General features: G+C 57.9%; 14 protein-coding genes, 2 long non-coding RNA genes, 1 other non-coding gene and 1 pseudogene across 49 annotated transcripts; 8 read left to right on the forward strand and 10 right to left on the reverse strand.

Moving 5' to 3' along the window:
• Positions 1-1,248: 1,248 nt before the first annotated feature.
• DPEP1 (dipeptidase 1) lies at positions 1,249-7,365 on the forward strand. Its single transcript, XM_045533851.1, has 10 exons — positions 1,249-1,553; positions 4,658-4,790; positions 4,972-5,104; positions 5,226-5,376; positions 5,504-5,573; positions 5,820-5,996; positions 6,085-6,169; positions 6,249-6,324; positions 6,841-6,976; positions 7,046-7,365. The coding sequence occupies exons 1-10, from the start codon at positions 1,450-1,452 to the stop codon at positions 7,211-7,213; spliced, it is 1,233 nt and encodes a 410-aa protein (XP_045389807.1). The 5' UTR covers positions 1,249-1,449; the 3' UTR covers positions 7,214-7,365.
• A 2,272-nt stretch (positions 7,366-9,637) lies between these two features.
• Positions 9,638-18,189, reverse strand: CHMP1A (charged multivesicular body protein 1A). The gene is made up of 7 exons (XM_045533852.1): positions 18,043-18,189; positions 15,919-15,938; positions 14,606-14,683; positions 13,404-13,550; positions 12,753-12,881; positions 12,112-12,299; positions 9,638-11,623 (listed from the first exon to the last, which is right to left on the reverse strand). Exons 1-7 carry the CDS (start codon positions 18,047-18,049, stop codon positions 11,602-11,604), a joined length of 591 nt encoding a protein of 196 aa, XP_045389808.1. The 5' UTR covers positions 18,050-18,189; the 3' UTR covers positions 9,638-11,601.
• A 287-nt stretch (positions 18,190-18,476) lies between these two features.
• SPATA33 (spermatogenesis associated 33) lies at positions 18,477-26,829 on the forward strand. 3 transcript variants are annotated; one of them, XR_006730490.1, is made up of 5 exons: positions 18,477-18,575; positions 18,782-18,955; positions 25,364-25,683; positions 25,814-25,906; positions 26,794-26,829. XR_006730490.1 is itself a non-coding variant. In XM_045533855.1 (3 exons), exons 1-3 carry the CDS (start codon positions 18,539-18,541, stop codon positions 25,573-25,575), a joined length of 423 nt encoding a protein of 140 aa, XP_045389811.1. In that variant the 5' UTR covers positions 18,477-18,538; the 3' UTR covers positions 25,576-25,798. The 3 variants fall into 3 exon arrangements, 2 of the variants coding, with proteins under 2 accessions (XP_045389811.1, XP_045389810.1); XM_045533855.1 differs by lacking the exons at positions 25,814-25,906; positions 26,794-26,829 and having other exon boundaries at positions 25,364-25,798; XM_045533854.1 differs by lacking the exons at positions 25,364-25,683; positions 25,814-25,906; positions 26,794-26,829 and adding an exon at positions 24,647-25,349.
• Positions 26,830-26,860: 31 nt separating this feature from the next.
• Positions 26,861-39,978, forward strand: CDK10 (cyclin dependent kinase 10). 12 transcript variants are annotated; one of them, XR_006730491.1, is made up of 14 exons: positions 28,847-28,960; positions 31,028-31,139; positions 31,848-31,919; positions 32,399-32,501; positions 32,640-32,721; positions 32,949-33,016; positions 33,535-33,587; positions 33,799-33,868; positions 34,416-34,523; positions 34,858-34,981; positions 35,050-35,189; positions 35,526-35,578; positions 35,818-36,099; positions 36,201-36,459. XR_006730491.1 is itself a non-coding variant. In XM_045533863.1 (13 exons), the coding sequence occupies exons 1-13, from the start codon at positions 26,975-26,977 to the stop codon at positions 35,913-35,915; spliced, it is 1,119 nt and encodes a 372-aa protein (XP_045389819.1). In that variant the 5' UTR covers positions 26,861-26,974; the 3' UTR covers positions 35,916-36,459. The 12 variants fall into 12 exon arrangements, 11 of the variants coding, with proteins under 11 accessions (XP_045389819.1, XP_045389823.1, XP_045389816.1 ...); XM_045533863.1 differs by lacking the exon at positions 28,847-28,960 and adding an exon at positions 26,861-27,049 and having other exon boundaries at positions 31,067-31,139; positions 35,818-36,459; XM_045533867.1 differs by lacking the exon at positions 28,847-28,960 and adding an exon at positions 28,734-28,815 and having other exon boundaries at positions 31,067-31,139; positions 35,818-36,459.
• SPATA2L (spermatogenesis associated 2 like) lies at positions 36,463-40,627 on the reverse strand. Of its 2 annotated transcripts, XM_045533856.1 has the most exons (3): positions 40,541-40,627; positions 39,916-40,219; positions 36,463-38,368 (listed from the first exon to the last, which is right to left on the reverse strand). In XM_045533856.1, the coding sequence occupies exons 2-3, from the start codon at positions 40,216-40,218 to the stop codon at positions 37,388-37,390; spliced, it is 1,284 nt and encodes a 427-aa protein (XP_045389812.1). In that variant the 5' UTR covers position 40,219; positions 40,541-40,627; the 3' UTR covers positions 36,463-37,387. The 2 variants fall into 2 exon arrangements, with proteins under 2 accessions (XP_045389812.1, XP_045389813.1); XM_045533857.1 differs by lacking the exon at positions 40,541-40,627 and having other exon boundaries at positions 39,916-40,222.
• A 3,853-nt stretch (positions 40,628-44,480) lies between these two features.
• Positions 44,481-57,129, reverse strand: VPS9D1 (VPS9 domain containing 1). Of its 9 annotated transcripts, none has more exons than XM_045533875.1 (15): positions 56,924-57,053; positions 55,431-55,506; positions 53,968-54,057; positions 53,707-53,863; positions 51,665-51,776; positions 51,517-51,579; positions 51,040-51,092; positions 50,865-50,952; positions 49,904-49,989; positions 48,853-49,367; positions 48,132-48,261; positions 47,600-47,808; positions 47,229-47,328; positions 45,724-45,828; positions 44,481-45,291 (listed from the first exon to the last, which is right to left on the reverse strand). In XM_045533875.1, the coding sequence occupies exons 1-15, from the start codon at positions 57,020-57,022 to the stop codon at positions 45,195-45,197; spliced, it is 1,980 nt and encodes a 659-aa protein (XP_045389831.1). In that variant the 5' UTR covers positions 57,023-57,053; the 3' UTR covers positions 44,481-45,194. The 9 variants fall into 9 exon arrangements, with proteins under 9 accessions (XP_045389831.1, XP_045389830.1, XP_045389829.1 ...); XM_045533874.1 differs by having other exon boundaries at positions 53,968-54,060; XM_045533873.1 differs by having other exon boundaries at positions 48,132-48,264; positions 53,968-54,060.
• Positions 52,187-53,509, forward strand: LOC123625406. The gene is made up of 2 exons (XR_006730492.1): positions 52,187-53,189; positions 53,365-53,509. It is a non-coding gene; the product is annotated as an uncharacterized LOC123625406 (long non-coding RNA).
• Positions 57,130-57,484: 355 nt separating the features above from the next.
• On the forward strand, positions 57,485-69,882 carry ZNF276 (zinc finger protein 276). Its single transcript, XM_045533880.1, has 11 exons — positions 57,485-57,861; positions 58,805-59,108; positions 59,476-59,522; positions 59,612-60,064; positions 61,528-61,606; positions 62,652-62,735; positions 67,636-67,746; positions 67,813-67,888; positions 68,295-68,412; positions 69,158-69,257; positions 69,329-69,882. Exons 1-11 carry the CDS (start codon positions 57,639-57,641, stop codon positions 69,597-69,599), a joined length of 1,866 nt encoding a protein of 621 aa, XP_045389836.1. The 5' UTR covers positions 57,485-57,638; the 3' UTR covers positions 69,600-69,882.
• On the reverse strand, positions 69,812-123,975 carry FANCA (FA complementation group A). Its single transcript, XM_045533316.1, is given in 44 exon segments — positions 69,812-70,016; positions 70,188-70,280; positions 70,430-70,586; positions 70,703-70,778; positions 71,161-71,266; positions 71,529-71,591; positions 72,397-72,535; positions 73,510-73,622; positions 74,581-74,685; positions 74,777-74,836; positions 75,753-75,858; positions 76,374-76,531; positions 78,887-78,971; positions 82,269-82,360; positions 82,362-82,398; positions 83,916-83,989; positions 85,214-85,390; positions 86,633-86,729; positions 88,730-88,899; positions 88,992-89,088; positions 89,351-89,421; positions 89,906-90,042; positions 91,236-91,349; positions 92,901-92,977; positions 98,888-98,937; positions 99,018-99,078; positions 100,566-100,654; positions 102,051-102,110; positions 102,205-102,300; positions 102,666-102,776; positions 105,818-105,951; positions 106,184-106,325; positions 106,670-106,746; positions 110,311-110,423; positions 111,625-111,691; positions 112,091-112,124; positions 114,906-114,988; positions 115,853-115,965; positions 117,693-117,766; positions 118,897-118,992; positions 119,102-119,244; positions 121,576-121,669; positions 122,007-122,116; positions 123,897-123,975. Coding segments are annotated over 44 exon segments (4,374 nt in total). The 3' UTR covers positions 69,812-69,872.
• On the forward strand, positions 84,345-84,446 carry LOC123625522. The gene has a single exon (XR_006730529.1). It is a non-coding gene; the product is annotated as a small nucleolar RNA U13 (small nucleolar RNA).
• On the reverse strand, positions 108,759-109,679 carry TSPAN6 (tetraspanin 6). Its single transcript, XM_045533881.1, has one exon. The coding sequence runs from the start codon at positions 109,484-109,486 to the stop codon at positions 109,013-109,015; it is 474 nt and encodes a 157-aa protein (XP_045389837.1). The 5' UTR covers positions 109,487-109,679; the 3' UTR covers positions 108,759-109,012.
• Positions 123,974-128,118, forward strand: LOC123625104. Its single transcript, XM_045533317.1, is given in 7 exon segments — positions 123,974-124,070; positions 124,358-124,538; positions 124,948-125,220; positions 125,662-125,796; positions 127,170-127,275; positions 127,277-127,306; positions 127,858-128,118. Coding segments are annotated over 7 exon segments (912 nt in total). The 3' UTR covers positions 127,948-128,118.
• GAS8 (growth arrest specific 8) lies at positions 126,830-144,834 on the reverse strand. Of its 2 annotated transcripts, XR_006730493.1 has the most exons (12): positions 144,735-144,779; positions 142,825-142,911; positions 139,598-139,795; positions 138,622-138,828; positions 136,746-136,800; positions 135,878-136,083; positions 135,126-135,293; positions 134,692-134,778; positions 132,211-132,420; positions 129,358-129,423; positions 128,083-128,566; positions 126,830-126,994 (listed from the first exon to the last, which is right to left on the reverse strand). XR_006730493.1 is itself a non-coding variant. In XM_045533882.1 (11 exons), the coding sequence occupies exons 1-11, from the start codon at positions 144,735-144,737 to the stop codon at positions 128,417-128,419; spliced, it is 1,437 nt and encodes a 478-aa protein (XP_045389838.1). In that variant the 5' UTR covers positions 144,738-144,834; the 3' UTR covers positions 126,830-128,416. The 2 variants fall into 2 exon arrangements, 1 of the variants encoding a protein (XP_045389838.1); XM_045533882.1 differs by having other exon boundaries at positions 126,830-128,566; positions 144,735-144,834.
• Positions 144,835-147,637: 2,803 nt separating this feature from the next.
• On the reverse strand, positions 147,638-149,305 carry LOC123625410. The gene is made up of 3 exons (XR_006730494.1): positions 149,171-149,305; positions 148,562-148,856; positions 147,638-148,151 (listed from the first exon to the last, which is right to left on the reverse strand). It is a non-coding gene; the product is annotated as an uncharacterized LOC123625410 (long non-coding RNA).
• Positions 149,306-153,911: 4,606 nt separating this feature from the next.
• Positions 153,912-172,718, reverse strand: LOC123625105 (AFG3-like protein 2). The gene is made up of 8 exons (XM_045533318.1): positions 172,231-172,718; positions 168,782-168,869; positions 167,013-167,107; positions 166,030-166,183; positions 164,435-164,503; positions 163,822-163,946; positions 156,163-156,588; positions 153,912-154,501 (listed from the first exon to the last, which is right to left on the reverse strand). Exons 1-6 carry the CDS (start codon positions 172,716-172,718, stop codon positions 163,884-163,886), a joined length of 957 nt encoding a protein of 318 aa, XP_045389274.1. The 3' UTR covers positions 153,912-154,501; positions 156,163-156,588; positions 163,822-163,883.
• On the forward strand, positions 157,630-159,787 carry DBNDD1 (dysbindin domain containing 1). Of its 2 annotated transcripts, XM_045533884.1 has the most exons (3): positions 157,630-157,906; positions 158,255-158,395; positions 159,627-159,787. In XM_045533884.1, the coding sequence occupies exons 2-3, from the start codon at positions 158,323-158,325 to the stop codon at positions 159,782-159,784; spliced, it is 231 nt and encodes a 76-aa protein (XP_045389840.1). In that variant the 5' UTR covers positions 157,630-157,906; positions 158,255-158,322; the 3' UTR covers positions 159,785-159,787. The 2 variants fall into 2 exon arrangements, with proteins under 2 accessions (XP_045389840.1, XP_045389841.1); XM_045533885.1 differs by lacking the exon at positions 157,630-157,906 and having other exon boundaries at positions 158,176-158,395.
• Positions 172,719-178,003: 5,285 nt separating the features above from the next.
• Positions 178,004-194,281, reverse strand: DEF8 (differentially expressed in FDCP 8 homolog). Of its 8 annotated transcripts, none has more exons than XM_045533888.1 (14): positions 194,046-194,281; positions 191,040-191,153; positions 190,316-190,449; positions 189,627-189,687; positions 189,413-189,537; positions 187,767-187,916; positions 186,210-186,351; positions 184,418-184,582; positions 183,765-183,892; positions 183,514-183,627; positions 182,533-182,613; positions 181,665-181,805; positions 181,374-181,483; positions 178,004-180,196 (listed from the first exon to the last, which is right to left on the reverse strand). In XM_045533888.1, the coding sequence occupies exons 3-14, from the start codon at positions 190,442-190,444 to the stop codon at positions 180,094-180,096; spliced, it is 1,449 nt and encodes a 482-aa protein (XP_045389844.1). In that variant the 5' UTR covers positions 190,445-190,449; positions 191,040-191,153; positions 194,046-194,281; the 3' UTR covers positions 178,004-180,093. The 8 variants fall into 8 exon arrangements, with proteins under 8 accessions (XP_045389844.1, XP_045389843.1, XP_045389842.1 ...); XM_045533887.1 differs by lacking the exon at positions 194,046-194,281 and adding an exon at positions 193,021-193,677 and having other exon boundaries at positions 191,040-192,207; XM_045533886.1 differs by lacking the exon at positions 194,046-194,281 and adding an exon at positions 191,839-191,860.
• A 7,411-nt stretch (positions 194,282-201,692) lies between these two features.
• On the reverse strand, positions 201,693-214,989 carry LOC123625413 (annotated as a pseudogene). Its single transcript, XR_006730495.1, has 6 exons — positions 214,039-214,989; positions 213,609-213,610; positions 213,269-213,420; positions 205,107-205,215; positions 203,799-203,909; positions 201,693-203,070 (listed from the first exon to the last, which is right to left on the reverse strand). The product of XR_006730495.1 is annotated as a tubulin beta-3 chain-like (transcript).
• Between the last annotated feature and the right edge of the window lie 5,239 nt (positions 214,990-220,228).

A 220,228-nucleotide genomic window follows, 5' to 3' on the forward strand; every position in this document is an offset into this window, starting at 1 on the left:
GGGACAGGAGCTGGCCTCTGTCCTTGGGGGTGGCAGGGGACTACAGGACCCTGGCCGCCCCCTGGCACGGGCCTGTCCAAGCCTTGGCACCTGTCTGTGCATAGGTCTGCTTGAGGTCCGATGGCATCGGGGCAGAGGTGTCATGAGCCCAGGCAGCGTGTGGGTGGGAGGGTCCTTCCTTACCAGCGGTCCCCGAGGACACGGTGGGTGGAGACGCCAGTCCCTCCCAGCATTCCTGGGTCTGGCCCGTCCTCAGCCCACTGCCCACAGGAGCCCTGGGTGCCTGGCCCAGCCCGGGCTTGGGAGTCACTGGCTGGGGCCTGGGCATGGGGTTCTTAGAAGCCCCGCAGGCGACTGCGTGTGCCCAGCTGTGGCTGAGAAAGGCCCCCAGTCCTAGGGAAATGCTTCCTGAGCCCGAGCCCCGCAGTCCAACCGCTTGGCCAGAGCTCTGCGGCCGGAGTGTGGGCCTGTGCGCTGGAGGGCTGCCGGCCGTGCAGCCTCTTCCCGAAAGGTGCTGTTTTATCCTCCACAGTGAGGAATGCAAAGTTATTTTTACATGCAGAGAGGTACATTATGAGAATGCAATATTGGAATGATTGTTTAAATTCTCCTTTCAGATCTCAGATAAATGCCCAGGTCCTGAGAGGGTGGTAGTAACAGCTGGGGGCAGTCTGGGCTCAGTGGGGGACACAACGTTTATCAGGCCCAGAGACACGGGAGCAGGGACGTCAGCTGTGACCCCGCCTAACCCTAACCTGTGCCCGCAGGCAGCCGCCTAAAGGCGTTTTGTTCTTTCTTTCCTACCCAGTGTTGTCTGACTAGCCTCATCGCTTATCTTCCTGCAATGTGTGATACAAAGAACAATGTACAGACAATCAATAGCCTATGGGATTTTAGCGTAGATTCTTGGTAAATGACTTAGGAAACGCCTCTTTTCTTTAAAAATCTCCTTGTAGCTGCTGCTAATGGAGCACACATTCTGGGCAACTGGAATCTACGCTAGCAGGTTGCAGTCCTCAAGCTTGACCCCAGTGAACTCTCTGCGTGTGTTAAGTTTGCCTCCGTTTTTTTCTTTAGGTGGACAAGAACCTAAAAGAACGTCAGCAAGGAGGGCTGACATTCATTAACCACTTAGCCTGTGCGAGTCCCTTCCTAAGCCAGTTGTCCTTTCATCTGGCTCTGACCCCTTCTCTGGGTCTGGGATCCCAGCCTCTTACTATGCCTCCGCCTCGCCCAGACAGCAACGCCCTTACGTCCCAGGGGCGGTGCTGGTTACTCATTGAACCTGCGGAGCTGTAAAGGGACGAGTCCCTCTGCCAAAGGCCTCTGCCCTCTCTTCTGCAGGCAGGGCAGTTCCTTACAGCCCCGAGCTCCTTCTGCGCGGGCGGCCAGGCCAGCAGGGACGTGCCAGAGCAGCCACCAAGGCAGATCCCGCAGACCTCATTCATCATGTGTCCCAGCTGGTGGCTCTGGCCCCTGGTGGCCGTCTGCGCTGCGGACGTATACAGAGAGGAAGCGGAGAGGATCATGCAGGACACGCCTGTCATTGATGGGTGAGTGGCCCCTACCCCGGGTGCCCTTGACTTGGGGCTCGGTTTCTCTGACTGTAACGTGGCTCTGGCCTCCGCTGCTCCGTGGGGCCTCTTGGGACCCCAAAGGCTGCAGCAGATGAGGGTCTGTAGGAACGGTCTGGGGCGGGCGGGCAGGGCCGAGGCCCCAGCTCCAGGGCACCCAGCTCAGAGCAAGGGCCAGGGAGGCTGAGCCCCTTGCCACCTGCCACCAGCCACAGGCCTCTCAGGACCAGCTGTGTCCCCAGAAGGCTTCAGGTGACCCTCTCCGTCGGTGTTGTTCTGGCCGGCCCCCTGCCTGCCTGACCCCACCCTGCTGGCCTGTGCTGTCTCTGGGGGGGACCCCACACTGCTTGTGTCCAGGCCCCTCCCTGTGCTGCTTGTGCCAGCCTGACCCCCCACCAGGGTCCCTGCCCTGCTCCTCTCCTGGTCTCAGTGGGGGCAGCTGCACCTCCCAAAGCTGACAGATCTCACCCTCCCCCCAAGCCCAGCCACCCCCATACTGGGCCACTGTGGAGTCTCCGGCTCCAGCCCAGGGAGGAAGTCCCAGCTCTAGGCTGTGCCTGGCCTCAAGTCCCGCGTGCCTGGCCCTCTGGTCCTCCTTGGGGAGGCTCAGCCCTGATGTCCACACACTCCTGCCGCTGCTCGGGGTCCCCTGACAGCCCTTCTGTGTAAAAGGCTTGCGTCTCCCTTCTAGGGACCGGGCACACTGGGCTGCACACCGGGTCGGGAGGGGACTGAGGGTGCAGGCTGTGCCTGGCACACAGGAAGTGCTCAATAGCTGTCACAGTCAACACTGCGTGGCAGATGCCTCTGGGCTGTGTTGGAAAAGCTCGGTAGGAAAAGTGGGAGCATGGGTGACTCACTACACAAGAAACTCAGGGAACAGCGGCAGCCCCAGAAAGGGAGGAAAGCCGTCATGGGGCCGGTGTGCACCTTCTTCCCCTCCGTCCCTCCCTGCCTGTCAGCGGCCATCTGCCTGGGCTCCACCCTGGCGTCCCAGCTGTCTGGCAGGGGAGGGTCTGGGCCCGGCAAGGGCAGGAGGAAGTCACCAGCTGTAGGAGCCAGAGGCCCAGGGAAGCTGTCCCTTCTTTCCTAGGGGACTTGGGGCAGCTGGGCACAGAGAGACGGGGTCTGAGTTCAGGTGCTGGGGGCCGTGAGGAGGCCCACATGGAGGATCAATGGCTAAGAGAGCCAGGAATGCTCAGGGAGCTGGAATTTGGGGACTGGGATTGGCCAAAGAGGTGGAAAGCTTAGGGTTGCTTGGCAGTCAAAATCAAAACCAGTAATAGTGGATCAGTTAGTATTAGCTACTCTTGCAGGCGGAAGACCCAAATAAGTAGCTCCAATGGTACAGAATTCCAGGGAGAGTGCTGGCATGGCCAGCGTTCCCATAGCCACCTCATGGTTTCAAATGGCTGCACCAGCTCCAGCCATCACCTTTGCATGCCAGCCAGCAGGAAGGAGGAAGGGACAAAGCAACGGTGAGTGACCGTGTGTGTCAAGGACAGTTTTTGGAAGATGTCACAGGACAGGACTTGATCATATGGCCACACCCAGCTGCACAGGGGCAAGGAAGTATCTTCATCCTAGACGGTCGTGTGTCCTGCCAAAAAAGTAGGGTGTCTTGTTAACGGGGAAAAGGAGAAGAATGGATAACTGAGGCGGCCAGCAGTCTCTCTCGCAGGTGCTGGCCCCAGGGCTCGCCCCTTGAGCAGGACACCCTGATCCCTCACCGCGCTGAGCACGCTGCCCGGACACACAGGACGAGGAGGGTGGAGGAGGGTGGGTCTGATTAGCTCCAGAGCTGCGGTTTTGCAGTTCGACCTGAGGCCCCACCCTCCAGCAGGGGTGGAGGGGCCTGGCGGAGGAGGGAGGAGGGAAGAGGAGCAGAGAGTGGCCCCAAATGCTGCTTCTGTCTCCTCCGGGGGTGGCCTGAGGGTCCCGAGGGACCCTGGGTCTATTTCTTAGGCAAAGGAGTAAAGTCCCATTTGGGGGCCCTGCCTGGCCTGCCCCACCTGGGCGGGGCCCTGCCGGGCTCATCCACCCGTCCCTACGGCAGATGCCAAGGGCTGGGCACGGCCAGGGCCGTCACCTCAGTCTAGTCACACAGCCCTTGGAGGACGGAAGATGACAGCCGCACCAGGGGGTCCCCAAGTGTGCCGAGAGGAGACCCTCTCGGACCCCTGTCCTAGGAGCCCGGCGACTGTCACACCAGTGTCTGAGACATGCGCCCATGTGCTGGGTGGGGGGCACCGTCCCAGGGAGGGCACAGATGATGGGACCGGGAAGGGCGGAACGTCCTCAGTTTCCCTAAAGAGCTGCGTGGCCTGACTTGCTCGGAGAGCTGAGGGCGGGTGGACTGGGGCCGTGTGAAGGTGCTGTCTGTGTCCCTTGGTATAATCCTAATGCTGCTCACAGGTGACCCTCTGTGGAAGGTATGGAGATGTCCCCAAGTTGCAGAGGAGGGAGCTGGAACTGGAGGTGGAAATGGGGTGGGGGTGGGGCCGTGGCCTTGTCCCAGCAGACACCCCCCAGGGTGGGGGGCCGCCCCGCCGTCTGTCCTCCCAGCCGGTCGCCGGATCAGGGCGAGCGCTGCCCGGGGTGCTGGGCCCTGCTTTCCCGCGAGCTCCGGCAGCCCCCAGGCCCCCTGCCCTGCCCTCCTCCTCCCCCACCAGCCCCCGGAGCCTCCCAGCTCCGTCCCCTGGCAGCATGGAGGGTCCCGCTGGACGGGGTGCAGGGCTCTTCCCTGGGGACACAGGCAGCAGAGGGGCCTGGGTACCCCCAAATCCTGCACCTGATGCCCAGCCCCCTCCCTGCAAGGGGCAGACTGAATCTCTAAACTGGAAAGTGTCAGGAGAGGAGGGTGTGGGCCCCGGCCCTGCTCTCATCGGCACCCACTGGCCAACCCCAGCGCACAGTGGGCTCCGGTGGTCACCGGTCACCGGGCTGGGTGGGGCACAGTGTGCTCAGGTGACAGCTCATACCTCAGCCCTGCGGCCTGGGCTATAGTCCTGGTCCGAGAAGCAGGAAGTGCAGAGGCTGCCTGGGGGCCCCAAGTGACCCCCCCCCACGGCCTGGCCCCCCAGGCACAACGACCTGCCGTGGCAGCTGCTGACCAAGTTCAACAACCGGCTGCAGGACGAGGCGGCCAACCTGACCACCTTGGCTGGCACGCACACCAACATCCCCAAGCTGCGGGCTGGCTTAGTGGGGGGCCAGGTGCGTCCTGCCCCACCTTGGGGTCCGTCCCGTCTGCCCCTGGGCCTGGCCGGGTTGGGGCCCTCCCTGGCGGCCACCCGGGCCATGGGGAGGCTTCCCGGGGGGACGGGAAACAGCCTCCCGCACGTGGGGGGGGCCTGGGGCCTGGCGCCGTCAGCTCCTCGTCCCTGCGGCCCCCCAGTTCTGGTCTGCGTACGTGCCCTGCGACACCCAGAACAAAGACGCCGTGAGGAGGACGCTGGAGCAGATGGACGTCGTGCACCGCATGTGCGAGATGTACCCGGAGACCTTCCTGTGTGTCACCAGCAGTGCAGGTGGGTCCTGGCCCAGCCCCGAGGCCCCCACCCTCGCTCGTCCTGAGAGCTGGCCCCGCTCGAGGGGGTGCCGGACCTCCCGGACGCTGGGTGTCCGACTCCGCCCGGGGCCCCCTCGCAGGCATCCGGCAGGCCTTCCAGGAGGGGCGGGTGGCCAGCCTGATTGGCGTGGAGGGCGGCCACTCCATCGACAGCAGCCTGGGCGTGCTGCGCGCGCTCCACCGCCTGGGCATGCGGTACCTGACGCTCACCCACAGCTGCAACACGCCCTGGTGAGCCCCCGCGCCCCGGGCAGCTCCCGCTCCCCCTGGGATCCCCGGCCAGGCTCCCCGCGGGCGGGCGTGGGTGGGCCGAGACCACCGCTCTGCCCCTTCGAGCACTTGCCTCTTGCTCCCCCAGGGCCGACAACTGGCTGGTGGACACAGGCAGCGACGAGGCCCAGAGCCAAGGCCTGTCCGAGTTTGGGCAGGTGGGTGGGAGGAGAAGGCAGAGCCGAGACAAGGTTTCTACCCACTTGCGGGCTCAGTTTCCGCATCTGTACAATGGAGTCAGTGGTGGTCACCCCAGGGTGGGCACTCAGTGGGAACTGGGGCGGCCAGCAAACTTGCAGCCACCGAAGGGTTGATTTACGACACCCGGGCCAGGTGGGGGACGGAGCCCCCCCGCCACGCGGGGACTCTGGGGTGGCTGAGAGACCCCGATCCCACCTTCCCAGCTTGTGCTGCGGGAGATGAACCGCCTGGGCGTCATGGTCGACCTGGCCCACGTGTCTGTGGCCACCATGAAGGCCGCGCTGCAGCTGTCCACCGCCCCGGTCATCTTCAGCCACTCCTCGGCCTACAGCCTGTGCGCCCACCGGCGGAACGTGCCGGACGACGTGCTGCTGCTGGTGGTGAGGCCCGCGGGCTGGAGGGGGCGGGGTCCGCTCCGCCTCCCCGGCCGGCCCCCGCCCGCAGCTCCCACCTCCTCTCCCCGAGCAGAACGAGACTGGCAGCCTGGTGATGGTGAACTTCTACAATGACTACGTCTCCTGCGGCAGGACCGCCACCCTGTCCCAAGTGGCCGGTAGGTGGCGGGTGGGCGGCCGCGGTGCCTCCGCTGGGGAGGTCTCACCTGGGACCCTCACCTGCTGCTCCCTGGGCAGACCACCTGGACTACATCAAGAAGGTGGCTGGAGCCGGAGCCGTGGGCTTTGGTGGGGACTTTGATGGGGTGACAAGGTAAGGTGGTGACACCTCTGACCTGGGGATGAACCTTGAGGCTCATGACCCCATCCACGTCCCCAGGGGCCTGGCGGGGGGAAGTGTGTCAGGACAGGCCCGGGACGCCTTGCTCTGAAGACCACTGCACCAGCCCCCTTGTGCCCCGGGGGGGCCCAGGTCTGCAGAGCCTGGTCCTCTTTCCATGTGCCCCGAGGGGGCCCAGGTCTGCAGAGCCTGGTCCTGTCTCCTCGTGCCCCGGGGGGGCCCAGATCTGCAGAGCCTGGTCCTGTCTCCGCGTGCCCCGGGGGGGCCCAGGTCTGCAGAGCCTGGTCCTGTCTCCGCGTGCCCCGGGGGGGGCCCAGGTCTGCAGAGCCTGGTCCTGTCTCCGCGTGCCGTGGGGGGGCCCAGGTCTGCAGAGCCTGGTCCTGTCTCCACGTGCCCCGGGGGGGCCCAGGTCTGCAGAGCCTGGTCCTGTCTCTGCGTGCCCCGGGGGGCCCAGGTCTGCAGAGCCTGGTCCTCTCGGCCTCCACACAGGCTGCCTACGGGGCTGGAAGACGTCTCCAAGTACCCGGACCTGATCGCAGAGCTGCTCAGGAGGAACTGGACGGAGGCAGAGGTCAGGGGCGCGCTGGCCGAAAACCTGCTGAGGGTCTTCGAGGCCGTGGAGCAGGTGAGGATGGGGCTGCCCCCGCCCCCCCCCCGCCCCCAGGCAGGCTGCCTCACCCGCGTCTGTCCCCAGGTGAGCAACAACACGCAAGCTGCCGGGGAGGAGCCCATCCCACTGGAGCAGCTGGGCACCTCCTGCAGGACGCAGTACGGCTACTCAGACGCCCCCACCCTCCACCGCCACCCGGGGGCCCTGCTGGCCTCCCTGGCTCCCCTGATCTTCAGTCTGCGTCTTCTGTGACCCACGGGGGACTGGGAACCCCGCTTCACGCACGAGGACCAGTCTCTTCCCTGAGCTGGCACCTGGGCGCCCTGGGGCAGGACACCTGGGGACAGCTCAGGCCACAGCCCCCCAGCGGACCGTCAATAAAAGCAGTGACCTTCCAACCCCGAGGGTGTGTGTCGTCAGTGCTGGCCCTCCAGGGTGGCCTGGGGACAGGTTCTGTGGAAACGGCTCCTGGCTGGACATCGGGGCAGGAGCTCGGCAGTCTGCAGAGGCCTCAGCAGGGACACGGCTTGAGGGTCTCTAGGAACACACGGTCCGGGTTCCAGTGGCTGCCCCGTGAGCATGCGTGAGCATGCGTGAGCCCACGTGCACCCTGGCCCGGCCCGCTCTGGCCGTGTGCACCTGACCAGGGACCCAGGGACCTGACTTGCAGCCCCTGTGACAAGGGGAAAACCCAGGTCTGGACTGTGACCTTGCAAGTCCAGGCACACGACTCTCTTCACCTGCGGGGACTGGCGCTCAGTCCCTTCCCACAGGGCAGCCACAGGGTGTCTTGGGACGAATGGCCCAACACGGACACAGGGCAGGGCCCCAACGCCAGCTGCCCCCCTTCTGGCCAGAGCCTCCGAGGACGCCCCGTCTAGACAGCCTCGGGTTTCACAGGGAGGACGGACGCCTCTGCCCCGGCACCCGGCACCCTGCCTGGGGCCCGGCCCTGCACGGCCCTGCACTTGTAGTTTCCCCCAGAAGCCCTTCGTGAGCACGTGTGAGGCCCCTGGGCCCGCGTCCCTCAGAGCTGGCGTCACCGGAGAAAGCAGGACGGAGGGTGACCACGGCCCTCGGTGCGAGCGGAACAGGCGCCCACTGGGCTCTGCAGGGCCCTTGGGAGCCGCGAGCGACGAGACGCCCGTAGCCGGACGGAGGTGAGTGGGGGCCCGGCCGAGCCCAGGTGGGGTTGGTACTGCCACCCTGCCCTCCCTGGGTGCCTCCCCCGGCCAGCAGCCCCTCCAGAAGGGACGGCTGCCGAGTGTTTGACAGGGTTTCCGTCCGAGTCCCCTTTTGGCTGGGGACGGAGCCTGGGGAGGCCCCTGGCGGCTGCAGAGGTTCTAGGCTGAGCTTTTCTAACGGAGTGTTTTCTCCTGACGCCCCCTGTCCCACAGCTGCCCCGGGAAGGTGCCTGGTTCTCCGCGTCCTCCCTGTGTGCTAAGGTAGGACCCTCGTCCCCCACTCCAAGACCTTTCCAGAGGTGGGAAGGGAAGGACACCCGACTGAGAGATCGGGGAATTCCGGTGAGAGGCTGCAGCCCACCCCACGGCACAGAGCTCCACTTTGCGGTGCAGGCAGATGCCCTAAGCTGAGGGCAGAGAGGGGTCTCCCCACTCCACAGCCACCCAGGGTGGGGCCCACACGGGTACAGACAGACAAACCTAACAGGTGGTGCAGTGTGGGAGAGAACAACCTAACGGATGTTTTGACAACTACACACAAACACCGTCCTCTAGTTAGCGAAGGGCATCTCACAGCAGTGCGGTTCCCAATTCTGAAAATACTTTGTGCACAGAACATAATCAAGAAGGTGAATATGCAAGAGGCAGGTTTTCAGTCAAAAAAGTTACAAATAGGCTGGGCGCGGTGGCTCACGCCTGTAATCCCAGCACTCTGGGAGGCCGAGGCGGGCGGATTGTTTGAGCTCAGGAGTTCGAGACCAGCCTGAGCAAGAGCGAGACCCCGTCTCTACTAAAAATAGAAAGAAATTATCTGGACAGCTAAAAATATACAGAAAAAGTTAGCCAGGCATGGTGGCGCATGCCTGTAGTCCCAGCTACTCGGGAGGCTGAGGCAGGAGGATCGCTTGAGCCCAGGAGTTTGAGGTTGCTGTGAGCTAGGCTGATGCCACGGCACTCACTCTAGTCCAGGCAACAGAGCGAGACTCTTTCTCAAAAAAAAAAAAAAAACAAAAAAAAAAAGTTACAAATGAAGAGGGCGATGCCAGACTGAATTTGTGGCGCCAGCGCAGGCCTGTGGTCTCTGACACACGCAGAGGGCGGCTGCAGACACTCCTGGCCGTGTGCCGGGCGGGCCCGAGACAGGACTGCAGCCACCGCGGGCGCTCCTCCCGCCGGACCCTGTCCTGCAAACGCTCCCCACTCAGAGCAGTCGGGGCCACGTGGGGGAACGGCTGGGGGACCGGGCACCCTGCGGTGCTGCCAGGAGAGGGCGCAGCCGAGCCGGAAGGACACCCCACTGATGCGACGGGAGCCACAGAGAATGACGCGGCCCCTGCACCCCACGCGACACGCACCCCCGGGTCGGACGGACAGAATAATCGAGAAGAAACTCGTCCTCGGTGCAGAGCTCCAGCCACTCACAGCAACTGTCACCAGGAAGACTCAACAGGCGCCGGCGTTCCCGAGAAAGGACAACGGCTGCAGTCTGTGAGACTCTCCACAAGACACTTTAATTGAAAAGGGAGGACGCTCCACAGCGGAGGAGCCTGACAGATGCCACCCGAGCCCCGTGGTGCAGTCGGTCACCAGCAAGGAGACACAGTGACATCACACACCCCATGCAGCTGAGGCCACTACTGTGGCCTTCTCGCCAATAACCACAACCTCAACTTTGTCACGTGAAACACCACACCAACCCAAGTTGACAAACATTCTGCAAACTAACTGGCCAGCATGTTCTCCAACTGTTCAGCTCCTGAAGACAGAAGTGGGGGCTGTCCCAGATCGGGGTGGGACCAGGACACACCGACTGGGGTGACCAGGGACCAGAGACCACCAGCAAGAAGACTGGTTAGCGAGCGGAGTCCGGCAGTTTCCAGCTGGGCAGACGAGCGTGGTCGACAGGCCATCGCTGAGCAGAGCGGGTGGGAGGCACACGGGGCTGCACGCCCGGCTGCTCTGCAAGTTTAAAGCTACTTCAAAGTAAAAAGGGTAAATTCTACAACTGCAGACTCCAGCTCCATTGGTCTGGTGGGGCCCGAGACCCTGCATTCCACACCCCACCCCACCCAGGGGGCAGCTGGGACTCCAGGCCCCCCACTCCTCAGCCTCCTAAGTCGGGGGCTCCCCAGCCCCACCCAAGGCCACCAAAGCAAAGCCCAAGAACATCTTCTGGGATAAATTATGACAGCGTTTTAGGAAAAGGGTGAACACACCCACTCTCCCTCTGTGACCCGAGCAGACGGGGCCCAGGCAGCCCCGTGGTGGCTCTGGGGGGCGCTGCACCCTTCGGGGGTCGGGGACGCGCCTCAGGGCCGTCAGCCACGAGGACACAGGGATCTTCTCTGCAACCCAGCCCACGGGCTGATTCTGAGGAAGACCAGACGAGACCAAAGAGCCTCCACCCCCACCCCCGACACCCAGGACCCGCCATGTCTCCAAGAGAAAGAGCCCAACGCAGCGGCTCAAGGTCAAGGTCTCCGAGTTCCCTGCAGCTGCGGACACAGGCTGCAGTCTGTTGGGGTGGGGCTGCAGCCGCCCCAAGCTCCCCACCTGCCGCCTGCTCCTTCTACTTTGGCAAAAAAACAAAAAAACCCCGGAAGCTTCGGGAAAATGAAGTAAACTTTAGGAAACAGAAAAAACAAAAACAGTAGCCCGTGCCCAGAGCCCCCTGGTGGCCGCCCCAGCAGGCCCACCACGGCCTCAAGGGGCAGGTCTGCCTCACTCCGGCCCCGCGAGGCCGCTGTCCCAGGCTCCTCCACCAGCCACCCTGGCTGCCAGGCTGGGAAGGCAGGAGGGCCCAGTTGGGACAGGAGAGCCACACGGCAGCACCGAGGCGGAGGGACGAGAGGCCCCAAGGACAGGCCCCTGACAGAAGGAGCCGGCACTGCCGGGAGAGCCGCCTGCAGCCCACAGGGCCCAAGGCACCTGAGGAGGTGGAGCAGGGCAAGGACGAGGGCCAGGGCAGGCACACCAGGGCCTAGAGCTGGCTGGTGGCTGTCCCCAAGTCTGGCAGGAGGCAGAGACCCCACCTGGAATGCTGGTGGAGGGTCACAGGCCACCAGCCCTCATGGGCTGCCTGTCCACTCGGTGGGACCCCCTGCACGCTGGGGGGACTCCAGGAGCTGCGTGGCCGCAGGGCAGCCCCGCCGGGTGGGGTGAGCGGCGTGTCTGCTGTCGTGGAGTCTGAAGGCCCCACAGCGCTGGGCTGGAGTCCGAGTGGCATCTGCCGGCCGGTCCCCGTCAACTCCACGGAGACTGAGGTGAGCCCAGAGTCAGAAGTTTCCCACAGTTTGTGCGAACTGGACACCAGCACACAGACCACCACCCACTCCGAAAGAAAGGAACAATTCTGGGGCCACCCGGCCCTGCCAGGTGAGAGCAGCAGACGCAGTGGGGGACAGGGACTGTCCAGCATGTGGCAGGGCAGAGGTGGCGGTGTGCACGGCAGGGCGGCTAGTTCCTCAGGGCAGCCAACCTGGAACCAGAACAGGACTCAGGTGAGGGACAGGGCCCCTCCTCTACTCGGGTGCAGGGTTCACGCTGCTCAGCCCCAGCTTTCTAAGGTTGTCCTGGCACGACGCGAGTGACGGAGCCTGGAAACAGCCTCGCGTGCTGGCCCACGCTGACGCCTTACAGCAGGACGGCGAGGGTCCCCCTTTCTGCAGTGGGCTGCGTGTGTGTGTACCCCACATCCAGCCCACCCTGCGGCCGTCTGTGAGAGCCCGGCCTGTGCCAGGCCTGGGGACACGGACGGGAGCCGCCCTTCTCACCGCCCGACGGAGCAGGATCCGAACCAAGACCCGTGCTCCCCACAACGCCAGAGCTCGAGCCGTCCTGGAGCAGCCGCCAAGCCCCCACCCCTCGTCCTTCCCATAGCACCGGGGCGTGGGGTCATGGCACAGCGCATGGGGTCACGGCACAGTGCGCGGGGTCACGGCACAGCACGCGGGGCGCTGACCCCACCTCCGAGACAGCTGGTCCTCCTGGCTGCGCACGGAGCTCTCGCCCACGGCGGACGCGCCCTCGGGCAGCTGGCTGAGCTGGTCCAGGACCTCCAGGCCGTTCTCCTCTGCGATCTGCACGATGAGGCTGTCCACCTGCTCCTGGGGCGTGGTCAGCGTGGTGGCTGAGCTCATGGAGTCTTCCATCACCTGGGAGAGAGGGGGCACGTCTGGGCACGGGGGCCCGGCCCACAGGGCCCTGAGGACGGCTTCACGGGGCCTCGACCACGTGTCTCGCTCACTCCCCCCACAGCCTCCACCTTTTCAGCCTCTTCTCTCAACGAACTTTCTCTGGCTCCTCATCCTCCACCGGGAACCTGCCTGCCACACGCCCAGCCCTTCTCCCAAGTCTACCTGCTTCAGGTGGGCACCTTTCTGCACCCCCATGTGCTCGGTACCACTTGGGGACGTCCCAAAAGGAGCAGGTGCCCTGGAGGAGGTCCTCTGCCCTCACCCCTCCCTCTTGAGGTCCTGGCAGGGACCTAGCACACAGGATGCTTGGTGACACCAGGGAGCAAACATGTCCGTGCAGAGAGCGTGCCAGTCTGCCAGCCAACCCTCCCCGTGCTGCGGCACACCCTCCCGTGTCCCCGGACCACGTACCGACGTGTGCACGTCCAGGTTCTGCACCTGCTGCTCAAACCTGTCCATCACCGCAGAGACCTTCTGCAGATCCATGGTGCTCAGGGCCTTGTCCAGGGCTTTGGTCACCTGCGCCATGTTCTTGGTCACCTGGGACAAGAGAGGTTGGGGGAGGGAGCAGGATGAGTCCCCTGAACTGTCTGATGGCAGAGCTGGGGCCCCTCACCCCAACAGTAAACGCAGGTCTGGGCTGAGCCGTCGACACAGGTCCTCAGGAAATGCTGTCAGCTGAATGGACAAGACAAGGAGCAGCACTGGGCCACTCGAGAGGGGACACAGCAGGTCTCCAGCACCGGCTTCCTCTTCTGGGCCACCCTGCTTGGAAGGAGTCCCCAGGACAGAACCGCAGGTTCAGACGTGCTTCCCCACCCCAGCCAGGAGGCCATGTGGGCTCCTCATCCTGCGTGACGCTGAAGGCCCAGGACCCCCGAGTGGTCCTTCCGGTGACGTTCGTGTGGCCCCAGGGCCGGCCTTACCCGTGTCCAACCCGGCACTTCCGCGGCCGCAGCCGCCAGCTGACCTGTCTTCCCGCAACTCTGGGAGCCACCCCAGATCCGACCCACAAACCCCCGCCTTGCCGCAGCCCACCCGGCACCCAGGCCCAGCACTGACCCCTTTCATGGTGACGGCCGTCTGCACCTTGGAGGCCACCGCGTCCACGCGGGACGCCATGCGCAGCCAGTTCACGCCTTCGTTCTTCTTGCGGATGGCGTTCTCAGCGTACACACGGGCACACTCCACATTCTTCTGCTGAAGGGCCTGAAATTCAGGGGGAAATGAGGGCCGGGAGAACTCGGTGGCCTGTGTGTCCCCTGCCAGGAACCTGGCGCTGACCGTGTGCTGCCCTGGGGAGGGGCCTTCACAACCCTTTCCAGGGATGCTCATCGGAGGGGGCTGCGAGCTCCGGGCAGATGCAGACGCCCAGGCCCAGAGCCTGCCTGGAGCATGACGGTCCGGGACGGAGCCGGGGCAGCAGGCTGGAAGGGGGTTCTGCTCCCGCCGCCGACTGGCCCCCCCCACACCAGCACCGCCCAGGAGCACGGCACACGTCGGTGATGCTCAGTGTCCCGGGCAGGGGGGCACGATGGCAATGGAAAGTGCACAAGGCGCTAGATGCAGACTACAGAGCCACTCTCTGGTCCCACTCTGCCATGGGGAGCCTGAGCTGGGGGAGGAGTCACCAAATCCAGTGCCCCACCCAGCACCCATTTCTCCTGTTGGGCGGAGTGTCAAGAACTGCACAAGACCTGGCTGACAGGCTCCACCAAGGGGTCAGACCCGCCCTCTCCTCCTGCCCTGCCCACCCGTAGGCAGCGGCCCCTTCCTGGGAAGCCCCCGAGAGACCTTCCAGCCCGTGGATGGGCCACCCCGCCCCTGCCCGGGTTCTGACGCCCAAGGCACTAGCCCACAGAGAAGAGGGGGCTAAAACCAGGACCGTGGCGGGCAGCTGGTGGTAACAAGTTCGGAACATCAGGAACGAATAAGGAACGGACAGCTAAAGAACAACGGCAACCTCTGGTCTGCTCTGGACCCCTGGTGAGCTGGGGGTGGGGTGGGGCGGGGGCCGCAGCCACCCGGGCTCCACCCCACCTGGCACCTCCATCCCCTCCCCCCAGCTTGCTGTTCTCACGTGAGAAACGAATGTTTTAAAGCTAGAAGTCATGGTGAGAACTAAATCATGATGTAGAAAGCGCTTTCTTTTGGATGTACAGACACAAAGACTTAAAAACACACAGAAAACGAAAATAAGGGTAGACGAGAACAGAATATAGACCCAGAGAAGCCAAGAGCGCGAAGACACCCACAGCCCTCACCTTCTTCACTTTGGCCTGCTCGGCCTTGGAGTCCTTCTCTGCCTTCTTGGCCAGTTTCTCCAGCTGCTTTGCTGTGAACTGAGCAGACGCGGGACACCGGAGTCAGCCATGCGGAGCCCACCCGCCCGGCCCCGCTCCCCGGAGCCCAGCCTCGGCCCACGCCGGCTCCTGCACGCTCGCCAACCAGCCTGCGGGGCGCGTGCTCACGGCCACCCGGCTGCGAGAGGCGGAACCAGCTCAGGGAAGGGGGCAGGCACCCTCTCAGGCTCTGGGAAAAGGGGGCTGCTCTAAAATGTCGTCTCCTCCTCGAACATCCCAATCCAACCCCTCCTCCAGAGCGGCAGGGTAAAAAGGTAACTCACACTGACCTCCACTCCTGCTGTGGACGGAAAAAAGGCTCAAGAAAACCTGTTCCAGGTTACCCCCAAGGAGTAACACAGAATTCAAGACTAAAGGACGCCTGAAGGTGTCATCCTCACAGCAAACTGAGTGCGCAACAGGCTGCTGGGCAGCACATGCGGCTCTGGGCACCTCGCTGCTCTCCCAACACCAGAAAGAAAGGCTGTTGATGTCCCCACAGGGCCGCTGGCAGCCCCGGCCTAGAACCGGAGACAAGGGCCCCAGCTGCCACCTCCCGTGACGCCCTGAGCCAGCGTCAGCCCCGGGTCCCGTCCACAGATGCTGCCCCCTTGCAGGCACCTGCCCATCAGTCCCTCCTGTCCCCAGAAACATCTTACAGAGCCACACTGTGACACGAGAATATCCCAGAATCACAGTCAGCAGCGTGTGCACATCACTTCTGCTCAGTATCTCGGAACTAGTGACAAGATAAAGCTCACACGGATGATCAACCACGAGAGCACTTGAGGGAATGTTCAGAAACACGCCCTGGATTACTGGAAGGCACAAACAGCACCCCAGATGAGAGGAATACTTAGCCGTCCAGAAAGCTCTTCTTCAAATGGGACCTTAAAGGATTTGAGGCCACACTTGGGTTTTAAACGCCTAGCGGAACGTCAAGCCATGCTCGTGATACCCAAGCTGTGTTTCTGAAAGATAACATGGCCAGTCTTTCACGGATGAGCCCAAGCGCTCCACTTCCACTTAGCCTGAGACGAGGAAGGAATTAATATGCCATCAAGGCAACTCAGTAATCCTCTCTTGGTCAGCAGTCTGAGCATGGTGTGGCAGTTGCTCCCCAGTTATAACCTGTCCCCTGACTTTGCTTCTGGGGCCCTGGGTGACTTATATGATCTCTCCTCATTTGCTAACTACCAGGGCAGGGTTGGGATGAACGGTCGTTTAGTACGTACCTTCAGCTGGAACAGGGTATCTGCAAAGAGAGAGGACATGGTTTGAGGATTTTAAGAGATGCGGTAAGTAACACTTCTAACAAGGAGGTGGGCTCACTGAGATCCTCCTGGATACTAGGAACAGAACACAGACGGGGGTCGTGTCTGCCTGGCGCCTTCAGGGAGGCCCCCGACAGCAGACAGACCAGTGTGCCAGCTCTGGTCCCTGCCAGCCACGGGCTCCAGCACACGCAGAGCCTCCCGAAACTTGCTTCCTCACTGGGGACACGAGGATGGCACCGGCCAAGCTCAAAGGGTTAGTGCGAGAACAGATGAAGTGATGGATATAGCACTTGGCTGTGGTGACAACTCAAGAGATATTTTTGGCTCACTCTGTTGCCCGGCTAGAGTGCCGTAGCGTCAGCCTAGCTCACAGCAACCTCAAACTCCTGGGCTCCAGCCATCCTCCTGCCTCAGCCTCCCAAGCACCTGGCACTACAGGTGTGTGCCAGCATGCCTGGATAATTTTTCTATTTTTAGTAGAGACAGGGTCTCACTCTGGCTGAGGCCGGTCTTGAACTCCTCACTTCAAGGAATCTTCCCGCCTCAGCCTCCCAGAGTGCAGGATTACAGGTGTGAGCCACCGCGCCTGGCCTGCAGTCTCTTTTTTATATACTCTTTCCACTGAAAGGTAAATGGATACAAACAGCAAGGTGGTAACTCTTCTGCCATCGAACAGCAGATTCCACAAAAGCAGCCATTTCTGAGCTGTCAAATCAGGCTCAGGGACCTTCCCTGCTCACACTGAGCGACTGAGAAAACTGAAGTGCATTTGTGAGTAAATCTCCTGACATTCACACTTGCTACCTGTTCACCAAAACTCCGGAGCCAGGTACATTTGGGCTGATGTCAGTTTATTCAGTTTCTAAATTTGGAGAGTGACGGTGACACCTGAATCCTAAAAGGGGTTACCACCCTAGCCCAAAATGCGGAAATGAAACCTGTAACTCGAATGAGGGTCCCGAGAGTTCACAAATGCAAACCGAGGTTCCTAGCTGGGACCTCCCCGGTTTCAAATGTGCTCCGTGAACCTGTCCATCTGCCACGTATTAGCAGCAGGTGCTGGCCAAGGCCAAAGTCATCCGTGACTTTGGAAAACGGCTAACCAGACCCAGCGTTTAGGCAAAACAGTGCTGGCCTGGTGAGGCCCAGCCCACCCGACTTGCTGTGTGATGTTGACCAAATCACCCTCCCTCCCAGCCTCACCTCTCCCATCTAGGCGTGTGTAGTAGAATGAGACTCTGGAGAATAGAAAGCTCGTTCAGGTAAAACCTAACCCTGGACAAAACTGACATGGGCCTAAGAAAAGTTCCCTCAAAAGGGCTGAGTGAGCCTTGGAGCCAAAGCCAACTTTTTTGGGTGGGGAAGGAGTTGGGTTCTATTTTTCATCTTCTCTCTGAAGCGTCTGCAGAAAAACCTCTGCACATTTCCTCCACGACAATGACGCGGCTGTACCATAGCTTTTTACACTTCAAACGTATTTTTACGAGCCCATAAACATTTCCGCAAACACAGGCACCTTCGCGTACCAGACTGTTCCTGCGCTCTGGTGTCGCTGAGCACGGAGCGGGAGGGCAGGGCTCGGGCGTCACCCGTCGGGGCCGGTCCTGCCCGGCTCCCCCCAGCCCGTGTCCCCGCCCCGCAGAACCGGGCTAGAGTTCGCATCCCCCGGAGCTGAGCGAGGGAGGCCGCTCCCAACCTGCCTGCGGCTCAGAGAGCACTTTTCCTCCGAGCTCCTGCTATTTCCCCTGGTGCCGTTCTGGGCTGCAAGTGTCACCTCTCCCGGTGCCCTCTGACCCGACACTCCGGGGCCCCAAGGCAGCAGCGGCATCGCTGTCCGTCCCGGCACTGGAGCTCGCGGGGAAAGGCGACGAGACCCCGAGCAGGGCCGGGGGCCGGGGGAGACCTGGGCTCGAGGCCCGCGTTCAGAGGTCCCGGGTCGGGGGTCGAGGCCCCGGGGAAGGGGTCCCGGCCCCGAGGGCAGGATCGGGGGTCGAAGCCCGGGAGCTCGGCCGGGTGGGCGGAGCCCGCGCCGGCGGGAACGGCGGCCCCGCGCGATCCCGGAGGGCGGCGGCGGCCTCTTACCGTCCATGGCCAGGCCGGCGGCGGCGCCCCTCGAGGAGGCAGAGGGGACGCGAAATCGGCCGACGACAGGTCCGAGCGGCGACCGAAGCGACCAGCTCCGTCCGACGGGGCCTTCCGGGGTCGCCGCCCGCTTCCGGTCGCGCGGCCGCTCTCGCGAGAGGACGGCGGCGGGCCCTGCGGGCGGGGCCGGGGGCGGGGCCGGGGGCGGGGCCGGGGCGGGGCGGGGCGGCCGCGCGGAGGGCGGTGTTGCCGTGGCGACCGCCCCGTTTGTGAGTCGCTCGGGGCTGCGCGGCCGCTCTCGCGAGAAGACGGCGGCGGGCCCTGCGGGCGGGGCGGGGCGGGGCCGGGGCGGGGCCGGGGGCGGGGGCGGGGCGGGGCGGCCGCGCGGAGGGCCGCGTTGCCGTGGCGACCGCCCCGTTTGTGAGTCGCTCGGGGCTGCGCGGCCGCGGAGGGGCGGGGAGCCCGGCCTGCGCCGGCGGGGGCGGCGGGCTCGCCCATGGGCCTTTCCAGAAGCAAACACGCCCCCAGGAGAGGTAACGCGGGCCCGCCTGCCCCGCGCCCCGCGCGCCGCTCCTGCCGCTCGAAGCCCCGCCGGGGACGGTGACTCGAGACGTCCCCCGAGACGGGGTGTCTCCGCGCTGTCCCATTTACTCCGGACCCGAGCAGGCAGCCGAAGGACTGCGGGACGCGGGGCCCCGGGGGCTCGGGAAGTCACCGGTGTGGTTCCCCTGTATTTCAGGTGAGGAGCAAAGGAAGGCGCACGCCGGTTCAGTCCCCGAACCTAAGGACAAGTTGGCGGAGCAGCGTCCCCAGGAAGCCAGGCCGGCGGAAAGGGAGGGCGAGAAGCCCGCAGACCCCGGTCCCGGGGCGGACGCGGCCAAGCACCTCCTGCCGCCTTCGGCTTCCGGCGAAGGTAGGAGACCCCCGGGGGCAGAACCCGAGTCGGGGGTCGGGGGAGGCAGGAGCCCCAACGACGACAGGGGTTTGTTTCGGGACCCTTTGCGTGTGAGGTCACTAACTGTCCAGAGTTGTTGTGGAAAATACAAGCTCAGTAAAAGTTTAGGCAAGTTTCCAAGTGATGGATGCACAGCACACAGCCCACAGGGACGTGGAGGACAGCTGCAAGCGTTTCTCAGCCGAGGGATCCGGGAGGGCTGGATATCTTGGTACCACTGTGATCCCTTCAGCATCCCACAGAATGGACCAGAACCTCCGGAGGCCGCCAGGGGCCGGAGTGCGGCTGTGGACCACCCTGCCTGGCACAGTGCGGAGGGTGACCGAGGAGCGGGTAGGACGGGATGGGACGAAGGAGTTAAACAGTTTGGCAAACTTATACTTACTTCCTAACAGCCTAGTGTGGCCAGACCTTTGGCTGTGTGGGCAAGATGAAGCCACAAAAGCAGGAAAAAGCCAGAAGACAAAGTCTCTCATCAGTTTTATCACGTGGGTTGTGGAGATGGGACTGTTAAATGTTTAAAACAAGGAGAGATACCTGCAGTCCCAGCTACTCAGGAGGCTGAGGCAGGAGGATCACTTCAGCCCAGGAGTTTGAGGCCAGCCTGGGCAGCGTAACAAAATCCCATCTCTAAAAGAAATTAAAAATTTAGAGATAAAACAAGGGTAGGGTCTGTGCCTTGGAAATGTCTTTCCAGCTCCAGAATAGGGGTTGTCAGGAGAAACAAGGAGCCTGACAGAGAAGACCTAACACACCCCATTGCTGTGATCTGTGGGAACCAGTGAGCTGTGGCAGTAGGAATTCTAGAAGGATCCAGGAGGTGGACCCACTGTCTGATGAGATGGAGGGGGTGGTGAGCCAGGAGGCGTTTCAGTGGTGATGAGAATGAGCCTCCAGAGGGTCCAGCAGGAGGAGTGACGTGGCTAGGACAGAGGAGTCTGCGTTGTCACCCCGGCTAGAGTCCAGTGGTGTCATCATAGCTCACAGCAGCCTCAAACTCCTGGGCTCAAGCAATCCTCCTGCCTCAGCCTCTCTGGTGGCTGGGACTACAGGTGCAGCCACCACACCCAGCCACTTTTTCTACTTTTAGTGGAGATGGGGGGGGGTTGTCTCACTTTTGCTAAGGCTGGTCTCGAACTCCAGACCTCAAGCAATCCTCCCACCTTGGCCTTCCAGAGTGCTAGGACTACAGGTGTGAGCCACCAGGGCGGCCTTGGGGCATATTTTAAATCTGAAATTTGGGTGTTGGTCTTGGGAGAAAGACCTGGACTTGAAATCCCCTCTTCGGAACCCCTCACTTGAGAGTAAAGGCCGCAGGAAGGGCCATAGTCCTAGGGCAGAGGTTTGGAAAATGCTACCTGTCAGGACGCTTTTAGCTGAAAGTTAGTGAAAAGCCAACTAAACGTAGCCTTCACACTGCGGGATTTAGTGTCTCACGAATGAAGAGTGAGAGGCAGGGCTTCAGGGTGGTTTGCTGAGCGGCACGGCTGTGACCTCAGGCCTTGGCATGTTTCTGCTTTGCCACCCTCAGTGTCAGGGACGTCTTACTCCACAGCCCCCAGATAGCTGTATGGCTCCAGCTAGCACATGCAGACGGGCCTGCTTTTCTCCTTGCTGTATGCAGGCAAGGAAACCTTCCCCGGTTTCCCTCGCCTGCCTGTCCTCTGTAGGGTGGGCTCAACGTGGGCAATTCACCAGGGGCTGGAAGAGGCCGTGAGGCAGTGGAGGGGCGGGACCTCTGCAGCGGGGGAGGTGAGGCAGGGGGCTGCCTGTTGGACAGGCCCCCGCAGTGTCTGTTACACCGTCAGGCGTGGGGTGGGAGGATGGCGGTAAAGGGAAAGCAGCGGGTCAGAGAGCGAGAGTGACGGTGGAGCTTCCAGAACAAGGAGGGCTGTACTCTCTCCACGTGGCGGAACATGCTCAGCAATGACAAGGAACAAGCCACCGTCACATGCCGCGCTGCGAAGGAAGCCCCAAAGCATGCCACTAAGTGAGAGAAGACAGATGTAAAGACCACAGATAATGGTCCCCTTGTATGAAACGTCCAGAAAGGCAAGTTCATGCACAGAAGCAGATGAGTGGTTGCCCGGGGCTAAGGGTGGGAATGGGGACCGGCCACGACTGAGCACCAGGTGCCTGTCTGGGGTGACGGAAGCTGCATCCGGGTCTGCCCAACCCTGAACCTGGGAGGCCAGTTGGAGCCACTGCAGTCAGCAAAGCTGATGCCTGAGCCCTCCCAGCCCCGGTGCCAGACCTGAGTGGACAAGCCACTGGATGATCCCGGGCCTTCCCAGCTGCGACAGCACATATGACATGGCAGCTGCAGTGGTGACCAGCCCTGCGTGCGCCACCCTGGACATCCAGTCCCAAGGAGCCTCCAGATGACTCAGGCTGCAGACGACATCTGACTGCAATTGCCTGGGAAATAAGACGTGGTAACTGGGGCTGGGCGCAGTGGCTCAGGCCTGTAATCCCAGCACTTTGGGAAGCTGAGGCAGGAGGATCACTTGAGCCCAGGAGTTGAAGACCAGCCTGAGCAACATACTGAGACCCATCTCTACAAAAAACAGAAAAATTAGCCGGGCATGGTGGTGCACACTTGCAGTCCCAGCTACTACAGAGACAGAGGCAGGAAGATCGCTTGAGCCCAGGAGTTTGAGGTTGCAGTGAGCTGTGTTCACACCACTGCCCTTGGCCCTCATGCCCAGGCAACAAAGTAAGAGCCTATATCAAAAAAAAAAAAAAGAATAAGAAAGAGGATTGTTATAAGGAAACGTGAAAGATCTTGAGCCAAATGCAGTCTGGGCACTGGATGAGTCAGTGTTAATTTTCTTAGATGTGGCAAAGCTATTATAGTGAAGCTAAAATAAAATCTTTAACTGATATAGAGATACACTGCAACATTTATGGGTGAAATTATATGTCTGACATTTGCTTGAAGATACTCAGAAAAAAAAAAGAGGAAGACAGGCAAAACAAGGGGACGAATGTCGACTGAAGCTCGGTGAGGCACGTGCAGGCACTGAGGCTGTTCCACATCCGTGTGTGTTTGAATACTTTTGTCTTTTTTATGAAGGTAGAGTATACTTAATTGCAAGAAAATTTTGAAAAAGAAGAGAAACGTAAGGAACATTTCCATCAGCTGTTAAAAAATATCAAGCTGAGTGACAAAAGCCAGCCTCACGAGGTCACGTGCTTTTGACTCCATTTGTGTAACATTCTCCAAGTGACAAAACTACAGAGACAGAGAACAGACTGGTGGTTGCCTGGGGTGAGGGATGGGTGTGTTCAGAGAACAGGGATGTCTGTGAAGGGACAGCAGGAGGGAAATGGCTGTCCCTGTGGTGGTGGTCACATGTGATTAAGTGGCACAGATCCGTACACACACATGTACCAGTGCCGGAGCCCTTGTGTGGATACTGCTCTACAGCTGTGTTACCATTGGGGAAAACTGGTAGAGGGTGCATAGGACCTCTCTGCAGTACTTTTGCAACTTTCTGTGAACTTATAATTGTTTTAAAAATAAAAATTGTTCAATGTATCAAAAGTTTTAATAATGAAAATATAGTTCCAGTATAAGAATAGATGAAATATGAAATAGAGACAAGAGAATTCCATCTCTCCCTCCTCCTACCCCCGTCCTTCTTCCCTCCTCCTCCTTCTGACCTCCTTCCCTCCATCCTCCCTCCCCTCCTTTCCTGCTTCCTCATCTATCAATATGATCACTTTGTTTGAGATTGGAATGAAATTGTTCAGCTGTGGCCAGAATTTATTTTCCTGAGTAGATGGCCGAGAATTATGAAGAGGGCCTATTTGCATCTCCTTAAATTATTCAGGTATCTACATTATTGCTCCGTGTGGAAAACTTAACATCACTGAGTTGTGGATTACTGTCTTTTAACTTGTCACTTAGCTTCCACGTGTTTATTTTCAGTACTGGCTGAAAGTGTTAATGCTTTCATATTTTTAGCACAATGTGCTGCATACAACGAGCAAATAAGGTTACATGTGTATAGAATTTCACTTTAGTTTAACTAAATATTAAAAAAAGAAAAAGAGACCGGGCGCGGTGGCTCACGCCTGTAATCCTAGCACTCCGTGAGGCCAAGGTGGGAGGATCGCTTGAGTTCAGGAGTTTGAGACCAGCCTGAGCAAGAGCAAGACCCCGTATCTACTAAAAATAGAAAGAAATTAGCCAAACAACTAAAAATAGGAAAAATTAGCTGGGCATGGTGGCGCATGCCTGTAGTCCCAGCTACCTGGGAGGCTGAGGCAGGAGGATCGCTTGAGCCCAGGAGTTTGAGGTTGCTGTGAGTTAGGCTGACACTGCTGTACTCTACCCAGGGCTGGGCGACAGAGCAAGACTCTGTCTCAAAAATAAAAAAGGAAAAATTGGAAATAAACTAAATCATGTTCATCACAGGGAGCTGGTTACATAAACGATGGGACCCCATGACAGAAGACTACAGGTCGCCATGAAGGAGGAGGCCCGGCCCCGCTGGACTGTCAGGTGGAAAGCTCAGCCTTCTATGGAGTGTGCATCGGCACATAAATGGCTGGAAGGATAGGAACCAGGATGTGCAATTTTAAAATCAACATGTATTAATAAGCCAGTCAAATTTAGCAGTGGGGGGTTGAATAACAACTTTAGTGACACTAATGTTAATAAGTTCTGATAACCCACTACCATCGGAACAGCCAACATGTATTAATTTTTAAAGTCTTTTTTTTTTTTTTTTTTTTTTTTTTGAGACAGAGTCTCACTTTGTTGCCTGGGCTAGAGTGCCGTGGCGTCAGCCTAGCTCACAGCAACCTCCAACTCCTGGGCTCAAGCAATCCTCCTGCCTCACCCTCCCAAGTAGCTGGGACTATAGGCATGTGCCACCATGCCCAGCTAATTTTTTATACATATATATTTTTAGTTATCCAGCTAATTTCTTTATATTTTTTAGTAGAGATGGGGTCTCACTCTTGCTCAGGCTTGTCTTGAACTCCTGAGCTCAAACAATCCACCCACCTTGCCTTCCCAGAGGGCTAGGATTACAAGCGTGAGCCACCGTGCCTGGTCAGTTTTTAAATGGTCTTAACATATAAAAAGTTTTTATAATCAGTATAAAAATGAACTCTCCAATTTAACATAAGTGTAAAATAAGAAGAAATGCATTTTTTGGATTTTTGTAACAATAAAAATGAGAAGAAGCTGGGCATGGTGGCACACGCCTGTAGTCCCAGCTGCTGGAGAGGCTAAGGCAGGATTGTTTGGAGCCAGGATCTTGGGGCTGCGGTGAGTTTTGATCACACCTGTGAGCAGCCTGCACTTCAGCCTGGACAACACAGCCAGACCCTGTCTCTGAAAACAAGGAACAGAGCAGGGATAATCTCTGGGCCCCTCGCTGGCCACGGGTCATCTGGCAGTTAAAACAGATGAGGCTGCGGGTGGCCTGGGTCTGCACACCTCCCTCTGCCACGCCTGGCTGACGAGCCTTGGGCAGGTGATGACCTCTCTGTGCCTCAGTTTCTCCATCTATAAAACGTAGGTCGTAGAAGACCTTCACCAGAAGCTGTTGTGTCATTATTCACTGCTGTTATTCCAGGGCTCAGAACAGACAATGACAGCTGTCATTGTCATTGTCAACTCTATCCCACCAGGTAACTGGTTCATGAGGTGCTCAGTGGGGAGCAAAGCTGCAAACCAGTATGAGCACATAACTGTGTTCCTGAGAGAGCGCGCCTGTGAGCCTGTGCAGAGCGAGGAGTGTCCTCTCCATCGTGCCGTAAGAGGCCCGAAAGGACGCAGCCCAGGCTGCAGCAGTGGCTGCCTGGGGGGCAGGCCAGGAGCCCTACTGCTTCTCTACGTGGTAACATTTGACAGGCTGGGCGGTTCACAGGTCTTACCCATTCCTTGTAACCTTAACAAGTTTAGGAATGTGTGGGGAACATCGGAAGTGTACACTCCTAGACCATTCTAATCAATAAAGTTCTGTATAGGAAGCTGCTTGTACCAGAATTATTGATAGAATCCTTTGGAAATTGCATTTCTGAACCCTACACTCTGAGGCAACCCCTGCTTGGACACGTGACCTCTCTCCCTCCTGTTTCTGTCACCCTGAAGCCATCCTGCAGCGCAGCCATTCCACCGTGGATCGTGGAAGCCCTTCTGTTTTCTTCCTTGAAGGAGGGCATCTAGTATTCCCAAACCCACTGAAGCTCTGGAATGTTCCTTGACAGTTTTGATCACGTTTGGCCTAGCCCATTTCTTTTGCCGCTCACCATGGATGTAACTCCTTTGCTCTGACGGGCACTATCTGCAATGTGAAAGGAGTGTCACAGGGACCTACTGAGTGTCTGGATGTTTCTTTCTTCTAGAGAAACCTGACGGGAAGCAAAAGTCCAGCAGGAAGAAAAGTGTCATTCCACACATCATCATCACTCGAGCCTCGAACGAGACTCTGAACAGCTTCGGCTCCAGTGGGAGTGAAGAGCCGAGGACCATCCGGGAGCACAACGCCTGGGGCCCCTACCACCGACACAGGAACCCCAGCACGGCAGACGCCTACAGTGTACACACCAAAGAATAAACAGATGCCCCCGCCTCTCGTTACTCACTGGGATCTGGGTCTCGCAGCAGCGGCAGAAGGGCCAGCCCACCCTCGGGAAGCTGCAGTTGCCCTTCTTCAGTCCATGAGGTTTGCCCCGTGACCACCTCGGTGTTACCTTCCCCAGAGCTGCTGGCAGCCTGGTGCAGGCAAGAGTGACTGGCTCAGAGAGTGAACTTTGTGGTAATAAATGAATAAACTAGTATTTTCCTGTTGCAAGTGGCTAGCTGAGCAGGTGACAAACGGCCAGCAGGTGGCGCCTCGCGCTCCGACTCACGATGGACAGTTAGGAGCCTTTCCGTTGCAATAGGCTGTAAGTACTTGGAAGTTACGAGATGTCCCCCAAACTTGGGGAAAAGGCCAGATTTTGAGGGCTAAACTTCAAGGTGTAATGTTCTCAAAACAGAGAGGTGCAAAGTTACCTAACGGGCCCGAGGGCTCCTAGCTTGACTGTAATCTGACCCAGTGTACTGAAAGGCCCAGAAGAATGTGGTTTGTGTCCTGGGGGTGTGGGGCAGCTTGGGCACCTGGGCTTTGCAGGTGGCCTTGTCAGCACTGCCATGTCTTTCTGGCCCATGGATGAGGGCTCGTGACGGTGAAGGGCCATTCAAGGGACCCAAGCACAATGCTGTCAAACAGCTTCTCAGCTGACTCTACCCTCGCCAGCAACCCTTGGGTCAGGCTTGCCTTTCTTCCGGTATCGCCTAGAATGCCGTGCCCTGTCTGGTCTCACCTATTTAGTGACAACGTGCCAGCTTTGTTATTTGCTAGACTGGTTGGCAGGCTTATACATGGTCTCCAAGATATGCTGGCCCAGGTGGACTAACAGAACCAGGGGACAGTAGCATGTGCACCAGAATCACGGACACATCCCTAGTTGCTGGGGTGAGGAGGCTGCTGCGGTCACACACATACACAGTGTCTAATACAGGCCTCCCTAGTACACATGCACATGTGTGTATACACAGCTCAATCTAGTACACACATACGTATATATAGTGCTACATACGTACACATACAACCTAAATAATGACTGAAAAATGAATTCCAAAATCAAAAAGTATAGCATGATGATACAACGTTTTTTTTAAAGAGTTTTGCATAAATGTATTTTAAAGTTCCCTGGGGAGGGAAAGCAATCTACCAGAAAATATCTAATTTTTAAATTTTTTTTCTTTTCTTTTTTTTTTTTTGAGACAGGGTCTTGCTATGTTGCCCAGGCTGGTCTTGAAAGCCTGGCCTTAAGCAATCTTCCTTCCTCAGCCTCCGGAGTAGCTGGGATTACAGACATGATCCACTGCGCCTGGCTAATTTTTTAAAAAATGTTGAAGACTTGCTACTGAAGTCCTGGTTTGCATTAACCTACGTTACTGGAGCCCAGATGGGCCTATGCTCCTGGGCACCAAGGAGCTCAGCTTTCCAACCCTTACAAGAAAACCTCCACGAGGGATCAGAGGTAAGTGGTGGTCTACACTCCATCACACACCACACGGAACAACTGAGTGCCCATCCCTCAGGGCTTCCTGGGCTGCCTCGGTTGCTCTCCAGCAGCGGCCCGTGCATTTCCCTCTCTGTCCTCCTAGGTGGCTCCAGAGCCAAGCAGCTCTCCCCAACCTGCAAAGACAAACGTTGTGAGAGTGGCAGGAGAACAGGAAATGCAACCCCTGACTTCCTTGTGAATGACAGTGCCTCCCCTCCTGCACAAGGCTCTGTCCCTGGCTAGAGATGGGGGTGAGGCTGGCATCAAGCATGACACGACTACCACGGAGGTGGCTTCCAGGGATTGGCCCTGCTCCCCAGCGCCATCGGGAGCATAGCTCTCACTTACAGCTGGCTCTTGGAAGAGCTTAAAGCACTGCAATTGTTACCGATTTCCTGGAATTGACATTTGTAATTTGAGTATCTCCTGAATGGCTCACTACTGTAATCCCAGCACTCTGGGAGGCACAAGTGGGAGGATTGCTTGAGGCCAGGAGTTCAAGACCAGCCTGGGCAATATAGCAAGACCCCATCTCTACAAAAAATTAAAAAACTAGCTGGGCCGGCCGGGCGCAGTGGCTCATGCCTGTAATCCTAGCTCTGGGAGGCCGAGGCGGGTGGATCGCTCGAGGTCAGGAGTTCGAGACCAGCCTGAGCAAGAGTGAGACCCTGTCTCTACTAAAAATAGAAAGAAATTATCTGGCCAACTAAAAATATATATACAAAAAAAAATTAGCCGGGCATGGTGGCTCATGCCTGTAGTCCCAGCTACTCGGGAGGCTGAGGCAGTAGGATCGCTTAAGCCCAGGAGTCTGAGGTTGCTGTGAGCTAGGCTGATGCCACGGCACTCACTCTAGCCCGGGCAACAAAGTGAGACTCTGTCTCAAAAAAAAAAAAAAAAAACAAAAAACAAAAAAAAAAACTAGCTGGGCCTGGTAGTGCCAGCTACTCAAGAGGCCGAGGCAGGAGTATTGCTTGTGCGCAGGAGTTGAGGTTGCAATGAGCTATGAACACGCCACTACAAGACCCTGTCAGGCAATCAGTCAATAAAATAATAGGGTGGGGAACCTGCAGCCTCAAGGCCACATGCAGCCCTCCACTGCATCCAAACAAACCCCGTTATTCTGTAAAGTCTGGATTCAGCAAAAGGCATAAGTGTTTTCTTTATGTGGATCAAAACCAGTTGGAGTCTAGTCCAGGTTTGGCTGGTTTGAGCCCCACCAGCTCACCTGGATTTCAACAGTGAGGCCAGATTAGGGGACATGCCGCCCCTGATTCTGGGCCCACGCGCCAAGGGCCCTTCGGAAACATTCCACGTGGACTTTTCTTGTTCCACCTTCCAGGGCTGGGCCAGGGACTGGCAAGGCGGACGCCGCCAGAGTGGCTTGAGCAGCCTCGGAGCTCCGTCTCTGCAGGGAAGGGAGGCGAGGGGCGCGGACACAGCCGGCCCCGCGCACGGCGGGCGAGGCCCGGACGCCGCCTCCGAGAGCGCCCCCACCGTTCGCCCCGCGCGTATCTGGCGCACAGACCCGGCCCCTCTCCGGGAGGACCCCTCGCCGGGATGGTCGCAGTGGCCTCCCACTCCGGCCTTGTCCTCCGCCGGTCCCGCGGGCAGGTGCCCGGGCTTAAAGCTCAAATAAGGCCCGAACCGCGGTGGCCGCGGGATGCTCGGAGCCGAGGTCCTCAAGGAGTTCTCGAGAGGTTCCCTTGGTAACCGTTGCTAAGGAGAGAACACCTCCGGAAGTAGGTTATGCGCCTGCGCACAAGAGAAACGGGGGGGCGCGGCGAGGCGGTATCCGGCATGGCGGAGCCAGAAGCCGAGTCGGAGCAGATCCGCCTGAAGTGTATCCGGAAGGAAGGCTTCTTCGCGGTGCCTCCGGAACACAGGGTGCGACGGGGTGCCACTCGGGGCAACTGTGCCGCCTCGCCGGCGGCAGGGCCGGGCGGCGGCCCGCTGGGACCGGGTGTCGCGCTGCGGCGCCAGGGTTTCCGGCCCGCGGGACGACAGTCCCAGGGTTCCCCGCGGCTGGGGCGGAAGCCGGCCGGGCGGTCCCGGGACCCGGGGGCGGCGCCCTGGGAAGGGCAGGCTCCGGGCTCCGCCTCGGGCGCCCTTGAGGTTTGCGCCCAGGCCGGGAGCAGCTGGCGCCGGGGGAGAGTCCGCCCGTCGGGAGAGCCGAGGCTGGGTCGGGCAGGGCCCCGCGGGGCCGGCAGCTGTCGTAGCGCCCAGTGCGGGCCCCTGCGCTCGTACTGCCCCGTAGTCCTCCCAGCGACCCCTTGCCGAGGTGAGTCCTCGGGTCGCTGAGTGGGCTGTACCGAGGTGGACAGGCGGTGGAGGGACGCAGGTTCGAGTTGTGGAAGCTGGATTGTGTTTTAGCTGTTTGCTGATGCTCTGGTAGGCCGAGTCACGGGTCCAGTGAGGCTCACTAACAGTGGCGTACAAGCAGCAGGAGCCACGCTTCCGTCCCGTGATGGTCACTGTACGCCATTCAGGCGTGCAGTAGGTGCTTGCTGAGTTACGGGCACTGTGTTGGACGCGGGGGTAAAGCAGCGAGTTGGAAATCTGCTGTCACAGGGAGCTAAGACCCCCCCAGCCAAGGACAGTGCAGAGTGCACCGTGGTAGGTGCCTTAAGACGTAAAGTGTCAGGGATTTTAGAGAAAGGAATTGTTTTCAGCTGGGGGAGGGGCAGGAAGATCTCAGTAGAATGGGTGGCATTTCTTTGGGGCCACAAAGTGTGTCCAGGATTTGGACAGCCGGAGACGAGAAGGGGTAGCATGCTAGGCTTGGAGCAGTGGAGTCAAGGAGGAGAGAAAGGGTACACAGGAAGCACAGGAGAGAGGGACGTGAGAAGGGGAGTTAAGGTGGGACAGGGAGGCCAAGGCGAGGTCAGGGAAGGGCGCCAGGCCGCGTGATCCTGATCTGGTTCCCCAGGTGTCAGGAAGTAACAAGACCTAGAGCAGGATTGTCAGGGAAGCAGGGAAGCCAGGTGGGAGCTGTTAGAATTCCAACCTTGCTGCATATACTTTCTATTTTTTTATTTTTGTGTATTTATTTTTTGAGACAGGGTTTTGCTTTATCACCCAGGCTGGAGTGCAGTGGCGTCATCATAACTCACTGCGGCCTCAAACTCCTGGGCTCAAGTGATCCTCCTTCCTCAGCCTCCCGAGTAGCTGGGACTACAGGTGTGCACCACCACACCTGGCTAATTTTTCTATTTTTTGTGGAGACGGAGTCTTGCTCGGGCTGGTCTCCAACTCCAGGCCATAAACAGTCCTCCCTACTTGGCCTCCCAAAGTCTAGGATTATATGCATGAGCCACCTGCCTGGCCTGCAGGTACTTTTTAGATGTAAAAGGAAGAGCTCAGTCAGCCCACCTAGATGTGCAGCACGTTAAGAAAGTGTATTCAAGTACGGGCTCTCTACTAGGACAGAGACCCCAAAATATGGTGACTCAGGTAAGGTGGAGCCTTATTTCTCTCTCCCCCAACAATCCAGAGAGAGGCCGCTGTTTTCCACAGGTGGGCCAGGCTTTCTGGGTCCGTGTTGATGCTCCCCCCGTACTTCAGCCACATCTCAGGGTGGGTGGCAACCAGCTCCCTTTCATCTGGAAGTCACACGGGTCCCTTCTGACATCCCAAGGCTGAATGCCACTAGGTCATGTTTCATAACTCAAAGGAAATGGTGATGTCCGGGTGTTGGGGACCGTAGTCTTTTCTACTGAAGCGTTTCCACATGGGGCTGGTGGCTACCGTTACTGGACAGCAGACGTCTGTACCATGGGACAGTGAGTGGTTGGGCCACTCTTGATACTCAGAACGCTGGCCCTGTATCATCACCCCTTTTTATTATCAGAAAAGCTCCAGTGTGTGGTTGCTTTTTTGTTTGGTGAGAAAGTCATGAGCGGGCTTCTTTGTACAAATTATGTGTGAAATTTCCATCCTCCATTGTCCCATTAGCTGCCAGCTACCAACACTGGTGGCGCCATTCTCTTCCAGCTGGGACGATGCCGGAGTGTGAAAGAGTTTGAGAAGCTGAACCGCATAGGAGAGGGTACCTACGGCATCGTGTGTGAGTAGCCGCGGTTCACGCAGGGGGCGCGTCAGAGCAGCGGCTGTGCCGGGACTGGAAGGGGCTCAGACCCTGCGCTCCAAACCAGGACAGAAACTCGTGCAGGAAGTTTAGTTCCTGGTGTAATTACCACAAACTTTATACCATTTCTGGATAAACATAAGCATCAGGTGGCTAATGCCAGTCATCCAAACGTGTCACCACAGAGTGGAGATAACAATTAGAGAAATAAAATGTAGAACTTTCAAAAGCAGCTGGAGCTTTTAGTAGCTGCAAAATTGGTGTTATTCCAGGAGCTGCACAAATTAGCACAATGCTTTGTGGAGCGATATTCACACAAAATAAGGATTATTTATTTTTTCTAGATATAGTATTTTATTTGGTGTTAGAACATGGTCACAAGACACCAGACAGTGCTCTGCATGCTAAGGACTGAGAGCTTGGCAGTGCTCTGTGTGCTAAGGACTGAGAGCTTGGCGTCACACAACTCTGCAGAGCAAAACAGCACCCCCGCCCCTCCACAGGAAGACACCCCCGGGGAACATGTGTCTTGGGCCAGGGTTGTGGCTTGCACAGAGTGAGGACTGAGTGTCCCTGGCATTGGGTTGTCAGAGAAGAGGGGAGTCCTGGGAGCCCAGGAAGGGCAGTGAGAGGGAGCCCTGATGGGGGATCGGGCTGGACTCCGTCATGGACGTGCTTCCACTCCAGATCGGGCCCGGGACACCCAGACAGACGAGATTGTCGCGCTGAAGAAGGTGCGGATGGACAAGGAGAAGGATGGTGAGCAGGGGTGGGGGCAGGAAGGTGTGAGTTACCTGCGGTTTCCTCAGGACTAAACCCTCCTGAGAGCCTCATGGTGCTGACGTTGCCGTGGGCAGCACAGCCGGGAAGGTGTCGTCCGGCCTCTGGGACAGTTCTGGGTGGCCCTGAGCCTCAGCTCCCTGAGCCCTGCATGCTCCTGCCTCCTGTCTGCTGGGCGGGGTCTGCGTCCCCCCATCTTCCTCCTGTCTGGTGACTCCACTTCATCTTCTCAGCTCTGCTGTCACCCTCCACACCGAGCCACTGTGGCTGTCCCCCCCAGGTGTCCCCATCAGTGGGCGGGGCTCGCTAAGGCTGTCCCCCCAGGTGTCCCCATCAGTGGGCGGGGCTCGCTGAGGCTGTCCCCCCAGGTGTCCCCATTAGTGGGCGGGGCTCGCTGAGGCTGTCCCCCCAGGTGTCCCCATCAGTGGGCGGGGCTCACTGAGGCTGTCCCCCCACAGGCATCCCCATCAGCAGCCTGCGGGAGATCACGCTGCTTCTTCGTCTTCACCATCCGAACATCGTGGAGCTGAAGGAGGTGGTTGTGGGGAACCACCTAGAGAGGTGTGCACTCTCCTGGCCCTGCATCGGGCCCTGGCTGAGCCCCTGCCTGTCCCTGCCTTGGGGGACCCCCTTCTGCAGCAGTGGAGACCCTTTGCCTGCCTGGGGAGGCAGGAGGTAGCATGCGTCTCCCCTTTCCAGCATCTTCCTGGTGATGGGTTACTGCGAGCAGGACCTGGCCAGCCTCCTAGAGAACATGCCGACGCCCTTCTCCGAGGCCCAGGTTCGTAGCGGGGGCCTGGGGCGGGGCACGCGTGTGCCAAACATGCCACCTCTGCGTCTCAGCTTTAATGAGGCAGATTTTACTGCCTGTCGGGCACCACGGGAGAGTCAGGAGTCCTGGGAGCTCTGCCCATCTGACTGGTCACTGAGGAGGGGACGGACAGTAGCACCTTTCCAGCTGGGCTCCTGGCTGCGCACCCTGACTGACGCCTCGGGCCCTTTGCACAGGTCAAGTGCATCGTGCTGCAGGTGCTCCGGGGCCTTCAGTACCTGCACAGGAACTTCATCATCCACAGGTGGGTGGGCAGGGCCTGGGGCATGGTCTTGGGCAGAGGGCGTGGTGGAGACGGCGCTGGTTTGTGACACTGGGGAGGGTGGTCCCTGGCCTCCGGTGCCAGCATGTCATTCCAAGTGCTGTGCAAGAGAGGAGCAGACGTGCAGTGGCAGTTCTTTAACTGCCCCGCGGGGAGGGTCCAGGGCCAGACAAGTCACAGAAGCCCTGGTACCCACTGGGCCCTCAGAGACTGGTGGCGGGTGGGTGTACGTGCAGTGGGCAGTGCCGTGACTCACACCAGGCGAGCAGCGGCTTCTGCCCTGGGGCAGCTGGTGGGACGTCTGGGTGGGAACCAGGCGGAGTTGGAGGTGAGACGTCAGCGTGAGGCCGGCTCTGCGTTTGCTCCGAGCCGTCCACCGCCTGCCCTCCCTTCTGAAAGGCCTGGACATGAGGAAGGGTGCAGGAAAGTGTCACGTGATGACAGTCTGCCCTTGTCAAGCTTGCTTCATGGGAGCCACCAATGTCTCTTTCTTGTCACAGGGACCTGAAGGTCTCCAACTTGCTCATGACCGATAAGGGCTGCGTGAAGACAGGTGGGTGCAGCGTGCTGGGCTCACGTGCGTGGAGTTGTCCTGTGTCCACCGCCCTTGCCTGAGCTGGGAGGGTGTTGGTCCTGTCAAGCACCCTCAGGCTAGAAGCTGATGTGCCTTTGTGGCCCCAGGTGCCTGTGCCTGGCTCTGTCCCCAAGTGGTGACTTGTTACTCTCACTGGGTGACACGCTCCACTTTCCCTTCTCTGCTGCAGCGGATTTCGGCCTGGCCCGGGCTTATGGCATCCCAGTAAAACCAATGACCCCCAAGGTGGTGACCCTCTGGTGAGTCCCCTAGACACGTGGGGCCCCCGGGGAGCAGGGATGCATGGTGCGGAGCTGTTCAGAAGGGCTGGGTCTAGGACAGCTTCCCAGGGGAAGGGATGGCAGCCAGGCTCCATGGCTTTGGGAACCTGCCTTGTCCGGGTGGCTGTGAAAGCAGCTCAGGATGGGAAGGCCGTGGCCGCCTCACAGACGGGAGGGGGCGGCCTGCGCAGCAGCTGTAGTTCTCTCTCGTTGACGTTCTGAACAGGCAGAACAGGGTTGTGGTTAAGAGCAGGACACTGACGTAGGTCAGACCCGGGTCAGGGTCTGCACGTGACCTCTTTCTGCCGTGTGTCTTGTAATCCTCATCTGGAAACGGGCTGACGGTGGTGGCTGGGTGTGGCCTGTGCTAAGGATTCCGTGGTTCTGGTTAACACACAGGACACTGGGGACAGGGTAGCTCCCCCGCCAGCAGCTGCAAGCAGGGTGCAGGGCAGAGGGCGCTGGGGTCAGCGATCCAGGTGTCCAGGCCACCGTGGGGTCTCAAGGAGGCTGTGTCCTGTGGTAGGCTGGGCTGGAGGGGCCAGAGGTGTGAGGTGGGGCACTCTGTGTCCAGGTACCGAGCCCCCGAGCTGCTGCTGGGAACCACCACCCAGACCACCAGCATCGACATGTGGTGAGCAGGGACTGCCGCCCCCTTGGAAGGGCTGGGGTGGGAGCAGGGTCACCTGGTGCCCGGGCTGGGCCCCAGGGCGGGGGTGGGAGCAGGGTCACCCGGTGCCCGGGCTGGGCCCCAGGGCGGGGATGGGGGCGGGGCTGGGAACCCCAGAGGAACGTGAGAAGGAAGCTTCAGCCTTCACAGGCCTTTAGCAGTAAGGCCCACAGGGGGCCTGCTGGGATGGGGTCATGGGGCTGGGTGAGGAGCCCGGTGGTCACCTGCCTGTCCCACCGTGGTGTCTTTGGACCCAGCACGGGTCTGTGGCCACAGCGAGGCCCACTCCTCCCCACAGGGCCGTGGGCTGCATCCTGGCCGAGCTGCTGGCCCACAAGCCCCTTCTCCCCGGCACTTCCGAGATCCACCAGATTGACCTGATCGTGCAGCTGCTGGGGACACCCAGTGAGAACATCTGGCCGGTGCGTGTCCAGGGCAGGCCCCCCCTCCCTGTGCCGTCCCCCCACGGCTCAGCGCCTGCTGCTTCTAGGGCTTTTCCAAGCTGCCACTGGTCGGCCAGTACAGCCTGAGGAAGCAGCCGTACAACAACCTCAAGCACAAGTTCCCATGGCTCTCGGAGGCCGGGCTGCGCCTGGTGAATTTCCTCTTCATGTACGACCCCAAGAAAAGGTGCGACCCCCACCTGCAGCGCTGCGGCCGGGCCCTTCGGGACCACAGGGCCTTGACCTCTGTGCAGGGGTCAAACGAAGGATACCTTAGACCTGAATCCTTCAGGGGTAGTTTCTCAGAACACGGGCACCACTGCTGCCCACCCTGGTGCACGTGCCGGGCACCCGGCCCACGTGGCCTCTGTCCACCCGTGTTGTGGAGCCCACTGTGAGGTCCCGTTTGCCCACCGCTGTCTTTGGGAACGTTGAACCACAGCTGCTCAGCCAGGTGGGATGTCAGGGGAACAGACTGACCGAGGGCGAGGGTCCCACTGAAGACTTTGCTGCCTTTCTCTAGGGCCACAGCTGGGGACTGCCTGGAGAGCTCGTACTTCAAGGAGAAGCCCCTCCGTGAGTGCCAGACTCCCCCGGGCTCTGCTCCAGTGGGGCTTGGCCAGCAGCCCATTTTGTCTGGGGTGGAGCGTGGGCCCTGGGCAGACCCTGTCTGCAGGGTGGGAACAGATGGCGCAGGGACAGCACAGGGCCAGGCCCAAATGCAGAGCTGGATTCAGCCCCGCAGATGCCCCCCTCACTGGGGCTCTGCCCGGGCAGCCCCCCCACCCCGTGCTGAGCCGCTCTCTCCCCTGCAGCCTGCGAGCCAGAGCTCATGCCCACCTTCCCCCACCACCGCAACAAGCGGGCCGCCTCGGCCGCATCTGAGGGCCAGACCAAGCGCTGCAAGCCCTGACACTGAGCCCCGCACACACCTGCACCCCTCAGCCGGATCGTTCAGTCAGCAGGGGACAGACGGTCCCTCAGGCCAGGCTGACCAGCCACCTGGGATCCAGCTTGTCTCCTTGGCTAGGACATCCTCCTCCAGCCAACACCACCACTCTCATCTGCACCCACCGCCACCCCCAGAGACAGGCAAGGTGTGGCCGTGGGGCAAGGCAGGGGTGGGGGCTCCAAGCCTTCGCACCCCAGAAGGGCTGGGCCGGGTCTGGTAGAGTTTGAGACCCTCACTTCTCAGCAGGAACTGTGGGTGCAGCTCCAACTCTGTGAGCATCCTGGAAACGCTGGTGGGTGCTGACCTGGGACTTGGGTCACCTCTTGGTCACCAGCAGCTGCCCAGGGTGGGGTGGGGGCCACAGTGGCATGCCCCTGAGCACACCAGAAGGGGAGCTGGGCTGGAGGCCGAGCTGGGTCTGGCCCCCCCCAGAAGAGTGTGCACTTGGGTCTAATGCTGAGGGAGGAGGACAGTGGGGTCCCCCCAGATAAAAGCTTTCCTGACACTGTGGTTTCTCTGTCCTTTAATGCATGTTGGGGTTCTGACTCCTGTGACATCGACATGTCCTGTGAGTGGGCTGGGTTGGAGGGGTGAGGGCGGTGCCCCATGCCCAGGGAGGGGTGAGCCCAGAATAGCCTCACAGTAGCCCAGGCCAAGAGCACCAGTCCCAGAGGTGGGCCTGGGGCAGACCCTCCTCCCCAGCCCGTGGGCTGTGCTGCCTCAGGCAGTGGCTATGCGGGAACTGGCTGCACCTTTACCCACCAGGAGCCCCTCACCCGCCTTCCACCTGGGAGGCTGGGGTGCTGGCGAGGACCCTTGTGCTCACGGCCTGCCTGGCCGGTGCCTCCTGCCACCTGTTCCCTGTCACCTGCAGCTCCTGGGCACCATTTCCTGTGGAAACCTGGCCGTGTTGGCTGTGGCTGAGCCTGTGGCACCCCAGGGGCAGGGCCCAGGGCCTCACAGCCAGGTCCACTGTGCACCGGGCAGAGGCCCTGACTGGCCCAGTGGAGCTTGGGGGCCTCAGGGCACCCTTGTGTGGGCGATGTGCCCTGGACCTCGGACTTCACGGAGCAGGTCAGGAGCTGCAGGCCTGAGGGACCGGCGTTCCTTCTCAGGGAGAGGTTTGAGCACTATGACACGGACACATAGGCTGGGCCCCTCTGCCCCCACATGTGGGCACGGCCTGGGTACCAAGGAATAGGGAATGTGGGGAGGGGCTGCTGCTGGCAGGGGTTCAGGCTTGGCCCCCCCAGGAGGTGCCTTGTATGAAATAAGGACAACCCCCCCATCCCTCCCAAGTGGGGCCTGGACTCGAACCCCCCCCCCTGCTGTGCCAGGATGCCCCAGGGCAGGGCAGCCTTGGCCCCAGCCCCCCAAAGAGAAGCACCATGGGAACTGTCTCCCAAAGCCCCCAACCTGGGGCCCATTGGGGCCTAGGGTCGGGCCCCAGGGCTGTCGTAGAGCAGGGTGTCCATCTGCGCACGCTGCAGCCACAAGCGCCGCTGGGTCTCGCCGAGCAGCACGCGCAGGGAGTGGCTGGGCCGGCAGGCGGGCAGGGCCGAGCAGTGGGCCGCGTGCAGCTGGCGGCAGGTGTCGCAGCACAGGGTGGGCAGTGCGCCGGGGAGCAGGCAGCCGTGCGCCTGGTAGCCCGGGGGCTCTGGGGCAGGCCCGTAGGCCGAGGCCGGTGCCTCTTCCGCCCGCATACGCCGGGGACTGGCCCCCCCAGGGCTCCCGGGGGCTTCGGCAATGGCCAGGTCTCCAGGCCGACTCAGCTCCCGGCGCAGAGAGAGGAAGGAGAAGGCCGAGGGCTCAGGCTCCAGCTCCTCCTCGGAGGCCCCATAGGGTGGGCTGCTGGCCCGAGACAGCTCCTCAGCCGGGGGCTCCCAGGCCCGGCCCCCGGAGCCCCACAATTTGGCACTCTGCTCCCAGAGTGGTGGCCTGTAGGCCAGCTCCACGGGGGGCGAGTCTGGGCCTGGGGACGGCTCCTCGTACAGACTGGCCTCCTCGGAGCCCTCGTCTTCCTGCAGGTCCCGGTACAAGTCCAGTGGGGCCCTGTAAGCCGCCGGGGAGCCCCGGGGGGGCAGGGGCGGCGGCTCCTCGTCCTGGGCCAGCCGCTGCTGCAGCCACGCCACGCAGGAGGCCACGTCCCCGCTGGCCCGCCGGGCCTGCAGCAGCTCCTCGGCCGGCAGCACGCTGGTGCCCAGCTGGGCCAGCACCTCTCCCAGGATCTCACACTCCAGCCGGAGGGCGAAGCAGCCCAGGGCCACCTGAACCAGCTGGCAGGCCGGGGGAGGGGCAGTCACCATGAGGCGGTGGTTGTCCCTGCGCACGTAGCCCATCTTCTGGAAGCTCTTGAGGAGGAGGTCCTCCGAGAGTACACCCTTGAGCACGTGCACGTAGCCCCCTGAGAAGGTCTGCAAGGGAGGGACCTGGTCAGCCACAGCCCCCCCTCCCCAGGCTGGACCCCGGGGTGCAGGAGACCCAGGGTCCGTCGGCCCTGGCCTTGGCCGGCTTCTGATGCTTGGCCCCCCCTTCCCCAGACTGATCTAATCAGTCTGGGGCAGGCCTGGGCATCAGAATTTTTAAATTGTAATTAAAAATAGTATTTACCTGGCTCATAACTTGGAACACAAAGAGCCCTTACATTGAGAAATTCTACTCTTCTCATTTCGGATGCACCTGCCCAGGTGTTTGGTTAAACAAACACAAACACAGACGAATATAACGAGCCCCTGTAGCAGAGAACCTCTTAAGGGCACTATTCTGAACTTTGGTTTCTTCCATTTCAGCCTCGAGATCTTTCCCTGTGGGGACAGGGGCTTTGCCACTGGGTTTTCCGCCACGTGGCTGCAGCGTGCAGCTGGGCTGAGCCCTGCAGTGACCAAACCGAAGTCCCTTCTAGCTCCAGAGTGAGGTGATGAAGGCAAAGAACGACTAGGACAATGTGTGTCTCTCCCAACTTGAAACCTCCTTAACTCTAGGACCTCGGCACCTACGGCATCTGCCACTATTGGGCCCCAACTGTGTGCGCATGGTGCTCAGGACTCTGCATTCGTGCCTCTGCCCTGCAAACTGGACTATTCGTGTGTCTCCTTCTCAGAGGAAACGGGTTGTGAGAGGTTAGGTACTTGCCCAAAGCCACACAGCCAAGAGGCAGAACCGGCGCTAAGCAGGTCCGGCCACCTGCGAAGCCGGGCGTTACTCTCCGGGCCCCCAGCCCGCCAGCGTCCCAAGGGCGGGCCTGTCGGTCTGCTTTGGCCGCGTGCTGGTGGCGGTCCTTCTCCCCTCCCGTCTGAACCCGAGTCCCAGAACCCCACTCGGGCCAGCAGTTCTCCTGGAGCAGCTAGCGCGCCCCCTCCGGAAAGGCTGCCGCTACCATGGCAACTGGCGGAGGCGTACCTCGCCCACGTGTGCAGTGACATCATCGCCTTCCTACTCTTGGAATTAGCTCAGCGCTCCCGGCGGCCCTACCCCCTCCTGCGGGCCAGCAGCTCCCCCAAAGGGGCCAGGCCGGCCCTGGGCACAGGCTCCGAGCCCGGGCCGGCCCCTGCCGACTTCGCAGGGCACACACCCGTCCGCGTGCTCCTCCCAGCCTCAGCGTCCTCCGCAAATGGGATCAGCCCACATCCTGGAGGAATTAGGATGACCAGGGGACCTCAAGTCCCTCCTGTGCGCGTGTCCTCGGATTTCCATGGCAACTAGGGCCGCGAGGCCACTTCGGGGACTGCGGTGATGCGGGATTTAAAGGGCGGGGCTCGCCCGGGCAGGCAGCATCCAAGCCCCTCCGCCCGCCCCAGGTTCTTGGGAGCTGACCCAACACCCGCCTGTCCCGAGTGTTCTGAGCCCTGGAGGCCACCCGAAAGCCCCCTCCCGACGGGAGCCAGCCCCCGGCAGCCTGGTAGGAAAAGCAACCGAGGTCCTGTCGCCCGCGGGCGCGCTCCCCCTCGGTCCAGCGCCCTACCTTGATGGTGGTGAACTCCTTCCTCCAGGGCAGCAGGTACAGGTGCACGGCGGCCAGCTCCAGCAGCTCGAAGGCGCGGGCCAGGCCGCGCAGCGCGGGCGCCAGGTCGGCGCGGCCCCACAGGCCGTCGGTGAGCAGCGCCAGCGCGTCGTCCTGCAGCGCCCCGTGCAGGTCGAAGTCCTCCACCAGGATCTGCCAGAGCACGGCGCGCAGCGAGGGGTCCCCGCACACGCCCGCGCGGCCCCGCCGCAGCTCGCGCTCCAGGCACAGGCGGTAGTCCTCGGACAGCGAGCTGCTGCCCATCCTGCGGCGGGGCTGGGGGTCAGCAAGCGCAGACCCCTCCCGCGGCTGCGCGGTCCCGGTCTCTAAGCACCCCCGCCCCGCACCCGCAGGGCCCCTCCCGCGGCTGTGCGCCCCCCGCCGCGGATCCGCGGGGCTCCTCCAGCCTGGAGCTCCGGTCCCCTCCAGCGGAGGGGCTTCCCGCACGTGCAGCCCCTCCCTCTGGCCTGCAGACCGCGGCCCTGCCGGCTGTGTGCACGGGACCGACAGCGCCCCGTCCCAGACCCCCGTCCTGACCACAGGCCCCTTCGCCACCAGATCGAGCTGCGGGACCCGCACGCGCTACCTGTCCGTCCCCGGCGGTCCAGACGCCGCCGCCGCTCAGCGCTGGGCTCTCCCCGGCCGCGCGCTTCCGCCGGGCGTGGGCTCCGCGCGCTGGCAGTGCGGTGACGCGGGGGGCGGGCCCGCCTGCTGCCACCCCTCGGCTGCCGGCGGGGTGGGCGGGGCCTGGGGAAGGCGGGGGACCGCGGCCCCGCCCGCCGAGCGCCGGCGCCTCCCGCCACCCCGGCTGCTGTCGTCCACCGCCGACCCCCGGGCGGGAGCTGCGGGCGGTCGCCGCCTGCTTGTCCCCCGCAGCCCCTCCCGCGGGGCGGGGGCCGGAGCCCGCTCGCTGTTCCCGTCGGAGGGGCTTCCGGGAGCCGACCCTCGGGGCGCCGGCGGGGCCACCCGCATTGGCTGGCGGGGATGGCTGAGGGCGTGGGGCGGGGCCATCCCGACGGGGACGCCCCATTTCTTGGCGGGGATTGGTTGGGGTGCGGAGGGCGGGGCTTTTCCCGGCGTGGGTAGGGCCGCCCGCACTTCCTGGCGGGGATTGGCTGGGGACTCCGTTTCCTGGCGGGGATTGGCTGGGGGCGCAGGGCGGGACCCCGTTTCCTGGTGGGGATTGGCTGGGCGCGCGGGGTGGGACCCCGTGTCCTGGCGGGGATTGGCTGGGGGCGCGGAGCGGGGCCATCGGGCGGTGTCTCGGGGTCTGGCACAGCGGCCTCGCGGGCCCGGGGTCTGCGCCCGCCCGGCTGCGCGGTCTCCGGCAGCTCTCGGCCCTCGGGCCTGGCAGCTCCGTCGGGGGCCCGTGGAGGCAGCGCGACGGCCGGGCCGGCTCCGCGGGACGTGCTGCCGTTTGCTCGGCGCCGTCGGCCCCTGGCTAAGCTGCCCCCGCGGCGGGCGTAGCGGGCGGAGGGTCCGGCGTAGAGCGAGGCCCACCCGCCCGCGCGACGGAGCCGAGCTTGCCACGTGGCCTGCCGGCCGCGGGTCCGAGTCTCAGCATGTTCGCCCGGCACTTGCGTTGCGACCGGGCTGGCGCTTCCCGGGCCGTTCTGGGGCCACCGCAGCACCCTGGTCCTCTCGCTGTTGGCGGGACCCAGCCTCGCTGCCACGCCGAGCGCAAGGGGCCGCCGACTTCGCGCGCCTCCACCTGCCTTCGCCGCCTCGAGCGCAGGGGTCCCGCGTCCCCAGCCCGCGACTGAGCTCGTGCGGCCCGGAGCCTGCCGCGACTCCTGGGATGGGCCTGACCTGGTGGGCCCTGCCTTGCCTCCGAGGACGCTGGCAGCCGCATGGAAAGCCCTGCCCTGGGCTATGAGGTCCTCCTGGAACCTGTGAATGTGGCTTTATTCGGAAATAGGGTTTTTAGAGATGTAATCAAGTCAAGATGAGATTATTCTGGATCAGGACGGACCCCAAATCCAGTATGACTGGTGTCCTTGTAAGAAGTGAGAAATTTAGACACATGCCTGGGGAGGAGGCTGGAGTGATGCAGCTTCAAGCCAAGGAGCACCAAGGATTCCCGCAGCCACCGTCTCCCGCGGAAGAAGGCGGGAAAGGCTCCCAAAGTCTTGCGAGGGACGCAGCCCTGCCCGCATCCTGGTTTCGGGTTTCTGGTCGGCAGAACCATGAGAGTAAATTTCAGTTCTAAGCCACTCGTTCTATGGCATTTGTCATGGCAGCCCCAGGACACTCATCCGAACCTCATATATCTGCTCTGACAGCTCTGCAGTCCCAGCCGACATCAGCAGCCACTGTGGACAGTGGACAGAACCCAGCCCTGGTCACTGGGTTACGCCGGGGGAGGGACAGAGACAAGCTGTCCCCTCTGCCCCCTGCCCAAGTGGAAGATTCATGAACAAAATAAATGACTATTGTGTGTTTCAGCCAGTGAGTTGGGGTGGTTTGTGACAGTGGCAGCTGCCTGGGACACATGGGCTCACAGTTCCTTCTTTGCTCCCCCAGGGATGGAGGCTGCAGCACCTCAGCTCCGTCTGCGCACCTGGTCTCCTGGGGACCCTGGGCTGAGAGCAGGAGCAGACTCACCAGTCAGAGGACCCACCTGTACTTACGTGGCCCGGGACTGCCACCTGGTTCTCTCGAGTTCCCTGCCCCGTCTGCCCCACAGCTGTGGACATGGGCTCCTCTCTCCCCCACCACCACACTCAGCATTTTCTAGCTTGATAATTTTCACCAGTCTAGTGGGTGCAAAGTTACATGTTGGTTAATTTGCATTTGGTTTTTGCTATGATTTGAACACTTCTTAGGCCGAATTTCTTTTTTGATTTCCCCCTCTACAGGTAGCCATTTGTAATCTTTGTCGTTTTTCTAACTGGGGTCCTGCTTTTTTCTTGCTGACTTGCAGGGTTTCCGGTCGGAAAGTTCTACTACTCCTCCCTGTTTTATGGAGATGCTGCAGGCTCAGAGAGGCTAAAGGAGCAGCCTAAAGTCACACAGCAAGAAGCACACCTGAACACAGCCTGCCTCATCTGTGCCGAGGAAACAGCTCAAAGTACTGGCCTGACAGGTGTGGCCCCTGATGCAAAGCCAACAGGTGCTTGACGATCAGGATCTGCTCAAGACATAGCTCATCACCATTCTCTGAAGTGAGGCTTTAAAACCCCACCTTTAGGTAGGGTGGGGTGGCTCACGCTGGTAATCCTAGCACTTTGGGAGGCTGAGGCAGGAGATCTGCTTGAGGTCGGGAGTTCAAGAGTATCCTGAGCAAGAGTGACACCCCCCTCTCTACTAAAAATAGAAAGGTCAGCTGGGCATGGTGGCGCATAACTGTAGTCCCAGCTACTTGCGAGGCTGAGGCAGGAGGATTGTCATTGCACGCTAGCCAGGGCAACAGCGCGAGACTCTGTTTCCAACAAGAATCCCACCTTCAGACATCCATGCTGAAGCCTGGGGCAGGGACATCACCCCATCCCCACCCCTAGAGACACCAAGACTAGCTGGGGTCCAGGTCCTGGGGGACTCAGAACTCCATGCCTCACAGGAGCACCAGCTTATGACTGGAGAGAAGCATCTTGGAGTCAGCAGAGCACCAGGGCGTCCAGGGCAGGGTCAGGGGCTGAGTTTGGGTCTCCTCTTTGCAGAGGGCTGGGGCACAGAGGACCGAAAGCTCTGCCACCCACGGGCAGGCAGGTAAGTGGCAGCCCCTGTTTTCCTGGGACTCTGGGTGAGGGGTTGGGGGTGGGGAATCACTGAGGAATCAAGCCCCGGGGCCGCCCACCCGCGGAGGACCACCCATGCCAGAGAACAGCTGTGTGAGGGACTCAGTCGCCCTGCTCCTGGGGTCCCCGTCCCAGGCATCCCTGGCACTGTTTGCAGGCTGGACTCTGGAGTCACCCTGCTGGGCTCAAAGCCCGTTCTGCCAGTCACCTGCAGAGGCATGTCACCTGTTTGCTCACGCGGTCCTGTGAGGGGTAACCCAGTTATTACCTGCAGAGGGCTTGAAACATGGGGCATCTGAGGCACATCAGCTGTTACTGTTTTGTAAGACTCTTTCCCCAGGGAACCCAAACTGCCCCCACAGCCAGCCCCTGGTGGAACCTGGGGTTGGGGCTCCCCCTTCCTGTGGAGGCGCAGAGGGGCCTCCCTCCCTGGCAGAGGCCGCCCGTGCTCAGCCACCTGCTCCTCCTCCCCAGGGGCCACACGCTTCCACCTCGGGGCACTCGTGTGCGTGTTCACAGACCGACAGTGACTCCCGAGAGACCTTCAGGGGAGAGCTCTGGGCTCAGGCCTCAGTGGCGACCTGTGACCCCGACCCCACCCAACCCACTGGTGCCTGGCTCTGGAAGGCAAAGCGTAGCCCTGCCCAGCCAGCTGCAGCCCCTGGGGGGTCCTGCTCCCAGGCACTCACGAGGACGGGCCAGGCTCGGTTTGGGGGTGCTGTGGCTCTCGCCACCCACCTCAGTGGCTCCTGGTGGACGGGGTGGGGGCTGAGGAGCCGTGTCAAGCGATACAGCAATGACCTCTTTATTTTAGGCTGGGTTGGTGGTCACGAGAGGACATGTGACCGTCGGGCACTGACCCTCAGCTCACACCGACCTGGGGGAGGACATTCAGGGCGGAGTTGGCCGGGGGTCCCGAATGCTCACCGCCTACTGCCGCGGTGAGCGAGAGGCAGCGCAGGGCGCCGGTGCCTGGCCCGTCAGGCACAGAGCAGCCCCGCCCGGGGAAGAGACTCTCTCACACCACCTGTGCCCGGGCCGGGCGGGGGAGGCAGGCTCTTGTCTTAACTCCGACAAGGAGCTGGCTCAGAGGAGCTTTGACAGTCTCGGGGGACGGGACCAGACCGCCACTGCTGCTGTGGGGGGCTGGCAGCCCCCGCTCTGCTCGATGCCCCCAGGGGCTGCCCCGTGTTGGCGAGGGTGTGCTGGGGCCCTGCCAGATGCTCATGGCTGAGCCTGCAGCCACGGGGGGACAGGGCCCGTGTCAGGGCCTGGGAGACCCCCCAGCTCAGCTCCCCTGATGGGGCCCCTTGGCGCTGCCTGCAGCCCTGGGGGCAGATGTGCGGTGAGGGGTGGCACGGACTGGAGGGCACCCCCGGCTGACACACCCCCTGGCCCCGGGGCCAGGCGTGCAGGGGGCTGTGAGCTCCTGGACAGTCCTTGGTGGGTCCTGAGGCTCTGAGGAGCAGGAGGAATGGCCCTGGGAACCCTGGGGTCTGGCCTCTACGATTTGCCCAGGGCCCCCCGGGGCAGCAGCTCCACGTAGCTGAGGGCGCTCTGCAGCGACGTCAGGCAGTAGCCCTCCTCTCCAATCAGGTACCTGCACGGACACAGGCGGCACATGTCATCTGCAGGGACAAAAGGACGCCCTGGTACTCCAGAAGGCACCAAGCTGCCCCCAGGTGGGGCTGTCAGGGCGGCTGGGCTGGGGGGGTCTTTCCCACCTGTGCTGCCCCTGGGCCCCGTCGGCCCCTCCCAGGCAGATGTGCTCAGGGCACGACCCCTCGGCTCCTGCCTCAGGAGGGTGGGCCGAGCGAGGGGCCGTGGGGCGTGCTGGCTGGGGGCAGCCTGTGCACAGGTGGCACGGGAGGGGGCCCATGGGCGTGCTCTGTGACAGGCGGGGCCACACGCCTGCAGCCTGTTGACACCAGACCACGGGCTAGGTCTGGGGGTGAGGTCCCCTGGCAGGCCAGGCTGCCCTGTCCCCAGCTGTTCCCGCAGAGCTCCCGCCCCGCCCCCCGCGGGCTGCTACCCCTCGTGGATGAACTCCTCCAGGGCCGCGCACTCCGACACCAGCTGGGGGAGGCCGCTCCGCAGCACCACAAAGGACAGGATGGGCAGCAGGTCGTCCGCGCCACTGCTGGGCAAGGCAGGCGCTGAGGGCTGGGCGGTGCCGCTCCCTCCCCGGGCCTGGCGGCCCTTGGAGCGGCCCTGCGGTGCCGGCTGCCCTCTCTCTGCCTTTCTGCGCACCTGTGGCCCAGGGGACCACCGGGGGCAGCGAGGCGCCCCGGCCCCTCCAGCCTGTGCTGTCCCCCCACAGTCTCGGATCTCGTGACTCCAGGGCCCGGGGGCAGGATGGCGGCCCCTCCCCCTGCAGCTCCCTCCCTCACACTCCGCAGGGCAGGGTCCCCTCCGGTCCACCGGGGCCCCTACACCAAGGGTCTGGGCAGGAGCAAGCTGAGAGTGGTGTCACCGGCGGGGCACAGCGGGCACCCTGGACCCGCCATAGGACTCAGGGAGCCAGTGGAGCCCTGCGGGGTGCTCAGAACCCCCCAGGGCAGAGAGCCCAGGGGACTGTGAGAGGGGAGACGGAGCCTCAGACCAGGCCCACCCGCCTGCTGCACCTGCAGGGACACAGGCAGCCCCGACTGGCCCCACAGAGAGGGCTTGCGTGGGGGCTGCGTCTGACACTGTTTTACCCGCAGTGACTGGTGCAGAAACCCAGCTTATAAAACGGGCGAGGCTTGGTCTGGCCCCTCCCACCAGACCCTGCCACTGAGGCCCGGTGGCCTCACCCTGGGTGGATGGGGAGCGTCTGTTCCCTGCCCTGGTCGGGCTCCTCCCCGCTGACCTCCCGGCTCGTCACCTGCAGGCCCTGAGTGCAGGGCAGGTGCCACAGCCCCAGCCCAGGCTGCCAGAGCAGGTGTGCTCGGGGCTGACCCCGGCCCATGGAGTAGGGTTACAGGGACTGCGGGGACGCCGGCTCCAGGTGGACACCAGGGCCAGGTCAGGAGGTTGCTGGGCTCAGCTGAGTCCGGGGCAGATTGAGTGGGCTCGGGCATCCCTGCCCCGAGGCCTGCAGAGCCCAGGTGGGGAAAGCCCTGCCTGCCCCTCGGGAGGAGGAGGGTTAACAGATATTCCGGGACTCCTCGCTTCGGATGGGAGGCCTGTTGGGGGTCAGGCTCTTCACCAGGGCCCAGGTGGCTTAGGGGGCCCACGACTCCCTTGCTGCCCTACATGTGAACCTGAGGGTCCGAGCGCCTGCTTCTGGGAAAAGCAGCCCTAAATTTGACCAGAGGAGCCTTGGCCTAGCCCAGGGGCACGGTGTGAACAGCCCTGCCCGGGTGGCAGGAGCCCTCCCCTGGCCTCCTCTGAGCCTGTGGTCCGCAGTGGCCAAGGGCTTGTTCTCCAGAAGACAGGCTCTGCCGCTCAGGAGAGTTCTCTCCCCCTACTTGGCTTCCGAGGGCGGGAGGACAGCCCCTCGCTTGCCCGCTGCCCTCCTGGGATGGCCCCCAGCCCGGCCCTCCTGGGACTCACATGGCAGCTGCAGCCACGGGCTGGGGTCCAGCCACGGACGCGACCTCGTGGGCGTGGCAGTAGTCCTCCGCACACACACAGATGACCCGCAGGGCCCGCACTGCAGCACGGATGTGTGGCTTGAGGGGTGCCGGGGTGCAGCAGGAGGCCCCAGCAGGGAGAGGAAGGCTGCCCCGCCCCCGCTCCCTGGGACTGCCCACTTGCCCCGGACGTGCTGGGCTGGGAAGAGCCGGGCGAGCCCTGCGGGCACTGCTCTCACCCCACGCACGTCCCAGCCCCACATGCGACAAGAGGCACAGGTGGGCTCCAGGTCGCCCACTGGGTGGGCCCCTGCCACGCCCGGCCTTGTCCCCTGGTCTCGAGCCTCTCACCTATGCACTCCAGCTTCTTCTGGGGGCAGCTCTCCAGGACGAGCAGCCCCAGCTCCTGCGCTGCTGCGCAGTAGGGGTAGGTGGTGGCCCCCCTGGCCTCAGGGTCCTGGGGGAGCAGCTTGCTGGGGATGCCAATGGCCGTGGGGGGCGCGTTCCTGTAGAGCTCCATGCTCCTGCTCAGGGCAGCCTCGCGGGCGCGGTGCACGCTCCTGCGGCAGGGACAGGCCAGGCTCAGCTGCCCCAGGGAAAGGCAGGCTGTGGCCAGAGGCCTCTGGAGCTCAGAGCTGGAGAAAGCTGGCCACGCAAACCAAGCAAATGTCCCAACTGTCCCTGAGACCCCAGTCAGAGGAGGTGGGCATGGCCCTACCTGCAAACCGGAGACACTTGAGGGCAGCCTCAGAGCACAGCCCCGGCCACAAGTACCAAAAAATGCCTCAGGGATTGAGAGGAGGGCGACGGTGCCTGGGTGAGCCGGGCAGGCCCTGTGGGGGACCGGAGCTGGTCACGGGTGGCTGCCGGGCGGGGGCCGTACCTGTACAGGGCCAGCAGCAGCGGCCACAACGGGGAGAAGAACGGCTCCTCGATGCACGCCAGGCAGCGGTCCTTGGAGGCGGCCGTGTTCAGGCTTTCAAAGGCCAGAAGCGTCAACGAGAGCAGCCTGTCTGCTGGGAACAGAGCCAGGACGTCCCAACAGGGCCACCCCCCCCCACCTCTAGGCCGCAGCACTCCTCCCCGTCGGAGCCACCCCAGCCCCTCAGAACGTGGCGGCGCAGAGTCTGCAGCCCCGCTGCTGGGCCTCCCTCTCCAGAGGGCTTGGGGGCTCGGGGTCCACACATTTCCAAGTGGGGAGAGGCTGACGGCTGAGCCTCTTGGCACCACCAGGCTGCACACACTCAGCAGCCCTGGGGTTGAGATAAAGCCTCTGACCCCACGGGACAGCCAAGACCACCTGCAGACCAGAGACTCTGACAGACTGACCCGGACGGGGCAAAGGAGCGAGAGGTAAACAGGCCCCGTCTCCCTCGTCCCTGTGCGGCCCAGTGAGGACACAGTGGGGACTGGCACACCCACCCCACCAGCTCTCCGAGGGCCTGCTGCGCAGAGTGCTTGGCCCCAGGGGAGGGTAGACGGAGCCGAGGACCAGGGCTGACACGGCTGCCTCCAGGGAAGGGCCCTGGAGGGCGGCACTTGCCGGCTGCCTTGGAGTCAGAGTGGCTCCCCCACTGCCCGGCCTGCGGGCCTGCGGGCCTCACCAATGGCGTTGTGTATGTCCTTCACGGCACTCTTCAGCTGCTCCAGCAGGGGCTCCTGCTGTACCCCGGGGGTCTGTGGCTCGGGCTGCCCCCCAAGACCCTGGCCCCACCTCTCAGATGTAGCCAAGAACTGTTCCAGGTCCTCAAAGGAGCTGTCTTTGTCTGGCAGGTGGGATGAGGCATCCCCCAGGGGTGAGGGTGGCCCCCCGGGGCTGCTTTCTGCCCCTCTGTCCGGGGGGCCAGGGTGCAGCGGGGGTGTGGTGGCGGGGGCCGGGGAGCTGTCCTGGGGCCGCAGGGCCGAGCCGGGCTCTGGTGGGGAGAGCATGCAGTACAGGCTCTGCGAGGACCGGAGCCGGCGGCTCCCCGGAGCCAGCAGCCGGTCGGTGTCTGGGGGCCCGGAGCAGCAGCCTGGAGCAGGCGCAGCGCGGGCGGCCCCGCTCACCACAGGGTACAGCGTGCTGTACACGGCACACTGGAGCTTCTTCAGGAGCTGCGAGATCGGGTGGTCGGGAAGGCTGCAAGGACAGGGGTGGCTGTCTAGGAAACGCTGCACCCCCGGAGAGGCAGCGCCCACCACTGCCCTCGTGCCTCGGCAGGGATCATGTGCCTCTGTGGCCACCCGTCTGAATGGGAGGGGCGGCAGTCTGCCTGCTGGCCTAGCCTGTCACTGACCTCACCCGTCTGAGCTTCAGCCCCTCATCTGTGACATCCACCTGTCTACAACGTTGCCACACTATGAACCGGTTCAGAGAAGTGATTCGTGGGTTACTTCTTGTCGGTGATGTTGCAAGTAAAGTCTGACTCACCCAAGTGGGGAGGTGGAGAAAAGCCAAGGAAACCCTCAGTGCAAAGCTGCTGGGGTCCACAGGGGCCGCGGCAGGGACCGCGGGCAGTGTGCCCCTCTCCCCGGCACTGCCTTCCAGACCTCCCAGTTAAGCGCCTGGCTCGGTAACCCCCCTCCGTGACATCCAGTAGCAGGGGAGGAGCTGACGGCCAGTGGACAGGGGCTCTGTGGGGCCAAATCAAGAGGAGCCCTGAAGGCTCAGAGTACCTGAGCAAGTGCGAGACCAGGTTCGTCACCAGCGACAGGTCCCCTGGGCTTCTCTTGAGCTTGGCCCTCCAATGCTTTGGCCAGTCCTGCAGGACAGGGCAACTTGGAGGAAAGCACCGGGTTCTCCCACGACGGGATGCCCCTCATCCCGTGCCAAGGTTGGCCCCAGGAGACTGTGCAGGCCTCTCCAGGGCCCTGGCTCACCCCCGCTCTACCCACCCCCGCTCCCGCCCACCGAGGGAGGCCCGCCCAGTCTCGGCCCCGCCCCACCGAGGGAGCCCCGCCCAGCCAGGCCCCGCCCCACCAAGGGAGCCCCGCCCAGTCTCGGCCCCGCCCCACCGAGGGAGGCCCGCCCAGTCTCGGCCCCGCCCCACCGAGGGAGCCCCGCCCAGCCCTGGCCTCGTCCCCACCTGAGGGAGGCCCACCCAGCCTTGGCCCCGCCCCCACCCGAGGGAGCCCCGCCCAGTCCTGGCCCCGCCCCCATCCGAGGGAGCCCCAAGTCCTGGCCCCGCCCCACCTGAGGGAACCCCGCCCAGTCCTGGCCCTGCCCCACCAAGGGAGGCCCGCCCAGTCCAGTCCTGGCCCCGCCCCTACCGAGGGAGCCCCGCCCAGCCTTGGCCCCGCCCCCACCTGAGGGAGCCCCGCCAAGTCCTGGCTCCGCCCCACCTCAGGGAACCCCGCCCAGTCCCGGCCCCGCCCCACCGAGGGAGGCCCGCCCAGTCCTGGCCCCGCCCCTACCGAGGGGGCCCCGCCCAGCGCTGGCCTTGTCCCCACCTGAGGGAGGCCCGCCCATCCTTGGCCCCGCCCCACGTGAGGGAGCCCCGCCCAGTCATGGCCCCCCCGAGGGAGCCTAGCCCGGGCCCGCCCCCACGTGAGGGAGCCCCGCCCCCACCCAGGCAGCCCCGCCCCGCCACAGGGAGCCCGGCCCTGGCCCCGCCCCCGCGCGTGCCGCCACACTCACGTGGTCCTGCTCGTACTCCAGGATGGCGGCGTAGAGCGCCCGCTGCTCGCGCTCCTCCGGGGTCAGCGCGACCTGACTGCAGAACCTCCTGGGGGGCAAGGGCGAGGTGGGCCCCGGGCCGGACCTGGGGCGCGGCCCCCTAGGCCTCCCGGCTGCCCGGCGGCGGCAGACGCACCTGTTGGCGGCCTCCTGCAGCCGCAGCCGGCGCTCCTCCATCTTGCGCTGGAGCTGGCGGCAGAGTCAAGGGGCGCAGAGTGCGAGCCGCGCGGGCCTCCGCCCCTTCCCGCACCCCGCCGCCTCGCGGCCCCGCGCACCCGGGAGCCCGGCCTGCGGCGCGGGGCGCGGCGGGCGAGCAGGGCTGGGAGGACGGGCCCGACTCGGGAAGGGGCCGCCCGGGGGAGGCACATCTGAGCGGCGAGGTCGGGCGGCGCCGGGGAAGGCTGGGCGCGCGGGCAGCCGGCTCCCGGAGGGCCGGAGCTGCGGGTGAGGGGCGCCACCCCGGAGGACGGGCCCCTCTGAGGCGTGAGGATTCTCACTGCCACGCTCCAACCCTGGCACCGCTGCGCCCCCACGCCGCCCACTCTCTGCCCTCAGCTCAAGGCCACGCAGTGAATTTCCCCTCAGGGACCACCAGGCTGATCAGAAAGGATGCTGTCTCCTCCCGGGCTTTGGCGATCACCAGGTTCTCCATCATCTGCCTCTGCAGAGACAGGGTCTGCAAAGGAAGGAGTGAGGCATGTCCCGAACCCCCAACCCGACCCTTCCCGACCCTCCCCAGGCCGTCCCTGGGCCCCACTCACCAGGGATGTCTTCTGCATGGCCTGGCTGGGGTCCAGACGGGCCATCCGGGCCTCGTATGCAGCCTTCAGCTTCTGGTTCTGCAGGGAGGCCTCCTCCAGTGGTGTCAGCTCTCTGGAAATGGGGACAAGCTGCCGTCCAGGCCCCAGGAAGCCCAGAGGTGCTCCGGTGACCTGAGGAGCCTCCTCATCCCTCCGCACCCACTCTGGTGGTGATGGGGACAGGCAGGACATGGAGAAGGAGTGGCCGGGAGATACCTGCCCCGCTGAAACATAGGCCTTCGTGTTGCTGGGACTTTTGACTCTTCCAGAGAAGCTGCATCAGTCACTGGACTTTTATGAAGACCACTTATGTATGTTTGGCAATGACGTGAAACTTTTTTTTTTTTTTTTTGAGACAGAGTCTGGCTCTGTTGCCCGGGCTAGAGTGAGTGCCATGGCGGCAGCCTCCCTCACAGCAACCTCCAACTCCTGGGCTCAAGCGATCATCCTGCCTCAGCCTCCCGAGTAGCTGGGACTACAGGCATGCACCACCATCCCCGGCTAATTTTTTCTATATGTATTTTTAGTTGGCCAGATAATTTTTTTCTATTTTAATGATGTGTAATTCTTTAAAGGCATTGCATGGGCCAAACAGACTAGATTTCCTGCAACCCAGGAAAGGACGAAGTCCGTCTCTACTTTAGGACAGTTACCAATAGCCGTTCCAGCTTGAAAGCTTTTGGTTTCACCTATCTTCCTGCTCTCAGAGGTGGCAGAGTATAGGTTGTGGGAAAACAAGACTGAGGAGGAAAAGTCCATCCTGGGACTGAAGTCCTGTGCCTGGCCCTGCCCGGGAGCTGCACATGCAGGAGTGAGGTGACTAGGAAGTCGGAAGGAGCCACAGTAGGTCCAAGAGGGGTGGGTCCTTCCTGTGTATCCCACTTGGGACTCTGGGCATCTTGCATCTGTGTCTTTGTGTGTTTTCATCAGTTCTAAGAATTATCTGCCATTATCTCTTCAAATAATGCTTCCGTTTTCATTTTTTTTCTCCTCTCTTTCTGGAACTCTGATTAACTTATGTTAGACCTTCCATCTCTCATATTTTCTTTTTTTAAAATGCCCCTTCCCACCCCGTCTCTCGTATATTTTCTGTCTTCATTTCTTTTTTGTTTCTGTGACAGATTTATGGGTATCTTTTGACCTTTTTTCCAATTCACTAATTTTCTCTTTGGCTATGTCTGCTCTGCTGTTATAAACTTGTGTGTTTGTTTTTGTGTGTTTACGTGGATTTTTACTGGAGAATATGATTTATTCTTGTTCCCAACTAGTGTTTAAAAATAATCTTAGTATTGTATTTTTTGTTTCACTTTTACTTAGTTTTTTATTAGTTAGGTCAGATTTTATAGTTTCTTATTCCCTTTAGATGTTTTCAGACTAGTTGTTTGTTTCTATAAACAGAACATACAGTTGTACCTTGGTGTGCACAGGGGATTGATTCCAGGAACACCCACCACCCCCTGGGATACCAAAATCCATGGGCACTGAAGTAAGTCCCTTACATAAAATGGCATAGTGTTTGCATATAACCTGCACACAGCCTACTGCATACTTTAAACCAGCTGTAGATTACTTATGATATCTCGTACAATGTAAATACTACGTAAATAGTTGTTATGCTGTATTGTTTATTTTTTTTTTTCTAAACTATTTTCAATCTGCAGTTGGTGGAATCTGTGGATGTGGAAGTCATGGACACAGGAGCCCGACTACATGTATTTAATCTGTGTCTGGTAACTCTGAAGACCTTGCAGGTCTGTCTCTGCTATCATTCCCTCATAGTTTATTGTTTCCTTCTGTGTTTGATTATCTTTGACTGTGTGCCATTTATTTTATGAAGGATGGAGGTGCTTTCCTCCAAAGAGAATTTGGATTTGCTTCTGCCAGGCAAAAGGGTATTCCATTCTGGGACCCATTTTAACTAAGTTCCCCAAAATCAGCTCACCTTCCTGGGCCTCTAAACCTAATCCTAGACTCAGCCCCCCTCCCATCTTGCCCCATCTTACTTCTTAGAGCTTTGTGACTCTACCACCTGAAGCTTCTGGAAGATCTCAGGTGGCAGAAAAGGAGAGAGCTTCCCTCCTTCATCTGAATACACCCGGCGGTGTCGGCTGGTGGGCGAGGGAGCAGCCACGGGCATGGCTGGCTTCAGGCGTGTTTTCCCTGCAAGCCATACAAAGCCAGGGGTCGGCTGGGTGGGCCCACATCCCACAAAAGAGATGCAGACTTGGGGGACACCCCAGAACTGCCTCCTGCGAGGGACCCACCGAGCTTGGCAGCTGTGGACTGGGCCCGCTCCAGACACTGCTCCGCCAGCTTCAGCATCTTGGAGGTGTCAGAGGGCACAGATTCCCCAGCTTCTGGGAAAGGGACAAGAAGGTCAGTCACAGCTCGCTCACTCATCAGATACTTGCTGAGGTGAAAACAAGAAAGTGGAAAAGCTGGGCAGACCGACCCTCCACTCACCGCTGACCCCGGCAAGCCCACCTGTCCTCACTCAGCCCTGATCACTTGCCAGGGTTCGCCGCGTGGCCCTGCACAGGCTCTGTGCTTGGCCAGCCCAGCGTCACACTGACCCTGTGCCCCTCATCGGGGCCTGACTTAGGGCCTTTACCCCCCACTGAGGCTTCACTGGCAGCCACAGTCCCCCAGGAGGCAGGACACGCAGCCTCCATGGCCACTTCACAGAGACAGGGACGAGCCGAGGGGTCTCACTGCCCATCTGCCATGTGTGTGCACAGACCTGCCTTCCTGTGGGCTCCACGGCACCCTCAGCCTCGCTGGACCCACACTGCCCGCTCACCCGAGCCTTCTCTCCCTGTCCCTCTGGGATCTCTCCTGCCAGCAGACACCTGTGGGAGCCGCCACTGTATGACTGTCCCTGGCCTCCACCAGCCCCAGCCTCTGACCCACCTCCCCACCCCTCTACAGCAAACCCGTCTCAGGCTCCCATTTTCTTTTCATGCCACACCCAGTTTTAGCCCATCACTCCCCCCCACCTTGCCAAATACGGTGAGCCATTTGGGTTTCTGTGTCCTCTGCGGCATCACCCTCCCCTGGAGCCCCTCTGCCACCTCCAGCCCCCAACTCATCACTCTTGGGGTGCCAGAGCTCAGCTGAGCTCACCGGCTCCCTAGGGCACGGAGGCAACACTAGCTCTGCCTCCCTGACCTCTAACTTGCCCCCACACTTAATGTGCTCACCGTGGAACTTTCTATTCCTCCCCTTACAAGACTGCACCTGCCCGGTCTCTCGCAGCAAGTCTAGCCCGTTCCTCCTGCAGGGCCCATCCCCAAGCCCTTCGCTCCCCCCACCTCACAGTCCTCACTCCGGGAGGCTCTGCCCCCGCACTGGCATCTCCCACAAAGTTCAAAGCCTCTTTGAGCTTCCCTTCACACCAGAACGGCCCCACTTCTACCAAAGGTGCGCAAAGCCCTGCCCACCCACCCCTCCTCAGGGCCTTTGCGCGGCCTGTTGGGGGTGCTGCCCCCCCCCCTTTGTGTGGCTCACTGCGGCCAGTGTCTTGCCCTATCCCAGTCTCCACCCCTTACAGCACTGGCCCCTTCCTGCCACCACGTCACACTGTGACAGCTCACAGTCACTGAGTGCTCACCACCTGCTAGTGACCAGGATAGAAGGACACAGGGGACGCCCCAGGCTTGGGACCCATCGGGGGCTAAGCTGCCCACGATTTGCCCAGCATGGAAACAACAGCGAGGCTGAGCTGTACCTTTAGCTGTTTCCACCTCTTCCAGTAACACCTGGGAAATGTAGTGGATGCTCCTCAGGTATTCCGTATATGCCTCCTGTGTCCAGGAAAGAGAAATGGCAGGGATCAGGCCCGTGTAGGGTAATGACTCTTGCCATGCCTGCCTGGGGCCCTCGTGGGAAGTACAGGAACGAAGGCGTTTATCTCTGAGACACACCCAAGGGACGTCAGCCTGCAGTGTGGTCCCCTCGTTATCCCTCGGGGTTTAATCCGTGGTGTTCTGCCCAGGACACAGAGGGTATCCCCACTCTCCAGACTTGAAGGAAAACACGTCAGCACCTGACAGTGATGTCAAAACACTTCTTCCTACCACTTCTGGATTAGGCAGTTGAGCCAGGGACCAGCGGCCATCGGCCTCTGCTCTCCCTGCCTCTCTCCAGAGCAGGAAGGAACTGACGTTCTCTTTCGGGGGGCTGGGGAAGCAGCCTCAGCAGTTGCTGTCATTTTTCACTCTATGCAACACTTTCCTTCCTGTGCAACTCAAGGGCCATTCATTCAGTGGCTTAAAAAGATCTTCCCGGAGAGGTCTGATGTTGCACATCCTAGAATCGTTCGGGGAAATCCCTTTCCTGGAACCCAGAGTAAGTGTCCCCTGTGCACACAGAGCCTAGTACACATGAATGCTGCCAGCTTCAAGGGACCGTGACTGCTCTGTCCAGGGCTCTCTGACAGAGCGCAGGGCATCAGGAACTGTAACAGCACAGTGTTTCTTTTATCCCAGCTGTAAAATTACCCACCTTTAATTAAGTCTACCTCTCAGAGACAAGACAGAACAGATTCCAGGCAGGATTTCTGACCTGTGGGGGCACCTACTGCCCCAGAGAAACAACTTGGGAAGCAGCAGACTCGGGAACTAGGATGCGTGTCCTGGCACAGGCAGACTCTGCCCTCCTTGGGCAGCCCAGTGTGGCTCAGCCGGCTTTTCTCCCTGGCCCCACTTGGAGCTGGCACCCACCCCCGGGAACGAGCCACGCCCTCCCCTGCCCGCCCTTCCCTCCAGACAGGGCGACTGCAAACGGCCACTTCGTGAATGGGCGGGCAGTGGCCCTTTCTGGGTTCCATACGTGTGGCAACCTGACTAAATCCACAGGGCCTCTGCCCAGAAAAATACAGATAAGCACGGAATTATCTGCCACCTGCGTTTTGGAGGATTGCTTCACAGGCCCTCCTTAAGACCCTGAGCAGATAAAATCTCAGCTCTAATTCACCGACTCACTGAACACACAGGGAAACTGAGGCCAGGAGAGCGCTGTGGGCTGTCCAAGGTCACACTGCAGACGCCGGAGCCCAGCGTCCCATCTGTGCCTCCCGCCTCCGTCCCGGGCCCCAGGAACCGCCGGGGAGGAGTCCTGGGTGGGCGCCCGGCCCGGTCCTCGCCCACCCGGCCTGCCGAGGGGCTGGGGTCCCTCCTGGGGCCGCTGCGGCGGCCACGCCCTGCCCCCGCCTCGCCTCACCCGGGGCCGGTTGCCAGTGTCCAGCTCGATGGCCCCGTTGGCCAGCTTCATGGCGCTCTGCAGCGGCTTCACCGCGCCGTCCCCGGCCGCAGCGGCCATGGCGCCGGGCGGGGGAGGCGGCGGCGGCGGGGCCCGGGGCGGGGCGAGCGCCCGAGAGGCCGGAACGGAGCGCGCGCGGGCGCGGGAGCCGCGGAGCCGCGGACCGGCGGAAGTGGCCTGCACGCACTTCCGGCGTCCGGGCCCAGCGAACCTGGGCCGCGGCAGGTGGAAGCGGCGGGGGCGGCGGGGCCGCGGGCAGGTCCTGTCAGTGGCCGGGGCGGGCCTGTCGCAGAGGGGCTTGGTGACAGAACCTCCTCCCGTAGTTGCCGTGAGCGCCTGGCGGCAGAGCCGACGCGTCCCCGTTCGTGTGCGCCCGGTCCCCTCTCGGCAACGCGCCCCGGCTCCCGCGCGCCCGTGGCCTAGGCCGGCGCTGCCCGGCGGGCTCGTCGCGGGGTCTGGGCGAGCCCCGTCCGTCCGCCCCGCCCGGCGCCCGCGGCGGGGACAGCGGGCTCTGTCGCGGCGGGTCGGAGCGGGGAGCGGTCGCCCGCCTTGCCGGCTCCGCTCGCCTCTGCCCTCCTGCTCCGCTCTGCTTCCAACGCGCCAGGCGGAGCCAGACAGCGGCGGGGCCGAGCGGGGCCGCGCAGTACCCGGCCGGCCTTAGGCGGCGGCCGCCGCCATGAAGCGGGACCGACTCGGCCGCTTCCTGTCGCCTGGGGCAGCCCGGCAGCGCGGGGGCTCCGGCAGCGGCGCCTGGGGCGGCGCCCGGCCCCGAGGCCGCCCCTCCCGCAGCGGCGGGCCGAGCGTGGAGGGGGCGGCGGCCTTGGTGGCGGCGACGCGGCTCGACTGGGGCCCGGCGCGGGCCTGCGCGGACGCGAGCGAGGACGGCGCCGACGAGCCAGGTGGGTCCGGCCGGTCTGGGGTTCCAGTAGTGACGGAGGCTCTGCACGGGCGGAGCCACCGCCCCGAGAACCACATTCCCTCCACCCCCAACCCCGAGTGACCGCGTCCCCAGGGCCGCCTCCTCGTCTCCCGCCCCTTTAGGCCTCCCAGCTCGAAAGAGGCGTCTTCTGGCCAATGGGGCCAAGAGAGCTGTCGCGCTGCCCCCTTGGCTTCTGTGGCAGCTGCGTGGGAGTCACCTTTGGCAAGACAGCCAACCTTTCGGTGCCCAATTCTCTAAGCTTGTTAAGGACTTAGTGCTCAAGTTTCAGAGTCAGACAGTTTGGGGCTTCTGTCCTGGTCTTGCTTCGTGTTCTGTAACACTGGGATAATTGTCTCATCTCCCTGAACCTCAGTTTTCTCTTGAGTAAAACAGACCCCAGAGATGTCCTCAGAACTGCTTGGTCCCCGCTTGGCAGCTGGTGAAGGGTGGTGACAACAGTGCACTTTTTATGCTGCTTTCTGCTCTCTGAGGTTGCCTTGCCGTGCTTTCGCTTGCTCCTCCTCGGGGGCAGGAGGGGAGGCGGCATGACCTACGCTTGGCCCACAGGAAACCCAGGTTGTTTCCTTGAAGGCACGGCATGGACACAGCGGAGGAGGATTGCAGTTCCTGGCCTCATCCGTGACTGTCCACAGCTGTGGGGGAATTCAGAGTTCCCTGAAAGGCTTCTTGGGCCGTGGCCCTCCATTAGCCACATGCTCCAAAAGGCCGAGTGTTCCGCTGGAAGCCCAGCGCCCAGCCTGCCTTTGGTGTCTGCGGGGGCCCCATGGAGGGTGCTTCTCCACCCCAGGTGCCAGGAGGCTGGACGATGGCGCTCACCTGCTCAGAACTTGCGTCTTTGGTGTCCAGTGCTTACCGGCCAGCCTCCCAGGCTGACTGCTGCCGCCTCCTGTCACTTTGCCCAGGAACAGGCCGGGCTCTCGCCATGGGGCACTGTCGCCTCTGCCACGGGAAGTTCTCCTCGAGGAGTCTCCGGAGCATCTTTGACAGGGCAACCGGGGAGCCCCCAGAGAGACCATCCCCAGGGGAGCGAGTCTTCCTCAGGGACTTCCAGTGCCTGCTGGGGGTGGCTGTCCACCAGGACCCAGCTCTGCCTCAGTTTGTCTGCAAGAACTGCCACGCCCAGTTCTACCAGTGCCACAGCCGCCTCAAGTCCTTTCTGCAGAGAGTCAACGTCTCCCCGACAGGCCACTGGAAGCCTTGCGCAAGGTAGGCGCTCCTGTTCTGGTTCAGGGCGTGTCCGGGGGTTCAGCACCCCATGTGCTGGGTGCTGTTTGAGGGACAGGGAGTGCCTGGGGAGGAGCCTCTAGGGTTGGGGCGTAGGCTGAGTGGCCGAGCAGAAGCCAGAAGGAGCACCTGTGGGCCTGGTGCGAGGCAGGCGAACGGGGAGGTGCCGGGGTGGGCAGGTGTACGAGATATCTGAGGACGAGGGGCAGCCCTGGAAGGGAAGAGGGGAGGGTGCCCAGGAAGGAGTTGTGGGTGGAGGCAGAGATGAGGTTTGAGGCCTCAGGAGGCTTCTGTACAAGGAGCAGCCTGAACCCTGGGCTGCCCGTCTGCTCACACTGAATCTTCGCAGGGTCGGCGCCCAGCCCCCGACGGGGGCGGACGAGGGAGCGTGTCTGGGTGAGTCTGCCCCTGGTGTGCGGGTGGGCTTGGAGGTCGGGCTGGGGACTGACCAGCCTTGCGCTGACGTTTTTGTTGACTCTTCTCAGTGGATCTGATCCCTTCGAGCCCTCAGTGCCTGCACGGCTTGGTGGGGTGGGTGCACGGACACGCGGCCAGCTGCGGGGCCCTGCCTGGCCTTCGGAGGACACTGTGCTCTGAGTACTGCGGCGTCATCCAGGCCGTGTGGGGCTGCGACCGGGGCCACGACTACGCCATGGACACGGCCGCCGGCGGCAGGGCCTTCTTGCTGGACAGCGCCTTGGCGGTCAAGTGGGCGTGGGACAAGGAGACGGCTCCGCGGCTCGCCGAGAACCGGGGCTCTGACCCCACTGGGGCTGCGCCTCAGATCTCCCAGGGCAGAGGGACAGGGACCACGGCTGGGGCCGAGACCAAGACCCTGCCTAGCACAGAGGAGGCCCAGCCCCCTGCAGACGGCAGTCCTGTGCGGCCTGGGCCGGGCTCCCCACCTCAGCCAGGCCCACCCCCCAGCGGGGCCCCAGGTAGGAGGCACGGCCGGCTCGCGCTGGGCCCGGATTCTGTGTTCCTGAGCGGGACGGGGTTTCAGCAGAGTGAACGTCCCACCATTCTGGGTGGGGGTCGCAGCGTGGCCTGAGAGGAGCTGACGGAAATGACTGGAGCCCGTGGCCGAGCGCCACACCGCAGGGCTCGGGGAGGGGCCGCCAGCCTGTCGTGGCCTCTTGTTTCTCCACATCAGGACCTGTTGGCAGTTTCTGGGCAGACACGCGTGTCCAGCATCCAGGCTTCTCTGAGCCTGTGTGCTGTCATTCCTGTGGGCCTAGGGGACTGAGGGAGAGGAGAATGGGGCCCTTGTGTGCGGGACATGGGGGAAGAGAATGGCTGTGGCCTCGGCGGCTGCTGGTCTGGGCCAGCTGCAGGTCATTCTGTGGGCCCCAGCCAGCTGCCTGGTGACACCCTATCGGGGCCGGTGTGGACTGGTCTCTTCTGCATGTAGGGAGAGGGGAAACACAGGGCCCTTGTTTGGGGCCTAGACCCCACCGCGCTGTGGCTCAGTGCAGCTGCTCGTGACATCGAGTTAGAAGGGGGCCGGCTTCCCGCCTGTCTCCCTCATCTTGTCCAGGCGTGTGCACCTTCCCCATGTGGGCACGTGGCTCCCACCTGCAAGTCCTCAATGGAGCTTTAAAAAAAACACAGCCGGCCGGGCACGGTGGCTCACGCCTGTCATCCCAGCACTCTGGGAGGCCGAGGCGGGTGGATCGTTTGAGCTCAGGAGTTCGAGACCAGCCTGAGTAAGAGTGAGATCCCGTCTGTACTAAATATAGAAATGATTTGGACAGCTAAAATACATATATAGAAAAAATTAGCCGGGCATGGTGGCGCATGCCTGTAGTCCCAGCTATTCGGGAGGCCGAGGCAGGAGGATTGCTTGAGCCCAGGAGTTGGAGGTTGCCATGAGTGAGGCTGACGCCACGGCGCTCTGGTAGCCCAGGCAACAGAGCCAGACTCTCTCAAAAAAAAAAAAAACCCAGCTGTCCAGATGCCTTGGCTACATGCACAAATGAGACAACACGCTTCAGGGGCCTCAGGGAAATGGAACTGTGTCACAGGCAGCTTTCGAGTCTCCTCGTGTGTGTAATACTTTGATAATAATTTTTTAGATGCCTCAAAGCATCCACGAAGGCCACCTGGGATGACTGGATCTGGTCTGTGGGAGGCACTGGGCCTGCCGGCGTTGACTGTTCGGGGTTTCGGGTGCTCAGTGCTGCCGGTGCCGCTGCTGGTCGGGGTGGCACGAAGGGCCAGGGGCTGTGGGGGACCCTTGGCGAGGGGACGGGCTGGGAGGCGGGGGCTGAGGCTGTAGGATGCCAGGCTCCCTCCTGGAAGGAAAGCTGTGTTGCCAGGTGAGGGCCGTGCCTCCTTGCAGGTGAGGCACCTTCTAGGCCCCGCCCCGTTGGTGACAGGGGCCTTGTTCTTTGTTTCTCAGGGCAGTTGGGTGAGAAGCAGGTTCCGCCTTCAACCTTGGATGATCGGGTAAAAGACGAGTTCAGTGACCTTTCTGAGGGGTGAGAGAAGAGTGGGTTTAAATAGCCTAAAATTTCTCCTTTGAAAACCACATTCAGCCGTCCTCGGGGCTTGCTGCCTGTGCCCTGGCCGGACACTCCTCGGGCTGCGAGAGAGGAGTGGCCGGGGAGCTTTCCTAACTGGGGGCTTCTTGGGTACCAGAGGGTCCCCCCAGAGCTGATGCAGCTGCAGAGGGAGCAAAATACTGATTTTTAACCCAGAGCAGGGTGGAAGTTCCTTTGCTCGAACTGCCCAGTGGTGGACCCTTTGCTGCTGCTTGCTGTTTCCTCCTAGTTTTGTGCCAACCCCGGATGTTACTAGAACACAGGAAGCCAGATTCTAGCCCTGTCTTGTGACGCTATGACTTGAAACAGAGGCTCTGTGAGGGGGACACGCCTGTTGTGGCAGGGGAGCCAGCAGAGCCTGTGGGCTCCCAGGGCTGAGAGCCCGGAGGGGGGCTGCGTTCACACCTTCCACCCGACCCGCCAGCCCTGGCTGCGGCGCATACACACCCGTCCCGGCAGGCGCGGCCCGGTGCGCGGTGCAGCCCGGCAGGTGCCCAGGGACGAAACCAGAGGTGATGTGTGGCCGCAGGCTGGCCCATAGATGCCCGGGGACTAACCAGCAAGCCATGTTGTAGCATGAAAGTCACAATTTTTCTTGCCTTTGTGAATTTTGGAATGGCTCACAGCGAAGCCATCAGCTGCACAGGTGTCACAGCTGCGGTGAGGCAGTCGCTTTCTCCGAGGCTGCCCACCAAGGAGCCCGCCTGCCGCGAGGGGTCTCTAGATCCTCCTGGGACCGTGGGCAGGCTCTTTGCAAGGCCAGGTCCTGGCACTAGGACACCATGGCCTCCGGGGGTACCAGCTGGTGACCCTGGCTTGCCCTTTGTGTTAGGAAATAGGATTGGAGATTTGGGGATTTTCTTAAGACATTTTCAGGAGAACTGAAACATGGGAATGGATGTGGCATCTCTGGACAGCAGGTCTGGTTGGATCTGCCACCCACCCGGGCCGGGGCTTGGCTAAAGGTTCTCTCCTTTTCTAGAGACTCCCTGAGTGAAGATGAAAACGACAAGAAGCAAAACGCTCAGTCTTCGGACGAGTCCTTTGAGCCTTACCGAGAAAAGAAGTGAGTGGACGGCGGAGCTGCCAGTGCCTGGGTGTGGGGGTGTCAGGTGGAGGCCCCCACTTCCTGTTCTGCTCTCGGGTCCACGAAATGTGTCTCCCGAGAGTGAGCCAGGGGGCCAGCGCGAAGGGCCAGGTGGGCAGATGAGAAGGTCGGTCCTCGTGGCTGTCAGTCAGGCCTGTTCCTGGGGCTCCAGGCTGGGACCTGGCGTCACACGCTGGGTGGCCGGCAGGCTGGGGAGGCTGCCTCCGACGTCCTGGCCGCGGCTGGCCTGGAGTCCGTGTCTTTACGGCTGCCCGGCAGGTCTGGGGTCCAGGGCTGAGAGGGGAGGGGACAGGTGGCCCTTTTGCCAGACAGAGGCTCACAAGATAAGGGTCCGCTGTGCTGAGCCCCTGCTGCTGACAGGGACAGCACACTCATCTGTGTCCCTCTGGGACCCCGGGAGTGCAGACAAACGTGCTTTGGATGGGGGACAAATGAGATATGTTTTAAGAAGCCTATAGGGGCAGGCACGGTGACTCACGCCTGCAACCCCAGTGCTTTGGGAGGCCAAGGCAGGAGGATTGCTTGAGTATAAGGAGTTTGAGATTAGCCTGGGCAACATAGTGAGACTCCACCTCTACAAAAAATGGAAAACTTAGGCGGGCATGGTGGTGCATGCCTATAGTCCCAGCTACTCGGGGGGCTGAGGCAGGAGGCAGGAGGGTCGCTTGAGCCCAGGAGCTCATGGCTGCAGTGGGCTGTGGGCACCACTGCTCTCTACCTGGGCGACAGAGACCCTGTCTCAAAAGCAAAAAAGGAAAAATTTATAGTAAAAGGGGTTATTTTTTTTAGTAGAAACTGCTCTGTAGGCAGTGAGAGTAGATGGTAGTAGACATGGTCCCCTGCTGACGGTGACCCCCTCTGGCTTGCAGGCTACTTGGTCCCCAGGTGCTACACAGTTAGTCCCAGCAGGGTACCTGGAGGGACCAGGCCTCTGAGCAGCCGGGGGTCCCTGTGGCTCCTTCCCTTCACTCTGACCGCAGCGCCCTAGCCCTATGCAGGCGCCGTTCTCGGTCTTCAGCTGGGGCACACGGGAGACTCCGTGCTGTGTTCATTTGGGCTGCCTGGTTCAGGGCAGACCTGAGAGCCAGGACCTGAGCCGCCGGGGGCACGGATGGCCAGGCAGCAGGGGGGCGGCACTCTGAGCACAGCCGTCTGTCTGCAGACTGGCTCGCTGAACACGCAGCCGTAGAGACTGCATGTGCTCTGCGCTTAGGAAGCTGGGGACAGTGTGGGAGCGGAACAGCCAATCATTGGCAGAGGCCACCAGCCAGCCAGGCGGGGACAGCGGCCTCATTGTGGGAAACAGCCAGACACAGGGAGCAGCAGCAGTATAGTTATCAGAAAGGTTCTTTTTAGTGTATCTTTAAGGAAAAGGACAATTACTTAAAACCTGTTAATTCACTTCAACCATTTCTAAGTGTGGCGTCAAGCACATTGGCAATGTCATGCCACTGTCACCACAGTCTGGGGGTTTCGTCATCCCGAACAGAAACTCTGTCCCACTAGGCCATGGCTTCCCCTCGTCCTCCCCAGACTTGGTAACGCCGACCTAGGTGCCCATTCTAGATGCCTCGTGTAAGTGGAATCAGACGACATTTGTCCTTTTGTGACTGTTTTTTGCACTTAGCATGATGTCTTTGAGCTTCACTCATGTTGTAGCGTGTCAGAATTTCATTCGTCCCTGTGGCTCAGTGACATTCCGTTGTGTGTGGACCAGTTTGTTGGTCCGTTCGTTCCTTGTTTGGTTGTTTCTACCTTTTGGCTATTGGGAGTGACGCCATGGAGTCCGGTGTGCACGTCTGGTCGCTGGCCATTCTCTGGGCTATAGCTAGACGTGGGATTGCTGGTCGTGTGGGGAGTCCACGTTTAACTTTTTGAGGAACTGCCAGCTTTCCGCAGAGGTTACGCCATTTTCCATCGCCACCAGCACTGCACAAGGTTCCAGCTTCCCCACGTCCTTGACACTTGTTTTTTCTATTAGAAATTACCCTAACGGATGTAAAGTGGCGCCTTGTCATTGTGGTTTGCGTTTCCTAACGGTGGACGGTGCTGAACTGTCTCCAGGTGCCTGTTGGCCGTCTGTGTCTTCTCTGCAGGAACTTCAAGCCCTTTGTGCGTTTTTCCCTTAGGGTGGCCACTTGCTGTTGGGTTGCGGGAGTTCTTTATGTATTCTGAATATTGAACCCTTACCAGTTATGTGATTTACAAGTATCGTCTTCCATTCTGTGGGTTGTCTTTTCACTCCCAATAGTATACCTTGAGCACAAAGTTTATTATTTTTTAAGAGACGCAGTCTCACTGTGTCACCCAGGCTGGGACGTGATGGCTGTTTATAGGTGTGGTCATAGCACCCTGTAGCCTTGAACTCCTGGGCCCAGGTGACCCTCCTGCCTCAGCCTCCTGGGACTGTGCCTGGCTACACCAAGTTTTACATTTTGATGAAGTCCAGTTTACCTGTTTTTACTTTTGTTGTCTGTGCTTTTGGTGTCATGTTTACAGAACTATTGCCAAATCCAATGTCATGAAGATTTGCCCGTTTTCTCCGAAGAGTTTTATAGTTTTAGTTCTTAGATTCAGGTCATGATCCACTTGAGTTTATTTTTGTGGTGTGAGGTGGGGTCCAGTTTCCCTCTTGTGCGTGTGGCTGTCAGAGTCCTGCACTGTTTGTTGCAGACTGTTCTTTCCCAGTGAGTGGTCTTGGTGCCACTGTTGAAAATGAGTGGATCACACGTGAGGGTTTTGGTTTCAATTCCATTTGAGAACTCTGTACGTCTATAATTATGCCAGTAACGCTGTTTTGATAAGTGTAGCTTTGTAGTAAGTTTGGGAAACAGAAAGTTTGAGTCCTCCCACTTTCTTGTTTTTCAAATTTGTCTTAGTAGTTGTCATTTGAAATTCTATGTTAAATTTAGGGTGGATTTTTCTGTTTGTACCAAAAAAATGCTGTTGGGGCTGGCCGCGGTGGCTCACGCCTGTAATTCTAGCACTCTGGGAGGCCGAGGCAGGTGGATCTCTCAAGGTCAGGAGTTCGAGACCAGCCTGAGCAAGATTGAGACCCCATCTCTACTAAAAATAGAAAGAAATTAGCTGGACAACTAAAATATATATAAAAAAAAATTAGCTGGGCATGGTGGCGCATGCCTGTAGTCTCAGTTACTCGGGAGGCTGAGGCAGAAGAATCATTTGAGCCCAGGAGTTTGAGGTTGCTGTGAGCGAGGCTGACGCCATGGCACTCTAGCCTGGGCAACAGAGTGAGACTCTGTCTGAAAAAAAAAAAAAAAAAAAAAAAAAAAAATGCTGTTGGGATTTTGATAGGGAGTGCAGTCAATCTGTGCAAGTATTGCCATCTTAATATGCTTATCCATAAACACGGCACTGTCCATTCATTATGTTGTGTTAATTTTCTATCAGCAGTCTCTTGTAGTTTTATTTTTTTCTCAGACAGAGTCTCACTCTGTTGGCCGGGCTAGAGTGAATGCTGTGGCATCAGCCTAGCTCACAGCAACCTCAAACTCCTGGGCTCAAGTGATCCTCCTGCCTCAGCCTCCCAAGTAGCTGGGACTACAGGCATGTGCCACCACGCCCGGCTAATTTTTTCTATTTTTAGTAGAGATGGGGTCTCGCTCTTGCTCAGGCTGGTCTCGAACTCCTGACCTCAAGTGATCCTCCTGCCTCAGCCTCCCCAGAGTGTTAGGATTACAGGCGTGAGGCACTGTGCCTGGACTCATGTAGTTTTCGTTGTACAAGTCTTTCTCCTTCTTGGTTAAGTTTATTCCTAAATATTTTATTCCTTTTGATGCTATTGCAAATGAGTTATTTTCTTAATTCCTTTTTGATTGTTCGTTGGCAGTATATATAAACATAACTGGGTCTTGTGTGTGGATTTTATACCTTGCAATTTTGCTGAAATCTTTTATTGGCCTTTTTGTGTGTGTGGATTCTTCAGGATTTTCTACATACAAGGTGTCATCTGTGAACAGGGATTGTTTTTCTTCCTATTTTTTATTCTTGCCCACCTGCTCTGCCTGGGACCTCCAGTGCTGCTGAGCAACAGCGGCAGACGTGGGCGTCCTTGTGTTGTCCTGACCTCAAGGAAAAGCTTCCGTCTCTCACCACTGAGCACGGCGTTTGCTGGGGGTTCCTCATCTGTGGCCTTTGTCATGGTGATGGGGGTTCCCTTCTATTCTTTAGGGATTTCTTTAAATGTCTGGATCCAACAAGGAAAAATGAGCGTGGTTCTCTGTCTGTCTTCTGGCAGACGCCGCAGGGGAAGCTGCTGCCTGTGCACTGGCCCTCAGGGCCCTGCCAGAACCACTGAAAGGCAAAACCCCATTTCGCATTTCTGGAGGGCGTGGTCCCCACGGCCCATCCTGGCCCCAGCCAGGTCATCTCCAGGAACCGGGCTGGTCTCCCTGCAGCCAGGTGGGGGTGCGGAAGGGGCAGCGGCTGGTGGCCTGTCGCTCACCAGAGAAGAGCACCTCTCCCTTCTCGCGCTCCACCTGGTTGCTGAGTGACCAGGCTTGAGATTCGCAAGATAGAGGGTTCTGAGCTTTGTCCTGGCAGTGGGGGGTGTGGTGAAGGGACTGGCCCCTAAAGCCTCCCCACCCCATTTCCCGCGATGTCTCCAGTTTTCTGTTTTGATGCCTAGCACAGGATTCAGTCCCAGAAACCCGTGGGTGCAGCTGTGCCCAAGCCTCCCAACCTCCCAGAGCTGCTCTGGCTTTGGGGCCACGGGGGGATCTGAGGTGCCAGTTTGCACGGAAGCAGCTCGGTCATGGACGCTTGAGAAAAACCCTCTCGTGTCTGCTCGTGAATGCAGGTGAGACGCGTCACTGAATCTGTGCGTCTTTCTCTCCAGGATCTCTGGTAAGAAGAGTGAAAGCAAAGAAGCCAGGAAGTCTGAAGAACCAAAAATGCGTAAGAAACCCGGGCCCAAGCCCGGCTGGAAGAAGAAGCTGCGCTGTGAGAGGTGAGGGACGGGAGTGCGGGGCCCGCCCGGCCTGTGGGCGCGTCTCCACACGTGTTCTGCCTGCAGGGAGGAGCTGCCCCCCATCTACAAGTGTCCTTACCAGGGCTGCACGGCCGTGTACCGCGGGGCGGACGGCATGAAGGTGAGGCCCGGGGGTGCCCGACTGAGGCGTCAGTTTGAGCCGGGGGGAGCGCAGGGTGTTTCTGCAGAGCTGGGCACACACTTGTGCCCAGGGACTGTCCTGAACCTCGGCCGATGGAGGCTTGAAGCAGCCACTGCCAGGTTGTCCCCAGGGGGAGGATGTGGAGCCGGCCTGTCACTCTAGAGACACACCCTCATAGGTCTAGATGCTTCTTAGAGTGAAGCTGTGAGGGGCAGCATGTGTGGTGCCGCTGCCTGCCTGGAGGAACATCTGCTAGGGCCGAAGGGTCAGCCAGCAGCCTCCCAGGGCGCTGAGCAGGGTCCTTGGGGGGCTGGGATGTGCCACTCAGCCAGGTGGGACTTGGCCCTGGTGGGGCACTGAGGGTCCTCCGGGGTCCTCCCTGCAGAAGCACATCAAGGAGCACCACGAGGAGGTCCGAGAGAGGCCCTGCCCCCACCCCGGCTGCAACAAGGTGTTCATGATCGACCGCTACCTGCAGCGCCACGTGAAGCTCATCCACACAGGTAGCTGCCCTCACGGGCCGAGCACCCCAAGGCACAGCACGTGTTGGGGGGGACCCCAGAATACACCCCAGCCCCGGTGTTGGGGGGTCGGGCCCAGGTGGGCACACTCCTAGGAGGCCCAGTCTGTGTGGCTCCGCCTGGCCCTGTGACCAACACCCCGTGACAGTCCTTCCTGGGATCTGGGCAGTTGCCGTAACCGACAGCCAAGAGACCCTGGTGCCCTTTTGCAGGTTCATTATCTAAAAAAACCCACTTGTTTTAATCCTTTCGGATTATAAAAGTAACTCACGTGCATTTAGCAATTTTCAAAAAAAGGAAGAGTACAAAGCTCGGGACACCTCCCACGCGTGAGTGCTTAGCTCTTCTGGCCTTTTCTCTGTGTGTGTCCTCACCGTGGGCCCAAAAACCTTGTGACTCCCCTCCAGTGTCAGTGCGGCAAAGTGCCCCTGCCCTGTCCACGGGGCCAGTTCCCAAGTTGAATTCCTTCCTGTTTAAGGTAAGTTTGTTACATCCACAGCTGACCCTCGGACACAGGTTTGAACTGCTTGGTGGACTCTTTGAGCCACACGTGGTCGAAAGTATAGTATTCGTGGATTTAAAACCTGTGCACATGGGGATTCTGCAAGGCCGGCCGCGGGCCTTTAGTGCGCTGTCCCTGACTGTGACACTCGAGACCATCCCTCCCTGCCGCCCCGGGGAGACCTGAGCCTCTAGGAGCCTGAGCTCACCCATCCTTGCCTTTCAGAAGTGCGGAACTACATCTGCGACGAGTGTGGACAGACCTTCAAGCAGCGGAAGCACCTGCTGGTCCACCAGATGCGCCACTCGGGAGCCAAGCCTCTGCAGTAAGTGTGGGCGGGGTGCCCCTCGGGGCTGGGCTGGCCCCGGCCCTTCCCCACACGCCTCTGTCCCCCAGGTGTGAAGTGTGTGGGTTCCAGTGCCGGCAGCGGGCGTCCCTCAAGTACCACATGACCAAACACAAGGCAGAGACGGAGCTGGACTTCGCCTGCGACCAGTGTGGCCGGCGCTTCGAGAAGGCCCACAACCTCAACGTGCACATGTCCATGGTGCACCCGCTGACGCAGACGCAAGACAAGGCCCTGCCCATGGACACAGAGCCCCCACCTGGGCCACCGAGCCCCTCTGGGACCACAGAAGACCAGGCTGTGAAGCCCGAGCCCACCTGAGGCCTACAGGTGGGATGTGGGGTTCCTCACACGCCCCTGCCGTGTGCAGCCATGTGTACACATTGCCAGGGCTGGTGGTGGCCTGGTGTGTAGCTCACGTAGCCTTTGAGCTGTTCTGGGACCAGTGGTTTATGTTCCTACAAACACCGACTCACTTGGGGGCCAGACAAGATTATAAATAATTGATTCCTTTCCCCACGAGAGCAACCAAGGAGGTTTGTAATCCACTTTTTAGTGCAACAAGAGCTCCATGTTATGCTTGTAATAAATTATTCACAAAGGAGCTGGGCTGGTGCATGGCGACGGGTCCAGGTGGAAGAGGGGGGGCTCCCGGTAAGGTTCGTCGGGCGCAGCCTGCTGCCTGCGCAGGAGGGCGGCGCTCACTTCTGGGTCACAGTCCCCACGATCAGCCAGCAGCTGTGGGGAGACACGTGTGCTCGGTCGCCAGCCTTTCGGGACAGAGGGGACCCAAGTAGCCGTGTCTGCAGACCGTGGGGGAGGGGACCCAGCCGAGCTGTGCTGACAACACTGCTGCCCGGGGACCCAAGGTGCGACAGACCCACCCCAAGGTAAGCATCCCGGTGTTACCTCCGCCATGTCTACGAAGCTCTCTTTCGGGCAGCGAGGTATCAACTGCAGCAGGAAAAGACGAGCTTTTGTGATGAGTTCTACAGGGCTGCCCTAGAGAGAAGACAGGCCGAGCGGCAGGTTAACGGTGCAGACTGCGGCAGGGCCCGGGTGCCCCCCCAACCTGCAGGCTGTGCCAGAATGTTCCTGGGCAGGAGCCTCAGGCTGGGGGAGCCTGGAGGGGGACTGTCCCCTGCACCTGCCTGGCCCTGGAGCTCTGGGTTCCTGCCGGCCAGAAGCGACACCGCACTTGTCTCTCCAGCCACGAAGAGCCGGATCAGCTTCAGGTACATGTCGACGGCGACAGGCAGGAAGGCCTCCTCCCTGACAGCCGCGTCTTCGTCGAAGGAGGAGAGGAGACTAGGGGCAGAGATGGTGACGAGAGCTGTCATCGACAGTCTCTGCTCGGCTGGGAGGCAGCGCCACAGACGGCGGGAGTCCAGGGAAGCCCCGGACCAGCCCCCAGCTGCGCTCACCTGTAGAAGGCGAAGGGCAGCAACCGGGCCTGCTGCGCCGGGGCCACGCGGAGGAGGAGCTGCCCCAGCCCGGCATCTGCAACAACAAGGACAGGGTCAGTCGGCTCCGGGCACCTCTGCCTGTCCAGGGTGGGGACGTCATGTGCCCCGGGAGGCCTGTGGCTCAGGCTGAGGACGCCGGGCACCCGGCAGACCCCAGGGGGCCCCACCAGCTCCATAAAGTCCTCTTGTTGCTTTGGGCAAGTCTGTACTGAAATTGTCCCAAGTAAAATGGAGTTGATCAACGCAGCAAGATGAACTCATAAAAATGAATGTGTGAGATGAGCCCCAAGGAGGGCTCGTGACCAACCCTCTGAAAGCTGCTGAAAACGACAGTTGCCATCAGCACCTTCCCCGACTGATGCTCCCCACACAGGACAGGAACAGGCCAGCCCCATGTCCCTCAGGGCCTTTCTCACCCGTCTCCGTCAGCTGGAAGAGCGCCAGCCAGGGAATCCTCCTCCTCTGCAAACATGCCAGGACCTCGGCGCACACGGCCAGAGCCTGCAGGGAGTCGCCGGCCTCCTGTGACCCGAGAGAGGAGAACCCTGGGAGGGGCTGTTTGTAGCACTGACCCGGGCTCACCTGCAGCCTCTGCACCAAGGAGGGTCTGGCAGGACACGCAGGCGGCCAGGGACCCTCAGGTGCCCACAGCCCCGGGTGCTGCACTAAGCTCCACAGCAAAGGCCTGGGAGTCCTCACACCTCCCGAGATGCCCAGGGACCCTGACGGGCCACTGCCCAGCCACAGTGGGAGCGGCCACCTCCGCCCGTGAGGTCCGACTTACTTTTGGGGTCAGATGTGACGACAGCAGGCCCATCAAGGAAAAGAAAAAAAGGAAAACTAAAAGCTGCAAATAAAACGTGCCATTATTACAATAAAATTCCCCGTGCGCTGTAATTCCCAGACAGAGCCCCACGTGCTTTCTTCCTTACCCGAACCTGTACTCACCTAGGCCATAAACCCTTTCAGTGGTTCATCTGAGAATAAAAACAGCTAAATTGCAAGTAACTGATTACTGACTCTGTCATTTTATATTTGCCTCTAAGCACAGCTAAAAGCAGTTTGAAAAGTGACCAAAGTGACAAATCGTGGCTGCTGGAGTCTCCCGGGCTGTGGGAGCCGTGAGGCTTCCTGTTGGGTGTGTGGGACCCGTGAAGACGAGCCACGGCCCAGGACACCCCCCTCACACGCTGGCGGGAAGTCCCTGCAGCCACTGAAGTCCCTTCTTAAAGGGACTGGGAACAGCTGTGTCTGGGCTTTATGATCACGAGAGCCCTCGGCTCTGCTGCTGGTCTGGTTTTCAGGTCAGTGTGTCGGCCGGGAGCTGAGCCCCCACACTCAGGAGTGGGGGCCGGAGGCCTCTCCAGGGCCCAGAGTCCAGAATGGCCCCTGGCCTAGGACTGGGAGCGAGCGCCCTCCTCTGCCCTCGGCCCTGTGTGCCCAGGGCTGCGGTGCCAGGCTGCCACGGAGGGCAGCTGACGGTGCCCATTAAAAACCCAAAACCTCAGTAACAGATTTACTTCCAAATAAAGTGACAGGAACTTCAAACCCCATGTTTGTTCTTGGGAAAAGTTAATTAAGCAAACCCTGAGAAATAACATTTGACTAAAAGGAAGTTTACTAGGAAAATAAAAGTGGACTGGGTGTCTCACCTCCTCTGTCGCACCGTCCAGCCTCCGCAGCTGTCTCCCTACGTCTTCCTTCCTGACCTGCTGAATCTCGAAGTGCAAGGCGGCGGCCGAGAGCCAGGCCAGGTGGGGGGGCGGGGAGGCTGCCTCAGGGGACAGGAAGCTGGAACAGAACCAGGTCATCAGCCAGCCACATTCTCGTTCCCCTGCCGTGACAGCCGCGCCCACCTGTGGGGTCACCTTTCCCACAGGGCCCAGGGGCTCAGAGCTGGAGGGGGTGAGGGCTGCATCCCCCGATGCCCTGGCACAGCGTGAGGACCGGGGCAGGCGCGAGGGCCGCCCTAAGCAGCGAGGCTGATGCCCACGGCCTTCGGACAGCCGGCCAACCTCACGGAGGCAGAGCTCGTCCTGTCACCTGCCCTGTGCTCTTGGGCTCTGGCTGCTAAGCTCAGCTCTCCACACCTGGCCAGCAGATGGGCCAGGTGTCCCCTCCTGAGACAGAGGACAAAGGAGCATCTGCTACCAGTGTGGTACCTAACACTTTCCCAGCAAGTTGACAATCTGGTAGAAAATAAAACATAATGTAGTTGGTTTAGAAACTTTTCACCATCTGATCTGTCTCTGTTGAAGGACTGGCGGGTGAGGCCTACTTTCCTCTGGTTTTCTGAGCGCAATGCGGGAGGGCGTCAGAGACTCAGAGCTCTGGTGACAGAGCTGTTCTGCGAGGCCCTGGGCACACAGCTCTGCTCCAGCTCAGCAGGAACCGTGGGCCACCAGCGGCCCTGAGCAGGGTGGGTCGACCTAGACCACTGGGCCCAGCCCAGAGCACCTGACTGGGGTCCACGGGTCAGAGTGGCCTGCGGATCTGCACCCCAACACACCCCCAGGACACTGCCAGCCCCGGTCCTGCCTCGGGACCCCGGACCCCACGGAGGCGGGGCAGGCAGGCAGAAAACACTGAGCTGAAGGGAGACGGCTGACTCCGCCTTCCCCAAAACACGCTCGGGCTTCCCCCTCGCTCGGCCAGGCCCAGCTCGGTCCCTTCCCCCTCCTCACACGGTCTGACCGAGGTGGCCCCAGAGGTCTGGAACCGCCCAGAGCAGGACCCAGGCGCCCCGCCCCGCCCCTGACACGTACTCCCTGGCAAAGCGCCGGGCGTCCTGCAGCCTCTGCAGCTCCCGGGGCAGCGGGTTCCGGCAGCTCCGCCGCCACTGGGACAGCAGCACGGGCTCCAGCCTCGGCCACCAGCGCTGCGGAGAGAGGACGCCGTGGGGGACACTCCTGTGGCCGGAGCCAAGACCCCACAGCCTGGAGTGACCAACACTCGCCGGTCACCTCGTAACTCACTCATTAGCTAATTCACTAATTATCTTAAGACAGCGTCTGGCCTGAGTGCAGTGGCCTCATCACAGCACACTGCAGCATCGGAGTCCCGGGCTTGAGCCACCCCCTGCCGCAGCCTCCTGGGTGCCGGGCCCCAGGCATGTCGGGTGTCGGGTGCCAGGGCCGCAGGCGTGTCGGGTGCCGGGCCGCAGGCGTGCCGTGCACGGCCTCCCCCTCCTGTCAAGCTCACAGCAAGGCCAGGAAGCGCCCCGCCCTCGCTGACAGACACGGGTCTGGGGAGGGGCACCCTGCCTGCCTCGTCCTGCTGGAGCTCCGTGCAGGGACGTCCCCCAGCTGAGAGGCAAAGAGCAGCCAGACGGGAGCTGCCGGACTGCACAGGGGCTCCTGGGGATGAGATGGGCCCCGTGTCCCAACGGCCGGGCCGTGGCCAGTCCCCGACCTCAGGACACGGAGGAGGAGGACAGGGTTCCAGAACGCTGACGGGGCAGCCAGGGTCACCTGCAGGCTCCTCCCACAGCCTGGACCCTGGAATGTGAGGTGACACACGGGAGTCTGCCACACAGCAGGGAGCTGGGGTGGCCTCTGTCCCCACCCCCTGAGACAGCGAGGTCAGGCACTCGGTCACACCACGGGGCACACAGGCTCAGCCCTGAGAGAACACGCAGAGACCGAGTGAGGCACCGACACCCACAGACACATCTGAGATGAGCACGGGGTGGGGACGGTCCTGGGACGGGAGACTCGCCGTCCCCTTCTGCTGCTGCCACAAGGATGACACAGTGGGAAACAGAGCAGCTTCTGAGACTCCCTAGGTGGCTGCGCAGCCCCCACACACCCCAGGCCCCCGGGCCCCCGGCGGCCTACCAGCGCAGACGTCAGGATCAGGGGGCAGCGGGCCTGGCACTCGGCCAGCAGCAGGTCGGCCGCCAGCGAGGGGTCGCTGCTCTGCAGACAGGCGTGCAGCAGGCCCTGCGGGGGACGACACACTGCAGCTCAGCACTGGCCACGACCCGGGCCCGGGACCCGCCGAGGGGCTCCAAGAGGCTGGGGTGCGGCTCACCCTGAAGAAGTGGGCCGTGATGTCGTGCGTCAGGGCGCCTCCCTGGGAGCACGAGTCTCTCTGCAAGAGTTCAGCGAGACGGTCAGGAAGGGCCACAGGGCAGGAGGTGACGTCAGAGACACGGCTGTGCAGACTCAGGCATGAACAGGACGCGCTGTGGGGCTGAGCCGGGAATCACATCCCAGCCGACCCTCGGCCTGGACCACCGCCCAGGGCCCCCCCCCCCCCCCCCCCCCCCCCCCCCCCCCCCGGCTGCAGCCCACAGGCCGCATAACGGCGTCTCTGGGCAGCCTCGTCCCTGGCCCACCGGCGCGGCCACAGACGGGGCTGTGGGTGGGAGCGGGGCAGGCGCGGGCGGCGGCGGGACTGCTCAGGGCCCTGGGACGCCGCCGCTGCCCAACTGCCATCTGCTCTCTGTGCTCTGCTCACCAAGCACTCCATGTCTGCTCAACTGACTGCCATCGCATGCCAGTCTGAGCGCTTCCAGAAAACCACCTTTGGTAAGAATCTGAAGAAAATCATAAGGAAGCTGGGCACGGTGGCACACGCCTGTGGTCCCAGCACTGTGGGAGGCTGAGGCAGGAGGATCACTCGAGCCCAGGAGCTCAAGCCTGCAGGGGCTGCGATGGGGCCATAGAGCGAGACCCTGTCTCCAAACACAGCAAGAAAAGGCCCCTAGGAGAAGCTGCCCTCCCCGGGCTAGAGCCGGCCCTGACACGTCTCTAAATGCCAACTTTTGTTTCTACTCGTGTCTAAACCGAAAGGAAATAGGGCTGCGTGGCAGCAGCAGTAGTTATCAAATCACCACTTGGCTGCTGTATATAGGAAACAGTCAAAACTGGAAAAAAATAAGGGAGGTGTGTGGCATGCAAAACAGTCTCCAAATCCCCCGGGGCCAGCTCGTTCAGCCTTAAGAGAAACCGTGCGGAGAAAGGACCTCCAGCCGGTCTGCGCTGGGCCCCCCGCGGGCACCTACCAGCTCGGCGTTGACCAGGTGGAAGAAGTCCTCGCAGTGGGGGGCGGCGGGCGGCTCGGCCGGGAAGCTGCCCAGGAGAACAGAAGGCGGCAGGCGGAGGAGCAGCCTTGGGAAGGAGGAGGATGGTGATGGCCCCGCACACACCTCCCTCCCGCCCAGGGGCCCAGACCCGCAAACCCGGCGCCCGTGGCTGCGTCCCTGTCCCACCATGGGGCTGCCCTGAGCTACGTTCGGGCACCGTGCCGGCCCACGGCAGGCATCAGGAGCGTGTTACCAAAAACACCAAGTCTGAACAGTTGCGTACACCAAGCAGCACGCACGCCGCCGTGCCACACTCTTTACGGTGAACACGGCTGCAGGGGACATCCTGGAACACACCATTCTCCTCACCCGGACGTGAGGTCCCCACGCCACAGCCCCCGACAGAGGGGCTCCTCCGTCGGAGGGGAAGGTTTCATCCAAAGCCCCGTCCAACCTCCAGAACTGACTCTCCGTGGGAAGCACCAGGGAGATGGAACCGCCACAGGCTGGGGGTGGGGACACAGAAGTAAGTAACTGATGGGAAAAACTCCATGTAGAGACAGAGGCTGGGATGGTCGCTACGTGCCGTGCTGGGGTTACCGTTTGTACATGAGCAGCTCCCGCTGTCTCTGGAGGCTGGCGGCCACGTCCCACCCGCTGGGCAGAGCCTGGAGCCTCGTGCGGAAAACCCGGAAGAGGAAGTGAGCCCGCGAGGGGGGGCGGCCACCCCGCTCCAGCCCCAGCTCCACGTTCATCTCCTGGAAAAGAGGAGGCCTCGGCACTCACGCCCTCGTCTGCAGGGTGCAGCTGTGTCTCAGCCTCGGGGCTCACTGCTGGCCACGCTGGGGACCCGGGGAGAGGAGCTGGGAGCCAGGTCTCCGCAAGGCCGGGGCAGAAGGAGCAGGAGCACCATCACCCAGGTGCGGCCCCCCCCACCCCCGACACCTCACCCAGCGATCACCCTCGCTCTCGCCCTGTGTCGGCGGGTGTGTGTGCACGAGGGCGAGTCTTCTGGACAATGTGAGGGTGAACTACGAACACAAAGGCCTTGACCCCAAACACGTCAGCCTGCATTTCCTCAGCTGGTTCCGGCTCCCTCCGGCGCGAGGGACCCCATCATCACATGCGGCCACAGCTGTGTTGTCCTGTCAGCTGCCAGACGACTACGACCCCAGAGGGAGCAGGGTCAGGGGCCTTCGACTGCCACAGCTCACCGGCCTCCGTCACTCTGGAACATTCCCAGAGTCCTTGTTTTTCACGACACTGACGTTTATGAGAAAAAGGACTGTGACGTCTTAAATGCCAAAGGATGCTCAGTCTGACCAAAAAAGTCGTGAGTTCCACTTTGGAACTGCGTTCAGATTTTGTGTTCTCTTCTTTGAAATATCTTCGATGACGACAAATTCCTCTTTCCCAAGGATGGTTCTGATTTTCAGAGTCGACCGGAAACCACGACAGTACAACGCAACGCCGGAGCTACGGGACCTGCCGCTCTGCACCTCCTCGTCCACCTGGGTCTTCCTGTGCGCTCAGGGTCGGCCCAGCGCAGGGCCCTGAGCCCTCCGGCAACACATCCACCAGCAGACACCACCTCTGCCTTGCCAGCAGGCTGCCACTTCCGGAAGCTTCCAGGGAGCTCAGTGGAAGCTGCGTGTGCTAGTCGCTCCAGCCTGGGCCACTGCAAGTCTTACCGTGCCGTGCGAGGGCTGACATATGAGCTGACAGGGGGCGCTTCGTGGGTAGCCTCACCCCGGCACCCCTGGAGGATGGTGCAGCCCTGAGCACGGGGTCCCACAGCCGGGGAGCCACAGGTGCGCTGCGGAGAAAAGCCCGAGGAGTAAACCAGGCAGCCTCGCTGCGAGGGAGGGCAGGTGGGCCAAGGGTGTCTCGGAGAAGGCGCGGGCTGAGCGAGGTGGTGGGCAAGGAGCAAGGCCAGGACGGCACGGACGCAGCAGGCACCAGTGTGTGTGTGTGTGTGCGCGCGGGCGTGTGCCGTCCACGTGTACAAATCCAGATGCAGACACGGCGTGTGAGCATGCCCACACCGGGCACTCTGCCAACCCCGTCTGCCCCCCTGGCACACGCTCCCTCCGACGCCAGGAGGGACAGCAGGGGAGCACATGGGTCAAGGGGAGGGCCAGGGGCTCGGGTCTCCGTGTGGGATGAGCAAACCACTCATCTGTAAGTAAGTTTCCCAGCAGGCAAAAACACCCTCCAGCGCTTCTCTTTCGCTTCCCACATTTTCTAAATCAGGTGCTTTAAAAGAGGCACCAGGAAAACTACCTGGAAACAGGAGACCCACACGCGTGCTCGTGCAAGTGAAGCAGGGCCTGCACGGCCAGGGTGCGGATGGGCAGGCACCGTGGGCGGGGCCGGAGGCAGCCGTGGGCGCACTGTGCTCCCAGGGGACCTGACACCCGCGAGATCCGGGCAGGTGGGAGTGAGGACCAGGACGTGCTCTGTGTTGACAGCAGGCTCCCGGCTGTGCTGTCCCTGCACCTCCACCACGGCGAGACCCCGATGGCCCGTGTGGGCGCCCAGGTGTCCTCGCAGGAGGACAGCGCAGCCCCCACCTGCAAAGCCCAGCTGGCCTCTCCACCGCGGCACCTCCGCAGGGCCCCCACCTGCCTGCAGTGTGCAGCAGAGGCCGGGAGGACAGTCTCGCCACCGCTGGTGCTTTCTTAACGCCCGCTTTTCTCAAAGTTCAAGTGTCCCAAAGCTTGGAAATGTTTCCAGCATCACAGATTTCGTTTTTTAGAGACAGGGTCGTCTCATTCTGTTGCCTTGGCTGGAGTGCAGTGGTGTCATCACAGCTCACTGTAACCGCAAACTCCTGGACTCGAGGGATCCTCCTTCTTCAGCCTCCCAAGTAGCTGGCACTACAGGTGCACACCCACCACGCCCAGATAATTTTTTCTATTTTTAGTAGAGACGGGGTCTCGCTCTTGCTCAGGCTGCTCTCGAACTCCTGACCTCAAGCGATCCTCCTGCCCCGGCCTCCCAGGGTGCTGGGATCGCAGGCGTGAGCCACGGCGCCCGGCCTCCCGTGAACACCTTACCAGAAGGTGGCTTAACTGCAGTGCACACGCCACAGTCTGGTGTGTCTGTCTCACCTGCAACCTGGAGAGAATGTCCCCATTCCCTGTGCGGCCACCGGGGGCCCAATCAGAATCCTCCGAGTGGTCACAACTCCTCGAACTGAAACGGAAACACAGCGAAAGCCTCCTCAGCATCTCCTGGGTGCTGGCGTTCCCGGCCCCCTGGCTCCAGAGCGGGGGGCTCTGCGCTTCTCTGGGGGCGTGACGATCACATTAGTCAACAAAAAACCACAAAACTCCAATAAGATATCTGCAATCCAAATCCAACAAATATAAAAAGAATTATGTGCCATGGCCCAGTACGATTATCCCAAGAATGCAAGGTTGTTTTAACATCCAAAAATCAATTAATCTAACAATTAGTTATCACTGGAATAAAAGCAAAACCCACATGATTATCTCAATAAATGCAGAAAAAGCACTAACAGAGTTTTATGTCCTTTCATGATAAAAAACACTCAATAAACCAGGAATAGAAGGAACGTCCTCAATCTGATACTGGGTACCTAGGAAAAACCCACTGCTAACATCAGACTTAACGATAGGAGACTGAAAGCTTCTCCCCTAAGGTCAGGAGTGAGACAAGACCTCTCTCTCACCCGCCCTTCCACACTGCACTGGCAGCTCCTGCCAGGGAACCTGAATAAATAAAAGAAAGAAACAGCATCCACATTGCGAAAGACAATTAAACTATCTCTACTCACAGAAGACATGCTCTTATGCGTGGAAAAGCTTAAAGAATCCATTAAAAAAAACTATGAGCTAATAAATGAATTCAGCAAATCAATGTACAAAATCAATGGTATTTCTGTTCATTAGCAACGAATAATCCAAAAATGAAAGTAAGACTTAGTGTAATTAAAATGTCAACATTACCCAGATCGATCTACAGATTAAAGGCATTCCTTACCAGGATCACGAGTGTCTTTGTCAAAATTGACAAGCTGATCCTAAAATTCAGATGGAATTACAAAGGACCCTGAATGGCCAAAATAATATGGAAAAAGAAGAACAAAGTCGGAAGACTCATATTTCGCACTTTCAACACCTACTACAAAGCTACCGTGATCAAATGCTGCACACGGGCCTAGGGCAGACATGGGCCAACGGGAAAGAACTCAGGGCCCAGACGCAACCACGTGGTCGGTCACCTGACCCGGCGCCAGCACCCCTCAGTGTGGAAGGAACAGTCCTTCCCACCCATGGCGCTGAGAAAACTGGACAGCCACATGCAAAAGAATGAAGCTGGACCCCACCACATACAAAATGACTCAAAATGGATCAAAAACGCTAAACCTAAAAAGAGATGAACTAGACTTCATCATAATTTAAAACTTTTGTGCATCAAAGGACACTATCCAGAGGGTGAAAAAACAATTCACAAAATGGGAGAAAATACGTACAAATCATGTGTCTGATAAAACCTTATATCCAGAACCTACAATGAACTTGTTCAGCTCGGTGAGGCCCACACAGTCAGGTGCCACGTAACAGCAGGGTGTTCTGAGAACAGCGTCATCAGGTGCTTCTGTCACTGTGCGAACATCAGCGTCCTCACACAAACCGAGGGCACGCGCTGGGGCTCCCGGGCCGCACGGCTGTCCAGCATGGTGCCGTAGGCCAGTGACACGAGGGACGTATCTGTGCATCTAAGCTCACCCCCACAGAGACACCGTAGAAACACAGTGTCAGACTCTCACGGAACCACCGTGCTTACGTGGCCCAACGCTGACTAAAACGTTATCGATATATGGCGCGTGACTACAACCCCATTTCTACATCAACAAAGGGTGTGAACGGATACTTCTCCAGAGACGACATGCACACGGCCAATACGCCACGAAAAGATGCTCGTATCATTCACTGTCAGGGAGGCGCAAATGAAAACCACAGTGAAGCAGCTGTTATCAAAAAGTCAGTAACAACAAGCGATCTGGAGAAACCGGAACCGTCCGCACTGCTGGTGTGGAAACGAGGCTGGCTGGGCTGCAGAGAGCTGCTGTGTCACCCAGCAACTCCAGGCCTGTGAATACGCCCGAGAAAAACGAACACATAGGCCCCCACAAAACCTGTAAACGAATGTTCACAGCAGCATTATCCATGACATCCAGAAAGTGGAAACAACCCAAATGTCCGTCAACAAACGAATGGATAAACCAAGTGTGGTAAACATCCTTCCAGCAGGATCTGTTGCATGTTCTGATACAACATGGATGAAGCTCAGACGTGTTGCTCAGTCAGAGAAGGCACACACATGTTGTATGATTCCACTGACATGAACAGTCCCAAACAGGCAAATCCACAGACAGAAAGCAGAGTCGGGGGTGCCAGCGGCCGGGCCATGCAGAGGGAGGAAGGCGCACACACTTGCCCACCCTTACGGAGCTGCTCCCACGCCCCCAGGGGACAGAGGCGTCGGCTGCGATTTTGCTCCCAGCCACCACGCACCAGCGGGAAGAACTTTCCACACTGCTGGCTGTGCTGAAACGTAGCCTTCATGCAGGAAGGAGACCTCGCACGGTGAGCTGAGAGAACCGACTGCGGACGCTCACGTCCCTGGGTCCCTGCGGAGAACACAGGGTGGTGGGGAAACAAAGCCTCCTTCCTGGACTGCCTCCAGCAGTGATTTGCCTGGACAGAGTTTCTTAGACTGTGACAGCAGAACTCATTTTCAGTGATGCAGGTAATATGCTGCATCCCCTGAGCCTGTGGAAAATGGAGCCTCTCTCAGCCTCGATGCAGGACAAGTACCCCTAATCGGAAATGCGTGGAGTCAGCAGTGCTTTGGATTCATTTTTTTTTTTTTGATTTTGGAATATCTGCATTATACTTAACAGTTTAGCATCCCTAATCCAAAAATCCAAAATGCTCTAATGAGCATTTGAGTGTCCCATCAGTGCTCAAAAACCTTCAGTATCTGCAGCATTTCAGACTGGGGATGTTCGACCTGCAACCAGCCAGCCAGTCGCTCCGAGTCAGCGCAAGTGGTGCCTGCGGTCACCAACCGGAGCCCTGGGGGCAGAGACAGCCGCAGACAACCCGGACGGGGCAGAGAACGGCTCCCAGCCAGCCCAGCCCACACGCAGGCTGCGAGGGCTGCTGCCCTGAGGACTCTGAGGGTCCACGTGACACTCCCACCCTTGCCAGACCATGTTCCATTCTTCACCTTTGCCAGCCTGAGTGTCAGGTGACAAATCAGAAAGACACAGCTGCTGCTCCTGGCAAACCTATGTGCATAAAGAAACCACTGACCCACGAAGCGTGGACAGACTCACGCCTTGAATAGACTCAGGCTTGGGGTGCTTTGTACAAAACAGTCAGACCGAGAGAAATGAAACTGCATTCTCAGAACCACCGTGATTAACAGCAAGACGTTTCCGGCACCTGCAGTGCTCACCTCTGGCAGGAGTCCATCAGCACGTCGACAAGGACCGCGCACGCCACCTCCAGGTCCCCGTCACAGCCCCCCGCGGTGGCAGGCGCAGGGAGGGTAGCGCTCACGGATCGCCCACTGGTGGAAGTCCTCCCTGCAACACGGAACCCCGCGTGAGCAGTTCTGACATGCTCCATGCCAGGGTCTCTGTAACCTGGGCAGAAGCCCCGCACTGAGGAGCACACAGCACTCGTGACTGCCGGGCACATGGCAGGGTGCGGCCCCTCTCTCCGCAGGACACGGTGCCTGGTCGTCTCAGGGCGACTGATCGAAACCCATGCAGGTGCCACTCCGCCGGGGGACTGCTGGCCACACAGCTGATGGGCTTGGGGAACAGGGGCCACTGCACAAACACAGGCCAACATGTCACCCCAGGGCGTCTGAACCCCCAGGTCCACCACGGGGAGGTGCAGGTGAGTGGGAGCCGCTGAGCGGACAGCTGTGTGCACAGGCTGGGAGGCCTCAGGGACACACTGACTGCTAACAGCACAGACCCATCGACACTGGGACCCACTTGTGTAGAAAGAGCCAAACCCAAGTGAAATATCTCCACACAAGCACTCGGGCCACGGAGCAAGTGCTTTATCCACATTGTCCAGAATTTGTACGGAATCCACCCGAGTATTGCTTGTGCAATGAAAAACGGAAATCCAGGAACACCCTGGACACAGTTTCAGCATCGCTTCTGCTCCCTCCTCTCCCCCAGCGTCCCTGGGCTCCATGAGAGACGAGAGACGGACACCGCCTGACACCGCCCACGCGGAGGCGGCACTGGTGTGGCTCACTGGGCACAGCCTGAGTGTGAACAGACCCCCTTTGCTGGTGCCCTTCCTGCTGCCCGGCGTCTCCACTTCCCAGCACTGTGTGTTCCCTGTGAACCGCACGCCGTCAGCGTGGGAAGCCCCACACACGCCTGGGGCTCTCGGGCTGAGAGGGGCGCGGGGGTGGGGACCAGGGCTGACGGTGGCCTGAGGCCGGCTGTGACAAGCTCTCTCCACATCTGTGGGGACGTTTCCCTCCCTGACCTCCGCCCTGGACCCAGAGGCCTCTCAGCTGCCCACTCGCGAGCCCAGAGCAGCACGTCTGACCCTCTGGTGTGGCAGTCTTCAGCCCAAGACCCTCGGGGCTCAGTCCTTCCAGCACTGCTTCTTGGTGCTCCTCCGCAAAGCCCACCCCCTCCCCAGAGCCTGCACACGCCCCCTCTGCTCCCACCTGGCCTCTCGCCCTACACAGCCCTGCCTGAGGGCCGGGCACCCCCCTGCCTCTCGTCCAGGTCCACGGGCCAACCCGCTGGTGGCTGGGACCACACGCCGGCCCACGGTTCCTCGACAAGAGCCCAGTCAGGGCCGGGTGCGGTCCCAGCCCCCGTCTGCACGAAGGCCCCATATGGGCAGGCCTGTCCCTTTCCCTCTGCTCCCCTAGCTTCTAGACTATTCTAGAAGTGTCTGGCACCTGGTAGGAGCTCAACAAATGTTTCTTAAATAAAACAATGAACAACTGAAATTGTACCAAAAGTTACACAGTTGAACCAGACATTAAAACGAGGATATAATGACAAAATGCAGGTTATAAGACAATGCATTCTGAAGGGCAGCTCCTGTCAACACTGACCTCTCTGGGTCTGAAAGCGTGTCGGCTTCGGGCTGCACCTCCAGTTCCAGCCGCAACCAGTCCCTGTAAGTCAACTGAGAGACAAGGAGCGACTTACACGCGTGCACGAACCTAGTCAGATTCACGGACACGGTGTTATTTCGTCTCACGAGGTCCCTGTTCCTCTGTTATCCTGTTACAGCGAAGCTGCAGCTGCAGGAGTCTCACAGCAAGAACACTAACCTGACTTCGCCAAGAATAATTTACATTCTTCTAGAATAATTCCCATTCTTATGCCGTTTCCCTAGCATGAACCCACTCCAGCACAAAGACGGTGGCACTGTGACACTTCTTTGCAAGCATGAAAAGGGCATTTTTATGAAAGGCATCTCACAGCGGCCCGAGAAGGCCCTGCTGGCCGCGACTGCTGAGATCACACCCTCACTCTGCACCCCCTGGGTGTGCGAGAAGGTGCTGACAGGTTTCACATGCCTGTACGAGATGTGCCTCCCTCAAACCTGGTCACGGACTTGGTGCCTTACCCGTGCGATATGGAAGAAAAAACTAAAAAAAAGGGGGAAAAATCGGATTCTCCAGCTTGAGCGTCATCGCCCGGTTTCAGTAGTTGACCTGCAGCAGCTGCAAGCTGTTCCCTTCGGGTCAGCTCAGCAGCACAGGAAGGGGAAGAACCAAACAGATCTTGAGGCCAGAAACATGCCTTGAATATTCACGGCGGCATGTTTCTTGTTTGAAAATTCTTAGAACAGTTCCACAAATCCACGTGGACTGGCCTCAGAACCTCACACTATGTGAAAAGCACAAACACAGAAACACATGTGCGGTGCTCTCCATTTGCTAAGGGCCACGGCCACACACCCTGCTGGGGACACACGTCCGTGCACACGGAGGCAGGACGGCCCCAGGGTGGCTGCCCCGCTCACCCTCCCCGGGCCGCACAGCTCCACCCCTGCATGACTGATACCACTGGCCGCAACAGAACGAAAAAAATGTGATAAAATGATTTTGAGATTTTTTTTTCTAGAGACCAAACCACCAAACGTCCTAGGAAGCAGCCGGTACCACGGGCACGTTGGTGGCAGCCGCCCCGGGCAGGCAGCACAGAGAAGCCAAGTCACCTTGTGCAGCCGGGCAGACCCGTTTTTAAAAGTTACTCTTGGAAGAAACTGGGTAAAGCGTGGCAGGGTCTTTCTGTGGTATTTCTTAACCGCTGCACAGGGGCCACAGGGATCCCAGAGAAGACTTCACCTGTGGGGGACAGGGCTCACAGGGACCCAGCATCACGGTCGGGCGGGACCTACGTGCAAGTCTCTCTCCTTCAGCAGCTCCTGGAAGGTGCTCTGTCTCCACAGCAAGAGCGTGGCTCCCCGCCAGTCCGCAGGCGCAAGGCACGTGGGACTCCAGGGAGGGCCCGCTGTGTCCTCCTGGGAGGGAAGTTCTCGGCTCTCCGGGAACAATCTGAGCACGAGGAACTGAAACTGAAACAGAGACACAGCGATGCCTCACTCTGCCAGTCCCACTGCGAGAGGCCGGAAACAGCCCATCCGCAGGGCACCTGACCACTGCCTGGGGTGACAGGTCTAGAGTAGGACTGTGGGTCGGAGCTGACCCAAGGGTGTGGCCGCTGCAGGTCTGCGGTAGCAGAACCACCTGTTCCTGGGTGTTTCCACTACAAAGCGTGACAACAGGGCCAGTGACGCGCTTTATCAATTACATCACACTAATTTGCGTGTCTCTGCTTATTAGGGAGATCAGACTTTCTTCCTGCGCAAACACACCGAGTCGAGGGTGCTCAAGGGACCACGGGCCCTGGCCGTGAGGCGAAGCCAGGGCGAGGGTGCCGGGTCTCTCCTAACCTCCCTCCACGCTTTCTTCACTAAGTTCCTCAAAGTAACTGGCTGGGAAGTGCAGGTGCACCCTGGACCCCGGGGCTGCGCCCGGTGCTGACTCAATTTATCTGGACAGGGCCGGGAATCTGTACTTTAACAAGCTTCTCCGTTGAATCTAGTGTGAAACCTGCAATTGAAACCACTATTTTATACACAACAGATGTACAAAACTCTACAAAAGGGTATCACTGGTTTACGTTGTAACTGTACCTTCACTTTTGACATTTAGAGTTTCTAATACTCATCCTGCACTCACTAGATGAAAGGAGTTAGAACTCTTCTTTAAATGGAAACATACTTTTTACGAATACTTGTCTTTTAATTTATCTATCTAGGCTGGGCGTGGTGGCTCACGCCTGTAATCCCAGCACTCTGGCAGGCGGAGGCGGGAGGACGTGTTGAGCTCAGGAGTTCGAGACCAGCCTGAGCAAGAGCGAGACCCCATCTCTACTAAAAATAGAAAAATTAGTCGGGCATCATGGTGGCACCTGTACTCCCAGCTACTCGGGAGGCTGAGGCAGGAGGATCACTTGAGCCCAGGAGTTTGAGGCTGCAGTGAGCTATGATGACATCACTGCATTCTAGCCCAAGCGACAGACACTCTGTCTCAAAAAAACAAAAAAATTACCTATTCTATAAATATCAGTATCTATTTCTTTTAAAAAGGGGGCATGCTTATCACCTTGCAGCCCCAACTGAAACTGGAACAGGAAGAAAAGGCGGAGACAGACAGGGCGATCAAGCCGCGCACCCAGGCGAGAGCTGGGGTAGCGAAGACCTCTGTCCGTTTGGTGAAGAGAAAAATGGGCAACAGGAACCTAGCGGACCTACCTTTTTTATGAGGCCCGGAGGTAAACAACTGCACAAAATATCACGTGACTGGGAAGAAAATTTGCACAAAGAATAGGAAATGGCCGCTGTACAAAATCTGAAAATAGAAAAATAATATACAAATGTGACCCACATAGAATGAAACATGAAGGAAAGTTAAGTGTGACTTTCACAGAATGAGTTTAGTGCACCCTGAGCCACGTGGTCCCGGCGTCAGTGCTGGGTTTGGAGAGCCTTCCTGCAGCCTCCCGGGCTCACCCAGGGCAGCCTCCCGAGCCACGCTGCAGACAGACACGCGGCAACACACGAGCAGGGGGCCGTGGGCAACACAGGTTTGTTTCTGCACACGTGTGGAGAACGCCCAGAAGCGGAAGGAACGGGGGGTGTGGCCAGGCTCCGAGTGGTGGGCAGGAGGCTCGTGAGCGGCACAGACCCTCTTGCCAAGGGTGTCATGTACAGCGATGTAAAAGGAAGGTGACAGAACTGCACAGAACACATGCTCGCTCCGCACGGCCCCTGCGCAAGGATGACACGGAGAGAAACGCACGGAGAGAAACATGTTTCTGAGATGATCCCGTGTTCGTGGAGAGTGTGAACGTGGGGCAGCGTCACCCACAGGACAGGCTGTGGAGCTGGGTGAGGACGAGTGGGGACAGAACTGACCCTGGGGCCCCGGGAAGCTGAGGCAGGTGACAGGGACGGTGCCACCAGGTCCGCGCAGGCAGCCCCTCAGCCTCTCCCAATGTGCCGGCAGGAAACACGATGGCCCGAGCACCAGCCGAAGGGGAAACAAGACAATCCACATGGGAGGAAGCGGCAGAGGGACAGTCGGCCCCCACTCGTGACCAGGGAACGTCAGAGTGACAGTCCTCAAGGCCAAGGTGACATGCGCATGACCACTCCCAGCACAGTCACTGCTGCGACACTCTAGTGTCCTGGGGTGTCTTTCGCAAACACAAATGTGCCTTTTACTGCCTTCCCCTCTCAGGTGAGAGGCGGTGGGAGACACACAGCACAGCTCCTTGCTCTTTCTAACTGCACACCCACGTCCAGAGGCCCCTTTCCTTCCGTCCCCCGTTGCTGGTGACGTCCCTCCACAGCTGCCAACCTCGACATGCGGCTGACTTGTCACCACGGCAAGGAGGCAGACGTCCAGCACTGGGTGTTCTGGGCTCCGGGGCCGGCGAGGCACCCAGGGCTGCTGCTCACGGGCCATGGGTGCCGCCGAGTGCCCAGGAGGGGCCGAGCGCCTGCTGATGAGTCCACGTGTGGTGGCCAGGCAAGCTGCACGGCTGTCACCCGCGTGTACACTCCCTGCACCTTTTCTCAGACAGCCCCGTCGGTGCCTCCACCCAGACCCTGTCCTAACGCCAACTGCCCACTCGGCCCCACAGCGTCTCTTGGCCATTGTGACGCTGCTCTTGGCCCAACCTGGGCTTAGCTCTGCCCAAGGAGCCCGGGAGCCAGCCCAGTCCCAGCTACCAGCTCCCGCCAGTCTCCGGCCTCTGTCGGGCTGCAGCGAGCCCATCCCCCACCCCGCACTCAGCTCGGCCCGGCGAGCTGTCGCTGCCCTGAGGAGAAGGGGCGGGGGCGGGGGCAGGACTCGAGCAGCCGCGCCCAGTGAACATGTGTGGACTAACACACAGGGGAGCGTGTACTGACACACACCAGAAGGACGAGCGTCTCAAAACCCTTCAGCTTACTTTTTGGCTGTGTGGTTCCCTTGGGGTCCACCCTAGGAAGACACACTGCGCGGCAGAAACCCAACCGCAGGGAACCAGTTCAACCCACGGCCAGACGACCCCAGGACAGAAGCAGCTCCCAGGTCGCAGGGGGCCATCAATGGCGTGGAAGGACGTTTGCGATCTGTTATGACTTTCAGTAACGTTAACTTCAGCAGTTTAGTGCAGTAGTCTGACCCCATTTTTATACACAGAGAAACAAACGTGCACAGCACACATGGAGTCCCAGAGGATGTACACTAAACGCTAACAAGGGACTCCCTGGGCTGGCGTGGTTTTCTGCACGCCTGTGTTCTCCAACTGTACCCAGGGACGGGCGTGACCCGTCGGGCGAGAGGAGCGGGCGGGGCTTTACCTCAGGCAGAAGAGCGAGGACTCCCGCGTCCGGCAGCTCAGGAGGCCCTCGAGCAGGTCGGGGAAGGGAAGGCCCCCGGCAGGGGCAGGAGGGAGCGCAGAGCCGGGCTCCCCCAGGTGCACGGCCAGGGCGGCCAAGCCCAGCACGTGGGAGGCACTCAGGCTCGGGCCCTGGAAGGAGAACGAGGGCGGGTGGCAGAGCGGACAGGCCGCCTGGCCGCACGGTCCCAGGCACTGCGGACAGGCCGGAGGCAGGTGCCTACCTGGAGGCGGAGCAGCTGGCAGAGCCGGGAGAGCACCGCTGGCAGCACGGAGCACCCACACACGGTCCTCACGAACAGGGTGGCCCAGGGGCCCTGCCTGCAGGGACAGCCCCGCACTGTCAGCGCCGGCCCCCCTCGGCCCTGCACGCGCCCCAGCGCACAGCCCAGGCACAGGCGCCCCAGCAAGAAGCCAGGTCGTTCCCATGACAACCAGCTTCTGCGGTGACTCTCCACCCCTGCCGCGTCCCCACCTGGGGGACTGGGCGCTGCTGTCTCCTCCTGCCGGGCCCGGGGTCCCAGCACAGCAGGAAGAGGCACCAGGGCAGGCCGAGCCGCCCAGGGAGACGCTGAGCCTTTACCTCTCTGGGGGCGCGAAGCTGGAGGCCGCCAGGAGGTTCTGACAGAAGGAAGTCAGCAGGAGGTCCGCCACCTGCAGAGACACGGCCCTGAGACGCTTCCCACGGACCAACGCGGAGTGACCCAACGTCCGTTCACACCTCGGACACCGCGACTGCTTCGCGGACAGGACCGAGACCGGCTTGCGTTTGGAGAGAAAACAACAACGTCGGGACCAAGGACCCTCCCCAGATCCCAGGACTAGGACAGGCCGACTGTCACGACGCCCTCTCCAGTCACAAAACATTACACTAGTGAGCAGGATCAGCACGTCTGTAAGAGCCAAAAACACAATTTTAGGCTTTGGGGCTGCAATGGCTGTGTCGCATATTCTTCACCGACGATGTGAAGAGAGCTCTCCACACACAGAAAGGCTGGGGCACGACGGACCACCCAGGCGGTGGACAGCTGATCTCAACACGCAGTTCACCGAGCAAAACACACACGCACCAAGCACACGGCACAGCTGGTGCTTCGCCATGATCTGAGACGCCGCACTCGAAGGCGCTCACACCCACCTCCTGCTCCTGCTGCCCGAGTCTCGCAGAGACGGCGCTGAGCCGGCCCTCTGATGTCTCGCGGCTGCCGTCGTCCTTACCGCGACGCAAGGCCGCGCCCAGTCTGTCAGAGATCACTGCCATCTGAGCGGACACGACTGCAGAGGACACGTGAGTTGGACACGGGAACGTGGATGGACAGGTGCGGGGGCGGGACCCGCGGGGAGCCCCGGCCGCCCTCCAGGTGCGACTCTCTCCCCCACCCTGAGCTGCTGTCGGGCAGCGGCGGGGACAGCGTGTCTCCACGTTGCAGGGGGCCGTGCCAACGCCGGGAGGCTGCAGACCTGAGATGCGCGGCAGGTGCTGGCGGCAGAACGGGGCCTGGCGTCCCCCGCTGCTCTTCCCCGACCCCCTGGGGCAGCACACCCTTCACCAGTACGAGCCCCCCCCCACCCGTTGTCTTCCCGTCCGAAGCCCCCGGCCAACTCCCCCAGTGCCGTGCATCTGTCTGAGCACACGCAGAGGCTCCACGCCTGCCGCGGCCTCCGGGACACCAGCTCTCCAGACACGACACGTGGGCCCGGCTACGCCACTCAAACGTGAGAATCGCTGTTGGTTTTAGAGACAGGGCAGCTCTGACATTTATCAATCTTTTGACTAGACACTGGAACTTTGCCTCAACATCCCCAAACACCACATTCTGTGCAAGCACCACCTCAAAACGGGCTGCTGGCGACATTCTTGGCTTGGCAGGAGCCGGGGTCATGTCTGAGACGCCCCTCCAGCCGGGACAGCCACGCTAAGGAAGCTGTGCCCGTGTTTCCTCCATGAGACTCTCAGTCTGGGTTTGAATGAAATCAATTCGTAATAAATATAAAACTACCGTAGCTACTCAGTAAAAATAAGTCTGACTTATTTTAGATTCCGAGTGTATCGTGATGAAAATCTGGAAGTGCATCACTGCTGTGGAATGGCAAGTGCTCTCAGCTGGCGTCTGACTGCAGGCCACACCCGCACTTCCTGTGTCACGGGACGGTCACACGGCAGCAGGGTCACAGGGTGAGACCCAATGTGTGCGACGTCACACCCGCTGAGGCAGCGAGGATGAGGAAGAAAGCCACAAGTCCTCCTAATTTCTCTCTCCTTTCTCCATCATCCACCCTACTCAGATGCCAAACAGCAGAACATCCATCTTCTGCCAGGGCGTTGGGACAGCTCGGGTGGGACCCGTGCCCGCCGTCTCTGAAGGAAGGCAGCGCCTCCAACACGCGTCAGCCCCCAGTCAAGGTTAAGCCCACAGGCTGGCCCGCACCCCACCCACAGGCGCACACACTCAGACACCTGCACGCACCGTCGTAGCGGTCGGGGTCTCTCATGCAGGCTCTGAGTTCTCCCAGCGCAGCCGCGAGCCGCCCCAGGGCCTCCTCAGCACCGCCGGGCTCTGCCCTCGATCCTGGCGCTGCATCTGGGGGGGCAATTTTAGCAGTTAGGCCACACGGGAAACACACTCAACAGGACTCTTCATTACGAAAAGGGAAACCGCACCCAGCTGAATACGGACTGTTCATTCCCACGCGGATGGGGCGCTGAGCCTAGGGGAGGCATCCACTCCCCTCTCTGATGGTGGATGCCGTCATTTCAGAAACTAAAACTTTTGTGACGCCTAAGGGAAAACAGTTCTGCGTGCAGCATCACCACAACCGTGCAAAGCTCAGCCGGAGGGTGAGGGCTGGGCAGGCCGGGGCAGAACCACACAGCAGGGTTTGGCGCTTGTTCCTTGCTCTGCTGAGGACACGGTCACACTGTTTTCACAACAGTATGTGACACAAGACGGAGACTCAGCATGCGAGGCAGTGACCAGTGTGCAACAAACGTTAGTAAACATTGATTTACTGTAGAAAGACTAGACCTGACTGCATACTTGCAGAAGATACTGGTTTAAGCCTCCAACATACCATTTTCAACATAACAAGGAAGATACACCACATGTTACAAGAGCAAAACAAGTTCACGTTCTGGGGCTGCGGAGACACAAGCATAAAAACCTACCACAGCACACACGGGTCTCACCCCAAATGAAATCCGAACCCACAGGCTCTAGGGTTCTGCTCCTAAGCTCTATCAGACAAATCACGAGAAAAACACACTGCAAGTCCCCAAAACTAGGACGGAGGAGTTAGGAAGGCCCAGGGGATGAGGAGCTCCTCCTCCTCCTCGACATCCCAGCGCAGCCCTGAGCTGCTCCAGCGCTGGTCCAGGCGGGAGCCCAGGGACCTTCACTCTCTGCCCAACAAAGTCCAGGGTCTCCATGGTGGTTGGAAATTTTCTAAGCTTGTGAAACGAGGGATTTTGGCAAACAGAACTGGAAAACAGGGCTATGGTTAGAAAAGTCCCACTTAGCCTACCCGGCCGCACAGATGTCAAACACAAACACGGCTTCAACGGGGGCCAGGCCCCTCCTGACAGCCTCTCGCTGCTGCCCTGGTGAGTCGGGGCCCCGGGCACCAGGAGGGAAGTGTGGCAAGCACAGCTGCCCCAAGCGTGGGCCTGGCACGGATTCAGTTCCACAGACCTGACCTCACCTGCATCGTCGGTCCCTAAAGAACCTGGCTCACGCTGCTCACGGAACGGCCTGGACGGTCAGAAAGCGACGCGCCCACCCCACGGCCACACACGTCAGCACAGAGGCCGCGGCCGGGAGGGCACCTGGACCTCGGAGTGAGGCACGGACGGGCACCCAGGAGGCACATCCCGGCCTCGGCCAGGCACAGACAGAGACGGCGGGTCATGAAGTGGGACTCTGCGCTGCACACAGCACATGCTACAAAGTGACTTCGCAGGACCTGCAAGGACAGCGGCCCGAGCAGCCCCTCCCGCACCAAGACTGGCCTGTGCTGTCAGGGCGGGGACCCCCTGCAGCCCGGGGACCCCCTGAAGCCCGGACACCGGCCCAGCCGGCGCCACCTCACACGCCAGCCCACGGTCAGGGAGCCACAGGTGCAGCCGCGAAACTTACTTTCTGGAGTCTTCTCTGCAGCGGCGGAGCAGGCGTGGCAGTAGGCAGAGTACACAGACGGGGGGATCTTATCTGCTCTGGGTCGAAGGAAACAATAAAATCACGTCAACTATGACTCGAATTAATTCTGAAATTTACAATTCCAAAAATTATTACAAAGTAAAAATATATTCAGTTTGAATAAGTTATATTAATATAACAGTGTGTGGTATTGCACAACATGGTCCTATTTTAAGGGAAAAAACCATATATATGATTAAAAATGTCCATATATTGATTTAAATGGTACTGTTTCAGAAAGAGTCATGTTAATCACATATTACTATCTAGGAGATTGGACTTTTAAACACACCACTGGGCAGTGGGATTACAAATTATTTTTATTTATCTCATTCAATGTTTGATAATTTCCTAATTTGAAAACTGAATTTATATTACTTTTAACGAATAACACTAAAAACACACTCAATGTCATTGAAAACCTGCAGAATTGTAAACGCAAAGTCCTGGAACAAGGACACGGGCATCCGAGCGGCTGCAGCTGGGGCAGGAGCCAGGACCGGCCCCCGAGGGGCAGGACGCCGTGCGCAGCAGGGCCGGCAGGCCCCTCCTTCAGGGCAGGTCACGAAGCCACCGCGTGTGGGGGACACAGCAGCCCCCAGCGCACATGGGTGGTCACATGGCACCAGAGACCACGGTGACGGCACTGCGCTCAGAAGGGCAGAGCGGAGGGCACAGCACGCACGTCCTGGTGAGACCACCGGGCCTGTCCCCAAGCCGCCCTGCACGCCGACAGCAGCCAGACACAGAGAAGAAGGAGCACGCGGCTGTGCTGCAGGCGAAAGCCCCGTCAGAACTCAGGCAGAAGCTCTCACTGCCGGGGAGAGGCAGACCGCACACCGCGTCCCGCTCTGGGGATTAAAGCTACAGCTTAACACACAAAAACCAACCAAGGAAAAGCAAATCCACATAAACAGAGATACTAACAGCAGCTTGAGACACCACTGAGGCTGTCAGAGAGGCGGGACGCAGCACTGCAGCCGTGACACCTCTGAGGCAGACAGCCACCAAGGACAGACACTCCGACAGCAGAAGCGGAAAAGCCAATCAAACGAGTGGCAGGTAAAGTGACGAAATCTGCCGGGAAGGAGGGAGAAGGGAGGAAAAAAGAAATAAAATATGACAAAAGAGGGAAAAAAATCAGAAGATCAGTCAAGGAGGTCTAAGAACTAAAAGGCAGGGGCATTCCAAGGAGAAAAGGCACAGAGGGGAGGGTCCGGTCAACGCAGCAGCCGGCGTCTGGGATCTCCGTCAGCGTGGCCCGGGCAGTGGGTCGCCGGGGGCATTGGAGGTGCGCACATGCAACACCTCTGAAGGACCATGAGTGTCCAAAGGCAAACCACGTGCTCAGCCAAGGAATAAAATTAGACCCCACCAAAATACATAAAATTTCAAAACATGAAGAACAAAGAGAAGACACTATAAGCCTCCAGAGAGGAAAAAAACAGGCCATGCAAAGAATCCTAAGTTATAACAGCTTCTAACTTCCCAACAGCAGCGCTGGGAGCAGGATGGCACCGGGCCGACACTGTTCACAACGTGAGGAGCGGCTTTCCTTTCCAACGGAGATTTCCACCCCAGCTAAGCCACCAATCAAGTGTGAGTGCTGAGTAACCGTGTCAGCAAAACTGACTTCCACCCCATTCCGTTCTTAAGAAGCTTGGGTGTGCGTTACCAGATGAGTGGACGAAGAAAACACGGTATATACACAACGCAATACTGTTCAGCCATAAAAAAAGACTGAAATTATGTCACCTGCAGCAACAGGAATGAACCTGGAGGACATCATCTTAAGTGACAATCAGCCAGTCACAGAAAGGCAAATTCTGTACTACTCCACTTCAGAGCAGTCACATCCCAGGGACAGCAGCAGGGTGGCTGCCAGGGGCTGGGGGAGGAGGAGAGGGGGGTCAGTAGTTAATGTGGACAGTTTCAGTTCCACAAGATGAAGAGCTCCTGGCTGGGCGCGGTGGCTCTTGCTGGCAATCCCAGCACATTCGGGGGCTGAGGTGGGAGGATGGCTCCACACCAGGAGTTCGAGACAAGCCTGGGCAACACGGTGAGACCCCGTCTCTACACAATACAAATAAACAATCAGCTGGGCATGGTGGCCTGTGCCTGTCGTCCCAGCTACTCAGGAAGCTGAGGCAGGAGGATCCCTTGAGCCCAGGAGTTCAAGGCTGCAGTGAGCTGTGGCTGCACACTGCACTCCAGCCTGGACAGCAGGGTAAGACCCTGTCAGGAAAGGAAAGGAGGAGTTGTGGAGACGGATGGCGGTGACGGTCGCACAACACTAACACCACTGAACTGTGCAGTTAATGGTTAACATGGTAAATTTTCTATTATGTGTATGTTAAAACAATAAACAAATTAGAAAGAGGAAAAAAGCCTAGTGGCAAAAATCTGTATATTTGGAAAACAGATTTTCTTATAACTTATAAATTATAAGAAAATCATAATGCAAATGGCCCACACTTAGAACTGAATGACAGTGTTTGTGCCACGTACGGAAACTTCCAGAGGGCAGCTACAGCAGTGCCTAGAGGGGAGATTTATGAAGCCACATGCCTTTACTAAAACACAAGAAAGGTTAGAAGACAATGAATTAAACGATCAGTTTAAGAAGTTATAAAAAGAGCAATGAAGTAAACCCAAACAAAATAAAGTTAAAATCTAAAATTAACCAAAGAGCGGATTTAAAAAGTCGACTGGGATGATCACACCACTGCACTCCAGCCTGGTGCCACAGCAACAGTGTGCCCTAAAAAAACGTTAATTAATTAAATTAAATTAAAACACCCAGCAGGGAAGACAATATAAAACTAATTATTTGATAAAATTAATAAAACAGTCAAATCTTTAATAAAAATGAGTCAAAAAGGGCAACACTAACCCTTTTCCTTTTAAAACAAAAAGGAATAAAAAGTACAGATAAGGTAGCCTGATTTTGAAAATCATAATAGAACATTATGAATAACACTGTCAGTAAATTTGGAAACTTAGATGAAATGGACAGTTTTCTAGAAACACACACAAAAACAGATTCAAGGAGAAATGAAAACTCTGGCTAAACTAGTAATGATTCAAGAAACCGAGTTGGCGCCAATGTCTGGGCCTCCGCAAGGCGCGAGGGCCAGATCACTGCACAGCCAGGTGTGACCAGACCTTGGGGAACACACACCCTGGTGCACACCCCGGTTCAGAGAACAGCAAAGCTGCCCCTTCGTCCTGCGAGGGGCCAGAGCCTTGAGGCCAAAGCAGCCAAGATACATACAGAATGACAGATGCAAACCCCCCCAGCAAGGATCAGGGAATCAAATCCAGCAGTTTACAGAACACAAAATCATCACCAAGTAGCATACACACCAGAAGGGCAAGGACAGTTCAACAGAGGAAGAATCAATGTAACCGATCATGTTCACAGACTAAAGAACTGCAAGGTCATCTTCAGAGATGCAGATAGAGCATTAATTCAGGCTAAAGATCCCTAGAAAATTAACAAGAAATAAGTTTCTTTTCCTTTTAAATTTTCATTCTATTTTAGTTTTATTTTGAAAGAGGGGTGAGTCACGAGTGGGGTCGATTTCCTTTTTTTTTTTTTTTTTTTGGAGACAGGAGTCTGACTCTGTTACCCTGGGCTAGAGTGCAGTGGCATCATCATAGCTCACTATACCCTCAAACTCCTGGGCTCAAGCAATCCTCCTGCCTCAGCCTCCCAGAGTGCTAGGATTACAGGCATAAGCCACTATGCCCGGCCAAGAGAATTTTCTGAATACAATAAAGGGTATATATAAAACAAACTAAGGAAATATCACAATTAACTGTATAACCTTAGAAGTATTCCTATTTTAGTAAGAAACAAGATGCCAGTTTACAACTCCTATAATTCTATATTAAACTAAAAGTCCTTCCCAATATAAGACAAAAATTAAGAGGTATAAAAATCAGAATAAAAGAGACAAACTGTTGTTCTTCTAAACAACGTGATTATCTATAGAGAAAATCCACAACCCAGCAAGGAGAACCAAGTCCAGCAGTTGCTGGGTACCAGGTCACCTACATACACCTCAGCAACAACCAACCAAAGAAACCAACAAGAAATAATATGCTGTTCACAACAGCAACACACCCTGCTACTTAGCAGGAAATCTAACAAAAGATGCACAAAATCTTGATAAAGAGAAATCACAAAACACTATCAAAAGATCTGAATAAATGAAAGATATACTATGGAAGGAAAAATAGTGTAATAAAGTCAGCAGTTCTCAAATTAATCTATAAAATCAATAAAATTCCGTTCAGAATTCCAAAAGCATTTTCATAGAGATACACACAAGGACGGTCACTGAGGCACAGTTAAAGTATAAAACGGAAATAACCGAAGCGGCCAATCGCAGGGAATGAACAAATTCGTCCCACGCTCACGACGCTGTATGTACTCTTGTGGTGAGCCGCAGCACCCGGGCTGAGCAACACAGCAGCTGCCAGAGAAACGGACCAGAGCACGGACGACAGTGAGTGTGAAAACACACTGTAGAACACACACGTCAGCTCCACGTGAAACACACACACATGACTGATGTGTGCGTCAATGTAAATACACATACATGGTTTTCAAACACATAACAAAGGAATCAAAACACAGAGGAAGGAATTCTACACCAACTTCAGGATAATGGTTTCCTCGGAGATGGAAGCGGGGGCTGGGATCAGGGAGTTGGACTAACGGGGCTTCCGCTGTATCTGTAATATTCTGTTAAGACAGACCAGGCGCGGTGGCTCACGCCTGTAAATCCCAGCACTCTGGGAGGCTGAGGCGGGAGGATCACCTGAGCCCAGGAGTTGGAGGCTGCAGTGAGCTGTGGTGGTGCCGCTGCCCTCCAGCCTGGGCCAGAGTGAGACCCTGTCTCAAAAAAAAAAAAAAAAAATAGCAGGAATATGGGTGGGGGTACGTGGGTGTTTTTTAAATTGGTCTCTGTACTTCTGTATATATTTGAAATATTTTATAACAAAAACATATAAAAATAAGGATCCCAGAGATAAAAAAAACACAAAAGATTTTTACTTTCTAGGCTTTCTCCTTTCAATCTTCTCAGAGGTGCAAACACTTTTTAAGTTTCACTAGAAAACAGGATTCAGAGTTTCTCCCACCAAGGATGAGCTCTGCGAAACAAACCGACTTCTTGCTACTGGAAGCCACGGTGCAGGTGAGCCAGGACACACCCTCACTATTCTCACAGGAGCCCAGCTCTGTCCTACGGTTTGGCAGCATGAGGCTTTCTCAGGGCAGTTTTCCTTCCTTGCTTAAATTACACGATGATTATTTAGTGAAACACTAATGTTTTTTAATCCCAGACCAATCATCCTAAAAGTTCATTAAAGAATGATGGTGGGCCAGGCGCGGTGGCTCACGCCTGTAATCCTAACACTCTGGGAGGCTGAGGCGGGTGGATCGCTCGAGGTCAGGAGTTCGAGACCAGCCTGAGCAAGAACAAGACCCCGTCTCTACTAAAAATAGAAAGAAATTATCTGGACAACTAAAAATATATATAGAAAAAATTAGCCGGGCATGGTGGTGCATGCCTGTAGTCCCAGCTACTCGGGAGGCTGAGGCAGGAAGATCGCTTAAGCCCAGGAGTTTGAGGTTGCTGTGAGCTAGGCTGACGCCACGGCACTCACTCTAGCCCGGGCAACAGAGTGAGACTCTGTCTCAAAAAAAAAAAAAAAAAAAAAGAATGATGCTAAGTGGTCATATTCAAAATCAAACAATTTTCTTTTAAAAATCATAACCACATGATTTTTGAGCCAATATTTTGTAAGTAAAACATATTAGTAATAAAACAAATTTCTCTAGAAAAGAACCATAATTCTTTCCACTACCAAAAACCACTGGAAGCAGCAGCCCTTCCTCCTGGGTTCTGACGTACCTCTTCAGGGACTCTATAAAAGCCATTCGGGAATCAGGGACTTTCGGGAGCTGAGAGGAGAGAGAGCCCAGTGAGACGCAGGCAGGGAACGTCCTGCTTCCTGGTCGCAAACGCAGGGAGACACACTCACCACTCGAGGTGTGAGCAGGGCAGGGAGAAAGTGCGACACGTAGTAGGGCCTCCTGAATATGCTGCAACAGAGAAAAGCAGAGGACGCCTTCATGAACTAACGAGAAGGCCGGCGCGGTGGCACCTGCAGTCCCAGCTACGCAGGAGACCGAGGCAGGAGGATCCCTCGAGCCCAGGAGCCGGAGGCTGCAGTGAGCTATGGTTACGCCACTGCACTCCAGCCTGGGTGACACAGAGCAAGCCTGTCTCAAAAACAAAGAAAAACGACAATGAAAAGGCAGTTTCCACAGACGGCAGCACCACGGCGTCTCCTTTCATTTCAAGGCTGATGTTTCCTCACGTTTCTATCTTCGCGCCCACTGCTGGGGGACACGTCAGGCCAGGGCAGATGGTCACACCCTGTGTCCCAGGGAACCCGTGCCACGCTCTGCATGCCTCTGGGGTTGGCCATGGAACCTGGGCCACGTAAGACCATGAGGGTGGCCTTAGATCCATTCTGGGCACTGTCCTGGGGGCTGACCTCAAAATCCTGGGAACTGGAACCAGTTCACCACACTGGCAGCCACCAGAATTTCAGATGTTTGGGGATCCCAGGAATTGAATACAGTTTTGCTATTCCACTCTCTGTGCTGGCTTCAGATTGGTCACCAAGACAGCACTAACAAAAAAATCAACATTCACTGGGTGTCGGGCAGGTGCGAGGGGGAGGAGGGGATGGGTATACACACACCTAATAGGTGCGTTGCACACCGCCTGGGGGATGGACATGCTTGAAGCTCTCAGTCAGGTGGGGCAAGGGCCATATATATAACCTGAACATTAATTAGTAAACCCGTCGGCCGGACGCAGGGGCTCATGCCTGTAATCCTAGCACTCTGGGAGGCCGAGGTGGGTGGATCATTTGAGCTCAGGAGTTCGAGACCACCCTGAGCAAGAGCAAGACCATGTCTCTACTAAATTTAGAAAGAAATTATATGGACAGCTAAAAAAATATATACAAAAAAATTAGCTGGGCATGGTGGCACATGCCTGTAGTCCCAGCTACTTGGGAGGCTGAAGCAGGAGGATCGCTTGAGCCCAGGAGTTGCTGTGAGCTATGAAGAAACCACAGCACTCTAGCCCGGGCAGAAGAGCGAGACTCTGTCTCAAAACAAAACAAAAAACAAAAACATTGTACCCGTTAACATACTAAAATTTAAAAAAAAAATTAAAAAAAAAAATCACTGTTACCAAACTGTGAGCCCTGGCAGGGTTCGGGCTAAGCCAATGCCACCCGTCAGCTGTTGGGGGGGGGGCACCATGCTTTTCCAGAAGGAAACGTGTTTCCCAGCAGGAGCACAGCTCTCCACGTCACTCTGTGCCCCTCAGGGCAGGCTCTCTGCTGCGACCTTCCTGCCCCCAACTCCTGCCTCTCCGGGAATAGACGGCGACCACCCTCATTACGTGGCCAAGGACACAGGACACGCTCACAGGAGCCCCGACGGGGACGGCCGTCACAGTGGAGTCTGGGTGAGAGGAGTCTGGGTGAGTCCGGACAGCCCGGCCCTACCTGGCCTCCATGACGGTGACTGGGATTCTGCCCGTGTGTTCAAACACCGCGATGGCCTTGTCAACATCCTGCGGCGCTTGGCTGCGGGGCTGGGTCCCACACAGGGAGGGAGGGGCAGAAAGAACACAAGGATTAAAAAAGGAAGTGAGCAGGTAAGGCCAGCACCAGCCCCTTCCTTGTTGCGATGATTCTCTGCACAAATCAAAGGCAAAGGCTGACATGGTCGACACACAGCAAGGACCTGGGACATATGTGCAAATTCCCCAAATGCCAGCAAAACGTGGAAAGGGATCACACTTGCTGTCTTCTACCTTCAGAAAGCTCAAACTCAGACAGGCTGGACGAGGCAGCTCACGCCTGTAATCCCAGCACTTTGGGAGGCCGAGGTAGGAAGGCTTGAGGCCAGGAGTGCGAGACCTGCCTGGGCAACACATCAAGACCCCATCTCTACAAATTAGTCAGGCAAGGGGCGCACTCGGGAGGCCGAGGTGGGAGGATCGCTTGAACCCAGAAACTCAAGGCTGCAGTGAGCTACGATCACACCACTGTACAACAGAGTGAGACCTCATCTCTAAAAAATAAAATTAAATTTAAAAATATAAAAAAGATTTCCAGGTGAGAAGAAGTAGAGACTTAATTTTTGAGATTTAAAAAGATTATGGGCTGGGCGTGGTGTCTCACGTCTGTAATCCTAGCACTCTGGGAGGCCGAGGCGGGAGGATCGCTTGAGGTCAGGAGTTTAAGACCAGCCTGAGCAAGAGCGAGACCCCATCTCTACTAAAAATAGAAAGAAATTATCTGGACAACTAAAAATATATACACAAAAAATATTAGCTGGGCATGGTGCCACACGCCTATAGTGCCCGCTACTCGGGAGGCTGAGGCAGGAGGATCGCTTGAGCCCAGGAGTTTGAGGTTGCTGTGAGCTAGGCTGACGCCACGGCACTCACTCTAGCCCGGGCAACAGAGCAAGACTCTGTCTCAAAAAAAAAAAAAAAAAAAGATTATGAAATGGCAACTTAGGAACAGCAACGAATTTTCAATGGAAAATTGCACTAAACATTTTCACCTAACATTTTCACAACATCCGTAAGTGGTCTTCAGCAATTCGCAACCTCGAAGTAAAAAGGTCTTAAAAATTAGAAAAGGTTGTTTTTACCCTTGACATACACACACCACACGGCCATCTGACCTTCAGCTTCCAGAGTTAACACTTTTCTGCGATTCCCAGGAAACAGCACAGACCAACTCTTCCAGCCAACCCCACATCCACAGGCCTCCTAAAAGGACCAGCGACCGGCACCAGGCACTGCCCCCACCCCAAGGGGACACACCCAGCGCAGGACACTCGGAACAAGGCACCTCCAGACCGTCCGCCTCTCTGCACCTGGGCCGCAACGCTGCCCTGAGTCAGGGAAGGCGGGACCCGCACTTGGTGGGCCCTGAGCATGACTGAGACCCCGCAGGGCGGCCGCAGGGCCCTACCTCGGGAACGTCCCCAGCCGACGACACGTCCTCATACAGCCCCATGGTTTCGATACCAACCTTCAGAGAAGAGGTGGAAGAAGAACATGAAAATGGAGACGCTGGGCTCTGCCGGGACAGCTCTCAGGGGCAGGCGCGGAGGCCACAGACTTGCCTTGAGATCAGTCAGGCGTGTCTTGGCCAGCGCCACGTAGTCCGTGAGGAGGGAGCGGTACTTGTTTGGCACCAGGGGTGGGTGGAGGATGTGCACCTGAGAGACAGCAAAGCATGAGACATTGGTGCACACGCCGTGGGGGGACACACGCCATGGGGGGGAACACACCATGGGGGGACACACGCCGTGGGGGGACACACACCGTGGGGGGACACACACCATGGTGGGGGACACACTGTGGGGGGACACACACCATGGGGGCAACAGTTCGTGTCCAAGAACTAAAACAAAGCTGAATAGACACACAGTCCTTTGCCCAGTAAACATTTATCAAAATTAAACCCCACAATACAAGGCTGCTTCCCAAGCAAAAATTTAAGGAATCCTAACCCAGTTGGTCCTACCGGTCCTCGGCAGTGAGCGAGAGTGGCAGGAGCCACAGCACCACGGCGAGATCTCACCTGCATGTACCGGGGGGCCTCAAAGGGCACGAGGTCCGACAGGAACTTGAAGAGGAAGACCAGAGCCTTCTTGCTGCAGGCGTGGTGGCCCCGTGAGCTCCCAAAGGAGGCCTGTGGAGACACGGCGTGAGACCACGCTGGCCCCGTGAGCTCCCAAAGGAGGCCTGTGGAGACACGGCATGAGACCACGCTGGCCACGTGAGCTCCCAAAGGAGGCCTGTGGAGACACGGCGTGAGACCACGATGGCCACGTGAGCTCCCAAAAGAGGCCTGTGGAGACGGGGCATGAGACCACGCTGGCCCCGTGAGCTCCCAGAGGAGGCCTGTGGAGACACGGCGTGAGACCACGCTGGCCCCGTGAGCTCCCAGAGGAGGCCTGTGGAGACACGGCATGAGACCACACTGGCCCCGTGAGCTCCCAGAGGAGGCCTGTGGAGACACGGCGTGAGACCACGATGGCCATGTGAGCTCCCAAAGGAGGCCTGTGGAGACACGGCGTGAGACCACGATGGCCCCGTGAGCTCCCAGAGGAGGCCTGTGGAGACACGGCGTGAGACCACGCTGGCCCCGTGAGCTCCCAGAGGAGGCCTGTGGAGACACGGTGTGAGACCACGCTGGCCGGGCAGGGTCCAGCCGCCACAAGAGCTCATCTCACGGACAGAAAACTGATACTGTGAAAGAGAAAAGTGACCAAAAGTGATTTTGTTTTGTGCATTTAAAGATGTCATGGCTGCGCTTTGACGAGATGAGCTGAAAGTTTATTCACAGGAAGAAAGTAAAGAGTAATTTGCTGTAGGAAACAGTAGCTATGGTGTCCCTCTGTGATACTCAGGGCGCCCCGTGCTGAATGCCCGGATAAGAGCTCTGCTCAGCAAATGTGCCTTCGTCCCACACAGACACCTTCACCCCCAAACTCCCCTGCAGGGGAGGTGGCCGCGGGAACACAGGCTGAGGGCAGTCGCCCCTCAGGAGGTGGAACCCCAAGACTGCAACAGAACACTGTGGAGCAACAGCGAGCCCCAGGGAAACCCTGCAGGGGGCGGAGGGAGCGTCCAGGCTGCTGCGGACCCCAGCGGTCGGGGCAGGAAGGAGAATTACATCATCGTGGCCCGGACACATCACAAAGGAACCTGAGAGAGAAGGTGCAGGTACAGGAGAACCAAACAGCTCCGCCCCGAACCACACGGATTGCTGCGGCCCTGACCGTGTGCGTGGGCCGCGCCGGGTTGCTGGTCACTGTGAAAGCTCAACTGCAACGTGAACTGAGGGCTCACCACGGTCTTCTTGGAAGCGTACAACGTGCTGTCAAACTCTGCCCATTGTTTCGAATGTTACCACACAGACAGGTGTGAGCCGTAAGGTGGAAAGGGGGAGACGCTGGCGACATTCGCGATGTGTCTCTGACAGGGGATGGTCGAGAGGAACAAAGCTCAGACATCACCTATGTGCCACAGGCCAGGAAAGTGGCTCGACGCCAGTCACTTAGAGATTTAAATAAAACCGTAGACTACACCAGGGGTTCCCCTCCCCCAGCTGTGACCGCCCAGCCCCCACCTACGCTCACACCAGGTGCACAGGGCCTGAGCTCCCTCCTCGCTCAACTGTCCGTCCCTCAACTACCAGTGAGCCTTGCTGACGCCAGCTGTGGGGACACACCTGTGCCCACACGCAGGTGAGGTATCTACAGCAACACACGTGCCAGGGCGTGGTCACAGCCCCCAGTTTGAGTGTCTCTCCAGCAAAAAGGCAGTTCTTCCCATGATTAAAAAAAATACACTAACTACACAACGCGATCTGCTCAGAACTATACTAACAACCTGGAGGGCTCAAATAAGCAACCATTTGGTCTATTTATTAATATATTGTTTCCTAAAGATAAAGGTGAAAGCAGATAATCAAACGTTGAACATGCATGCATACATCTACAAAACTCATCCAATTATACGTTTAAGTTGGGTGCATTTGATTTAAATTATACCTTGATAAAGTCGATTTCAAAAGGTGAGCGGGAAAGCAAACAAAACCAAACACCCCCGCCCCACACAGCACTCCAGAACCGTTCCTCTCCCAGCCCGGTCACCTTGGAAAATGTAAACCCCGGGAGACACCTGGCCTGAGACCCCAGCTACCTGCGGCACTGCTGCAGTCCAGAGAGCAAAGCCCCTGCCGGCAGGTACTGTGTACGCGAACACAGGAAACCAGGCTGGACGCGCACACACAGCCCAGGGTGGTGGGTAGATTCCGGCACAAACCTCCCCGCACCCCGCTGAGGACAGGGCAGCCACCCACACCTGCATTCAGGGGGAGCCCCAGGCCAGCTGGGCAGAGCTGCGGAGCCTGAGGTCCCATGACAAGGGACTCTGAGGAAGGAAGAGCCAGCAACACGGCAACTGCACACCCAGCGTCCACCACAGGGCAGGACAGCAGCTCACCTGTCTGGGCAGGCCCTTCTCAGCGGGCCCAGGTGCCGCCGCCCTCTGAGCGCAAGGCAGGTGAGAGTCCCAGGGAGGCCAGCACCTCACCAAGGTGGGCAAGTCCAGGCTTCCACAGAGTCAGCCCTTCACACGAGGAGCCTGCCCGACCTCGAGTCGATGGCCAAAGACACCCACAGCCAGCACGGCCAGGGTTCTCACACCGGCTGGCCGAGGGCCCTGGGCTCCCCTTTGGAAGCTCCGCCTCGGTGGGCCTGACGCGGGCCAGGACCTGCATCTCCAAAGCTCTCTCCAGGTGGGGCTGCTGCCAGCTCAGGTTTGGGAGCAGCCCGTAAACTGCACCAGGAGAACGCCAGGCGCGTTGCAGGAAACAAGCAGAACGTGCGACCTTCCCTGAAGAAGCCGGGCACTTGCTTCACTTCTTACAAGAAAACAAGACTCGGTACATTTTGCAAAGAGCAGCAGCCACACTTCTGTTTCCCTCTTCCTAATCGATTTCACTATTTTCTTACAAAAGAGGGAGGGGACAGCCCGCAGGGACGGGACAGCCTGCCACGGGAGCCCCGCTGGAAGGAAGCTTCCTCCAGAGACGCACGTGGCAGGTCTGTCCAGGGACACAGCCACAAGCTCCTCTCCTCAAGCCCAGCGTCCCACCAGCAGAGCATGGGGAGGAGCCTGCTGAGGACCAGCAGCTGAGGCGAAAGGCAGCCAGGTGCTCACCTTGAACCAGTCTGCGTAGGACGGGAACACAGAGGGACCCTCCAGAGCAGCCTGGCGCACGATCAGGAACGCGGTGAGCAGGCTGTCCAGGTGGCAGCTCTCGAATGCTTGGGCCGTCAGACGGGCCACCCAACCTAGGTGAGAGCCAGGACCAGTCAAGGCTGAGCTCGGGGCCTGGTGGAAATGACACATCAAGTGCCCGACTGGGACAACGTGCTTGTCCTGAGCGCCAAACAGTCTGTGTGAGGGTGTTCCTGGGTAGGCAGAGAAAGGCCTCCCCGAAAACGCTGGGATTCTGCCGCCCCCGGGGCCCAGGCCACACACCCACCACACCCGACCAACGACACCCAGCTCGCTCGGACGCACCGCTGACCAGCTGCTGTGCTTCTGGGACGCAGACAACCAGCGTGGACACGCAGGACAGCACACGCTGCCAATTCACCTCCTGGGTTTCCAAAACTTCTTGCAAATGGCCAACCAACTCCTCCGGACTCAACATCACAAAGAGCTGAAACACAAGTGCCCACTCGCTTCAAAGTCACGGCAAACCACACCAGGCAAAGCCAGGCCCTCGCCTCCCACGAGCCCTGGCCCACCGGAGCCACCTCCCGCCTCCCACGGGAAGGATCCAGGAGGCGGATGCAGCACAGCTGCCGTGAAGAGGCTTTGTCTCTCCCGTGCGTGGCCTCGGCACCAGCTGGAAAACCCCCCTCTCGGGGAGGCCCCCACGTGGACAGCCACGGCTCCCCGCAGGCTCCAGACTCTGCCCACACGGAGTCCCTGGGAATCAGCTGGACAGGACTCAGCCCGTCAGACGCAGACCCCCCGTGAGCCGGGCGGGTCCCCACTCACCCTGCGGTACAGAGCGCTGAGCAGAGGGTGGGTCCGCGCGAAGCTCCACTCTCTCTGCGCCTGGACGGCATCGGACGCTGCAGGAAACAGACACGGATTTCACGTCAGTGATCGCAAAGTTGGGTCTCAAAGCTTCAATGTGAAAAAACTGTCTTATTTTAATTTGTATTTTTTCTATGACTGATAAGTACACCATTTCCCTGTTTGTTGTCTATTTTCTGCATTATCAACTCTCTGTGCCTGTAGCCCTAATTACGTACTGCTAATACTTTGTCCTTCCCCCTACAAATACTTTCCAATGTATCAACTGCATTTTAATCTTGCTGCTTGTAAGCTTTAGAATGTCAATAAGCCAGGCACGGTGAGGATGCCGCCCACAGGGCACTCGGCTTGGAGCAGCGCTGAGCCCTCTGGAAAGGGCCTCACAGCAACCGCAGGCCTCTCCTGCGTTTGCGCCTGTCCCCAGCCCGACTCCCGCCCCATCGCCTGCCCTGGGACACGTGACAGGGCACAGAAGGCTCAGTGGACAGTGAAGACTTGGGAAAAGGCTGTCACATACAGGGGGACAGGACGCCCACGGGCAGACGACACACTAAACACTTGCAAGAAACCCACATAACTGCCTCAGAAAATGCTCATGATACGACATTAAAACACAATCACGGTATTTACAGTACAATAACTACGTTTTTTAAAAATCTGTTTAGAAAAAGGCCAGAAGAGTCTGCGGCCATCCCATCCTGAACACCCCGATCTCGTCTGGTCTCGAAGCTAAGCAGGGTCGGGCCTGGTCCGTCCTTGGATGGGAGAAAAGGCTGGCAAAAAGGCTGCACGGGCCGGGCGCGGTGGCTCACGCCTGTAATCCTAGCCCTCTGGGAGGCCGAGGTGGGTGGATCGCTCGAGGTCAGGAGTTCGAGACCAGCCTGAGCAACAGCGAGACCTCGTCTCTACTAAAAAATAGAAATAAATTATCTGGACAACTAAAAATATATATAGAAAAAATTAGCCGGGCATGGTGGCGCATGCCTGTAGTCCCAGCTACTCGGGAGGCTGAGGCAGGAGGATCGCTTAAGCCCAGGAGTTTGAGGTTGCTGTGAGCTAGGCTGAAGCCACGGCACTCACTCTAGCCCGGGCAACAGAGTGAGACTTTGTCTCAAAAAAAAAAAAAAAAAAAAGGCTGCACGTTAAAGATATTTCTATTCTGGCGACAATTCCTGTCTCCTCTTCTTTACTTCTGGATTTTCTCTTAAGAATGTGTTCCCTTCAAATGAAAGGACATTTTGTAATCAAGTGTGCTTTGTGACCAAGGCCTCTGAGATCCCCAAACTGTGAAGGCCCATGGGAAACTTACACTTGCTTGCTAGGTGACCCACGTCCACTTGACCTAACTCTAGAATTTATTTTTTTTATTTTTTTTATTTTTTTTTAGAGGAAAACAATATTTATTGTATAAAATATTTATATTTATTAATCAAAGACACAAACCAAAACTAAGACTATTAAAGCTGACCATAATATTGACAATTAAGTCACATCAACCTCGTAAGGAAATACCAGCTAAAGCTAATGAAGATAAGTTCCATAAAATTCCTAAGGAAAATACAACAATTCCGACACCATTAAAGTAATAACTAGAACCTTTCAAATAATAGGGAAAATATAAACATCATAATAAATCCCTTAATTTGGAGGCAAAGAAATGTAAAGTGTGTGCTGAAAGCTGATGTATCACAGAACATCTTGGGTGCCTTAGACACAAGGCCTTAGACTGTTACCGTTATCCAACAACTCTGATGATGGATGCCAACCAATGACTTACTGAAATTAAATTACACAATGTGACTCTACCTGTCAGCAGAACAGAGTAATGAAACATTTTAACTTCTTGGTGCAAATTATATACTCAAACCAGATAACCTTGGCTGGAAAGGGGCCAGTTCAGGGAGGTTCAATTTTCTATCACACTACATCAATAGCAAATTCAGAGGGGTCAATTTTCCACCTTATAGCACTACATCAAAATAGCAAATTCACAGTGCCTTCCCAAGGCCCCACAGTAAGAAAAATAAAAGTCAAGAGGAACACAGTGTTACTTCATTTACAATTTACTAGGTCTTCCAGTGTTTCAGAGTGATACGGGGACTCAACGATCTAAGTTGAATGAGACAGAAGGTGGACTTAGAACATACTGAACAAGTATCTCAACTGAATCAAGCTATTGGTGTAGTTTTTCAGCCTATTGGTAAGTAGTGTGTCAGTCTTCCATCCAGGCAATCTTGTAGTTCATGGGGGGAACCTAAGTGTCCTTAAAACTGGAGAGGAGCAAACCTTCAGATACGCTGGTTACACTATGTCATACGGGTTATTAGTTATGGCGAGAGAGAGGCAGTAGGCTTCATAGATTCCAAACAGCTGGCAGAAAGCAATTACGAAGGAAATTCCTGCAACAATTCCTACTTTTGACTCTATAACGGTCATCACCTTTTCAACACAACCTTCATCGTTTACTTTATCTGCATCTCTCTGTGGAGAACAATCTTGAAGTTTACAGCAACTCTCGGGAAATCCGTTTTCTGAGTAATAATCAGTATCTGTCCAATCTCTATAATCGGTGATACCACAACAGTGCAACGTATTTTGGATCTTGTCTACTGCATTGCTTCTATAATCTCCCATAGAGTTATATTGCTTCAAAGCATTCTCATAATTATTCTTAAAGCTGTCCTTAGTCTCATTTATGAAAACAAATCCTAAAATTGCAGAGACCAGCTGGACCAAAAAAATGAGAGTCAGAAACACTGCATACAGTTTTAGCATCCATGCAGAAGCTCGGCAGGTAGCAAAACAACCAAAGGTGCCCAAAAGAAAAATGATAGTGCCCGTGCCAATGAGCACAAAAGGGACATTGGTGACCTTCTCATTTAAAAGGAAAAAATAATCCTCCAGGCTCACCTTGCCCCAAATGCCAACGGCAAGGAGGACAACACCTAAGTCTAGAATTTAAACCTGTGTTTGCTCACTAGGTAATTCGACCTATGTCTATAACTCAAAAGATGTGCCCTACAGAGATAAAACAAAACAATTAACTTATAACTAATTATTTAAGCTTTCCAACTGCCTGTTGTGAAATTTATTGTACTTACTTAACGCCTGAAAAAATGTTCTTTAATTGGTGCTATTTCTGTAAACCTACTCACTTAAAAATTATAACCAAAACGGGGGTCCGACACTGGTCCCAGACCCCACAGCTGTGGAAAAAATGATATAGTTGTTTCAACCACCGTGCCTAAAGTCACATAGCCTAAAGTCACATAACTCTAACTTAAAATAGTATAAAACCTTCCTGGGTTTTAACTCAGGGCCATTCTCTGTACCTGTACCCAGGCAGGGCAGGGGTGGTCGCTGGCTAGCTAATACAGACTCATAACTTGACTCAATTCGGTCTCTAGGTGGTCATTTCTCGCCCTCCACACTGTAGCACAATCTTGTCCACAGGCTTCGGGGCCCCAGCTCTGGCTGAGGACAGAGCCGAAAAGCAGCCGAGAGCCCCCGGCCTCTCCCCGTTCGAGCGGCACCACGGCAGCAGGGGAAAACGGTCCCCAGCGGGGTGGCAGTTCTGCGGCTTCAGCACTGGGACCCACCTTTCAGCACAGGGTTGTGTGTGAGGATCTGCGTCAGAGTATGACCGAAAAACCTCTTTGGAGAGTCTGTGGACGTCATGCCCCAACACGTGTCTCCACCGAACACGCCAAACCTGCAAACGCAGCACAAACAGCGTCTCTGGAAAAGGAGTTGGAGCCGTCTAGTTACGTAGGTTATGAAACCAAGCACCCTGCTACAGACTCAACTGTGGCCTCGAGAAATTCCCGTGCTGACACCCTAATTCCCAGTGTCATGGCATCTGGAGGTGGGACAGTGAGTAGCGGGAGGGGAGCGTGTGGTGGTGGAGTCCCTGTGATGCGGTCACTGCCCTTCTGAGAAGAGACATCAGAGAGCTGCTGCCCTCCCCACACCACGTGGACACGGGAAAGGCAGCCTCCACACGCTGGATGGAAGCCCTCACCGGACCTGCCTGCCACAGCAGCCCGACCTCCCAGCTTCCGGCCTCCACCGCTGTGAGAATCAGCTGCTTCACAAGCTAGACTGTGGCACTTCGCGGCAGCCGCTGAGCTGACACACGCAGACTCAGAGGACAGTGCGGTGCTGTGCACGCTGCTTTCATGCAAGTGCTGCACTGTGCAAGGCAGTTAAGGGGGCACTACCCAAGTAGTTGTGGGGGACAGGAAAGGAGGCGGAGATAAGAACGAGGACTGGAAAGGCTCGGGAAGGCCGGGGGTACTCCAGCTCCAGCACTGGACTTCGAGGCCCCCCTACCTTAGTCTGAAGCAAACCCCAGCACCCACCTTCCCCTGAGCCTGACGCCTCCCTCCCGCCTTCCCGTGCAGACAGGTCCACACGTCTGTCCACAGAGCTATCGGGGGAGAAACAAAGGTGGCAAAACCACAGCCACTGAGGGACCTGAGCAGGCGGAGGGTCCCCGGGAAGACGTGTGACGGGGGTGTGTTCCAGAAAAGTGTGCCATGAAGCAGGGAGGAGGGAGGGAGGCCGCAGCACCCAGATCAGATGCGGGGAGGCGGGGGTGGGGGGGAGGAGGCCACCTGGGCACACTCAGTGGGAGGTTTGCAGTGACTCTCGGGGTCCCAGTCCTGGGACCAGGAGTGCAGGGTTCCAGAGGCAGACAGGAGCCTGGGAAGGGGTGCCTGGCTTCCCGCTTCATCGGCAGAGGGGGGAGGCTGAGCGGAACATTCCCAGGGTTCCCAGCGGCCGTCTGCTCCTGACGTTACCACAAATAGCAGAGGAAGTGATGGGAGGCAGCTGTCGGCACTAGTGTCTAAAATACCCTGGATCTCTCGTGCAGCAGGGAACCCCCCCAGGCATCCTGCCCCAGGACATACCAGCACCTCACCGCGTTGTGCAAGGGGGACCCGTCCTGTGCACCGGCAGCCAGAGCATCCAGGGCAACTGATGAGGGAAGCCGGGAACAGAGAACAACGTCAGCACATGTCCATCGAAAATAATCCCTAACCAAGCACTTCCAGACAATTTCCAGATTCCACCCCCAGAAGGCACCACGTCCACCAAGACTTGAAAGTGCCCCCAGTGCTGCTGAGCTCTGTGAGCCTTGGAGATTAATCAGAACGTGCAGACGGAACAAAGCACTTCCCCACTAACCACAGACTAAAACGCTGTCACTTCCCAACACTGCTCTGCGTGTCACATCTAAAGCCACCAGGAGCTGACAGGAGGACAGAGGGGAGGGCAGAATCCACCCAGGGAGGCAGACGGGCGAAACACTTTGAAAGGAAAGGCAAGAAACTGCCAGAATGGCCACGAGCCAGCCGGGCAGAGTGGTGAACTCACAGGTCAGCATCCTCTGCAGCACGTCAAGGGCGACCTATCACAACGGAACATAAATGTCACTTTGTATTCTTAGGCACTCCCACGCTCACACCATGCACGAGAATTACTTGTTATTGTAAAGTAAAATAAGAAGTTAACTTTATAAACAGGTCCACTTTTTAAAACTTCCTCTTAGGCTGGGCACGATGGTTCACGCCTGTAATCCTGGCACTCTGGGAGGCCGAGGCGGGTGGATCGTTTGAGCTCAGGAGTTTGAGACCAGCCTGAGCAAGAGCAAGACCCCGTCTCTACTAAAAATAGAAAGAAATTATATGGACAACTAAAAATATATACACAAAAAATTAGCCAGGCATGGTGGTGCATGCCTGTAGTCCCAGCTACTTGGGAGGCTGAGGCAGGAGGATCGCTTGAGCCCAGGAGTTGGAGGTTGCTGTGAGCTAGGCTGACGCCACGGCATTCTAGCCTGGGCAACAGACTGAGGCTCTGTCTCAAAAAAAAAAAAAAAAAAAAAAAAAAAACAAACTTCCTCTTAGACCTAGAAATTATCCCAACACCAAGGAGACTAAGGCAGTGAAGAGGCAGAACCTTCTGGAATCTTCCCTAGTGACACCCCACAGCCGCTCCCGTATGGCCTGAGGCTGGGCCCCGGGGCTGGGCAGGACACTGGCTCTCACAGGCCTTTGGGAAACTCTGGGCCGAGACACTTGCTGACACCGTCTCAGCCTGGACTGTGGCACAGAGCCCCCCCGCCAGCCAGGAGGCACAGGTGTGGTCCCGGGCCCGGCACCCTCGAGGCCTCGGGAACCAGGAGACCTGGGTGAGAAGATGCGGCCGCCCGTTTCCACTCCTCAATCCACTGACTGACGGAGGAATGAAACCCAAGAGCACCTCACGATCACAACAAAGCAGATTTCCTCCCAAAATGCTGCAGCCCGTGGTGTGGGGCACAATGTCAGCCTGCAGTCCAGGAACTTCCAAAAGGGAAGGAAAACTTGGAATGTCACTACCCGGAGCTATCTTCAGATTCAACGCAATCCCCATCAAAATACTAATGTCATTCTTCACAGAAACAGAAAAAACAATCCTGAAATTCCTTAACGATCCATCGAAAACTATGCCTGAGTATTTCTGGACAATGGATCAATTTCCAAGTTACATCCCCAGAAGGCACCACGTCCGTCGGGACTTCTCACCGGCCCCCGGTGCTACCGAAACCTGTTCACCTGAAACATGGAACCGAAAAGGAGCCCGAGTAACCGAAGCAACCCTAAGCAAAAAGAGCAAAGCTGGGGGCACCACACCACCTGACCGCAGTAACCAGAACAGTACTGCACTGGCATGAAAGAACAGAGAAACCAGAAATAAACCCACATATGTACAGCAAAATGATTTATTTCCCCCTGAAGTGCAGCAGCATAACCACAGCTCACTGCAGCCTCGAACTCCTGGGCTCAAGCAGTCCTCCTGCCTCAGCCTCCCAGAGTGTTGGCATTACAGGCATGAGCCACCACACCCGGCCTAACCAACTGATTTTTGACAAAGGCTCCAGGAATACTCACTGGGGAAAACAGACTGTTCACTAAAGGATGCTGGGAAAGCTGGATACCCATGTGCAGAATGAAAGTGGATAGCTCTCTCTCCCCATGTACAGAAATCAACTTGAGACGGATTAAAGACTTAAATGTAACAACAAAAACTATAAAACTACTACAAGAAAACCTATGGGAAATGCTCCAGAGTATTAGTCTAGGCAAACATTTTATAGCTAAGACCTCAAAAGCACGGGCAACAACGATAAAAATAGACAAATGGGACTACACTCAACTAAAAAGCTTCTGGAAAGCAAAGGAAACCATCATCAGCACAGCGAAAAGAAAATATGTGCAAACCATTCATCTGACGAAGGATTATCACCCGGAATATACAAAGGATTCGAGCAACTCAGGAAAAAAAAAAAAAACTCAAATAATCTCATTTAAAAGTGGGCAAAGGGGCCCAGTGCAGTGGCTCACACCTATAATGCCAGCACTTTGGGAGGCTGAGGCTTGAGGATTACTTGAGGCCAGGAGTATGAGACCAGCCTGGGCAACATGGCAAGACCCCATCTCTACAAAAAAATCAAAATTAAAAATTAGCCGGGCGGGCGTGGTAGTGCACACCTGTAGTCCCAGCTACTCGGGAGGCTGAGGCAGGAGGATCACTTAAGCCCAGGATTCTGAGGTTGCTGTGAGCTAGGTTGGCTAGGTTGATGCCATGACACTCTAGCCCCGGTGACACAGTGAGAGGCTGTCTCAAAAAAAAAAAAAAAAAAAAAAGAAAGACGGAAGGAAGGAAGAAATCATGTCATCCGCAGCAACACAGGTGGAACTGGAGGATACTATGTTAAGTGAAATAAGCTACACACAGAAAAACAAACACCACATGTTGGTCTCATGGATGGACAACAGACACTAGAGGGGGGAAGCGGGAGGAAGGAAGGGCGGTTAATGGACACAAACGTAAGTCAGATGGGAGCAAGTTCTAGTGTTCGACAGCAGGGCAGGGTGACTGAAGTTCACAGTGTATCGCACATCTCAAAGTAGTTAGAGGAGAGGATCTGGAATGTTCCTGACACAGAAATGATAAACACCCTTAGTCATCACACATTCTGTGTATGTAACGAAATATCACATGCACCCCCAAAACATGTACACATGTGTATCGGCAAACACATATGTGCAAAAGGCGTGGGACAGGGCTGGGGACGGCTCTCCAGGGTGCAGCCATTTCCACAGTGAGGCCAATCTCCAGCCTCTTCACTGACTCTTCCTCCTACCTGCGGCATCTTGTCTGGCTCCACAGTTCTTCTCGCATCTGAGTGGTTCTGAAATCCCCTCAGAACAAACATTCGTACAAGACCTGAAAAACCACAAAACCCAAGTATTTACATACAACGTGGTCTCCAAACAGCTGTGAAGCACACAGACGACCCTTCAGAGGGGTGTGTGCACATGGCGTGAGGGCTAAGCGGGCTGGGGCAGCTGCCAGGACACGGCTCCCGGCCCCAGGGACCCCACAGCACACACCAAACCAGCCAACACAACCAGACTTCTCTTGCCACTCTATCTGAAAGGGGAATCAAGTTTATAGCAAGGATTTCTCTCCTAAACAAGGTGGCTTCCAAGGATGCCTCAGGGATGGTCTCTCCAGCCATCTCCAAGGCCAGCAACAGAGGGACCCCGGCATGTCACAGCCTGAGTCGTGAAATGCACTCACCCTTCTTAATAGAGCAGGACCAAAAGGGCTGACATTAAAAGGATTTTCCGTCTAATCTCCAATGTAAACTTAACCTACCTGGGACTAGATTACAGGAGTTCAAGAATCGTACGTAGCTCATGCCACCAAGAAAGTTTTAGGAAAAAGGAATGTGCTGTTTGCAAAGTGAAACCACCACAAGCTACCTGCACGGAACATTCCACCCCACGTTTAATTTTTGTCGTAGGAATCACTCCTCAGGGGTTATGGGCAGTGCAGGGCCCTGCTGCCGCAGACGCGGCCGGGGCCACCCTGAGGGAAAGGTGTGCACAAACACGTGCCAGCGGGCCGAGCTACCAGAACTTCCACGCCACTCAGGTTAAATACAAACCCACCAGGACAGGCTCAGACTGAGACGCCGTCATGCTGGATTCCCGCAGCCACGGCTGTCGGGAGGTGCTGCCGCCAACGCACCCTCACAGCAGACGACACGCCCATTGCTCAACATGAATCTTGCCCGGAATGTACCGGAAAGCACAGCTCTGGCGACGTCCGTGTCCTCACTGGACTCCTCTGTCTGCTCACACAGGAGACACAGGTTCCTGAAGAGCCACCGCCCCAAGGCCCGCACGTCGGAGTGGCTGGACACACAGACGCACGGCTCAGCCTCAGCTGCCGCCCGCTGCCAGCACCACCCGCACGCGGCCCCCCAGGGAGCTGGGCCAGCGAGGCTGAGCTGGCGACGTCCAAGCCTTCCTGCCCCGGGGAACGGGCACTACATGGCTGCTACTGACATAAAAAAGTCATCACTTTCACGTAGTTTGCTCATGTGGAGTAGCTCACTGTTGTTGTCAGGGAAAAGGAAGGTTTGGTGATGATAAAATAGCCCTTGACAAAAGAGACAGCAGCAGTTACAGGTCACAGCCACGCAAACACCCACGCGATCAGCGGCCTCACCCACGCGCGGCGTGAGGGAGCTCGCGCCCTCCCTAGTGCCCGATGGCCCGCGTACTGGCCATTAGTTTCTTTGCAGAAATGCCTACTGATACCCTCTGTCCGTTTTTAACTGGATCATTTGTCTTTTTATTGTTAAGTTGTAAGAGTTCTTTACCTTAAATACTAGGCTCTTATAACATATATGATGTGTAAATGATTTCTTGTGCTCCACTGTCTCGGACATGTCCTTAGAAGTACAAGTTTTAAAATTCAGGCTGGGCGCGGTGGCTCACACCTGTAATCCTAGCACTCTGGGAGGCTGAGGCGGGAGATCATTTGAGCTCAGGAGTTCCAGACCAGCCTGAGCAAAAGCGAGACCCCATCTCCACTAAAATTAGAAAAATTAGCCAGGTGTGGTGGCACATGCCTCTAGTCCAGCAACTCAGGAGGCTGAGGCAGGAGGATCGCTTGAGCCCAGGAGTTTGAGGTTGCTGTGAGCTAGGCTGACGCCACAACACTCTAGCCGGGGCAACAGAGTGAGACTATCCCAAAAAAAAAAAAAAAAGTGTGTTTGTCATACAGTTAAGTTTATTAATCTTTTATAGCTTCTGCACTTCATGTCGTATTTAGGCCTTCCTACTTTAAGATTATAAAAATATTCTTCCATGATTTCTTCTTGTCCTTTTTTCTTTTTTCCTCTTCCACTGATTCATCTAGAATTTTTCTGGTACGAGGAAAAGATCCAGTTTTTTTAATCCTGACGTGAGCTGGCGTCACACCACTGCCCAGCCCAGCATAGTATTTTCAACTGCTCGACAGTCCCCGAAACTGGACCAGGGAAGAACCACACAAACCTCCAGCCTTCTGCTGGGCTGGGGGAACAGCACAGGACGCGGTCTGAGGTTCCAGATCCTTCCTATCCACACTGTAGTCAGTGCTGTTGAGCCTTTTCCCCTACGCCCTCGGGAATAAAGAGGAAATGCTGGCCTGGCTCTCGTCTTCCCGCACTGCGGGCTCAGGACGGGTCTCCTCAAGTTGGCTAAGTCACTTGTGACCGGTCTGCATGCTGCCTGTCTCCAAAATGGTGTTTCTGTGACCTCCTGTCCTACACTCGTCCATCTTTACGGGCTTATAGCATTCACGAAGTTCCTTTTCTGACTCCTAATGAGCTTTCAAGGAGGGAATAAAAGCAGCTTACTCTGTCAACCATATTTATGTGCATGCTTCTTTTTTTTTTCCAGTTTTTAAACATATTATCACAAGATGTATCTTATACAAACAAAACATGTATGATAAGCACTTCAGTTACAGCAAATGTTCTCTTTAAGTAATACAGCAATAACTTCTTGACGTGATTTCTGGCTTTGAAATATAATTTGTCTTAGACTAGACTGCAAAAATAATCACGCACTAATAACAGAATCATCATTACCTTTCCACCAGCTCCTGCAGGCTCACGACGTTTTGTACATGAAGACACCACACAGCTTCAAACACCAAAGAACTCTGAAGAAAATAACAGTGTTTTGAGTCCTTCGTGCATGAGTTTCCCACACAATGTGCACCCTTGGTTCCCAACCATCGTGCCCTAAGCAAAATTAAAGTGCAGTAACGCACATGGCGTGAAATACACATGTCGTGGTTTTCAAACTCTCCAGCCCTAGACACTCACGACTAGTACCTCACATTACTCCTCCTCCCCTGCTGGGCTCTAGTGTAACCCTCCTCCAACCCTCTCCCCAAACCGTGGCCGATACGATATTTCAGAACACAAACTGGACACGCTGGTCTCCTCTTCAGAAGCCTTTGCAGCCTCCTCACAGCTCCCAAGACAAGTTCAAACGCTCACCCTGGCGCACGGCTGTCTGTGACCCTCTCCCACTTGACAACCCCCCTCTGCAGCAGACACACACCATCTGCTAGGACACTGTGCCCCAGTCACGCTGGCCTGAGCTCGGTGGCCTGCTGTGTCCTCCCCTCCTGTCCCGCTAACTCCCACTCCTCCTCCCACTCCCGACTCTCCACCCTGATGTGCACGCTCATCTTCCTTGCAATTCATGCACAGAGTCGGCCTTTCCACACTTTAGGGTGCTGAGTGCAGGAATCGTAACAACGCCTGACAAATCAAATGGATGCTATGATGTACGCTGAATACAATGGGGAAACAATGAGCAATCACCTTCATTTTTTCTTTCCTTTTTCTATATACGTGCTAATCCTCATTTAGTACCAAGTGGTTACTTTGAGTTCTTTCAACTCTTCCAAACTCTGTAAGTATACTAAGTTCAAAACGCTTCAGAAATGAGCACGTAAGAACAAATTTGTAAGTTACATTTTTATAGTTTACCGTCCTGGTAAATTCTTTACAATCATGTACTCAAGAAGGCAGAGCAGCACATTTTGTGGTATGTTCTATCCCAGTAAACACCACCGATGACGGGTGTGCAGGGACAACTTGTGACTGTAGGTGGCCTGCCCCAGCCACAGAGGCTTTGCTGAACCCTTATCTTTTCCCTGTCACTAACGAGAAGCTCGGTGGAATTCCTAAGAAAACTACAGCTTTTGCTGGCTCCACCCACGCCGACAGGACACCACTTGGAACAACTGGAGAGGTGGAGCTGCCACCTCCAACTGACCTGCACTTTCCACAATTCTTGACAGAAGACGAGACGGGAGAACATGCTGTGCGCCAGGAAGGACTGAGCAGTCTCCAACACGGAAGACAGTTTCCTCTGAAAAAAGATTAAACCTTATAAAAAACAGGCAAATCACCTGAAACAGCATTAAAGAAACCAGGTAAACGTGACAGTTAGCAGGTGTCCTCGTCTCCCTGCATCTTACTCTCTGCTCCGGGGCCAGCAGGGCAGCACGACGGGGCTCAGCTGCAGCCGCACAGATCCGCTCCACGCTGCAGGCCACCGCCCTGGCCGACAGAACTCCCACCGGGACCCCCAGCCTGGAGGCTTGGTCCCGCAGAACAGACCCTTGAAGACAAAATAAAACCATAGCTTTCTCTTAAAACATGGGACACAATTTAAGACAAAAGACTTGCAGTTTAAAATGCCTTATTTTAAGTTACAGCGTCACAGAAAACTGCCTTTTAAACGGGAGAACACGTGCAGGGAGAATATTGAGATAGAAAATGAAGATAATTTCATGACTAAAGCGGCTCACAACACAATTAGTGGCAACATCTGAACCTCAGAGTTATACATACGTATTTGTTGTGCTTTGTGTGACACACAACACGATCAGGAGATATTAATAGATTCTGACCAAAAATTTTATCACCTTTTTCCAAAGGAGCACAGTGAACTGAGAACTGCAGCAGGTTCTTTCAGTTAATTTGTTTTTCTAATTACTTCTGAGTCGGAGACAAGCCTGCTCCTGTTGACTTTATATAGATTTCCTTTTTTTAAAGAGACAGGGTCTCACTCTGTTGCCCAGTCTGGAGTGCAGGGGTGCAATCATTGCTCATTATAACCTTGAACTTGTGGGCTCAAGCCATCCTCGTACCTTGGCCTCCCAGTTAGCTGGAACTATAGGTGTGAGCCAGACATTGATGTTTGCGTCAAAATTAGGCAGGGATTTTTGCAATGCTCTGCCAGGCACGTGCTGGGCAGCAGAAGTCACAGGTGTGCTCAGACCTCAGGGCTGGCAGGTGGAACCTGCAATGCTGGCCCACCGGCAGCACCAGCCTCTGGTCTACATTCAGTAAAGCGGGAGCCGTGCACAGTGGCTCACACCTGCAATCCCAGCATTTTGGGAGGCTGAGGTGGGAGGATCTTTGGGCCCAGGACTTCAAGGCTGTGGTGAGCAATGGTCACGCCACTGCACTCCGGCCTGAGGAACACAGTGAGACCCTGTCTCTTTAAAAAAAAAAAAGTGAGAGATGCTTGCTGGGCAGCTGGAAGAAGGTGACGCCTATGAGCAAACTGGTGTCTAATTTACTTGGTTTCCAAAACGAACTTCACCAGATAGGAAACTGCAATACACTCTGATACCTTCTGGGCCCTGAAAACACTTCCAATAGTTAGAGGCTTCAAACTACAGCATTAGAAATCAGCACCTGCTATGGTCAAGATGTAATTCATGAGAGAAAGGTAGAAAATGCCAATCTCTAGACACTTGTTTCCAATTTATCTCCAAGGAAAGTTTATTTCTGTTTTTATTTACAAGGCTTTTACCACATATGTAAATATAACTATAATAGCTCTATCTTTAGCAAAAAAACTAAAAACAAGTCATGAATTAAATGACTATTTATATTTCTGTGGTTCAGATGAAAGAGTTTCTTATGTAAGTTCTCATGACTTGATCTCAAGTTCAACACAAGTGTAAGCCTGAGCCTGCTTCCCTCCGACGATTAAAATCTGTGAAATTCAAACAATTATTGCGGTGCAAATCGGTGCCATTTACCAATGACACTTGGTGATCCGCTGTCAAGGCAGACCTATTATTTACGGTTACTTTAACATAAATTTAAAATAAATTACTTAATGTCACTGTCTGAAACGACAGTCATTACATAATAAAAATGGAAAGGACCATTTTGTTACTGTCCCAGAACTCCCCCCATCTCACACTCTCAGACTGGGGGGAGAGGGGACACCTGCACACACATTTTTGGTTTCCTGTCTGCTTTGTGGAGCTCCGCACAACCTGTCTCGGCCACATCCCTGCTGTGGCTGTCCCGGGCTTCCCAAGGGACATTTTGGTTCCTGCTGCTTCTGAGCCCCACCCTGTCAGTTTTTAAACACGACATCGTAAAAAGCCCAAAGCAAATCACAAAAACATGATTTGTAACGTGTGACTATGCACCCAAGTGGAAAACCATTATCTGCAAGGAATTTAAAATTTCTACTTATTGGCCGGGCGCAGTGGCTCACGCCTGTAATCCTAGCACTCTGGGAGGCCGAGGCAGGCGGATCATTTGAGCTCAGGAGTTCGAGACCAGCCTGAGCAAGAGCGAGACCCCGTCTCTACTAAACATAGAAAGAAATTATATGGACAGCTAAAAATATATATAGAAAAATTAGCCGGGCATGGTGGCGCATGCCTGTAGTCCCAGCTACTCGGGAGGCTGAGGCAGAAGGATCACCTGAGCCCAGGGGTTTGAGGTTGCTGTGAGCTGGGCTGACGCCACGGCACTCACTCTAGCCTGGGCAACAGAGTAAGACTCTGTCTCAAAAAAAAAAAAAAAAAAAGAAAAAAAAAAATTTCTACTTATTATAAGCAGATCATGGTCACTTTATATAAAAAAATCCTCTGTAACACAATACATCAAAAAAAAAAATAATAAAGCTACAACTTACCTACAAATGAACTAGAATGGTCAGTGGAGGGCTCAGGACCCTCACAAGCAATCAATTCGCTGAGACACAATTTTTTGCACGATGGACCTTCTACCTAGAAACCAAAATACAAAGAATTTCAGTTTTAAAGACTCAACCTGTGTGCATAAACACAGTCTGTGTGTATGTAGTGCCTACTGAGCTATTTTCAAATATGTTAAAAAGTGAAAATTTTTAAAAACCTTTTGAGAATTATTAAATTCATTTTTCAACTTCTTTTACCATCCAAAGACATAAATCCTGCCAGTTTTTCTTCTCGCCCAGTCAAAGTTCAGTGACTGGCCCTATCAGATTCCAGGCTTCCCAGATGTTTTCTTACAGGCAATGCCTTGGCTGGGTTCAAAAAACCCGAACCCGCATCTTCCTGCAAAGGAAAATCAATTTTCTCTCACCTCAAGCAAAAGGTCACTCAAGTCCTGGTGGCTTCTCAGCAGGTGCACGGCTGATGCCTTTAACTTCTGTTCCCTTTCAGGGTTATACTTTTGCCTCTTGACCCTTCCTGCTAATGGGGAAAACCAGTTTCAAAAATCACTACTTAAATAAGACACTGTGACACCCTGTAGCACTGTGGACACAAACTATTTCCGCGGGATTCCTCGATCCAGTCATGAGAAATCATCAGACAAACCCAACCGAAGAACGTTCTATAAAGTAACAGACCGGTACTCCTTTAGTGCTGAGGTCTTGAAAAACAAGGAAAGATGAGAACTATCCCAGACAGAACACTTAGGAGGAAGGTAACATACGGCGTGGGATCCTGAGACAGAAAAAGGACATTATGGGGAAAACTAATGCGCTCTGAATCAAGTCTGCAGTTAATAGTACCGAAGCAGTGTTAATTTCTTGGGTCTGATTCTTGCTCACCACGGATTGTGTGGTTCTCCTGCTAAGTTAAATCTAACGCTACAGGACCAACATTTGGGGTCAAACTTAAACCTCCAGTTTGCAGAGCCCCTATCCTGATGTCCTAGTTTGCCTGGGTCAGCAGGGGAAGGTAGGGGGACACCCGGGTCAGGGGCACAGAGGGGGTGTGAGGGGAGGTAGGGGACGCGGTGGGGGCTCAGGGCCGCAGAAGGGGTCCCAGGGAAGGGAGAGGAGGGGGGGGTCAGGGGCGCGGAGTGGGCCCCGGGGGAGGGGGGGGGTCAGGGGCGCGGAGGGGGCCCCGGGGGAGGTAGGGGACGCGTGGTGGGGGGGCTCAGGGCCGCAGAAGGGGTCCCAGGGAAGGGAGAGGAGGGGGGGGTCAGGGGCGCGGAGGGGGCCCCGGGGGAGGGGGGGTCAGGGGCGCGGAGGGGGCCCCCGGGGGAGGGAGGGGACGCCCGGGGGTCAGGGGGCGCGGAGGGGGCCCCCGGGGGAGGGAGGGGACGCCCGGGGGTCAGGGGCGCGGAGGGGGCCCCGGGGGAGGGAGGGGACGCCTGGGGGTCAGGGGCGGCGAGGGGGCCCCCGGGGGAGGGAGGGGACGCCCGGGGGTCAGGGGCGCGGAGGGGGCCCCCGGGGGAGGGAGGGGGAGGCCCGGGGGTCAGGGGCGCGGAGGGGGCCCCGGGGGAGGGGAGGGGAGGCCCGGGGGTCAGGGGCGCGGAGGGGGCCCCGGGGGAGGGGGGGTCAGGGGCGCGGAGGGGGGCCCCGGGGGAGGGAGGGGAGGCCCGGGGGGCCCCCGGGGGAGGGAGGGGACGCCTGGGGGTCAGGGGCGCGGAGGGGGGCCCCGGGGGAGGGAGGGGACGCCCGGGGGTCAGGGGGCGCGGAGGGGGGCCCCCGGGGGAGGAGGGGAGGCCCGGGGGGTCAGGGGCGCGGAGGGGGCCCCGGGGGAGGGAGGGGGGGGTCAAGGGGCGCGGAGGGGGCCCCGGGGGAGGGAGGGGAGGCCCGGGGGGGGCCCCGGGGGAGGCCCGGGGGTCAGGGGCGCGGAGGGGGCCCCCGGGGGAGGGAGGGGGCCCCCGGGGGAGGGAGGGGACGCCTGGGGGTCAGGGGGCGCGAGGGGGCCCCCGGGGGAGGGAGGGGAGGCCCGGGGGTCAGGGGGCGCGGAGGGGGGCCCCCCGGGGGAGGGAGGGGACGCCTGGGGGTCAGGGGCGCGGAGGGGGCCCCCGGGGGAGGGAGGGGAGGCCCGGGGGTCAGGGGCGCGGAGGGGGCCCCGGGGGAACGAGGGGGCGCCCGCAGAGGGGGCCTCCGACAGAGGCCGCCGCGCCCGTGAGGCCCCAGCCTGGCGGCGGTCTCACCTGGCGGAGACTCGGGCGAGAAGGGGTGGCGGGGCCGCGCCGCCCACCCTCGCGGCCTCGGGGCGCCCCACCTACCCAGCAGCTCCGCCCAAGGCCTCCGGCAGAGCGCCGGCCCCGCGCCGCAGGCTGCCTCCGGCGTCCCCGAGCCCATCATGGTTACTGAGCGCAGCCCCGCCGCAGCTCGCGGTTCCCGAGCCCGCGCTGGCTTCCCATTGGCTACGGCCGGACGCGCTTACCCATTGGCTGGCGGTCGCCCGGCCACGCCCCGCGGCGTTAGCCTGCTTGGCAGCCATCTTGGCGGCGGGTCCTGACGGCCATCTTGGTGGTGGCAAAGCTGGAGCCCGCGGGGAGCGGGTGGGAGAGATGCGGGCGGGGATTTGGAGCTTGACGCCTGGCGCCAGCTAACGAGGGAACCGCGAAGGGACTGCGATGTCCTTGTGCATTGTTCTGTAGGGGGAGATAGCCTTGGCTCGATCTTTTCTGCCAGTGTCAGGAGTAACACACTTGTGCATACCTCACTGTGCCTGCCGGCCCAGCTCTAAGCGTTTGCTACACCGAGGGCCCCCGCGCCCTCCGCCGTCGTGTTCCCGGCGACAGCCCTCCGCGGCCAGCGGGAGCGGGGCTGTGCGCGAAGTCCCGCCGCCGGGCTGGGGCGCAGCCACAGGTCTGCGTCGGGGATAAGGGGACACACCCGCCGCAGAGCGCGCCGGCGCCCTTGTGACCAGAGGTGACGGTCCTTGCCGGCCCGGGCGACTTGCAGCGTCTGACCGGTCCCTTAACGGCACCTCGGGTCGTTTCTAACAGCTCCTGCCCGGAATGGGAGCTGGTCGCGAAGGGACAACCCGGCCAATCCAAGCAGAGGCTAAAAACCACTGGGCTGCGTTATTCGGAGCGGGCAGCGCCGTCCTGCCCCACCAGGCGTCCGCCCCGCCCCCCCGAGGCCTCCGCCCCGCCCCCCAGGCCTCCGCCCCGCCCCCCCCGAGGCCTCCGCCCCGCCCCCAGGCCTCCGCCCCGGCCCCCCGAGGCCTCCGCCCCGCCCCCAGGCGTCCGCCCCGCCCCCCGAGGCCTCCGCCCCGCCCCCCCCGAGGCCTCCGCCCCGCCCCCGAGGCCTCCGCCCCGCCCCCAGGCGTCCGCCCCGCCCCCGAGGCGTCGAGCGGCCCCGGCTGGGCGGGCACGAGCTCCCGGGGCGGCCCCCGCGGCTACTGACGCTCCAGCGACACCTGGCCCCCCCGAAGGCTGGAGGTTTGGGGACAGGCATAGGCCCGCAGGGTTCCTGTCCCCTGGCTGTCTGGGGGGCTGCGCTCCGAGGGCCCATGAACCAGGGTTGTGGAGGAGAGAGCCGGTTCCGCGAGAAAAGGGGACCCCTCTGGGCACCGCAGGCCCCCAGCACCAACCGGCTGTAACTCAGGGGGTGGGTGATGGGGAGAGTCGGTGTCCCCAGTGGGGAGGGGAGCGGGGCAGAAGGAGGGGACACGGGTCAGTTTTTAGGAACTTGTTGCCTCATCGTGCTGACTCAGCAATTCCAGCAGCAGTGGCCCAAGCCTGTCCCCGGGGCAATTTGGATGAGAGGACTCTGTCCTGTTTATGTCCCCGGGCAATTTGGATGAGAGGACTCTGTCCTGTTTATGTCCCCGGGCAGTTTGGATGAGAGGACTCTGTCCTGTTTATGTCCCCGGGCAGTTTGGATGAGAGGACTCTGTCCTGTTTATGTCCCCGGGCAGTTTGGATGAGAGGACTCCTGTCCTGTTTGTCCACATCGCAGCTGGTGTGGATGCAGGGCTGGGCTGGGTGGGCACAGCACCCGGGAGCTCACGCCTGCCCCCTGTGTGGCCCAGGGCAGTGGCATGGAGGCAGCTGGCAGCTTGCTGACCACACACGTCCTGGACACGGCCATGGGGCTCCCGGCCCAGGGCCTCTGCCTCCATCTGTACCGACAGGAGGACCATGGCCAGCAGTGGACCGAGCTCAGGACAAGGTAGGAGAGACGGCCTGGGGCAGGGTGGGGTCCCTGACCCTTCCAGAAGGATCCCACCCTGAGACTGATCCCAGACAGCCAAGGATTGGGGCAGCGAGGCCTGAAGGGCAGAGCTGACCGCTGCCCACTGTCCCCTCGGCCTCAGGGTTCACACCTGGCACCTGGCTTCTCTCTGAGCCTGTTTCCTCGTGATGAGGGCAGCTGTCCCATCTAGTGTGCGCAGTCCTGGGACAGCGTGAGCTGTCACTCGCTTCCTCCAGCTGCACACCCCCGGCCTGCTTGGGGTGGGAGCAGGTTTCTTTCTGCCCCTCCCTGACAGCCGTGCCCAGGGCTGGGGTGAGTTAAGGCCTGAGGTAGAATCCAGCTGACAGGTGACCTTGTGCCAGGCGCACGCTAAGCACTTTGCTCTTCCTGTCCTCCACACACCTGTGGTCCCTGTCACAGATGCCAAGACAGGCGGCAAGAGACAGGTCGAAGCTGGGACTCCCAGCCAGACCTGTCAAGCACTGTGGCTTGGTGGGGGCACTCGCGGGTGGCACAGGCTGTGCTGTGGGAAGGGTGTCGCCCAGGCCAGGGCACTGTGGCCCCTGGGTGGGCCCTGTAGGCGGGTTCCCGGACCCTCCAACCTGAAGGGGGCTGGCGCCCTCTGGCCGCCTCCTGCAGCCAGGGCGTGTGGCTGTGGCTGCCCAGCCCTTCACAAAGGCAGAGGTGCCAGGTGTGCGGTCCCCACCTGAGCAGCCAGGTGTGCTGTGTTGGGCAGGAACCCCGTGGAGGGTCACGTAGACCCAACCCTCAACCCCCAGCCCCCAGCCCCACACACTGTGCTCTTTCTCACTGCGGCAGACTTTGCAGAACAACGAACGGGAGGTTTTCCTGGGGGGTGCCTGTGAGCAAAGCCACGGCCTTCGGAGCCCCAACGAGGGGTCCCCTCTCTGTGCCCGTGGAGACAGACCACCCTGTGGGTGAGGGTTTGGAACAGTTTACTGAGCCAGAGAACCACACACAATACACTAAATGAAAAACACAAGTTATGGAACAGTATGAATAGCATAATCCATTTATGATTTTTTTAAAGTTTGTAAATAAATATGCATAGAAGAAAATCTAGAAAAATATATGCCAGATATAAAGTGGTTCCTGCTCATGGGGTAGACGATGGGAGATTTTCCTCCTTTTTGCTTCTCTGTGTTGTGATTTCCTGAAAAGACAGCACAGGGGGGCCCAAGGCTGCTCCAGAACCGCAGGCCTCGAACACAGTCCCACTGTGGCGTCTGTCTGCTCGCCAGTCTGAGTGGGGCTGTGGGAAGCGTCCGGGGGTGCTGGGGTGGGGGTGGCTCCTCACCCCCATCTCTGCAGCCCCAGCCTCTCCCCAGCTACACAGACCCCGACGGCCGCTGCCCCGGGCTCCTGACCCAGGCCCAGATGAAGGCCGGCACCTACAAGCTCTCCTTCGACACAGAGGCCTACTGGAGGAGGAGGGGGACAGGAGAGCTTCTACCCATATGTGGAGGTGAGGCACACGGGCAGGGCAGTGACACACGGTGACCCCCAGGCCAGGTCCTGCTAGCCAGGTCTCCCCCAGGGCGGGGGCAGGCAGGTGAGCTCCAGAAAGGTGTCCAGGCGTCGTCATGGTTTATGAGGACACACCAGTCCCTGACCTGCCCCTGGGTCAGGCTTTGTGGGGAGGCCAGGCCAGGCTGAGGGTGACTCATCCCCGCTTGGTAGACAGCGGCTGGCATCAGAGCCCAGACTCCAGCTCACGGGGCCTAACCTCTCCGCCTCCCCTTCACCTGGAGCTGCCACCAAAGCATCAGACCTACCTGGGTTGTGGGGAGCCTGGCAGCCAGGGGGCTCTGGCCTCCCAGGAGCTGTCCCTCCAGTGGGGAGGATTCACCCCTACTCTCAGCCCTCAGGAAGTTTCCAGTTCTCCCCTCTGGGGGAAATCTCTGCCCCTCCCTTGACTCCCACCCCACAGTCTGGGCTGCCGAATTTTCCCTGGGAGGGTTCAGGCCAGACAGCTCAGGCCCGTTATCCTCTCGGGCGCCTCTCTCTGTCCCTAAGGTTGTTTTCACCATCACAAACGAGACCCAGAAGTTCCATGTGCCTTTGCTGCTGAGCCCGTGGTCCTACACCACCTACCGAGGGAGCTAGAGCCAGGCCTGGCACAAGGGAGGCCGCCTGCTCCTTCCCTCCCTCCGGCTGAGCTGCCACTCGGTCCTCACCAGAGTGGGCTTCGGGCTCACTGTGGGGCAGCAGCGTCACCCGCTTCCTGGGGGGCAGCTGTACCTGGGTGTCAATAAAGTCCATGGCGGCACCTGCAAAGCTGTTGTGTTCGCGGGTCAAGAGGGACGCGCGGGTGGCAGAACGTGAGCACGGGGTCCTCAGAGAAGGTGCTGTTGGCTGGCGGGAGGCAGGACTCAGAGGGGGCAGCCGTGGCACGGACTGGGCGCCCTGCGTGGACCCATGGCCACCACAGACACAGCAGGAGGACAGCAAGGAAATGTGAAAAGCCTTCATTTGCTGACGATAAAATCTAAAAAACATAAACTTGCTGTCCTTGGTGTGTCATCTGGAGCGTGGTCCCAGGCTGGCTCTGCAGGCCTCAGCCCCTGGCGGGGGGCTACGTCGGGGTGCCCACGAGTCCTGCAGGGCCCTGGCCCAGTGTCTGCCCGATCACGGCTGTCTCCAAGGGCTTGAAGCCCACGTTGTCCAGGGGGACCCCGAAAGCCAGCAGCTTCGCCTCGTACGTGCGCAGCAGGTCGTTGTGGGCCTGTGGGGGAACAGGGTGGCGTCAGGGAGGAGGGTCCACCTGAGCCGGGGCCTGGGGGACACGTGCCGGTTCAGCCTCGCAGAAGGCCAGGCAGGATGGGGTCAGGGAGGGGCCTGGGGCCGGGGCGGGGTCAGGGAGGGGCAGGGCCGGACGGAGTGGGGAAGGGCCCGGGGGCGGGGTGTGGGGTCGGGCCGGGGGAGGGGCCCGGGTGGGGCGGGGTCGGGGAGGAGCCGGGCAGGCCGGGCGGGGTCGGGGTCGGGGTCGGGGTCGGGGAGCGGCCGGGCGGGAGGAACAACGCCAGCGTCCGTCCGCTGTCTGCGCAGACCCAGTGCCAAGCACCGTTACGCGCGCTGACTCAGGCAGGCCACCACGGGGACATGCGCTCACTCTTCCTCTTTCACAAGCGGGGAGACTGAGGCAGGGGAAGGGACTCGGAGCAAAACTGGGCTCTGGGTAGGCTCTGGCTCCCGGCCGGGCGTTTCTCCTTCGGGTCCACCACGGCCTCCCTGCCCTGGGGGGCACAGCACACGCCACCCACCCACCACTCTGCATCTTCACCCAGGGGTGGGAGCTGCCCAGGGAGGGGTCCAAGTCACCCCCCATCAGTCCCAGGAGAGTCGTGGCCTGGGCAGCAGCGAAGTGCCCCAGAGCACGTGACAAGCCCCGTGGGACAGTGACACCTGCCCTGTCAAGCGAGGTATAAGGTAGATGCAGGTGGGGTCCTCGAGGAGGCACCTGGGGGACGCTGGCGCAGGGACAGCCCTGAGGCGGGGCAGGGGGTGCGTCCGTACCTTGCAGACCCGGGCCAGCTCATACTGCAGGTCCTTGATGGTGCTGTTCTTGGATTCCAGAACGTCCTGAGGAGAGAGCGGACGGGTGGGTGCTGATCCGGGGGCTCTCGGGGTCCTCAGAAGTCCAGGGGATGGCAGCCCGCTGACCACGTGCACATCCACACGGGGTGTGTGGGCAGGAAAAGGTCTCCGAGGGCCCAGAGAAGACGGAAGGAGAAAGGGAGAAACGCAGGGTGCCCCGGCCGTGCCTGTGTCTCCATGAAGCCGCCGAGACCCGGGAGAAGTGAAGGTGGGCGGGGGCAGGCCAGGCGCTCACCACGCTGTGCAGACGCAGCTGCGCACACTCAGTTATTTAAATTTCTTGAACTAGGTGAGGGTATTATCCTTTTTTTTTTTTTTTTGAGACAGGGTCTCGCTCTGTGGCCCAGGCTGGAGGGCAGCAGCACCATCACGGCTCCTTGCAGCCTCCAACTCCTGGGCTCAAACGATCCTCCTGCCTCAGCCTCCCAAAGTGCTAGGACTGCAGACCACGGCACCCAGCCCCCTATTTTCTTTTAGCAGAAAACAATTCTGTGCCTTTTAAGATGTCAGCAGAGTCGGCCCCACCCAGATGCGGTCTGGCCACAGGGAGAGGCGTCCAAAGCTCCCGTCTGAGGGGCACTGCAGGGCCCAGCCTGGCACTAGAGCCATTGGCCGCCCCCTGGCACAGTGCAGAGGAGCCTCCCCAGCCCCACCCGCCCAGCCTGGGAACAGGCCCTGCAGAGGCCTCTGCCGCTTCCCCGTCCACAGCCAAGACCCACGCCGAGTGCCAATGGGACCCTGGCGGCTCGGCCCACGGCAGTGACCGTCATGGCCACCGTTGCTCTCACCCTCACGATGGTGGCTTGGCAGCACCGGGGCTGCTCTGCTCTGAGCCAGCCCGCCCTCTCCAGGAGACAGGAACGTCCCCCCCGGCTGCCTGTGCTCACGGGCACTGGCTCTGCCCTGGACAGGGCCCAGCGCTGGGCAGACGAGGATGAGCCTCCAGTCCCAGACGAGGCCCCCCCAGGTGGCTTCACTACTTCAGGCCCCCAGAGCCGGCCTATCCCGGGCAAGCCAGGGTCCCACGGGCATTGCTGCCCCCTGGGCCGGGCCCCGCTGCTCCCCCGTCAATGCCCCTGTGAGTGGACACCCAGTGCCCTGACCACAAGTGGGGACATGTCGTCATCTCGTCCCTGCCATCCCCTCAATCAGCGACAAATCCTGCTGACTCGGCCTCCTAAGGGCTCTTGAACGCTCTATTCTCTGCCACCCTGCACCCGCCCCCACCTGCCCTGCACCCCCAACTGTGGCAGAACGATCCGGCTCTCTCTGATCCAGTCCTCCCTGCCCAGAACCTTCCATGGTTCCCAGCTGGCCCTAAACTCAGGCACAGCTGACCGGCCTTTCAGAACAGCCCCCTCAGCTTCAGCCCTGCACCCCAACACCCGGGGAGCCACAGCTCCATGAGGGCTCCCTGCTCCGGTGTTGGGTGCAAGACAGGGGGACGTGCGGGCAGGTGGCTGGGCGGAGGAAAGAGCCCGGCGGGAGTGTTTGAGACATGAGGTGACTGATTGGACGGTAGTCGATCCGCCGCACCTGGAGTCGGTGGTGAGACGGCATTTACGTTCTGCTGAACTGTGAGCCGGCGAATCACCTTAGAAATGCTTCTTGACTTAGTTCTCAGGATAAAAAATAACTTCTACAGACGGTTGCAGAAGCCTCAAGCCTACAGCCCAGACGTCTGCTGCTCTGCGGGGTGAGTCCGGCACGAGCGGCAGAGGCAGGTGCCCGGCGGCCCTGGAAGGGTCCGTGTCTGGGACAAGCCGGCCTCGCTGCCCTGGGCCTGCTGGTGGAGGCTTCAGGACCAACTATCCCAACACAGCGGTGGCAGCTGGGCGCAGCCCGTGTGCCGTCCGCACCCAGGGCCCCGAGGGAGCCACAGGCCTGACAGCTCCCAGTCACCCCTGCTGGCTGGGATTCCAGTGTCAGCCAAAGACCCCCCAATCCTGCATCCTCCGTTCCTCTGACGCCCCCCAACCAGGCCCAGGGAGCAGAGGGACAGGGCCCAGCTCCAGAAGCTTGGCACACAGTAAGCGGCCACCTGCGAGCTGCTGTCAGGGGCTCCAGGGCCCTGACTCTCCGGCCGACCTTGGGAGCCGAGGCCTCCCCTGCTCTGTCTGCTGTTGTCCCCGATGCCAGGATGCCCCAACAGAGTACCAACATGAACAATGGTGGAAACAGAAGACGGAATGTTCTGGGCTCTCTCAGACCTCACGTCTCCTGGCACCCACAAACGCTGGGTCAGGGCCCTCAGGCTCGCCCGGCCCTACACTCTCCCTGTCATAACCGTCTGTCCTAAACCAGCGCACCTCGGGGGCTCCCAGTGCTGTCTCCGTCCCAGGACGGGGAAGCGCCCTAGGCTGAGCTCAGGAGACGCGGCCGTCCCCCAGGCCCACGTCTGGGCCGGTCGTCCAACCACCGAGCTCAGGCCCACAGAGGTTCCGGAAGCGGCTCTTCCACCCCCAAGGCCCCCGAGCTGTGCTTGGACGACTCGCGCCTGCCGTGCTCCGATGAGCCAGGTTGGGGAACCGGAGGGGCCACAAGTTTATGGAGGAGCCTGGGAAGACCCCAGAGAGATTCGAGCAAAACTGAAGAGAGGAAGCTGCGCATGCAGACGGCTGAGAGGCGCACGTGCCTGCGGCTCCCACTCTGCGCCCCCCGTGGCTGGCTGCCCAAGGGGTCTCGTGCCCGGCCAAGGAGAACCGTGCAGAACTGATGGGTCCGCCACAGGCTGGGGCCACCTCCTGGGGCGGGAGCCTGACCGGGCCCTACCTCGAGCTTGCGGGACACCAGTGTCAGTGCCGAGGGGTCCAGGTTGGAAGCCGCCAGCACCTCGTTGAACTGCACCTCCCTCTTCTCCACGGCGGCGTTCAGCGCCTGCAGCTTGCGCTCCAGCACCAGGTTCTTGAAGCCCGTCTTCTGCTGCACCTCCTGGATGGCCAAGGTGAACTTCTGGTAGAGCTCATCGCGTTCCTGCTGCACCTGCCGGGGGCGCTGGGTGGGTGGTGAGGCCCCTCACCTGGGGCCTCTCACTGGGCAGGAGCCACCTCCCAGCTCTGCCCTGCCTGGAACATGCTGCTTCCACGGAAAGGTCACCTGCCACCAGCCCGCACCGTCCCCTCTGTGCAAGTCTCCACACAGGGAGGGCAGGAGGAAACATTGGCGTGAGCCCTCCTCCCCGGAAGGCGCTTCAGGAAGCCACAGGGTGTCCCGGTAGGAGCTGGGGCAGCTCCCCTGACAGCTGCTGCACAGCTGGGTCGAGGCCGGCCTTGCCCCGAGTTAGGGCTGTGGACACCGCCTGTCCCTGGCTGCCCCCTCCAGCAGCGTCCGCAGGGTGGGGCCCTGGGAGGATCCACTCCCTCCGCCAGCCCCAGACCCCGGAGCCCCGCGTGCTGTCGGGGTCCCTGCCCCGCCGACACCAGGCCCAAGCACAGCGCTGGAGCCCGCTGCCCGCCAGCGAGTAAAACCTACTCTGTCATCTGACTCTTCCGCTATATTAACTTGCATTGCAAAAATCTAGACTTTGTTGAAGGGTAAAAAGTGACTCCCCTTAACCCTAATTCCTAGAAGCCACCATTGTGAACATTTGGTGTGACTCCTTCCAGAATGTTCTCTACACGTGTGAAAATATTTATTACCGTTTGGAAGAGAGTAAGATCACACTAAAACACTGCAGCTCTTTTCACAGCACACCCTGCGACACGGTGGATCCCGGAGCACCTTCCAAAGCATCCCACACACCTGTCCTTTCTACCTGTCGGGCAGAACTCCACTGATTTGCTTACATCCAACTCCCCGTTCACAGACATGTAGATTAAAACAGCCTTTGGTCTCTGTTTTGCTGACAAATTTGAGCTCTCAGTTCTCTAAGAACTGACACCGTATCAGGAACCACGTTCAAAGGGAGGAAAATGTGGCGAATGACACGGGCCCCAACCAGGCACATCTCTGCTCTCCCGTCCCACTAGTGCCCCTCAGAGCCAACAGGAGGGAGAAGAGGGTCGCCGCCTCACACCACGGGACCCAGGTCTCCCTGGCTCGGGCCGTCTGTGCAGGGCCACAGCTGACAGCTGGCAGAGCCCAGCACCCACGGCCTGCGGAGCTCTGTGTCTGACAGCCAAGTCTGGATCTGAGACGCCGAGGCGTGTTGCGAGGAGCCTGCCCTGGGGGAGACGCGGCCGGTCCCACCATTGTGGTCTGTGCCCATGAGTTTCACACAGCTACAGCTCACAGCTGAACGGCCGTGGCCACACGCAGCACAAAGCCCCGAGTGCCCCGTGTGCAGGCACCAGCCCTGGGCCACATCTTGGAATCTGCACAGAGGAGGGAGGGTGTCTTCGAGGACAGAGACAGGCCCAAGCACCTCCACCACTCACTGGGAGTCTCGGAAACACACCTTAAGTGAGATGTTTTCCGCCCAGTCACAGCAAAGGTTTAGAGCTGTCAGAGCCGCTGCAGACAGACTGGTCCTTCAGACACTGGCAGGAGCACAACTCCCAACACCCCTCGGGGCAGACTATCAGAATTCCGAGCACAGAACCCTGGGACCCACAATCCACTGCTTGGAACTGACTTTCCAAAAAAGAGATCTCACTCGGCTGCATGCACGAAGATGAATTTAAGAGGATAATTGAAGCAGCAAAACTCAGAACGGCAAAGAGCCGGAAACCAAGTATTCAGCAAGGAGAACCAGCTAAGCCAGGGACGGACCGTTCACGTGATGCAGTGACCATGGGCTGCTGAAAAGGGTGAGGCCACTTTCCACGTGCAGCCTGACACACTGAGATGGAAAAGCAAGTCGTGCTCGTGGCAGATCCCATTTCTGTAGAGCACAAAGCCACCCTGGAGCACGCGGGAAGAAACCTGGGGGCGGCTCACGAGACCGGCACCCTTGTGAGGACCAGCACTGGGCAGCAGGGAGCCGCTCCTTTCTACGATACTCACACACTGGAGGCTTCCGCGACTTTTCACCATGAGAGTGTAACACGTTGATGCTTAGAAACACACACATGAGTGAAAAGATAGTCGTGTTTTGAGAGGTGAGTTTCTGTGGGGACAGAGCATGTGACCCAGTGACCGCCAGCAAGCTCGCTAGGGAACGGGCCGCTGGGTTTCGCCTCACAGATGCGACGGGGCACAGCAGCTCCAGCTTCTCCGTCCAGAGCCTGGCCAGGATGCCCACACCTGCCAGGGCTGGGCACGGGCCCAGGCCGCAAGGAGAGCCCCCCCGGCGGCGGGCGTCCCCCGGCTCACCCTGAGGAACCGCTGCTCCAGCACCTCGTGCTCCCACTGCAGGTCTTTCAGCTCTTTCTCGGTCACTTTCAAACGTGCTTTTGTGCACTGCGGGGACGTGGGGAGAGAGAGCACTCAGGATTCACCACATCCAGGGAACACAGGCTCCCGGGGGACAGCAAGGCCAGAAATAATTGCCCAGAAGACTTGGCTCAAAGACACAGCTGAGCCCCAGCAAGGCAGGCCCAGGGGACACAGTGGAAGGTCAGGGCCTCGTCCCCGACACACCAACTCTACGTTCCCCAGGAGGACAACAGTCAAAGAAAGAGATTGCAGACTCTCCCTTCCTGCCTTGAGGGCTGAGCCCTGCAGGGGGCCTCAAGTGCCCCATGTCCCCTCTGTCCTGAGCCCAGCGAGCACATGGCAAGGAGGGAGGCGGCCCCCATGACACTCACGACCAGGATCTGCCTGTCTCTCTTGTAGTTGCCCAGCTGCTTCTGCATCTCGCTCATCTCGTCCCGAGCCTGCTGGAGAGGGTCTGCCAGGCGCTTGTTCTGCATGGACACCTCGGCCATCTCCCTCTCCAGGCGGTCCTCCTTCTTCCGCATGTCCTCCATCTGCTCCTGCGGGCACAGGGGGCGCTCGGTGGGCAGAGCCAAGGGGGCTGCGGCCTGCGAGGCCAGGGCTGGGCGCGCCCTGCCCACAGACGAGTCCTGCCGGCCGCACGCACACAGAGGACCCAGACCTGTTCCACGTACCACCAGGACATTTCTGCACTTTCAACTGATTCTGGACTTTCTGGGAATGCAGTTTCCGTGCACTGAGAAACGACACTTAGTTCAGGATTCCACCGAGGGCTGTCTCCACTGTGGGAAACCCCGTCACTGCGAGCATCTAACTGTGACACCGTCCAGTGCGGCTGTCCTGCGGCCACGTCGCGGCCCTTGCTGCAATTCTACCTGCACTTTACTGACAGGTCACAGCTCGCTTCACTGTTTCTCCCTCAGCACGACAGGGGGGGAAATGTCGGGATTGTTTTCAGTTACAGGAGCAGACTGGTCACATAATCTGCACATTCCAATGCAGGACAGTGGAGGGACACTGTCGGGGGGGGGGTGCTGGGTATGGCGGGGCTGAGAACTGGGGTCCAGACCCCACGTCGCAGGACAGGCAGCCTGTGTGTCCCCGGCCCCCCCACGTGCAGTACCTTGAGGGAGTTGATGAGGGCCAGGTTGTTGAGGGTGATGTCGTTGTAGTAGTTCTTGATGTCGGTGAAGGCCTCCTCGTGCCGCCGCATCAGCAAGTTGATCTGGCCGTTCTTCCGCTCCTCCACCTCGTGGATCTCGGTCTTCCTCTGCAGGTCGAGCTCGTCCCTGAGCATCTTCATCTTCTTGTCATACTTGGTCTCAATTTCTAAAAGGCAGCAGCAAACACAGCAGCTCAGCAGAGGAAGAACAGGTGGCCCTGTGGCCACCACAGACAGAACCTGTCAGCAGGACCCCAGAACACTCAGGTCAGAACCGAGGCTGTGCACACCAGCTCCACCAGGGAGCAGGACAGGTTTAGGGGGAGGTGCCTCTGCCCAGATGACACACTCAGCACACACAGCCTGCCCCTGCTAGGGACACGCACCGCTAACCAGTCCCTGCACTGGGGCTCCCAGCAGCTGGATGTCAGCACTGGCCCTGGGCCACCCAGCCACCGACTCCGGGGCCTTAGCAGCAAACCAGACCAACTTCGCAAGTGGAGCCTCCTCAGGCCAGGAGTCGTGGAGGAGACTATTCTAAGAATGCTGCCCCGAATAACTACCACCGGCTGTTCCCTACTGATTTTAGCCTGGAGTGGGAACGTGTGGCAATCAGAGCCTCCCAGACTCACATGGAAATAAGCCATTCTGGGATTCTGAGTGGGTCTGTCTGCCGGCACTGGGAACTCCCACATTCCTTCTCTTTGCATGCTTGGGCTGCTTTAGTCTAGTCTGTGTGCCCTGAATTGACAAGCTCTGCAGGTCAATTACTTTCTGACGGGAGGGGTCTCCAGCACCATCCTCCACGAAGTGCCTGTGGAAAACTGACCTCGCACTTGCCTCTCAAAGTCGTTCCGCATCCTGGTGATCTCCTCGGTGTGCTTCTGTGAAGGCCAAAGCAGACCGTTACTGGACAGCCAGGCACAGAGAGCCCGCTCCCCCGGGCTGACACCATTCCTCACTGCCATGAAAATCCAGCCCGATAAATCCTGGCTGCTGCTGCCAGTCGCTGGGTGCCCCTCACCTCCAAGTTTACAGAACGTGCTTAGAATAACACGGTTTTGGGAACCTCTACATCTCCTGACCCACTTCCCTCAGCAAAAGTCCCGTGTGAGCCTGAGAGAACTTGAGCTTGAGAGGTGTGAGCACTGAACATGGCCCAGCTGCCTGGCCAGCCCGCCCGCAGCTGGAGAGCCGCAGCCACACGTATGCAGAGCTGTGGGTCCCCAGGTGCCTTACGTAGCTCCTCACCCACGTCACTGTTGCTTACAATTACCCTAATAAACAATTATATGTTAAAATTTGAATAAAACTTTGAGATTATTGTGGAGCAGTACTTTTACCCAAAGGAGACCTCGGATCGTGTAACAATACCACGTCCAGGCCCAGGGAGGCAGACAGCCTCGTATCACTGAGTTCATCCGAAACCAGCCACTCAGTGCTTCTCCAGAAAGATCAGACAACTCTGGAGCCCAGGACTTCAGCCCCCTCGTGGTCTGCTACAGAGTCCACAATGTCACTGAGTTCTTTCCAGATTCAGTTGAGGCTGAGCTGCTTCCAGGCTGCTTCCGTCTGTTCAACCCAGCAGCCAGAAAGTACCTTTGAAAACTAAAGTCCGACACTTCCTTCCTCTGCACAAGGTCTCAGAGGGCACCTGGGCTCACCCGGGGTCAAAGCCCCAGTCCTGACCATGGCTTTCGAGGCCAAGCTCTGAATGTCTCCCCCAGCCTTCTCACTCCTTGCTCCTCTGGCCACTCGCCCATGCTGTCCCCTGGGCTGGTCTTCCCAGCCTGGTCACATACCTCCTTGTGACTTCTGCCCAAATGTTACCTTCTCACTGGGGCATTCCTAGAACCCTTGTAGAAAACTGCACCCTCAACCACTCCCAGCAGCCCAGCCTTCCCCACGTGGCTCTTCCTATGTCTCCCCCCCACCAGACATGCTGTGTATACCTGACACATTCATTTTGTCTTCTGCGTTACCTGTTGTCTCTTTCTAGACCATCAACCCTACTCCGGCAGGCACTGTGCCAGAGACCAGATCAGGGCCTGGCACCTAAGCACTCAGCAAGGGAATTTCAATCTCTACCTGGAAACCCCCAACCAGATACTCATGGGCCTGCCAGGGCTGCCACGATTGGTTTGTGTCCTTCTAAACGCATCTGACACTATTCCCTAGGAAAAGTATCTGGGTGTCAGGTGTCAACAGCACAGGAAGAAAGATCCTGAGATGGATTTTCCTTTGGGGAAATTAATTTGTTGCTCAGGTCAAGACAGAATTCCGCACTTGACCTCAAAATGGGGTTTGTTTGCATGCATTTTTTAAAATATTTTAACAAATTGCAAAATGCAGGAATTTTTACTGCAAAATATGAATTCCCAGTTGCTGTTGAACAATCAGAAGTTCAGGCAGTGAGCAAGAGCGAGACCCCCATCGCTACTAAAAATAGAAAAAATTAGCCAGAAGTGGTGGTTCACACCTGTGGTCCCAGCTACTCTGGAGGCTGAGACGAGAGGATCACTTGAGCCCAGGAGTTGGAGGCTGCAGTGAGCTACGATGACGTCACTGCGCTCCACCTGGGTGAGAGAGTGAGACTCTGTCTCAAAAAAAAAAAAAAACAAAAAGAAGTTGAGGCAGCACTAGGCTCTGAGCAACAGGCTGTCCTCAGCAGCCAGCCGACCCTGGGTGCCTGCCCTCATACCTACCAGCCGCAGGTTCTTCACCACCACCTCGCTGGCCAGCTCCTGCTCCTTCAGCTCCACCTTCAGCGCCCGCACGTCCTTGCGCAGCACGCCCTCCTGCGCCCGGTGCTCCTTCTGTGCCAGCTTCATGACCACGGTGCCCTCAGCCTTCATCTCCGTCAGGTTGTTCTGGTGCTCATACAGCAGGTGCTTCACCTTCTGCTTGTACACCTGCAGGGTAGGGGAAGCACCATCGGCTCAGCTGCACCGGCCTGCTCACACCTGCGCACCGCATATCTGCTCACCTGCACACACCTGTTCACACCTGCCCACCGCGAATCTGCTCACCTGCACCCACCTGTTCACACCTGCCCACCGCAAATCTGCTCACCTGCACCCACCTGCACATACCTGCCCACCGTGTATCTGCTCACCTGTACACACCTGTTCACACCTGCCCACCCCATATCTGCTCACCTGCTCACACCTGTTCACACCTGCCCACTGCATATCTGCTCACCTGCACACACCTGTTCACACCTGCCCACCATGTATCTGCTCACCTGCACACACCTGTTCACACCTGCTCACACCTGCCCACCACGCATCTGCCCACCTGCACACACCTGCTCACCCAAGGCACAGAGTCGGACACCAAGGCTGGGAGGTGAGGCACACCCCAGCTCACTGGGGATGTCAGGCGGCCGAGCTGGGTTGCAGACCGGCCAGCCTGCCCCCAGAGCCTGTGCGCCTTCCACAGCGGAGGCTGCATTTCAAACACTCGGGGCCTGCAGGGTCTCTCCTGCCACCGGAGGGGTGAAGTGTCTCTCCCTCGGCCTCTTTTATAGAAAACACCTTCAGGTTCCCAACGTAAAGGACATGAAGGGCTGTGACCCCCAAAGCAAGGAGCGAGCATGTCCTGTCCCCACACCACCACCTGGCCCAGCGCCTTCGCTGCTGCGAGCCACGCCAGTGGACACAGGCAGGCAGCCCCACTCACCTTGATCTCCACCTGGTGCCTCTCCTCAGCCTCCTCCATCTCCCGGTCTTTGTTCCGCAGCTCAGCCTTCTTCTCCTCCAGCTGCCTCCGAGTGATCTCCCAGAAGGTGTGAATCTTGTCCCGCTCCAGCTGGAAGTAGTTGCGCTCCTCCCGCTCGCGGTCCAGCTCCTCCCGGATGCGGCTGACATGTTCCTCCACCTGGCCGCGCGCAACATGTCAGGGGAGGCAGGGGCCCGTCCACAGCAAAGGCAAGAAAGAAAAAGATTATTACCAAGGATATACGCAGAAAAGAAAAAAAGAAAAAAGTAAAAAATAATGAAAGAAAAAAGAAAAAAAAAAAAGAAAGAAAAAGAGCTAAAAGTCAAAAGTTAGGAAGGCTCCAAGCATAGGGTATACCTGACAAACGGCACCATTCCCTTGAATTTGGCCAATAATCATGAAAGAATTATTATCCTTTCATCCATTCTTGGGAATTCATACTAAAGAAATTTCTCAAAAGAAACACAACAGGTTTTTGCTCAAATATTAGTCATACCATTATTACAACAGCAAAAAAAAAAAAAAATTTAGAGAAATGATCTAAGGCCAGGTGCGTAATCACACCTGTAATCCCAGCATTCTGGGAGGCTGAGGTGGGAGGATCACTTGAGATCGGGAGCTCAAAACCAGTCTGAGCAAGAGGGAGACCCCACCTCTACTAAAAGTAGGAAAAATTGGCCAGGCATGGAGGCACAAGCCTGTAGTCCCAGCTACTTGGGAGGCTGAGGCAGGAGGATTGAGCCCAAGAGTTCAAGGTTGCAGTGAGCTATGATCACGCCTCTGTACTGTAGCTGGAACAACAGAGCAAGATTCTGTCTCAAAAAAAAAAAAAAAAAGGAAATGACCTAATAGAGAAGTGGTTGAAAAATTAGAGTATATCAGTTAGAAGAAATATTATGCGGCCCAAAAAATAGATATGAAAATGATATAGCACTATGTAAACATGTTCACAAAATAACCTTAAATGAAAAAGTTCACCTTTACAGATATAATATTAAACAAAAAATACACAAAACCGGTAGATTCCTATCCCTGAAGAGGATTTGGTCCAGAGCCAACTGCAAATCTGCAAATAGGTTAAAAAGCGAAAAAAAGTAGGACAGGCTTCTACCTTTCTTGGGATCTCATTTCCCTTAAGAATCAGTTACAGCCCTGGGCCACTCACTGCAGTTTTTTCTCTCTCAAAACCACAATCTCCACGGGAAACCACATTTCTCACTTCGAGAGGGAGACAGACACCAGCCAACCAGAGAGGAGCAGGGGGGGCTCTGAGGTGAGGCTGCTGGGCGGGGGGTTTGGTCTCCATGAGGCCAGCACAGCATCCCAGAATTTGACTAGTGCCTCAGCAAAATGACAAATGCCTTCATGTCAAAGACCTTTAGTGTCACTCAAATAGTCTAAACCAGGCTCCTACCTGCTCTGTTTGCTCACATGGTGTTAGATTTTGCCATCACTCAATATTGAGGTTTCTTATAAATATCCAGATTTCTATCTTCTCTTGAAAAATCAGAAAACATCCAGGCCTGGGATACAATGCCCACAGGGCAAGCATCAGTGAAGTGACTCCAGCTGTCCTCTGCAGTGTGGCACAAGTCTCCAGGTTACCCATCCCGACTGTCCTGCCTGTACCCTGAAGGCTTCCGAGTCTGCCTCACATGTACCCAGTGCAGTGGCGAGGCCCTACGCTGTACGCTGTGCACGTATTATGACCACGGCAATGTCAAAGTTCTGTCTTCACAGGGGTGGGAACTAAACTGGGAGACAAGAAGTAGCTCAAAGGGCAGGGCAATGTGATGTTCAATCCATTCTCCACCCAGGAGCGCCAACGGTCTTTCCAAAACGGAAATCCAATCCCACCTCCCACCTGCTAAGCCATGGGTTGAACTGCCAGTGGTTTTCCTGCGTGTAAAATAAAGCCATTCTTTACCACTGTTCAAACGCCTGTGACCAGCTTCAACTTCAGCTCATGTGACTCTTTTAGTCTCCTTCATATCTATTTCTATCTTAAAACTATCAAAAGAAAGTAAGGTTTATTAACACTAACAAACAAGTTGACACTGAGCCCTCAGGTCCTGGGTCAGATGTCCAAGGCACAGCCATCTCTCAAGGTGGAGGCCAGAGGGTGCCCCATGCCCAGCACGTGCTGAGGTTTTTAGGAGTCTTTTAACATTGTAATTATCTAATTATGTTCTCTAGCCCTTAACTACATCAAAATGAACAAGGGACTGAAAATAATTCCTACAAAGAAACTATAAAGACATCACCCCTCCCCCAAATAAGCACAGGCAACAAGAAAAAGGCAGCCCAGATACTGTTACTCCTTGTCAGAAGTTGTGTCAAAAACAGTGAGTGATTAATCAGATTGAGATATTTTAGATAAATCATGTTCCTTTTAAAAACTTCTCCTTCTGCCTTCTTCTCTGTGACTACAAAAAAACAAAAAAACCCTTTTCTTTTGCTATGTTTAATAGTAAATGAAATAAAGGAGAAATGCTACATAGGTATGTACTATGATAAGAGCTCTATAAATCACACCTGTAATCCCAGCACTCTGGGAGGCTGAGGCAGGTGGATCGTTTGAGCTCAGGAGTTCGAGACCAGCCTGAGCAATAGCAATACCCCGTCTCTACTAAAAATAGAAAGAAATTATATGGACAACTAAAAATATATATGTATAAAAAATTAGCTGGGTGTGGTGGCGCATGCCTGTAGTCCCAGCTACTCGGGAGGCTGAGGCAGGAGGATCGCTTGAGCCCAGGAGTTTGAGGTTGCTGTGAGCTAGGCTGACGTCGCAGCTCTCTAGCCCGGGTAACAGAGTGAGACTCTGTCTCAAAACAAAAAAAAAAAAACAAAGAGCTCTATAAACATCAGGTACATAAAAGGATAAGATCAAAAGGGAATATAGAAAATCAAAAATAGTTTTTATGTCAGAAAAGCATTTCCTTCCTAATTCCTGCCACCCTATTAAACAGCTCTTTACTGTGGCTGTACCACCTTTTCGCATCTGGAGCTGATGGGGACTGTGGAGCAGGAAGTGGGGCGTGCTCTGGTTTGGACGGAGCTGGTGGACCCACGCTGAGTGGAGACGGGACAGCCGGAGCAGGCGAGAGAGGTTCATGAAGACACCTTGGAACAGTACCACCCCCCCACCCCACCCCCGGGACTGGGCACCAGCCGGCCCTGCTTACCTGCTCCTTGTTCATGTCCTCTGGAGCCAGCCCATCAACAATGGAGGTGTCTTTGGCTTTGCCTTTCTTCCCTTTCTTTTTGGGTGCCTTTGGTTAAAGAGATGATTGGGTAAGAGAAACACTCATGGCTTCTACTTCCTGGCTAGCTCTGATTTGCCCCTGGGGGCATTTGGCAAAGGAGTGTTTGTTCTAGAACCTCTCTCCCTACTGCTGTCTCAGGCCCCCAACGGGAGCACTCACCTGCCTTCAGTGTTCCCACCCGGCACCACACAAACCCACCATGTTAAGACATTTGGAGAGGCACGAATGAGAAATCTTCCTTTTCAAAAGAGAACATTTTGTATCAATAGATCAAAGGGAGAAAGGAAAAAATTTTTTAATTTAAAAAAATCAAAAGAGAACATTTTCTCCTAAAAATAAGAGAGGGGGAACCCATTCTAAACGCACTCACTCCTTGGTATATGGCAGACTCTCTGGTGGGGATACAAAATTCAGTAGGGCTCCAAAGCAAAAGGAACCCCAACACCACACTGCCAAGGTTACCATGGTGGCTACATGCTTGGTAACTGCCACAGGAAGACCTCCAAGAAACCATTCAATAACTGTAGGGAGAAATGTCTCCATAGCAACGATCACTTGTGATAATTTGAGGCTTCCTTTCTTCCAGATGGAAGCCCCCTCAGAGGAGCCTGGTCCAGACGGCAGCCACCGTCAGTTCTCTGTAAATGGGTTACGGGACAGAACTGCCACGATGTCATGCCTGGTTTTAGCAACTTCGACAAGGTGCAGAGAGAGAACCTTCTACCCCACTCCCTTCCCACAGGCCACTGAAGTAGATAGTGAATTTCCAAATCCCGTCTGTCCTTCTGATTTCGCCACGTCCAACTCTCCAGCCCATGCTTTTACGTATCTACATGTCTCTGAAATACTTTTATGATTACGTATGTTACGTGGAAATTTTATCAAACATTGAGAAGAGAAAAGAAAAATCATCCATATTCCCACAAGCTAGTGATACGTAGAAGTATTTTGGTGTTTTTTTTTTCCCAGTGGGTTTTCAAAAGACCCATCCACTTAAATCTTCACTGCTAACGTACTGCTCTTTCTAATCCCTCTGCTCCAAGAGGCCACCTCACTGGGGGACCCTAAAGGCCGCGGAGGAAGACTCAGCAGTTGGGAGGATCCCAGCCAGCTGCAGGGTCTTGGTGGGGCTCTCCCACCGGGAAGCATCCTCCCTACCAGCTGACACCTGCCTAGACACTGAGTTACCGACACTTGTGACATCGAGGGGAGGCCCCACGACACCAGACGGGCCGGAGCACTGGCGAGGCAGCAAGTGCCACCCGCCTCCTCTCGGCACGGGCCTAGCTCCCTCCAGGCGCTGCAAGGCAGCCGTGCTTCCCGCCCCGCGAGGACGTGCTCGGTGCAGAGGGAGCCCCCGCCGCCCGGGCGTAACCCCCGGCTCTCCCTGCCTCCCGGGGACCGCAGGGTAACCCCAACCCGCACCTCTCCGCGGAGACCCTTGTGGACCCCAGAGCCCCGGTCCCGAGGATCCGACAGGCCGAGCCTTCCATTCCAGGATGGAAACCCCTTAGGCCCGGTTCCCTTTTCTGCAGCCCGCGCACGCTGGGCCCCGTGTCCTGGGGCTCCTGTGACCGCGCCGTGAGCGCAGGATTCTGGAGAGCCCGGGTCTCGGCCCCGAGTGCCCGATTCCAGGACCCCCGAGCTCCGGGCCTCCCCCCCGCGGCCTCAGCGTGCCCGGGCCGCCCCGCCCAGGGGTCTCTCGGCGCAGGACGTCCTGGAGCGCGGGCCCCGCCGCCTCGGGGTCGCCGTGCGCGCAGGGGTGGCGGCCCCGGGAGCCCCGGGACCCCGGCGCGGACCCCAGGCGGCGCGGACCCCAGGCTCCTCACCATGGCGCCCGCGGACCCGGCCCGGCCGCGACCCGCCGACCGACGCGCCCGCCCGGCGGAGACGGCGCCGTCTCCCGGCAACCGCTGGGCGGTCCCGCGCGAAGTCTCGGGGGTCCTCGCGATACTCCGCCCTTCGCCACAGGCCTTGGAAACCGCGGGCGTGCGTCCCTAGCAACGCACGTCGGGAAGGAGCCCTGGGTTGCGGCAGTCGGGACGATCTCGCCGGCAGCCCGGACTCAGTGAGACGCCTGATGTCCCCGACGTCCCTTAGGAACTTCGTGGCGGGGTGTGTCTCCTTTATTGCCGGTGTCCCCGACTGGCACCCAAGCGCCACCGAAGGGGCGAGGACGGTTTCGTTCACTTCCGCCCTGCGGCGCCTAGAACAACACACGCGTGCTCAGTGAAGTGGCGAATGGTCGAGTGAGTGAGAGAACGAACGAGTGAGACACCGAACGAGTGATCAGTCCGCCGCCCAAGGCTTTATCCGACTTAGACTCAAATCGGGGCTGAGCCTCAGCCCCGCGGGACCCCCCACCCGGCCCACCTTTGCGATCCCGCCCCCCTGCTGCCCCGGTGAGGACCGAATATAACTGGGTTTACACAAACCCGCAGGAAAAAAACAAAACTAGGAAAGAAAAATATGTTCCAGATTAGCTGCAGAATTTTGAAATCAGCAGTGTCCGCTTCACAAACAATAAACTGCTCTACCTGAAGGGGCTCCTCTGTGCCCAACCCACCCTCCCACCCACGGATGAGGAAAAACCGGAAACCTCTGCCAGAGGCACTGCAGGAAAAAGTTATTTTCCTTTTATAACCTCTTACTCTGAAAACTGCTAACCATGCTGCCATTTCCAAAGCAAATTTCCCGACCACCACTGTATTACCTGCACCCAGTGCTCTGTATCACCCAGAAGGCTGGGAGTTTGTCACAGGCGGGTTGTCTTTTTTTCCGAGTTCTCAACTTTAGCATCTTCTTAAAAAGTGGTCCTGCAGCAGGTCTACTTTTCCCATATGTTTGGGGAGGAAGATTCCATAATCTATTCCCCCTAGAGGGTTGTGAAGGAAGACTCGGGTGGGCTCAGGTTTTCCTGCCCAGTTCAGGGAGGAAGATGCCCCAGGAGCTGGGCTTGCTCAGGCCTCAGGCACCCAGATAGTGGTGGAATATGAGAGCCACAGTGATGAGCCCTCGAGGGGCTTCCCGTTTGCCCACCCAAGCCCTGATTGTTCTTGGAGAGGAGCAGCCAGTCGGGCCAGTTGGAAGGACCTCCCTGACTCAGTGTGCACGGTTTATTTATGGTTTATTTATAGCAAGCCCCGAGGCCTTTGTGAGGTCTGGCCTCCTCACTGTGCCAGACTCCACAGGCCTGGCTGGGGCTTCTCCTCCAAGGCTGGGTGGACCGGGTCTCCCAGAGGAGGTCTGGCAGCCAACAGTGCAGCTGGATAGCACAGCAGGGTAATTTTTATTATTTAACACTTACTTCAGAGACCCAGTATGCTAGGTGCTTCATGCTGACTGGCTTTTTGCTTTAAAAGTCTGGCTGGCAGTCCTGAATTAAATAAACATGTCAACAATAATTACTTTCAGCAAAAGGGACAAATATAGGAGGGTTAGCTCAGGAGAGCCTACACAGGGTATTCATTTGTCACAAACCTACGGCACAGCTTGGTCTATCGGTGGGGATTGCAGAGATGGCCAGCTTAGGGCACCTTGGCTGCAGACTCTCTGGACTCCCGACAAGGGCCACTGGAACATGTTCTTTTCATGTTGAATTTTAGTTCTGATTTTTTTTTTTTTTTTTTGAGACAGAGTCTCACTCTGTTGCCCGGGCTAGAGTGCCGTGGCGTCAGCTTAGCTCACAGCAACCTCAAACTCCCGGGCTCAAGCGATCTTCCTGCCTCAGCCTCCCGAGTAGCTTGGACTACAGGCATGCGCCACCATGCCCAGGTAATTTTTTCTATTTTTAGTTGTTTGGCTAATTTCTTTCTATTTTTAGTAGAGATGGAGGTCTCGCTCTTGCTCAGGCTGGTCTCCAAACTCCTGACCTTGAGCAATCCTCCCGCCTCGGCCTCCCAGAGTGTTAGGATTACAGGCGTGAGCCACCGTGCCTGGCCAGTTCTGATATTTTTTAAAAAGCCTTTTATTCACCTGTGTGGCATAAGATACTTTCATTCAGCATCGAGCTTTGCAGCTCAGAAACCCAGATAAATGACATCTGAGTTTCCTGTAAAATCCCAGAGCAAATGTTAATACATACAAACCAACTGGCTATTCTGTCTAATGTTTGGGTCGTTCTAACTCCCACTGAGTCTTCCAGTTAAGTGCCTCAGCCACGGCAACAACTTGCTAAAGGCCTGGATGTTAGGACAACAAGAGCGTTTAAAAGTTAACAACAATTTTTGTACATTTTAAAATAACAAAAAGAGTGGAATTGGAATGTTCCTAACACAAAGAAATGATAAATGCTTGAGGTGACAGATACCCCAGTTACCCTGATTTGATGACACAGTATATGTCTGTGTCAAAACATCACATGTGCCCCATAAATGTTTACAACTATTATGTATCCATAATTAAAAATTCTAAAAAGGGTGATGTCTAAGAAGACTGGACTTTCTTTTAGAGATAAATATTGAAGTATTTACAAATGAAATGATATAATATGTACGGGATTTGCCTCAAAAAGACCCAGCAGGAGACAGGTGATTGAGGATAGAGAAGAAAGGAGATTGGCCAATGAGTTGGTAACTGTTGAACCAGGGTGATGGGCACACGTGGGTTGATTGTACCATTCTCTCTACTTTCATATGATTGAAAATGGTCTTAAAGAGAAGTGAAAGATAAATAGACATTGGCCCCTGGAATCAGACCGCCTGTCAATCACCACCTGGGCAACATTAGACAACACCACTGTCTGTATCATTTATTCATTTCTCAAATGGGACTCCTTATTACACAAAAATTACTGTTGCAGTCACTAGGGCTGCATAACAGGGAACCCTAAAAGGTAGCGGCTTAATACAATGGTAACATTTGTTTTGCTCATAAATCTGCAACTTGGCCCAGACTGTGGGGCCAGCTCACCTCAGCCCCACTCACCACCCTTCCCAGGACACACATCTCAGGGCTCACTCGTGCCTGGCAGTCGAGGCCGGCTGTTGCCTGAGACCTCAGCGGGACCACCAGCCAGAACACGCAGGTGGCCTCTCACCCCGCCTGCTTCCTCACGAGCCTAGTGGTGAGGCAGCCTAGTTCCAACAGGACCCTTTCCAGAGAGCTGAACCCTTCTTGTGGTGCAGCCTTGGAAGTCACATGACATCTCTTCTGCCACACTCTATTGGCCGGAGGAGTCACAAGCCCCAACAATGTTTAAGCAGAAGCGGCACAGATGGGGAGAGTCTTGATGGGAATGGAAGGTTCTGGAAGACGGGGGATCAGAAATACTGCTGTGGCGGCTTTGAGAAAACACAAACTGCCACCCCAGCGACTGAGTGGCCCAAGCCCACCCTCCGTGGCCGCTAGCTTGCTGACATCCCACCACCCACCCAGCTTCGTCCCTGAGAGGTAAAAACACCTCTTGGGCATCAGGGAGGCCGGTAGCTCAGCTTGTCCCAGTGGGGCATGAAACCATTCTAGAGGGTTTTAAACAGCAGTTTTTATTTTTGTTTGCTTTGTAAACTAAAGAAACATGGGAACTGTTAGCCTGCCTCACTGACGAGACTTTCATGCTCAAATGCCCTGACACTGGAGCTGGGGGAGAGTGAGGCCCGGGTGGGCAGCCAGGGCCTCGGTGGTGACTTTGATTGGCTGAAGCGACACAGGGACCCACCTGTGAGCGGGAGCCTTTCCTGCACTCTGGGCCGAAGGAAGTCCACCCGTCAGTTCGTGCGTCTTCGGCCAGCCTTTTCCATTCGCAGCTAGGAACAAACTCCCCTTCCCGGATGCTTTTCTTTGGTTTGTTTTGCTTTTGGAAAAGGGCATGGGCTGGGAGTTGAACCTTCTGGCTTCCAGCACTGGATGGGCCACCTGGGGCAGGTTACCTACCGCACTGTGCTTAGCTTCTTCCCCCGAAAGTCAGGGAACCTTCTTCGTAGGGTCGCCGGGAGAAGCCATGAGACACGGCTCTGTGCACAAAGGCCTTGGCTCAGAGCGTGGCGCGCACCGCGGGGACGGCCCGCAGGCCTGGGGCCGCGGACCGCGTTTGGCGATGGAACTTCGTCGCGCGCCCGGGCCCTGCCTTCCTTTCCCTGGGCGTCCTCCCTGCCCGCCCCGCTCCCCGGAACTCCCACCCGCACCCTGCCCCGCTCCGGCCTCCCAGCTCCACATCGCGCCCCCACCACCCTCAGTGTTAATTCGCAGCGTTTGCCGCCCTGTGCTTGCGCCCGAGGGCGTCGATGCTGCATAGGCCCCGCCATCTGCCCCACTCCCGCTCCCGCACCTGCACGTAGCCGGCACCCCCAAACGCCCGGCGGTGAGCAAACGGACGGAAGCCGGCGCTGCTGCCGAATGAGCACGCGGGAGCCCCAGGCACCCGGCCGGGGTGGGGTCCGCGGCCCGGCGGGGTCGGCGGGGGAGGGGGCTCCGCGGGGCCCGGGCCTGCAGGGGGCGCGCGCGGAGCGGGGCGGGGCCGCACCTGTCCTGCCGGCCGGGGACGGACGCCAGGGGCGCCGGGGCCCCGGAGCAGCTGCGCGCCCCGCCCCGCGGGCTCCTCCCCGCCGCCGCGGCCCCCGGGCCGCTGCCCCGATGCGCTGCGCCAGGAGCCCGGGCCGAGCCGCCGCCGCAGCTGTTGGGGCGCCCGGGCCGGGTGACGCCGCCGCTGCCCGTGCCCCTCTCAGACCCCGCCGGCCGCATGGAGCCCCCGGAGGGCGCTGGCCCGGGAGGTGAGTAGGGCCCCGGACCCCGGGACCCCCAAGCCGCGCCTTCCCGGCGGCGAGCCGCAGCCCCTCCCCCCCGGCCCACCGGCCGGCCGCGCCGGGAGAGCTGGGGGCGGGGAGCGGGGCTGGGGGCGCACAGACCGAGTCTCCGCCCCCCGTTCTCTGCGCTCCTGGTCCGGGAAGCCGCGCCCGGCGGGCTCCTTGGTGGGCGGCCCAGAGTTTCGTCCTGAACCCCCTCCCCGCCGAGCCGGCCGCGGAGCCGGGCAAAGGCGAGCCGGGGCCGGAGTTTGGGGGTCCCAGTCGCTGCGGCGTGGAGGCGACGCTGCGCGCTCGCCGGCGTGTTCGCTTTGTTCACCCCAACGGCGACCGAGGCGGGGAGAGGGTCGGCAGGCAGAGACCCTACCGGGGGCCGGGCCGAGCTAGGAGCCCGGTGGGGGCGGGGGGAGGTGCCGGGCGCGGCCTGCCGGGGGCTCCGGCGGCTGCAGGGGCGGCCGGTCGGGCCGAGGCCCAGGAGCGCAGACGTCCGGGCGGGGAGGAAGGTGTGCGGGGACTGACCTCCCCTCGAAGCCCCCGTCAGCTGCTGGGGAGGCGGCCTTGACGGCTGAGACCCCACCGCGGGTCGCCCCCTTGGAGTCTGGCTCCAGACTGGGGGTGGCTGGTAATGGCAGGAAAACCCTCAGAACCACCCCCTTCCCTCTCAGAGCCCTTTCCAGAAGGGTTTTCTAGGTTCCATGGGCCTAGGAACTTGGCTATAAATCGCAGACGCCTCTGCCTGCCTGGCCAGGCCCACCACCTCCCGGGTTTCCTGGGGTGTCCCATCCCAGGGGGCCAGCAGGTGCCAGGGGTACAGACCAACCCGCTCCCCCCTAACTACACAGGGGCCTCCTGCAGAGCCCCGAGGGCCGTCGCCAGAGCTGTCTGTCTGGAGGCAGGGGGTCCACCTGCCCCTGTGCACGCGTAGTCCAAGGTGGGGGATGATGTCCTGTGTGGGGGGCCCTTGTCACATTGCTCTAAGCACCACCGGGGGCATCCAGGGACTAGCAGGTCTGGGTTTTCTGTTTTGTCATTTGCGGGAGGGAATCAGAGCTTTCTTGCTATTGACAGTCCCAGGACCCCGGGACTTCCCAGTGGACACAGGAAGCGGGACAGTTGCAGTGCCAGGGCTCCAGGAGTTCAGCGCTGGTTCCAGGCTGTGACTTGTGAGCCTTTAGATGTTGACAAAGCAGCTGGGCCCTCTGAGCCTCAGTTTCCACGTCTGTCAGTGGAGACAGCCCTCCTGCCTTGCAGGGCTGTGGAAGCCCAGTGAGAAGACAGAGGTGAGGCATTTGGGAAGAGGAGATTAACATCTAGTCTCTTTTCCTTCGGGGAACGGAAGGGGGACTTCCCAGCCGCTTGAAAGGCACCAAGAGCAGGTTCAGCGTCTGAGTCCGTCCCTCGCTGGGGGCGTCACACGGCTACCTCACTCCGTGCACAGACACGTGTTCACCTGGGTCCTACTCTGGCGGGCACTGCGCCTGCAGCAGGGCACAGCAGGACAGGCCAAGCCCTGTCCTCGGAGGGCTCATACTCCTCCACACCCTTGGCCTGTCTCCCTGTCTGCAAAGTGGCTGGCGATCTGTACTCTGTGGGACCTCGTGAGGTCACACGTTGGGGACTGTGACTGTCATTGTCTTGAGTTCTCACGTACCTTTGAAAACTACAGAAGTCAAAAGAACATCATGATAAAACCCCATGTACCACAACCCGGCCCCCCGCCCCACAGCCTGCTCATCCAGACTGTCACCAACGACCCTTCAGTAGTATTTTGAGGCAAACTTAGACATATTTCATCCATAAATGTTTCTTAAATTATCTCTAAAAGATTTTTATAAAGCATCATTAAAATACTATTTTTGCCAGGCACGGTGGTGCACAGCTATAGTCCCAGCTACTTGGGAGGCTGAGGTGGGAGGATTGCTTGAGCCCAGGAGTTCAAGGCCAGCCTGGGCAGCATACTGAGACCCCATCTCTTAAAAAAAATTACTTTTTTATTTTTTAGACATCTTCTTCCTCTGTTGCCCATGCTAAAATCCAGCGGTGCCATCATACCTTACTGCAACTTCCAATTCCTGGACTCAAGTGATCCTCCTACCTCAGCCTCCCAAGTAGCTAGGACTACAAGTGTACCACCACACCCAGCTAATTTTTTTTTTTTTTTGTAGAGACAGGTCTCACTATTGCCCAGGCTGGTCTCAAACTCCTGGCCTCAAGTGATCCTCCTGCCTCAGCCTCCCAAAGTGCTGGGATTACAGGTATTAGCCATCACACCCAGCCCCCCAAAACTATTTTTGCACCTAAACAAATTAACAATAATTTCTTAATATCAAAGTGTGCAGAACATGGAGGTGAGAAGTATGGGCAGTGGGTGAAGAGGGCCCTCCCTGAGCCCCACCTGGTGCTGTTGGAAGCCAGGGCTCTCGCCCACCTCAGTCTATTGAAGGGTCTGAATCCAGAGACAGCAGAGATGGGGTACAGGGGCCCCCTACCTCTGTGACCATCTCTTCTTGTCTGCAGCCCTTTTGGTTTTTATGACACTCATTCACTCACTTTGTTCATTCATTCATCCGTGCAGCGGCGTGTGCAGTTGCTCCTGGAGGCTCTGGGTGCACAGCAGGGAACATGAGATTTGGGCCAAGTGTTCGAATCACGAATGTGCTGGAAAATAGGTCAGCAGCAGAGCACGAGGTATCGGCAATCAGCCCTTGGGGTAGCCTTGGTGGGCAGGGCTGAGGCTGCCCTAGTGCCCACCTGGCAGTCAGCGCGGCAGCTCCTGCAGGGCGCTGGGCCCCGCTTGACAGGGGCTGTGCTGGACTGAGGACCAAGACATTGCTGTGACCCCACCCACGAGGTCCTTCCTGGGGCATCAGAAACCCCTGCTTACCTCTGCCCGCCCAGCTTATGGCTCAGCCCGGCGGCTGGCACCCTGCCTGGGGGCCTGTGTCACTGCCGAGAAGAGCAGCCGCCTGACACAGGGGTGATGGTTCCTTCTTCCCACAAGTGCTTGTGCAGAGGGGTCAGACCAACTGTGGTTCCTGACGCAGCTATGTACACACTGGGGTTGTGGGCTCACTCACTCACCAACGTTTATTGTGCACCTACTGCGTGCCAGGGCCGAGCACACGTCCTGGGAACGCAGCCAGTCTCAGCCTGCTCGGGGCTGAGCCCTGTGCCCAGTGTGGCCCAGGCACCCACACGTGTGAGTGTGTATCTTGTCCCCTGGGCTTTGCCCATCAGCTCCAGCCAAGGGTCAACCTTGTACCTTTGTTTCCATCGAGGATTGTTTTGTTGTTGTTGCTGTTGTTTTGAGATAGGGTCTCACTCTCTCACCCAGAGGATTGTTTTTGAGATATAATTCACATGTAAAGTTCACCCTTTTAAAGTACATAATTCTGTATTTTAGTATATTCAGAGTTTTGCAGTCTTCACCACCAATTTTAGAATATTTTCATCACCCCCAAGGAAAGCCTGTACCCATTCTCCACCCCAGCCCCGCCACTGGCAATCACTATTTGCCTGTTGTGGACACTTCACACAATGGAGTCATAAAATATGTGGCCTTTTGTGTCCGGCTCGCGCACTCACCATGACTCCAAAGTTCATCCATGTTGTAGCCTCAGTTGGCGCTTCATTCATTCTTATGGTTGAATAATATTCCACTGTATGGCTAGACCACGCTTTGTTTATCTGTTGATCTACTGATGGACATTTGCATTGTTTTCGCTTTTGACTACTATGAATCGTGCCGCTCTGAACATTCACGTACAGCTGACCTGAACAACGCAGGGGTTAGGGTCCCCGACCCCGGCAAAGCCACAGATCCAAGCAGAAAAACTTTTAACTCCCCCAAAACTTAACTACCACTGTTGACATTAAGCCTTACCAGTAACATAAACAGTCAATTCACACATATTTTACATGTTATATATATGTATGTTACATACTATATTCTTACAGTAAAGTAAGCTAGAAAAAATAAAACATTAAGAAAATCGGCCGGGCGAGGTGGCTCACGCCTGTAATCCTAGCACTCTGGGAGGCCGAGGCGGGTGGATTGCTCGAGGTCAGGAGTTCGAGACCAGCCTGAGCAAGAGCGAGACCCCGTCTCTACTAAAAATAGAAACAAATTAGCTGGCCAACTAAAATATATATAGAAAAAATTAGCCAGGCATGGTGGCGCATGCCTGTAGTCCCAGCTACTCGGGAGGCTGAGGCAGAAGGATCACTTGAGCCCAGGAGTTTGAGGTTGCTGTGAGCTAGGCTGACGCCACGGCAATCACTCTAGCCAGGGCAACAAAGTGACACTGTCTCAAAAAAAAAAAAAAGAAAATCGTAAGGAAGAAAAAACTATTCACTAAGTGGAAGCGGATTATCGTAAGGTCTTCAACCTTGTCTCTGAGCAGTCAAAGGGGCAGGATGAATGAGAGGGGCTGGTTTGCCGTCTTGGGTGTGGCTGACGTGGGAGAGAATCCACGTGTCTGTGGCCTTGCACAGTCCTCACCTGTGTTGTCCAAGGGTCAACTGCACGAGTCTTCGTGTGTACAAATGTTTTCATCTCTCTTGGGAATACACCTGGGAATACAACTCCTGGGTCGTGTGCTAACTCTAATTTAACCGCTGGAGGAAACACTGGCCTCTCCACAGTGGCTGCACAGTTTACCTTCCAAAAATCAACCTTGCCCCTCCTGGGGGCTGGTGCCTCGTCTGACCCTGGCATTTCGCCTCAGTTGCCCATCTTCTATCACATTCTTCCGGCCAAAACTGTTCTTGACGGCAAAAGTTGCATCTTCTGCATTTTCCTTCCTCACGGCTTTAACACAGGCCAGGGCACGAGGATTTTCAGAACAAAGACCAGACCACTGCCAAAGGGAGACAGAAAAGAAACAAAACTTGATACCTGGGGGCTTCAAACATTCACAGACCAAATTCCGTCAACTCTAGGATACCATCAGTTACAGATGCACTGCTGTTTCAGGGCTGTTAAAATACAAACAGATGTGCTTCTGAGAGCCCGCGTAGGTCTGACCCAGGATCTATGATGAGGACTGCTGGCGTTCCCAGGCCTGCCCCGGTGTTCGCTGTGTGGCTGAGGTCCTGTTTGGGGCCTGTCTCGGCACGAGTGGAGCGAGGTGGGGCAGCACCTGCAGCCCTCTCTTCCAGCGGACTGTGTCCTCGCTGGCCTCACCGTAGAAGTGCAGGCAGATGCGTCCTGCTAGGTCGAAACCCTGTGGCAGCTTCTCCCACCTCAGAGTAGAGCCAAAGTCCTGACCACACCCACGTGACTGCACACACCCCAGCCACGACGTCCCCCAGCACCCGCCTACCCTGCTTGCAAGGCCCGCCTGGCTGGCCCTTGCCTGTCCCGCAGATGCACAGCCTCGGGACCTTTGTGTGCGTCATGCTGGTCGCACAGCCTCTCCCCCAGGTATCACCCAGTCCCCCCAGACTCCTACCCCGACTCTCCAACATGGCAGAGTGGCCCCACTGCTCCCTGGCACTGCCAGGGGCACGAACCATCTCTTTGGTCAGACCACGTCCCCAGAGCAGAAGGGGTGTTCAGAAGTCTTGGTTGGATGAGTGTGTGAATGAAAGAATGAGCCCCTTCCTTCTTGTCTAGACGAGGAGCCGTGAAGTGAGAGGGGGGCTGTGCACAGAGACCCCGCCTCCATCCCACCTTCTCAGAAACCCACTTCCCACCTAGGCTGGGGCCCAGGGAAAGGAAGCCAGCGAGGTGGGGGCTGCTTCTCCCTCTGCCGGCCCCCAGCCCCATGCCGGGACCAGTACGCTGCTGGCAAGTGGAAGCTGAGAGCTCCCACCTGGTCCATGCTCAGCCTCTGGGACAGGTGCTGACCCAGTCTGTGCCTCAGTTTCCTCATCTCTAAAGCACAAAACTCAAGAGTCTTCCCCTTGTAGCTGGGAATAAGGGTCAGGGGAAGATGAAGTTGGTTGATAAACACAGAATGCTGGACTGTGCATGGCACAAAGTACCAGGAAAACACACGCCGCCGTCGCGATTATCAACCCAGAGCCGCTGCCCAGGTGGGGGCTCGGGTTTTCTGCACAAGTGCTCCCATCCCCCCAAGCTCCCCTGGATTTCAGGGGGCTGTCGGGGCAGGGTCCCTCTGGCCTGGAGCAGGGACAGAGGTGGAGGTGAAGGGTGAGGGGACCCGTGCCGGGGCTGTAAGCCTGTGGCCTTTCCCCAGCTGGGAATCCTTCACGCTGAGCCTCCCTGCGAGTGACTTATACCCTCTGTACCTCAGTTTCCCCCCGCCTCGGGACTCTGCGCCACCTGTAGCTTGGGGGGCAGCGCCTGTTCTGTCCTAGACCCAGCAGGTCTGAGGCCCCTGCTCCGCCCCACCCCAGCCAGAGCACCTTCCGGAGCCCCGGCCTGGAGGGAGCCCCGGCTGCCACACCCCTGGCCACAGGCTGTGTGGGAGCATTCTGTGACCTGCACAGGCCATAGAACACGCCCCGTCCCTCCCTGCGGAAAGGCTCAAGGGCAAGGCTGGGTCCCACTCACCCAGGCAGGAGGAGTCCAGATCACAGATCCTGTGCCCCTGGGTGGCCAGGACACCGGCTGCAACTTGACCCTCCAAGTATTCTCTGAAACCACGTTCCAGATGCCAGCGGAGAGGTGGAAATCACACACCGTGTCCCGTCCAGCCTGGCCAGCCCCCAGGCCTGCAGGGGGCCACGCAGTGACACCACACTCGGCTGTCTCAGACGGAGGCAGGTTGTCCCCTGCATGGCATGTCCCCACTCGGCTGCCAGGTCACCTGCTCACAGCCACGCGCTCCTACCACTGGAGACGGGGCACGGGGGTGGGGTGGGGGTGGGGGGACTCCCAGGTCCGAGCAGGTGCTGTCACCCAGCAGCCTCCGCAGTCCTGGGTCAATGTCCTGATCCTCTTCAGCTCGCTGGGGAGGAGAGAAGGTGCCCGGGGACTCTGCAGGTTGTTACAAAAGGTATTAGTTCACCATTTTTTTTCATGGCTGAGTAATACTCCATGGTATACATACAACACATTTTATTAATCCACTCACGTATCTATGGGCACATGGGTTGTTTCCATTGCTTTGTGATCGTGAATTGTGCTGCTATAAACATTCAAGTGCAGACGTCTTTTTTATCAAATGTCTTTTTTCCTTTGAGTAAATACCCAATGGTGGGATTGGTGGATCCAATGGTAGGTCTACTTAGTTCTCTGAGGTATCTCCATGCTGCTTTCCGTAGAGGTTATACTAGCTTGCAGTCCCACCAACAACGTGTAAGTGTTCCCTTCTTTCGGCATCCATGCCAGCATCTGTTGTTCTCAGACTTTTTGATAAAAGCCAGAGACTGTATTATTTTGAACTCAAGTACAGCGACATCGGTTTTTAAAAGGAAAAACTGGCCAGGCACAGTGGCTGACACCTGTAATCCCAGCACTTTGGGAGGCCGTGGCAGGAGGATCACTGGAGGCCAGGATTTCAAGACCAGCTTGGGCAACATAGTGAGACCCCATCTCTACAAAAAATTTAAAAACTACCCAGGCATGGTGGTACATGCCTATGTCCCAGCTACTTGGGAGGCTGAGGTGGGAGGCTCACTTGAGCCCAGGAGTTGGAGGCTGCAGTGAGCTGTGATTTCATCACTGCACTCCAGCCTGGGCGACAGAGAGAGACCCTGACTCTAAAAAAAATAATCGTAAGTAAATAAATAAAAAGAAAACTCAGACAGGGCAGACGGACTGTTCTGGATTAAAGGGAACCAAAGACACTGGCCACAGAAATCCACAAGTGACCCTTCATGGGATGCTGGGCTGGGCCAAAAATTGGAGGCCAGCAAGAGTTTGGAAATGCCGGGGGCTCTGAGCTAACGGGACCACGTGGAACTCCTCACAGCAAGGCCTGCCTGACACTCCCTCTGTTGGCGCTCAGGTACCAAGAGTGACCTGGATGTCAGAGGGAGGTGGCAGGGCCCAAGGGGGAGGGGCGGCCACCATCTGGCCACTGCCCAGAGACTCAAAGGGGGACCTGATGTGCCCAGTCCTCAGGCCCTCCCTGGCCCCTGGGTCCTGGTGGTGCTGTGGGTGCCCCTGTGGGCCTCAAGGTGACACCCTGTGTCTTTGGTCGCAGAGATCGTGAAGGAGGTTGAGGTCCTGCCGGCTGCCCTGGGTGTCCCAGCCCATGGGCCGGGGGACAGCTGCCACTCGCCTGTGGTGGAAGAAGAGGTGGGCATCCCGATACCAGCGCCGGGGCTCCTGCAGGTCACTGAGAGGAGGCGTAAGTATCGCTGACCAGCCCATCACACTGTGGGGGGCCCTGAGCCCCCCAGGGAAGGAGGCAGCAGGTGCACATCCTGTCCAAACACTCCCTGGGGTGTGGGGCTCAGAGACAGCCTGGGAATCCAGGTCGGTCCCGTGCTGAGCGCCGCACTTGTGAAGCTGTGGCTGTCTGGGCCTCGGTGGCCTGTCTGGGAGACGGAGGATCTCCAGAGAGCTTTCTAGCCGCGCGTGTGCACGGCAGACGCCCTGGGCCAGGCCGCCTTTACGGAAAGCTGGGGTTCATCTGGGAGCCCTGTGGGAGGATCCAGCACAGACCGGGGGGTGACTGTCCCCCCTCCGCCCCCAGAGCCCCTGAGCAGCGTCTCCTCTCTGGAGGTCCACTTCGACCTCCTGGACCTCACCGAGTTGACCGACATGTCCGACCAGGAGCTGGCCGAGGTCTTCGCCGACTCGGATGACGAGAACCTCACCAGCGAGTCCCCGGCAGGTGAGGCGGCATCGGGCCTGTGGGGAGGTGGGTGGTGGGCTGAGGCCCTGCGGAAGTCCTGGGGTCTCAGGTGAGTCTCAGGGAGTGTCTGGTACCCGCCACCTCATTCCCTGCATCTCAGGAGTCCCCCCACTGCAGCTGCTGCCCCTAAACGTGACCTCTCCAGTGAGCAGCTAAAGCCCAAAGCCACTGTCCGTCCTAAGTAGAATCTGCTACAGATTCTACAGAATTTTAGCCTAAGTGAGACCAAGCACAAGGTACGGCTGGGGGTTTCACCAGCCTGGGCCCCTCCCCAGCTCACTGACTCAGTTTCCCCCCGATTCCCCCGGAAGCACTGCCACTGGCCTGAGGGCTGGCCCCAGCACCCTTCCCTCCCTCTCGGCTCACAGCCCACCCAAGCAGGGCCCCACGGCGTGGCCACCTTCGTCTCCCCCTCCCAAGCCCTGTGATCAGAGTACAAGACTCACCTCTACTGGGGACACAAGTGTCTCTTTTAGTCTCTTCTGACAGTGAGTAGTAAAGGACCCCAGTGTGACCTGTGTGACCTTCCGTCTCTGGGGGAGGGCACAGGAGCCCAGGCCTCCCCCGACCAGGCAGCTGGGCCTGGGCTCTGCTTCCCCGTCCCTGGCCACCCGGGACCTCACTGAAGGAGCCAGCCCAGCACGGACCCTGCAGCTGCCCCGTGGTCCTGTGGTCCCGAGCTGGGGCAGTGGAATGGGGTCTGCCCTCCAGGACAAGCCCACCAGCTCCTCGGCCTTCCCACACCCTCCCACAGGCCCGCAGATGTGAGCCCGGCCAGGCCGGCCTGGGCTGCTGCGGCTGGGGAGGTGGGGGACTCAGGCCTCGACACACCTGAACCCCAGCCCGCGGGGCTGCAAGCTGGAGCAAGACAAGACCCATGGCGGGCAGAGGCTCGGCGAGGCCTGGGGGGCCCTCAGGTGTGCCCAGCCGCTCCAAGCCGTGGGGGCTTTGGGGAGGCCCCACCACACACTGAGTGACCGAGCGGCAGCAGCCAGAGCCAGGTTTTCACGGGGAGGGGAGGCCCTGCCCAGGCTGCACCCAGACCGCAGTGTCCGTGTCCCTGGTGGGGCCAGGGAACCCCAGTGTGCGGTGGGGGACCTGGGGGAGGGGCATCGAAGGCAACGCGGGGCCCAGGCAGGACTCAGGAGGCTGCCACGCACCCGCCCAGGCCTCTCGCCGTGCTGAATTCCACTTCCTGTGCTCCTGCCAGGTCTGCACCCGCTCCCGCGGGCCGGCTGCCTGCGCTCCCCGTCCTGGACGCGGACAAGAGCTGAGCAGAACCGCGAGAAGCAGCCCCTTGGCGACCCTGAGCGGCAGGCCGCGATCCTGGACACGCTTCTCACCGTGGAGGGGCCCCAGGAGGACTAGGCCGTCTCCACCCGCCTGGGGCGCCGCAGCCCCCATCACGATGACAAATCGGGGTGGTCCTGGCCCTGCAGACAGACGCTGCCCTCTGCACGAGGCTCCAGCCACCACCTCTGACGCAGCAGGCCAGGGCCAGGGCACTGCCGGAGGCTGCCTGTCACCCCCGGGCCCCGGAGTCTGCTGGGCGCAGGCCTCAGCCCCGCTCAGAGACCAGCTGGCTCTCCTGGGGGACACGCGGGGCCCCTGGTGCCTCTGGGAGCCCCAGCACAAGCACAGCCCAGTGGCCTTACGTCCAGCTCGTTCCTGGACCCTGGATCAGGACGACACCGTCAAGTCACTGCCTGGTGATGAGACTGTCGGCGGAGGGCGCAATGGTGGCCTCAGGGTGGGGGACCTGAGCCCGTGGGAACCGTGCCAAGAACCCCCCGGGGGTCCCCAAGCTCAGCACGAGACGCAGGTTTGGTAGCAGCTAATGGGACACAATGCTGTCCAGCCGAGCACGTGGGCTGGGGTCAGCCCCAGAAGTTTCCACCTTGATCTCACTCCTCCTCCCTTCGTCTGCCCCGCGGAGGGCCCGCCAGCCCCAGGGCCCCTCCCCCGGCTCCCCTCTGAGACCTGCGCCTGCTTCTCTGGGTCTCTGCATCCGTCTCCCCCTTAGCGCAACACACCAAATATCGCCAGACTGCCTCAACCCCGGCGACCCCTCCCAGACTGCCTGGGGGGCGGGGTTCACCCTCTTCCCCACCCTGCGCCTTCCCAAGGGCACGTCCCAGACAGCTGCGTGGCCCACCCACGGCTCTGCGTCCACGTGGCTCTCTGGGTCTGTGTCCCGGGCACTTACAGGCCCCCCCACTCTGCTGTGGGGGTGTCAGGAGCACCCAGCGAGCCCCTCCCAGCACTGCTTTTCATGAGCTGCAGATCACAGAGTAAGCTTCTCGTTTGATAGCAAAGAACCGTCAAAGGACAGTTTTAATATGAAAGTTTAACTTGCTTTCTGTCCCCGAGCTGCCCCATTTCCCATAGAAACATTTCCGGGGAAGGAAAACAGGCTCCGATCTTCACGGGACTCCTGGAGAGCCGCCCTGGGCATGCGCTGGACGCGCTGGACGCCTGCCGTGTGCCAGCATGCCCAGGTCGCTCCCCCCGCTTGTCCGCACTGCTGGCAAGCCCAGGCCCCGCCCCACCCAGGTCTCCTAAATGAAAACCGTCCTGCTTTCCAATCCCGCAGAACCACGCAGCTTTCTCAGCTTTCTCTTTCCACCGCACAAAGGCGGCCGTGCCCCTGGCCACACCTCCACCCCCAGGGTCTTCCTCCCCATTTTCCATCCTTCCTGCTGCAACTTGCATAGATCTCATCTACCAAGAGTGGGATTAAAGCATCGCCCCACACCCCGAGGCCCGGCCACAGTCTCCTCCTTTCTAGCCGGCACCAGGGGTGGGAGGGGCTGCCCTGGAGGGAGGCTGGGCCCTTGGGTCACCCCAGCCGTGCTGCACTCCAGGCTGTGCGTATGTGGGTCACATCTCAGGGACAAGTGCCCTGGATCCCTGTCCAAAAAGGAATCACTAATGAAGTGAAAATTCTGCCCACAGGAGGCCACAAGGGTGGCCCGGGGCTAGGCAGCAGTTAGTCCCCAGCGATGGCTCTGCCCAACAGCCATGTCCCAGAAGGCTCAGACAGGCCAAACACCCACGCACTTAAATCCTCCTGAAATGAGGTGACCACGGAGCCAGCAGGTCTGACCTGCTTTCTGCCTGGCCCAGGGCACAGGCCCAGCGAGCTCCGGGCCCTTCTCCGGCAGCGGCAGGCAGGCAGGCTAAGAAGGGCCAGGAGTGTCACTGCACCCAGCCAACACTCCTCGGGCTGGGCCTTCACCTGTCGTGGTGATGACGGGCAAACTCCAAGTCACACTTAAGATGGACAAGAAAAGAGAATGGGCCACGGTGGGTCCGATGCAGGGGTGAGGACCCACAGTGCGAGACTGTTCCAGGTTCATATGAAGAGCCCCTGGGGAGGACAGGCAGGGAGGCTGGGGAGATGGCACGGCCAGACCAAACAGGCTGTGCTGGAGGCCGCTGCAGGAGACAGGTCTGTGCAGGGGACCGCCAGGTGTGGGAGCTCAAGGAGCCCCACCCCCCTGACCACCCAGGGCCCAGGCAAGAGATGACCCCCAGGCTCTGCCCACCAGTCCCCACCAGGGTGAGCTCCACCCAGAGCTGTGACCTCTCTCAACGCTTGACAACACACACCCTGGAGGACCTGCCACGGACGCAAGTGTCACAGAAACCATCTGGGGTCAGCAGAGCACCTTGACCTCCATTTGAGGGGACCCCAAGACCAGGCCCAAACAGGACCCCAAGTGGCTCAGTGAATCTGGGTCTGGTGTAGGCCACAATACGGCTAAGGCCCAGAGACTAAAAACTCCATGATGTGTTTCACAAAGCGCAAACGTTGAACATGCTTGTCCCCAGGTGGCAATTCTATTTTTGAGGCTCTGAGGCAAACATAACCAACACCCTGGACACAGCACAAAGCCCCAGTGTCTGGGCTGGGCCAAGAGAGAAGCTGAGGGCAACTGGGGACAGCGAGTGGAGCCACCCAGGCACCCATCCTCCCACCCTGAGACAGGGGCTGACGCAGCACCCAGCTCCCAGGCCAGGCCGGGAGGCAGGGTCCTGGGCTAGAGGAAGGGACACATCCTCACTAGTCCCGAATCCAGCTCCACGGCACTGGGCCCTCCTCACACTCCGACCAACAAGGAAGAGCAAAGCCTCTTTCAGCTAAAGGCCTCCGCAGGGCCTGGCGCCCCCCATCCAGTCCTGCAGGCCTTCCTGGAGCCCCGCGGCTTCGTCACCTCAGCCTCCAGCACCTGTTTCTCCCACCTGAAGGCGACGCCCACCTGTCAGACGCCCACGCCACTGCTCCTGCCTCTGCTCCTGCCACTCTCAAACAGGCCACCTCCCTGTTATTTAGCTGCCCAGCCCCAGGGGGAGGGTTCACAGACAGCACCAGGACCTCTGCTCCCCACGAACACCCCAGCGCCCTGCACACCCTCCCTCAGGCGGGGTGGGGGCCGTGGGGGCTCTGTGATTCCAAAAAGCCACTGCAGGGAAGGCCGCTCAGTGAGATGAAAGGGCTTAAACTACCACCCTCCCCACGGCCACCCTGCGTAAGGACGGACTGGCACTCCACCAACCAAACGGCTCCTTCAAGTCGACTTCTCCTTGACAGCTGCCTTACACTCTCCTCGATTCCACCTCACCACACCTCGAGGGCTCTTGTGCTGGCCCGGCAGCCCCTTCAGTACTTCTCTGCAGAGCCCCTAGGACAGCCTGCTGTCCCGTCTCCACTGAGGGTGCCGCCTTGCGCCTGTCACTGGACCCCGCACTTAGGACTGGGACTCAGCACGGGGAAGCACAGCCTGAGCACCTGTCATGGGGACTCAGCACGGGGAAGCACAGCCTGAGCACCTGTCACGGGGACTCAGCACGGGGAAGCACAGCCTGAGCACCTGTCACGGGGACTCAGCACGGGGAAGCACAGCCTGAGCACCTGTCACGGGGACTCAGCACGGGGAAGCACAGCCTGAGCACCTGTCAGGTGCTACAGTCAGGAACTGCAGGGCTGAGAAGGGACCTCCAGCACCAGGGAGAGTGGTGAAGTCACAGGTGCCCGGGCCCCACCCCTGGACGTTCTAATCCAACAGGAGTGGGGAACGTGGGTGGCGGGGGGTGCATTCTGTAAGGGCTTTCACAGGGATTCCGCTGTGGGCCAGACCCTGGAAGGCTTCCTACGAGGCTACAATGACGATGTCAACACCCGTGCAACACCTTTGTAAGGCTCCCCAGCCAAGTATTTCCCTGCTTCCATTCTCTTCACAGGAAAAGCAGAGCTAACAAAAATATATACATTTTTTTTACTGCAGACGTTGTAAATAATAGCAGATGCCTGTAACATACTTGAGGGAACCACATCTGAAAATAGGTCAAACGCTGAATTTTTGTTTTGCGTTCGGAACCAAGGCCCCAGATGAGCCACTCACCCGTCGCTCTCGGTGGTGTAGACCACTGTTGCCTGGTGGGTGGGCTCAATCCCCAGCTCCCACTAAGCAGACTCCAGGTTCCGCTCAAAGGTGTCAACGCTGCTGATGTTGAACCACACGAACCTCTGCCGAGACCAAGAGCAGATTCAGGCTGCGTCACTGGCCCCCCACGGGGACCCACCCCACCACGCACCCCAACTCCTCTTCTCCTGGCCCCCGTCTCCACCACACGGACAAGTCCCACCCTGAGGCTCGTTTCAAAGGAAACTACGCTGACAGCAGAAGACCCCTCGGTTCTGGCCCCCCAAAACTGAAGCCTTTAAGTTCTAGATGAAAGTGCAACAACTGCTGAAGTTTGCCTTGGTCCTTTTTTCTTTTGTCTTTTTATTCTTCTCTTCTCTTAAACCCTGGCAAGTGGTTCTCACACATTACTTGTCAAATGTGAATCATAGTTAGAGTCTCATAAGGGCTCCCATCCTACTAGCAAGACTCTGTTAGTGACATACACCAGTGAGATAAATCATCGTGTTAACAGAGGTTAACATTAACAGGAAACCACACTTTACATTTAAAACACCTGTCTGGAACACTCAGCCTTAAACCCATCCCTCACCTCAGAAGACGTCCCAGGGGCAGGAATAACACGTACAAATTGTTTGTTCACAACTTCCAGACGGTCCACCTGGGAGAAAGAGAAAAACAACGAGAACAGCTGAGGGAGTGGGTAGGACGTTCCACAAATCACGGCCTGGTCCTCAGACACATTCCACAGCCCAGACAGACTCCAGCTGTGTCCGAGAGACGGCACACACTCGGCAGGACAGAGCCAAGTTTTGTCTCCCAATTAACTTGGACATTTTTACCCTCGAGTATGAATCTATTTCCATTTTAATAAATGGAAACCAATTCCAGAAGAGGTATTAAAATTTCATACATCTGAGCACCAAGATCCCAGACTGGTTTAAAAATCTAAAAAGAATACAAGCAAAAGTGTTCTAATGACAATACAGTGAAGTCTTAAACAGAGTGGACTCAGAAGCATTCTGTCCGCCCGGCTGCAGGCAACACGAGATAATGGTGCCAACGAGAACGGAAATGCAGCCCAATGCCCACAAGCCGCCAGCACCTCTGCACACCGGCGTCCAGCAGGCAAACCCAGCCCTGAGAAGCAACGAGAGACAGCACAACTCGAGGGGAGGCTGCAGCGCTTCGTCAAGTGCAAGGAAAATACTGGTGCTCTCTTCGCTCTCCACAGAATCTTAAACCACTACAGCAATACAACTTCTTCTGGAAACTCCATGAAGATGAGGGTTCTGTGACCAGTGTGAATGTGTTCATTACCGAGATGCCTCACGACCACAGCACGGCCTTGTCACTGCCGGCACATCAGACGCTCGAGGACTTCTCAGAAGCTCTAGAATCTGTCCAGAATCCATGCACAGAAAGACACCCTGGGCCGACACACCTGTCCCACTGCTCCTTACGGCTACACCCGGAGGTGGCAGGTCCATGGCAGGGAGGGGCTGGGCTGCAGCACCCCGCCCCCGGCCCCCACAAGCACTCCCCTAGGCAGCAGCATTGTCAAGGGGCTCCCTGAAAACAGGCATGTGCCCTAGGACCAGACAAAACACCTTGGCCACAAACCCTGACAGGAAAGGAGTGTCAAGCAGAAAGAAGGTCAGTCCTAACAGTGCATCATTTAGCAAACCCCTCTGAGGGCAACTGTGAAGCCAGGCAGCCGCCCCTGTGTAAGCTCACGCTGGAGCAGTATTCACTGACCCAAGCACCCGGACAAACTCACGCTCTGTGCAGCACGAGTGGTGTCTCTGCACAGAAACTCACAGCCAGCAGGGCCAGCAGCACAGCACGGGGAGAGCAAAGATCTCAGTCAGCTATGACACTGGCATTTAAGGATAAACAGACTCTTAGAAGCCAAACCTAAAAAAAGATAAAGTCAGGCCATGACATTAAGGAAGTCTCCACGCAGCAAGAAAGTGAGTGCAACACCATTCTGTAAGAGTAGTTATTGGAAAAGTAAAACCCTGTTTTGTCTACACCCCAAGGGTGGGGCTGCTTGAGACCCTCATCACACACGAATTCTCAGCCACGGCCTCAGCACTCCCCACCTCTCCAGGCTACCACAGACCACGTGCAGGGGTCCACCACCCTCCTTCCCGGTAGGTAGACTGTAAATTCCCCTCACCAGACCTCTGGCCAAGTAATACTATACACAGTGCTTCCAAGTGATTTCCCTTCCACGATCTTGAAAGTAGAAGTAGAAAAATCCCATGGCAACGCCTGCCCCCAAAACGGCCAGACTGCGGAAATCCTTGTTGTCCCCTCTTTCACAGGGGACCTCGCCCTGTGAAAGAAAAGATAACATGTTTTCCAGTTAAATGAGGGCAGTTTCTTCATGAAAATGGCTATTTCTTTTTTCAGATGTCATTAGAAAAGCTCCCCAAACCTTCCCTCCTGATTCTACATGACGTGGCCTCGGTGTGTGGTGAAGCCAAAACCATTCCTCTGCTGAGGAAAGGCCTTCGCAAGGTTTGTAAAACAAACCCAAAGACACCTCGGGGAAGCAGAAACCCAGGGAGGGTGCTGCCTTTGCAGCCAGCTTGTTAGAGTTACTTCTTATCTGGGTCATTCAAAACTAGATAGAAATCGCAACACATTTTCAGAAATTAATTTATTTGAATCTTTGAACTAATTCTTCAACTTAGCAAGCAGAAAGACTGCTGTGGGTGTGAATGTATGTGTCCCTCCAAAATGTGTACGTTAGAACACAACCCCAAGGTGCAGGCCCTTGGACAGTGGCTGGGCGGAGCCCTCACGAATGAGACTAGTGCCCTAACACAAGGGCTTGAGGGACAACGTTCATCCCTTCCCCGCTGTGAGGCGGACGCAGCAATCGTCCCCTCTGGAGGAAGCAGCACTCAAGACATCATCCCGGAAGCAGAAATCAGGCCCTCACCAGACACCAAACCGGTCAGCACCTTGATCTTGGACTTCCCAGCTTCCAGGATGGTGAGCAATAAACTTATCCTCTTTATAAATTACCCAGTCCACAGTATTTTGTGACAGCAGCAGGAATGGACTGAGACAGAGATCACACAAACCGCAGGCTCTGCAGTGACGGCACCTTTTATGGGGTGGCAGGGGCTGGGGCTGGTCCTCGGACCCACACAAACCTTCTGCGTCCCTCCCCACCAGGCAGAGCCTCCCCGCTTCCCTCCTCTCCTGCCTCGATCTCCGCCAGGCCCAGCGTTCTTTCAGTCACCAGTTTCTATGAGAAAACAAAGACTGACTTCAGAAAACAATTACATATATGACTTTCCAGAGAAAGAGGATTAAGAGAATAGAAAACACTTTTCAACATACAATTTTAATAACACCAATGCCTTCTGGAAATAAACAGGGAACAGCAAGAGGAAGAGACTATTGCCAAGAAGTAGCTTCAGATACATCTAAAATCCCTCAAATTTCACCTTGCTGGCTTCAAGCCTGAGCTTTAATAGCAAAAATTTTTTTGGCTAACAGTCCCAACATTGGCTGTAATTACGGGAAAGAAAGCAAGCAGTAAGGAAAGAAAATGGTGAGGCAGGCTGGCATAGGCGTCCCCTTCCTAAGAGAACCATAATGCACGTCACCTGCTCTAAGCAGAGTCCACCCCTCCTCAGAAAATCTTGCCCCTATTATTATCAAAGTGGAGTCCCATTAGCCTCTTCCTGTAACCCCAAAATATCATGAAAACGTGGACAAGGCCAAGGTGACCCCAGGAATGAAAAAAATCATATAACATAAAGTAAAAATTTGCACCAATTTCAGGACAAACCATGAGTCTTTACAGAAACATTCCATTTGCAGCATGGTTCATCACCACACGTCCCAACACACTCCTACGTTTCCTGTTCCATGACCACGGGTTCCTGAGCAGGACACATGTCACAGGAGAAGCACACGGAACCAACGCTGACTTCACCAATCCCCAAACCCAATCCACACTACCAAACCATCATATAATTTAAAAGATGATTTGTCAAGGCTCAGGGTCCAAACAAGGTGAGAAGATGCTGAGAGATAAAGACAAGGAACAGAGTGACGTGGGTGACACCCCTAAACAAGGGAGGAGAATGTCAACATCACACACTCACAGATCCACACGCTATTATTTCCCAAGCAGATTAACCCCCAAATAAGTGAATGTTTTAAAATTACTCAAATGTAAAACTTGGCAGTCTAATTTGTCAAACTGGCCCTTTTACCTTTTTTTGGACCTACTGATTGTTGAGTCTATTTCTTCTACCCCTCTTCAAGTACTTCTCAAGCCCTTAGGGACAAAAGGATGAGGTTCTAGTACTTTAGGACAAAGAATCACACTCAGGAAAACAATCAGAACGTCAAATCAGGACAGAGGAAGTAGGAGAGAACTCCGTTTTCTTTCCCTTCTTGCTTGATACAATCAACATGCATCCCTAGGCCCTAATGATGGGGCGTGGCATCTTCTCTGTGAGACCCGGGGTCTCCAGGGGCCCTGTGAGCACTGTCCCTGGAGCACTCAGCACAGGCCCACGGCCTGCTCTGAAGGGCTCTAAGCAGACAGATGTGCTCTAGGGTAACTACAGTCCGCACATCATCTCTGTTTTACTTTCCAAACATGAGGCTTGGCTGGTCCTCAGAGTCAGATATGCAGAAACAAAAATTTGTTCCCACACCTTCCAAAAGATTCACCTAGAAACCTGCTTCTAAAGGAGTTTCTCTTTCGCCAGCTTTACTGAGATATAAAAAAACCACAAAGGCATGGAGAAGATGCTCTCATGTGGCTCAATACGGAAGCCAGCACAGCAGAGGACAGGGGCAGCCTGAGTTCTCCTGCTCCTCGTCCTCTGGATAATCCCTGTAGGAGACACAGTCCCTGTAAACCTCGTGCTGCTAATGACGGTAGAAGACAGACAGGTACCTTTGGGTGGTTTTGAACACAGCGGCTGGGAAAATGACCCAGGCCTCCCCTGCAGAGCCAGCTGCTGAAAGCGGATCCCCTGGAGGCCCTGAAACAGAGAGCGTTCCTTCACCAGCTGCTTCTGCAACACAGGCGCATTTTCTCAGGAAGGGCTGGAAGAGGCAGGATGCGGGCTGAGACGGAAGCTTGCTGCCTTTATTCACCTGCTTAAATATACTATTAAAAGTATGATTCGATAGAATAAACAGGAACAAATTCAATACATAAATGCATAAAGAATTTTCATAGTTACAGCAAGCAAAAAGACCCCCCAAAACAAAAAAACTAACCATCGCTTAGTAACTTAAAATATTACAACTTCAAAAACAAACGTAACTGTAAGACTAAAATCTAAAATTGTGTTAAATGAAAACACTGAAATACACTATGACTCATCTTTGATCAGCCAAGAGGTTGATTTAAAAAAAAAAAAAAAAAAAAGATGAAGTCTCACTGTGCTGCCCAGGTTGGAGTACAGTGGCTACTTGTGGGTGTGATCACAGCCTCAAACTCCTGGGCTCAACTGATCCTCCTGCCTCAGCCTCCCAAGTAGCTGGGACTACAGGCCCAGGCCACTGTAGCCAGCAAGAGGTTCATGTTTTTGCCAAACCAAGAAGGCAAATAATTTTCCAGACCTTCCTGTATTTTCTTCAGTCCTCAACGAGGAAAACACCAGTTTTTACCATAAGATGCTAACAATACCTAACACATTAGTTAAGGACAGGACTAGAAACAATTTGTATTTTTCACTCTTATAAGTCAAATGCCATTAAACAAAAACCACTGCAACATACTTAAAAAACAACTACTACTAATTGTATTCAACAAAAATTCCAACATAAGCAAAGAATTTGGACTGTCCTCAGTATTTTATTATTATGAAATTAGACTCACAGTTGACACAGTTGACAACACCTATGTTATTTCAGCAGCATCAACATTCAAGGTAATTATGTTCTGATGCTGTGAACAAAAGAAAAAAATCAACAACAACAAAAAAAAATAAAATAAAATAAAAAGAAGAAAAAAAAATGAAAAAACATTCAGGGTAAGGCAGGTTCTCAACCCTCAAATTATTTTAGGCTATTACCCCAAAATAAGTTCATTTCCCAGTTAGTAACTTGATAATCAACTAAACTATTCAAATTTCCATATCAAACGCCACCGCAGACTAAAAAATAAGGTATGCTACGAAAAAGACATTAAAATTAGGGAAAAATCCAGAAAAAGCTCAGAAAGGAGACGCTGGCAGCGATGGCGATGACACTGCACCACGCGAGCAGAGGCTGCAGGGTCAAGGAGGACTTCTGCACCGTGAATGGATCCACCTGCCGCAGCAAGTCAGCCCAGCACCAACAAGACAGTTCCCAGCACAGGCTGAACAATGAAACCTAAAAGATGCCACGAAGGTGCATTACCCTGATTGGGGTTTGGGACCCAAGCTATGGACCAACAGGAAATCCACACAGAGAACAGAAGCTGGTCATTACTGGGCACTGGAGGGCGCCAGAAGCTTCTCAGCCACCTCATTCAATCCTCACTGCCCATCTGAAAAAGGAGATGCTATCACCCCCACTGCAGAGACAGAAAGGCAGAAATTAAGAAGTAATGTGAGTGCCTGAAGTAAACAACATAGCTGGAGGTGTGTGATGAGAATGCCGGTGCCCAGGCCTTCTGGGCTTCTCTAGGACCCCTGTGCTGGGGCTCCACAGATCCCGCACAGCCTACAGCCCCTGAGGTACAAAGTACGACTCTATAGGGCTCCAAAACATGCAATTCCTTTGGGGTTTTTTTGTTTGTTTTTTGCTTTTTGAGACAGGGTCTCACTCTCTTGCCCGGGCTAGAGTGAGTGCCGTGGTGTCAGCCTAGCTCACAGCAACCTCAGACTCCTGGGCTCAAGCAACCCTGCTGCCTCAGCCCCCTGAGTAGCTGGGACTACAGGTATGTGCCCAAACGCCCAGATCATTTTTCTATTTTTTGTAGAGACAGGGTCTTCTCTTGCTCAGGCTGGTCTCAAACTCCTGGCCTTAAGCAACGGTCCCGCTTCGGGCTCCCAAAGCGCTAGGAGAACAAGTGTGAGACAAGAGCAAGGACAGTGTGGGCAGTAAATCGAATGAAAGATGAGTACGTGGAAAACTCCACAACACAAACTTCCCCTGCACAGCGCTGTTAGGGTTAACTATGAAACACAAGTGCTGCCACCTCTCCTGCCTTTGCTGGCAGCTTCAGCCCACCAATCGTGAAGTCCTCAAAAGAGGGCAGACTGTGGGGCTGAGCCAGTGCCTGTCTTGTTCACCATGGTATTCCCTGGCAGTAGACTGCCAACAGATACTTGCCTAACAAATGAGATAAGGATGAATGACTCAGTCTAGGAAGGAACCCAAAGATCATCCAAATTCCTCCCTTCCTAAAGACATGGAGGCCCACTGCAGTTAGTGATTCACGACTCACCTGTGCCATACCAGGCTGTAGACTTAGGATATTACTGACTTTTCACCCATGTTAACCAGAACAACCCTTTGCAATGCTGAGATGCCACATGACCACAGATGAAAGACTCTGCTTTCACTGATGTTGCTAAAAACAAAACTATCCTGGCCAGGCACGGTGGCTCACGCCTGTAATCCTAGCACTCTGGGAGGCCGAAGTGGATCGCTCGAGGTCAGGAGTTCGAGACCAGCCTGAGCAAGATCCCGTCTCTACTAAAAATAGAAAGAAATTATCTGGCCAACTAAAATATATATAGAAAAAATTAGCCGGGCATGGTGGCGCATGCCTGTAGTCCCAGCTACTCGGGAGGCTGAGGCAGGAGGATCGCTTAAGCCCAGGAGTTTGAGGTTGCTGTGAGCTAGGCTGACGCCACGGCACTCACTCTAGCCCGGGCAACAAAGCGACACTCTGTCTCAAAAAAAAAAAAAAACTATCCTGCAGTTTCCCAAATGAATGGAGATGAGGGGGAACAGTTCATTCTTGAAGACAGGACAAAAAATAAGTTCATGGAGTCCTTCCTATTTAACTACTGTCCGAAAACCATGATACCTTTCTGGGAGCAAAATTCAAAACTTCCGCATTAGTGCATCAGAAAAAAAAAAAATTCACTGTGACCGCTGCCCACTGGGATGTATCAGTACAGAAATAGAACAATTTTAAAACATGGAACATTCCATACGTTTCTTTTTCTATAAAATAGGGTTATACTAATATAACCCTAAATAGGGTTATACTAATATAACCTACAGGTCAGGTTTAGGACTAAAACGAGACAAGCCCTGTAAAGCCCTTAGCGCCTCAGCCTGCCAACAGGATTAGCTGTTTAAATTAGAGGGGCAGAGCTGGGCTCAACGAACGTTCGTTGAATAAAGAACAGTCCACAAAACTTTCACGTCTGAACAAAGCAGAGGCGTTACTACCGCTGAGCCTCCCAGTCTAAGCAACACGGCTGGCTGGCGGCGGGGCGGGACTCAGGAGCTAACGTGGCTCTTTGCAGAGGAGAGAAGGGAGGCTGGAGGCCCCTGTTCGGTTTCCCGAGGGGAACGGACAAAGCGCCGGGCGTCTGAGAGACGGCGGGAATTTCGAAAGAAGTGGGTGGAAGGAGTAGCGTGCAGGCGAGGAGGAAGAACTCGGAGGACGGGGGGAGTGCGGCCAGGCAGCGGGAGGTTCCGGCCAGGGGCAGCCGACATCGTCGCAAAGGACTCGAGCCGGAGACGCCGCGGCCACCGCGCCGAGGCGTGGCCGCCCCCCCCCCCCCGCTGCCCCGCGCCGGCTGGCGCAGGTGGATGGCGTCACCGCCGGCCGCCCGGAACCAGCAGACAGGGCCTCCATGCTCACCCGCCGGGCGATGCCAAGGGCCCTCACGCTGGTCCCAGCCGTCCTGTCGCTTCCCGTGCCACCAACACATCGCCACACCACGGCGAGGGGCCCGATCACCGTTCGACTGCCGGCAGCTACCACCAGCCGGTACAACACCCCCCGCCCCCAACCTCGCGCCGCTAGGACGCGCGCACGCGCAACAGCAGACAGGTCATAGGGCACCGCACCCCCGCATGCGCGCTGCGGGCTCAGGGCGGCCGCGCGCGTGCGCAGTATGGCCACAGCGCCGGCTGGGGACCTCTCTTAGGTGTCTATCCTCCGCCTGAGTGGTCGGGGAGTTTGCCATGAGCGCCGGCTCGCCCTGCCCAGACAGCTGAGCGCAGAGACCCCAGCAGCCGACTCGGGCTAGGCGCTAGGAGCTGTCCCCGCGCTTTTAGACTTCTCTTAAGTCAGGCATCTCCAAGAACACTCACTCCTGGGGTCCTCCATGAGAAGCGGCTCACAAAATTGAACGCTCGCGCCTCGCTCGCCCCGCCCGCGTACGTCGGCCGCGTCGCAGGTGTCCCTGCTTGTTCCGCAGCCGGTTTGGGCTGTTGCGCCGATGTGGGTCGTGAGCAAAGGAACCGATTAGGTAGACGATGTGCCGCCTTGTTCCTTTTATGGGTCGTCGCGGTTAGCTGGTGGTTGTCTGGAGCCACAGAAGCCCTCGCCACTTTTGCTGTGTCTGCGGCTGTGCTGTCTGGGAATTTGGACTTTGACACCATCGAGGCCCACGTGGACCTCCTTGGAGTCGAGAGCGAACCAGCCTGTTCTTGGGCAGTGGAGCCGGGCAGACCTGCGGGGTCCCCGCCACGTCCCAGGAGCGGCCGGCTGCGCTACTTGCCTGCTCGGTCTCTCTTTCCCAGGTTCTTCAGCGGAGCATAGAGCAACCACACGCTTCTTACACTTGAGAGGGCTGTGATTTTATTACATTTTCGAGGCAGAAATGCCTGGGAAAAGGCTCCTAAATGCAACTGTCACCCCTAGTACCAAAAGGGACCGGAAAGCAATTACCCCTGACATCAAATTAGAAGTGTTAAGACGATTTGAAGCAGCTATGATAGCTATGATCAGGGAGTTCTGGAGAAACTACAGTGTCATGGATGCTGTGGACACCGTTGCAGTGGCTTGGGAGGAGCTCAAACCCGCAATAATGAACAGTGTGTGGCAGGAGATTTGGCCTGAGCGTGTTCAGTCCCAGAGATTTCCCCAGACAGATACCATTTCACAGCCTCAGCAAAACATTATGACCCTCGCCAAGCGTGTGGCCTTGGCAGAGGTTGCAGAGGCTGATGTGGACCAGCTGCTGTGGTCCCATGAAGATCTGTCAAACCAGGAGCTGGTGCAGCTGGGACAGGAGGAGGCAGCAGGAGAGGAGAGTGAAGTTGCACCACCTGCCCTGCGCCAACTAACCACGGGAAAATTGTCAGCAGCATTCTCACACTTCGAGGCTGGCTTGCAGGTCCTTACTAGTACCTGCCGTAATGGTGAGTGGATACCGAAAGTTTCAAGAACACTCAGTGATGCAATAAACTGCTACAGGGAACTGTGCAATGAGAAAAAGCAGCACTCAAGGCAACTTATCTTAGGTCGTTTTTCAGTTTATGTTACCAAAAGTAATCAAAGTAAAGCCAGGAGCACGAAGATAACCCCGACAGTTGAGGCCCAGCCAAGCCTCTCTGCTTCCAGATGTTTAACATCTCTGGAAACCTTGCTGTTGGCATTTCTATTTTGACACCTCGGAGTATCAAATTTTGTCATTAAAATGTTACTTAAGTGTGTGCTTTAAAAAGATGACATGCAAGAATAGCCAGGAAAACATTTTTTAAAAAAGAAAAATTGCAAAGGGGAGACTAGCCTTTCCAGACATTAAAACTGTGAAAGCCTCTGTAATTAAAGCAGTATAGTTGTCAGATCTGTGAGGCAGAATTAAATAGTCCTGTGGCGTAGAATAGAAAGTCCAGAAATAGATTCAGATAGACTTTAAAAAAAAAAAAATGCAGGACAACTAGTTAACAATTTAGAAAAAGTTAGCTCTATATTTGATAGCCTACACAAGAATAAACTCCAAATGGATCAGGACTCTAAATCTAAAAAGTGAAAGCATACAAGTACCACAAACACACGTGTGATGCCTCTTTAACCTGGGTGCAGGGAAAGATGTATGACTCCAAATCCAGATGAAATAAAAACTAATGTGACCATATAAAAACATAAGCAAAACTCTTCCATAGGAAAGAAAACACCACAAATAAGATCAAAAAGCAATTCACAAACTGTAAGAAAATACTTGCAATATACCTCACAGATAACAGGCTAATATCCCTGATATGTGAAGAGCTCTTTAAGAAGAAAGAATAGCAAAAATCCAATAGAAAAATGGAGAAAAGACATAATTCGTAAACAAGAGATCCTGAAACATGAAAATAAGTTCAACCTCATTCATAATTATAGAAATGCAAAATAAAACTACACAGATACCGGCCGGGTGCAGTGGCTCAGGCCTGTAATCCTAGCACTCTGGGAGGCTGAGGTGGGAGGATCGCTTGAGGTCAGGAGTTCGAGACCAGCCTGAGCAACAGCGAGACCCCGTCTCTACTAAAAAAAAAATAGAAAGAAATTATCTGGACAACTAAAAACATATATAGAAAAAATTAGCTGGGCATGGTGGTGCATGCATGTAGTCCCAGCTGCTCGGGAGGCTGAGGCAGGAGGATTGCTTAAGCCCAGGAGTTTGAGGTGGTTGTGAGCTAGGCTGAGGCCACGGCACTCTAGCCAGGGCAAAAGAGCGAGACTCTGTCTCAAGAAAAAAAAAAAACAAAAAACGAATGATAGGCATGTGCCAGGAGGACCCAGGAGACAAGCTAAAAGGGCCCCCACTGACCAAATCCAGGATAATTTGAGAATTAAAATAATTACAATAAAGGATTATAGCCCACTGAGTAAAATAGGATCTTGAGTGAATAAGTAAATAAATGGGGAGGAAGGAAAGCTCTTCTGTATGATGGAAAGATGCAGAAGCAGTAATGGAATTAGAAAAATCACCATTTGGCAATCATCATTGTAATAATTGAATTAGGTAATAATTATCAGTGGATACTAACATCGAGGGTGGAAGTTGGAGGAGTAACCGGACATTTATAGTCTCAAAGTATCTTCCCACAAGATACATACTAATTACAAAGGAACATACAGTAATCTCACAGTGGGGAAACGGGGCCGACGCCATCCTACCCAGATTTCCCACAGTGGGACAGACTGACGTCGTGTGCTTCCTGATACACCCCGAGGAAGACACAGCATCCCTGTTACGGAATTCCTGCCAAAAGTGCAAAGCTTGAATCTGAGACAAACCCAGACTGACGGACATTCTTCAAAATAGCCTGCACTTTTCAAAAATGTCAGTGTTTTGTCATATGAAAGAAGGTCAAAGGGACATCGTAACTGAAGGTAATGTGGGGTTTGGGGGGAGCGGGAGGAGGTCGATGAAATCTGAACAAGGTTTGTTGTAGGTTTTGTATTTTATCAGTGTTATTGTCCTGATAATTGCATATTTGATAAGTGTGGCCATGTAAGGTCATGTCCTTGTTTGGGGGAATACACTCGAGTATTTAGAAGCAAAGGACATCATCATCTCTGCAACTTACTGTCAAATGGTTCAGAAAAAAATGTATGTGCAGAGAAAGAATAAAGCAAATGGGGCAAAAAGTTAACATTTAGGGAATCGAGGAGATGGACAAATGGGAATGTTTTTGCAACTTTTCTGTAAATCTAAATTTGTCAAAATAAAAATATTAGAAGAAAATTTCATAACCTAAAGGAGGAAAAACAATTGTGCCCTCTGATATCCAAAGTGCAGCTTTAGCTGCTTGTAGTTTTTAATTGGAGGCGTGTACTCAGCGCACGACCGCCTTTCCTCCTGCCTCCCGAGCCCCGCGCCCCGGCCCCTTGATTATGGATAAAGACACCTTCCACAGCAGATTCCTGGCGTTTCCTAGGTCATAGCCCCTTTGAGATCCTGGTCAAAACCATACATCATCCTGGTCAAAACCATAGATCATGTCTCTGCAGAAAAATGCACACAAACAGAGTTTTGAGTCTAATTTGGAAGGAGAGTTTATGGTTCCCCTGAAGTGCATCCATTAATTATCCTCATTCAAGGGTAACGGGAATGCCTTGAGCTGTGGTGAGGGCCCTGTTCATGGGTCTGACTTACAGAGCTGAATGAGGCTCCCAGGAGCTGAATAAGACTTGAGCCGAATCTCCTGTGATTTGCATAATGGCCAGTTTCTCATTGCCTAAGATACCGAGGAAGTCCTTCCAACGAGAGGACTCCAGAAAGAAGATATAGCTCCATTTACTGAGCATTTCCTGCATGCCAAGCACAGCACTAAATGCTTCTGAACGCTAAAAACCCAACGAGGTATACGTTGAAATCCCATCTCATAGAAAAAATGAAGGCTGAAATTGTGTCACTTCCCTACACATTGTGTCAGAGCCAACCAGGCCTAGGTCTAACACCAACATATGTACTTCTTATCCCAATTAATCAAGAAATATGAGTATCACAAGAATGGAAAAACAAGCACCACATGTACTCACCATCAAATTAGTATTAACTGATCAACACTGTGATAACTCTGCACATATAGCAGTAACATTCAGCTGGCGTCGGGCAGGTCGGAGAGGGGAGGAGGGGATGGGTATATTCACACCTGAGAGGTCTGGTACACACTGTCTGGGGATGGACACTCTTGAAGCTCTGACTCCGGTGGGGCAAAGGCAATATATGTGACTATATTTGTACCCCCATAATATGCTGAAATTTAAAAAAAGGGAAAAAATTTTAAAAGTCAAAAAGAAATATGGCCAGGCATACGTAGTGTCTTCTGCCTGTAATCCCAGCACTTTGGGAAGCCAAGGCGGGAGGATCACTTGAGGCTGGGAGTTCAAGACCAGCCCTGTGCAACGTAGCAGGACCACAACCCTACAAAAAATTTTTAAAATAGCCGGGCGTGGTGGTGCACACCTGTAGTCCCAGCTACTGGGGAGGCTGGGATGGGAGGATTGCTTCAGTCCAGGAGTCTTGAGGCTGCAGTGAGCTATGATTACGCCACTGCACTCCAGCCTGGGTGACAGAGTGAGACCTTGTCTCAAAAAAAAAAAAAAAAAGAAAGAAAGAAAGAAAGAAAAAGAAAAAAGAAAGAAATGGTACTTCACCCTAAACCAGATTACATTCAGTCCCACTGGATGAAGTGGTTACTCCCGAAGCCTACAATTGGCTTGTGTATCAACACACTCTCAGCTCTGTCTGCAATTCACCACACACACCAGTCTATAGGACACCACTTTAATGAGACAGTGACGGTGGCATTGTTACAGCTGGGCATCCCTCGGGCCAGCCTAGTCCCAGGCCAAAGAATCGCCCTCGCGTGTGCTCTTGTGTGCGATGCGGCCCGGGCAAACCATCTCCGTGCCGGGTTCTCCCTACCGTGCTGCGGACATGGAGAAAGGCCCACACGGGATTCTGTCCAGAGACTTTGTCATCCAGAAGGGCCGGTGAGGAAGAGATGTTGCGTAGATTAAAAGATGACCCAACCCTTTGTCCAGCAAATGCCAGCCTGCTTTTTCTACGGACACGGCGATTTGTGACTGGGGCGTGATGACTACCCGGGAGACTTGGGAATGGCGGATGCTCAGGACGGGAATGTGACGCAGTTGTGAGAAATGTGCAGATTTAAGGATGTAGGAAAAGGGCATTTGGCCTTTAACCCCCTCTTCACCCCAAAGACGAGAAAGCAGGACAGGGACCCACCAGTGACGCGACCTGACAGCTCCCTCTTTGAAGGACTTAGTTCCCTTCTCCCCATTCCCCCCTGAGGCAGGTCCACACCACTGCCCCCGTCCCCCAGATGGGGAAAGGGAGACAGAACAGACAGCAAGAGCCACGTCTAAAGCCACGGTGTGGGGAGAAACGACACCGGCCCGTCCCTGAGGGTGCAGAGGGCAGGGCTGAGGCCATGCTGTCTTTGTCCACCCCTCAGGGGCCACTGAGCCCGGCTGGCCTTTCTGCCGACTGAGGCATCTCCTCCCGGGCTTCCCGGCCAAAGGTAGTGGCTGTCCCAGCGGCTACGGTCCCTGCCCTCTGCCCACGTGTGCCACCCATGTGCATCAACAACCAAGCACAGTCCAGGGAGAGGAGGAGGGAGGGTGCCAGCCACCTCTGCTTCCCAGGAGCAAGACTGGGAAGCCACGTCCCGTAACGTCCCCTCCTACAGCCGGATCTATAACCTACAGTCCCCTACCCTCAACGCAGGACCTATAAAGTGCAAATACGGAGGCCAAGCGAGCCCCTTTCCCTACTGAAGAGTCTCGTCTGCTGTCCAGAGGCCCCTTGTCACGTGGAATGAGGGACCTCCCACACCCCCCTGCCCTCCTCCTTCTGCATGGGCTCCAGGCTTCAGGCCCAGGTTCGTGTATAAAGACCCACGCGTGGTTCTGTTTAAAGACTTTGTCATCCAGAGGGGCAGGGGAGGAAGAGAGCAAATACTCCCAGCTTGTGACCGGCACCAAACACATGAGAGACCCCTGGCTGGTCATCTCCAAGCCAGCCAGAGACCTCCACGGGCAGCAGGGACGCAGCTCCTCAGGGACAGATTTGGTCCTGAGAAATGCCACCTGGGCTTACCGTAAATGACCCTGTGGCCTAACCTGGAACCTCCCCTGGGGCACAGTCCCTGCACCACACCTGGAGGCCGGGATGTTGTCCTCAGGCTGGACCCCCGGCCTCCCAACCTGGAGAACCAGGGTGAGGCAGGCTGGGCCGTGGCAGGAGCAGCTACAGGGGTGCCCAGGAGGGAAAGCTCCACAGGCCCCTTCCCTCCCTGTCCTCCGGGGAGGACTCAGAAGAACCCCAGGAGGCCAAGACAGGCCAGGTCCGTGGGAGACAATCGTGAATGGCCCCGGCCAGGGACAACCAGAAGCCCCAGAGACAAGTGGCTGGAGGCAATGGGAGCCTCCAGGTACAACCCAAACTGTCACTGCAGGCGACACTCAGGTCATGGTGACCAGTGCTCTGAAGCCCTCTGGGGGTCTTGGCCTGACAAGTTTCCAGGGTGGCTGGGACAGGGCCCGCGGCACCTCCAGAGCCCAGAAGCCCTAGCCCCGGGGCAGGGAGGGCTCTGTGCGTGGGGAGGTTGGAGGCCCTGCCTCACTCCACGGAGTCCCAGGTGCAGCCGCCCCAAGGGCCACAAAGCACCTGGGGGGGGTCAGTCCTGCTCACCACCTCCCTCCCCCCACAGGGGTGGAGAGGTCCAGGGGCTTCACCCCGGGGTCTCCAGAGCGGAACAAACAACTTGACTTTGGCAACGCCAGCGGGTCAGGGACAGGCAGTCCAGGCGGGGACCCGGTGTCCTCCTGCAGCCTCAGGCGTCCACGTCCGGCCCAGGCTCCCGAAAGAGCGACTGCTTCCGCAAGCTGAGCCGGGCGCACTTGGGACACGTGGTGGAGTTGTCGTAGTAGCAGTCCCTGCGGGCAGGGACAGGTTGGGGCCCTCGGTACAGAAAGTTCTACCACTGAGTCCTCACAAGCTGCTTCTGTCAGCTCCCATCAACCCTCGACAGGGGGGGAAACTGAGGTTCAGAGATGTCACCAAGGGGCAGAAGCAGGGTCTGTGCCCAGGTGTGACTGACCGTGCGGTGCGTGTGTGGTTGGCACGTACCCAGCATGGGGAGGGGGCCTCCCTGGGGTCCTCACCGGGCCCGACATCCCTGACAAGACCCAAGCTGACGGGGCCGAACCAGGCAGTCACCTTGGTGCTGAGCTCTTAGTGACCGTCACCACCTGTCCTTATCCCCACTGGCCTCCGCCATGGTTCCCACACTGTGCATCAGGGTGCCCCAAGGCACTGCAGGGGACGCCTCAGGCCAGTTCACATTTTTGAAGAGACCACAGCGATATCTGACATCTGTCAGACACCAAGCAAACTACTGGCTCCAGGGAGTTCAGTTCCAATGTCAGTTTTTGCTACAGTTCCTTCTGTGACATCACAGCTTTGCCGAGCTGGGACTGCAGCAGGTGCTACGATAAATAGCAAATGCCCGGCAAAAACCAGTGGATGGGAATGGGGGGGGTGGTTTCCTACTGACTGCAGCGCCCAGCACACAAACACGTATCATCAGTAAGTCATTGTGCTTACTGAAAAACGAAATTAGCATATTTTTCTTCCAATCTTTGTGTGTTATTTTCCCCAACAGCCACTAAATCTTTAGTGACATAAATAAATCTTTAGGACATAAATACTTATAAAGTTGTCTGAACAAAAGTACTCGATAAACCAAGCTGTTAGGCATTTCCTTTGGTCCAGGGACACTTTGAAAAAATTACTGAGACACTAAAGGGTGCCAGGAACTAGAAAGTCCGGGAACCTCTACCTACACTAACCCTGAACGAGTGACTTGAATCCTAGCAGAGAAAGGAAGCAGTTCAGGTGCCGTGAACGCACCTGGGGACAAGCCGGGGCCTCAGGTGACTTCTAGTGCAGTCACAGACAGCAGGGTCTAAGGCCATATCTCAGGGTCAGCGAGGGGCTTTGAAAATCAGCAAAGATGCAAATGTCTGTCTCTCTCTCTCTCACACACACACACACACACCGCACACACACGCATGCACACGGGGCAGCTCCCGCGGGACCAGCCACACCCACCTGTGGAAGACAGCTGAGCAGTCGGTGCACACGGATGTGTGGCTGTCAAACGGGAACAGAACGTCGCCCTCTCTGCAGAGCTCACACACGAAGCCCTTGGCCTGGCACCGCTGGGGGGGGACAGTGGGCGTTGGGGGGGGGCAGGCAAGTGCCGGCTCTAGAGGGCAGTCCGAGGACGGGGACTCTGCAGGCTGGGCGTCTCCTGCCAACTCCCGCCCTCAGGCCGCGGGCAGAGGAAGAGCCCCCGCGGTCCCCTCCGGGGCAGACCCCCGAGTGGGGTGCCGAGCCCACCTCGCAGTCCAGCTTGATGTGCTTGGCGAACAGCGTGTGGATCTCGGTGAGGGAGCAGCCCAGCCGGCCCAGCCGCACGTCCAGGAGGTCCTGCACCGAGTACATCTCATCGTTCTCCACGAAGTGCTGCCGGTCCTGGAGCTGCGAAGTCCCCCTGGCCGTGACCCCAGGCAGCAGGAAAGGACCCCCATGGCCCACCCAGGGCCACTCCCCGTGCCAGGGGAGCAAGAAGCTTCAGACGGTGTCTGGGCCCCAAGAACGGAATCCGGGAGGCCGGGGTGGGGGGGACATCAGGGAGAGAGGGGACCAGGGACAGGTTTCTCTTCCCTCCCCAATACGGCCCCTCCAGCCACACTGCCACCTCACCGCTCCCGTCCCCTCCCCATGTGCACGGCGCCCCCCGACTCATCCTGTCCGCAGCGCTCAGCACCCTGACAGACACTTTCTCTCATCCTGCCTACCTGAGGGGCACTCGCTAAGGGCAAGGATTCCTGCCTGTTTTGTCCACTGGTCCCCAGAGCCTAGAGCAGCGTCTGTGAATGTTTGTTGAACAAATTAACAGGTGAGCCTTGAAGGCTGCTTTGCGGTCAGCCTGCCTGGGGGGCCTAGGCTGGGTCTCCCCAGGGAGATTCACGGAAAACCTGCAGCAACAGCCCCGGGGTTTCCCCAGTGGAAATGATGAGAACACTTTTGCGGGTAAAATACCTGTTTGCCTGGTTCCTTGGGACAGAGTTCGGGAGACCCTGTGCTAATGGAACTACATATGCCAGCTGTTAGGTTATCTGAGACAGATCTGAGCCTGACGTGCCCTGTCACCCCGGCTCTCCCTGTACCTCCCGTCTCGGGCCAGTCCTTCCGGCAGTCTGACCTGAAGCAGCAGACGTGCCTCCATGGCCTCCTTGCAGGTGATGAAGTACGGCTTCATGAGCAGGATGTCCTGGCGCAGCTTCTGTGGACGAGGGCGGCGGGTGGGCCTCAGCCAGGCGCAGTGCCGGCACCGTGCCCACGTCTGCACGGCTCCGCGCTGGCCCTGCGCACGGGCGTGTCACCTTACACTCTGGGGACGGTGCCCTCACGCTCCCCAGAATGGTCCCAGGTCTGAGTGCTCCAGCCAAGCTCAAGTTCAAACCACAGCTTCTGGGCTGGGCAGGACCTTGAGGTTCATCTGCCCACGGAACCCTCCGCTCACCCGAGCCGCACAGGCACAAAATGCCGCCTGTCCACACACTGGCAGCCGTGCACATCTGACACACTGAGCCAAACGTCCAGAAAAATCCCCGCTCCCTCCTCAGCCCCTACGGCCTCACCACCTCCAGCACCCTCTGTCCTCAGCCCCACCCACCGCCCCTCATGCTGGCTGAGGGAACGGGCCACACGCAGCCTCTGAGGTCGTGAAAGGCCTGGCCCGGACTGAGGCTGCTGTGAGTGTAGAATGAGCATTGGAATTCAAAGAGGTGGCACAAAAAAGAAAAAGGATGTAAAATATCTCAATAATTTTGTACTGTTGTGTGTTGAAATAATCTTTTCAACATACATTCGGTTAAACAAACAGATATTGGGTTAAATGAAATACATCATTAAAATTAACTTCACCTACTTCTTTTTACTGTTCTAATGTCGCTACTAGAAAATTTAAAATCGTCTCTACGCCTAGATTGGATTGCTGTTGGACATGGCTCTAGCATCTTCCAGTCGAAGGGCAGGCGAGGAGCCCTGCTAAACGCAAGCAGGTGGTCTCCCTCCTCTGCTTAAAGCCCCCACCGCCCCAGAGCCCCCAGAGGAGAGGGTGGCTGGCCCTGCCACGGGGTCCCCCGACGGAGCAGCCCTGCGCCCTCCGGCCCCACCTCACCCGGATCTCTACCAGCTCCTCCACGTAGTTGAACAGCAGCGGGTTGATCTCGCGGAGCCTGAGCACTGGGCGAGACATCATCAGCGCCAGGTAGCGCATGCTGCAGCGGGACACCTGCAGGGCGGGGCTCGGTGGCACCTCCAGACCCCGTCTGGCAGCCTCATGTCCCCCCACACACCCCCAGGGCACGCCCGCCCCACCCCCAGCCGCTCTCCCTCCCAGGGGCCCTCCCCTGCCGCCCGCCCCCTGACCTTGCGAGGCTCGAAGTCCCAGTTGTGCACGACTCGGGCAGGGATGACGGCCAGGTCATTCCAGTGGCAGTGGCTGCAGTAGTACTGGCCGGTGTAGTCACACTGCCTCGCCTCGCTGGGCACACCCCCTGCAGGGGCGTGGCCGTCACAGCATCAGAGCGGCTGTCAGGGTCCCCGACTCACCGCTACCCCTCGGCTTCCGCTAGACCACAGCCCGCCGGGCCAAGGCACCCCCCTCAGACCTGACCCACCCTCTTCTCAGCCGTGAGACCTCAGGGGTCCAGCATCTCCCTGCTCTGTTTTCTCATCAGTAAAACGGGACAGTAAGAGGACCCTGCCACAGGTCTAGGAAGGGACCTCGTGAACTGACAGTAGTAACTCTCTAGAAAGAAGGCTGGCAGGTGCCATCCGCAGGATGGCTGTGTGGCTTTTTCCCCCGTCCCTGTCTGGGTGGGCTGTGTGACAAAGGGCCACACACGAGGCTGAGGTCAGGTCCAGCCCTGCAGGAGCTCCCCAGTGACCTGTGCCAGCCTAGAGAAGGCCGGGACCTCGGCCTGCTTGGGTGGGGGGTGCAGGGACCACCCCCAGGTCCCCATCTGGCTCTGACGTTCGCAGCCCTGGTTCCCTGCCCGACACTCCCTGCCACCACTCACGCAGAGAGATGGGTGCCCGGCACTCAGCACAGCGGTAATCCTGGCTGTCCAGCCCCGTCTCCGGACAGATGTTCAGCTCATACTCGGCCTGGTGGCTGACTCTGGAGCTCACGCAGGGCTTGGAGATGAGGCCCAAGCACTTGCTGTGACAGCGGTAACAACACCCTGGGGGCAGAGACAAAACACACACCCTGAGAAGGGGGCGGGAGGCCCCTGCAGCCAGGCGACCTTCGACCTTCTGCTGTTCTGCCCCTCCCCCCACAGGCTCCACTCCAAGGCCCAGACCAATCCAGACCTGGCACTGCTGTGGGTCTTAGAACCTCAGACCCTCCTGTCCTTGAGCCTTGAGCCTTGCCCCTCGGCTTCAGATGTACACACCCAGAGACCGAGCTGCCACTCCCAACTCAAATCCTGTCCGAATGGAACAAAAGGAATTCCCGCCCTTCCTTCCCAGCCTCCTCACAGCCTCCCATCTCGGATTTCAGCGACTCCATCTCCCCACTGCTGAGACCAAACATGGTGAGTCATCCCGACTCCGTTCTCCTCTCTCACATTCCATTTAGGAACCTGCAGCTGGTGCTAGACTCAGCTACTTCTCACGCCCACTGTCCCGCCCCAACCAGAGTGCCACCCCCTCCTTTCCACTCATCCCCCCTCAGTCCATGCGCCATCAGCAGCCAGAATGACTCCGTTAACACCTAAGTATGGGCTGAGCACGGCGGGCTCACACCTGTAATCCCAGCACTTTGGGAGGCCAGGGTGGGAGGATCACTTGAGCCCAGACCAGGAGTTCGAGACCAGCCTGGACAACACAGCGAGACCCTGTCCCTACAAACAATTTAAAAACTACCCGGGCGTGGTGGCGCACGCCTGTAGTCCCAGCTACTCAGGAGGCTGTGGCAGGAGGATCACTTGAGCCCAGGTTGGAGGCTGCAGTGAGCTATCCTGACGCCACGGCACTCTAGCCTGGGTGACGGCATGAGACCAGGTCACAAAACAAAACAAAACAAAACACATAAGTATGTCCAACAACCAGTTGTAGCCCTCATCACAGTTACAGAAAAGCCCCCAGCCAGCTCTACCCCACCTCCCTCAGACCTGCAGCTCCAGCTGCAGGGCTCTCTGCTCCTCCTTGAAGACACTGGACACACGGCAGCCACAGGGACTTTGCACACCTGGCTCCCCCGGCACCAGAATGCTCCTCCCTAGACACAGTCCTGACTTGTACCCCGACCTTCAAGTTTTTGCTTAAATGTCACGTGATGCCTTTTCATTCTGCACTAAAGTCATACCCATTCCACCCCAGCACACGCTATTCCTGTTCCTGACTTTTCTTCACTGTCGTGTGACTGTCTGACACACCACGTCAGTCCCTAGTTTGATTTCTCATCCCGAATGGCACTGTCAGACGGGACTTTCTACAGTCATGGAAATGTTTTCTCTGCACTGCCCAACGCGGCAGCCACTGGCATCACGGGCTCTTGAGCACGAGCAATGGAGACGGTACGATGGAGGAGATGAATATTCAATTAATATTCAAGTTTGCATGGCCGTATGCAGCTAGCGGCTGCCACCCTGGACAGCTCAGGTGCGGCTGTGAGCTCAGGGTGGGCAGGGATTTTGGCCTCCCACTGCTTGTGTCTCCAGCACACAGCAGGGTTCCGAGGCTGAGAACGCTGCGGAGCATCCACCTGAACACGACCCGACACGGGAGCAGAGCTCTGGCTGCTGCACCCTGCCTCGAGGACCCAGACCGCCCACCCAGCAGGAAGGGGTCGAGGGCTCGGCCCACCTGTGCAGGTGTACCAGGTCTGAATGAGCCCCCAGATGATAGTGTTGCACTTGTCACAGGTCTGCTTGACGCTCTTGCTCTTCTCCTTATAGAAGCGGTGGTCGAGGAGCACTCGGAGGTTGGGCTCGTCCTCGTTGGGGTCCTGCAGAGGGTCGGGGAGGGGTCACAGGTGAGCCGGACTGTGGTTCCTTCCCCCTCACACACAAGCCCCTCAACTTATTTCTTGCAGGCACCGCTGGCGGCAGGGATTGTGAGCGTCGGCGCAGTGCCAGTCCCCTTGTCCTTTCTGCGACAAAACGATGATCAGTCAGGCCTGGGCCAGCCAGATCACATGCTCGCTCTCCCGGCAGCCCCACCACCAGGTGCTGCTGGGTGACTGTGGGGGCCCAGGACACGTGGCTGCACCTGCCCTGCCCTCCTGTCTGCTGGTTGGCCGAGAGCCCAGAAGACACAGTGTGGGGCCATCTGAGATCCCCCAGGGACTGGCAGAGCAGCAAGAAAGGGTGACCCAGGGTCCCCAACACCATTAGCTGCCACATGGGCCCTGGACCACGTGCGGGATTTTTACATGAGAAAAAGGACAAATCTTCTTTCAGCCACTGCACTTTGGGATGTCTTTCTTACCACGGATGTACCTACTTCCTAATGAACGTTCCCTTTTCTAAATTCCCAGGGACTCATGAATCTGTACAGGGACAGAGTGGCCGCCAGGGCACAGAACATACAGACTCCAGGAATGCAGCATGGACGTCTGCGGGTTGGGGATCCATTTACCTTCTTCTTGCTTTTTCAAGAGAGACGGGGTCTCACCCTGTCACCCAGGCTGGAGGGCAGTGGCGCAATCACGGCTCTCTGCAGCCTGGAACCCCTGGCCTCAAGGGACCCTCCACCTCAGCCTCAGGTGTGGGCCACCACCCTGCCCACTGCCCCCCTAGACACCACCCCTAGACGTGCCGTCACATCACTCCAGGGTCACGGTGGGACCGACCCCATCCACTTGCCCTAGTGGATGGGCGTGTGGCCCGGAGCTAGCCAGGCAGCCACCTTCTTTGGGTCAGGAGTGGACCCAGCACCGGCCAGTGCAAGTCAAGCCTGAGACTCTCGCTATGCCGGCTAGGACAAGAAGGCTCTGCACAGGTGGCCCGCTGACAGACAGAAGGCCGCAGTCACTGGGGCCGTCTCTTGCCACCACACAGGCGGCTGCCTGAGAATGCGGCAAACACAGCAAGCAGAGTGGAAAGACGGCAAGATTCCTGAAATTGTAGGATCTTTCAGTCACCAGCAAATACTTTTTTTCTTTTTGGTACAAGTTACTTGAGGTTGGGTTTCTGTCCCTTGCAACCAAGAGGGTCCAGACTCACAGAGAAATAGCCTCCCGCCCACGGGTGAGGGCCCGGCTTCCACCCTGCCCTCTACGCTCCTGTCTACCTCGGTCCCTCAGAGCCCAGAGAGACCCACCTCCCAGGAAGGAGCCAGGGGCTGCCCCGGGGTCTCCTGCTTCCCACAGTTCTGGCCTCGGCTCCAGGCCCCCTCCGTGGGGGGCGGGCCAGCACCCACCTTCAGCTCCTGGAGCTTCAGCCGGAGGTGGATGAGCCGCACCACGGCATCCTTCTGCTTCTCCGACTGTTCCGGCAGCTCCAGAATCACCCGCTTGCACTCCTCGATGGCCTGCTGCAGCTGCCGGACGTCGGAGGCCAGGAACAGACCCTGCCGGGTTGGGGGGGCAGTCAGACGCCCACCCCTGTTAGGGCTGGGCCATCCGCAGAGACAGCCGGGCCCAGAGCAGACCTCACCCCCTACACGCAGACGGGGACGCTGACGCCAGAGGGCTGAGGACTTGCTTAAGGCCGGGAGGGTTGGCGGCACGGTTGGGTCCGCCTCGAGCCAGGCCTCCGAAGCCCTCATGTTTGAAGGAAGCTTTTCAGAAGACAACTTCCTTCTTTTAGAGACCCAGCTGCTTTTTTGGCTACACCATTTCCCTTACTTCTGAAGAACTTCCTCTTGGAGGAAGGCTCGGAAATGACATTTGCTGCTGTGAAGAAGAGCAAGTGGCCCCAGCTTAAGTCCAAGCCCAGCTGCTGTCACCACGCAGCAAGCCCGGGGCTCAGGCCCGGACGGGCCCCCAGACGCAGAACACTCCGCAGCCACCGGGGAGACAAGCTCAGGACTCGGGGCTGGGAGCTCAGGCTGACCCTGCCCTCAGGCGCTGTCTTCCTCCCCGGGTTGCTAGGCTCTGAGAGGTCCAGGCGTAGGGGGGCAGCACCCTCCCTCGCCCCTGGAGCTCAATCTGTGGCCCAAAGGAAGTGTTCAACATGTTATAATAAACATATAAAACATGTATATGAAACATGTATCTGTATGGGCAAAGTTTAAAGGCCACACACACAATGAAAAGTGAATTTAGAATTGGTACAGAGGAGTTCTGGCTGAATCTTTTTAAATTTAAGTTACATTTTAATGTTACCAGAATGTTTCTCTCAAAAGTTGGAGACGGTTTGCATAAAACTAAAAGGTTTTCAAACTTTTTAAAATGATTGATTGATGATTGACTGATTGACAGGGTCTCACCACCACCCCGGCTGGAGGGCAGTGGTGTGATCACCGCTCACCGCAGCCTTGAACTCCTGGGCTCAAGGAATCCTCCCACATCAGCCTCTCAAAGCACGGGGATTACAGGCATGGGCCACAGCACTCGACCAACACTATTTTTTTAAATTATTAGAGCCCCTCCACCTTTTTTTTTTTTCAAAACAAGGCTTCCATGGAACAAAATATAGAACAAACAAGAGTGGCCCCGTGGTGAGGCAGGCAGGGGGCTGCCTTCTTTCCCTCCCTGCCCTCTCCCGACAGCATGTCTACAGGACCCCTGAGGACCCCAGATGGGATCGACTCTCTCACGAGAACCTGGAGCTCAGGGGATGGGAACCCCAGTTCAGGCTGTCCCCACCTGCCCTCACACAGGTGCTGAGGTTGGCAGCTGGGTGTCACGTAGGCCAGAGATTCGAGGCCCAGGAGCCTGGGCGGGGGCAGGGGCAGCTGCGCCTGAAGGTCGCGGTTCACAGGGGAAGACTCGCCCTCAGCTCCCGGGATACTGTCTGAGAGGACATGACCCTGCGCTGCGAGCGGGTGACAAGGAAACCACCGGCCCCTCCTACCGTGGGGGATTCAGCCGGTCCCTTCTCCCTCGCAGATGCAAACCTTACCACGGGCCGGGAGAAGTGGTCCTCAGACAGGCCGAGATCCATCACGCGCTCGGTGCAGCGGAACTCCGGCTCCCCCGGGGGCGGCTCGGGCAGGGCCTCTGTGGGCGGGGGGCCGGGGTGGAGGGCTGCAGGGAGAGAAAGGTCAGCCTGTGGCCCCCATGCCCCAGGGAGGAGCTCGGACGGCTGGGGGGAGAAGGGGATTCAGGGAGCCCACGGGAAGGAGACGCTGCTTGGTCTGACGTCCGTCCGGTTTGCAGCTGCAGAGGAATGTGTATCTTCACAGAGACGGGAAAGAGTCATTCAAACAGATGAGGCAGAATGTCACTCAGTGGTGCTAAAATGCCCACAACACGGCATCATAGAAACATCCCCACTTCTGCGGCATCGTGGATAAATAAATGCACGGACTGAAGAAAAACTAGGGGACAGCCACACAACCAAATCCACAAATGCGGGTGGACTCCAGGCCACCTCTTGCCGTGGCCCCAAGAACTCCCTGCTGAGCTTATCTGCAGTTTCCGTGGCTCAAACTGTCCTGACCCCCAGAGAAATGGGGCTTTAGCACGAGACACTCTATCCACTGACCTCTCCCCCTCCAGCTCTCTCAGCTCTGGGTTCACTCCACGAGTGTTCACTGAGCACCTACTGTGTGCCGGCCCTGGGATACGGCCGTGACAGGCCAGGCACAAACCCCTGCCCTCAGGCGTGTTCCTTCTGGTGGGGACACAGAAGCAACCCCCAGAGCCAGTGACAAGTGACTTGTGCTGTGGGGAAAAGGGAGCAGCCAGCAGGTGCCAGCTCTCTGGGGACGGCCGTGCCCACCTGCGAGGCAGCAGGAAGGAAGGAGGGTGGGGCTGGCGTGAGGGGTCGGATCCCTGCCCGGCTCCACCCCCCGGCACCCACCTTCAACGGCGACGTCCGGGGCCTCCTCACCGGGCTCCTGCTCATGTTGCCTCGGCCCAGGCTGCTTGTTGAAGGGGTTGAGGTGCGCCTGCCGGAACCGGGCCAACTTTTCGTCATATTCCATAGCATCCCACCTGGGGGCCGGGCAGCGCCAGGGTGAGTGCCCGGGTTCCAGGCTCGCCACAGACCAGCCCCTCTCCCGCCCTCTGGGGTTTTGCAGATGAGGCCAGCCGCTCTCACGTCCCTGGAGGGTCTGGGTGGGGCACCTCCGCGCCACGGCCTTGATCCTCAGCTACCCCCCAAAGCGCCCACTGGTGGTGTCCCCTCCAGAAGCACCCATCATGCGGTGGCACAGCCGAGCTGAGAGAGGGCGCAGGACCCATCCAAGGGTGCCCAGCTGGATGTGGGACCCCTGCTCCCTGCCTGCCAGCACACGGCCCTGTGGCCCCAGATGCTGCTCGGCTCCAGCCCTAGGGCCGCCCAGGGGGGCACCTTGCTGGGCTTCAGCTGCTAGATGCCTCAGGAGACACTCCCAGAAACGGGGTCTTCCTTCCCGGCCCCTGACTCCAGGTGTTCCTTTCCCCTCAGGGCACCCTGAAACCATGGCCCCCACCAGAGGACTCAGGGCTGGACACCCCGCAGCCAGTCCCAGGGCCATTCCCGCTCTGCCACTCGCAGGTGACCTTCCCCGTGCCCCGGGGTAGGGGTTCTTGGGAGGACTAACTGGCCACACATGGAGAAGACTCTACAGATGCTTCTAGGCTGTGCTGGCACCTCTCAGGCCTGGGTTCCAATCCCACCGACGAGTGATGTAGCTGCGAAGTGCCTGGTTCACTACCTGGAGGAAGCTGAGGGTCAACAACCGCTCCCCGCCCCCCACCCCAGGATCACAAACTGCAGAACACACAGGCACAGGAAGGGGCTTTGGTTGGGGGGAAGGAGGCAGCTGGCATTTGCTCCCCCACTGAACCAGCTAGGCCACCTTCCTCATCCGTAAGTGGGTCACCCTGAGGGCAAAATGAGTCATGGGCGTCAAACACAGAATAAGCTCTCTGCAAGGTTTGTTAATGCCGCCGGAAGCTGGAGAGACTTTCTTTTTAAAGCTGTGTAGCAAGTGCAGGTGCTGGGCATGCTTTCTTTACACCTGTTCCCGTCTGAAAGAATCTGTGATTGCAAAAGGCAATCCTGTGACTCCTCGTCTGCCCCTTCCCTGAAAGAAAGAGAACTGAGCCCAGAGGGGACAGCCCTGCCCAGGGTCACACAGTGTGGTCAGGGGAGCCGGGGCCTGAACCCGCCCCGGCAGCTGAATGAGGAGGCCTCACTCCGCCCCTCGCTGGCTGCCGCACCCGGGCAGGAGCTCCACACGCCTGTGGGCCCCGTCCTACCTGCTGTGCCCCTGTGGTGGGGGCGGGGGGGTGGCAGCTGGAGTTCAAGCCAGGCAGGACCCAGCACCCAGTGACGGGCAGCGAGGCCGGGCAGGGCACAGGTGCCGAGGGCTAGAGTCTCCCTCTTTAGCCCTTTACCTGGTGACTTTGGGTAGGTCACACAGCATGGCAGGGTCACAGGCAGCCACCCGACGCCCAGCGCTGTCCTAGGGGACAACCAGAGTGCAGGAGACGAGGCTGTTCCAACAGTCACCCACCCACCCCTTCCTGAGTGGGGAGCCCTCGTTTTTTGGGTTCTCACACGATTTCCAGCCTCCGTGCAGCTGGATGTGGCAATGTGACTGTGTCCTGACCAATAGGATGTGAAAAGAAAGATCACAGGAGAGTTCTGGGAATTCTTCTTAAAGGGAGAAGATGCCTCTCTTCAGCCCCTCCTGCCTCCTAACGTCTGGGATGCAGATGCAATGGGTGGAGCTGAAGCAGCCACCTTGGGCTGTGGCATAAAAGCTACCAAAAGGACGGCAGAGTGACAAGATTGCAGCAGATGCCACCTGAGCTCTGAGCTACTCACTGCTGGGCTTCATTCATACGAGACAGAAATAAACTTCTATATACACCACTGTTATTGGGAGGGGAGTTTCTGTCTCTTACAGCCAAAGGAGATTCTGACTGATCATCCCAGTAGCTTCATGGTGAAAAGGCAGATAGGCCCAAGTTAATCCCTACTCTGCCCGCTCCTGCCTGTGTGAACTTGGGTAATGTATAAACCTTTGCTTCCAATTTCTAACATCTCAAATGGGGATTATAATACTAATAGTAATACATAGGGTTACTGTGAAGATTAAATTAGTCAATATCAAGTTCTGAGAAAACTGGCCAGCACACAGAAAACTGGTAGGCACCTGATAAACATCAACTATAACTTATTATCACTGTCACTATTAATTATAAGAATCAGACAGCCTTGATTTAAATTCCAGCTCTCTCAGTGACAAGCTACATGACCCCATTTTCTTGCCTACAAATCAGGGAGGACATCTACCTCCCGGGGTGGGCGGAAAGATTAAGCACGTGTGTGTGTCAGTGAAGCCATTACGTGCAGTTGCTGCTGCACAAACTTCACTGTCATCACATGGTGACCAGCCCAACCCGAAGGGACTGTCATGGAGGTGCAGGAGCCACTCCTGGGGGCTCTCCCTGGAAACCTCCTGGTGTTTTAAAATACGGCAGAGGAGCTCAAGGGCAGGCACCCTGGCAGCAACACCTCTACTCTTCCCAGTAGCTCTCCTCTGGGCTGGGAAAAAAGCAACTTTTATTCACCTTCTGAGTGCAGTGCCAGCCCAGGCTGGCACAGAGGCAGCGAATGATCGAGTGGAGCAATTTGACCTTTCAGCCCCAGTTTCTCTCCTGCCAAGTTGAAGAATCACATTTACCTCTCTGCTGAGGGCAGAGGGACAGCAACCCCGCACATTACCCAAGGGCCGCAGGGGGTAGCAGCAGCTACGAGCTGAGCGTCAGCCAGCCCGCCCCCCACCCCCGTCACCATACTCGCCCCAGACTTCTGCCCCCAGATTTGGGGCTTGACCTCAGAAAGGAACAAGCCAGGAAAGGGAGACAGAGAGCAAAGAAACAGGCTAGTCTCCTCCACCCTCTGGCCCCGTGCCAGACACCACCCCTCTCACGGTGTGTGCGTGGAATCCACAACTTGGCAATTAAAGGAGACCTCGGAATAAAGCCCACAGGGCTCCGGGGCACCGAGGGCCCCGGGGCTGGGCTGAGCCGACCTCCTGTCTCCTGCCCCTGGTGTGGCAGAGAAGTAACACTGCAGCTGCCAGGAGAGGACCTGATAATTTGGAGGGTGGGGTGGATAAGTTCTGTCCTGTCTGCTCACACCTGGAACTCCTGCCAGGACGCAGGGGCGTGCAGAGACGGGGTTACTACTGCCACCGAAGCCTGGCGGCGCCTGCTGCTACAGGGACAACACCCCCCCCCCAGCTGTGCCTCCCCCACCTTCAGCCCTAACCACACGAATTCGCTCTGGGTGCCCTGTGTCCCAGGCTTCCCCACAGCGGCAGGTCTCTCCGCCACACCCACCCCTTCCGCCGACGGGGGCACTGAGGCTCGGGGCAGCCCAGCGGCCCAGGAGGGTCCCTTGGGCCTCCAGGGCCTCGCACGGCCCCGGCTGGGGTCAAGGGCGGGGGCCCCTGAGCTCGCCGACGCCCCCTGCGCCGGGACAGGACCAGGCCGTGGGGGGCCCCGCGCCGCGCCCGCCCGAATCCTCCGGCGGCTCCCGGGCAGCCTGCGGGGCCCCGCGAGCCCCTTCCCCGCCGGCGCGCCCCGCTCACCCGGCCGCCGCCCTCGCACATCGCCCGGCCGCGCTGGCTACGCTGTGTGCGCCCGGCTTCGTCGCTACACTGTGTCCGCCCGGCCGCCGTCGCTACACTGTGTCACCCCGGCCGCCGTCGCTACGCTGTGTCCGCCCGGCTTCGTCGCTACACTGTGTCCGCCCGGCCGCCGTCGCTACACTGTGTCCGCCCGGCTTCGTCGCTACACTGTGTCCGCCCGGCCGCCGTCGCTACACTGTGTCACCCCGGCCGCCCGCTGCTGCCGCCTCCGGCGCGGAGGCTCATGACACGCCGGCTCCGCCCCGCGCCCCTGCGGCCTCCGGGTCCCTCCCGACGCTCACCCCGCGTCCAAGGGGTATGGCCCCGGGATGCGGTTCCTAGATGTCCCTCACTCACAAAAGTCCTGGTTTAAATCCAAGCCACAACACTTAAAAAAAAAAATTGGTGGCATTTAGTTTTTAAAAAAAAAAAAAACAGGCCGGGCGCGGTGGCTCACGCCTGTAATCCTAGCTCTGGGAGGCCGAGGCGGGTGGATCGCTCGAGGTCAGGAGTTCGAGACCAGCCAGAGCAAGAGTGAGACCCCGTCTCTACTAAAAATAGAAAGAAATTATCTGGCCAACTAAAAAATATATATACAAAAAAATTAGCCGGGCATGCTGGCTCATGCCTGTAGTCCCAGCTACTAGGGAGGCTGAGGCAGGAGGATCGCTTAAGCCCAGGAGTTTGAGGTTGCTGTGAGCTAGGCTGATGCCACGGCACTCACTCTAGCCCGGGCAACAAAGTGACACTCTGTCTCAAAAAAAAAAAAAAAAAAAAAACACAGCAGCTGAGGGAAAAAAACGAAGGGAGAACCACTGTGCAGTGGCAGATACTGCTGGGTCCACCTGCAGGGCCCTGTGTGGTCTTCACAGCGGGTGAGGGAGGGACAAGATGTCACTCCACCCTGCTTTGCAGAGGGGGAAACTGAGGCACAGCGAGATTATGGGGCTGTTCAATGGGGAGGGTAGGACCCTGAAGGCGGCGTCTGTAGAGCCTGATGTTATTACTGCTTTGCAGTTGTGCATTCACACAGCCGGGCTGCCCTCTAATTGTTTTTGTAGAGATGGGGTCTTGCTGTGTTGCCCAGGCTGGTCTCAAACTCCTAGCCTCTGGATGCAGTGGCTGACACCTGTAATCCCAGCACTTTGGGAGGCTGGGGCATGAGGACAGCTTGAGCTCAGGAGTTTGAGGTTGCTGTGAGCTATGATTATATTACTGCACTTTTGCCTGGACAACAGATCAAAACCCTGTCTCAAAAAATAAAAACAAAAAAAAAAAACTCCTGGCCTCAAGTGATCCTCCTGCCTAGGATTACCGATGTGAGACACCATGCCTGGCCTACTTCTTTCTTTCTTCCTTTCTTTCATTTATTTGAGGAAAAGGAAAGAGAAGTTTATTAATTTGCCGGCAAATGAGGGGGGCAGCAGACCAGTGTCTCACCTAGTCTGCCTTTCAGCAGACCATCCTGCCTTTATGCAGAAAACCGGGGCTTTTAAAAGGGGGCGGGGTTGGCAGGTGGGCTCAGGTCTACTTCGGGCTATTGTTGTTTATCAGTAGTTGGTGCTTTCAGCCCACCCTGCCTCTGGTAAGGAAGATCTTGTGACCCTTGTCCAGATAATTATGTTGAGCCATCTCCTCTAACACCTGGACTCAAGAAGTCGGGCCGTATTTGTTTGTTCTTAGTTCCTGGTGTGCTCTTGGCCGAAGAAGGACCAGACACACCAAAAGCAAGGCAAGCGTGAAATTAAGTTTATTGAGGAAGGACAGGTTTACAGAGCAAGAACAGACCCCTCTGCCGTAACAAAACGGCCCTCCGTTCTTAACTAGAATGTATCGTCACCATTTCCCCATTCCTCTGTAGACCGTTCAGCCACACATTTGTTGAGCACCAACTGTATGTGACACTTTGGCCAAGGCAGCAGGACACAGTGGTGAGAAGACAGACAAGGCCCCTGCATTTAAATAGCCAGACAGACAATAAGCAAAGATGCAGATTAACCCGAGAAGGAAGTGCACAGGTGGAGGGGGTAGTGCCTGAGATCTGGAGAGGAGGGGTGGGTGCTTGAGCCAAGACCCAGAGGGCGGGGAGGGGAACCAGCAAAGGGCTGGGAGTGTCCAGAGGGAGCCCAGCAGTGCAGAGGCCTGAAGGGACTGAGAGCAGGTCTCTGTGGCTGAGTTTGGTATAAGGTGAAGAGAGAAGGGAGGGCTGGAGGTGGGGGGACTGTGGCTAACTATAAACAAACTGGCTTTTATTTGCGGTGAGATGGGAGCCACTGGAAATTTCTTTCTTAACGGCTTTATTGAGAAATAATTGACATACAATAAGCCGCACATACATGCTTAAAGGTACAGTTTAATAGATTTTGACATGTGTGCCCACCTCAGAAACTATGGCCATAACTAAGGCAGTAAACCATTCAGCATCCTCAAGTGCCTCTTTTGTGCCCTTGTGCAAACGTCCCTCCACCCTACCCCCGTGCCTCTATATCCAGACAACTACTGATGTGTTTTCTATCACTGTGTTGTATCTTCTAGAATTTTATAGAAATGGGCCAGGCACGGTAGCTCACACCTGTAATTCCAGCAAGTTGGGAGGCTAAGGTGGGAGGACTGCTTGAGACCAGGAGTTCAAAGTTGCGGTGAGCTGCGACTGGGCCGCTGCACGCCAGCCTGGGCAACAGAGCAAGACCCCTTCTCCATAAGAGGGAAGGAAGGGAGGGAGGGGAATCAAAGAGTATGTTCTCTTTTTGTGGTCTAGCTTTTTCCACTCAGCATAATTATTTTGAGACCCATCCATGTCATAGCAGGTGTCAGTAGTTTATTCTTTTTATTGCTGAGTAGGATTCCCAGATACGGGTGTACCATGGTTTGTTTGCCCATTCACCTGTCGATGAACATCCGGGCTGTTTTCAGGGTTTGCTGTTACAAATAAAGCTGCTATAAGCATTCGTGGACAGATTGTTTTGTGGAGATCCGCTTTCATTTCTCCTCGGCAAGTATTTAGCAGCAGAATGGCTGCGTTCTGTGGTAGGTGCGTGTTCAAGTTTGTAGGAACCGCGAAGCCTTGTTCCCGTGGCAGTTGCGCCATTTCACGTTCCCGCTGGGTGTTCCCTCTGCATCCTCGCCCACACTTGGTGAGGTCGGCCTTAGCACCGGAGGGCTGTGGGCAGAGAAGTGGTACCATTTTATTTGCAAAAGATCCCTCTGACGCTCTGTGGAGAACGGATGTGCACGGGCCAGGAGGGGCGCTGGAACAACATGTTAACATCCTCTGGGAACCCGGCGTTCCCATCCGTGGTGCCCCCCACCACCCCCAGCCCAGCCCTGCTCTTTTGCTTGAAAGCCGCCTCCCCACCTCCCCCTCCAGCTGTATCCGGTGGCTCTTTCCCATCCCCCCATGCCAAAACCACCCTCCACAGTGGCAGCCGCCCCTCTGCAGGCCAGGGCAGGGACACAAGCGGGGCCTGGCCATTCCCCTCCCTCTTCTGGGGACATGCTGGCTGTTTCCAGCCCTAGCTCCGAGTATGACCATGGGCGAGTCTAGTGTTTCTCTTTTTTTAATCTTTGTTTTCTGCGACAATCCTCCTCCTCCTAAGAAAAGGGAGGAGAGGATTTCCATGCACCAGCGTCAGTGACAATTAGCTGAAGGAGACTGGAAGGGCTGGACCGTGAGGTCTCCCCCCGGGGAAGGTGCTCTGCAGCAGAGCTGAGATGTCCAAGGGGGCTGGAAGGTGCCAGCTCCATGTTGTCCCACGTCCCCATCAGCACAGCCTGCACCGTACTCAGTGCTTCTGGGCCTGGGGGTAGGGAAGAGGTGAAGGGGTGAGGTGATCATCCTCAAACCAGATTAATACAGGCACAGGGGGCCTGGCGCTCGGAGCAGCAGGAGCAAAGCTGAGGGTCTCCTTGGCAGAGGTGCCCAGGAGTGAAGCCTGACTTCAGGCCGTGCAAGCAGCACAGACGGGCACGGGCTGGCAGAGTGCAGGCAGCTGGCATGCACCCTGCTTCTCTGTGAACAGCGGTAATCGGGATGTCGGGTGACACTGTGAGGGCCGGTGAGGTGCGTGCAGGGACAGGGCCGGGCCTGGAGGAGAGGTTATTCTTTATGTCGGAAGCAGGATTAGCCAAGGGAGCCTGGTCATAGAAGTTTCGGTTACCTACCGGTGCGGACTGGAGACACTCAGGGACGTCCCTCTGCGGCCTTCGAGCTCGTCCCCGCTGGCCAGGTGCAGGGGCACAGGTAGTGCAGGAGCCGGGTGTGGGGCGGGCGGGGTCAGGGCCGGGGGCTGGGGGTCACGCTGGGCCTGCAGAGCCTGAGGCCCAGATGGTGCCAGGAATTAGCCCTGGATCCAGCCATTTTGGACGCTGTGAACTTTGAGCTGGGCCGTTTTGTAACTCAGTTCCTTCCATTCTGCCAGTTGTGGTTAGATTTTCTGTCACTACCAAGGAGTTGTGACCCACCTATTTGTTTAGAGCCGAAGGTCAGTTGCCGGCATCTCTTCTCTGCAACTTGAAAGACGGCGGTTTTTACTGGTGACGGCCACGCACGGGAGGCGGGAGTTTTGGCCTGAGCCCCCGCACAGGCATAGCGGGGCAGACCGGAGCACACGCGGCTCGAGCCCCTGATCAACTGACCCTGAATTCGCAGCCCGCACTCGCGGGGGCCGTCGGCCTGAGCCGGCATGAGAAGGAAGCGCCTCTGCTTTAGACAAAGAAAGTGACTTTGAAGCCACCTATCCTGGTTTCTACTTTCTTCAGCCTTTTCTACCTATAAAGCCGACCTCTGCCCAGCTCATCGGAGCGTCTTTCTGTTTCATGGACCAGCTGCTGCCTGACTGACGAGTCGCTAATAAAAGCCAATTAGTTCCTTAAGTTCAATTTGTTGACATCTTGTTTCTGACGTTGCCCGCACTAACCCCCCAGCCAGCAAGGGGACGAGCGAGGGCGGCAGCCCGTCCTGGACACCACGCTTCCTCGTCGGACGTCCAAGGCGGGCTGCTGCCCAGTGCTGCCCTGCCACTCACTAGTTTGCTCAGCTTCCCTTCCAGAACCTTCCTAGGGTTACCGTGAGGAGAGATAACGGCCGTGTATATGCTTTACCTACTGTGCTAGAGGCTGAGAGCTGGCTGGACTAGGTTCCAGACTCTTCCCTCAACTCAGGTGAGACTCCAAGGGTGGGGAAGATGTGGTCGCTCACCACAGCTGCCGGCAGACTCCAAACTCCAGGAGGAGCCAGAGCCCGAGCTTCCAGGAGAAGCCGGAATGGTGTGCTGGGGTGCAGCCCGCAGGGGTCTCTTGGGGGTATCCATTACGATGCAGAAAAACCACCTTAAAACATAGCTTTTAAGAACCACGTTATTACGTTCATGAGCTGTGTGGGTCAGGAATTCAGACACAATGGGTTGGCTTGTTTTTGATCTGCAACACAGCCTCAGGTAGGGGCCTGCAACCTCTGAAGCTCTGTGCAGCCCAAGTCGGGCTGGACTTGCCTGGCACGTCCAGATGGCCACGAGTGGCCCCTCCACGTGGCCTGTGCTTCTCACAGCGTGGTGTGGCGCTCAAGAGGAAGCCTCCCGAGAACCAGGCAGGGGCTGTGTGACCTTTCATGGCCTAACCTTGGAGGTCACGCGTCACTTCCAGGAAGGTTTTCCTTACAGAGTCATGACGAAGGCATTTCGGGTTCAGTAGGAGGGGAGTCAGTCTCTACCTCTCGATGGGAGAGCAGACAGGTCCCCGTGCGGGGCAGCCAATGGGGTGGAAGGTACACCGGGGCCATCTTTGGACCGTGCAAGCTGTGGGGAGCACAGCACTTTGAGAACAACCGTCGGAAGCCCTCTCAGCGCTCCAACACTGGGAGGTCTGTGACAAATGGGGTGGGGTAGGAGGAAAGGGACGTGTCCCCTCAGTTGGACATCAGCCTCACCCTCCCAGCCCACGGCCACCCAGCCCGTGCTGGGGCCTGCTTTGTGTCCCCACCCACTGGGGTGGCCTATTCTGCCTTGGAGCTGCTGGGGCCGTCGCAACCCTTAGTTTCATTCCCTTCATTGTCACACGGTCTCCAGGTTGTCCCCCGAGGGGCTGCCTCCCCACAGCTCACGGGGATCTGGAGGTGGCTCCCACCTTTGGCTCAGCATCCAGGCTCTGCCTTCCTCAAAGTCCCCAACCCCCAGCGCTGTCCTCGGACACTGCCCAGCTCTGTCTGCAGACACCCTCTGGCGTGTGTCCCCAACCCCACCTCCCTACACCCAGAGCGTTTTGTTCGTATTGTTCCTTCTTTGCCTCAGTGGGTGACGTTGATTAATGAAAACCATTCGGAGTAATTCTATTCCTCTCGCCAGGTGTCGGTTGAAGAACAGGTATACAAGCCAAGCCAAGGAACCACGAGGGGACACTTGCTGGGGGTTCATCCCCAGGAGGCACAAGACGAGAAGCCCCCCTTTTTTGCCCCTGACCTGGCTGTGATGTCTGGAGCAGCGGCAGTGATCCCGGGACAGGAGGACAGGCCACTGAAAGAGGGAAAGAAAACGCGTCCTTGGACAAAGAGAGCGGCCCTGGAACTGCTCCCTGTCCAGACCCCTTGTTACAGAAGAGACTATAACTTAAGCCATTTATTCAGCAAACATTTATTGAATACCTACCGTGAGTCAGACATCCTTCTGCGTGTGAGGGGCATGACAGGGAACGGCACAGAAGTCCCTTCTGGTGGAGGGATATTCGGGTGACTAAATGACAGGCTAGAGGAGGGGCGGATGCCTCCCCCAGACCCACTTCACTCCTCCTGGCCGTCTGTCTGCACGCGCTGGCCTGAATGGGAGCCCTGCTGGGTCTCCGGTCCAACTTCCAGCCAAGTTCAGCTGGTACGCGGCCTCAGCCAGAGACCCGAGGGTGCAGAGGTCGGGATGTTTATCCCCGGCTCCCTCTGAGCTGGGCTGGGGTTTGGCAGTGGATCCGCCCCCCCATCAGAAGCCACAGTCCTGTCAGGGTCATCTCTCCTGGGGCCACAGCTCTGCCCCAGCCCCTGGCCTCTCTGGGCCTCAGCCTTTCCCTGCAGGACACAGGACGTGGGGGCCAGTGAGCACCTCTGACCCGCGTCCACAGGAAGTGACCTCCGGGTGCGTGGAGCCAGCTTGCGGCTCCCCTGTGCCTGGCTCTGGGGCCTGTGGCCACACCTCACCAACCCCTTCCCAGAGCCCAAGCCCTGAGACTCCCAACACACATTTTTTTTTTTCAGGGGATGCTCAGGGCTCCCCTCCCTCCCTCCGTCCCTGGTTTGGGTGCCAGGCTTCGGGCCTCAGTTTCGCCCTGGCAAGGGCCGCCTGCCCCAACTTTCCGCACGCAGACCAGCCAGAAGGAAGCTCTGGAACGCGGGTCACCCTGCGGGAGGCCAGTTTCCACATCACAGGAGAACCACACTGGGGGTTCCGGAAGGATGCTTTGTCCCAGCCCATCCCTTCTCCTGGGGCTGTGCCCTGAGACCTCTTCCGGCTCCAGGCACAGGCCTGTCTCAGCAACCAGCCCTGCGCCCCTGGGGCCTCCCTGCCTGCCCCGGCTCACCCCCTCTGAACCCAACTTCCAGAATAAAAAGTAGTCTCCAACACCAGGAAGGGGTATCTGACAGCAGTAGATTTATTAAGTATCCCCCAAAATATAAACACAAACCGATAAAAAAACAGAACAAACCATAAACCATCAGGGCTGGAGCCACAGTAAGTCAGAGACAAACGGGACACACGACACAGACGCCCTATGGTGGGAGACGGAGCCCAGTGGGCGGGGGTGGGGCGGCCATCAGTGTTGGAGGACAAGGACTCGGGGCCTCTGAGCTGGTGGGGAGCAAAGCAGGGGGGTGTCGGTAGCTAATGGCGCTGGGGACGGAGCACCCCGGCCCCACACCCCGGCTGCGAGCGGCCTCACTTGGGGCCCTGGGCCTCCGACTCCTCCTCCTCATCTTCGTACATCTCGCCCTCCTCCTCGGCCGTGGCGTCCTGGTACTGCTGGTACTCGGACACCAGGTCGTTCATGTTGCTCTCGGCCTCGGTGAACTCCATCTCGTCCATGCCCTCGCCGGTGTACCAGTGCAGGAAGGCCTTGCGCCGGAACATGGCGGTGAACTGCTCCGAGATGCGCTTGAACAGCTCCTGGATGGCCGTGCTGTTGCCGATGAAGGTGGAGGACATCTTCAGGCCGCGCGGCGGGATGTCGCACACGGCCACCTTCACGTTGTTGGGGATCCACTCCACGAAGTAGCTGCTGTTCTTGCTCTGGATGGCCAGCATCTGCTCGTCCACCTCCTTCATGGACATGCGGCCCCGGAAGACGGTGGCCACGGTCAGGTAGCGGCCGTGGCGCGGGTCGCAGGCGGCCATCATGTTCTTGGCGTCGAACATCTGCTGGGTGAGCTCGGGCACCGTGAGCGCGCGGTACTGCTGGCTGCCGCGGGCTGTGAGGGGCGCGAAGCCCGGCATGAAGAAGTGCAGGCGGGGGAAGGGCACCATGTTCACGGCCAGCTTGCGCAGGTCGGCGTTGAGCTGGCCCGGGAAGCGCAGCGAGGTGGTGACCCCGCTCATGGTGGCCGACACCAGGTGGTTGAGGTCCCCGTAGGTGGGCGTGGCCAGCTTGAGGGTGCGGAAGCAGATGTCATAGAGCGCCTCGTTGTCGATGCAGTAGGTCTCGTCCGTGTTCTCCACCAGCTGGTGGATGGACAGGGTGGCGTTGTAGGGCTCGACCACCGTGTCCGACACCTTGGGCGAGGGCACCACGCTGAAGGTGTTCATGATGCGGTCGGGGTACTCCTCGCGCACCTTGCTGATGAGCAGGGTGCCCATGCCGGACCCGGTGCCCCCGCCCAGCGAGTGGGTCAGCTGGAAGCCCTGCAGGCAGTCGCAATTCTCACACTCCTTCCGCACCACGTCCAGGACCGAGTCCACCAGCTCTGCGCCCTCCGTGTAGTGACCCTTGGCCCAGTTGTTGCCAGCCCCACTCTGGCCTGTGGGGGAGAAGAGGAGGAGGAGACAGACAGGGGCCAAGGGCTCTCCAGGCCTCCAGCCCCTGCGTGGACATCCCAGAGGGCCGCTGCGGAAGCCCAGTGCCTCTACTTTCTCTTCCATTAAGTGGGCCCCACCGAGCACAGCTTCTCACACCTGCAAGCCCTCCCGAGCCACGCTGCCGGGTGTTGGGGACCCCAGCGGCATGGTGCCCGGTGTTGACGGCTCTGGACAGGGAGCTGAGACCTGGAGTCAGGCCACAGCCTTGCCTCTCTCCTGAGGGGAGACAGCCTCTCGGGCTGGCCGTGCTGGAAGCTTAAACTGGCCAGGGCTGGGTGTGAGTCAGCAACTATCAGCTGGGGATTCTGGGGTCTGGAAGGCAGAAGCGTGAGGCCCTGTTTCTGTGACAGCATCTGGGGCCCTGCCGCGGGCACGGGCACGAGAGCATCACAGCAAGGCCGCACGTCATCAATTCCAGGGTCCTCGGAGGCCCCACTTTGATAACAATTCTCTAAGCATCACTTCTGTTCTACACCTCACTGTGCTCGAACTACATGAGTGCTGTCTGTTTCCTGCAGGGTCCACTCTCTGGGCTCCCAGTGCCCAGCTGTAAAACAGAGAGGCCGGTTCCCACCTTGCAAGATCACAGGGAGGAGCCGACTTCGTTCTTTGTTTCTGACACCCTGGGTTTGCCTGCGAAGGGGCCAGAGACCGAGCCGGGGAAACTTACCGAAGATGAAGTTGTCAGGCCTGAAGAGATGCCCGAAGGCCCCAGACCGGACGCTGTCCATGGTCCCAGGCTCCAGGTCCACCAGGATGGCCCGAGGCACATACTTGTGAGCTGAGGGGACAGGGGCTTAGTGATTAGGGGGCCTCCCTCCCTGCCATGCCTGCCACAGCCCTGCTCTAACCCTGCGAGATCAGACTCTGCAGTCAGAGGGGCCTGGAGCCAAAGGTGAGTTTGGGCAACTTACCACCCCGTTAGCTGTGTGGAAGGGGAGGGTCAACACCCCGGAACAGGCAGGATCAACTCACACGTCCATGTGGGCAGGTTAGTATTTCACTACTCTGTTATGGAAATCACTTTGTACTAACTGCTAAATGGCTCTTGGTCAAGCTCTCCAAGTAACCAGATGACCCCTTGCTCTGGGCTCTCCCATGTCCCAGCCCCCAGGGTGCAGCAACCAGAGTCTCCTTCCCCTGCCTGTACACAGGCTGCATGATCATTAAATGTGTGTGTGTGTTTAAGAAAAAGCATCTCTCTCTCTGTCACTCAGGCTGGAGTGCGGTGGCTCAGTCATAGCTCACTGCAGCCTGGAACTCCTGGGCTCAAGGGATCCTCCTGCCTCAGCCTCCCCAGTAGCTGGGACCACAGGCATGTGCCACCATTCCTGGCTGATTTTTTTAACTTTTTGTACAGACAGGCTCTCGCTATTGTCCAGGCTGGTCTCAAGCAAAGCTCCTGCCTCTGCCTCCCAAGGTGCTGGAATTAGAGGTGTGAGCCTCCATGCCTGGCCACTAAATATGTTTGAATCTCATAGTGATTGTCACTATGATTTGTTGTTGTTGTTGTTTTTGAGACAGAGTCTCACTCTGTTGCCCGGGCTAGAGTGCTGTGGCATCAGCCTCGCTCACAGCAACCTCAAACTCCTGGGCTCAAGCGATCCTCCTGCCTCAGCTTCCCAAGTAGCTGGGACTACAGGCATGCACCACCACGCCCGGCTAGTTTTTTCTATATATATATTTTAGCTGTCCATATACTTTCTTTCTATTTTTACTAGAGATGGGGTCTTGCTCTTGCTCAGGCTGGTCTCAAATCCCTGAGCTCAAACAATCCACCTGCCTCAGCCTCCCAGAGTGCTGGGATTACAGGCATGAGCCACCGCGCCCAGCCGATTTGTTGTTTTTATTCTGAGTCTGCACACCCGCTATCCAGTTATGCCTGCTGGCCTCCTGGGGGGCAGAGAAGCCAGGACCCAGCCAATCCAGGTGCTCCCCAGGGTGGAGGGTGGAGGTTGGGGGCTGGGCAGGTGCTCACAGGAGGCCTCATTGTAGTAGACGCTGATCCGCTCCAGCTGCAGGTCCGAGTCCCCCACGTAGTTGCCGCTGGGGTCTATGCCATGCTCGTCACTGATGACTTCCCAGAACTGTAGGAGGAGCGGGACAGGAGGGGTCAGCAGGTGGCCAAGACCCCATGCCAGGGCCTTTCCCTCCTGAAGCCTTATAGCCCTGGGTATAAAATCGGGGCCTTGTCCCCAAGGCCTTCACTAGCCCTGTTGAGAGGCTTTAGAAAAGGGGCCCATGCTCTGTCATCTGTCGGGAAGTTGTCCTAGTAGGGGTGCACACCACTGTCTGCCTGCCCAGGCTGCCCAGGCTCCCAGGCTGGCTCAGGGCTCGTCTGACACAGCCCCAGGTTCCAGACCCAGCCGTGCACTTGCTGGGAAGGGGCCTTGGCCAGGTGACTCCTCTGCAAAGGGGACTTGGTAATAAACACAGTGAGGGGTAGTTTTGTTATTTCTTCTTTTCAGACAAGGAAACTGAGGCACAGAAAAGGTAGAGAATGGCTCACAGGAGGTGGCAGAGCAGGGTTCAGAGGCCCAGGGTTCAGGATCATACATTTGGCTACAGTATCTGCCCCTGAGTGTCAGAGCAAAATGTCCAGCACCCGGCAGCATCCTGAGCATCACTGGCCTCAGCCACGGGAACCACAGGGACCCCAGGAGCCAGTCTCACTGGGCATCCCCAGTTGGGTCTGCAGAGGCACCGTTGGGGTCCCAAGTGGGAAATGACCTGCCTGAGGTCACCCAAACTGTCCGTGTGGAGCTGGCACTGTCCCAGTCCTGGGACTCATTCTCTCACTAGCTGGGCAGGAACTGAAGGCGCTTCTCAAACCCTACTCCCAGGGCACACACTCAGGGGCTGCACCTCCCGGGGCCACAGCCCAGCCCCAGCCCTCCCCCAGCTGTGTGGCCTTGGGCAGGTCATGAGGGTTCTCTGTGCCTCAGTGCCCCCATCTGTACGATACGCCTGATGACAGGTCTTTGTGAGAATGAAGCGAGCTAATCTGTGCAAAGTCTCCGAATGGTGTGTGGCAGATAGTGCTACGTAGAATTATTAGCACAAGTGTGAGCACACACCCTGGGGGGAGCAAGGCCTGCAGAAAAGTGCTGCCACATCCTAGGGACAGTGCCCAGGCCATCCTGGAGCACAGCGTCTGCCCGTGCGGGCAGGAAGCCTCATGGGTCACATGTCGTCCTGCTTCCCTGGGCTGCCTGGCCTCCCCCAAGGTGCCTCCTTCTTGCTCTCGGGGCTGGAGTGACTTTCAGACGAGTTCGTGGGCATGAAGGCCTCCAAAAACAAAGGGCCACTGATGTGAGGCGTGGTCTGGTGAAAAAAATTGCTCAGAGAAGAGCAGGTTAGAAAACAGTTTGCACATGCTTATCTACATACGTGTGCCTCAGAGACACACCGAACGCTGTGCCGGGGCAGGTCCCAGGGTGGGGGACAGGGACTTCTCTTCACTGCATGCCCCTTGGCACTGCTGGAATTTTGTCATGAGCATGTTAGCTTTTCAAAAAAGACTAGTTAAAAATAAATTTTTTAAAAAGCTTAGGAGTACGAACAGAGTAATTCTTATAAAACGCACAGGTGTCTCCCAAGAGACTGCTACCAGAAGCCACCTCTGCAAGGATGAGGACTGGGTTGCTTTCCCCTTTTGTGCGTTTCATCATTGCTAAGTTTTATTCTTTTTTTTGCATTAAGTTTTTCATTAGACAAATAAAATCACAGAAATCACGGAGGCATTTGTGGCCTGGTCTGAGCTTCCTACTTGGTGCTTGGCCTGAGAGGCTGTCTCCGAGTTCCCTCCATTTCCGTGATGGTGACATGCCAGACCTGCGGCCTTGGTCCTCACTGCCCCGGGGCACCCCGAGTCTCTGGATTCAGGGAACCCACAGCTGCCAGCCCTTGTAGAGGAGGAAGGAGCTCAACCAAGTGTGCGGGGGCCAGAAGAGAGTGTTTAGTCGCTGTCCTGTGGCGACACATCTACATGAAGTTCTTTACCGAGTGGGAAGCGATGAGCAGGGTGGCTCTGGGCCAGGGACTCTGCCTTTCAGGATCTCAGTTTTCTCATCTGTGAGATGGACGTGCTCACAAGACCCACACCAAGTGATAGCACAAGGCTTGACATAAAAGCATTCCGCAAGTGTTGGCTTCATTTTGTTAAAAGGTTTTAGATGCCATTTAAAGTTTTAAGGCCATAGGCACAAATAAATAAAATGGTCCCACCTGGAGAGGGGACCTAGAGAGATGGTTAAAGGGCACTTTAGCCTTATCTGCAATGTTTCACTTTTTTTTTTAACAAGGAGACTATATTAATAATTGCCTTTGTAGTTAAAATTAATAAAAAGCATTATTTAAAATAAAGTATCTTATCAGTAAAATATATTATGCAGCATATTTAATAAATAATAAAACATAATTTTGTGAATGAAGTTGTTAGCATCCCCACAGAAAAGAAAACTGCCCGAGGACGTGTGGCCCTCGGGGTCTGGGCTGCATGTGCCCAAGGCCCGGGCTGGGGTTTGTCCCCGGCTGGGTTTGTCTCGGGCTGGGGTTTGTCCCCGGCTGGGGTTTGTCCCGGGCTGGGGTTTGTCCCGGGCTGGGGCTTGTCCCCGGCTGGGGTTTGTCCCGGGCTGGGGTTTGTCCCCGGCTGGGGTTTGTCCCGGGCTGGGGTTTGTCCCGGGCTGGGGTTTGTCCCGGGCTGGGTTTGTCCCGGGCTGCATGTGCCCAAGGCCCGGGCTGGGGTTTGTCCCCGGCTGGGTTTGTCCCGGGCTGGGGTTTGTCCGGGGCTGGGGTTTGTCCCGGGCTGGGTTTGTCCCCGGCTGGGGTTTGGCCCGGGCTGGGTTTGTCTCGCGGGCGCCGGGCGCTGTCCGCGGTGCTGACGCGCGCGCGCTTGATCCTCCGAGAACAGCTGGGCTGGGGCGAGCGGGGGGCGGCGGCTCTCAGTTTAAGCCCCTCCAGGACCCCAGACACCACCACCCCCGGCCCCACCCACAGCTTCACGGGGACCGGGACAGCCCGTTCCCGCTGCCCGGGCCGGGGCGCCGCCCCACAGGCTCCGCCCAGCAGCCGAGAGGCGGGGGCGGCCGGGGTCCCTGGCAGCTGGCAGCGGCGCAGACAAAGGCTCCTTCCAGACGGCTCAGGACTGCCCTGCCCCTCTAGGGGAGGAGAATGGGGTCGGAGCCCAAGACCCCACCAAAGAAAACCAGGAGACTCATCTGCTCCTTTTGGGGGGGGTGGTCATGAGTCCCCCCCTTTCCCCTCTCCTGTGTGTGATGCAGGCAAGTGGCTCGTCTTCCCAGAGCTTTGAGGTTTCCTAATCCTGGCGGAGGGCCAGACCCGTCTCCCCACATCTCTGTGCCAAAGCCCCAGGGCAAATCGTGATGAATCATGTGACCACTTAGGAGGAGCACGTTTGCCTCTAGCCTGAGATCACCTCACCGCCCTCCACGACACCCTGCCCCCAGCCAGGTCCCTTCCCAGAGTGGGTGGGTCCCTCTGAGCCAGGCACCACCCTAGGACCCCAGAGCAGGAAAGCAGCCCCACTGGGCCACCCAGTCAGCTGGTGCCGCTGTTGGGCAGGGAGAACCTGCCACACCTCCACCTGCTGCAGCTGCACCAGCTACAGGCGGCGTCCTGTCTGTGGGGGCAGATGAGCCTCCCCACCAGGGGGGTTTGGGGCTGGCCCAGGGGGTTGGGGGTTGATCTCTGGAGACCTTCCGGGGCGAGAGGGCTGGACAGAAACCACTGAGCTGCTTTACTTGCACTGTTTACCACAACAGGCAGCAGTGGGAGAGGGAGAGACTAAGGCCCTCTCAAGAGAATTTACTTCTCTGTTGTTTGCACTGTTAAAAAGAATCCAATATTAATTTTTAAACAAACATAAATTAGAAAAAAACAACTCAAAAGGAATAAAAAGCAATGGAAAAACCTAAGCACCACTGTGCTGAGAAGCAGAACAAACAGCAGCCCAGGACACTGTCCGGCACTTAGGCGGCTGCCTCCTCCCACGGAGCCCCAGGAGGTGCCTGAGTGTGGACCTGGCCTCTCGGCCCGAGCTCTCGACTCTGGGCACATCCCGGCCGTGCTGGAGGAGGGGGAGCACCAGGCGGGCCTCAGGGCTGCCTGTCCTCCCTCCCCCCAGTGACCCCTGGCCCTCCCAGGAGCAGATGTTCAGGGCACGCCTGGGCCCAGTGACCACATCAGTGAGCCCCCAACCCCTCCCAGCGGGCCGGGGCAGCTGTCAGGGGCGGCCCCGGGAGTCCTCATTTGATTTGTGGCCACTGTCCCCCAGGCCTCTCCTCCCCCAGCCCCTCTGCGTGGCAGGCACAGCTGTCCTTCGGGGTGATTAGCAAGTCTTCCTGCTATGGGGCCTCTCCCTGCCCCCCTCAGGCACCACCACCCAGAAGCCAAAGTTGCAATTTACATGTCAGCCACGTGGCTGCCCAGCCCTGTTGTAATTAGCTTTTTGTTCCTGCATGGTTTCTATGGCAACAGCCTCCAGAGGAAGGCTTTCCGTGGTCCCTTCCCCTCCAGGACCTGTCTCCACCTCCGCCTCCTTAAGGGACGCCCTCCTGAGCTGGGACCCTGGCCTTGGTCCTGACAAAGCCACGCCCGCCCCACACTGTTCCGAGGGGGGACCCGCCCGCCCGCCAGAGGCCCAGGCGGCACCTGCAGGGGCTGAGCCAAACGGGCAGCCCGGCTCCGTCTTGCGCTTGCTGGGTGACCTTGGGCAAGGGACAGCTTCCCAGCACTCGGGACAGGACATGACCTCATGAGTTCAGGCAGCGATTAGGCCACCTCCCCGGGCTCCCTGCAGAGTCACTGCAGCAGCCTCTGTGAGCGGGGCTGACAATGGAGAGAGAAAGGCCCAGCAGTGACGCGGCCTCCACACCCCAGAGCTTTGTTCCCATGTCCAATCTCCAGCCCGGTGGGCTCTGGGTGGGCGCAGTCCAGCTCGGAGGGGGATTTGCCCAGGCACAGCTGCGCTCAGCGATAGTCCAGTCCTGGACCAAGGTCACCCTGAGCGCAGGCCCAACCCCTCCAACAAAGGAATAGGGTGGGGCTAGGGAGCTGAGGGTTGTCAGAGCGAGGCTGGGGACAGTAGGGCAGCACTGGCCTCTTGGGGTCGTTCTGTCGCTCCAATAGGGGGTTTAGCAGAGCAAATCATTAGGCCTTGGGGGAGAGCCCCACCCAAACCCGCCCACTCCGCCCATCTCCCGGCCCGCAGGAGAGACGGCCACGCCCAGACAGCGCCCGGCCGCACCTGCAGAGCCCGGGCGGGCCGAGTGTGGATGCGGCTGAGGCGTAAGGGCCGCCCCGCGCTGCGCCCGGCAGCCCCGTCACCCGGGCGGCGGGGGCAGAGGAAAGGCGAGGACCCCCGCGTCCCGGCCGCGCGGCGCGGGGCCGGGCACGTCCCTTTGTTCCCAGCTTCGCAGCGGCGGGTGCGGCCCGGGGTGCGGCCCGGTGCACGCGCCCCGCTCCCTGCGCTGGCTGCGGTGGGGACGCGGGGCCGGCGGGCGCGGACGGCGCGCAGCCTCACCTTGGCCCCGATCTGGTTGCCGCACTGGCCGGCCTGGATGTGCACGATCTCCCTCATGCTGGGCGCGTCTGCGGGCGGCTGCGGGACGGGCGCGGATGGGCCGGGCTGGCTGCGGAGGGTCCGCCGCCCCCGCCGCCCGCTCTTATAGCCGCGCCCGCCCGCCACGCCCCGTGACGTCACCGCGGGCGGCCAATCCGCAGGCGCCGCCGCAGCGGGCGGCCCGGGCTCCGCAGCATCAGCACCGCGCCCCGCGCCGTCCCCCGCCTCGGCCCAGCCCCCCCGGGCCTACCCCGCCCGCCCCCGCCGCCCCCCGCCCCCGCCTCTCCCCATCCCCCCCCGCCTCTCTCCATCCCCCCCGCCTCTCCCCATCCCCCCCGCGTCCCCCCCGCCTCTCCGCCGCCCCCCCCGCCTCTCCCATCCCCCCCGGGTTCCCCCCCCGCCTCTCCCCATCCCCCCCGCGTCCCCCATCCCCCCCGCCTCTCCCCATCCCCCCGCCTCTCCCCATCCCCCCCTCCCCTCCCGCCGCGGGTTCCCAGGGAGGGGCTGGCTCCCAGGGGGCTGCGGTGGGGGCGGCGGCCTCCAGGGAAGACAATAGAAGCCCCCTTGGCACCCCGCCCCCAGCTGCCCTCCCGGGGTCACCCCCAGCGGCGGCCCCACCCTGCGGCTTTGCGAGGGGGCCTTTCTAACCCCCGCGCGTGGGGACCAGCCCCCAGCGTCCCAGCTCCCTGTCCTGTGGCAGGAAAGGTTCCCTGAGCTTTGCTGGATCATTTGGGGAGGGGGAGGCAGAAGATGCCTGGGACAGACCCTGACCCGCTGCGAAGAAAGCGAGTCTCTGAAACGCCTGAGTCAGAGGGCCGCGGGCGCGGAGGGGGCGGCGGCGCCGTGTCCCGCGGGGGAGGGGCTGCCAGCGGGGTCCCAGCGAGCCCCGGATGCGAGGGTGCCTTGTGCACAGCACCTGGCAGCATCGGTGTCAGGGATTGTGATAAGGACACACAAGACAGGCAAGTGACCGGCAAGGCTGGGGGTGCTGGGCAGTGGTTTCTGACGCGGTCCCCGATGCCCGGTGCGCGCGGAGACGGCGTGTGCGTGGTGGGGGGGCGCGGGGGACAACCGGGAGAGTCCACTGTCGGAGAAGGGTGGGAAAGAACGAAAGGGGCGTGCAAAGCACGCGTTATACTATGCACACACACGCCGCTGGGCTCCTCTCCTGGGTCAGATGTTGTCACATCCTTCTGAAATTTCAGTAACAAAATCCTAGCTCAGTGCCACCAGGGCCGGACAGGCCACGAGCAACATCCACTGCACAAAGGGAGCAGAGAGCAAGCCTGCGCGTGCCGCGTCCGCTCTGCGCGCACAGCGGTGCGTGTGTGTCACGGCTCCGCACCTCTCTTCTGTCCAGAGAAGCTCCCAGTTTGGCAAGTCTAGAAATGGCTCTTTTGTTCTTGAGAGATGCCCCTCCCCCACGGTGTGTTGGCTTTCTGTGGTTGGTTTCCCGCTGCCTGGGGCCCCTCCCTGCCCCTGTCCAAGGGGTCCTGGGTGAGCACTTGGCTGTGTCTCCTTGACTCAGCAAGGGCAGGAGCTTCGCAACATGCAGTAGGCCAGGACCGCCTCCCTACCGGGAGGGCATCACGCCAACCAGCTCCTCCTCCTCGTCCCCAGAGGTTTCTGTGCCAGGCGCAAGGCTGACTCACCGTCCTGTCTCCCAGCAAGGGCTGGCCCTGCCGGGAACCAGCTCCCGGCCCTGAGGCCAGCACTTCAGCCTGCCCTGGACCTGTCCACTCCTGAACCCCCTGGCAGCACCGCCATCCTCAGAGGTCCTGCCTCACACGCTCTCAGGCCGAGCACTGACCCCCAACTCCTGGATGGGCAGTGCTGGGCAGACCTGGCCCGGCCCACCCCGCGCCAGGGGCTCCTCCGGGAAACTGGGAAAAGACAGGGTGGGCCCGTTCACAGTGCATCCTGCCTGCAAGGGCTGCTGGGACAGGTCTAGGAAAGGGACAGGCTCCGGCTTAGGTCACAGAAAGGGCTGGGATGAGGGGTTATGCCTCAGCTGCCGCTGGGTGGCTGGGACAGTGCAGAGTCTTGTCACCATAGAGGTGACTGGGGTGTGTGTGTTGGGGGGTGCTGAGGAGCTGGGGTTTGTAACCACAGAGGGGAAGCCAAGAAACAGGATCGGGGTGGGCCCGACGGGGGTCTCCATCCTCTCCCTACAGGCATGCAGCTGTCTGGGGCTGTGGTCACCTCACCCGCACGGGCCAGTCGTGGTGTCTGGGACTTCGTGCCCCCCTCGAGACTCCCACCCCGCCACCTTCCCCCACCCCCACCCCGTGCCTCCACTCCCAAACTTCAAGCAATTTCTGGAAGAGGCCAAAGTGGGTGTGATGAGTCTGCATCTGGGCACATTTATTAGCCCGGCAGACGCTGCCAGGCACTGGTCACGGATTCAGGACAACAGCCTCTACTGCAGCCAGAGCTGTGTGCTGGGCAGGAGCCGGTGCAGGCAGACAGGCCCTATCTGCCGCTCTCTGGTCACCGCTGAGCCTTAGCCCTGGCTCTAGCAGGGGTCAGCCTCTGCCTCTGTGGGGCCGGGAGTTCACTTCTTCCTGAAGTAGCCGCGTCGTGGCTATGGCTGAATATTTCTGGTCACAAAGCCCCTTCTCCTGAGGCCATCTCAGGACCACTCCTTCTCCGTGGCCTTGTCGCTCTTCCATCCCAGAGACTTCCCAGCTGACGAGGGCACAAGTAAGGCCTGAGAGTTGGCAGCAAAGATGGGGTGGAGGCCAGGCATGGTGGCTCATGCCTGTAATCCCAGCACTTTGGGAGGATCTCTTGGGGCCAGGAGTTTGAGACCAGCCTGGGCAACATGGCGAGACATCATCTCTACCAAAAATTAAAAAAAAATCAACGAGGTCTGGTGGTGGCACCTGTAGTCCCCACTACTCAGAAGGCTGAGGCAGGAGGATTGCTTGAACCCATTTTGAGGCTGCAGTGAGCTGTGATTGTGCCACTGCACTCCAGACTGAGCAACAGAGCAAGACCCTGTCTCAAAAAAAAAAAAAAAAAACAAAAAACAAAAAAAAAGATGGGGTGGGGGTGGGGAGTGGGCAGAGAATGTTTCTTCAGGAGCCTGAGTCCTGCCCCTGGTGCCTGGAGCTCGAGGCCCCACAGCCTGCCCTGCCTCCTCCTCCCCACACCTGCTGTGGAAGTGTCTGCTGGAGGTCGGCACCCATCCCTTTGCCTGGTCCCGGAGGGTCTGCTCTTTAACACCTTCACAGATGGTTTAGTTCATCCAGGATCAGGCCACATCATGTCACCACCTCCCTCTGCCCAGCCGCTGGCCTGGAGGCCAGAAGCCGCCCCCGCCTACCAGGAGAACAGCAGCACCTCCTTGAGCGTCTTGCGGAGCTCCTGGCTGCGGAAGGCATAAATGAGGGGGTCGACGATGGCGTTGCAGACGATGAGGGCCAGGAAGAGTCTGAAGTTCTTGAAGATGCAGCTGCAGGTTGGGTGCTGGGGGCAGACGGCTATGAGCGTGAGGTGCAGGAAGAAGGGGCCCCAGCAGAGGAAGAAGACGCCTAGCAGGATGGTGAGGGTGGCAGCACCCTTGAGCCCCCAGCCCTGCTGCACCGGGCGCTGCCTCTTGTGGAGCCGGGCGATGCCCTGGGCGTGCTGGCGCGCCTGGGTGAGCATGTGCACGTACAGCACGGCCATGAGCACCAGCATGGCCAGGAAGAAGACCACCAGGCAGAGCAGGGCAGCTGTGCGGTCGCAGTAGGCGATGAAGAGGGTGCTGGAGAGGATGCTGGCCGCCCAGATGGCGGCGATGGCCCGCCGCGCCCGGGCCAGCGTCACGATGCTGTGATAGCGCAGTGCATAGAAGATGGAGATGTAGCGGTCCATGGCGATGGCGCCCAGAAAGAAGAGGCTGGACACCATGGAGCTGCAGAGGAGCACGTCGATGACGTTGCCCAGCTGCTGCACCACGGTGGCCTGGGCCGCCAGGGCGCCCGCCCCCAGCAGCAGCAGGACAGCCGTCTCCAGCACGCTGCTCACGCTCACCAGCAGGTCGGACAGCGCCAGGCAGCAGATGAAGCAGTACATGGGCGAGTGCAGGTTGCGGTTCTTGGCGATGGCTGCCACGACCAGCGTGTTCTCCACCAAGCTCACCAGCCCCAGGCAGAGGAAGAGTCCGTCGGGGATGGACACCTCCAGGCACTGGGGTCCCGTCTGGTTGGCGGCCGGCCTGAGGTGGGGGGGTGGCGGTGGGGGTGGAGTTCACAGCGCCCAGCAGGCTCCTCTGGGACCCCTGCACAGGCATGGTCCCCTCCAGGGAGCAGGACTCCAGCCGGTGCCCACCCTGCCGGCGTCCTGCTCAGCTCATGGTGCCGGCCTCACTCCGTCTGGGCACCCCCAGGTCTACCCTCACACTCGCCCTCCCCCTGGCTGGACACTTCCTGGCCAGAACCCTGAGCTCCGTGGCATTGATCCTCGGGGCTCAGGGACTCTCACTCCAGACGAGAACAAACCCTGTCCTCACCCCCCTTCCTACCTCTTCTCTGGAGGCTGCTCCGGGGGACATTCTTACACCTCTCACCTCCACCCCGCTCCTCGTCACTTGCCTCTGATAGCTCTGCCACCTCCTGCCTCCCTGGGCCAGGGGCGGGCCGAGGTCCCGGGAAGAATGGGGCCTTTCTCTGCAACTTTGAAGTCGTCCCTGGGGCCCCCCCGCCCCTGAGGGCAGCCACATGATGGGCGTGTGCCGGGATGCTGGAGGACAAACGCGGCACCCGGCCTGCCGCCAGGTGGCGAGCGCGGCAGCCACGGGGCTCCCTCCTCTTTGCCCTCAAAGCCACTGAGTATCCCTGGCCTGGTCCCCAGTGCTCCCACTGAACCTCCCCTCCAGGTGTCTGGGGCCCCCTCGGACCTGCCCATGCACCCCCAACTTTGAAACTCCTAACTCTCCTCCAGACCCATCTCCAACACCTTCTTTTATTTTTTTTATTTTATTTTGACAAGTTTTTTTATTATTTTATTTTATTTATTTATTTACCGTAGAGTCGGGGTGTCACTCTTGCTCAGGCTGGTCTTGAACTCCTGAGCTCAAGCCATCCTCCCACCTCGGCCTCCCAGCGTGCTGGGATTACAGGCGTGAGCCACCGCGCCCGGCAGCACCTCCTTCTTGAAGCTGTCCTCAACCCCCAACCTCCTCAGTCTGTCACTGGCTGTCGATGGTGGCACCGCCAGCCCCCACCCCTCACCCTCGACCCACATCAGGAGCTCATGGAGGGCAGGGGCACCCCCACTTCCAGCAAGATGCACACGTGGAACAGCAACCGCGTGGGCTTTGCTGGAGCTGCACGTTGCTGGGGGCGTGAGGCCAGGACAGAGGGTGACAGGGACCCCATAGAGCCCGAGGCTGCCCTGGCCCCTGCCCGCCCAGGTCCAGAGAGGTGACTCCCCTCAACTGCAGCGCTGGGTGGGTGTGTAGCTTCCTGGGAGCCGACTGGCGGGAGAGCATCGTGCTCAGCCTGACTGCAGCAGCCAGATGCAGCTGCCCACCCTCCCCTGGCAGAGCCCCTGTTTCCGCTGCGGAAAGGCCTGAGCCAGGAGCCCCATCCCAGGCAGAGCTCTTGGCTCCAGGCGGGACGCGGCCCCAGGGGCCAGCAGGGACGGTGGGAGGGCCACACACCACCCTGGGCACCCGGCTGTGCTCACTCCAGGCACCTCCTCACTGACCACTGCGTCTGGCTGGGACGGGGAGGGGGCGGACAGTCGAGGCCCGGACAAGTGTCTGCGACAGTCACGGCAAAACCCACACTTGCTCTCACGCATCTGCCTCTGACCAGGCGATGCCCACCCGTGTGTGTGTGTGTGTGCGTGTGTGTGTCACAGCCGCTAATGCAGTAGACGGTAACCATTTCTTACATCTGCACTTGACAACTTACAGTCTTTCCCGTGTTTTGTTTTTATTTTTAAAAAGCTTACTGAAGTACAACATACACAAAAGTGCACAACTGACAAATATGCGAGTGGAAGGACAGCCCAGCCTGGGCACGGCCTGGCAAGCAGCAGGCAGACCTCCCCCGGCCCCCCCGGTGCCCCGTCCAGTGACTGTTCCGCCTCTGACACCACGGCTGAGTTCTGCCTGTTTCGGAACCTCGCATACATGGAGTCCCGCGGTCTGTGCTCCTTCTGGCTGAGGCTCGCTTGTTCTTGCAGACCATCGTAATCCGTACCCTCAGACTGCAGTGTCCACGATGGGCCCAGAACCTGCTGGCATTTGGTGGCTTCCGGGCTCGACTTCCCTGTTGCAGACGGGGCTGCCGGGATGTTCTTGCTCCCGTCTTTCGGTGGACACAGGTGTGTGCTTCGCTGGACGACACCCAGGAGTGGGACTGCCCGGGCAGAGGTGTCTCTTCAGCTGTGACAGATGGGATCAAACCGTGGTGCAGGTTGGTGGCCTGTTGCTGACCCCGGCAGTGCATGGGCCTCGCCTGCCTGGGCTGCTCGTTGAGAGAGTGACAAGGTGCCTTTGCCCCAGGCCTCGCAGCCCCAGCACAAAGACCGGCCCTCGCAGGGCCTCACCCCAGCCCCAATTTTCACCTCGTGCAGACTTAGCCTCTCACACCCAGCTTCTGGCTGAGAACTGCCAGAGGGGGATGCACGGTCCCAGGGCATGACCGGGAGGCAGAGCCACGGTTGGGGAAGGTGGACGCCAGCCGCGGCGTGAGGGGCCGTGGCCCTGCCACAGGGAGCCCGGGACGCCCACCGTGCAGACCGCTGGCCAGCACCTCTGGCTCCAGCCTGCTGCGTCACGGCATTTCAGGGACGTCGGTATTTCCAGCTTCGTGAATGAGGCCTTTGAGCGGGACGCGGTCAACCCCAGCCCTCCCTCCCTCACCCCCACAGCCTGAGACTTCAAAGGGCGTGGGAATCGGGCAGCCTTTGGCAGAAGCAACCGCAGCCTTCTTCCTGGCAAGACCCGGCCAGAGGCATCGGAAGTGGGGACCTGCCTCAGGACTGCTGCCCTGGTTCTCAGGGACAGGCTGCTGGGGGCTTCGTGGGAAGGAGACAAGACACATCTGAGCTGGGAAAATTCAGCGTTTTGATTCGTTATTGTCATGGGAGAGATAAATTAGCCTTGGGATTATCTGTGATTGGATGAAATTGGATAATCCTAAAGGTAATTATCTCAATTTTTTTTTTTTTTTTAAGAGAGAGGGTCTCATTCTATCACCTGGGCTGGAGTGCAGTGGCGCAATCACAGCTCACTGCAGCCTCTAACTTCTGAGCTCAAGCGATCCTCCTGGCTCAGCCTCCCTAGTAGCTGGGACTACAGGCAGCACCGCCACACCAATCTAATTAAAACATTTTTCTTTTTTGTAGAGAAGGAGGTCTCAATGTTTCCCAGGCTGGTTTCAAACTCCTGGCCTCAAGCGATCCTCCTACCTCAGCCTCCTGAGTAGCTGGGATTATACACGTGAGCCACTGCCCCTGGCCAATGATACCTCAATTTTCATCTCGTGCCCCTGGAGAACTGAGTGCATAGCGACCAGGGGACAGGTAGGGGTGACCCACCGGCTCAGTGGGGCACACCGAGTGCAAACCGCCCCCTCCCTTGGGCAAAGGTGCCCCACCTCCCACTATCTGAGCCATTTCTCATCAGTCCCCCCATAAGGAGGCTAAAAACAAGTGTCTTTTTGGTCTGTTCACGGCGTCCAGCACCGAGGGCCTCCGACACACACGCTTCATGTGCACCCAAGATCTGTGGCGGGAAAGCCTCCTTGCTGGCCCGGGGTGGCCTGTGTCTAGCCATGGCTGCAGCAGGACCGGCGGGGACCCTGCCTGACCAGAGGGGCCCAGCTTCCTTCATGGAGGCCCAGAGCCCCACAAGCAGCCAGTAACCTGCCCTCAGGCTCTCACCACTGGGCTTGAGCACAGCCTCTCAGGAAAGCCCAGCCCAGAGCTGGGTCATGACGTCTTGGTTCAAGGGCCCTCTGTTTCCTTTGCACTTGGGGGGCAGGGGCATGGGAGGTGGTAAGCAGGTATTCCGGCATGTGTCCGCCCCTGGGGCCTGTGCTGAAGACTGAGATGGGGTCTGGCTCTGTGGGAGGCAGCAGTCCTGCCCGTCGGCACCGAGGAGGAACCTGGATTCATCACTCACCCCGACACTGGTGGCAGAATAAGCCTCCAAAGCAGGTGTTTAGATGAGCTCTGAGAGTCTTCTCTTGTTGTCATTAAAAGTAGGTTCAGCGGCAAGTAATTACATAAACCCAAATGGCACTGCTGAAGCACCGATGGTTTGTAACTTCTCAGGACAGGAGGCTGGACTTGGCCTTGCTCTGCCTCACTGTCCATGGAACATTTCATTTTAGAGTTTGACTCCTGGCTGCAGGGTGGCTGCTGCAGCTCCAGTATCACATCATAGCCCCACTTGGATGGATTTAAGGCTGCTGGAAGGAAGAGGCATCGCTTGCCTGTCGTTTTCAGAGAACAAACCTTCACAGAAGATCCCTGGGACACTCCCCATCTGTCGGCTGAAGTTCATCAGAGGCTGCCCGCTATGGAGGGTGGAGACAGGGGGACCTAGGACAGGCTGGGATTACCCCCGTCACCCTCCCCGGAGCTGGGTGTAAATCCCCTGACAAAGCCCAGTTCTGCTGGCAAGGAACAGGGGCGGGTGAGGGAACTGACAGGCGCCTGCCCCGATCCTGCTAACCTGCACCCGGCCAGGCTGGGCGGCCGTTGGCTCCCACGGCACAGATCTTGCCGAAGGGCCAGGGCAGAGCGCGGCCGCCTCGGGCTGAGTCACAGCCCTGACCTCACCGCACCCTCCCAGCAACGGCCGGCGAGTGCTGGGGCTGCAGCTGGCAGGCCCCGGTCTGAGGAGGGCCGGCGTGCTCACCCCCCACGGCTGTCTCCTGCTCCTCCCTCCACAGCCCCCTGGGGACTGCTGACAGGGTGGTCTCACAGTCTCCACGAAGCCCAGACTAGGTGTCTCCACAGGGCACTTGTGGAAGACAGGCCGGGGACCAGGACTCGCGTGGGGCTGAGCAGCGCTTGCCCCTCACTGGGCGTCTCTGGGCCAACATCCGGCCCAGGGGCCCAGGGGCAGCAGCTGTGCCCGGCCCACCTCACATGCTGCTTCCTGGGGGTGGCAGTTCGTGGCCAGTGAGAGGTGCCTGGGGTGGGGGGGGGCAGACACCTGGTGCAGCTGTAACAGGTGTCCTGGATCCTTCCGGAACTGAACAGGCTTCTGGGCCACAGGCCACGGCCTCTCCTGTGACTACCGCAGCACAGGACGCTGAGGCCACCGCCTGTCACTCACCAGGCCTGCCCGGACCCGCCCCAGCAGAAAGGCCCTCCCCGGTGGGGGCTTTGGCAAGCGTCCCTGTCCACCCAGACCGGACACCCCCCGTCTCTGCCGTGTGCACCCCCAGAGCTGCCCAGGACAGTTTTCTTTCCAAAACCTGCTCAGGCTTCCCCTTCGACTCTGAGCCCGGCCTCGAGTTTTCTAGCACAGTTCCTCGGCCAGTGTGGGCAGACTGGCTGGAGGA

Source organism: Lemur catta, chromosome 20 (genome assembly GCF_020740605.2).
Source record: "Lemur catta isolate mLemCat1 chromosome 20, mLemCat1.pri, whole genome shotgun sequence".
In the NCBI taxonomy this organism is placed as follows: Eukaryota; Metazoa; Chordata; class Mammalia; order Primates; family Lemuridae; genus Lemur; species Lemur catta.

Excerpts from the sequence above, each read along its gene's own strand:
- DPEP1 (XM_045533851.1), top strand. The coding sequence starts at position 1,450 with ATGTGTCCCAGCTGGTGGCTCTGGCCCCTGGTGGCCGTCTGCGCTGCG. Across the intron at positions 6,170-6,248 it reads CACCCTGTCCCAAGTGGCCG|ACCACCTGGACTACATCAAG; the intron begins GTAGGTGGCGGG and ends CTCCCTGGGCAG. Across the intron at positions 6,977-7,045 it reads TCTTCGAGGCCGTGGAGCAG|GTGAGCAACAACACGCAAGC; the intron begins GTGAGGATGGGG and ends GTCTGTCCCCAG.
- CHMP1A (XM_045533852.1), bottom strand. Across the intron at positions 14,684-15,918 it reads ATACCCTGTTCCAGCTGAAG|TTCACAGCAAAGCAGCTGGA; the intron begins GTACGTACTAAA and ends GCGTCTGCTCAG. Across the intron at positions 12,300-12,752 it reads ACCTGGACGTGCACACGTCG|GTGATGGAAGACTCCATGAG; the intron begins GTACGTGGTCCG and ends CCTCTCTCCCAG.
- SPATA33 (XM_045533854.1), top strand. The coding sequence starts at position 18,539 with ATGGGCCTTTCCAGAAGCAAACACGCCCCCAGGAGAG. Across the intron at positions 18,576-18,781 it reads CAAACACGCCCCCAGGAGAG|GTGAGGAGCAAAGGAAGGCG; the intron begins GTAACGCGGGCC and ends CCTGTATTTCAG. Across the intron at positions 18,956-24,646 it reads GCCTTCGGCTTCCGGCGAAG|GTAACTGGTTCATGAGGTGC; the intron begins GTAGGAGACCCC and ends CTATCCCACCAG.
- CDK10 (XM_045533858.1), top strand. The coding sequence starts at position 28,874 with ATGGCGGAGCCAGAAGCCGAGTCGGAGCAGATCCGCCTGAAGTGTATC. Across the intron at positions 31,920-32,398 it reads GATGGACAAGGAGAAGGATG|GCATCCCCATCAGCAGCCTG; the intron begins GTGAGCAGGGGT and ends GTCCCCCCACAG. Across the intron at positions 34,524-34,857 it reads ACCACCAGCATCGACATGTG|GGCCGTGGGCTGCATCCTGG; the intron begins GTGAGCAGGGAC and ends TCCTCCCCACAG.
- SPATA2L (XM_045533856.1), bottom strand. The coding sequence starts at position 40,218 with ATGGGCAGCAGCTCGCTGTCCGAGGACTACCGCCTGTGCCTGGAGCGC. Across the intron at positions 38,369-39,915 it reads AGGAGTTCACCACCATCAAG|ACCTTCTCAGGGGGCTACGT; the intron begins GTAGGGCGCTGG and ends CCTCCCTTGCAG.
- VPS9D1 (XM_045533870.1), bottom strand. The coding sequence starts at position 57,022 with ATGGCCGCTGCGGCCGGGGACGGCGCGGTGAAGCCGCTGCAGAGCGCC. Across the intron at positions 53,864-53,967 it reads GTCCACAGCTGCCAAGCTCG|GGAAAACACGCCTGAAGCCA; the intron begins GTGGGTCCCTCG and ends TATGGCTTGCAG. Across the intron at positions 47,809-48,131 it reads CTGCTGCTGGCCCTGTACAG|GAGCGTGCACCGCGCCCGCG; the intron begins GTACGGCCCCCG and ends TCCCTGCCGCAG.
- ZNF276 (XM_045533880.1), top strand. The coding sequence starts at position 57,639 with ATGAAGCGGGACCGACTCGGCCGCTTCCTGTCGCCTGGGGCAGCCCGG. Across the intron at positions 68,413-69,157 it reads CGTGAAGCTCATCCACACAG|AAGTGCGGAACTACATCTGC; the intron begins GTAGCTGCCCTC and ends CTTGCCTTTCAG. Across the intron at positions 69,258-69,328 it reads TCGGGAGCCAAGCCTCTGCA|GTGTGAAGTGTGTGGGTTCC; the intron begins GTAAGTGTGGGC and ends TCTGTCCCCCAG.
- TSPAN6 (XM_045533881.1), bottom strand. The coding sequence starts at position 109,486 with ATGCTAAAACTGTATGCAGTGTTTCTGACTCTCATTTTTTTGGTCCAG.
- GAS8 (XM_045533882.1), bottom strand. Across the intron at positions 136,084-136,745 it reads CTTTGAGAGGCAAGTGCGAG|AAATTGAGACCAAGTATGAC; the intron begins GTCAGTTTTCCA and ends GCTGCCTTTTAG. Across the intron at positions 129,424-132,210 it reads TGGTGTCCCGCAAGCTCGAG|GACGTTCTGGAATCCAAGAA; the intron begins GTAGGGCCCGGT and ends CTCTCTCCTCAG.
- DBNDD1 (XM_045533884.1), top strand. The coding sequence starts at position 158,323 with ATGTCCGACCAGGAGCTGGCCGAGGTCTTCGCCGACTCGGATGACGAG. Across the intron at positions 158,396-159,626 it reads CACCAGCGAGTCCCCGGCAG|GTCTGCACCCGCTCCCGCGG; the intron begins GTGAGGCGGCAT and ends TGCTCCTGCCAG.
- LOC123625105 (XM_045533318.1), bottom strand. The coding sequence starts at position 172,718 with ATGTGTTGGTGGCACGGGAAGCGACAGGACGGCTGGGACCAGCGTGAG. Across the intron at positions 167,108-168,781 it reads GTGTTCAAAACCACCCAAAG|AAACTGGTGACTGAAAGAAC; the intron begins GTACCTGTCTGT and ends GTTTTCTCATAG. Across the intron at positions 166,184-167,012 it reads GGTGGGGAGGGACGCAGAAG|GGCGAGGTCCCCTGTGAAAG; the intron begins GTTTGTGTGGGT and ends TTTCTTTCACAG.
- DEF8 (XM_045533888.1), bottom strand. The coding sequence starts at position 190,444 with ATGCTATGGAATATGACGAAAAGTTGGCCCGGTTCCGGCAGGCGCACC. Across the intron at positions 187,917-189,412 it reads ACCACTTCTCCCGGCCCGTG|GGTCTGTTCCTGGCCTCCGA; the intron begins GTAAGGTTTGCA and ends CCAACCCGGCAG. Across the intron at positions 183,628-183,764 it reads GGGACTTCGAGCCTCGCAAG|GTGTCCCGCTGCAGCATGCG; the intron begins GTCAGGGGGCGG and ends CCCGCCCTGCAG.